Raw genomic sequence first — 214,175 nt, 5'->3', positions numbered from 1 at the left:
ATAGAGCATTGGGATACGCGCGCCCGCCCGATCAGCACACGGCAATCACACTCGCATTTTCTCCGGAAATGCACTCTCTAGTTAGTGTGATTGCAGAATGCAAGCACACTATTGTTATTAGTGTGATTGCAGAATGCAAGCACACTATTGTTATTGGTTTTTTCGTTTTCAATATATTATTATTATTCTGCCCGTTTTTTGTCCGTGCTTCTTCTCCCGCAGTTTTCGAGATATCGACCCCGTTCCAGTGCCAAATCGTCCGGCCCATACAGGAATAGAGCGCTTGTATACAGCTTTTGGATCGAACCAACACTGTGGGCACAGTGCCCGTTTTAAGGTGCCCGTTTTTCCTCATTGACTCCCATTCAGTTTGAATAAAATTTCGAGCTATCAACGCCGTTCCAACCCTTGATCGACCAGGTCATTAATTAGCGCCCAAATCCAAAAAATCATCCGGATACGCCCATCCGTGTGGCATTTATGCCCGTTTTTGCCCGAATTTTTGGACAAAAATCTTGACACCTTTGGCTTTCCATAGAACGTCAACTTGATGACGTAGGCGACATGTTCAGGCCGTTCTGAGAACAGAAAATGGCCGCCGACAAAAAATCGGACTTATTTTGGTCTGTAACTAAAGTATTAGTGATTTTTAAGGTGAAAACGCTGCACAGAATGAAATTATAAGCCAGTAACACTTAGCTTTGAGCGTCAAATCGTTCGCGTTGCAACAGAAAAGAAGATATTTATATCCGTTAGCTTCAAGGCTAACGAATGCATTCAAATCAATGGCAATGGCTACATGCTAAAGGAGGGACCGAAGTGTGAGCACTGTGTAAGTGCACTATGCCTGAAAGCTGTAAATGAGACACAGCCGATCATAGATTGCGCAATACCATTGACTTCCATTCATTTTTTTTAATGGTTATTTCATGGTTATTTCTATAACCTTTATTTAACCTATAAGAGCCCCATTCACTTCCATTCATTTTTTGAAAGTTTGAGATATCGACACCGTTCCAACTCTAAATCGTAAAGCCCACTGATGTAACCCCGACTCAGATACAGCATGGGGACTCGAACCCACGCCCACCTGCCACGCCCGGTTTTCAGCCCCATTCACTTCCATTCATTTTTTGGAAATTTCGAGATATCAACGCCGTTCCAACTGTAAATCATCCGGGCAGTTAATGACACCCCAACCTGGATACAGCATGGTCATACGCAGCCCCGCCCGCCTGCCACGCCCACTTTTTTTTATATTTCTAGATATCAATGCCGTTCAAACTCTAATTTGTTTAGCCCACTGATGACACCCCGACTTGGATACAGCATGGTCATACGCAGCCCCGCCCACCTGCCACGCCCATTTTTTAATATTTCGAGATATCAACACCGTTCCAACTGTAAATCATCTGGCCAGTTAATGACACCCCAACTTGGATACAGCATGGTCATACGCAGCCCCGCCCGCCTGCCACACCCACTTTTTTAATATTTCGAGATATCAACGCCCTTCCAACTCTAATTTGTTTAGCCCACTGATGACACCCCGACTTGGATACAGCATGGTCATACACAGCCCCGCCCGTCTGCCACGCCCGTTTCTGAGACGTCCGGACGTTGACGCTGTTCCGACTCTGAGCCGTCCGGCCCGTCGACGCTGCTCCCAGCTTAGATACGGCGTTCGGATAAGCGCGCATGCACGCCGACCGGCACACAGCAATCACACTCGCATTTTCTCCGGAAATATATATAATAGTGCAATATAGAGATTTCAGATTTTTAGTAGACTTAGGAGCAACCTACTAATGTCTTCATAAAACATAGCATTCCACTCATATATGTTTATAGTAATAGAGAGTTTAAACATCAGTTCCTAATTTCTGCAATCTGTCCTATAAATCTTATGGGGTGCGATCTTATGTGCGCCTTTTGGAATAAGATTGGAAATAATGCCTGGAGGTATCACTATTTCTGTAAGAGACAATGACTGATCCCTCCTAGAGCTGTGTACATTTTGTCAAAATTGTCCACTTTTATTTATGGATACAAGAGAAATACTACGTAAATTTGGAAAAAGGGGCTGCACCGGTGCAAATCAAACCAAAATTTGATTACAGATCATTCTCCATTCTTTAATAAATGCTAGCATTGTTTAAATCTAAAAATAAATAAATAAATATGTTGCCCCAGGGGAACCTGATACTTATCACTGAGTGCAATAAACAACCAGTAAACTCTGTTGTTATCTCTGGGGCATCTGAGATCCCAAATCTGTGAACTATTCTCAGTCAGGTGCCAAAATATAGCAAATGGCTTTTGATCTAGCTAAGGCCTTCTTTAACGTTCATGTGCACAAGGCCATACTCTTATTTCTCTGTTCTTAGGGCTCTGTTATGTGACATTACTCACAGGCAGGACCTAAAGGCCCATAGTTATATTCAAAGGACACCTGAAGCTGAAAAGTCTTTTGTTGAGACTTACAAAATACATCTACCTTGGGTTTGACTGACTCAAACTTTGACTTTATTCAAATGGTTGTTCAAGAAAGGTGGACCATGGTATTTGTCCTTGTACAATCTCATGGTGATAATTTGATAGCTTGATTTTTGAGTAAGCTTGATCCTGTTTCTGCAGGACTTTCTTTTTGTCTTTGGCTGCTACAGAAATGTCTGTGGTTACATCATGTGATCTTGAGGGTTGCGCTTATCTAACCCTGTTAGTGCCAAATTATGTTTTTTGTTTTTTAACTGAAAGGAAAACCTCTTACTTATCTATGGTGGCCGAGAAGTGCAAAACAAATTAACATTTTAGAAAACAAAGTTACAAAAAAACAAAAACAAATTTACAACAAAAACAAAAACAAATTTACAACAAAAACAAAAACAAATTTACAACAAAAACAAAAACAAATTTGCAAGAGCTGAAACACTTTTACCAATGCCAAAACAAATTTACAAGAGCTGAAACACTTTTACCAATGCCGAAACAAATTTACAAACGGCAGATCTGACGGAAAGGGTAGGTACAATGCACAGGAAGTGCTTGTTGCTTACCTGCTGTCAATCAAACTGTTTCTCGGGGGTGAAGTGAACGGAGTTTGTGATGGTAACGCTAAACAATGTTTTGTCTAGTTTGTGGAAATCATTTTATCCAGTTGATCCGCTTTTGTTTTTCTTGTGGGAAGTTCTTAGATTGTTTGTGCAGACGTTTAGACTTCGCCTGTGCATCTCTATCTACCGTCCACTCTTCTAAACATCTAAAGTATTCCCACAAGAAAAACAAAAGCTGCCAACTGGCTGAAATAATTAACACAAAATGGACAAAACATTGTTTATTACGGACGGAACATTTGAAGCCTTTGAAGCCTGTTTCACTTTTGTAACACTCGACTCAGAGTATCGGAGCTTGTATTAAACCAGCAGGAATGTGCGGGACTGATTCTAAGCTTTGGTGCTGTCTTTTATCTCACTTGAACTCAGTTGAACTAGAGTTACCAACCGTCCCATAAAGTACAGAATTATTCTTTATTTGGAGACTAAACGCCGCGCTCTGTATTGAACTGATACAGGACGCGCTTTGTTCCGTATTTTTATCAGTGGGAGACAGGGTGATGTGTATGAAACAGAAGGAAACTGCTGCTACCGTGGGAATTAGAAAGCGTTTGGTTATTATATTAAGTAGTGTTCACTTTTATTCTTAGTAACGCGGTGTGTGTGCAGGTTTATCAGCAATACAACCTGTTTAATACACCGCTGTATGAGTGTGCAGAGTGCGTTGTTCTGCCTAAAATATGGTTCAGAATTATTATTATAAAGAATGAAAATAATAAATGTTAAACACTCTAAATAAAACATTTTGATAATGTTCTCATGACGGTGTAAGACCCGTTATATTTTTTATAGGTGCAATCCTAACCCCCCTTCCCCCGCTCAGGTATTTTCAGCACAATCAGGAAAAAGCTTTAAAAGCTTTAATGAGGCTTCATCTGCACATCACTATTTAGCGTTACCATCACAAACTCCGTTCAATTCACCCTTGCGAAACAGTTTGATTGACAGAAGGTAAGCAACAAGCACTTCCTGTGTATTGTACCTACCCTTTCCGTCTGATCGGCCGTTTGTACATTTGTTTCGGCATTGGTAAAAGTGTTTCATCTCTTGTAAATTTGTTTCGGCATTGGTAAAAGTGTTTCAGCTCTTGTAAATTTATTTTTGTTTTTGTTGTAAATTTGGTTTTTTTTTTTGTAATTTTGTTTTCTAAAATGTTAATTTGTTTTGCACTTCTCGGCCACCGTAGATATGTACTGTAGATTACGTGATAGAGCATAGATGGGTTAGATGTATTTTCAGTCTGCAGTTTTTAAACATGTTTATTTTTTAATGTAAATGCTCAAGTATGCTGCAAAATCTGTAATGTACAACCTTTACTATTTTGTTTACAATGGCTTGCAGTACATGTGGTTCATGATGTTGAGGATTGAAAGAGGATTAAAAGCTAAAACGGCTTGCCATACAGCACACCCTTACTACAACACATTCCACCATATACTGGTGCTGGTCATAAAATTAGAATATCATAAAAAAGTTGATTTATTTCAGTAATTCCATTCAAAAAGTGAAACTTGTATATTATATTCATTCATTACACATAGACTGATATATTTCAAATGTTTATTTCTTTTAATGTTGATGATTATAACTGACAACTAATGAAAACCCCAAATTCAGTATCTCAGAAAATTAGAATATTACTTAAGACCAATACAAAAAAAGGATTTTTAGAACTGTTGGCCAACTGAAAAAAATGTACATGAAAAGTATGAGCACATAGATCACTCAATACTTAGTTGGGGCTCCTTTTGCCTGGATTACTGCAGCAATGCGGCGTGGCATGGAGTCCATCAGTCTGTGGCACTGCTCAGGTGTTATGAGAGCCCAGGTTGCTCTGATATTGGCCTTCATTTCTGAATTGTTGGGTCTGGCGTATCACATCTTCCTCTTCACAATACCCCATAGATTTTCTATGGGGTTAAGGTCAGGCGAGTTTGCTGGCCAATTAAGAACAGGGATACCATGGTCCTTAAACCAGGTACTGGTAGCTTTGGCACTGTGTGCAGGTGCCAAGTCCTGTTGGAAAATGAAATCTGCATCTCCATAAAGTTGGTCAGCAGCAGGAAGCATGAAGTGCTCTAAAACTTCCTGGTAGACGGCTGCGTTTACCTTGGACCTCAGAAAACACAGTGGACCAACACCAGCAGATGACATGGCACTCCAAACCATCACTGACTGTGGAAACTTTACACTGGACCTCAAGCAACGTGGATTCTGTACCTCTCCTCTCTTCCTCCAGACTCTGGGACCTTGATTTCCAAAGGTAATGCAAAATTTACTTTCATCAGAGAACATAACTTTGGACCACTCAGCAGTCCTTTTTGTCTTTAGCCCAGGCGAGATGCTTCTGATGCTGTCTCTTGTTCAAGAGTGGCTTGACACAAGGAATGCGACAGCTGAAACCCATGTCTTGCATACGTCTGTGCGTGGTGGTTCTTGAAGCACTGACTCCAGCTGCAGTCCACTCTTTGTGAATCTCCCCCACATTTTTGAATGGGTTTTGTTTCACAATCCTCTCCAGGGTGCAGTTATCCCTATTGCTTGTACACTTTTTTCTACCACATCTTTTTCTTCCCTTCGCCTCTCTATTAATGTGCTTGGACACAGAGCTCTGTGAACAGCCAGCCTCTTTAGCAATGACCTTTTGTGTCTTGCCCTCCTTGTGCAAGGTGTCAATGGTCGTCTTTTGGACAACTGTCAAGTCAGCAGTCTTCCCCATGATTGTGTAGCCTACAGAACTAGACTGAGAGACCATTTAAAGGCCTTTGCAGGTGTTTTGAGTTAATTAGCTGATTAGAGTGTGGCACCAGGTGTCTTCAATATTGTACCTCGTCACAATATTCAAATTTTCTGAGATACTGAATTTGGGGTTTTCATTAGTTGTCAGTTATAATAATCAACATTAAAAGAAATAAACATTTGAAATATATCAGTCTGTGTGTAATGAATGAATATAATATATGTTTCACTTTTTGAATGGAATTACTGAAATAAATCAACTTTTTCATGATATTCTAATTTTATGACCAGCACCAGTATACGAACGTCATACCAACAGGAAAACGTGGTGGTGGTAGCTGCTTTGCTTCCACAGAACCTGGAACTATAATTAATGAAACCACTAATTCTGCTCTCTATCAGAAAATCCTGAAGGACAATATTCGTCCATCAGTGTGTGACCTATGGCTCAAGCACATATGGGTTATGTAGCAGGCAAATGATCCGCAGTATACAATAAAATCCACCTATGAAAAGCTCAGTAGAAACAGTTAGGGTGTTGGAGTGGTTATGTTCAAGTCCTTACCTGAATTTCATTGAGAGGTTGCGGCAAGACTTATAAAAAGAATTGTGTGACTCGTAGTGTGGGTGCAATTCAGCAATATTGATCTTTTATCTCCCGTGCCAGACGGTGCTGGCTTCTATTTAAATGCCCCTGCTGTGAGCGATTAACTAAATGTGAGTAGTCTATGTGATGTGCTGTAATAGGCGTGCACGCAGTTCAGGATATATTACCACATCGTGTCCATTTTTTTTCTGAATGACATCTGGATGACAGTCACAGGGAATTACACACTGGATCACTAATTTATTATCACACTTATTCACACCCACAAGGCAAAATTATAATTTATATTTTATAAACTTAAAACTTAAAGTTTCTTTTTACCTTAACAATAAAAATAAAATTCAGATGAGTCATTAACTTACCTCTTTAGCGTGTACTAGCACCAGAACCGCGAGGAACGAAATCTTGCACAGTGTAACGCGCTTGTACGCGGAGCCGCTCATTTTCCACAACAGTTCGATTCAGCTCATAGTTGCTGTATAACTAAGCAACGGTGCAATTTGGTTGGACGATACCTGCTTTGACAAGGTGGGGGCTAGTCTAGTTTTGCTGCGACTAGTGATGGGAATTTCGGCTCCTTTTAGAGAGCCGGTTCTTTTGGCTCGGCTCACTAAAAAGAGCCGGCTCTTTCGGCTCCCAAGTGGCTCCTTAGATTTTTTTGTTGCTTAAATTAATTTATTACCAAATTACATGTAAAATGAATTACTAATGTAAAAAAAAATTGTATCAAATGTTTATTATTTAAATTGCTTTATTTATATACTCAACATGGAACAGAGTTCTCCAACAATAAATTATAAAATACAAAAACAAAGACCCATCTCAATTAGACAAAAAGGTCTGATTGTGTATATTATTTGTACATTTGCATCTAGAGTGGGACGGTATGGTGGCTAAGTGGTTGGCACTGTCGCCTCACGGCAAGAAGGTCCTGGGTTCGATCCCCAGGTAAAGAGCCCGGGTCCTTTCTGTGTGGAGTTTCCCTCCTGTTCGTTTGCACGCTGTGTGTGTGTGTGTGTGTGTGTGTGTGTGTGTGTGTGTGTGTGTGTGTGTGTGTGTAACCCCGCCCCTCCTGCTCAGTGTAAACACACAAACGAATCAGGAGCCGGATCCCGACGTTCACTTTGAAGAGCCGGCTCTTAGAGCCGAATCGTTCGCGACCGACCCATCACTAGCTGCGACAGTTTCTGAAGTTTCATCATGTATATATTGTTTTGTAGAAGACATCACTTCTAAATGTGTGTATTCCGTGTTTATGTGAATTCACCGTGATGCTCAGAAACGCACATGGGTAAGGATTTATATTACTTTTTGTTCTAGTTCTGCAAATGTGATATTTTAATGTGTTTAATGACTTCAATACGCAGTTGTGCATCTAGAAACGTGAAGTGGCAGAAAGTTAATATCATTTAAAAGTATGTCTTATTTTTATCTTTCAAGAAAACTCATGGCTCATGGGCTTCAAGCGTATATGAACTTACATAGAGTTAATCTTCTTTTTCCTCTTTTTTTTTTGCCAGTGTCACTGTACACAACGTTTAGATTGTATTGTAAGTAATCCGCAGTCCATTAAGATAAAATGAATGAACGATCATGTAGAACCTGAAAAACCTGAAATCTACACTAAGACACTGCTTTGGACCCTAGATTACTGTAGATTAGTGACACCACTAAATATGTGAAAAGTAACGGGGTATTTATTTACAGTGCACATATGCATAACAGCCAAATATTTTTGTATAAATGTAACTTGCATTAAGCGTTGCTTCTTTTGGTTCTTATGACTGAATACCCAATTCTAATGTATTTAGTAAGGGATATCATTCACTGACATACAAAAATACAGTAAACAACAAATGTAAATTTGTGAAGCTCAAGCAATGCTATGGTATCCAGGCACATGGTATGGTATCCTGAGTGTTTATTACTGGTTGATATGGAATGTAATACAAAATATGGTATATGATTTTAGAGATAGGTGTTTCTGTCTTGAAAACAATGCGGGATTATCCAAAAGTCAATAGTTAAAAGAAGAAAATGGAAGAAAAGTACAAAATAACAATAATAGGCTGAAATAGCACTAGTAAAGGTAGACATAATTTTTACATCTAAGCAAAATAATACAAAAAAATAGAATATGCACTGTTAACTATTTAAAGGGTCTGAACAACAAAGTAAAACAAGTTACAAATACAAGCTTTCAAAGGAAAAAAGCCTATTAAGTACATAATGAGTTACTGCTTGTAATGTAGATGTGATTTAAATCTGTACACTTTAAGTTATTGTGTAGAGAAGAGTTTGTATTAAAGAGGGCTTGCTTTTTTCAGTGTTTATCAGTGCATTGTTTCTGTCAGATTGTTTCTGTCAGATTGCCTGTTACTTAGCAACAAGGGCGTAGATTACCTGCTTGATAATAGTAAATTAAATTATGTGATGTGAGCTAATAATGGATGACCTTAGTCTTTTTATTATAAAAAGAAGCTTTATATAATCAACCATTTGCATTTTAACATTCTGCATTTGCATTTGCATTTGCATTCTGCATCAGACACACTGTAATAGTAGAATAATGCAATACAATGCTTAATAGAGCCCAGTCAATCATTTTACACATCAATGAAAATAGGTGCATACACAATACTCTATACCCCTGAAAGTGGAAACAAACACCTCATCATATCTATTATATTTTTCATTTGTGTTATGCACCAGCAAAATATTTTGATGACTTAGAAAATTTGAATAATTACAACTGTGGTAGGGCTGGGCGATTTTGCCAAAAAAAAAAATCTCGATTATTTTAAAATTATAACTGATTGTCGATTACGATTTCGATTTTTTATTTTTTTTTTGTATAATGCAATTGAAATAAGACTTAAATTTCTTTTTTTGCATTGTAATTTAAAAGACTGCAGAAGTGCAAAAATAGTAACAGCACCACCTATAATTATCCTTGTAAGGGACTCAAACTTTATAACAATAACGATATCACAATAATTAAAACAAAATAGAAATCTAAATTATCTATATGCTTTATAAGAATAGCTCACAAACAACTCACTTTAAATATTGTGCAGCAGAACCACCTTACAAAAAGTTCTTTACAGGTTTCTTAAAAGGAACACAAGCCTGTACTGTGCTGTTTCCACCACTAAGTGAGTCTGTATCAGTATCTACATTGGGGGGCATCAAGTAATCACTCAGCTCAGCTTTTGTCCTCTTGTGATTGGGGGGTGGATGTAGGGGGCCAGTTCTGCTTCTAACAATATGGACTACAAATCCCAAGCTCTCACGGACTGTCACGTGACTGTCACGTGACTGTCACGTGACTGTCACATGTCCCGGTCAGCCAATCCTGATCGGGCTCACTGTCAGCGGTGTTTGATTCAGTGAATCTTAATTAAACTCTTCTGTTTGTGTCTCATTTTGCCGATCATGTTTGCGCTCTTTATTTCTAAATCTAACCGTTACCGTGTATAATCCTTGTTGTCTTCCGTTTACTGTTTTAGTTTATCCACTGGTTTTGGACTTTACCTGATTTTGTACACTGTTTTTGCCCTTTTGATATTAAACTTTCTCTGATTTATATTCCGCGGGCGTCCGGTCAGTTTCTGCCTCGTGACATGTTGGTATTTTAATTAAAATATAAAGTATGTAAACAATCGCGATTGTCACATTCTAACATCGGGTGAAAACGTTCATGCGAATTAACCGAATTAATCGTGAAAATCGCCCAGCCCTAAACTGTGGTAATAGAAGATGAAAAGTAATATTGTCATTTAACCACGGTAACTGTGTTATACTAAGCCTTTTTTATTTAATTAGATCTCTTTCAAAATATTACATTTAGGTGAAATAGTTCACCACAAGTTCACACGGAACTACAAAAGAAAGTTTTGTTTTTTTATCATGACTGTTTCAAACTATTGCATTTATAGTCCTAAAGCAATTTTGGACAGTGAATAAAGCAATTTGTTTAAGTAAAACAGAGGCAAGACTATGCGTTATGGACATTCATGTTAATGAATGCACCATGCGTGCCTTATATGTTTAGCATGTCTAAGTTAAATGAGCTCTGCAATTGCTTATTGAGAATGCACCAGGTCCCAAAAATCTTTTTAATGCAACAGTATTATTTTTTAATTTGGCACATTTTGGCTTTTCGACATGCACTCCATCTTTCTCTTTAAACAGAGGACTATGAGCACTAAAAGTTCCTTCTGAGCTTGTTATTTTAATTAACACTTTGTCTGACGTCTGCATCAGTTTTTGAAGTGTCATCTGGGTTAAGGGAGAGTGGTCAGTTTACTGTGTATGCCATGGAATAACTTAAATTGCTTAACAGCTGTTTGTATACAACCTTACAAAGTATTCTCTGGTATTCAGAATACCAGTACTCTACTAATCCGCTGTTTGCGGTCAGGTAAGACACTGTGGAGCATTGATGCTCAATGTTGCTCTCATTTAAAAAGGTTTAAAATCCATACGAGGAGAACTATGGCCCATGGTCTGCCACTAGGCTAATGGATTGCTATGATGACTGAAAAACTATGTCAGGATTGTTGAGATGGCACCTGTTGTGAGGCAGTGAATGCTTTTTTGGCCACTTACTGTAATCGTGTAACAGGTCCACCTGGTAGTCCATTTTTATTCTTGGTTTAGCTGCCACTGATTTTATGAAGTTTTTTTTTTCTTTGTACTTTCATCTATTTCATCTATTCTTTATACATAAGAATAGATAATCAAAAAAGTACCAGGTACCCCAGATATTCCATGTTTTTTCTGGTCAACTTCATTAAAAATGTTGAGAATGGGGCAATTTAGGGCTAATAATAAGGTAAAAATGTGATTTCAAACAGGTGATGTCAACAGGTGATTGTAATCCTGATTTGGTACAAAAGCAGTATCCACAAAAGGCTGAGTTAGTGAGCAGCAAAGATGGACAGTCTAGTTTGTAAACAGTCGGCGTGAGAAAATTATGTGAAAAATGTATCAATCAATCAATCAACCTTTATTTCAACTTGGAGATACATTGAGGGTGACCCTCATTTTCAATGCAGCCGAGAATTTACAATACACAGAAAATGAGGAACATAAAATAAAAACCAAATCAAAATTTAAAAATCTTAAGTCAAACAACAGAGGAAAAAAAGCAACTAATTAACATATAAAGAAAAATAATTAAAACTAAAAAGTAAAATGATTAAGATTTAGTAAAACAGTTACAGGCTGTCTGAAGGTGGTTAGAAATTAAAAGTTTAAAATGTATATCTGGGATGGACCCTTACACAGAGGAAATGTGTATTGTGGTCAAATGTATCAGTATTTTAGATGGAAGAATTGTTATCAGCAACAAGTCAAGAATCCAGGGTTTGTCATGGTATGAGGTATCAGTGCCCTTGCCAAACGTAATTTTTTACCTTTGCAATGGCAAAATTAATGCAGAAAAGCACATTGCAATTTTAGAGCAGTGCTGCTCTTTAATACAAGATCTTTTCCAGGGATATCCTAGCATTTTTCAACAAGGCAATGTAAAACCACATCCTGCACACATTACAAAGGCATGGCTGCGGAAGAAGAGGGCACCAGCATTGGACTGACCTTGCTGCTGTCTTGACCAGTTCCCAAAAGAGAAATTTAAAACAGAAAATGCCACAGCAACAACCCTGTACTGTTGCACCCATTGAAATGCATTTGCAGGAAGAATGGGCCAAAATAATAACTGAAACATTTCATTGCTTGATATCTTTGGTGCCAAAATGTTTACTGTCCCAACTTTTTTTGGAATGTGTTGCTGGCCTGGAATGCTGGAATGGAGATATATTAACAAATGAAATTATGTCGACCAGACAAAACATAAAACCTCATATATTCATACTGTCTGTAATGAAATAAAAGTCAAAGTATATGTTAGAAACACAGCAGGTTTTATTAGCATTTTTATATGCTGTCTTTTTCGTATTTAGGGTTGTACGTTCTCTTGGTGGTCATGCATTTAGCTGGGGCCTTATCATATATGCCTTTTCTATCTGCCTTTTCTGACTTTGGGGCAGCGTAGGCTTATGAACCTCTGGGGCGAACATCCGTCCTTTCTTTTCTGAGTGCTCTTCAGTGCTTGCCTAACTGTTTTTTTGCCTCTGTGCTTTTTAAAAAAAACAAACACAATGACAGTAAGTGGAGGGCTACAGTGAGCATAGCAACATTTACATTTCATTTACATTTTCAGCATTTAGCAGACGCTTTTATCCAAAGCGACTTACACAATGAGCTGAACACAATGAGCAATTGAGGGTTAAGGGCCTTGCTCAGGGACCCAACAGTGGCAACTTGGTGGTGGCGGGGCTTGAACCGGCAACCTTGTGTTTACTAGTCCAGTACCTTAACCACTGAGCTATCACTGGCTATACTCACCAGGCTCATTGCTAATTAATGGATCTGGAGTGCCAGGAAGAAGCATGAGAGAGACAGCCTGCAGAAGATTTTTTTTAATGTACTGTAAAAAGTGTGAAACAGCAGCCGCACAATTAAGTTTACCATTTTTCGAAAGCCCAAACAAAGACCAATTTTTAACAATTTAATATTGTTTTTCCTTTAGCTGATGTGTTTTTTGCTGTTTAGCTGTGGATTTTACTTTTACAATGCTTAATATCATACATAATGGTTGGCAGGAACATTGAGGACGACAAAACAATGTGAACACATTCAATTAAAAAGTGTAGTAAATTTAATGTATATTGTACATTTGATCACAGTCAGAATCGAGTTAAAAGCTCACATTCACTGAAATTGGAACACAAATGAAGTTTCAGTCTTGGTATGTGTTCTTTGTTTGTGACAAGTAATAAAATGTGAATTATGTTGATTCTCTCCTCAGAAGTGTCATTTAAGAGGTGAAAGGGCCGAACTACAGATTTGTCTCCACCGGTTAATGTCAAAGATCTGCAGATATTGGAGAACATCTATATTTAGAGCACGTGCAGAGTAGCAAGTGAGATGACATTACCGGCCATCCTTTCTCTCTGGTTAGATTTTATTTTCCTCATTTATTTTTAGTTTCCTCTTTTTTCCATCCTAGAGTTATCTGATTTTCTACTGCAATTCATTACTAGACTAGTTCCTATCCCCTCCAGCATGGATACAGTCAGCAGCAAGTTCTCATATACCATCTAACCTTTTCTTACTCAGATATAGCCATCTGAATCTGTTGGACACCCAACGACATCAGTAACACCGCTGAGATTCTAACTTAAAAGCTTCTGATGGTGGTGGGCTAGCCTGTTAGCCTCAGCCCCCACTTTCTTATATATAGGGATGAATATTCTAATTACCTGCAATCATAGTACTTGGTTACAACCAGACATACCATTAATATACAGTGTATCACAAAAGTGAGTACACCCCTCACATTTCTGCAGATATTTAAGTATATCTTTTCATGGGACAACACTGACAAAATGACACTTTGACACAATGAAAAGTAGTCTGTGTGCAGCTTATATAACAGTGTAAATTTATTCTTCCCTCAAAATAACTCAATATACAGCCATTAATGTCTAAACCACCGGCAACAAAAGTGAGTACACCCCTTAGTGAAAGTTCCTGAAGTGTCAATATTTTGTGTGGCCACCATTATTTCCCAGAACTGCCTTAACTCTCCTGGGCATGGAGTTTACCAGAGCTTCACAGGTTGCCACTGGAATGCTTTTCCACTCCTCCATGACGACATCACGGAGCTGGCGGATATTCGAGACTTTGCGCTCCTCCACCTTCCGCTTGAGGATGCCCCAAAGATGTTCTATTGGGTTTAGGTCTGGAGACATGCTTGGCCAGTCCATCACCTTTACCCTCAGCCTCTTCAGTAAAGCAGTGGTCGTCTTAGAGGTGTGTTTGGGGTCATTATCATGCTGGAACACTGCCCTGCGACCCAGTTTCCGGAGGGAGGGGATCATGCTCTGCTTCAGTATTTCACAGTACATATTGGAGTTCATGTGTCCCTCAATGAAATGTAACTCCACAACACCTGCTGCACTCATGCAGCCCCAGACCATGGCATTCCCACCACCATGCTTGACTGTAGGCATGACGCACTTATCTTTGTACTCCTCACCTGATTGCCGCCACACATGCTTGAGACCATCTGAACCAAACAAATTAATCTTGGTCTCATCAGACCATAGGACATGGTTCCAGTAATCCATGTCCTTTGTTGACATGTCTTCAGCAAACTGTTTGCAGGCTTTCTTGTGTAGAGACTTCAGAAGAGGCTTCCTTCTGGGGTGACAGCCATGCAGACCAATTTGATGTAGTGTGCGGCGTATGGTCTGAGCACTGACAGGCTGACCCCCCACCTTTTCAATCTCTGCAGCAATGCTGACAGCACTCCTGCACCTATCTTTCAAAGACAGCAGTTGGATGTGACGCTGAGCACGTGCACTCAGCTTCTTTGGACGACCAACGCGAGGTCTGTTCTGAGTGGACCCTGCTCTTTTAAAACGCTGGATGATCTTGGCCACTGTGCTGCAGCTCAGTTTCAGGGTGTTGGCAATCTTCTTGTAGCCTTGGCCATCTTCATGTAGCGCAACAATTCGTCTTTTAAGATCCTCAGAGAGTTCTTTGCCATGAGGTGCCATGTTGGAACTTTCAGTGACCAGTATGAGAGAGTGTGAGAGCTGTACTACTAAATTGAACACACCTGCTCCCTATGCACACCTGAGACCTAGTAACACTAACAAATCACATGACATTTTGGAGGGAAAATGACAAGCAGTGCTCAATTTGGACATTTAGGGGTGTAGTCTCTTAGGGGTGTACTCACTTTTGTTGCCGGTGGTTTAGACATTAATGGCTGTATATTGAGTTATTTTGAGGGAAGAGTAAATTTACACTGTTATATAAGCTGCACACAGACTACTTTTCATTGTGTCAAAGTGTCATTTTGTCAGTGTTGTCCCATGAAAAGATATACTTAAATATCTGCAGAAATGTGAGGGGTGTACTCACTTTTGTGATACACTGTAGCTTGCAGAATTAAATATAAATTTAAATTCCTTTGGAAAATAACACAAAATCTTGTATAATCCAATATTTAGTGTCATAGGTTTCACTAATGTTCTTTCACTATTAAGTAACAGCATTGTTTAATAGGCTAGTAAGATATTATTAGAAAATATTAAAGAAAGTGTTATTTAATGTTTCCTTTTACAATGTTTTTTGTATATACATTTCAAAATAAATACGTATTTAACATTAGAATTTCATTTAAATTCATAATATATATAAGGAATGAAATATTAGAATACTGTACTGACTGGGCGGCACGGGGGCTCGTGGGTAGCACTGTCGCCTCACAGGAAGAAGGTCCTGGGTTTGATCCCCTTTCTGTGCGGAGTTTGCATGTTCTCCTTGTGTCTGCATGGGTTTCCTCCAGGAGCTCCAGTTTCCTCCCACAGTCCAAAAAACATGCAGCCAGGTTCATTTGAGACACTTAAATTGCCCTATAGATGAATGGGTGTGTGTGTGTGTGTATGTGTGTCTGCCCTGAGATGGACTGGCGCCCCGTCCAGGGTGTTACTTTGTGCCTTGCGCCCATTGAAAAGCTGGGATAGGCTCCAGCACTCCCACCGGCGACCCTAATTGGATAAGCGGTTAAGAAAGTGAGTGAGTGAGTGTACTGACTGGTGTTTGTACATATGGGTCTTCTTTCACTTTCGTCTAAGTTGTAACATATTTTTTGTTGACATAATTTTCACTTATTCTCATGTTCTTTTAGGTGGCTCTTAATAGTGCATCTATCCAAACAGACAGTGCAAGGGGTAAGTGTTTAAAGTAAATACTAGATGATTCTAGAAAAGCTTGACATGCCAGTCATGTTTAGATACAGTAGTGTAAAAAAGTGATTGTCTCTATGAGAGGCCGTGTAGGCCATAATTCTGAGTTGAATTCGCTCACACACACCACCATACTCTCTCACACACACTATCATACTCTCTCTCACACACTATCATACTCTCTCACACACACCATCATACTCTCTCACACACACTATCATACTCTCTCACACACACATCATACTCTCTCACACACACTATCATACTCTCTCACATACACCACCATACTCTCTCACACACACCATCATACTCTCTCACACACACTATCATACTCTCTCACACACACCATCATACTCTCTCACACACACCATCATACTCTCTCACACACACCATCATACTCTCTCACACACACTATCATACTCTCTCACACACACCATCATACTCTCTCACACACACCATCATACTCTCTCACACACACCATCATACTCTCTCACACACACCACCATCATACTCTCTCACACACACTATCATACTCTCTCACACACACCATCATACTCTCAAACTCAAACTCAAAAGAAGCTTTATTGGCATGACAAATAAGGACATTCGTATTGCCAAAGCAAGTTACAGGGAAAAATAAAAATAAGAAAAAATAAAAATATACAGAACAGTTACATGTGCAAAAAATATTATAAAATAGAATAAAATATTAATAAAAACAAAAATAATAACAATAAAACTGTACTGAGAGTGCAGTGCTGGCACAACCTCTCCTCCCGGGGCAGCCAGGACCGGGTGTGTCGCCCCGTCTCCACGGCCAGGTCGTGTGCGCTCAGTCTGTACCTCGTCAGGGTGTTTCTTAATTTAGGGTTGGATACTGCGCTCAGATAATCTGCTGCACTGTAGTGTCTGTTTAGGGCCAAATAACACTGCATTTTACTTTGAGTTTTAGTTTCAGTTTCCCAATAATTCAGATATTTAGTTCGGAGTTTTTGTGTAATTTGGTTTATTCTAATTGGGTTTACAGATTTCTCCTGTTCCTGAGTCTTTATTGTGTTAGTGTGTGTTAGTGGTGTGTCGGCGTGTGTTATTACAGTGTCTGTGTGTGTTAGTGGTGTATCGGTGTGTGTTAGTGGTGTATCTGTGTGTGTTAGTGGTGTATGGGTGTAGTGACTCAGGACCAGTTGGATGAGGGGACTGGTATGTTTGCTCAGCTCTTGGTGTTTCAGGGCTTTATAATGATAAGATTGGGGGTCGCTCTCATTTAGATGGTTCCAGAAGTTGATTGCTCTTCTCTGTATGTTGATAATTAGTGGAAATCGGCCTAATTCTGCCCTGCACGCATTGTTCGTGGTGTGTCTATGCACCTTTAGGATGCTTTTACAGAACTCTGTGTGCAGGGTCTCTAATGGATGTTTGTCCCAATTATGGAATTGATGGTGTGTAAGCGAACCCCAAACTTCACTGCCATATAGAGCAATCGGTTCAATTATTGATTCAAAAATTTTAAGCCAAATTCTAATCGGAATTTCTACGAATGTTTGACGTTTTATGGCGTAGAAGGCCCTGCGAGCTTTTTCTCTCAGTTCATTTACTGCCGGATTAAAGTTTCCTGTGGAACTGATGTTTAGTCCAAGGTAAGTATAATCTTTAGTGTGCTCAATTTCATGGTGTCCTAATTTATATGTGTGTTTGGTTCCCTGAGATCTGGCTCTTTTCTGGAAGGTCATAATTTTGGTCTTTTTGAGGTTGACTGTCAGGGCCCAGGTCTGACAGTATTGCTGCAGCAGGTCCAGTTTGTGCTGGAGACCCTGAGCGCTGGGGGACAGCAGGACCAGATCATCTGCATACAGCAGGAGTTTAATCTCGGAGTCGTGTAGAGTGAGACCGGGCGTGGCTGAGTGCTCTAACATGGAGGCCAATTAATTAATATAGATGTTAAATAGAGTTGGACTTAAACAGCAGCCCTGTCTCACTCCACGCTCCTGAGAGATGCTCCTGAGAGAACATTGGCAGTGTTCTCTTACTGCCAATTCTTATTCCGCACTGGTTTTCTGTGTACATGGATTTAATAAGATCATATGTTTTACCCCCTACACCACTCTCTAACATTTTATAAAACAATCCTTCATGCCAAATGGAATCAAAAGCTTTTTTAAAATCAATAAAACATGCAAATATTTTAGAGTTATTTTGAACTACATATTTTTCGATCAGGGTGTGTAGGGTGTAAATATGATCGGTAGTGCGGTAATTTGGTAGAAAACCAATCTGACTTTTACTCAGGACGTTGTGTTTGGTAAGGAAGTGTAATAATCGTGAGTTAATTATACTACAGAATAACTTCCCCAGGTTACTGTTCACACAGATGCCCCGGTAATTATTAGGGTCGAATTTATCTCCACTTTTGTAGATGGGTGTTATGAGACCTTGATTCCAGATTTCAGGGAAGGAACCGACACTCAGAACCAGGTTAAAGACTTTTAACATTGCCAGGTGAAATTTGGAGCTGCTGTGTTTGATCATTTCATTCAGGATCCCGTCAGGTCCTGATGATTTCTTTGTTTTTAGTTTTTTAATGTTGTCTTTAAGTTCCTGCTCAGTAATGAGAGAGTCTAGAGGATTCTGGTGGTTTTTAACAGCCCGTTCCAGTTCCTCTAACTTACTAATAATTTGATTTTGTTCAGGATTTGAATCTAATTCTAAATTTTTAAAGAGTGATTGGAAATGGGTTGTCCAGATATCCCCATCCTGAATGGCCAATTCTTCCTGTTCTCTATGTTTTAATTTGTTCCAATTGTCCCAGAATGGATGTGTGTTGATTGATTGTTCAATAATTGTTAGTTGTTTTTGGGTGTACTGAGCTTTTTTGGTTCTGAGTGTACGTTTATATTGTTTGAGGGTTTCACAGTAAAGAAGTCGTGTGTTACTGTTGTTTGGGTCTCTGTGTTTTTAGTTTGATATTTTACGGAGTTCTGTTCTTAGGATTTGACAGATTTGACATACTCTCTCACACACACCATCATACTCTCTCACACACACCATCATACTCTCTCGCACACCATCAAGGTGTTCAAAGGAGGACAGGAAGGAGGAGGAAGGAGGACAGGAAGTCAGATTCCCTGATTGGCTTACAGCTGCCTGCACATAAATTGGTCTACAAAAAACATTTAAATCTGGCAGCAGACCTTTTAACAATGACTTTACACTTTTGTTCTGCTTTGTTGAGCTAGCCATGATATTTCTACTTTCTACCTTTTTTTACAAGGTCACTTTGGTTTGTGGAAATAAATGGTAATGAGGAGGACATGTTTTACTATTTTTGAAAGGAACATACTATTTAACATTGAAAGGAAAACTGACAGCATGGGACATACCAGCATGATTCTGGAAATATTATTTTGTGAGCTTAATGGATAAACACTGACAACTTTTTACTTTCTTTTAATTAGCCAGCAGTTAGAAGGAGGTGACAGTCAATGAAGTTTGGGTGCACTGGAGGCACTTTATGCATGTTTTTGTTCCCTAAAAATTCATATGAAAACTCAAGATCAGTAGAAATTAGACATAGGGATATATTTACTCCAAGAGTACGTCCAACAATCAGAACTGGTCATCCTGGTTGCCATCAGTACAATATACTACATAAACAAATTACCTTCGGTTTGTCTCTTGAAATTTGTTGCTAAAGAATAGCTGTATGCTTTGGAATCATCAGGAGGAAATTATACAGGCACAGACAGCAACTTCAAATTGGTTAACTGACGTATACAGCAATGTCTGATGCGGCTTTGGCTGACATTGTTAATAAGATTCTTCAAACCACCCCAAATGCAGATGAAAGGTACATGCTAGGAGGACTACAGTCTTGCAACATCAGAAAACAGCGCTGGCATTCGCTGCAAGTGCTTGACCCAAATGGACATGCCTTCCGTCACGGGTGTGCAACTGGCCAAAGTATACAATGTTCAAATTCCCAATTAGTTATGGTTATTAGAGTTATTTGTGATAGTAATTAAACTTCATGAAGTATTTCTGATAAATGAAACAATGCAGTAATGTAAAAAAAATGAGGACACCCCATATAATATTTAGATATTTATCATCAAGTTATGGACAGGTCAGGAAATCACTATTAGACTGGTTAACAAAGATCTTGTCCCAAGCAAACAAATGTTTCTTATTTATTGTTGCATGCAGAAACCAAATATTTCAGAACAGTCTCAACAGCAAATAATCTGTCACTCAGGTGGATTAAGGTATCCTTAGCCCTTGTAGTCATACAATGACTGGTGTGGTACTTCTGTGGTCACTAGATGCTGTTGTCGTGTCAACCTCCACACCACTGTCCTCTAAATCTGTGGTGACAAACTAAAAACAAACAAAACAAACACACACACAATGCATTTAGAAAATGTTGGGGGTTAGCCTATTGCCAAACCATGAAATCTAAATGCTACAAATTACTTATTATTATTAATATGCAATATAAACATACTACTTACATTATTTTTAAATAACTTACCGTAAATGTGTAATGGTCTACTGTACACTGCCTTTGATGTAAATGTATTGTGAATCATGAAGCCATTTAGTTTCTGGCCCTCGTGCAACTTTGGTGAAACCAGTTTGTTTCCACATGCCATCAAAAGTTCAATACTGAAAACACAAAAATTGAATTTAGTTTCAAAACCAGTCTATAGCAATTCACCCAATACAATCAAATATTTAGAGAACAGTTACTCAAAAAAGCCAGACTATCCTTAATCCGTCCTTGCCCCTGACTCTGAAGCCTCTGCTCTCTGTGGTTGAGGCTGATATGGAGCTCGCATCACCTGGCTGATGATTCGGATATAAAGCTTCACCGCATTTCTTCCTCCGCGGCCGCATTTAGACTCCTGTCGGGCTGTCCACATTAAATCCACATTTCTGACATTGATGTGGCAGCGGTGGAAAAGTAAAAAATGTTGTTAACAGGCCGATGTTCCATTGATCCTCTCTCGGTCCACTATCCTCTCCACTATCCTCTCCATTGATCCTCTCCTATCAGTAATAATGAGGAAGGCGGGACATGTCTGTGAAATCCCGCGTCTTCTACCAATCAGGTACTGAGAATTTAATATTACTTCCGTTTCAATCAAACTCGTTTCCGTTTCAATCAAACTCTCTCACACAACTATTCTTATTCACATGCACCATCATTCTGTTCCATAAACATGATTATTTGCATTCACATACACTATTTATTACGCTTACCAATGCTATTATTCTGTTTTACATATAATAATATTCTCTTACACATATAGTAGATTTTGTTTTACATACAGTGTTAACGTCCCTTACACAGACTACCAAACTTACATACATATACTACTATTCTCTGTTACACAGATTATCATGAAAGCACATAATGCATGTTTAAGTAGCTATAGTTATCTGTGCAAGAGAGAATAGTGCTTTGTGTTTGAGAGTATGATAGTAAATAAAAGAAAGTGTGATTATGGTTGTAAGAGGGTATAGTAGTATATGTGAAAGAGTATAGTAATTCATGTATGAGAGTATGATAGTGTGTAAGAGTGAGTATGACAGTGTGTGTGAGAGACTATGATAGTGTGTGTGAGAGAGTATGATGGTGTGTGTGAGAGAGTATGATAGTGTGTGTGAGAGAATTCATCTCAGAATTATGGCCTACACGGCCTCTCATATGTCTCTGTTATTGCATATTTATCACAAACAATAATTTCGGATCATTCAGTTTTCTTTGTTTACTGTTTCTTGCTTTTTAAATGTCTGTTTATACTGTAGAATCATGACCTAAACTTAGGTTGGAGACATGTCTGTCTATTTAGTTGTTTGTTTGTCTGAGATCTGCTGAGATCTCCTGGATTAGCACATTTCAGTAGTCTGGCCAGTTGTGCCCCAAGTAAAAGCTAAGTATGTGAACAAGATCAGTCCATGGACACCTGACAGCATTGTGGTTGGATGTAACAAACCAGCTAATCAATCCAGCAGGATACCATAACAGCACAAGAATTGTTTGTTTCTCTTTTTTTCTATCAGCTTATCTTTTTTTCTTAATATTCGCATTATTTTGTTTTCACTTTACTTTAATTTTTCTTTCTTTTCTTTTCAACAGAATACATAAGAGAATTCATTAATATTAGTTTTATTGTAAAACATATTGCATATGTTAAAATGTTTATACATTTTGAACCTATAACATTAATTCCTAATTTACCACATTATTTTAATGTATTCTGGTGCTGGTAGTATACTGTCTGTTTATGTTTGGGTTATAATGCTGATTTCATGATTTCTTTTTCAAACATAATTGTGTTTTCCAATTGGCTCTTCTCATAATGTGTACAAACTAATGCCTAGTCCACTCTGCACGATTTTTGCCCTGATTTTTGCTTGCTGACAAGTTGCCGCTAGATGTGTCAGTTCTGAGGCAAATCACCTTTCGCTCAGGGCTTGGAAATCGGCTCTCGATCGCTATGTTTAAGTTTGTATAAGAATACATCAGCACACACAAGCTTTACAGTATTTGTGACTTATTGTCCATGCCAAACCATAATACCAATGTTGCATTGCAAAAAAAATATTTATTTTACTTCCAACTCTCTCTGCAAAACATGGCCGCATAGACAAAATCCACTCCTTCACCCAGATTCATTTATTTTTCTCCCTTGCTTTTACGCTACACATCAGTGCACAAACAACTTTAATCAATAGCTTCTTGCTGATGTGCATTTTTGGACATGGTATCATTAAACCCTTTGTCACTTCTCGGTTGTGTTTTCATGACAAAACGTAGTCTGGGTGATAGATCGTGTAGTGTGTGACCCCCTATCGCCGATCAGTGGTGTAGTGTGAAAACCACGACTTCAAAGACTCCCAATTACAAGAGATCAAGTTGTGTAGTGTGAACTGTACAGCGATCTGAACAACTTGAAAGTTGTGTGTAACTTGAGCTTCAGTTTGGCTATCAGCTCTTTTTTTTTTGTTACTTTTTTTGTTTTTTAAAAACACAAAGAGTTGTGTTAGTATATTAATAACACATATTTGATTGTTCCATGTTTGACGGCCATTCCAGCTAGTAGTCTTATTGTAATATTCTCTCTATTCTTAACTTATGTCCCATTTCCTGTCACTGTTCCTCTTCTGTGAATTGTTCCTTTGTTTATTGACATCACCTGTTCCACATCAGTCATTGATTAGTATGTGTATTTATGTCCTTTGAGTACCTTTATCATGTGCAAAGTAATGCAGCATGACTTGGCGGCATCGGATGCACTGATACATAAAGTCCCAGAAGTTCTCAATTGGATTTAGGTCTTGGGAACGTGTGGGCCTGTCAGTGGCATCACTGCCTTCATTGTCCAGGAACTGCCTACACACTCTGGCCACATGAGGCTGGGCATTGTCCTGCACCAGGAGGAACCCAGGGCCCACTGCACCAGCATAAGGTCTGACAGGTCTGACAATGGCTCTGAGGATTTAATCTTAATACCTAACAGCATTCGGGGTACCGTTGGCTATCACGTGGAGGTTTGTGCGACCCTCCAAGGATATGCCTCCCCAGACTATCACTGACCCACCACCAAACTGGTCATGCTGAATGATGTTGCAGGCAGCATATTATTCACCATGGCGTCTCCAGACTCTTTCACGTCTGTGACATGTTCAGTGTGAACCTGCTCTCAAACGGCACCAATGGTGGACCTGCCAATTCTGGTGTTCTCTGGCAAATGCCAATAGAGCTGCACGGTGCTGGGCTGTGAGTACAGGTTCCACTAGAAGACGCCTGGCTCTCATGGCTCTCTGGCTCTCATGACAGTTTGTTTAGAAACATGCACACCAATAGCCCACTGGAGGTCGCTATGTAGGGCTCTGGCAGTGTAGGGCTCTATCACCACATGGGTTTGGAAATACTTGACAAACCAGTGTCAATAAACAGTGTTTGTTGCTGCATTTAAAAACTACTAAGATTGTACTAACATTTTACTATTCACAGTGAAAGCCAATGTCAGATTTGTCTACACCAGCTTTTCTCAGCCTTTTGAGTCACCCCAGGCTAAAAATGAATTAAAATATATACACTATGCATAACTTTGATGGCCAGCAAACACACTCACATGGCAATTAAAATAAGGGGGTATGTCATGTACCAGACTGGACTGGAGGTAGTGGTTCCATTTGCATTACAAGTCCACGTGACCAAAAACACAATCCAAGCTCATAGGTCTAGATAACAATGCAGAGTGTCATATCACAGAAAGAAAAAGTCCAAAATACATTTCTGAGGAAAGTCGTCAAATTGAAAACAAGGTCATATACGAATAGGCTAAGTCAGAGTAAGGGTAACACCCAGGATTTCTGTGTAAACAGCAAGGCTTCATAACTCAGACCTGCGGCCATAGGCCTTAATTAGAAAAGCTATGGTATAGTTCCAGTGCAAAGTGTCAATAATGCTCAAGTGACTCTGCCCTCTGGTTGGTGGTGTTTGATGTCCTTTCTGATGTTACAGAACCACCTCAGGGTAAACAACACAAAATGTAGATAAAATGTGATATGAAATCATTAAGAGTAAATGTCATTTTTGCAGAAAACAGCACCTGACTCCGACACCCCAAATTATTACAGCATAACTAAAAGGGAGAGCTAGCAGGATTTCACAGGATGTCAACGCCCACCTAACCCACCGTCAACAAACCTGATTGATCCGAAAGGAGAGGCAGAATGACAGCAACACAACATTCCTGATCACCACAAGTTTCTGTGCCCTAGAACCCCCAAGCTCTGCGCTTTGGTCTGTAGTCTGGGTGGGCAGTTTTGGTTTCTACAGGCCAGAAACCGGGCACAGCCAGAAGCCAACATATAGTGGCCAGCAAAACTGACAAACATGAGAGCACCAGACTGCCCAGACCCCCAGGAACAGAGCCACACATCCCTGGTTTGGAAAGACTCATCAAAAACCTGAGTAAATAAATGTTTTCAATATGTGCTTGAAAATTTAGACTGTGTCTGAATCCAGAGGCAGGGAGATTGTTGTGGAGCTATGTAAGAAAATGCTTTTGCACCAGCTGTGATTTTTTTTAATTCTAGGAACTATAAGTAGTGCTCAATAAGTTGACTTAAATACTGTGGAGCCAGACCATGTAGCACTTTATAGGTTAGTAAAAGTATTTTGTAATTAGTGCAGAATTTAATTGGCAGTGTAGAGATGATAGAACAGGACTAATATGATCAAATTTTCTAGTTCTAGTTAGCACTTGAGCTGCTACATTATGAACCAACTGGAGTTTGTTTATGGATCTACCAGTGCATCCAGTTAGATGAGCATTACAATAATCTAACCGAGTAGTTATAAATGGATGGATTTTGCACCATCATTATCAGATAGTATATTTCTTACACCCCTAATCAGAAAGTTGGGACAGCATGGAAAATGCAGAAATAATTTCTTATATTTACTTTGACTTTTATTACATTGCAGACAGTATGAACCTGTGATATTTCATTTTTTTTTTCTGGTCAACTTAATTTCATTTATTAATAAACATTCATTCCTGCATTTCAGGCCTGCAACACATTCCAAAAAGAAGTTTAGACAGTAAAGCATTTACCATGTTGTAATGTTGCCATTTCTTTTCACCACACTTGGGGCACTGAGGATACCAAGCAATTTAGTGTTTTATTTTGTCCCATTCTTCCTGCAAACACGTTGTAAGATGTGCAACTGTTGGGAGTCAGTGGTTCTCTGGGGTGTTTTGGGCGACCTCTGGTGGCTCATGTTGCCATTACACCAGCTTAATTGGCTCTGCAGCCAACCAATAGATCTCCACCCTGGCTAATTAGGCACACCTGCTTCCCATCCACTCCTCATCTAGCAGCAGTTAAATACTCCTCAGTTCCTCTCAGTCTCCACCAGATCGTCTGCCTATGCCAGTAGATTCTGCTCTGCGCTCCTGGTAGTTTTTTGACCTTCTTCGGATTTTTATATTTTTGAGCCCCTTTGGACTTTGTGTTTTCTTTGTTCCCTGGACTCTGTGTACCTGGTGTTTCTGTCCCAAGCCTCGACCCTCCTGGTTCCGGACTTCTTGCCTCCCTCCTTGCGCCAGCATTCCTGCCAGCTTCTCCAGTCTCCACCCCTGCTTTCTGGTTCCGGTGCTGCTTACCCTCCGTTCTCGTTCTCTGCCTGCTGATCCCCGGCTTCCTCCTGCCACGCTCCCTGCCTCCCGCATCCCTTGTTGTTTTCTCCTGTGTTCCTGCCTCCGTGTATTTTTCCTTTGTCCTTACAATAAATTTATCAAACTTACCCCTGTGTCTGTTGAGTGGTGTTCGCCTTGTGGTTCCTCAAAAACCTTTTTATTGGCCTTGCCAATCGTAACAGTACGATCTGGTCATGGAACCTGCGAACCCACCCTCAGAAGACCAGAGGTCCCTGGAGGCCCTTCTCTGCCATCAAGCCACCCAGCTAGACCAACATGATCAACTGCTTAAATCCCTGATCGAAAGCAATCGCCAACTGATCCAACAGCTGGGGAATGTCTCCAGGCAGGTTGCCGCACTCACCTCCTCCCAGTCAATCTCTCCCTCTGATCCAAACGTCACTCCCCAGGTCCCTGATCGTGTTCATCCAGACCCTGGATTCACCCTGCCGGCTTAGGTACCCTCTGCTCCACCTCAGTCCCTGGCTGAAGGACTTACCACCCACCCTGAGCCTTATCATGGTGAGCTGGAGAAATGCCGGGGTTTTTTATACCAGTGTGGACTGGTTTTCGGTCAACGACCCTTCACGTTCGCCTCGGACGCCAGCAAAATTTCATATATTATCGGGCTCCTTAGGGGAAGAGCCCTGACGTGGGCCGAGGCCGCACAGTCCGTGGTCGGCCCACAGGTAGGCTCGTATGAGGACTTCCTCAGCAGGTTCCGGGCAGTCTTTGACGACCCTAACTATTCTGGGGATGCCGCTAGCCGTCTTTTAAGGCTATGCCAGGGCTCCCGGTCAGTAGCTGACTATGCTGTGGAGTTCTGGACCTTGGCTGCGGACTCTGGCTGGAACGATAATGCCCTTCGCGGGGCTTTTCGTCATGGCTTGGAGGACCGCCTCAAAGATGAGCTGGCAGCCCGCGATGAGCCCACCGAACTTAAGGGGCTTATTGACCTGACCATCCGGTTAGACGGACGTCTCCGTGAGCGCCGCCTAGAGAGAACTACACGCTCTGATGCTCAGACCCCGAGGCCCCTTGCTTACAGACCCATTCAAACCCTGGTTTCATCTGGCCTACCTCCAGAGTGCTCCACCACTAATACCCCGGAACCTATGCAGCTTGGTCGCGCCCAGCTCACCCCTGAGGAACGCTCCAAAAGGCTTCTCTCAGGTGAATGCCTTTATTGTGGTCAGGGGGGACACCTCATCGCCTCCTGTCCGGTACGCCCAAAAGACAGTGCTCGTCAGTAGGAGTGGGGACTCTGACGAGCGCCATCACTAATTTTCCCCCATCACGGCCCCGTTTCCTGGTTCCTGCCACCCTTTGCCTTCCCGAAGGTCCTCTACATCTTTCCGCGTTAATTGACTCAGGTTCTGAGGACAACCTCATTGATGCAGACTTGGCCACCCAGGCTGGCTGCACCTTGGAGCCTCTTGACACTCCTATTACGGCCCATGCCCTGGACGGCCGAATCCTTGCCCGCATCACCCACCGTACCTCCCCGCTGACCCTGGTCCTCTCTGGAAACCACCGCGAGACTATGACGTTCTCTGTCATAAAGACTCCCAAGTCCCCTCTGGTTCTGGGTTTTCCTTGGCTTGCCACCCACAACCCTCAGCTTGACTGGCAGCATGGAAGAATTGCTACCTGGAGTGAGTTCTGCCATTCCTTTTGCTTGCAGTCTGCGGTCCATCCCTCTGGCTCTCGACCCAATCCTCCTCCCTCCAAGGACTCCGTAGACCTCTCGAAGGTACCGTCTGAATATCACGACCTCCGGGAGGTCTTTAGCAAGACCCGTGCCCTGACCTTACCTCCCCACCGTCCATATGACTGTGCGATTGTCTTTACCGGTTCGTCTTTGTATATTTGGATGACATTCTCATCTTTTCCCAGACCCCTGAAGAACACATCACCCATGTCCGCCAGGTCCTGACTCGCCTGCTGGAAAATCAGCTGTTTGTCAAGGCAGAGAAATGCGAGTTCCATGTGGACACGGTTACCTTCCTGGGCTTTGTCATCCGGCCAGGGCTAATCGAGGCAGATCCCGAGAAGATCCGTGCAGTGGTGGAATGGCCGGTTCCCTCTTGCCGCAAGGCCTTGCAGCGCTTCCTAGGCTTTGCTAATTTCTACCGGAGGTTCATCCGGGATTACAGTAAGGTAGCCGCTCCTCTCACCCACTTAACCTCTACCAAGGTCCCCTTTTGTTGGACCCCGGAAGCCCAGTCTGCCTTTGACCTTCTAAAAGGCCTGTTTACCTCTGCTCCCATCCTCGTTCAGCCAGATCCTTCCAAACAGTTCATTGTGGAAGTCGATGCCTCAGACTGTGGTGTGGGTGCTGTTTTATCTCAGCGTTCCGGTCCCGACAACAAGCTTCATCCGTGTGCTTTTTTCTCCAGACGACTTTCCCCAGCTGAAATAAATTACGACGTTGGCAACCGTGAGCTCTTGGCCATTAAACTTGCCCTAGAAGAGTGCAGGCACTGGCTGGAAGGTACAGAACAACCCTTTGTTGTCTGGACCGACCACAAAAACCTGTCCTATGTCCAGACGGCTAAGCGGTTAAATTCCCGGCAAGCTAGGTGGGCGCTGTTCTTCAGTCGCTTTAATTTCACCCTGACCTACCGCCCTGGCTCTCGTAACACCAAGCCGGATGCGCTCTCCCGCCAGTTCTCCTCGGATGAATCCTCCTCCTCTGAGACCATATTACCTTCCGACCGTATCATCGCCAGCGTCACCTGGGATATCAAAACAGCCATACAGGAAGCCCAACAACAAGAACCTGACCCCGGCAATGGCCCCCCTAATCGTCTCTTTGTACCTTCCTCAGTGCGGCCCTCGGTCCTCGAGTGGGGCCACAGCTCCAAATTCGCCTGCCACCCTGGAGCAAACCGAACGGAGTCCCTCCTTCGGAGGCACTTCTGGTGGCCCTCCCTGGAGTCCGACACAAGGGAGTTTGTCGCTGCCTGCCCCGCCTGTGCTCGGAACAAGCCCTCACATCAGTCCCCAGCAGGTCTGCTGCAACCCCTTCCTGTCCCTGGGCGTCCCTGGTCCCACATAGCCCTAGATTTTGTAACCGGCCTGCCCGAATCCCATAGTATGACCGTTATATTAACTGTTGTGGATCGCTTCTCCAAAGCAGTGCGTCTATTTGCACTTCCCAAGCTTCCTTCTGCCTTTGAAACTGCTCAGCTTCTGGTGGACCAGGTCTTTAAGATCCACGGCATACCCCTGGACATTGTATCTGACCGTGGCCCCCAGTTCGTGTCCCAGGTCTGGCGTTCCTTTTGTAAGGCCCTGGGAGCGTCGGTTAGCCTTTCTTCAGGGTTTCATCCCCAATCCAACGGGCAAACAGAAAGAGCTAATCAGGAAATAGAGTCCGCCTTGCGCTGCGTCACAGCCAGTAACCCTTCAACCTGGAGCACCCACCTTGCCTGGGTGGAATACGCCCATAATTCCCTTACCTGCTCAGCTACTGGGAAATCTCCGTTTGAGGCCTCCCTGGGTTATCAGCCACCATTATTCCCAGAGCAGGAATTAGACTTGGCAGTTCCGTCGGTTGAGCACCACATCCGCCGCTGCAGGAAGACCTGGAACACTGTTAGGGCAGCACTTATGAAATCCCAAGCATCCACCCAACTATCTGCCAACCGCCACCGGAGACCCAGCCCCCAGTACCTTCCCGGTCAATCAGTATGGTTATCCTCCCGGAACATCCCCCTGCGCACTGACTCCAGGAAACTGGCACCTCGATTCATTGGCCCCTACAAGATTGATAAGATCTTCAGCCCCACTGCTGTCCGCCTCAAGCTCCCGAGGCACATGCGGGTCCACCCCACTTTCCACGTCTCCCAGCTTAAACCTGTCCGCCACTCCATTCTGTGCCCTCCTTCCGAACCCCCTCCACCCACCCTACTCATCGAAGGTCATCCAGCCTACACAGTCCGCCGCCTTCTTGATTCCAGACGCCGGGGCCGAGGCCTACAATATCTTGTGGACTGGGAGGGCTATGGGCCTGAGGAACGCTCCTGGGTTCCCCGCTCAGCCATCTTGGACCCCCAGCTCATCCAGGAATTCCACCGAGCCAACCCTGACGAGCCGGGTAGGTCACCTAGAGGCGCCCGTTAAGAGGGGGGGTACTGTTGGGAGTCAGTGGTTCTCTGGGGTGTTTTGGGCGACCTCTGGTGGCTCATGTTGCCATTACACCAGCTTAATTGGCTCTGCAGCCAACCAATAGATCTCCACCCTGGCTAATTAGGCACACCTGCTTCCCATCCACTCCTCATCTAGCAGCAGTTAAATACTCCTCAGTTCCTCTCAGTCTCCACCAGATCGTCTGCCTATGCCAGTAGATTCTGCTCTGCGCTCCTGGTAGTTTTTTGACCTTCTTCGGATTTTTATATTTTTGAGCCCCTTTGGACTTTGTGTTTTCTTTGTTCCCTGGACTCTGTGTACCTGGTGTTTCTGTCCCAAGCCTCGACCCTCCTGGTTCCGGACTTCTTGCCTCCCTCCTTGCGCCAGCATTCCTGCCAGCTTCTCCAGTCTCCACCCCTGCTTTCTGGTTCCGGTGCTGCTTACCCTCCGTTCTCGTTCTCTGCCTGCTGATCCCCGGCTTCCTCCTGCCACGCTCCCTGCCTCCCGCATCCCTTGTTGTTTTCTCCTGTGTTCCTGCCTCCGTGTATTTTTCCTTTGTCCTTACAATAAATTTATCAAACTTACCCCTGTGTCTGTTGAGTGGTGTTCGCCTAGTGGTTCCTCAAAAACCTTTTTATTATAGGCCTTGCCAATCGTAACAGCAACAGTATGGAGTCATCGTTGTCGCTTTTTTTGTTTCAAAATTCTCCACACATTCTCTATTGGGGACAAAACAGGACTGCAGGCAGGCCAGTCCAGTACCCGTATCCTCTTTTTCTAATGTTTGCAGCATGTGGATTTGCATCGTCTTGTTGAAAAATGCATGGACGTCCCTGGAAAAGATGATGTCTTGAAGGCAGCATATGTTTCTCTAAGATCTCAATGTACAGTACTTTTATGCATTAATGCTGCCATCACATAAGTGTAAATTACCTTTGCCAACGGCACTGACACAATCCCATACCATGACAGACCCTGGCTTTTGGACTTGTTGCTGATAACAGTCTGGATGTTCCTTTTCGCCTTTGGTCTGGAGCACACAGCGTCCATTTTTTTCCAAAAAAGACCTGGAATGTCGATTCATCTGACCACAATACATGCATTACTAGCCCTAAATTGCCCCCGTCCCAACTTTTTTTTGGAATGAGTTGCAGGCCTAAAATGCAGAAATGGAGGTATATTAACAAATGAAATGAAGTTGAGCAGACAAAACAGGAAATATCTTGGGTTCAAACTGTCTGCAATCAAATAAAAGTCAAAGTAAATGTAAGGAACACTGCATTTTTATTTTATTTGCATTTTCCATACTGTCCCAACTTTTTCTGATTTTGGGTTGTACCATGGTGTACATGCGAGGAGAAATATGGTAGAGGTAATTCTGAAGGAATAGTAAGAGTGTAATGTGAATGATAGTCTATATGTTACATAGTTGATTTGTCTGATTACTTTAGGGGGAGTGCAGATCCACATCTCTTGACTAAGCTTTTTGTCATCTGATCACTTGTCTCCTCCCAGACTTTGTAAAATTTTCCTGAACCAGTGGCCCACTGCGGGCACAACTAAAGGCTTACCTGACCAGGGGAGGAGTGGAGGCTGGTACACTGGCACACTGTGAAACAGTGTCAGACCTGTGGAAGATTGGGATAAATAGTCCTGGGCGTACTTGGCCCATGGTAGAAAGTGGCTACAGTTTTGTTGATTGTTCATGCAGTATGTTCAAAGGAAACCTACTATGAGAGCTTACAGATTATAAGAGCTCCTTAAGTCCAGTTTTAAAAAAGACAAAAAACAAATGTGGCACTGCCTCATAGTTTTAGTAGTGAAAGAGGGACCAATGGTAACGAATACTAGCTCTTGATTGTTATGCCACTCAATTCCTAGTAGCCTACATAAGTCCCGATCAGAAAAAAAAGGGATGGAGAAAGTCTATTTTTTTTCTTTAATGGCCTCTGTGTGTAATAACAGATACACTTTGCTAAAAGGTGGGATCAGACCAGGTAATATGTTTATGGCACAGTCCAGAGGTGGTGTGGAAGCAATTTTGCAGCTCTGGTCTTACTAAATAAGATGGAACAGTTAGTGGACACAAAGACGTTTTGCATATGTTACAAAAGCATGGGGAAAGCTTCATGTTTTTATTTGCATTTTACTTACTGTCATTTTTTGGATTGGGTATGATATTTTACAATGTTTACATTGTGCAGTCTAAAACAGTGAAATATAATCATAATTTAAAAACAAATGAACAAGATCTCACATCTAATAGTCAGACAATGGATGCAGGTTGAAGTTAAACCCAAATGTCTTCTGCTGCGTAGTGTTTACAAATTGTATGGACACACTGATTTGTTTCTGATAAAAGAAGCATGCTGAAGTACAAGCCTTTTCAATTTGATTTAGTAGCATGGAACTACAATAGCATATGATTTATATGCTTATAAGGGCTGATATGATCAACTGAACTACATGGCTTAACCCTATCCCTTACCCTAAGTAATTTTAGATACAACCCCAAGTCAGAAAAAGCTGGGACAGTATGAGAAAGCAGTGTTTCTTCCATTTACTTTGACTTTTATTTTGATGTAGACAGTATGAACGCAAGATGTTTCATGTTTTGTCTGGTCAGCTTCATTTCATTAGTCAATATACATTCATTCCTACATTTTAAGGAACACATTCCAAAAAAGTTGAAGGGGTTCAGGGCTAGTAATAACTTAATGATAATGAATTATAAATTAATGAGAAGTTAGAAATTATTGACCTATAATCTCCGATATCTCAAACAGCACTCCATCAAGAATCATCATTCATCATTAGTTGATATATTCACATAGGCAAGGGATTAGTTATGCAAACCTTTGTCAAGGACTACAATATGGAGTTGCAGCATTAATGCACGGTCCGGGTCCTTTCTGTTTGCATGTTCTCCTCGTATCTGCGAGGGTTTCCTCCAGGAGCTCCGGTTTCCTCCCACATTCCAAAAACATGCAGTCAGGTTAATTGGAGACACTGAATTGCCCTATAGGTGAGTGGGTGTGTGTATGTGTGTGTCTGCCCTGTGGTGGACTGGTGCCCCGTCTAGGGTGTTACTGTGTGCCTTACGGCCATTGAAAAGCTGGGATAGGCTCCAGCACGCTCAACCCTAATTGGATAAGCAGTTAAGAAAGTGAGTGAGCATTAATGCAGAACGGTACACTGATATTTTAAAGCAACATATGCTACCTTCAAAACAATGTCTTTTAAAGGTAGATCCATGCATTTTTTCAACAAGACAATGCAAAACCACATGCTGCACACATTACAATTCATGGCTCCAAAAGAAAAGGGTACAGGTACAGGTACAGCCTGCCTGCAGTCTTGACCTGTACTCAATAGAGAATGTGACAATGACAACCCTGTACTGTTGCACACCTTAAGAATAATTTGAAATGTGTTGCAGGCCTGAAATGGAGAAATGGGTGTATTAACAAATGAAATGAAGTTGACCAGACAAAACATAAAATATCTTTATCTAGGTTTTTACTGTTTACAGTGAATCAAAAGTCAAGGTAAATGTAAGAAACACTTTTTGCATTTTCCATACTGACCCAGTTTTATTTTCTCATTTTGCAGTTGTAGTAGAGGTGTTTAATGAAAAGATAATGATGGTTACTTGGTATTAGCAGAATTAGAAATCTGTACTTTTTGGAACATTTTGTATTGAGTGTATGTTTAATATTGTGCATGCAGTAACTTATTTAACCATTTAAAGTTATATCTTTCTGAATCTCAGCACCTGTCTGGTACAGAGCCACACCTGGATACAGAACACTGCTTTTAAGAGGAGATTTAAACAGATAGGTGATGCTTTTTTTGTGTGTGTGTTGATAAATGTGGAATGCAGATATTTCTTTCAGTACAGTTGTACTACCACACCCACACCCACACACACACACACACAGACACACACACAGACACACAGACAGAATCAGAAAAAAAGAACAGAGATAATAAGGGGAGTCACATGGCCTATGTACCGTCTTGGATATGAGAGTCTTTCTCAGGTGTGTGTGTGTGTGTGTGTTGCCAATGTTTATAGACAAACTTTGGCAACAAAACGGCATAGTGACTCTTAATGTGCTTATTAATTTCTAGCTGTCATATGTCACCTTTCTAACAAATCAATTTATAAATTAAATATGAAATGTATGCATAAGTAAAAACAATGTAACTATTGCTAATAAGAATTTAGATGGCTTTAAGTGACAGCCCTAATAATCTCACAAAAGTTTTAGAAGCTTAAATAATTGGGTTTTTATGTCCTTATAGCTATAGAACTAAATATAATTTCACAATGTCAAGTGTTGGCTGAAGTGGCATAATGCACATTAGCATTGGACTATGAAACATTGCGTTCTCTGGAGTGACAAAATTACACATTACTGTGCAGCAGTTTTATACATCAATCTGGGTCTGGCCGTGCATGGGTCGGCTGTGTGGTTTCCACAGGTATAATGCGCAACAGTGAAGTTTTGTGCAAAGTACGTAAAACATTGCAACTTTCATCATCTTAATCATCAGTCACTGCAGTTTGCTGAGTCCGTAAAATATTGCTAAGAGGAACAGACGGGTAAAAACTCTCCCTCCATCTTTTCTTATATTGCACACTGTTTTTGTTATCTGTATTTATGTACAAAAACAACCTTTTATTGAAGTAGAGTCTACAAAATCATTTTATGTTGGAAGCAACTGGGGTGGTGCTTGAAATTATTTTCTACTTCTGTTAATCATGGTTACCTCCAAGGAAACACATGCAGTCATCATTGCTTTGTATCAAAAGGACTTCACAGGCAAGGACATTGCTGCTTGTAAGATTGCACCTAAATCATCAGATCATTAAGAATTTCAAGGAGAGAGGTTCCATTGCTGTGAAGAAGGCTTCAGGGCACCCAAGAAAGTCCTGCAAGTCCAAGGATTGTTTCCTAAAGAGGATTCGGCTACAGGATCAGGTCATCACCAGTGCAGAGCTTGCTCAGGAATGACAGCAGCCAGTGGTGAGTGCATCTGCATGCACAGTGAGGCAAAGACTTTTGGAGGATGGCCTGGTGTCAAGAAGGGCAGCAAAGAAGCCACTTCTTCCCAAGGAAAACATTAAAGACATAGCCTGCAGAAAGTAAAGGAATTTGACTGCAGGGGACTGGGGTGAATTTTTTTTTCTCTGATGAAGTCCCCTTCAGACTGTTAGGGACATCTGAAAAAAATGATTGTCCAGAGAAAAAAAGGTGAGCACTACCATGAGTCCTGTGTCATGCCAACAGTAAACATCCTTTCATGTGTGAGGTTGCTTCTCATCCAGGGAAGTGGGCTCACTCACAATTTTGCCTAAGAGCACTTCCATTAATAAATGATGATATCAAAACATCCTCCAAGAGCAACTTCTCCCAACAATCCAGGCGCAATTTGGTGAGGAACAATGCTTTTTAAAGCACGATGGAGCACTTTGTCACAAGGCAAAAGTGATAACTAAGTGAAGCCATTAACCACCAACAGGTTATTGGGAGACTATGACTCATTGATGCAATAGGGCAGGAAGACAAGCTTGTCTGGTACAGACCAACATGATTTTGTCACAACACACAATGCAGTGAACCCATTTTGTGTATGGGGCTGCATATTATCACTCATGGAATGCAGTAAATTGCACAAGGAAGCCCTGTTGAATGATTCACCTCAAAACATACAGAGGTTAAATTACCTGTTGGTAATGTCTTGGTACCAGATAAAACAGGATCCCTTCAGATGTCTGCTAGAGTCCATGTTGCAGCAAGTCAGAGATGTACTGACAGCAAAAAAGCAATGTTTGTGACATGAGACATTTAAGTTTTTCATTTTAAATTTTTTTTCAAAAACCCTAAAAACATGTTTAAAACATGTCTGAATAATTTTTAAATCCACTATAGATGCGTGCTTAAAATAAGTAATCACCAGCAGTTAAACAATCCTGACAGGAGGAGTACTGTTATTTTTAAATGGATTGTGAGGGTTCTAATAAATCATAAATATTAATTTATTATTATTATTATACAACCCCAAATCAGAAAGAGTTGGGACAGCATGAAAAATGCAAATAATAATAAAAACACAGAGTTTCTTACATTTACTTTGACTTTTATTTCATTGCAGACAGTATGAACCTGAGATATTTCATGTTTTGTCTGCTCATCTTCATTTCATTTATTAATAAACATCCATTCCTGCATTTCAGGCCTGCAACACATTCCAAAAAAAAGTTGGAACAGTAACGCATTTACTACTTTGTAATGTCGCCATTCCATTTCACCACACTTAAAAGACGTTTTGGCACAGAGAATACCAAGCGATTTAGTGTTTCAGATTTATTGATTTTTATTTATCCCATTCTTCCTGCAAACACGTCTTAAGATGTGCAACAGTACAGGGTCATCATTCTCTCATTCTCCACACATTCACTATAGGGGAAAGGTCAGGACTGCAGGCAGGCCAGTCCAGTACCCATACCCTCTTCTTCTGCAGCCATGCCTTTGTAATGTGTGCAGCATGTGGTTTTGCATTGTCTTGTTGAAAAATGCATGGATGTCCCTGGAAAAGATGACATGTTAAAGTCAGCATATGTTGCTCTAAGATCTCTATGTACTTTTATGCATTAATGCTGCCATCACAGAAGTGCAAATGACCTTTGCCAAGGGCACTGACACAGCCCCATACCATGAAAGACCCTGGCTTCTGGACTTGTTGCTGATAACAGTCTGGATAGTCCTTTTTTTGGTCCAGAGGACACGGCGTAAATTTTTTCCAAAAGAGACTTGGAATGCTGATTCATTTGACCACAATACACGTTTTCACTGTGTGAGGGTCCATTCTAGATGCCTCAGAGCCCAGAGAAGTAGATGCCGCTTCTGGACATGGTTAACATAAGGATTCTTTTTTGCACAGTAAAGTTTGTGCATGTGGCATTTGTGCATGTAACTCTGTATTGTAGTACTTAACAAAGGTTTGCCAAAGTAATCCCTTGCCCATGTGGTTATATCAGCTGTTGTTGAGTGCTGGTTCTTGATGCAGTGCCGTCTGAGGGATCGAAGATCACGGGTGTTCAGCTTAAGCTTGCGCCCTTGGCCTTTACGCTCTGAAATCCCTCTTGATTTCTTGAATCATTTCATCTTGAATCATTTCACTGTAGAGCAAGAAATGCAAATCCCTTCTAATACTTCTTTGAGGTACATTGTTTTAAACATTTTAATCATTTTCTCACGCATTTGTTAACAAACTGGAGATCCTCTGGTCATCTTTGCTCATCAAAGACTCTGAGGAAAAGTCTTTCCTGGATGCTGCTTTCATACCAAATCATGATTACAATCAGCTGTTGACATCACCTGTTTGGAATCACATCATTATTAAGTGTTTTCACCTCATTACTAGCCCTAAATTGCCCCCGTCCCATTTTTTTGGAATGTGTTGCAGGCCTGAAATGCAGGAACATCTTTACTTTTTAGTAAACACCAAGTTGTAATTGCTAGAATCACAAATCTCTCTCTCAGTTCAATTCAACTTGTTTTATTGAGATGACAAATTCCATATTTGTATTGTCAAAGCATTCATATAGTATATATAAATAATTAAAAAAGAACAAGTATATACATACAATATATATATATATATATATACATATACATATACAGTATATATATGTATATATACAGTGTATCACAAAAGTGAGTACACCCCTCACATTTCTGCAAATATTTCATTATATCTTTTCATGGGACAACACTATAGAAATAAAACTTGGATATAACTTAGAGTAGTCCGTGTACAACTTGTATAGCAGTGTAGATTTACTGTCTTCTGAAAATAACTCAACACACAGCCATTAATTTCTACATAGCTGGCAACATAAGTGAGTACACCCCACAGTGAACATGTCCAAATTGTTCCCAAATGTGTCGTTGTCCCTCCCTGGTGTCATGTGTCAAGGTCCCAGGTGTAAATGGGGAGCAGGGCTGTTAAATTTGGTGTTTTGGGTACAATTCTCTCATACTGGCCACTGGATATTCAACATGGCACCTCATGGCAAAGAACTCTCTGAGGATGTGAGAAATAGAATTGTTGCTCTCCACAAAGATGGCCTGGGCTATAAGAAGATTGCTAACACCCTGAAACTGAGCTACAGCATGGTGGCCAAGGTCATACAGCAGTTTTCCAGGACAGGTTCCACTCGGAACAGGCTTCGCCAGGGTCGACCAAAGAAGTTGAGTCCACGTGTTCGGCGTCATATCCAGAGGTTGGCTTTAAAAAATAGACACATGAGTGCTGCCAGCATTGCTGCAGAGGTTGAAGACGTGGGAGGTCAGCCTGTCAGTGCTCAGACCATTTGCCGCACACTGCATCAACTCGGTCTGCATGGTCATCCCAGAAGGAAGCTGACGCACAAGAAAGCCCGCAAACAGTTTGCTGAAGACAAGCAGTCCAAGAACATGGATTACTGGAATGCCCTGTGGTCTGACGAGACCAAGATAAACTTGTTTGGCTCAGATGGTGTCCAGCATGTGTGGCGGCGCCCTGGTGAGAAGTACCAAGACAACTGTATCTTGCCTACAGTCAAGCATGGTGGTGGTAGCATCATGGTCTTGGGCTGCATGAGTGTTGCTGGCACTGGGGAGCTGCAGTTTATTGAGGGAAACATGAATTCCAACATGTACTGTGACATTCTGAAACAGAGCATGATCCCCTCCCTTCGAAATCTGGGCCTCATGGCAGTTTTCCAACAGGATAACGACCCCAAACACAACCTCCAAGATGACAACTTCCTTGCTGAGGAAGCTGAAGGTAAAGGTGATGGACTAAACCCAATTGAGCACCTTTGGCGCATCCTCAAGTGGAAGGTGGAGGAGTTCAAGGTGTCTAACATCCACCAGCTCCGTGATGTCATCATGGAGGAGTGGAAGAGGCAACCTGTGCAGCTCTGGTGAATTCCATGCCCAGGAGGGTTAAGGCAGTGCTGGATAATAATGGTGGTCACACAGAATATTGACACTTTGGGCACAATTTGGACATGTTCACTGTGGGGTGTACTCACTTATGTTGCCAGCCATTTAGACATTATTGGCTGTGTGTTGAGTTATTTTCAGAAGACAGTAAATCTACACTGCTATTCAAGTTGTACACGGACTACTCTAAGTTATATCCAAGTTTCATGTCTATAGTGTTGTCCCATGAAAAGATATAATGAAATATTTGCAGAAATGTGAGGGGTGTACTCACTTTTGTGATACACTGTATATATACGTATATACTGTATATATATATATATATATATATATATACTGTATATATATATATATATATATATATATATATATATATATATAATATATATTTATATATATATAATATATATATATATATATATATATATACAGTGTATCACAAAAGTGAGTACACCCCTCACATTTCTGCAGATATTTAAGTATATCTTTTCATGGGACAACACTGACAAAATGACACTTTGACACAATGAAAAGTAGTCTGTGTGCAGCTTATATAACAGTGTAAATTTATTCTTCCCTCAAAATAACTCAATATACAGCCATTAATGTCTAAACCACCGGCAACAAAAGTGAGTACACCCCTTAGTGAAAGTTCCTGAAGTGTCAATATTTTGTGTGGCCACCATTATTTCCCAGAACTGCCTTAACTCTCCTGGGCATGGAGTTTACCAGAGCTTCACAGGTTGCCACTGGAATGCTTTTCCACTCCTCCATGACGACATCACGGAGCTGGCGGATATTCGAGACTTTGCGCTCCTCCACCTTCCGCTTGAGGATGCCCCAAAGATGTTCTATTGGGTTTAGGTCTGGAGACATGCTTGGCCAGTCCATCACCTTTACCCTCAGCCTATTCAATAAAGCAGTGGTCGTCTTAGAGGTGTGTTTGGGGTCATTATCATGCTGGAACACTGCCCTGCGACCCAGTTTCCGGAGGGAGGGGATCATGCTCTGCTTCAGTATTTCACAGTACATATTGGAGTTCATGTGTCCCTCAATGAAATGTAACTCCCCAACACCTGCTGCACTCATGCAGCCCCAGACCATGGCATTCCCACCACCATGCTTGACTGTAGGCATGACACACTTATCTTTGTACTCCTCACCTGATTGCCGCCACACATGCTTGAGACCATCTGAACAAAACAAATTAATCTTGGTCTCATCAGACCATAGGACATGGTTCCAGTAATCCATGTCCTTTGTTGACGTCTTCAGCAAACTCTTTGCGGGCTTTCTTGTGTAGAGACTTCAGAAGAGGCTTCCTTCTGGGGTGACAGCCATGCAGACCAATTTGATGTAGTGTGCGGCGTATGGTCTGAGCACTGACAGGATGACCCCCCACCTTTTCAATCTCTGCAGCAATGCTGACAGCACTCCTGCGCCTATCTTTCAAAGACAGCAGTTGGATGTGACGCTGAGCACGTGCACTCAGCTTCTTTGGACGACCGACGCGAGGTCTGTTCTGAGTGGACCCTGCTCTTTTAAAACGCTGGATGATCTTGGCCACTGTGCTGCAGCTCAGTTTCAGGGTGTTGGCCATCTTCTTGTAGCCTTGGCCATCTTCATGTAGCGCAACAATTCGTCTTTTAAGATCCTCAGAGAGTTCTTTGCCATGAGGTGCCATGTTGGAACTTTCAGTGACCAGTATGAGAGAGTGTGAGAGCTGTACTACTAAATTGAACACACCTGCTCCCTATGCACACCTGAGACCTAGTAACACTAACAAATCACATGACATTTTGGAGGGAAAATGACAAGCAGTGCTCAATTTGGACATTTAGGGGTGTAGTCTCTTAGGGGTGTACTCACTTTTGTTGCCGGTGGTTTAGACATTAATGGCTGTATATTGAGTTATTTTGAGGGAAGAATAAATTTACACTGTTATATAAGCTGCACACAGACTACTTTTCATTGTGTCAAAGTGTCATTTTGTCAGTGTTGTCCAATGAAAAGATATACTTAAATATCTGCAGAAATGTGAGGGGTGTACTCACTTTTGTGATACACTGTACATATATACAAGTATCTCTCTCTCTCTCTCTCCCTCATTGTGTGTCTGTCTGTGTCTGGGTATGTGTATATGTACGTGTGTGCTACCCACTGGTCTCTGGATGGTTATGTCTACTTTGCATCCGGTTGCATTTTCGTTGTTGGGCAAGGCAAGGAACAATAAGGGAAGAGGGAGATTACAAGATGAAAGTGGCAGCAGAACAGCATAAATTCTGATGAAGTTGAAGTTAGGACAAGTAACAGCAATATACTATCTGATAGGGGCTCTTTTTACAAAGTACTTTCCCAAAAATTCAGTTCTAAAGCACAGAGGGGGAGAAATTTTTTGATGATGAGGGTTATAATGTGTGAATGCAGCTGAAAAAAGTTAGTTTTTATTTTCATTTTCATGGTATAATGTGACAAAAGACAAGGATTTGGATAGGGTATGATGATTTTGTATAGACACTGTATAGCATGCTGCTTTTTAAACCTAGGTGCCCCTAGAACTACGTGTTGTTTGGTCTGCATCTGCTTGATTGCTTCAAAGCCATTTGTATGTCTTACATACTATCTTTCTGCTACAGACCTCACATAGATGATAAAGAGATATGTTATCTGCATTCCTAACTCAAATTGACATGTGAGTGAGTTTGGTGAATGCAATTTGTTAAGTAGGTTTGTACCTCCACATAAATTCACTTGAGTTAGCTAGTGCGATTAATATAATGAAATATGAATATGAAGTATGAATGGGGGCTAACAAAGCATGCAGAAAAACAGATGGACTACAGTCAGTAACTGTAGAACTACAAAGTACTTCTATACTGTAAGTGAAACTGATAAAATGGATAATGTGTGTAGAAACAAGGAGCTGGTTTTAATGTTATGGCTGATCAGTTTATATATATACAGTCATGTGAAAAAGTTAGGACACCCCATGAAAACCTTTGTCTTTTTGAACATATTTAAACATATGTTCCACACACCTGGACAGAAAGAACACCTACGTCAGGATGCTGTTCATAGACTTTAGCTCAGCATTCAACACCATCATTCCTCAGCATCTAATTGGAAAGCTGAGCACGCTGGGCCTGAACACCTCTCTCTGCAACTGGATCCTGGATTTCTTGACTGAGAGACCTCAGTCCGTCCGGATCGGTAAGAACACCTCCAGCACCACCACACTGAGCACCGGCGCTCCCCAAGGCTGTGTGCTCAGTCCACTGCTGTTTACTCTGCTTACACATGACTGTACAGCAATGCACAGCTCGAATTCCATCGTTAAGTTTGCAGACGACACAACTGTGGTGGGACTCATCAGCAACAACGATGAGTCAGCGTACAGAGAGGAGATACAACATCTAACGGACTGGTGCCAAGTCAACAACCTGTCTCTGAACGTGGATAAAACAAAAGAGATGGTCATTGACTTTAGAAAGACACTAAGGGACCACTCCCCACTGCACATCGACGGCTCATCTGTTGAGATCGTCAAGAGCACCAAATTTCTCGGTGTTCATCTGGAGGAGAATCTCACCTGGACCCTCAACACCAGTTCTATCACCAAGAAAGCCCAGCAGCATCTCTACTTTTTGAGAAGACTGAGGAAAGCTCATCTGCCACCCCCCATTCTCACCACGTTCTACAGAGGAACAATCGAGAGCATCCTGAGCGGCTGCATCACTGTCTGGTTCGGAAATTGTACTGCGTCGGACCGCAGGACTCTCCAGCGAGTAGTGAGGACAGCTGAAAAGATCATCGGGGTCGCTCTTCCATCTCTCACGGACATTTTTAACACCCGCTGCATCCGCAAAGCTCTCAGCATTGTGGACGATCCAACCCATCCATCACATGGACTTTTTACTCTGCTCCCGTCTGGGAGACGATACCGCAGCATCCGGACTAACACAACCAGACTGTGTAACAGTTTTATCCCTCAGACTCCTCAATTCAGTACTATAACAATTTCCTCCGGAAATTTTCTGCTGCCACACACTAAACTGTATTGACTATGTTACTTGCATTTTTTGCACACCTCCTGGAACTGAACAAGTAATTTCTGCACCTTACTTGTATTTTTGCACCTTATTTACTTTTTAGGCACCTTATCGGCATTGCCAATTTTACGCTGCTAATGTACAACATGTCACTACCTCATGAACCATTGTACCATCTATTCACCATCATGTACTAACACTTGTCTTTAGTCCTGTCTTCTAATTACTTGTTTATATTAGGGATAATTAGGAATATCTTTTGTAGTTATTTATTATAGGATTTTTTGTATTTATTGTTGTATTTACACTGTTTTGTTTTGTCTTGCACTTTTTGTACCGTGTTACACCGTGATCCTAGAGGAACGCTGTTTCGTTTCAATATGTACTTGTATGTAGCTGAAATGACAATAAAACCTCTCTGACTCTGACTCTGATATGGACATTTGAGCTTCATTTGAACAGTACTGAGAGATGGAGCTTATATAACTAAACAAAGAAAGGGTTAAAAATTACTTTTAAACACAAGATTTCCAAAAATGGAAATTTATTGTGAGAAAAAACATTTATTATTACTTAAATGTCTAAAATTAGAATCAGGTGCTCCACATAAGCTGCAATGATTAGACCAACATTAGAGGACACTGGAGTTTTATTTAAACCTCAGACATTAGATTGGTTTGCTCTTGATTGTTGAAGTGAGTGGTATCACCATGGTGAGAACTAAAGAGCTCTCTTAGGCCTTCAGAAATAAGGTTGTAGATGCAAATAAGTCTGGGAAGGGATTTAAAAAAAAGATCTCAAAACAATTAGAAATCAGCCATTCCACTGCCTGGAAAATAATTTACAATAAACCAGGACTTCTGGAATAATGTGCTTTGGACAGATGAATCCAAAGTTGAATTATTTGGGCACAGTAACAGAAGACAGCATTTGAGCACAAGAACCTCATACCAACTGTGAAACATGGAGGTGGAAATGTCATGGTTTGAGGCTGCTTTGCAGAAGCAGGGCCTGGCAAGCTCTCATTATAGAATCCATGACCATCTGTCCAAAACTGAAACTGAAGCAAAAGTGGACCATGCAGCATGACAGCGACCCAAAACATTTTAGTAAATCCACCAAAGAATGGCTCAAAAGAAAGAAATGGAGAGTTCTAGAATAGCCAAGTTAAAGCCCGGATCTTAATCCTATTGAGATGCTGTGGGGTGATTTGAAACGGGCTGTGCATGCAAGAAACCCCTTAAACCTCACACGACTGAAGAAATTCTGCATGGAGGAGTGGGAAAAGGTGTGCTCGATTTCAGAGACTGGTAGATGGTTATAGGAAACGTCTAATTATAGGAAACGTCTAATTGAGGTTATTTTAGCCAAAGGGGGAAATACCAGCTATTAGGGCATAGGGTGTCCTAACTTTTTTTTCACTATAAATTTCTATTTTTGTTCATTACATCTTACAACTTGTGTTTAAAAGTAATTTTTTAGTTTTATTTGTTTAGTTATATAAGCTCCATCTCTCAATACTGTTCAAATGAAGCTTAAATGTTCATATGTTTAAATATGTTCAAAAAGACAAAAGTTCTCATGGGGTGTCCTAACTGTTTCATATTACTGTATATAGTTACTTTGATCGATAACACAGCACAGTTGTAGGGGCTTTAACTATTCCTCTGAATACCATTAAAGGCTTTGTCAAGAAGTAAAATGTGTATGGCACCACCAAATCCTTGCCAAAATCTGGCCTTTTCTTTTAAAGTGGATGACCATGTCAGGAGGACATTAATCATTGAATACATAAAGCCCTTTTCTAGACAGCTGAGAATGGGCATTCACTTTCCACCATTCAATAATCTTCGACATACTTCCAAAAAACAAAGCAGTGGTTTAAGGCAAGGAAGGTAAATGTTCTTCAGTGGCCTTCTAAATCCAATAGAAAATCTGTCAATGGACTTAAAGAGAGGAGTGCATTGCCAGTAACCATGACATTTGAAGAATGGGCAAATATTCCGCAAATACTTCTTAGTCTTGGAACTCTTTGTTAGTTGCATCATTTTACTTCTTCATATTAATATAATTATTATCAGAACCCATGTATATCTTGTATTATTATTATTATTATTATTATTATTCATAATTAGATTAATAACAAGAAAATTAATAATATAATGATAATGATTAATTAACTCATTAATTATTATTATCTATAATAATAATACATAAGAACAAGGTACATACATAAATTAATAGATTAATTAATAGCAAAATATACAATATATATATATATATACAGTGCACATAAAAACATTTTTATAAAACAAATGACCTGCAATAAAGAGACATTTTCTAACCTAAAAGTGAAGGGGACCAAAACACACAATGGGACTGAAAGACAAGTGTTGGTCAGTACATAGTACTGAGAAAATGTCAAACAAGGAAAAAGAATATACAACATATTTTGATATATAAGTAACAGTTTAGGGTTTGTATAACAGCCGTTATATTAAGGAATAATGCTTTAGTGTGCAAAAATGCAGTATTGTGCAAAAATGTAAACGATAATATAGTTAATGAGTACTTTTATGTGTTTTTGTTGCTGTCAGAGTACGGGGAGCAACAGTGTGTCGGTTGTGTGTGTGTATATGTATGTGAGGTGGGTTGTGTAAGTGAGTGTGAGAGAGTGTGTATGCATGATTGTGTGTGTGTGATTGTGTAAGTACATTTGCCACGAATGTTGTCTGGTCCAGAAGCATTTTGCGAGTTTTTTATTTATTTATTTTTTTTGTGGGACTTTGCATAGAGTTGTCCTTACATCAGCTGTAGTGAGACAAGCTACCTGATTGTTGGGGGAGGTAGGATGGTCTCCCTTGCCACCACATTGGTCTGTGCCTCAAACTGCGCACAGACATTGTTCAGTGCATCTGGAAGGGAGGCATCAGTGTCACAGGCAGGTGGTGTAGCCCTGTTATTGGTGATGGGCTGGATGTCCTGCCACATGCACCATGTATCACCACTGTTCTGGAAGTGGTTGTGGAAGCTCTGGCCGTGTGTGTGCTTTGCTTATCTGATTTCTCGGGACAGTTTGGCTCTCACTGTTCTCAGGGACATCTTATCATCTGCTTCGAAGGAGGAGTCTCTGGCAGTGCATGCACCTCTGTATACATCCAGGGCTTCTAGTTGGGTTGTTTAGTGATTGTCTTAGAAACAGTACTGTCATCAACACATCTGACTCCTGATGACCAGGTTTTCACCTGTGTCAGAACTGGTTTGGCGCATCTGACAAGCGGTCTGTATGCTGGAATTAGCATAACAGAAATGTGGTCTAAGTAGCTGAGTTGGGGGTAGGGTTCCGTCCTGTTAGCAATGGGAATGTTTGTATAAACAAGATCCAGCATGTTCACCCCCCTTCATTGCAAAGTCCACATGTTTAAGGAATTTAGGAAGCACAGTTGAGATATGCATGATTAAACTGTTCTGCGATAATAAACAGTGAGTCTAACATTGTTATTAAGTACAACCTCAAATCAGAAAAAGTTGGGACAGCATGGAAAATGCAAAAAATAAAAAACACAGAGTTTCTTACATTTACTTTGACTTTTATTTCATTGCAGTCAGTATGAACCTGAGATATTTCATGTTTTGTCTGGTCAACTTCATTTCATTTATTAATAAACATCCATCAGGTCTGCAACACATTCCAAAAAAAAGTTGGAACAGTAAAGCATTTACCCCTTTGTAATGTCACCATTCCTTTTCACCACACTTAAAAGACGTTTTGGCACCGAGGATACCAATTGATTTAGTGTTTCAGGTTTTATTTTGTCCCATTCTTCCTGCAAACACGTCTTAAGATGTGCAACAGTATGGGGTCGTCATTGTCACATTTTTCAAAATGTTTCAAAATTCTCCACACATTCTCTATAGGGGACAGGTCAGGACTGCAGGCAGGCCAGTCCAGTACCTGTACCCAAAGGCAGTACTCATGCCTTTGTAATGTGTGCAGCATGTGGTTTTGCATTGTCTTGTTAAAAAATGCATGGATGTCCCTTGCAGGCAGCATATGTTGCTGCATTAATGCTGCCATCACAGAAGTGTAAATTACCTTTGCCAAGGGCACTGACACAGTCAAATACAATGACAGACCCTGGCTTTTGGACTTGTTGCTGATAACAGTCAGGATGGTCCTTTTCGTCTTTGGACCGGAGCACACGGTGTTCATTTTTTACAAAAAAGATCTGGAATGCTGATTCATCTGACCACAATACACGTTATCACTGTTACCCCTTTTCCACCGACGCGGCACGGAGCCCGTTCCGGTTCCCGAACTTTGAACCGGTTCCGCGTGTTTCCACCGGAAAAAAGAGGTTCCAGACAGTTTGTATGTACAGTTTGTGTGTGACTGTGTCTGTTTTTCTGTCTGTCTTGTTGTATGTGTAAAAATACACATGAATACAATTAATGTTTTTATCTATACTAAGTATTAGACATAGCATTAAACGCTAGTTACGAATGTAACTGTGGTTATGTGAGTAGTGGATGACCGCCAAGGCGGTACTTACATTGTGGATAATCCCGTGCGTGCGCACTCCAGACTGAGATAATTGTATACCAAATTAGTCACACGTGACCCCTGCAGTGATGTCACTTACAATATATACATCTGTGACTCGCTGCAGACTTCCTCAGGAACCTGGAACGTCTCGCTTACTCCGAGTGACCAGGAACCCTGGCGGTCATCCACTACTCACATAACGACAGTTACATTCGTAACTAGCATTATGTTTTGTATTTCCTGACCGCCAGGGCGGTACTTACGTAGTGGATGATTTATGCCCACGCCGTCACGGGGAGTGCTTCAACTTCCACTCGTGGTAAGGGACAGGACAGCCGGTGCCAAGCTAGATGAGGCTGCCACATTCACATTGTAAAAGCGTGAAAACGTACATGGCGAAGACCAAGTGGCCGCCGCACAGACCGCCGCAATGGGGACCCCTCTTAAAGCGGCCCAAGATGTGGAAACTCTTCTGACAGAGTGACCAGATCACAATGCAGTTAAAGGATGGTAGGATGCCGTGTAGGCCATTCCAATGACTTCCGCCAGCCAGCGAGAGACTCGCTGCTTAGAAAGGCGATGACCACGCTTACAAACTGAGCACTAGAAATATATTCAAGCACCAAAGGAAGGTCCCAAGGTGGTGGGCAAATCACACTGGGGGGTCTAAGCCTCCTCGCACCTTTCAAGAAGGCCACAACAAGCTTGTGTGAGCCTAGAGATGCACCGTTATACAAGGTCAATCGGCTCGACAACACTTGTAAAAAGAAAAGGACTGTTTCCACTTAACAGGAAAGAGGGTCAATCAACTGTTCCGTGCACTAGTTCACAAATGCCAGAGCTGCCTGCATGCACTTGGAAAATGTTCTTGGTGCCAGAGATAACCCGAAGGGTAGAACTTTGAACTGGAACACCTGCCTTGAAATGCAAACCGCAGGAACCGTCTGTGTTCAGGTGCTATAGGAACGTGGAAATACGCATCTCGTAGATCCACTAAGGTGGACCATTCACATTTTGTACACGGCGAAGAACAGTCACCGTGTGGAGCATTCGAAAGGGAAGGACCTTCAGGTAAGAATTCAACCGATGGAGGTCCAGAATTGGCCGGAAACCTCCGTCCTTTTTTGGAACTAAAAAGTATGTTGAATAGAAGCCCTTTGGTTGAACATGAGGGTCCACGACCTCTATGTGTCCATATATCGGCTCTCCTGTTTCTCCCTGTTGACATTGTGGAGTTAACCTAGTTCCATGAGTAAAGAAAGTTCACAGGCTAGTCTGGTCTTCCCGGGTTTAGATCAAACTTGTGCGAGTGTGCTCTTACCGCGGTACAGAGCTATCTCTATCTACGGCTCTGCCGCAGTACCGCAAAAGATTAGTACTGATTGGATGGCTACCCGGCTTGTCCCGCCCCTCCACATACGCTAAAGTAGTTAGGATTGGATCTCTTTCTAACTTGTCCCTACCTTCCACAAAACTAAATCAGTTCTGATTGGATGTCGCCCCTGCCAAACATTTTCGTCTCGTTTTTATTCGTTGACGAAAGTGTCGATTCATTTCGTCATAGTTTTTATCTTTTTTTGTAGTTTTTATTTAGTCATCGTCTCGTTTTCGTCATGAAAAAAAGGTTAGTTGACGAAAACTATGACAAAAATAATTCGTCAACGAAATTAACACTGGACTGACTGCAGGGCTGTGTTTCAGAGCTCATCCACAGGTCCACTATTATCAGTGCCTTGTAGGGAAGACAAAATTTACTATTTTCACCATCGTAGTCGCAGTGTCATGTGCCTTAGATAACAGCCCATCAGTGCGTCTACACTCAGCACTGGGACACCGTGGGTCTGGGCGTAAAGCTTCATCAGCAAACACCACCTTAGATGCCACACAAGCATCTACCGCTGGCATTTGGCTCAGTCCCATGGAAGCAGCATCCACCATGGATGCTAGCGCCAGCTCCGCCGCACTTGCCCGAGAACGCTTGCTACTTGTGTGGAAACCAGATGTGAATTCGGCAGCAAAGTCTTCTCCGGCAGGAGCAGAGAAGTTATCGGGTGAGACTGCCCGCATAAAGAACTTACTAGTTTTTGGGGCTGTAGGAGTTGGGGCATCAAGTCATTGTTTGGCCAAGGCCAACTTTAGTCAAGTCAAGTCAAGTCAACTTTATTTATATAGCGCTTTTTACAATAGACATTGTCTCAAAGCAACTTTACAAAATCCAGGACCAACAGATACAAAAAACCCCTGTTGAGCAAGCCGAGGGCGACTGGCAAGGAAAAACTCCCTGAAAATTACAGGAAGAAACCTTGAGAGGAACCAGACTCAGCAGGGCCCATCCTTCTTGGGTGGCCAGGAGGATACTTTAAATAAATACACGATTTACACAGAGCATACGAACACAGAATTAAATGATCTAAAAGTTATAACTGGTAATAAATAGATAAATTATAATAGAGTTGTTCTTCGCTGTAGTCTTCAATAATGTCTGTAGTGATTTCTTGTCATTCTTGGTGCAATTACTCCAGACCAGTCACATCCGGCAGGAGCAGCATAGTTGTCACGGCAGTCTCGACTTTAATCCTTAACCTTGGCAGGTGAACAGGTTTCCATCAGAACGCCTTTGGAGTAAAACAACAAAGAATGTAGTTAATAATGTACAATGCTAGTTGAGTAAAACAGTTTTACAGAGAATTTTAGACTCCGGCAGCCCTAATTATTACAGCATAACTAAAAGGGAGAGCGAGCAGGTAACAAGGTCATGAAGGCTTTCACAGGACATCAGCGCCCACCTCTCCTACCCAAACCGGAGTGATTGGACAAGAGAGGCAGAACGACAGCAACCCAACATCCCTGATCACCACAAGTTTCTATGACCAAGAACCCCCAAGCTCTGCGCCTTTGTCTATACTAATCAAAAGCCTGAGAAAATAAATATGTTTTCAGTCTAGACTTAAACATTGAGACTGTGTCCGAATCCCGAATAGAGGCAGGAAGATTATTCCAGAGTTGTGGAGCATTGTAAGAAAATGCTCTTCCACCAGCTGTGGTCTTTTTAATTTTAGGAACTATAAGTAATCCTGCATCTTGTGAACGAAGTGGACGCGCTGGGCTGTAGTGATTAATAAGTTCACTCAGATACTGTGGAGCTAGACCATGTAGCGCTTTATAGGTTAGTAAAAGTATTTTGTAATCAATGCGGAATTTAACTGGCAGCCAGTGTAGAGATGATAGAACAGGACTGATATGATCAAATTTTCTAGTTCTAGTTAGCACTCGAGCTGCTGCATTTTGTACTAACTGGAGTTTGTTTATGGATCTACCAGAGCATCCAGTTAGAAGAGCATTACAATAATCTAACCGAGAAGTTATAAACGCATGGATCAGTTTTTCAGCGTCATTAACAGATAGTATATTTCTTATTTTAGAGATATTACGCAAATGATAGAAAGCAACTCTAGTAATATTATTAATGTGTGTATCAAAGGAAAGATCTGAATCTATTGTGACACCCAAGTTTTTTACATCTGGGCTGGGAGTAACAGAGAAAGTGTTTAGCACCAGGTTAGACAACTTGTCTCTTGCAGCTTTAGAGCCAACAAGTAAAACCTCAGTTTTATCTGAATTAAGTAAAAGAAAATTACACGACATCCAGTTTTTTATGTCGTTTACACAATCTTCAATCTTACTGATTGTGTCAGTATCATTTGGTTTGGCTGATATAAACAGCTGTGTGTCATCTGCATAGCAGTGAAATTTTATGCCATGTTTATGAATAATTTCACCTAGTGGAAGCATATAGAGTGTAAATAATAGCGGTCCAAGTACCGACCCCTGTGGAACACCACACTTTACTTTTGTAGTTTCCGAGCATTTATTATTTACATGAACAAATTGCGAGCAGTCAGTCAGATATGATTGAAACCAAGAGAGTGCGAGTCCTTTAACACCTACTGTATTTTCTAGCCTCTCCAGTAAAATGTTATGATCGACCGTATCAAACGCTGCGCTAAGATCTAATAGAACAAGAAAAGAGACACATCCATTATCAGAAGACATTAACAACTCGTTAACTACTCTAATTAATGCGGTTTCGGTACTATGATTGGGTCTAAATCCTGATTGAAATTTTTCATGAATACAATTTTCATTCAAATAAGAGCATAACTGTTTGGAAACGACTTTTTCTAATATTTTAGAGACAAAAGGAAGGTTTGAAATTGGCCTATAATTAGCTAGTACATGTGGATCAAGATTAGGTTTTTTAATCAGGGGTTTAATAACGGCACTTTTAAACAATTTAGGTACGTACCCAAGGCTAAGGGATGCATTGATTAATGTAAGCAGGGGCTCTACAATAGCTGGGAGTAAATCTTTAAGTAAACGAGTTGGAACAGGATCGAGTATACACGATGATGACTTTGATGATTTAATCAACATAGTTAGTTCATTTTGGGAGATTGGATTAAAGGAATTTAGTTGGATTAACTCGTTACTATTATCACCAATGCTGCTCGGAGTGAGTCCATACTTAACATTGGCAAGTGACACACTTTGACTCTGAAGTCGTATTTTTTCTATCTTGTCATTAAAGAATTTTAAAAAATCATCGCTGGTACAGTCAGGCGGTATATTAGATTCAGTTTCATTGACGTTTTTAGTTAATTTGGACACTGTCTCGAAAAGGAATCTGGGATTGTTTTTATTTTTCTCTATTAGGGACGAATAATATAAAGATTTAGCTTTTATAAGCGCATGTTTATACTCAGTTAGAGCATCTTTCCAAGCAATCTTATACACCTCCAGTGTAGTGTGACGTCACTTGCGTTCTAATTTCCGTGCTGCTTGTTTAAGTGCGCATGTGTGGTCATTGTACCAAGGAGCAAGTTTTTTCTCCCTAATCAGTTTAGTTTTGAGTGGGGCTACGTTATCTAAGGTTGTGCGCAGTACGGTTTCTAGGTTTTGAGTTGCCTGATCTAGTTCTTTAGGTTCTGATGCTGGTATATTTGGTAATTCTGGTAGGCAGTTTATGAACGCTGCTGCAGTTGCAGATGTAATAGTGTGCTTACATTTAAAACGATGTGGTTGCTGTATATTATTGGACAGGGACACTTCATATATTAGTAGGGAGTAATCAGAAATTAAGTCATTCTGTGGTACAATTTCCAGGTTGTCTATGTTTATACCATAAGTAAGTATTAAATCTAAGGTATGTTTACAGCGGTGAGTGGGTCCTGTTACATTTTGGGTGATGCCTAAGGACTCTAAAATAGAATCAAACGCAATTTTGAGTGGATTACACTTATCCTCATAATGAATATTAAAGTCACCAACAATTAAAGCTTTCTTAGTTGATAAGACTAGTCTAGAAAGAAAATTGGCAAATTCGTTAAGAAATTCTGAGTAAGGACCAGGAGGTCGATAAACAGTAACCAGTTTAAACATACTAGTTTTATCAGATGAACATTTATTGGTTATGTCAGAGATAAGAACTTCAAACGAGTTTGTTATGGGAGATGATTTTACAGTAAGACCTATGTCTTTATCATAAATTCTGGCTATTCCTCCACCACGACCGCTAAGACGTGGCTTATGTTCATAACTGTAACCCGGAGGAGATGCTTCATTTAAACCTAGATACTCATCAGGTCTAGCCCAGGTCTCGGTTAAACAAAGTGCACTAAGACTATTATCTGTAATTATTTCATTTACAATTACTGTTTTGCATGCAAGTGACCTGATGTTTAGAAGTCCTAACTTTAGTTTAGCCTTACTAGGGTTTTCATGATGCTCATTTAGATTAATTTTAATTAAGTTATTATGACATACTTTTTGATTTTGTTTTGGCTTACACCTGCCACGGTAAACAGACACAGTCTCAATGGTTTGTGACCTAAGGATTCCGGGTGACGTCCGATGGCGACTCGCAGACAGTCGGTTAGGCCTGTTTGTCTGCTGCCTGGTCTTGGCTCTGGATAGTCATTTAACACTATCTGCCGCTACACTAACGCGTGGTGGTAAAGCCTGTCACCTATGCTGCAAGAAATGCGAGCAGCACCCTCCCACATGGGGTGGACACCATCCCGCTTCAAAAGACCAGGCCTTCCCTCAAAGGTGGACCAGTTATCTACAAAATCAATGCAGTTTTCTGAGCACCATTTAGACATCCAGCGGTTCAGCGACAACAACCTGCTGTAGGTTTCGCCACTGGGTCGAATCGGTAAGGGGCCAGAGCACACTACTGCCTCAGACATCGACCTAGCTAACTCACACACCTCTTTAACATTACTCTTAGTAACCTCAGACTGCCGTAAACGAACATCATTAGTGCCGACGTGGATAACAATCTTCGAAAATCTACGATTAGCATTAGCCAGCACTTTCAGATTTGCTCTGATGTCAGGCGCCCTGGCCCCCGGAATACAAGTGACTATGGTTGCTGGTGTCTCTATGGGGGTTGCAATACGCACGTGTCGGAGCTGAGAATCTCCTATAACCAGAGCACTTACATTAACAGGCTTCTCAGCAGGTGGGTCACTGAGTGGGGAAAACCTGTTGGACACGTGCAACTGAGATGGTCGGTGCTTTGCCCTACGACTATGTCGCCGAGATGTCACCCAGTCGCCCCGCTGTGAGGACTCTAATGCCGGAGTCTGGGGTTCTGTACCTGAACTGCTGGCATTCGGGACTGCTACAGCTGAATCTAAGCCCTCACTATTAGTAGTCTGTTCTAAAGCCCGAATGCGCCATTCTAACACTGAGATCTTCTCCGTCAGACTAACAACTAATCTACACTTATCACATATAAAGTTATCACTAAACACGGAGAAGGAATAACTGAACATGTTGCACTCGGAACATGGATATAAAGCTCCTGCTGGGGCCATAATAACAGAGAAATGTACTTAGCTTTAGAAGATGAGTTGAAGTTGATGAGTTGATGTTTATGTTTGTTTCACCGGCGCTTCTGCTGGTAGTCACAGAAAACCGGCTTTAATTCCGGACGAAACAGGCGATGATGAGCTGGAATACAAAAACCAACAACCAAACAACACAAACGCGCTTTGTTTCCGACAAAACCGGCTGTAATTCTAAAGGAAAACTGTGTTTATGTGCTGGTGTACAAAACAAATAAACAGAACGCGCTTCCTACGAACAGAAAACGGCTTTAACTCTCCACAAAGTAAATATGTTTAAGCGCTAAAATACAAAACAAACACAAACGTGCTTCGTGCGGACAGAAAGCGGTTTTAATTCTGGATGAATAATATGTTTATGCGCTGAATTACAAAACAAACTAAAACCGGCTTCGTTCGGATGCCGGTAGCAGAAGTTTTCACAAGCACGGATTTACGTTAGTAAACAAGCGTAAACACAAGCGCTTTTTTACGATAGACAAAATAACACTCTATATCAACTACGCGCGAAAGATTAACGTTTAAAACATACGTATATAAAAAGTTATTTAGCTAATGGCTACAAACAAACAAACAACTAGGCTACAGTCTCAACGTGCGTACCACCTGAAACCGGAAACCGCAAGAAGAGCAGAGAGGAACCGAGAGAGACCTACAGATTCATCTGGTCCAGACAGACTGGGGGACAGACCTTTAGGACTTTAGGGCTCTATGCACTTGAGCGGCGTGCGCAGGGGTGGCCGTCGGAGCACTGGCCTCGGAGTTCCGTGAGTGCGAAACGGAGAGAGACCCCGACCATGCTGAAGCAGCCAGTGGGGAACCACTCAACTGCAGAAAATCCTGAAAGAATTCAGCATTTGATGCTACTGTAGAAAGTGCGTCATCTGCTTTTTCTGAAGCACTATCAGGATCTTTGGGTAACTTTGACTCAGGCTCTGGAATACTATGAGCATCTAGTTTGTCACTAAGCTCCATAAACAACGACTTCAACTGTGACAACTTATCGGAGAATGAGCCCATGCATTCTGACAGCGCTATGGACCGTCTCTTTTTCTTCTGCATGGGCCCCGGTCCCTCCGAGGGTCGCTTTGCAGTGTTGCTTGTGCCTCGCTGAAGCGCTGGTAATGCAGCCTCACACCCAACTTCTAGCTTAATGGAATAATAGCACAATCCATGCACGGGTTCACCAAGGCTTCACAAAGGTGGTCCAACCCATGACACGCAGGGCATAACTCATGTCCGTCGTAAGACTCTAAGGCAGCAAAGCACTGGTTACAACCGTTCGAAAGCATGACGGTTCTGCTTTGTTGCTATTGCTGTTTCACTCCTAGTACCTAGTAGTACTAAAAAGGAGTAAAAAATTGCACAAACTCGAGGTGAAAATGGCGTGCCACCATGGTACAAACGCTGAACAATGCTATTGCTGTAATATCACGAGCCATCGGCTTTACTTGACACTTGTACGCTAAGCGATTCTCTCACTAATCGAGTGAGTAGCAGGTCTCACTTGGCACCGAGTAAACACTCTAGATGACAAGGCTGTGCTGCTAATGCTTCACTTCACACCGAGTACCAAACTCTAGATGAAGGGGTTGTGCTGCTAGAGGTAAGCGATTAAGAGTAATCCTTGTTATAAACAAATGAGTGGTGGCTTCACTTAACACCGAGTATAAACTCTAGGTGAAGAAAGATGCGCTGTTAGCGCTCGGAGTTATTACTTTTTGCGCAGCAAAGAAGAGTCTTAACTTGTTAATAAGGGTTTTCTGAAGTATTCTCAAGCCCACATGGTTAAATTTGTTACAGAAGCATGTTAGAAGCATGTTTTTAATGCAGTGTTATCTAAGGCATGGAAGATCCTGGGCATTTAAGATTGAAAGTCGCCATCTCGGATTCAGCTTTTTGTATTATTATTGATTTTTATGTTAAAACAGAGATATTATGTGTCTTGTGGTCAATATGCTGTCCACCATTATCGACAGTTAAGGCTATCCATTCCCCTATTCCTGATGAATTTTCACCAAAACATCTGGCTGAAAGCAAGCACAAGCATCAACAATTGTTTTTAAGATGAACAACATTTTGTATCTTCACAGAGTAAACAAGTGCCTTGACATGACTCCACAGACAAAAACCCAAAGTTTAACTGGTTAATCACTAACATCACTACCTATGATTGTGTTTCTACTTCACCACAGTCCAGTGTGGCTAGACTTTTGTATTAGTTCAGCCATTGCTTGTAATTGCACATGACAATCTTTCATGATGATTTAAAATGACCTTGACATTGCATTCTTGTGTGGCTGTTTCAGGGAGAGATCCTAGAGTCGTGTGGTGGGCGAGACTGCAGTGCGTGTCAATGTTTGGCAGTCAAAGGTTCCAGGGTAAGACAATTACAAGCATAATTATATTTTATATCACTAACTTCAGGTTTTGAAATGGGAAATTGCGAGACACCCTAAAACTACACCCTAAAGGATATTCACCAGAAAAAAAACCTTGGTGTGCTTCATGTTAACATGGTACAACAGTGGTTTTATGTGTGTGTCATCATAGACGTGATGTCCACCATTTTCAAGTGTTAAGGGTATCCCACTCCCAGGGCCGGAGTGGGCCCCTTTTTCAGCCCGGGAGTTTCATGCCCAAACCCGGCCCACTTTATCCGCGGAGGAAAAATTTGAATAAATGAAACAGCAGCTAGCTCTTACAATGCCTTTTTATTGGGTATAAGTTCAGGTGTATGTTGGTAAGTTAACAGAAAACACTTCACTTAAACATGTTTAATTCAAATTTAAATCAGATAAAGATTTAAAAGGTAAAAAATGTGATAAAGATGAAAAAGTATTTACATTTGTACATGAGCAATAAGTTGAAATAAAAATTAAAATTGCATTTGTCTTTTCAACAGAGAGGTGCTCTATTGTTAGGTTTACACTAAACTCTTAAGTAGCTTCACTATTTAGTAGGCTACCTGCAGCATCAAAAGCCTCCTAAGCAGTGCACTTTATTAATAACGGTGTCATTGTCTATAGACATGAAACATGGCTTATCTGCTGCTCTGAGGTAAAAAAAAAAAACATTTCATTAAGGGTTAGCCTGTTTTGCTGAATAACATAACATGCTTAAAGTTTTTTTTGTTTTTAACAATTTAGCCTATATTATGATGGTGTAAAATTGATAGTGATTTAGGCTATTTGTCTTCATTTGTTAAAATAAATTAGACATTAGACATCTTTATGAATGTCTGAACAATTTAACATATATCATGTACAGTATATTCTCTACGTTATATTTTACATTACAAATAACTATCTTAGTTTAAATAAATCTGTTAGAATATCCTCCACCTGTCCCTTCAGTAGTCATGGATCATCAGTACAGTAGCGTCGGAACAAAAACATTCCATTAATGAGTTAGGCTATTTAATATATCACACTTCAAATTATGTTTATTATTTTCAGCTTGAAACTTGATATTTGTGATTAATGCTGTGTATTGGGTTCTACAAAATAAACTGTGCTAAGCTGACTTGGCTATGTTGCGCAATACCGGCTGCATGGGGTCTGTCCTCTGGAAAACATGTCTGTTAATTTGGCACATTTGGCAGCATCTTCTTCCATTGCCTTTCTTTTTTTTTTTTTTACCTGGTCTTTTCGGCTCAACCTGGCCTCTTCCTGCCCTCCATCACCACCGACTTGTGCTATTCTGTTGCTATATTTACTCCAGAAAAGACGCCTCATGGGCCAAACCAACTTAAACATTTGGGAGGGGGGGATTCCCTCAGATGGTAGAACCCATCTAATCTACTGCGATGTAGGGGCTGCGCTGTCAGATGAATGGAGAATTAATGCAAGAATAAGATTAGATAAGTGACAGATGAGTGTCAAAATTATTTTTCCCAACCGGCCGAAACTCGAGATTGACATGAGCCGGCCCATCGGGAATCCTCCTGAATCTCCCGATTAGCCACTCCGGGCTTGCCCACTCCTGAAACTTTCACCAAAACATATGGCTAAATGCAAGCACAAGCATCAACAATTCTGTTTTTAAATGAACAGCATTTTGTATCTTAAAAGAGTAAACAAGTGCTTTTACATGACCCTACTGATAGAAATCCAAAACTACCAGGAATACGTGGTGGTCACTTGATTAGACCCACAATCCGGTTTTTGGAAACTACACATCAAGTCTCTGACACCACATCTGTAATGAGGTGGGTCACCGCCTTGTTGGAAAAAATTGTTCCATCCTCTGACAATAATAAAGGAAACACATCTTCATCTAACAATCTTGTGTAATGCTCTGCTCTTATGCCAATGTCAATGAAAAAAGGTCTGACAAAAGGTATAAATAATCTAAACGCATTAGATGGAATTCTGGAATGTGTTGCAGGTTTTTTTTTTTTGCATTTTCCAAATTGTCCCAACATTTTGTGATTTGAGGTTTGTTAGAAATTTGGCATACAGGAGTCAGAAGACTTTCATTAACACATGCAGACGTATGGGCCTACAATTTTGAATTGGCATTTTTTTGGGGAGGCTTTATCTACCCTAGAAATGAGGGGAGAAGAGGAAGAAGAGGAGATTAAGGAAGGAGGCAATGGAAATGAAAAGGAGATTACGAAGAATGTCTGGAGAACAAAGAAAAGGAAGACTACCACTGGCTAAAGTTTGGTAGGTGTCAGTTATTGCCCATCCAGATCTATGTTGACCGTCAGTGTGGGTTGAGGAATCATCAGTAAAAAGAATCAAATCAGGGTTATTAAGTGGGGAATCTTTAAAAACAGGATGAAAATTAGATAATTCAGTGCAATCATGCCCATCCCCTTCCTCAGTGACATCCGTCAGTGAAGACATCCATTGTTCATGGGTGCATTCTGAATGACTACATTAGGAATTGTCAAAAAAGACATGACTATTATTGAGCAGTGCTGACACAGAATGAGGACCTTTGACTACTACGTACTATTAGCTCTAGTGTTCGTGACACAAATGCCAATGGTGTAAGATAGGTGTACTGCTCTTAAACATGGACACATGATTTAAGCTAAAGAACAATACAATGTTCAATAAATTTTAGCAATTGTTTAATACAATATTAAATTGTATTTTCTGCTTACTTTTTTGTGACAGGCTTCTCTTGATTTTAAATAAGTAGGAGCCTTGCCTTGTGTGTTCATTAAATAACTGGCATGTGGTGTTGCAAAGAAAGTCTTTATTACTATATTGTTCCAGTTACTGTCTGGAGTTACTTTGTAGATAAGGGTAACTGTTGGTCATTTAAATTAAATCTGAGCATTTACCAGCAATTCCATTACTAAATCTAACATCTTTTATTAACGTTGCTAGCAGAGTGGGTGACGCACAGCAACATGGGCCCTGGCTCAATCCTTGCCTTTTCACTATCACTGCATATTGTTTTGCATGTATTCTCCAGGTCTGTGTGGGTTTCCTTTTGGTACTTCAGTTTCTTCCCACCTGCCAAAACTTACAGTGTAAAAAAGATTGTTTGATAGAGTTTTTGGGCAACACTAAACTCATGTCTGTAATCAGGATTAAATGGTCATTAACACTATCTTGACTGAAAATCTGAGATTCTGAGGACAAACCCCTCCTTCTACTCAACCATTAGAGCGCTGTCAGTCCTCTTTTGTCATGCAAATGATTGCAGATAACACACTATTCAACCCACCCCCAACGTTTATCCCAGCAAACCTGTGAGTTACCTTTTCCTAAGTAATTCCACTACAGGCAGGAAAGTCTCAATATGGCTAGATTACATGTGCCACAAAGGTGGTGGGAAACTAAGCCTTGTTATGGTCTGACCAAACTCTGAACTTTGAATTTGTGAACTTGAACTTGTGATGTACAGGAGAAAAATGTACACAGGACAAAACGTACAAAGTTCTGAACATGTTTATTTAGCACAGGATGCGTTAGAGTTGATTTTTTGAAAACCCTGTTCATTTTTCCCATTGGAAATCGCGCTTAGACCCAGGTCTCCAAATATGGGCATAACGAGGACTACAGAATGATGCACGACTTCATTGATCTAAGAAAGCAATAAACTAAAAAAGCAAATAACTTATGAGTTTAATGCAAATAACTAATAAAGTATAACATTTCCTGTCACACTTGTTAGAGATCTCGGACTAACTACAGAATTTCTTTATTCATTTCTATATGAAATTGAGAAACCGAGGACACTAATTAGTGCATTTTTTCCAAGTAGAATTTTTCTCTGTTCTTGCTTGATACCAAATTTTAGCAGCTTAACAGTCACACACAGCACACACCCTCTATTTCTGCACTTTATTGTAGCATGTATAAAATGAGACCTGGTATTGTCTTGCTGAAATAATCATGGACTTCCCCAGAAAAGGTGTCGCCTTGATGGCAGTATGTGTCTCTAAAGTCCCAATATGCGCCCCTCCATCAATGGTAAACCAGACCAATTGGCATTATCACCTTTTTGTACTCATGCATTTTATTCACAGATTTAAATATTACAAATCTTTAATGAGTTTAGTCCAAAAATTTAATTTTTTTAACAATATTAGGCCTGCTGCATATGTATTACACGGAAGTGCCATACCTGTTTACACATGTTTGTATGCCACCTAATATGAGCTCAAAACAGCTCTGATTTGCGAATACATCAGCATGACAAGACATCTGATATATCAGTCTGTTATCTGTTAGCAGGACATTACCAGCAGGAACTTCTACCTCTGTATGTTGTGAATTCTATTGTACAATGTATTAAACAGAAAAGCAATGCACACATTGTTTGAGCCATAAAGGTGTGCGTATAAATAAATATCTACGCTGCACATGATGTCCCTGGTATCCCCTTGGCCATATACAGTGGGGTCAAAAAGTATTTAGTCAGCCACTGATTGTGCAAGTTCTCCTACTTAGAAAGATGAGAGAGGTCTGTAATTTTCATCATAGGTACACTTCAATTATGAGAGACAAAATGAGAAAAAAAATCCAGGAAATCACATTGTAGGATTTTTTAAGAATTTATTTGTAAATTATGGTGAAAAATAAGTATTTGGTCACCCACAAACAAGCAAGATTTCTGGCTCTCACAGACCTGTAACTCAGGCCTGTCTGTAAAATTAGGGCCGAGGGGGATGAGAGGTGTTTGTGTGTAGCCAGGCTGTGGGTCATTACCATGATAATGGATACTAAGTGGCTCACAACAGGGGAGCGGGGGATCGAGAGGCAAAATTTCCTTGCGCAAAAAAGCGTAACCATAGTCAATCTAGTGTTAAAGATTAATTAATAAATTAATCCAAAATTTATAAATAAATTAACAAGTAAAACCGTAAAGCAGTTTATTGGACAAAATGATTAGGAATGAAAGTCTAATCTGCATACAAATAAATTAATTTTACATTGTACATTGTATAATTAATTCATCATAATTATTTTGTATTAATTTATTAATTTTCAGTCACTATTTATTTTGAATATGATCACAGTTGTTCCAGAGCATACTGAGAGACACTGTTGAAACTTCTCTGAGTCTGTTGTGTGGTGTTTGCTTTTGTGGTTCCAAAAAAAACCTTCACTGATCTTCTGCCACCAGTAAGGTGTACCGGTAATATACTATACTTACCACCACGCACCCACACTGAAACATGTTATTTCTTTTGTAGGGATCACCTGGTGCTACTGGGGAACAGGGTCCTCTAGGGCCTCCAGGTTTTTCAGGAGAACCGGGGCCACCCGGACAAAAAGGATACCGTGGATATGAGGGATTTCCTGGTGTGTCTGGACCAAGAGGAGATGCAGTACGTAATCAATATTCACATTCAGTAATTACTGTGTGTAACTTTACAAGTATATTTGCTCTATACTTATTTTCTATTTTGTATATTTGTTGTATGTATGAGACTACATTTACTGCATATTACAAAATGTAATATACAAGATTATAAGAAAACGAAACACATTTTAAACATCATCGTATCCGCTGGTTGTGCCACCTTTGGCAGAAACAACTGCAAACACTTGATAAATGGAGATTAGTTTTGTGAAGTTTAGTGAGATCATTGTGACGTTATGTTTGGCATACTTTTTTTTTTTTTTTTAGGTACATTGGTAGCAGTGTGGCTTCCGAACAAGCTGGGATTTTGTCTTAGTGTGCTACTTATTAGTAGTTTTTAATCCAATATAACATTGCTGGGCATTGTTTAGATTTGACAGTGCTGAAGTAATCAAGCTTGGGTGTATTGTCCAGTGTAATTAAATCCAGTTTTTAATACAAATTGTTTTTTTTTTTAGGTTTTATTTATTAGCTTTTTTACACAATACAAAAAGAACGATTTAGTTCACGTAGTACAGCAATTTCTAGTGTGTTGTACAATAAGACGAAAACAGTTAATATTGTAAATATAAGTATGTAATGTGACTTTTCCTGACAATTAAACAATCAAATGTGATATAACTAGATACACACAGAACAACATTTAAAAATAACCCTGGCCAATTTCATTTAAGTGCCACACCTGTATATTATCTCAAACAATGAAACTAATAATTAAAAAAGGATAAAGAGCAAATGACTACATCTAGAACCTGTCCGTTGTGGGTAGAGGCTAGCCAAAACCAGAGGATTAGGAAGTCACTCTGGAAAAACTACCAAACTGCAGGTGCTCAACATATTTAAGAAAGGGCTCCTAAATATAGAGAGGGAGCGTCTCACTGTGCTTCAGATTTGTTCCAATTTAACAAAATGATGCACCAAATATTTTTTATAAAAGACAGCAGGTAGGCCAGTCAGGCACACACACTTTGTGTCTTTTCACAATATTATGAACAGTACATGGTAAAAGACCTAAATTATTGGCAAAATCGGTTCCCTTACCTGCACCTAGTGCTGCTTGTTCAGCTCCTCCAAATTTGGCAGGTTCCCCACCGATGGACTGGTTTGCTGCCGCCACACTGCCACCACCACTCTCTGCTGGCTTCCTCATGGGTACCTCACAAATGGTGTAATGCTCCAGGTCAATGGAAGAGTGTACAGCTTTCAGAAAATCGAGGCCCAGTATGCATTTGTCAACAATGGGTGCTAACCAAAACACATCCTCAACTGATTGCCCTCCAACCTTCAATCTGAGCAATTGATTGGACATGATTGGGGGTTGCCAACACCTGCCCATATAACTCCAAGCCATGGTGTCAAGGAATTATCTGCAGACCTCAGAAACAGGATTGTGTCAAGGCACAGATCTGGAGAAGGGTACAGAAAATTGCTGCAGCTTTACAGGTCCCAAAGAGCACAATGACCACCATCATTCGTAAATGAAAGAAGTTTGGAACCACCAAAAATCTTTCTAGACCTGGCCACCTGGCCAAAGACAGGCCTTTGCCAAGCCTTTGCCGAGCAGGAACCCAGGGGTCACTCTGACAGAGCTCCAGCATAGCCATGTGGAGATGGGAGAACCTATCAGAAGATCAACCATCCAGTTAGCACTCCACAAATCACACCTTTATGGTAGAGTGGCCAGACGGAAGCCACTCCTTAGTAAAACTCACGACAGCCCGATTGGAGTTTGCCAAAAGGCACCTAGAGGACTCTCAAACCATGAGAAACAAGATTCTCTGGTCTGATGAAACCAAAATGTAACTTTTTGGCCTGAATAACAAGTGACACATCTGGAGGAAACCAGGCACCGCTCATTGCCTGGCTAATGACATCCCTACAGTGAAGCATGGCGGTGGCAACATCATGATGTGGGGATGTTTTTCAGCAGCAGCACCAGGGCGACTAGTCCTGATAGAAGGAAAGATGAATGCAGCTAATTACACCAAGATCCTTGAAGAAAACCAGCTCCAGAGCACTCTGGACCTCAGACTGGGGCGATGAGGTGTGTAGATGTTTGAGGCAAAAAAGAACTCAATCTATTATAGAATAGCATGAGTAACATAACAAAACGTGGAGAAGATGAAAGGGGTATGCAGACTTTCCGGCTTGACTATATCTGCCAGGTGAGGGAAACGAGGGTGGGTGGGTGATCATTTTCATTTGCTCCACCTTCGGCAGTAGTAGCTCAGCAGTTAAGGTACTGGACTAGCAATCAGAAGGTTGCTGGTTCAAGCCCCACCAAGTTGCCACAGTTGGGCCCCTGAGCAACATAATTGTAGGTCGCTATGGATAAAAGCGTTCGCTAAATGCTGCAAGTGGAATGCAATTTAATGCTAGTGCCCAGGCGAGGTGTCGCAGGAGCGGCAAGCCACACATGACGCTACAGAGTTTTGGGGGTGACTGCTTCCACAAACACTTCAAGCACCAGATCTTGTTGCATGTCACCAGAAAATGGGGATAAGCTTGCTGGATTATTGCAAGGATGCACGTACACCTCTTCCAATCCCAGCCGCTTGTTTTTAGTGCGACCCTGCTTGTGCAGTGCCCACCATTGAACCTCTGCCACTGAGATGCCACCAAACTGCTGCTGCAAAGCCGCTGTAAGGGCGCTAGACTCCCGCGTTCTGTCACTGGCAAATATCTTTCTACTTTTCTTTTTTTTTTTTCAACTTTTGTCCATTAAATAAAAAGTCGAGAGAATGAACAAATCACAGGTAAAGGTATGTTTGGCCTACTTTTCTTTTTTTAGGTACAGTGGTGGTCTTGTGGGTAGAGCTTTGGGCTACCAACCAAAAGGTTGAGAGTTTAAATCTCAGCTCTGCCATTCATTTACTGTTGGGCCCTTGAGCAAGGCCCTTAACCCTCTCTGCTCCAGGGGTGCCATACAATGGCTGACCCTGATGTCTGACTTCAGCTTCCAAATGGGCTGGGATATGCAAAAAAATAATTTTGTTGTGTATATGTACATATGACAAATAAAGGCATTCTATCTATTCTATTTTGCATAATTAAATGTATCCAGATTGGAGGGGCTTTAAGCAATTGTGTTCAAGTTGGGTCTTGACTAGGATTTAACTTTGTTTCTTTTGTGCCATCCTAAGGTGGATTTTTTTCTTAAGCTTTTTTTTTTCAGATTTTTTTATGTAATGTAATGTAATGTGAGTTTTCCCCCTGCATTAATACAACTGTATTTTGCCGTCTTCTGTTTTAGGGCAGTAGAGGACAACCTGGATATCCTGGATTGAACGGAGTCCCTGTAAGTTTATAGTAATCTAAATAAGTACAGAGTATAAACCCGCACCAGCAATATTAAGGAATGAACCCATTTGCAGGAGGCTTAACCAAGGCAGGATAATACTGTGACTGAAAAGCCACACAATCAAAAGAAAGAAAAATAATAATTGAACAAATGAATGATTAATCAAAGTAATAAAAAATGAAGCAAAACCAAACTATAAGCCACAGCCCAATGCAAGAGTTGACAATTGGAAAGAAATACAAATTGTGGGACAAAAGCCAGCTCTCAATTACAGTGATAAGCAACTTGTCCTGGATAAGCTTGGCTAAGTTTATATTATGGCTGAGTCATTCTAGCCTCAGCCCAGAGTCAGAATTGAAAATAGAAAATATTGGCAACCGAATTACTCCAGCAGAAACTCTGCACTCCACCTGATCAAAAGAAAACAGAAAAATACAGGTTCACAATAAAAAAAGCACTTAGGTGCTAATAAACACACAAATAAATAAGTCTAACAAACAGAGGACTCTGCATAGAGAGTGCTTTGAAGTTTACTTTAAATCAACCAGGTAAGGCCTGGCTGGTTAATCTGAGATTAAAACCTGGATCTCAGTGGTGGTGGACTGGAGCAGTAGACCGCTCCAATAAACTATCGTAATACTGCAATAATACTGTGGTGTGTGCTAAGTATAATCCTGCACCTGCAAAAAGTAAACCCAATCATATTAATGCTATTGTACTACAGGGAATGCTTTGAAGTATTTTAAAAAGATCCACACAAACCACTGAGTATAGCAGGCGGGCATCTTACAATAACGGTGATAATAAAAGTACTTATTATTGTAATTATTGTTATTATTAGTAGTAGTAGTATAAGCATCATCAACCTTTTTGTCTGTTAGTGGAAAAATTAACCATTTCAACTTGCTAACAAAATTTTAATTTGTTTTGATATTGACTGAAAAGAGACGGTTTACAAATTAATTTGAGTTATTTTTTTATTTAAATTATCTTTTTGATAGGCTTTTAAAAATCAAACAATCTGTTGTTCTTTACTAGTTCTTTCATCAGCTATATATGCTACATAATATATTTACAAATAATATTAAATTGCATTTGTAATTTTTATGTGTATTTTATATTGCTCACTGCCTGTCTGTCATTATAAAAACACTGTGAATATTACAGATTGACAAAGAGAGGCACTGGACAAGATTTGAATCGTTGCAGCCTTTGCCATATTGTTGCATTTGCTTCAAACTCTCTATATGAGCCCATAGCCAAATTGGTTTTGCTCTCTAGATGGAGAGAATGGCTTTCTTGACGCCACTACCATTTAGGTGATGCCAGCCTGTCCTGTCTAATAAGGCAGTTGATCAATCACGTGTCTATGAGGAAGCATGTGCTTATCTTACCCTCTTGAAGTTGAGGTAGTAATTGTCATGTGTCGTGGATATTTGAGTGGAAAATTAAGAAGAAAAGCCAAGGGCAAGAAGGCTATGAATACAAATGTTTGTCATTCACTGTGTGTTGTACTTGTAATATTAGCTTTGGTTTGTGTTAATGTGACTATAATTTTGTATCCCAGGGTCATCCCGGACTAGATGGCCCTCCTGGTCTTCCAGGATTAGATGGCTGCAATGGAATCATGGGAGACCCAGGATTAAACGGCTGTTATGGAGAAAATGGATTACCTGGACCAATGGTTACATAAACTAAGATTATACTCCTTCATTTCACATTCTGATGGTCATAAACTAAGAGTTTTCTTACACTAATCATATATGATTTTTCTATTAAATCATAAGCTTATTGATTAAAGGTAATTGGCTGACGGTTTCACTTGCGAATTAAATTAAGTCTATTATTAGACTGAGTTATGAATCGTACTGGTCTGTTTGTGTGGGTTTTCAGTAAAACTTAAATGAAAAGGCTATCATTGTTCTCAATGACCACAGCACCAACTCTTTCCCTTGGTGTCCTCCTGGAGAAGCTGATGTTTCTGTCCACTGAATTGATGTGGTTGGTGAAAGCCTCCACTTTTTGGGTTTTGATTTTGACACACGTCATCCACGTACCTAAACCAATAGCTAGGTGTAATTACCTTTTACAAACTCAGGGCTTTCCTTTCCACCTCCACTATGTGACACTGGGAAACCCATGGCACATCCGTGCCTTTGTCTGTAGAAACCAGCATTGTATTTGAAGTGGGTGGTGGTAAAGCAGAAGTCTAGCTGTTGCAGATCTAGTCAGAGGTGAAGTTGGTTCTGATGCGTGAGGAGCAGTTTTGTTTTAGTCATTTTCTGATAGTCTCCACTACCTCGGTTGTGGGTATACAAATGAAGAGTGATGTGACATCAATGGTTTCATCCTTAGCCAGATTAAGTTTCTAGACCTTGTTGGTGAAGTCTGTGGAGTTCTGAATGTGATAAGGAGTGTTTCTTATGTGAACAGCTAAGTTCATGGTTTTGCAATGTTGTAGGTGGCTGAGTTTATACTGCTGATGATAGGTGATGATTTCCTTGTGTATTTTGGGATACACCTCACCTACCACACCTTCATAGTTTTATGCCTTTGAATCATTTGAAAATAATTTAGAAGTGAAAGAGACATTTAAAATCTTTTCATTTTAATCAACGTCTTTATCTTGGTCAGGGTCCCTGCGGATCCAGTTCTATTCGGTCAATGGTTGCCAGGCTCAGCAAAAATATCCAGCCCAAAGTCTGCCTAAAACCCTTCCTTCAAAAAACAAAACTAGCTCAAAATCTAGGGTGTCACAGACAAAAAAGAAGCCACCTAAAAGGGATTGATCCTGATAAGCCTAGTTCCTCACAAGGTTTCTTTCTTATGCTTTTTTTTCTTTAAGTTTTTTCTTGCCACTGTTGCCCTCTGCTGCTTATCAGAGTATTATTGTTCTTGGAGTTATGTAAATTAGGGCAGTTGTAGCCTAGTGGTTAAGGTACTGGACTAGTAATCCAAAGGTTGCTGGTTCAAGCCCCACCACTGCCAGGCTGCTACTGTTGGGCCCTTGAGCAAGGCTCTTAACCCTCAATTTTGGATAAAAGCGTCTGCTAAATGCCAAAAATGTAAATGTAAAGTTGCTTTGAGGCAATGTCAGCTCAGATTTTATCTGACCGGAAGTCGATATATGCAGGCTGTAGCATCCCCAGGGTAAAGGTGGTAGTGTGTTGGGCTGCGATAGTAATTTCCCGCTTTTTTAGTTGTTGTAGCCAGTCTATGACCTTCTTGTAGCTGTTTGTGGGATCTTGTCTATTTTAGCACTGGAAAGGGCCAATGATCCCTTTATCCTAATTTGTTCTGAAACTTCAGGTTCACCAGGGAGGACACCAAGGGAATTCTTGAACTGTGCTGTGCTCACTGACAAAGGTAGCCTTAACACTAAGTTTTCCTGAAACCTACACACACACAGACCAGTAGCTACGCTTTGACTCCCACCACCCACTGAAACACAAACTCAGGGTTAGGAGGACCTTACACTACCGGACAGAAAGTGTTCTCTCCAAGACAGAGGGAAAAGAGAGAAGAGACACTCCTTTGAGGATACAAATGTTCATATTTTGAAAAGAGAACACATTGTTGGAAAGAGGAGTAGAGGCCATGTCCAATTAGAATGAAAAGAGGTGGTGACCTACGACACCAATTGTCAGCCATCTACAAAGCAGTCTTGAGATCACTTCCTAGACGATTTACCCCCATTCACACATCCACCCATGTGATCCTAATGACTCACATGATGGCAGGGTGAGGGAATGCCTCTTAAATGAGTCACATTTTTGCATTTGTGGTCCTAATGATTAACATGTTCCTAATTAACATCGCTTCTCGGCCTTTTGGCTAAGTGTAGTGTCTGTTCTTATCAGTTTAATATCTGATATGTCCTCTACCCGAGGACCATATATTAAATGGATTTTTAGTCAAGTCAAGTCAAATTTATTTATATAGCGCTTTGACAATAGACATTGTCTTAAAGCAACTTTACAAAATCCAGGACCAACAGATACAAAAACCCCTGTTGAGCAAGCCGAGGGCGACAGTGGCAAGGAAAAACTTCACCACCTCAGAGTGACAGCCCACTAGAGGTTAAATACCTGCAACTCCCCATTATCTTTTAGATAAGAGCTGAACCGTCTTCAAACCTAAAAAATGCAACTTCTGCAATCTTTCTTTTTTATTCAGGCTTAGTACTGGCACTAAGTATGTACATGCACAATGTTTAGGTTCCCAATCAAGTGCTTGTGCTTGTTTAAGCACTAAACATTCACTGTAAATTAATGTTGAAGAATCATTAGCAACACCCAGAGCAGGAGTGCTAGAAAAGTTTTACTGACAGTTTTAAGTCAAGTCAACTTTATTTATATAGCGCTTTTTACAATAGACATTGTCTCAAAGCATCTTTATAAAATCCAGGACCAACAGATACAAAAACCAGTGTTGAGCAAGCCGAGGGCGACAGTGGCAAGGAAAAACTCCCTTAAAATTACAGGAAGAAACCTTGAGAGGAACCAAACTCAGCAGGGCCCATCCTTCTTGGGTTTAGGTCTGGGAGTCGGAAGAGGGGCTTGCTCCATCCTCTCCACGCATTGACCAGGTATTGCATTGCCTTCTGGGGGACAGTGGTAGCCTAGTGGGTAGAGCTTTGGGCTGTCAATCAGAAGATTGTCGGTTCAAATCCTGGCTCTGCTGTGCAGCCACTGTTGGGCTCTTGAGCAAGACCCTTAAATCTGTCTGCTCCATGGGTGCCGTACAATGGCTGACCCTGTGCTCTGACCCAAGCTACAACAAGCTGGGATATGCGGAAAAAGAATTACATTTTACTGTACACGTGTATATGTTTATATGACAAATAAAAGCCTTCTTCTTTTAGCATGTTGGCAGGGTGGGTCATTGACACTTAGGACCACCTCAGAGTGACAGCCCACTAGAGGTTAAATACCTGCAACTCCCCATTATCTTTTAGATAAGAGCTGAACTGTCTTCAAACCTAAAAAATGCAACTTCTGCAATCTTTCTTTTTTATTCAGGCTTAGTACTGGCACTAAGTATGTACATACACAATGTTTAGGTTCCCAATCAAGTGCTTGTGCTTGTTTAAGCACTAAACATTCACTGTAAATTAATGTTGAAGAATCATTAGCAACACCCAGAGCAGGAGTGCTAGAAAAGTTTTACTGACACAGTTTTAAGTCAAGTCAACTTTATTTATATAGCGCTTTTTACAATAGACATTGTCTCAAAGCATCTTTACAAAATCCATGACCAACAGATACAAAAACCCCCGTTGAGCATGCTGAGGGCGACTGTGGCAAGGAAAAACTCCCTTAAAATTACAGGAAGAAACCTTGAGAGGAACCAGACTCGGCAGAGCCCATCCTTTTTGGGTGGCCTGGAGGATACTTTAAATAAGTAGGATTTACACATCATACAAACACAGAATTAAATGAACTAAAAGTTACAACTGGCAATAAATAAATAAATAATAATAGAGTTATTATTCGGTCTAGTCTCCAATAAAGTCTGTAGTGAGTTCTTGTCATTCTTGGTGCAATTACACCAGACCAGTCACATCCGGCAGGAGCAGGGGGTCGGGGTTGAGATCCGGGTCCAGGGGTACCTCCCTGAAATGAGTTTTTGCAACTTGCGATGTCTGATATTTGCAAGTTATTTTACATTAGACCAGGTAACAATGGACAGGTATCTAATAATAACCACTTTATTTATAGCCACACTTTGAGCAGAGATAGAGTTGGTCCCTTCTTTGCTGCTATAACATCCAAAATAAGATCTATGGAACAATAGCATTAGCAAGGTCAGTCACAGTTTTTGCCAGTATATGCTACAATTCATCCCAATACGTAGTGCTGGTTAAGGTTGATGCAGACATCCCAAGTCACAGATTTATGTTCCCTACATAGTACACTAGATAGTGTATTAGATAACGCATTCATGTTCACTACATAGTGCACTAGAAAGTATAACTAGATGAGGATTTGTGTTCCTTACATAGTGCACTAGATAGTGTATTACATAATTAATTATTATACATAGTGACTTAGTATACTACATAGTGAACTAAATTTTATATCAGATAACGGATTTATGTTCCCTACATAGTACACTAGATAATATATTAGATAATTGATTTATGTTCCCTACACAGTGTGCTAGATTGTATATTAGATAACGGATTTAATACGCGATCGGGGAAAAAGGTCTGTGTCAGAATTTCCGGGAGACTTGGGACGTCTGAAATATGAGCATTTGTTTGGAATTGGTTTTAATCCATTTGCTTCCTGCTTTATATAATGAAACATATTTTCTGATAGAAATAGTCTCCCCCAGGATTAATTCATACAGCATTTGCAGTACAGTACAGGGTGGGCCATTTATATGGATACACCTAAATAAAATGGGAATGGTTGGTGATATTAACTTCCTGTTTGTGGCACATTAGTATATGGGAGGGGGGAAACTTTTCAAGATGGGTGGTGACCATGGCGGCCATTTTGAAGTCGGCCATTTTGGATCCAACTTTAGTTTTTTCAATGGGAAGAGGGTCATGTGACACATCAAACTTATTGAGAATTTCACAAGAAAAACAATGGTGTGCTTGGTTTTAATGTAACTTTATTCTTTCATGAGTTATTTACAAGTTTCTGACCACTTATAAAATGTGTTCAAAGTGCTGCCCATTGTGTTGGATTGTCAATGCAACCCTCTTCTCCCACTCTTCACACACTGATAGCAACACCTCAGAAGAAATGCTAGCACAGGCTTCCAGTATCCGTAGTTTCAGGTGCTGCACATCTCGTATCTTCACAGCATAGACAATTGCCTTCAGATGACCCCAAAGATAAAAGTCTAAGGGGGTCAGATCGGGAGACCTTGGGGGCCATTCAACTGGCCCACGACGACCAATCCACTTTCCAGGAAACTGTTCATCTAGGAATGCTCGGACCTGACACCCATAATGTGGTGGTGCACCATCTTGCTGGAAAAACTCAGGGAACGTGCCAGCTTGGAACGGTGTCTTGCATTGAAATCTGCTGCAATGACCCGGGTACTGCGTTCACCAGACATCAACACAATTTCTATCCGCTCCTCACGTGTTAACCTCTGCGACATGTCAATGGCTGTAAACAAAGAGAAGCTTGTAAATAACTCATGAAAGAATAAAGTTACGTTAAAACCAAGCACATCATTGTTTTTCTTGTGAAATTCTCAATAAGTTTGATGTGTCACATGACCCTCTTCCCATTGAAAAAACTAAAGTTGGATCCAAAATGGCCGACTTCAAAATGGCCGCCATGGTCACCACCCATCTTGAAAAGTTTCCTTCCTCCCATATACTAATGTGCCACAAACAGGAAGTTAATATCACCAACCATTCCCATTTTATTGAGGTGTATCCATATAAATGGCCCATCCTGTATATTAATGCATGTGTAAGCGTTACATGCACACTTGACCCTATACCATCCACCATCCTCAAAGACCTCTCGCAGGACCTAATCCCCTTCATCACACCCATCATCAACAACTCCCTGACATCAGGTGTTGTCCCTACTGCTTTTAAGAAGGCTCAGGTCATTCCCCTTCTTAAGAAACCTACACTAGACACTATAGACATTAACAACTACAGACCTGTCTCACTCCTCTCTTTTCTATCCAAAATTCTTGAACGTGCTGTCTATAACCAACTATCTGCCTTTCTTACTCAGAATGATCTCCACGATCCGTACCAGTCTGGCTTCAAGGCAGCACATTCTACAGAAACAGCACTTGTAGCTGTTACTGAGAAGCTTCATGCAGCCAAAGCAGCCAAACTGTCATCTGTTCTTATTCTTCTTGACCTTTCTGCAGCCTTCGACACAGTGAATCACGGCATTCTCCTGACCACTCTCTCCAACCTTGGAGTAACAGGTTCAGCATGGCAATGGATGGCCTCCTACCTGGAATGGCGCTCCTACCAAGTGTCATGGAGGGGATCCATGCACTCTCTCAACCGGTGTTCCTCAGGGCTCTGTACTTGGCCCACTTCTCTTCTCTATCTACACCCGCTCTCTGGGTAAGGTCATAGCCTCCCATGGCTTCTCCTACCACTCCTATGCAGATGACACTCAGCTTGTTCTGTCATTTCCTTCTTCAGACACGCAAGTCTCAGCTCGCATCTCAGCATGTCTGCGAGATATCTCACAATGGATGTCAGCTCATCATCTAAAACTTAATCCCAGCAAGTCAGAGATGTTGCTCATTCCTGGAGATCTGTCTCCAACCCAGGACCTAGTCATTTCTCTGGATGACTTCCAGATTAGACCATCTGATAAGGTAAGAAGTCTTGGTGTTGTCCTGGATAACCAGCTGACCTTCTCTCCTTATATAGCCAACATGACGAGATCGTGCCGGTTCCTCCTGTACAACATCAGGAAGATTCGGCCATTTCTCTCCAGAGAAGCTACCCAGATTCTGGTGCAATCACTTGTAATCTCTCGGTTGGACTACTGCAACTCCCTCCTGGCAGGAGCTCCCATGGCCACTATTAAACCCTTACAGCTCATTCAAAATGCAGCTGCCTGTCTGGTCTTTAACCAACCTAAACACTGCCACATCACCCCACTGCTGCGTTCTCTTCACTGGCTTCCTGTAGCTGCACGCATTCAGTTTAAAACACTGACGCTCGCCTACAAAGCCAAAAATGGACCAGCCCCAAGCTACCTTCGGGGTCTAATCAAACCCCGCTCTGTACCACGCAACCTCCGAGCCTCTAGTCTAGCTCGACTTGAGCCTCCATCCAGGACTAAAGGAAGACAAGCATCAAGGCTGTTCTCTGTTCTAGCGCCCAAATGGTGGAACGAACTTCCTCTGTCTGTCCGAACAGCTGAGTCTCTTGCTGTCTTTAAAAAATGATTAAAAACACACCTTTTCACTAAACACTTAGGCTGATTTGTACTTATTTACTAACACTTTATTCCAATCTTTTCCATTTAAAAAAATAAAATAAAAGGCACTTTGGTTCTAACAGGTTTTAGCAAAGTTGTGTTCTTCGACTGTTGTCTATCTAAACTTAAGGAATGAAATGTTCACTATGGAAGCACTTCTGTAAGTCGCTCTGGATAAGAGCGTCTGCTAAATGCTGAAAATGTAAATGTAAATGTAAGGACCCCACTATTGGCTTTTGAAGGTAATGCAGCTTATTTGATAAAAAGGTTAAGAACTGCAAAGAAAAACAGTTCATGATTCCTGTACATTATTTTTATTTGCAGGGAGGTCCAGGACAAAAAGGAGACAAAGGTGATACTGGAATCAGATATATAATGTTTCCTGGTCAACCTGTAAGTAAAATATAATGCAATCAACATATTTGTGAAGAATTCTGGGAGACAACACACTGTAGCAAATATTATAACCTATAATCAGTTACTAATAATATAATGTCCAATCTAAACATTGTTTAACAGGGTGACACTGGACCCCCTGGTGAGCCTGGATTTCCTGTAAGTGTTAAATTATATGAAATTCTAAATATTTTTCATCAAATACAGTGCCACATAGTTTATTTTAATGCTGCTCTGTAATGTACAGTAGGTTTTAACCTCTTTAACCCCCTCACTCCCCCATGCCCATCCGCTGTGCTGTATGCATAATAAGGTCTTTTCTGTATTGTTAACTATTTAAAAGTTATTTAGAAGGTAATTAGAAGGTACATTTTTCAGCTATGCAAATAATGAATCTTATTTTATTAAAACAAACTTTGTAAATTCTAATAAATTACAGTATTTATATTTTGTATTATTATAACTTTGTATCAATATTGAAATTTTTTATGTTAAACAAACCAGCAGAATCACACAATCACATTTGTACTGTCTATTTTACTTTAAATAAATGAGCATTAAATCCGTAAAAGTTCAATATTTGCTCATGTTTGTTGTCAAAGTAGAAGCTTTCAGTAAACAGCAGTACCACCGTACCGCAGTACCGCAATACTGCCGTACAGTAGTACAGTACAGCAGTATCTATTATTCTGTAAATGTTTGTTGGCAGCATTTTGACTATCAGAGCATATCAAACCATCTTTGTCCAGCTATTGTCCAGCCTGTAACTAACAAAAAGCATCTAAAACCGTCTAAACCTTTTCTCGGTTAAAAGCTTAAACGCACTGCCCATAAGGCATCAATAAATATTCATAGTGGCTGGAGGTGGTGCTAAAGGCACCCTCTCATGGAAGGGAAGACTAGATGTATTTGACTTAGTATGTAATATAAAAATATGACATGATAAAGGATTTTTGCTCTATCGATCAACTATAGTCTCAATGCGCATTTATTTACTCATCTATTTGTTGACTGATTAGTTGCTTTGCCAGCTGTGGTGCCATACACATTTTATTTACACTGCTCAAAGAATTAAAGACACTTAATCATCACAGTATAAAACAAAGTCAGTTAAACGTCAGCGATATCAATCTGTCCAGTTAGGAAGCATAAGCAATTGTGAATCAAGTTCGACTGCTGTGGTGCAAATGAAAAGTGACAACAGGTGCACCAGAGAGGCAGCAGCAAGACAACCCTCCAAAAGGAAATGGTTTTGCAGGTGGTGGCCACAGACAAACACTCTCCTTATCCTTCCTGACTGATTCTTCTCTAGTTTTGCGTTTTGCTAGTGTCCTTGTCACTACTGGTAGGGTTGCACAAACCTCCACATGATAGCCAACGGTACCCTGAATGCTGTTAGGTACCGAGATGAAATCCTCAGAGCCAGTCAGACCTTACGCTGGTGCAGTTGGCTCTGGGTTCCTCCTGATGCAGTACAATGCCCGGGATATCTGGCCAGAGTGTGTGTAGGCAGTTCCTTGACAATGAAGGCATTGATGCCATTGACTGGCCCTCACCTTCCCCTAACCTAAATCCAGTTGAGAACCTCTGGGAGTTGATGTATCAGTGCATCCGACGACGCCAAGTTGCGCCACAGACTGTCCAGGAGCTCCCTGATGCTCTGATCCAGGTCTGGGAGGACATCCCCCAGGACACCATCTGCTGTCTCATCAGGAGCATGCCCAGATGTTGCTAGGAGTGCATACAGGCAGGTGGAGACCATACACACTACTGAGTAACATTATGAGTTGCCTATGATTTCAATGTTTTACTTTGATTTTTGGTAGGAATTTGAGTCCAGCCCTCCATGGATTTTAGTTTTCATTGACTGTTGTTATAACATTTTGTTCTTAACTAATTACACAATTTATATCAGTAAAGATTTTTAACTTAAATCTTTCGTTCATCGAGATCCGATGTGTGATTTAAGTGTTCCCTTATTTTTTTGAGCAGTGTATTTAGGAAACATGCATTTGTGAAGAAATATGTAACATGTTTACTTTTAGAGATACCTCATCACTGGTCATATATTCTTTATGTGTATGGGCATGTGATATGTGTGTGTTTGCATCTGTGGAATGATCATTTAAATATATTTTATATGTTTTTTGGGCGGCACTGTGGGTAGCGCTGTCACCTCACAGCAAGAAGGCCTGGGTTCGATTTCCCAGCCAGATAGCCAGTGTCTAAAGACACTGGCAGTCAGGCCAATTGTACCTACTAAATTGCTAAAGTATGACTGTGTGTGTCTGCACTGTTATGGACTGCCGACAGTCTGGGGTGTTTCCTGCCTTTCGCCCAACACATCAGATCCATCGTGGGCCCGACCAGGATTAAAGCAGTAGTAAATCAATTAATTAATAATTTTTTTTTCCTTTTTCAGGGAATGGATGGACCTTTTGGCCCTCAAGGGGTTACTGGATTATCTGGACCACCGGTATGATATTTGCTGTAATTCCCAATTCTGTTTGATTCTAACAACTTGACAGCATTTTTATACATATATTGCTTTTTTGTGTTTTATTTTGTATAACAATGAATCTAAAAAGGAACATGCCTGATTACACAATGCTTTAACATTACACTGCAAGGAACCAGTCAAACTGCAGTGGAATATACCAACACATGAAGCACTTATGAGTGCTAATGCACTGCAACTGAGACCTGTATTAATGAAAATGAGCAAGAATTCTGCTATTTATCACAACTGTTAAACAATTAAAAGTGTATTAACAGGAAAGGTGATGTGAAACAGTGGTAAACATACCTGTTTACCAACTGATTGTCAGGTTTGTTGCAGGCTTTAAATTCGAAATTTGTTTATACTTGCAAAAATACAATGACATTGGTCACTATAAACACTGGGAACACTGACTTTACCTTGTCAGTTTTTTTTTTTTTTTTTTTTTTTTTTTGCTTAAATGAAGTTTTTTAACATACTGACAATAATACATTATATTTTCCATTTTGAAAAAAATAATAATAATGTAAAATTATTCCAATTTTATCTGGCAAAAAAGTGTTTGGTGTTTTTTAGGGTATTTCTAGAGACACTGCGAAGAATAGCATTCTAATGTTTACCTACATACAGTACTAGATTAAATATGTCTGAGGATAAATGGAAAAAAATTCATCTCAATTGATCTTGAATTGAATATTCAGTTACATTTTTAAGAATTATGTAAAAACTAATAACTAACTAACTGTCACGAACGGGCGGCTAAGGCAAGACAATTGGGCGGACACACACGCAGAGATGCAAACACAGAGTTTATTAGTAACAAAAGCTAATCACAAGGGCTAGGAACATAGCTAGTAACACGAGCTAAACACAAGAGCTAGTAACATAGCTGGTAACGCGAGCTAAACACAAGAGCTAGTAACATAGCTAGTAACATAGCTAGTAACATAGCTAGTAACATAGCTAGTAACGAGAGCTAAACACAATAACATAGCTTACAGAGCAAACAGAGCTAACCGAGCTTAACAGAGCTTACAGAGCTTAACCGAGTCCTGTCCAAAAGTCCACACCAGAGCAGTTCAAAGCAAGCCACCAGAGCAGTTCAAAGCAAGCCACCAGAGCAGTTCAAAGCAAGCTACCAGAGCAGTTCAAAGCAAGCCACCAGAGCAGTTCAAAGCAAGCCACCAGAGCAGTTCAAAGCAAGCCACCAGAGCAGTCCAACAAAGCAACATTATAACAAAACAGTTCCCACTGTGTGTGCTCCAGTGCACCTCTTAAATACAAGGCAGCTGGAGCCAATTAGTTCAAATGAACCAATCATGTGCTGGGGTGTGGCAGGAGACCTAGTGTGCTCATGTAGAGAGGGGCGTGGCACATCAAAGCACCAGAGCACACAGAGGCTTGGTGTGACACTAACCAAAATGTAAGTATATTTAAGTATGTACCCTTTAAAACCTTTATGTCTATAATAAAATATTATATAGTGTTTAAGTTTTAATTGTTGAAGTTGTTAAATTTACATGCATACTGTTAATTGAGCTCATCTAAGGAGAATGTAACATAATCCCAGAGCATGGCCACGCAAGATTTCGTTATAATATGGCAACAGTGTAAGAAGAATGTGAGTTTGAAAACTAAAAAAAACATTTAAAAAGTTAAATGTTAAATGAATCAAAACTGTGTTTGTTGCTCATATTTTTAGGGTTTTTTGTGCTTATGTAATAATGCCACACTACATTCTTGTAAATTTTTTCTTTATTTCTTTTTTCTCCTCATAAGGGTGAATTTGGTCCTCCAGGACAGAGAGGACCACCAGTGAGCTTTATACACACATTTACACTTTTAGCTTTGCAAAAACAATACAATATTATTAATATAAAAGAGTATGTTTAAATCATCATTTACTACAATTATTTATTATTTACTATTTTTCCCTTTAGGGAGACCCAGGAAAATCAGTACCTGGTCAAAAAGGGGAAAAGGTGTGTGTGTGTATGGTCCGTGTACCTTTGGTAATTCGTTTTTCATCCCAAAGTTGAAAAACAAGAAAACGGGTAGTTTTTCGTTTCAAAAACCAATATTGAAAAACAGGAAAATGGGGCGTTATTCGTTTTTCGTTTTAAGATCAAAAATCAAATAACAAATAAGCAGAAATTGAAAAACGGGTCGTATTTTAATTTTCCAAAATCAACATTTTTTTTATCAGTTCAACCAGAAATAAAAGAGCGAGCGCGTGCACGTGCTGAGGTGCGTATACACGCTTCATATAAACTGTAAATCAGGTACAAGTGTTGAGAAGACGGAGCAGAAAGTCATAATAACGTTACGCCGTGTCCTCTGTTCTGACTTTTGTGTCTGCCATACTTTTTCCTGCCCTTGTAATTCACACAAGAACTATTTATCCTAAAAAAAAATAGGGAATAGGGAAAAGTAAAAAGAATGCTGCATTATTTTTTACATCATTATTATTATTACCGTATAGGACTCAATTCTGTAATACAGGCATAACTAATCGTACATGTCACATAGTGGTGGTAAATTCGGTTCATTTTATGGACTCGGGTTAGTCTGAGTCACTCAGTGATGTGATTCGGTTCACTTGAGTCACTTGTACTGACATCTTGATTGCGATTGATTTACTGCATGAAAATACATCCAAATATCACTTGTCTTCCATGCACTCAGAGCCAGTGCAAATCAGGTCCGTGTACCTTTGGTAATTCGTTTTCCACTTTAATTCCCAAAGTTGAAAAACAAGAAAACGGAGCGTTATTCGTTTTTCGTTTTAAGATCAAAAATCAAATAACAAATAAGCAGAAATTGAAAAACGGGTCGTATTTTAATTTTCCAAAATCAACATTTTTTATCAGTTCAACCAGAAATAAAAGTGCGAGCGCGTGCACGCGCTGATGTGCGTATACATGCATTTACACATTCATATAAAGTGTAAATCTACGGTGGCCCGCTGAGTCAAAACACGAAAACATTTACAAAACAAACAAAAGCTGACAACACAACAACATTAGGGAAAAACGCGAATACAAAAAGAACAACACAACAACATTAAGGAAAAACACGAATACAAAAAGGACAACACAACGAAATTAAGGAAACACGAATACAAAAGGACAACACAACGAAATTAAGGAAACACGAATACAAAAGGACAACACAACGAAATTAAGGAAACACAAATACAAAATGACAACACAACGAAATTAAGGAAACACGAATACAAAAGGACAACACAACGAAATTAAGGAAACACGAATACAAAAGGACAACGCAACGAAATTAAGGAAACACAAATACAAAAAGGACAACAACGAAATTAAGGAAACACGAATACAAAATGACAACACAACGAAATTAAGGAAACACAAATTCAAATCCTACAACGGAAATGCTCCCGGTCACTAGAGGGCACCTCTATCATTTTTTATCTGTATGAACATTGCAGCAAAGAAAGCAAGAAGCAGAGCAGCGTAGTGCAGAGAACCTGGATTCGGTTTAACTTTAATGTTCAGTGATATAATTCTTAATAAAATTGAGCTTTTTAGTGTCGGTGGTTTGATTGTATAGCACCTTTTTGTTTTTTAAACATCAGGCAGCAATTAGCTTGCCAAATGTTTTAATATAATTGCAAAATCAACTAACTTGAGCTTTAACCAGACTGTGCCACGCTTTTACAGTTTAACATGTTTTAATGTCATAAACCTTTTAACAGTATATTTACAATGTATTAGTTAGTTATCATTAAGCATTTTAAGCGTATGTATTCATGCCCATTAGTTTAATATTCAACATTCTTTTGACATTCGGCATTCTGGTTTAAATAAGTGCTTGAAAAAACACATAAGACTTATTTTATGAATTCTTACACATGAAAATAGGTAACATACTTAAAAAGCTATTTTATTTAAATTTTAAGATTACGTCTATTTACTTAAAAAAAACCTAATGGAAAAACTGAGTCGTGTTCATAACATTTTGTGCATTTTTTTCAGAAAAAGGAATCCATTAAAGTGTCATATAATTTGATGTATTAATGTCAAACAAATTTTTATATACACATCGGTTTCTTTCACCTATTACAAACCTTGTACAAAGCATTACAAAAATTTATTTCTTTTATAAAGAAAATAAATAAATACATCTAAATCTTGTATTATTTAACTAGATTAATGTCAAACCATTTTTAGACACAAATGGACACACCTGTAAAATATAATTATCATACAATTATTGATCTTAACTAGAAATTAAAATAAATGATTTAATAATGTAAAGAAGTTTGTAGGTGAGGGGTATGTACTGTATGTGTATATATAAAATAGTTTACATTAATAAATGTAATCATGTCAAATAATTCTATAATTTACAATTATCCTATATGAAATAAGGTAATATATCCGTTATTTGTCATGTATACATATACAGATGTACAGTACAATGAGCATACATTTTTTCATCTTAACTATAAATTTAAAAGTAAATATAACTAAAAATGTAACTAAAAAAAGTTTGTAGTAAATGGGAAACATTGAGGTTTATACTAATAAATTAAATTACGAGACCTGCATAGATTAATTCATCTCCAAAATAAAATGATCAGATTTATTGATCTTTATTTAAAATTAATATAAAATAGTTTGTAGTAGGTGAGAAACATTAATGTGTTTGTATGAAAATGGTTTAAAATAAATTTATCAAAAGCTCAATTTTATTAAGAATTATATCACTGAACATTAAAGTTAAACCGAATCCAGATTCTCTGCACTACGCTGCTCTGCTTCTTGCTTTCTTTGCTGCAATGTTCATACAGATAAAAAATGATAGAGGTGCCCTCTAGTGACCGGGAGCATTTCCGTTGTAGGATTTGAATTTGTGTTTCCTTAATTTCGTTGCGTTGTCCTTTTGTATTCGTGTTTCCTTAATTTCGTTGCGTTGTCCTTTTGTATTCGTGTTTCCTTAATTTCGTTGTGTTGTCATTTTGTATTTATGTTTCCTTAATTTCGTTGTGTTGTCCTTTTGTATTCGTGTTTCCTTAATTTCGTTGTGTTGTCATTTTGTATTTGTGTTTCCTTAATTTCGTTGTGTTGTCCTTTTGTATTCGTGTTTCCTTAATTTCGTTGTGTTACAGGTATTACGGTGGCCCGCTGAGTCAAAACACGATAACATTTACAAAACAAACAAAAGCTGACAACACAACAACATTAGGGAAAAACGCGAATACAAAAAGAACAACACAACAACATTAAGGAAAAACACGAATACAAAAAGGACAACACAACGAAATTAAGGAAACACGAATACAAAAGGACAACACAACGAAATTAAGGAAACACAAATACTAAATGACAACACAACGAAATTAAGGAAACACAAAAAAAAAAGTCAACACAACGAAATTAAGGAAACACAAATACAAAAGGACAACACAACGAAATTAAGGAAACACGAATACAAAAGGACAACGCAACGAAATTAAGGAAACACGAGTACAAAATGACAACACAACGAAATTAAGGAAACACGAATACAAAATGACAACACAACGAAATTAAGGAAACACGAATACAAAATGACAACACAACGAAATTAAGGAAACACAAATTCAAATCCTACAACGGAAATGCTCCCGGTCACTAGAGGGCACCTCTATCATTTTTTATCTGTATGAACATTGCAGCAAAGAAAGCAAGAAGCAGAGCAGCGTAGTGCAGAGAATCTGGATTCGGTTTAACTTTAATGTTCAGTGATATAATTCTTAATAAAATTGAGCTTTTTAGTGTCGGTGGTTTGATTGTATAGCACCTTTTTGTTTTTTAAACATCAGGCAGCAATTAGCTTGCCAAATGTTTTAATATAATTGCAAAATCAACTAACTTGAGCTTTAACCAGACTGTGCCACGCTTTTACAGTTTAACATGTTTTAATGTCATAAACCTTTTAACAGTATATTTACAATGTATTAGTTAGTTATCATTAAGCATTTTAAGCGTATGTATTCATGCCCATTAGTTTAATATTTAACATTCTTTTGACATTCGGCATTCTGGTTTAAATAAGTGCTTGAAAAAACACTTAAGACTTATTTTATGAATTCTTACACATGAAAATAGGTAACATACTTAAAAAGTTATTTCATTTTAATTTTAAGATTACGTCTATTTACTTAAAAAAAAACTAATGGAAAAACTGAGTCGTGTTCATAACATTTTGTGCATTTTTTTCAGAAAAAGGAATCCATTAAAGTGTCATATAATTTGATGTATTAATGTCAAACAAATTTTTATATACACATCGGTTTCTTTCACCTATTACAAACCTTGTACAAAGCATTACAAAAATTTATTTCTTTTATAAAAAAAATAAAAAAAATACATCTAAATCTTGTGTTATTTAATTAGATTAATGTCAAACCATTTTTAGACACAAATGGACACACCTGTAAAATATAATTATCATACAATTATTGATCTTAACTAGAAATTAAAATAAATGATTTAATAATGTAAAGAAGTTTGTAGGTGAGGGGTATGTACTGTATGTGTATATATAAAATAGTTTACATTAATAAATGTAATCATGTCAAATAATTCTATAATTTACAATTATCCTATATGAAATAAGGTAATATATCCGTTATTTGTCATGTATACATATACAGATGTACAGTACAATGAGCATACATTTTTTTATCTTAACTATAAATTTAAAAGAAAATATAACTAAAAATGTAACTAAAAAAAGTTTGTAGTAAATGGGAAACACTGAGGTTTATACTAATAAATAAAATTACGAGACCTGCATAGATTAATTCATCTCCAAAATAAAATGATCAGATTTATTGATCTTTATTTAAAATTAATATAAAATAGTTTGTAGTAGGTGAGAAACATTAATGTGTTTGTATGAAAATGGTTTGAAATAAATTTATCAAAAGCTCAATTTTATTAAGAATTATATCACTGAACATTAAAGTTAAACCGAATCCAGATTCTCTGCACTACGCTGCTCTGCTTCTTGCTTTCTTTGCTGCAATGTTCATACAGATAAAAAATGATAGAGGTGCCCTCTAGTGACCGGGAGCATTTCCGTTGTAGGATTTGAATTTGTGTTTCCTTAATTTCGTTGTGTTGTCATTTTGTATTCGTGTTTCCTTAATTTCGTTGTGTTGTCATTTTGTACTCGTGTTTCCTTAATTTCGTTGTGTTGTCCTTTTTTATTCGTGTTTCCTTAATTTCGTTGTGTTGTCCTTTTGTATTCGTGTTTCCTTAATTTCGTTGTGTTGTCCTTTTGTATTCGTGTTTCCTTAATTCCGTTGTGTTGTCCTTTTGTATTCGTGTTTCCTTAATTTTGTTGTGTTGTCATTTTGTACTCGTGTTTCCTTAATTTCGTTGTGTTGTCCTTTTGTATTCGTGTTTCCTTAATTCCGTTGTGTTGTCCTTTTGTATTCGTGTTTCCTTAATTTCGTTGTGTTGTCCTTTTGTATTCGTGTTTCCTTAATTTCGTTGTGTTGTCCTTTTTGTATTCGTGTTTCTTTAATTTCGTTGTGTTGTCCTTTTTGTATTCGTGTTTTTCCTTAATGTTGTTGTGTTGTGCTTTTTGTATTTGCGTTTTTCCTTAATTGTGTTGTCAGCTTTTGTTTGTTTTGTAAATGTTATCGTGTTTTGACTCAGCGGGCCACCGTAAAATACATCCAAATATCACTTGTCTTCCATGCACTCAGAGCCAGTGCCAATCAGAGGACTCATAGGATCCGGGTTCATTGAGATCTCGGACTCGTGATTCCTGATTCAGTACGAAGATTCGAATCCTTAACCGAGGCGATTCAATATTTCTTGTTCTCAGCCAGTAAACATCCAAAAATTAATAAAATTGCACGAACTAACTCTGCAGTAAACAAGGAGCAACAACAATCAAATATATTTGTAATAGTTTCACCGTGACATGTACGATTAGTTCTTATTACATAATCGAGTTCTATACGGTAATATAACAGGGGACGCGGCGTAACGTTATTATGACTTTTTGCTCTGTGTTCTCAGCACTTGTACCTGATTTACACTTTATATGAATGTATAAATGCATGTATACGCACATCAGCGCGTGCACGCGCTCGCACTTTTATTTCTGGTTGAACTGATAAAAAATGTTGATTTTGGAAAATTAAAATACGACCCGTTTTTCAATTTCTGCTTATTTGTTATTTGATTTTTGATCTTAAAACGAAAAACGAATAACGCCCCATTTTCCCGTTTTTCAATATTGGTTTTTGAAACGAAAAACGACCCGTTTTCTTGTTTTTCAACTTTGGGATTTAAAGTGAAAAACGAATTACCAAAGGTACACGGACCGTGTATGTATGTACAAATGTACAGGATGTGTGCGTGCAAAATACATTCTCTGCCTGCTTGGTAATGACAGATGTGTTGTGTTTTAAAGGGAATTCAAGGGCCACCGGGACCTGATGGTCCATATGAAGTAGTTGAGCCTCCAGATGACTATTACCCCAAAGGATACAAGGTAAATAATGCATTTTGCGACTTCCTGATAAGTCTTCAATGTGTTTTCTCCAATAAGAAATTTTGATAGGCTTGATTGTTCTTCTAATCATTTCCAAACTAGCACCTGTCCCCTCCAACATATGTACAGTACTGTCACTGGCTGCTTTTTTAAACCAACCAGTATTAAATTCACATTTTGCCCTATGTGTACCTTACTTCACTAGTCATGTAGGAGAGCAAAGATAACTCTATCAGACCTGTCCTTCTCAGACATGGCCACTTGTGTCTGTTAAGCACCCCGTCCAGGTTGGTAGCCCGGTAATATTTAAACTTAGTCTTTGTGGTGATGGGGTAGTGTATTAAACTGCTGCTACATCTAATAACCCCCAAAATTTCTGTTAATTGAGGCACAGTGTCCTGCTTGTAAAGACCTTATGCCCATTTCTGAATTTAACATAAGATGTTTACATTTAATAATGCAGTAATCAAACTTGGGTGTTCCCAGTGTAATTGAAGCAAATTATCAATGTAATACAGCAAACTATGTAAGTCAGTAACTAAGGGGGCAGTTACAATTTTATGCAGGGCCAGTTGATGTGCAATATGTTTTCCTTTAATACATGACATGATCATGTACTTTATTAGTGTTTAGCTATGTTGTCTTTGTCTTACATTAAACTCCAATTAGTGATGAATATGCTAAATTCAGTGTATACATGTCAACATATCTATACTTAAAAAAAAAAGATTGGTTTAAAGCTTGTATCTGGACACTGTACATGAGGAGTTCTGTATATTCTCCCTGTGTCTCTGTAGGTTTTTTTTTTTTGGAAGCCCAGTTTTTTTACCCCCTAACATGCAGAAAAATAAAACACAAAAATATAACATGTACATAAGTACTCACAGCCTTTGCCATGACACTCAAAATTGAACTCAGGTGCATCTTGTTTCCACTGATCATCCTTCAGATGATCGTTCACCTGTGGTAGTTCAGTTGATTGGACATGATCTGGAAAGGCACACACCTGTTTATATGAGGTTCCGCATATAAGACAGTGACGGTGCATGTCAGAGCACAAACCAAGCCATGAAGTCCAAGGAATTGTCTGTACACCTCAGAAACAGGATTTGATTGAGGCACAGATCGGGGGAAGGGAAAATATCTGCAGCATTGAAGGTCCCAATAAGCACAGTGGCCTCCAACATTCGTAAATGGAAGAGGTTTGGAACCACCAGGACTCTTCCTAGATCAACCATCCAGGCAGCACTCCACAAATCACGTCTTTATGGTAAAGTGGCCAGATGGAAGCCACTCCTTAGTAAAACTCACATGACATCCCACTTGGACTTTGCCAAAAGGCACCTAGACATTTACATTTTCGGCATTTAGCAGACGCTTTTATCCAAAGCGACTTACAGTTGTGACAGTATACAGTCTAAGCAATTGAGGGTTAAGGGCCTTGCTCAAGGGCCCAACAGTGGCAACCTGGTAGTGGTGAGGCTTGAACCGGCAACCTTCTGAATACTGGACCAGTACCTTAACCACTAGGCTACACTGCCGACCTAGAGGACTCTCAAACCATGAGAAACAAGATTCTCTGGTCTGATGTAACAAAAATGTAACTTTTTGGCCTGAATACCAAGCGTCACGTCTGAGGAAACCAGGCACCGCTCATCACCTGGCTAATGCCATCCCTACAGTGAAGCATGGCGGTGGCAGCATCATGGTGTGAGGATGTTTTTCAGCAGCAGGACTGGGGTGACTAGTCCTGATAGAGGGAGAAATAAATGCAGCTAAATACACTGAGATCCTTGAAGAAAACCTGCTCCAGAGCGCTCTGGACCTTAGACTGGGGCAAAGGTTCATCTTCCAGCATGACAACGACCCAAAGCACACAGCCAAAAGAACAAAGGAGTGGCTTTCGAGAAAGTCTGTGAATGTCCTTGAGTGGCCCAGCCAGAGTCCAGACTTGAACCTAATTGAAAATGTCTGGAGAGATCTGAAAATGGCTGTGTACTGACGCTCCCCATCCAAGCTGATGGAGCTTAAGAGGTTCTGCAAAGAAGAATAGGAGAAAGTGCCTAAAAATAGGTGTGCCACGCTTGTAGCATCATACTCAAAAAGACTTGAGGCTTGAGTATTGAGTGAAGTATTGAGTAAAGGCTGTAAATACTTGTGTACATGTTATATTTTGTGTTTTATTTTTAATAAATTTGCAAACATTTTAAACAAACTTTTTTCACTTTGTCATCATGGGGTGTTATGTGTAGAATTTTGAGGGAAAAATAAATTTAATCCATTTTGGAATAAGGCTGTAACATAAATTGAAAATTAAAGTGCGGGGAATAGTTTCCGGATGCACTGTTTGTTGTACAAACATTAATTGTAATACGTGTAAATCATCTCTGTCTTGCACTTATGGTTAAATGCTACTGCTTTTTATTGGCAATGTACTTGTACTCTGCACAATGACAATAAAGTTTAATCTAACTTACTACTCAGCCTCAACCAAAATGGGTTCCCAATCTCAGCCTGGTTAATCTAAAGGCTTCTTTCTCATGCAACTAATGGAGTTTTTTCATTGTTCATGGCTTGCTCATTTAAGGTTTAGAAGGGCACCATAAATTTAATCAATTTTGTTCAAAATAAATGTAGGAATCATACAGTCCCAACAAGTCCACCCATCAACAGCTAGTTCTCATCTGGAGCTTAAAGGGGTTTGCCTGCCCAGCAGAAAGAGGAATCCACACTGAACTCCAGGTCCCCTTCACTTCGCTTGCAGTTCCATAATCACTCTTTATTAACTACAGTTGGTGTGGCCTGCACTTGTTTTTGCATACAATAATTTTGTCATCACATTTTATATGCACTTTGTGTTCAACAAATTATTTTTGTGTAGAAAATTTTTAAAGTGAGTATTTTTGCAGCTTATCCAAATTTCAAGAATTTCTGTGTTACACATGTTGTAAAAATGGTCCTTATCAGTGTGTCAATAATAATGCTATTATTTCAGGGCGAAAAGGGACATAAAGGAATTTGTGGACCTGATGGCCCTGATGTAAGTGTCTGTTCTACGTGTGGCATACATACATAAAATGCACAATTATTGTTCCTCTGCATCTTAATTTTTTTTTATCTATCTGTCTGTCTGTCTATCTATCTATCTATATTTGTCTTTGAGAATAAAGTTGAAATACTTTATGAAATGAGGTCATAATTTTTTACATTTTAAATACCATGTCCACTCACTGTCCACTTTATTAGACATTCCTACCTAGTTGGTCCACTTTGTAGATGTAAAGTCAGAGACGATCGCTCATCCATTGCTGCTGTTTGAGTTGGACTATTCTCAGTCCAGCAGTGAGAGTAAGGTGTTTAAAAACTCCAGCAGTGCTGCTGTTTCTTATCCGCTCATACCAGCACAACACACACTAACACACCACCACCATGTCATTGTCACTACAGTTCTGAAAATGATCCACCACCCAAATAATACCTGCTCTGAGGTGGTCCTGTGGGGGTCCTGACCATTAAAGAACAGGGTGAAAGCATGTTAAAAAAAGCATGCAGAGAAACAGATGGACTACAGTCAGTAATTGTAGAACTACAAAGTGCTCCTATAGGGTAAGTGGAGCTGATAAAATGGACAGTGATTGTAGAAACAAGGAGGTGGTTTTAATGTTATGGTTGATCAGTGTAAGTGTATAGCTTGGAAAGATGCCCTAAATAAATCAAAGTCATTCTAATGTATACATGACCCTGTTCTAACTCGTTTACTTAAAGATTTGCTTCCTACCATTGTTGAGCCCCTGCTTGTTGCCTATTTGACTGACCGTTCTCAATGTATCTAGTAAATAATAAATGCTTGGAAAATACAAAAGTAAAGTATGGTGTTTAATGATTGATTCTAAATTACAGTGTTGTGTTAAAACTGTATTGCTTTATTTAACCTTACAGTCAACCATTAACGAGTAAAAGTAAAGTTGTTAACTGTACTACAGTGGTACAATGCTTCCATTTCCACACTACATTTCATAAGCCAATGCAAATAGTTTTTTTCTTTTTCTTTTTTTGTGATCATCAAAATTTTGGAACAGTCATGACTTAAAACATAAGATAGAATATTTAAAAAGATGAGCTATATAGAGTATATTTAGTGAAACCTGATCATTTAAATCTTTTGATTTCTTTTCTGGTTTTCTGCCAGGGACATAAAGGACCTCCTGGAGAAAAAGGAGAAAAAGGGATCATAGGATTTTCTGGACCCAGAGTAAGTGTAAATCTTTTATTTAGTTTTATTAACTCTTTTTAATGTTTAACATCAGAACATCAGTTTTTACAATAAAACATATATAGAACATTTTGTTATAGCGATATACAGTATCATTGTCAAATAAATAAAAACACTCTTAATATTACACTTAAAATATAAAATTGCAAGAAAATATGCATAAGAATATTTGTGATTTTAAATGCCTTAACCACTACTTTACATACGAACATATAAAGTTTTGACTTTAGTATTACATTTATTCATTTAAAGATTGACTGTGTAAAACTATAAAGTTAATTAAAAATTATTTATTTTATATAGAATTTTCAACTTCGACTCTTGTGTCTCTCTGTTTGTTTGTTGTAAGGAAGTTGTCTCCTGAGGCCACTGAATCACTTAACTAAATGTTGGGAGTGCATTCACTACTAAATAAACTTTTGATGTTCCCTTGTTATTCAGTTAGATAACTGCTTAGAAATAAGGCACCTTATTATGCAGCATTTTAAGCCATCTAGGAATTTAGACAGGCTTCTTCTTGGGAGCGCGCACAGGATGATGTAAAATGCTGTCTATGTAAAAAGCTCTCTAGGTTTTTAGACAGACCCACAATCAACATCCTGAGCAAAAGTATTCACATCCCGACAAACTGCATACTTGCATAAACACACAGTCAACTGCATGACCAAAAGTATTTGGACCCCCACTTACTGCATGCTTGCACATACAAACAGTCACCTGCTTGATCAAAAGTATTCACACTCCCACACTCACCTGCCTGCACCCCCACAAACTGTATGCTTACACATACACACATCACCTGTCCGTGCCTGCACCCAACTGCATGCCTGCACACAATCACATATCTGAGCAAAAGTATTCACACTACTTTCCCCACCTACATACTTGCATCCACCCTAGCAACAAATACATCATAGCAACCATTCCACAGCACCCTAGCAACCACCTGAAACACTGTGTACCTGTCGGCTGATTAAGGAAGACTTTGCAGGTGAGACCCGTAGTTGAATCACCTCGGGTCTGTTAGTTCTTTGCTCTGTTCAGCAGAGAAGTGGACTTTCCTTGCCTACAGCACTCTGATCGGGTGCCTTTACCCAATGACTGCTGTCGATTCTGAAGGGTTTAATTCGGACTACAGCACTCTCCTTTTTTCTTTTTCCAAGATGTACAGATGCATAACTCAAAGGTCAGCATGCACTTTGCAATTCGTGAATAGGGACCTTGACCATTGGTAAAGTTCTGAAGAGAACAAATTCAAGTCAAATCAAGATTGCAAAAACACGAACGGTGAGCTGAACAACTGAGTCGACTCGAAAATGAACTCTAACATAATAAAATAACAAAATCTAAAAGCAATATATAAATGATACAGGTCTAATACACAAAAAATGTTACAACAATGATTTAAGCATGCAGTACAAATATTGTTTAGCCTTGTATACAGGATCAATATCACTACAAGAATATAGTGTTAAGAATTATGTAATATCAATATATTACATAATTCTTAACACTATATTTTGAGCCAAAAAGAGTAACCAAAATAGAAAGGATACATAAAAGGTATAATTATGGGGACAGTATGTATGAGGATACTATTTATAGACATTAAACCAAATGTTGGATTGTCTTTGGTAGAATTAATTTGGCTTAGTTTTTTCTGGTAGGTCATGGCTCAGATCCTGATGTTTTCAGATGTGGGATTACAGTGTGAAGGATGCTTGATTTGCATGCGTAAGGGAGGAAGTAGATTGTGGGTCTGTTTCGCTTGTACCGGTCTCTGGTGTCTCTGTCCCCCAGAACGATTGTAAAAGAAGTGGAGATATCACTTAAGATTAAAGAACAGAGTTGTTCTGAGCTGTGACACTTTTAGCAACTCTAAAACAACCTGGTACCTTAGCAACAACTTAGGAAAACCTTAACAACCACCAAGCACACCGTGGCAAACACCTAGAATCACATTAGAATTTGTAAAACTTGCTTCTGTGCTTGCACACACACACAATTACCTGTCTGAGCAAAAGTATTTGCATCCCCACCAAATACACACACAATCACCGAAAGTATTTAATCCCCACATACTCAACCGACTGCTGAGCTGCAATCACACTCTTCAGGAAATGCACCTCTCTAGTTATCATTCCACCTTTGTTTGTCTCCTTGAAGACACTATGGCTCGTTTGCAGCTTTTGGATTAGTGTACTTGTTCACCCACCACACCCATTTTTATTTTTAAGCAACACCTTAGCAACCATGATACACCCTGGCAAATGCCTAGCATCATCTTAACAGCCACCCAAAAACAACTTAGCAACCTCTATACATCTTTCCAACTGCATAGCAAAACTTTAGGAATTACCCAGCAACACCAATTGCAATAACCCGCTACCAAAGCATCATATTAGCAACTGCCTAGCAACAACTTGTTACCATAGCAACTATCTAGCTATCTTCTTTTTTTTATTTTAATTTAAATATTAATGCCGTTGTAACTCTAAAATTTCCATCCCGTTAGTGAAACTATGGTTTGTTTTCAAGTTTTGGATACACACACCCGTTTATACGCCACGTCCATTTTATACCCTTTTTTTGTCTCTTTTTCCTACCATTTGTTTTTAAAAGACATATCAAGCTACTGTACTTCTGCTCAATTGATAGCTTGCACACACAAAGCTATCTGTTTAAGCAAAAGCCTCCCCTCACCAACTACATGCTTACATACAGTGTATCACAAAAGTGAGTACACCCCTCACATTTCTGCAGATATTTAAGTATATCTTTTCATGGGACAGCACTGACAAAATGACACTTTGACACAATGAAAAGTAGTCTGTGTGCAGCTTCTATAACAGTGTAAATTTATTCTTCCCTCAAAATAACTCAATATACAGCCATTAATGTCTAAACCACCGGCAACAAAAGTGAGTACACCCCTTAGTGAAAGTTCCTGAAGTGTCAATATTTTGTGTGGCCACCATTATTTCCCAGAACTGCCTTAACTCTCCTGGGCATGGAGTTTACCAGAGCTTCACAGATTGCCACTGGAATGCTTTTCCACTCCTCCATGACGACATCACGGAGCTGGTGGATATTCGAGACTTTGCGCTCCTCCACCTTCCGCTTGAGGATGCCCCAAAGATGTTCTATTGGGTTTAGGTATGGAGACATGCTTGGCCAGTCCATCACCTTTACCCTCAGCCTCTTCAATAAAGCAGTGGTCGTCTTAGAGGTGTGTTTGGGGTCATTATCATGCTGGAACACTGCCCTGCGACCCAGTTTCCGGAGGGAGGGGATCATGCTCTTCTTCAGTATTTCACAGTACATATTGGAGTTCATGTGTCCCTCAATGAAATGTAACTCCCCAACACCTGCTGCACTCATGCAGCCCCAGGCCATGGCATTCCCACCACCAGGCTTGACTGTAGGCATGACACACTTATCTTTGTACTCCTCACCTGATTGCCGCCACACATGCTTGAGACCATCTGAACCAAACAAATTAATCTTGGTCTCATCAGACCATAGGACATGGTTCCAGTAATCCATGTCCTTTGTTGACATGTCTTCAGCAAACTGTTTGCGGGCTTTCTTGTGTAGAGACTTCAGAAGAGGCTTCCTTCTGGGGTGACAGCCATGCAGACCAATTTGATGTAGTGTGCGGCGTATGGTCTGAGCACTGACAGGCTGACCCCCAACCTTTTCAATCTCTGCAGCAATGCTGACAGCACTCCTGCGCCTATCTTTCAAAGACAGCAGTTGGATGTGACGCTGAGCACGTGCACTCAGCTTCTTTGGACGACCAACGCGAGGTCTGTTCTGAGTGGACCCTGCTCTTTTAAAACGCTGGATGATCTTGGCCACTGTGCTGCAGCTCAGTTTCAGGGTGTTGGCAATCTTCTTGTAGCCTTGGCCATCTTCATGTAGCGAAACAATTCGTCTTTTAAGATCCTCAGAGAGTTCTTTGCCATGAGGTGCCATGTTGAAACTTTCAGTGACCAGTATGAGAGAGTGTGAGAGATGTACTACTAAATTGAACATACCTGCTCCCTATGCACACCTGAGACCTAGTAACACTAACAAATCACATGACATTTTGGAGGGAAAATGACAAGCAGTGCTCAATTTGGACATTTAGGGGTGTAGTCTCTTAGGGGTGTACTCACTTTTGTTGCCGGTGGTTTAGACATTAATGGCTGTATATTGAGTTATTTTGAGGGAAGAATAAATTTACACTGTTATAGAAGCTGCACACAGACTACTTTTCATTGTGTCAAAGTGTCATTTTGTCAGTGTTGTCCCATGAAAAGATATACTTAAATATCTGCAGAAATGTGAGGGGTGTACTCACTTTTGTGATACACTGTACATGCCTGAGCAAAAGTATTTACACTCCTACCAACTGCATGCTTGGATGCACACACACACAAGCACAGTCACCTGTCTGAGCAAAAGTATTCGCATCCCTACCACTCTGTTTGTAGTCTGTATTCTGTTTGGGATAATGACCTGCCAATCTAATCTGTTTGTTGCAAGATTAAGCGGACATGGGTAGTCAACTCATTACAAAAACACATTATTTTACATTAAAATATTAAATGATTAAAAACTATAAGGTTTGAGCTATGGATTTAAATAATAAATACAGTAATAAATACATTAATTAATAAATACATAATTGTGATTGGCAAGTTGGATAATTTAGAGTAGCACATATTTAAACATATTTAAAGTGTAATAATGATGGAGCTCTAAGTGTAAGCATTAAACTATTCAGTTCTGTAGTTAAACTCTTCTTCGTCTAGCAGACCAAAAATTCTGACTGTGCATACTGGGCTTATTTACATCGGTCTTAAATGCTTCATAGTAGTCTTTGAATTTTTAAGCTGTTCCAGAGCTCCACAGCTATACATAGTTTTAATGTGTCCTTGATATAATTGATAACACTCTGGGGAGTGATGTTTTTGACAAATTATTAACTTCTCTTTCATATGCATTAGACCACTAAATAATTTTCCACACAGCCTTATTATCTGTATCAATAATGTGACCGTTTCTTTTCAATTCATGTTCAAAGTTTATTTGTATTTTGCCCTGACACAATATAACTTGTTTAAAGGGAGAGTTTGGGTACCCTGGGCATAACGGGATACAAGGACAAAAGGTAAATACAGTGTGCTTGTGTGCTTGTGTGTGTGTGTGTGTGTGTGTGTGTGTGTGTGCGTGTGTGTGTGTGATGGCTTTTTTCTGTGTGTGCTTGTTAATGTGTCTGTGTGTATTTGTCTGAGAGAGAGAGAGAGAGAGAGAGAGAAAGAGAGAGAAAGCAAGAAAAAATCATAATAAGCTGATCCTGTGTTTTTTGGCTTTTTCACAGGGGGAACAAGGTAGGCCTGGCTTCCCTGGTCTCATCGGCAACCCAGGACCAAAGGTATTCTGCCTCTAAACTTCTATGCATTGCCCTGGGCTTGATTTTATTGTTGTAACTTGACACACACACACACACACACACAAACTTGAGTTTCATGCTGCAACTGCTTTCTTAAAATCCCACCAAAGATTTTATATGGCATTTTAATCTTGACCTGAGAAGACCACTTTAGGATATTCCAGGACTGATGTCTCAGCTTCACAACACAAGACATGACATTCCTTCACAAAATGTCTTGGTATTTCTGTGAATTCAGAATGCCAGTCACATGATTGCAAAACATCTCTGACCCACATCTGTGAAAGATCTAAATGGCCATACAGTTTCAGTGTTTCACAGCAGGCCTATTCAAACTTGTGCTTTTTGGTCACGAATGCCATGCAGTACAGCCATGAAGTCTTGATTTTATGAATGAATTTTTGGTTGACACTGACACATTTGTGGCTAACAAATGTTATAACTAATAATAATAATAATATAGAACTAAATTTACTAATTTTACAAAAAACCACCATATATTTTGGTAAATGTGTTACAGGGATTTACTGGTGACAGTGGTCCCAAGGGCGAACCAAGTTATTTCTGTTATAGTGAAGGTAGGAATATTTACATATGCTTAACCAAAAGTGCTAATACAAGTTGCTGTTAATTTTGTTTATATATTTGTATATATTTGTGTATATTGTGGTAACAGCAGTAAGGAAAAAAAATTCTAAGGTTGATAAGAATTTATGAAAAACAAAAGCAGTTAGAACTAATGATAGCAAAGTTAAAAGTTTAAGCCCCACCACCACTAAGTTGCCACTGTCAGGCCCCCAATCAAGACCCATATCACTCATTGTCGCTTTCACAAAAGTATTCCACCTCAAAACGTTATGACCATGAGCCCCAACCTTTGTCTAAGGTTGGGTTGCACAACCCCATCCCTAAAGGGGTCTGACAATTAACAAATCCCTTGATTAACAGGCCAGTAGCTCTGTCAGAGCAGAAGAGCTACACAAAGCATACTCCTGTAAGCACCCAGTGTTTTTAGGATAGGCCATGGACCTGCTAGTACTCCAGTCAGGAAAATATTTACTTGGTATTCATTAAAAAAAAAAAAATACGTTAATAGATTGATGCCATTTCTATCTGTCTTAGTGACATCCATACATTAGAATTTTAGGACTACTACAATTTGGCTAAAATACTACAAATGTCATTTCTGTAGAAGTTGGTACATTTGGTTCAATATTGCTCTAGAAATTGAACAGTTCTCACAGCAGCTTAAATGTATTTTATGGGTAAAACAAATTTAGAATGCCAGCGACACTCAAAAAAGCTGGAGCAGAGGCAAGTTTACAGCTGTGTTGCATAACCTTTCTTAATAATTACCCTTCATTTTGCAAGTGGATTTTTGCCCATTCTTGGTTAATACAAGACTTTTGCTGTTCAACTGTCCCTGGTCAGCAGGAAAGCCTGTCAAGCACACACAATATTTGTCTACAAAGTCATACTGTTGTAGCATGTGCATAATAAGGCCTAGTATTTTCCTGCTGAAATAACCATTTCACTTTCTGAAAAAGACACAGCCTTGTTGATAGCAGTGCCTTCTGAGGGCCTAAAGGTCATACCCATTCAACAGTGGTTTCTGGCCTTGCCTTACTTAGACTAAGGTTACTCTGAATTCGGTAAATATTTACAATAATTCATACAGAAGATGAAAAAAGGCCAACATTATTTGCAATCTTAGCATTGAGAAATGTTCTTTTTAAACTGACTCATAATACTCTCATTAAGTTTGGCACAAAAGTGGTGAGCCTTGACCTATTTTACTTGCAAAAATTTGGCATTGGTGAATTATTTGTTTATACTTAATTATGATACCCTCACTGATACTAATTTAATTGCTTATGGTGTTTTTTTTTTTTAATGGTGTATTTAATGACCCTACTCTTCTTTTGGCTGTTCACAACTTTTTGTGTTGCAGGCATCAAATTTAAAATTTTGTTATATTTACAGAATACAATTAGGTTGGTCAGCCATACAATAAAAGTTAAATAAAGGTCATGAGAATTAACAAATCACAGGAAAAAAAATGCATTTACAAACTGTTCCAACATTCCTGGGAAACTGGGTTTGTACATCATAGTAATGTTGTTAAAAATGTTAATTGCTTTCTATTATTATCTGTTAAACCCTTATTTAAAATTGTTAATGTTTGTCATGTATTATTATTTTTATATTTTGGTGCCGGTTAAATCTAGGCATTGTTGGCAATAAAGGACTATCTGGGTACCCTGGTGAAAAAGGAAGTATGGGAGCGTTGGGTTTGCCTGGTATGCCTGGTCCCCCTGGAATACCTGTACCAGGTGTGTGCATGTGTGTGTTTGTTTGGTGACCATCCATTTTTCTTTTGATCACATTCCAGAGAAAAAAACAAGCCTAGAAGTTTGAAAACATTGAGCAGATGAGAACAAGTTTTCTTTTCTAAAAACTTAGTGCAAGGCTTGATTCATTTGTCCTTCACAAAGACAAATCTGGCACCCTTAATCATCAATCTGCCACTAAATTTCACAGAGAGACTGTGGCAAGTGGCTTCTTGACGATTAGATGTTGGGCCAAGCCAAAAGTTGGACTCAACAAAGAAGATGACTTTACTCTAGTCTTCTACAATGCAATCCTTATGGTCTTCTGCAAACCTTAGCTTAGACTTTTCACTTAAACTGCTGCTGGTATGTGGTATGTTGATTTCATGATTTGAATGATTTTTATTAGTATATAATATATACATATTTTTTTCCACATTTTTGTCAGGTCCCATTGGTGAGCCAGGAATTATGGGTTTTCCAGGATCCAAAGGACAAAAAGGAGAGCCTGGGAATTGTGTGACCTCCTTACTTCATGGGCAACCTGGACAACAAGGGCTTCCGGGTTTAAAAGGAGTTCAAGGGGCTCCTGGCTCTCCTGGTAGGTGAATTTAAAATTTAGATTTGATTCATTTTCATTCATTTCCAGTTTTTTTTTTTTTTTTTTAGGTGAAATGTCAAAGACAAATTACTTCTGTGGTATTTAATTTGGTTTTGCATATTACTTTTGTTTTATGCAAAGATCCATCAGGCAACTTTTTAAAGTAAAACCTCCAGCCTAAAACTCCATATTTGTCCATATCCATCGCTAGCCACAGTGGTCCAGTTGGTGGCCGAGCCCATCATAGCTCAGCTGCCACAGAAAGTAAACATCCAGCTTTGTTAATTGCGCTATATTTTTTTAATACATGTTAAATACTTCAAATTAATTGCAATAATTAACACATTCATTTGGACAACACTAACATTAACAAATAAACTGACCAGCCCATGAAGTTGACCAGACAAAATATATTGGGTTCATACTGTCTGAAATTAAATAAAAGTGAAAGTAAATGTAAGAAACACTATACATATTACGATAAGTAAAAAAAGACAAATGTTAGATAATAAACTAACATAAAAAAAAAAAAACAATACACAAGCTTGTGTTTACATTAAACAGCAATCACAAACAATACTACAAACTAAGCTAAAGTTAATAATACAAATTGAACTGGCAATCTAAACTAAATTAACTCCAAGCTAACGATGATATTAATTGCTTTGATAATTTGATAATATGATAAAAGAACTCAGAAATGGCAAGCGAGACCACATGGAAAAGGCACAATGTTGTGTTATAATTCCTGAAAACATAAGTTTATTAATAGTTCAGGATATCAGCAAAGAGATGAAGCACAAGAGTTCCTAATTCAGTGATGTGGAGTGCTGTGATCATGTAGCACAGTAGAAACAGTAAAAGTGAGATTTTGTTACAGTGTGTGGGTAGGGGAATAATAGATGGAAGGGATTGGAACTGTTTCAGTGATACTGCTAATTGGAGAAAACATTAACCATTTGTGTGTGTGTGTGTGTGTGTGTGTGTGTGTTGGATGGTAAAAAGGATACTACTGCATTCCTGGGCAGACTGGAGATAATGGAAGCTGTGGAGATAGAGGTCCATCTGGTCCAAAAGGCACCATTGGAAGAAAAGGTGATGACAAAATAACATTTTTAAAAACACATTTAATTTTAATTAATTAATTAATTTTCAACTGGCCCAAAGGAGTGGATTTCAAACAAAAAACAGTATGGTCATCATGGCAAATAATAAGTGAATTATTTTAGTTTTTTTTTTATATAATTATTTAGTTTTATTTATTAGTTCAATTTTAATAAAACATAAGAGTAAACAGAGAGCCCTCTGACAGGACTGGTGACCTGTCCAGGGTGTTTTCTACCTTTTGCACCGTGAGCTAGACCCACTGCAACGCTGAGTTAGATGAAGTGGTGGTAAAACAGACAATAAATGATTGAATGAATGGAAATTAGACAAACGTGTTATAAAAATATGTAAATTGATTCCATCTTTCATCTTTGGTTTTCAGGGACTTACCCAGGATTCAATTAGTTACCACTATTTCTTTTATGTGTTTCCTGTGATTGCCGGTGGATTAAAAAGCTACATTCCACCAAAGCATTCTTTTGTTTCTTAGTCTTTTTTTCTCTGTTGAAAATCCTCTCTCTCCCACACGTTTTTTGCACTTGAGTTCTAAGTATACCCATCACACACACATTACTACAGGATATTTAACTGTATAGGTTATATTACTATTCACAATTCCAGTTCCTAAAAACTTTTGGCACAGCAGAAAAAATTTATATAAAACAAAAACACTATAAATTTAAACCATATTTACTGTCTATCGTTTTAATGTAAATGCTCATCCCAATGTAGCTGCAGCATGGTTCAGAAAAGTTTTATTTGATTTGTTACTACCATCCCTACATTTTAGAGGTCCAGGAGCTTAAGCGCGGCCCAATTGGCGTTATAGTATAGTGGAAAACTCTGAGTTCCATATCTTCTACCCTGTGACATAAATACAACATTATTTTTCCTTTAATTACTTTTCTCATGCCCACAAAAAAAAGCCTTAAAACCATATAGGTCCACCCACTTACAGTGTCATTGATAGATACCAATCAAAGACATTGGTGGAGCAAGCCAACCATAGTTACACATACCGCTCTAACCAAAAGTATTATACCAATTTTTACCGAACTTTAAAGGCACATAGCATAGGGGGTTTGTAAGATATGGCAACAATATGATGTAACTACAGTTTGATTGACATGAAATTTGACAAAGTGCTTCTGTGTCCTATGGGCCTTTAAGAATGGTCCATTACTCACGTATTGGGCGAAACTGGGATAGTTGTGCTTGGAACCCGAAAATTGCTGCTTGTGGCTATATTTATTACAGTGGTACCTTGAAACTCGATGTTAATTGGTTCTGGGACTGGCATTGGGTTTTTAAAGACGTTGAGCTTCAGGAGTTTGAGGAAACCTGTTAATGCGTTCCATGGTCTTGTTGAAATGCATATATTTTAGGCTAATGTAAAATAATGGGGTTGTTTTTGACACTTATACACTAAAAATAACACAAGTATAATATAAAAAAACACTGAAATACAACTGAGAAATAGTTAAAATCAGTATAAAAATAACCTGCACTTTACCTTCACTTCTTTATTGTTTTCTTACGCTTCCTAATCTAAAAAGCGCATTCACATGAGAAGTGGCAAAATAACTTTTGTGCTTTTCTGCTTTTTTCCATGTTAAGTTTTGTGCAGGTTTTATTGTATTTTTATATAGATTTTTAACTTTTTCAATTTTATTTCAGTGTAGACTAAAACAACGAGCGAGGAATTTTATTAGTGGAGAGAACTTATGAGCAGTAATAATTAAAGAGGTTTAGTGTTTCTGTGTTGTTCTTTTAGTACATTAATCTACGCTAAGCGTTATTTTTTTTACGATGAGCGTTTTAGACCCGGAAAAGCTGATTCCACAATTTCTTAAAACCCCCCACTATAACACAAGTTTATAAGAGATACAGTAAGGAAAGTACTGTACAGTTAAACACAGAGTGGATTTGATTGTCATTTGTTACATATTCACACTTTGATGACGTTTTACCGCACCGCTCAAGCCGAGCACTGAACAAAGCAGCTGTTTATTTTTTATTTGAAATTAAATAACAAAAAGTTTTTAAAAGGCTGAACATGTCGAATTTAAGGGAGTTTAGGGGTACAAATTGTTCCCCGAAGAGCGTCGAGTTTTACATTTTTCGAGTTTAGGGGACGTCGAGTTACAAGGTACCACTGTATTTATATTTATTTGTCCTTATTATGGGTTCAAACACCAGTATGCTGAAACACCAATATAACTTGTTTTGAATTTTTCTTTTTCTTCTAACTCTTTTTTTTCTCCAATAAAACAGACCAACCCATAGGTCATACAGACAACAGACTTGATCAACAGGTGGTAGTTCTGTTCACTTTTCAGAAGCTCGAGTTCAGCCTGATTAGCCTGATAGTGGCATTATAGATTAGTGTCAAACTTTAAGGTCCATATCTCCTACCCTGTATGACGTAAAGCCAATTTTTCCCAATTACTTGTCCTATGCCAAGCACGTGAAAACGCAGACTAGTCTCTGGATTTTCACCCCACGTACACATATCTGGTATCAAGGAAACCCTAAGGAACTTAAACTGTAAAAAAAAAACATGGGGGTAGTATCCCTCTTTCAGGAATGGTCCCATGAATTGTGCCACATTGGTCTAATTTTTTCTTGGACCCCTGAAATCGCAGTGTGAAAGCGTAGTGTGTGTGTGTGCTTGCTTGTTTGTTAGTGAATGTGTGTGCATGTGTGTGGAATGCATTGATGACAACGGCAAATTAATTTTACAACATTTCAACCATTTATATGTCCTTTCAGAGGTATTTATCTTTTATTGGATATCCATATGAGAAAATAAATGTTTTTGCATATGTTGTTTTTAGGGCAAAATGGTGAATGTGCTTGTGAGCTACCACCAGATGTTATTGGCCCAAAGGGTCAGCCAGGTGATCCCGGGTATGCTGGTGAACCAGGGCGTCAAGGGTTTCCTGGTCCACAGGGTGAAAATGGTTTATTTGGAAATCCTGGCCTGGGAGGAAAATGTGTAAGTTAACTGAGGTGAAAATATAGTTACTGTGAATTCAGAAAGTATTCAGTTTTTGCACACTTCATTCTTTTTATTTATTTATTTTTATTTATTTTTTCTACTTGGCAAAATTGTTTAATCAAATATGCTATTCCTTTGTTACATACTTGATCCTCACATTTTTGACAGTGTTAATATCAACACTTTAAACAAGCCATTCTTAACGTTTAAATTTACAAACTTTAACATTTGTCAATCTAATTAACATTAGAAAAGCCTATATAATGTCATTTATATGCATTTATTATTTTTAAGTGCACGATTAATTAGAAAAAAGCAAGAAAAAGGTGGATCTGTGCCAATACATTGTTTTTGGAATGAAGTCATTACTGAATTGCTGTTCTGTACTATACTTTCTTACATATAAGTATATTTGTGTTATGTCTGTGTAAGCTGCTTGAACACTAATTCCCTATCTGGATTAAAAATGTGTTATTTTTATTATCTAGCTTTATTATAGTCTATCCTTCTAACCCTCTGTTAGTTGGCTAATGTTGCTTTAAGATCTCACGCTTTTGTCAGCACTTTACTTATTCTACACTTAATATACTACTTACTGTTTGATTAGCTGCATCTGTTATTCTATCCACCACCTGTATATCACAAGACTGACATGCACAACATAGCATATGGTTTAAGTGTGTTGTCTGTTTCATAGGGTATTCAAGGGGCTTCAGGATTCAGAGGGAGGAAAGGAGAAAAAGGAGACACGTATTCTGTCAAGGGTAAGACATTCTTAATAACTAAACATATCTAAAAAAAAAACTAAACATATATTCATAAGTATATATACATATTCGAAATCCGATTTGAGTATAGTTTTCTTTTAAAACATCTACACGAAATAGCCCATAATGACAAAGTGAAAACTTGTTTTCAGACATTTTTGTAAATCTTTTAAAAATTTAAAAATTTAAACATAATAGGTACATAAGTATTCACACCCTTTGCTATGACACTCAGAATTGAGCTTAGGTGCATCCAGTTTACACTGATCATCCTTGAGATGCTTCTACAACTTGATTGGAGACCACCTGTGGTAAATTCAGTTGATTGAACATAATTTGGAATGGCACACACTTGTCTATACAAGGTCTCACAGTTGACAGTGCATATCAGAGCAGAAACCAAGCAATGAAGTCAAAGGAATTGTCTTTAGACCTGATTGTGTCAAGGCACAAATCTGGGGAAGGATACTAAAAAATTTCGGCAGCATTAAAGGTCCCGAAAAGCACTGTGGTCTCCATTATTTGGAAATGGAAGAAGTTTGGAACCACCAGAACCCTCCCTAGATCTGGCCGCCCGACCAAACTGAGTAATCGTGGAAGAAGGGCCTTGGTCAGAGAGGTGTCCAAGAATCCAATGGTCACTAAGGCAGAGCTCCAGTGTTCCCTTGTGGAGATAGGACAACCATCCAGTAGGTCAACCATTGCTAACACACTCCACCAATCAGGCCTTTATGGTAGAGTGGCCAGATGGAAGCCACTCCTCACTAAAAGGCACATGGCAGCCCGCTTAAGGATTCTCAGACCAGAGGAATCAAAATTCTCTGGTCTGATGAAACCAAAATAGAACTTTTTGGCCTGAACTACAAGCGTCATGTCTGGAGAAAAACAGGCACTGCTCATCGCCTGGCTAACACCATCCCTACTGTCAAGCATGGTGGTGGCAGCTTCATGCTGTGGGGATGTTTTTCTGCGGCAGGAACTGGGCGACTAGTCCGCATAGAGGGTAAGATGACAGCAGCCAAATATAGAGAGATTCTTCAAGAAAACCTGCTCCAGAGTGCTCTGGAACTCAGACTAGGGCGATGATTCATCTTCCAACACGACAATGACCAAGGAGTGGCCTTAGGAGCAGTCTGTGAATGTCCTTGAGTGGCCCAGCCAGAGCCCAGACTTGAATCCAATTGAACATCTCTGGAAAGACCTAAAAATGGCTGTCTACAGACGCTGCCCATCCAACCTGAATGAGCTTGAGAGGATCTGCAGAGAAGAATGGGAGAAAATGCCCAAAAACAGGTGTGCCAAGCTTGTACAGACATACCCAAGAAGACTTGAGGCTGTGATTGCTGCCAAAGGTGCTTCAACAAAATATTAAGCCATGGGTGTGAATACTTATGTACCTATTATGTTTAAATGTTTACATTTGTAATAAATTTACAAAAATGTCTGAAAACATGTTTTCACTTTGTCATTATGGGCTATTTCGTGTAGATAATTATTTTTTTTTAACTCAAATTTTTATTGTAATTTTTTCAAGGTTTTCACTGTTTGTATTTCCTTTATAAAGTAATCCCTTAACTGTAGGTATCTAAAATGGTCTCCATTTTCTAATCCATAACGTGTTTTTAACTTCTGAAAGTTCATTACATTCCCATTCTCTATCAAAGTGCACATAGCTGTAAGCCCTTTTCTACCCCAGTTTCTGAAGTTGTGGTCATTTAAGCCTGGCTTAAATCTGTCATTATATGCAAACCAACTCAACAATTTTAAATCTTTTTTGTAATTTGTGGTGTTTAACAAGATCAAACCAGATATTCAATGTGTGCAAAGTTATTGGATCAATCGAGTCTTGTAGTGACATCATTAGTTTAGCACTGCCAATCAATACCTGGGTTGGATTGTCTGTCACTACTCTCTCAATATCTTTCCACTTTGCACTATAGTCTTCATCTCACCACTTGACTATTGGTCTGAGCTGTGCTGCATGGTAATAGTCTTTCAAATTCGGGAGTTCCATACCTCCTTTATGTTTTTCTAATTGTAGTGTACATATGTTATCCGTGTTTTTTTTTTTTACCATCCCATTAGGGTTGGGCGGTATTGCCGATTTTCATACCGTCATACCGTCTTCAGAAAATACCGCGGTATGCGGTATTACCAGTGGGGGGGTTGGGTGGTTGTTGGACAAACTTTACAGTGTACAAACTTTACAGTGTAATCACAGTATTCAAATGTTTTATTTTAAAAAATTAAACAATTAGAACATCAAACATTGCTTATCCTATCTGATCTATAATAAATATTTCACGCATAAGTGTAAATGCGTCTCTTTATATATATTTTTTTATTTCTGCGCAGTTCTTATCGGCTGTAATCCACCCATTCAGCTTGGCATCAGTAGAAGTAATCAGTCAGTCATAATAAGAGCTGTTTATTGTCGAAATTTAAATCCGAAAACACTTTTAATATCGCGGAGAGCGAGCAAGACGTGCACACACACACAGAGAGAGAGAGAGAGAGAGACGTAACCGAGCTACAGAGAGAACATACAGAAAACGAGCACAAATAACTAAGAAATAAACTTGTTTAATTATGTTAAATCTGATTATTTCATGGTGCGTATGTTTTAAAGCAGAAATAAACACAGGCACAAAAGAGGATTGTTCTGAAACTTAATGCGATGCAACCACAGTATGTCTCTTCTCTCTAGATTTTTCTCTTCTTTTAAAATAAATCAAGTCAAGTCAAGTCAACTTTATTTATATAGCGCTTTTTACAATAGACATTGTCTCAAAGCAACTTTACAAAATCCAGGACCAACAGATACAAAAAACCCCTGTTGAGCAAGCCGAGGGCGACTGTGGCAAGGAAAAACTCCCTGAAAATTACAGGAAGAAACCTTGAGAGGAACCAGACTCAGCAGGGCCCATCCTTCTTGGGTGGCCAGGAGGATATTTTAAATAAATACACGATTTACACAAAGCATACGAACACAGAATTAAATGATCTAAAAGTTATAACTGGTAATAAATAGATAAATTATAATAGAGTTGTTCTTCGCTGTAATAATGTCTGTAGTGATTTCTTGTCATTCTTGGTGCAATTACTCCAGACCAGTCACATCCGGCAGGAGCAGCATAGTTGTCACGGCAGTCTCGACTTTAATCCTTAACCTCGGCGGGTAAACAGGTTTCCATCAGAACGCCTTTGGAGTAAAACAACAAAGAATGTAGTTAATAATGTACAATGCGAGTTGAGTAAAACAGTTTTACAGAGAGTTTTAGACTCCGGCAGCCCTAATTATTACAGCATAACTAAAAGGGAGAGCGAGCAGGTAACAAGGTCATGAAGGCTTTCACAGTACATCAGCGCCCACCTCTCCTACCCAAACCGGAGTGATCGGACGACAGCAACCCAACATCCCTGATGAAACCACAAGTTTCTATGACCAAGAACCCCCAAGCTCTGCGCCTTTGTCTATACTAATCAAAAGCCTGAGAAAATAAATATGTTTTCAGTCTAGACTTAAACATAGACTGTGTCCGAATCCCGAATAGAGGCAGGAAGATTATTCCAGAGTTGTGGAGCTTTGTAAGAAAATGCTCTTCCACCAGCTGTGGTCTTTTTAATTTTAGGAACTATAAGTAACCCCGCGCTGGGTTGTAGTGATTAATAAGTTCACTCAGATACTGTGGAGCCAGACCATGTAGCGCTTTATAGGTTAGTAAAAGTATTTTGTAATCAATGCGGAATTTAACTGGCAGCCAGTGTAGAGATGATAGAACAGGACTGATATGATCAAATTTCTTAGTTCTAGTTAGCACTCGAGCTGCTGCATTTTGAACTAACTGGAGTTTGTTTATGGATCTACCAGAGCATCCAGTTAGAAGAGCATTACAATAATCTAACCGAGAAGTTATAAACGCATGGATCAGTTTTTCAGCGTCATTAACAGATAGTATATTTCTTATTTTACAGATATTACGCAAATGATAGAAAGCAACTCTAGTAATATTATTAATGTGTGTATCAAAGGAAAGATCTGAATCTATTGTGACACCCAAGTTTTTTACATCTGGGCTGGGAGTAACAGAGAAAGTGTTTAGGTTTAGCACCAGGTTAGACAACTTGTCTCTTGCAGCTTGAGAGCCAACAAGTAAAACCTCAGTTTTATCTGAATTAAGTAAAAGAAAATTACACGACATCCAGTTTTTTATGTCGTTTACGCAATCTTCTATCTTACTGATTGTGTCAGTATCATTTGGTTTGGCTGATATATACAGCTGTGTGTCATCTGCATAGCAGTGCAATTTTATGCCATGTTTATGAATAATTTCACCTAGTGGAAGCATATAGAGTGTAAATAATAGCGGTCCAAGTACCGACCCCTGTGGAACACCACACTTTACTTTTGTAGTTTCCGAGCATTTATTATTTACATAAACAAATTGCGAGCGGTCAGTCAGATATGATTGAAACCAAGAGAGTGCGAGTCCTTTAACACCTACTGTATTTTCTAGCCTCTCCAGTAAAATGTTATGATCGACCGTATCAAACGCTGCGCTAAGATCTAATAGAACAAGAAAAGAGACACATCCATTATCAGAAGACATTAACAACTCGTTAACTACTCTAATTAATGCGGTTTCGGTACTATGATTGGGTCTAAATCCTGATTGAAATTTTTCATGAATACAATTTTCATTCAAATAAGAGCATAACTGTTTGGAAACGACTTTTTCTAATATTTTAGAGACAAAAGGAAGGTTTGAAATTGGCCTATAATTAGCTAGTACATGTGGATCAAGATTAGGTTTTTTAATCAGGGGTTTAATAACGGCACTTTTAAACAATTTAGGTACGTACCCAAGGCTAAAGGATGCATTGATTAATGTAAGCAGGGGCTCTACAATAGCTGGGAGTAAATCTTTAAGTAAACGAGTTGGAACAGGATCGAGTATACACGATGATGACTTCGATGATTTAATCAACATAGTTAGTTCATTTTGGGAGATTGGATTAAAGGAATTTAGTTGGATTAACTCGTTACTATTATCACCAATGCTGCTCGGAGTGAGTCCATACTTAACATTGGCAAGTGACACACTTTGACTCTGAAGTCGTATTTTTTCTATCTTGTCATTAAAGAATTTTAAAAAATCATCGCTGGTACAGTCAGGCGGTATATTAGATTCAGTTTCATTGACGTTTTTAGTTAATTTGGACACTGTCTCGAAAAGGAATCTGGGATTGTTTTTATTTTTCTCTATTAGGGACGAATAATATAAAGATTTAGCTTTTATAAGTGCATTTTTATACTCAGTTAGAGCATCTTTCCAAGCAATCTTATACACCTCCAGTGTAGTGTGACGCCACTTGCGTTCTAATTTTCGTGCTGCTTGTTTAAGTGCGCATGTGTGGTCATTGTACCAAGGAGCAAGTTTTTTCTCCCTAATCAGTTTAGTTTTGAGTGGGGCTACGTTATCTAAGGTTGTGCGCAGTACGGTCTCTAGGTTTTGAGTTGCCTGATCTAGTTCTTTAGGTTCTGATGCTGGTATATTTGGTAATTCTGGTAGGCAGTTTATGAACGCTGCTGCAGTTGCAGATGTAATAGTGCGCTTACATTTAAAACGATGTGGTTGCTGTATATTATTGGACAGGGACACTTCATATATTAGTAGGGAGTGATCAGAAATTAAGTCATTCTGTGGTACAATTTCCAGGTTGTCTATGTTTATACCATAAGTAAGTATTAAATCTAAGGTATGTTTACAGCGGTGAGTGGGTCCTGTTACATTTTGGGTGATGCCTAAGGACTCTAAAATAGAATCAAACGCAATTTTGAGTGGATTACACTTATCCTCATAAATATTAAAGTCACCAACAATTAAAGCTTTCTTAGTTGATAAGACTAGTCTAGAAAGAAAATTGGCAAATTCGTTAAGAAATTCTGAGTAAGGACCAGGAGGTCGATAAACAGTAACCAGTTTAAACATACTAGTTTTATCAGATGAACATTTATTGGTTATGTCAGAGATAAGAACTTCAAACGAGTTTGTTATGGGAGATGATTTTACAGTAAGACCTATGTCTTTATCATAAATTGTGGCTATTCCTCCACCACGACCGCTAAGACGTGGCTTATGTTCATAACTGTAACCCGGAGGAGATGCTTCATTTAAACTTAGATACTCATCAGGTCTAGCCCAGGTCTCGGTTAAACAAAGTGCACTAAGACTATTATCTGTAATTATTTCATTTACAATTACTGTTTTGCATGCAAGTGACCTGATGTTTAGAAGTCCTAACTTTAGTTTAGCCTTACTAGGGTTTTCATGATGCTCATTTAGATTAATTTTAATTAAGTTATTATGACATACTTTTTGATTTAGTTTTGGCTTACACCTGCCACGGTAAACAGACACAGTCTCAATGGTTTGTGACCTAAGGATTCCGGGTGACGTCCGATGGCGACTCGCAGACAGTCGGTTAGGCCTGTTTGTCTGCTGCCTGGTCTTGGCTCTGGATAGTCATTTAACACTATCTGCCGCTACACTAACGCGGTAATAAAGCCTGTCACCTATGCTGCAAGAAATGCGAGCAGCACCCTCCCACGTAGGGTGGACACCATCCCGCTTCAAAAGACCAGGCCTTCCCTCAAAAGTGGACCAGTTATCTACAAAATCAATGCAGTTTTCTGAGCACCATTTAGACATCCAGCGGTTCAGCGACAACAACCTGCTGTAGGTTTCGCCACTGGGTCGAATCGGTAAGGGGCCAGAGCACACTACTGCCTCAGACATCGACCTAGCTAACTCACACACCTCTTTAACATTACTCTTAGTAACCTCAGACTGCCGTAAACGAACATCATTAGTGCCAACGTGGATAACAATCTTCGAAAATCTACGATTAGCATTAGCCAGCACTTTCAGATTTGCTCTGATGTCAGGCGCCCTGGCCCCCGGAATACAAGTGACTATGGTTGCTGGTGTCTCTATGGGGGTTGCAATACTCACCTGTCGGAGCTGAGAATCTCCTATAACCAGAGCACTTACATTAACAGGCTTCTCAGCGGGTGGGTCACTGAGTGGGGAAAACCTGTTGGACACGTGCAACTGAGATGGTCGGTGCTTTGCCCTACGACTATGTCGCCGAGATGTCACCCAGTCGCCCCGCTGTGAGGACTCTAATGCCGGAGTCTGGGGTTCTGTACCTGAACTGCTGGCATTCGGGACTGCTACAGCTGAATCTAAACCCTCACTATTAGTAGTCTGTTCTAAAGCCCGAATGCGCCCTTCTAACACTGATATCTTCTCCGTCAGACTAACAACTAATCTACACTTATCACATATAAAGTTATCACTAAACACGGAGAAGGAATAACTGAACATGTTGCACTCGGAACATGGATATAAAGCTCCTGCTGGGGCCATAATAACAGTACTTAGCTTTAGAAGATGAGTTGAAGTTGATGTTTATGTTGGTTTCACCGGCGCTTCTGCTGGTAGTCACAGAAAACCGGCTTTAATTCCGGACGAAACAGGCGATGATGAGCTGGAATATAAAAACCAACAACCAAACAACACAAACGCTCTTCGTTCGGATAAAACGGCTGTAATTCTAAAGGAAAACGGTGTTTATGCGCTCATGTACAAAACAAATAAACAAAACGCGGTTCCTACAGACAGAAAACGGTTTTAACTCCCCACAAAACAAAGATGTTTAAGCGCTGAACTACAAAAACAAACAAACACAAACGCACTTTGTTTCCGACAAAACCGGCTGTAATTCTAAAGGAAAACGGTGTTTATGTGCTGGTGTACAAAACAAATAAACAGAACGCGGTTCCTACGAACAGAAAACGGCTTTAACTCTCCACAAAGTAAATATGTTTAAGCGCTAAAATACAAAAACAAACAAACACAAACGTGCTTCGTGCGGACAGAAAGCGGTTTTAATTCTGGATGAATAATATGTTTATGCGCTGGATTACAAAACAAACTAAAACCGGCTTCGTTCGGATGCCGGTAGCAGAAGTTTTCACAAGCACGAATTTACGTTAGTAAACAAGCGTAAACACAAGCGCTTTTTTACGATAGACAAAATAACACTCTATATCAACTACGCGCGAAAGATTAACGTTTAAAACATACGTATATAAAAAGTTATTTAGCTAATGGCTACAAACAAACAAACAACTAGGCTACAGTCTCAACGTGCGTACCACCGGAAACGGAAGCCCACCGGAAGGGGGAGGGGAAAATAAATCTTTTTTTCTCATTTAAGTGTTGTTTGAATTAGGCCTACATTTAGGGCAAGGTAGCAAAATGTTTATGATTGTTCATCATTGATATTAATATCGGGGCTGTCTTATAGTTTACCCAATAGCTCTTCCCGAGGAACGAAGAGTCATTTTTTTGAACGGCTCTTTAAAAGGAACCGAGCCAAAAGATCCGGCTCCCTTCAAGGAGCCATAATCCCATCACTACAACCAATCAGTGAGCTCCAACCGCCTACCCCTCCCACCCCTCCCTTACTGTGGATGCGCGAATGTCTTAAAGTCTCAGTTTTCAAGGTAAACCTGAAGCAGAAATTTGGCACTTCACATTTTTAAAAATACCATCACCATTTTAAAATACCGTCACCATTTTAAAATACCGCAGTATACCGTAATACCGTCACCACCCAACCCTACATCCCATATGAATCTAGAAATCATTTTATCTCAGGTTTTGAACTTTTCTTGTGGAATCCTAATAGGTAGGGATTGAAAAAAATATGGTAGTCTAGGGAAGATGTTCATTTTAATTACTTCAATTCTTGAGTTAAAATCTAATTGTAGGGTCGACCATCTCTCTAAATCTTTACTAATCTGGAGATGGATTTGATCATAATTTACTTTATAGAGATGAGCTAGTTGTTTTGTTAGAGTTACACCAAGATATTTAATAGTTTTTGATTGCCATTTTAATTTATAAGTTTTCTTGATTTGTGTGGATGGAGTATAATAAAAGGTCAAAATCTGTGTCTTATTCACATTTATTTTGTATTCTGAGTGTTTGCTGAATTGATTTATAAGATGCATCAGCTCAGTAAAAGTTGTATTGGGGCTGTTCAGGTATATCATGATATCATCCGCAAATAGGCTTATTATATGTTCTTGTCCATTAATATTAATTCCTTTTATTTCCTCACTTTGTCCGATCGCCTGCGCCAATGGCTCAATATACGTATATAGCAAAGAGGAGCGGGGACAAGCAGCATCCCTGTCGCATCCCTCTTCCCAACGTTATTCTCTCCGTTAGGCTCCCATTAACTTTTATTCTGGCCGTGGGATTTTGATAGATAGTTGTAATACAATTAATTGAGTCTTTATCGAATCCGAATCGTTCTAGTACTAAATACAGGAAGGTCCAATTTACGCTGTCGAAGGCTTTTTCAGCATCAAGACTTAGCAATGCAGCACTTTTCTAATTAGTCTGTATTGTGTTAATTATCTGGATGGTCCTCCTAATGCTGTCTTGTGTCTGGCGTCCTGTAATAAAACCGGTTTGATCCTCGTCAATTAGGTCGTTTATAAATTTCTCATATCTTTGTGCTATAATAGATGTACAGTATATAACTTGTAATCCACATTTAGGACTGATATGGGTCTAAAATTGTTACAGTAATCAGTGTCTTTACCTTCTTTGGGAATTATTGAGATTATTGCCTCTTTCCAGGACGGTGGTAAGTGGCCTTCTTTGAGAGTCCAATTAAAGGAGGCCACAAGGAGAGGTATCAGTTCCTCTTTAAAAGTTTTGTACCACTCCGATGGGAAACCATCATCTTCAGGGGTTTTTATTGGCTTTAAGCTTGGATATAGCCTTGGATATTTCCTCTGGTGTTATAGGGGCTGTAAGATCGTTGTTTTGTAGTTCCCCAATGGCTGGCAAATCGAGTGAATTAAGGAACTGTCTTTTTGCCTCCTCACTGGATGAGGGTGGTTGTGTATATAGATTTTTGTAGTAGTCTTTGAATATATTTTCTATTTCTGTAACACTATATTTTAATTGGCCTGATTGAGGATCTCTGATTTTGGATATTGTATTTAGTGCCTGTTGTTTTCTAATTTGCCTTGCCAGTAGTCTAGTAGCTTTAGGGAAAGTTTCTTCTCTATCTCTCCTCCTAGAATTTTGTCTATTTCCCCTTTTGTGGTCTTCATTTCCTGTAGGAGTTGAGTATTTTGGGTGTTTTGATATTTTATTTCTAGGTTTTTTAATTTTCCAGTCAGGTTGAGATAAGCCGCTTGTTTTAGTTTCTTTTGATTTGATGTTATAGCTATAAATATTCCTCTAATTACAGCCTTTAAAGAGTCCCATAGGATAGTTGGGCTAGTTTCATCTGTATCATTTTCTTCGATACATCTTTCTATTTCTTTTCTAATTTGCTCAATTATTACTTTATTGTTCATGATGCCACTGTTCAGTCTCCAAATCGTGTTTCTATGTCTGCTATTAATGTGCACAGTTAAATGGACTGTTATGATCAGAAATATCAGCCACTCCTATTTTGCATTCTCTCACCCTGTGCATGTCCCAGCTATTCATAAATACATAGTCTATTCTAGAATGAGTGTTGTGTGTGTTGGAGTAGTGTGTATAGTCCTTCACTGTTGGGTTGAGTTCTCTCCACACATCCGTCATGCCCTGTTTCTTCAATGACATATTCATGAATTTAGTTAAGTGAGCCTTACTTCTTTTTGTGCTTATCTTATGATCTAGAAGTACATTAAAATCCCCAGCGCACATCATAATGCCTTCTTATTCTGATGCTATGGTTGTATATATAAGGCTTTAAAAAAAGGTTTATTACTTTCTGGTGGAGCGTATACTGTACATTAATTAATGTGACTTAATGTGAATGTGAATCTCATCTCATGATCTGTGCTTTAAGTTTACTCATTTTGAGAATTACCTTGCTTCTCTTAACTGGGTTGTTCAGCCCATTCATGTTTAATGACACTAGCGAGATGTTACTGATATTGTTTTTGTAGGGTCTTGTACTGTTCCTGAAACCATATCGTAACCATGGTAACCAACAACAACTTTGTAAGAACATAGAACAGTTTGATATAAAACAGGGAATAATCTAAGTTCCAAAAGTAGGCATGTGTCCATGTGTATGCCTCCCACGTTACTTTCGTGGGGTAAGGGGAGTGTCCCGCAACGTGTGGGGGCCCCTCGCTAGGTAGGTCTGGTCTTATTGTCCAATAATGTCTCTGCATCAACCTCCTAGCGTAGAGTATGTTCTTAGTTACCGATCAGATGTAACAAGTGAAGACAGTCAATCAATATTATGACCAGTTCAAGGGGTGCAAACAGTATTAATCTATTCGTCCATAACCATTATTTAGTCTTTTGAGTGCACTCGCTTTCCTCTTTGTCCATTCCACAAAGTTTGAATCAGTTCATCTGGACACAAGTTTGCTGTAGAGATACCTGTACGTTTCGTCACTCAATCCGAATGACTTCTTCAGTCTGAGCTGGTGTTGAATACCCCAACCTTACAGTATATGCAGTTGATTAGCATAACGACCGATCACTGCCCATTGCATAACAATGGAACTGGTGATCAGGTCTATATGAAATTCACAATGACCATTAATTACAATGGACATGTGTGTCTTTCACACATGATTGGGGTAAAGCTCTAATTACGGCGTTGTAAGATGGTGAGAGATGTACTCTCGGGCCCCCTCCCCGGTTCAGGGATGGTCGTTCCCTCTTCACGTAAATGGCCTCTTTGACTCCACGTTCAAACCAGCGTTCCTCCTTGTCAAGGATCTGCACATCTTCATCATTAAATGAGTGGCCGCTGGCTTGCAGGTGGGTGTAAACCGAAGAGTCCTGGCCAGAAGAGGTTGATCTTCTATGTTGGGCCATCCGTTTCGCCAGTGGCTGTTTAGTTTCCCCGATGTACAGTTCCCGGCAATCCTCCCGGCACCTAACAGCATACACTACGTCCTTAGGGTGAACTAATTTCTGGCGTAGCGTGTTCTGGGGTTTGAAAGCAACTGAAACACGGTGTTTGGAGAATATCCGTCTTAATTGTTCCGATACTCCCGCCACATACGGAATCCCCACTGGTTTGCGCTTAGACCGCGGTTGTTCTTCTCCTCCCTTCGATCCACTGGAGCCGTGTTTGGGCATTTTTCCTGCTTTTAGAGCTTTACCCCAATTAATTAGAGCTTTACCCCAATCATGTGTAAAAGACACACATGACTGTTGTAATTAATTGTCATTGTGAATTTCATATAGACCTGATCACCAGTTCCATTGTTATGCAATGGGGGGTGATTGGTCGTTATGGTAATCAACTGCATATAAGGTTGGGGTATTCAACACCAGCTCAGACTGAAGAAGTCATTCGGATTGAGTGACGAAACGTATCTCTACAACAAACTTGTGTCCAGATGAACTGATTCAAACTTTGTGGATTTGTGTACCTGGATTATTGAGCATGCATCAACAGACTCTTTGTCCATTATTCCCTTTGAAATTCCTGGAGTCTCTGTTTGGCTCGCTGAGCAGTAGCTTCTGAGCTACCGACTCGTTTCCACGATAGTGCCCGCTGGAGTTGCTCCTCCATCCCGGTTCTGACTGCACCTCTCCCACCATCTCTGCCGTGATTCCCCTCCGGTTCAGTTCTTTCGCCGCCTCCTGTGCACTCTCATATGTCCGCGGACCGGCTTCCCAGTGGATCCTGATTTTCATCAGGTGCGTCTGGAAGCATATTCCTTTCTCCTTCAGGGCTTTTTTAATAACGTTATATTCCTTTCTTTTCCGGACTACCTTGGTGGCGTAGTCATGGTCAAAAAAGAGTGCTCGGTTTTGGTAGTGAATTTCTTTCTCTTTCACCGTGTATTGAAGAAAATTCACCACAATATATCTCGGGGGTTTATCAGCATCTGGTTTTGGCAGCAAGGCTCGGTGTGCCCGCTGTATTTGTAGATCCATGTTTGTCGGCAGAGGCAATTTGTTTTTCAGAAGTTGTTCAGTGAATTGTGTTACCGAGCTGCCCTCTGCTCCTTCTTTCATGCCAAAGATGTAGATATTATTCCGCCGATTTCTTCCCTCTTGGTCTGTCAGCATATCCTGTAGTGTTCTCTGTTGTTTTATAAATTGAATCAGAGCCTCTTTTGCCTCCATGTTCCAGTTTTCTAGCTCTTCGATTCTCTGTTCAGTCTCCGTGATTCTTGAAGCTTGTAGTTCTGTCGTTGTTTCCGTGAGCCGCTGGTTAATGTCCTTCTTAAAATCCTCGAGTTCTTTTTTCATTTCCTTTTTGATTTCTTCTTTGAATGTGGTGAACTCTATTTTCAGTTTGGTTTTAAAGTCCTGGATTTCCTTAACAATGTCTTTCATTCCTGTTTGAATCACCGCAGCCACCTCGGACTCCATGCACTCTTCCTCTCCCTCCATGTCATCTGCTGTATCGTCTCTGTTGGTCAATTCGGGTTGTTTTTCGGGTTCTTTTGGTTTGTTTGTCTTCTTGGTCTTCCTCCCCTTTCCATTTCTGCTTCAGATGTATTAATTTTTATTGAAATAATCAAATTCAGGGTTTTTTGTCGAGTACCGATCGGGAGCGAATTATCTATGCTGCCATCTTGGGTTGCCAAATCCTCGTGTAGATTTTTTGAAAGAGAACTATACTCAAATCAGATTTCAAATATGTCTGTAATGTAACAAAATGTGGAAAAAGTAAAGGGGTGTGAATACTTTGTGATGGCACTGTATATGTATGTATGTTTTTTTTGTTGAAGGTAACAAGGGAGACATTGGCCCAAAAGGATTGGCTGGTCAGTCAGGATGCTTTGGAAGAAAAGGGGATACAGGGGAGCCAGGACCTGCAGGAGATTGTGGTCCAGTGGTTAGTCATCAGAGTTTACAATTAGAGTTATTCTACTGAATGCTTTTTTGTCTCTACATTGACATATGAACAAATTTGTATGTAGGCTCAGTATTTTTGTCCATTACTGAATAAGTTTATATATTTGTAAAGCAATTTAACAATGTCTATGTTAAATAATATATAGTTCAATTGATAGCCTTTAACTCGTTGTAATTATATTCTTATATCAAAGTGTATTATATAAATGTTTCTCTATGTGAGCAAGATAAAAAGATGAAAAAGTGAACTTTTATATGATGCCCTAAATACTGTCTATATTTTTTGTGTAATAATTTCTGGCGGATGCCAACACAGTTACTATCATTTAGACATTCTTTAAGTGTAAGTTGGGAACAGTTGTTTTTTTACTTTTTACCATTGACAAATGGTTATTCTTTTTTAAGGGTATTAGGGTGCCTGCAGTAGCTGGTGAATGTATCCCGGGTTCCTGGCGAAGCAGGCGTTACAGAGCTCAGCAAACTAAGGCCTTAAGTACTAGGTCTTCTAATTAGGGCTGATCGCCTGCAGCTGTGGGCTGGCTTATCCACAGGTCTTTGAGTGGGCTCATTCTTCCCCTTTTGAAGATTTTGGTGGCCGGGGATGGAGAACCAGGTACGTGACTTTGTCCGTGCCTGCACTGTGTGCGCTCTGAACAAGAGCACCCGGGAGCGTCCGCGGGGACTTCTCCATCCGTTGCCGATACCTTCAAGACCGTGGTCCCATATTGCCCTGGATTTTGTGACAGGCTTGCCAAAGTCCAGGGGGTTCACGGCGGTGTTGGTAATTGTCGACCGGTTCACCAAGTCTTGCCTGTTTGTCCCGCTGCCCAAGCTACCATCCGCCATGGGCACTGCGCAGATCATCCTGCAACATGTGGTGAGAGCGCATGGGGTCCCATCAGACATTGTGTCTGACCGGGGCCCGCAGTTTGTAAGCCAGTGCTGGCGGGCCTTTTGTCAACTCATTGGCGCTAAGGCCAGCTTATCCTCAGGGTATCACCCTGAGTCGAACGGGCAGTCGGAAAGGCTGATCCAGGATCTGAGCAAGATGCTCAGGTGCCTTACGGCAGGGAATCCGGCCACGTGGTCCGATAAATTATTGTGGGCTGAATTCGCTCACAATACCCTGCATCACTCGGCGATAGGAATGTCACAGTTTGAAGCTCAGTTCGGGTACCCTCCTCCGCTCTTTCCTGAGCAGGAGCAGCAGGTAGCGGTCCCGTCTGTACAGCTTCATGTCCGCCGCTGCCACGCTGCCTGGCGTAAAGCAAGGCAGGCACTTGTGGCCACCCAGCGCTCCATGAAGCGCAATGCTGATTGCAGGCGGCAGCCGGCTCTCACCTTCCGGCCGGGCCAACTTGCCCTTGTGTCGACGAGGGATCTCCCCGTCAGAGGTGCCCCTCACAAGTTGGCACCCAAGTACATTGGTCCATTTAAGGTGGTAAAGCGGATTAACCCGGTGACCTACAGGTTGGAGCTTCCTCCCCGGATGAAAGTGCATCCAACCTTTCACGTCTCCCAACTCCGACCATTTATGTGCGGGGGAGTTACACCCCCTCCCAAACCTCCCGCCCCTCGTATCATCCAGGGTGCCCCTGCCTTCACTGTCCGCCGGCTGCTGGATAGCAGGAAGGTTCACGGTAGCACCCAATACCTGGTGGATTGGGAAGGTTATGGCCCTGAGGAACGTTCATGGGTACCGGCTCGTCAGATCCTGGACCCTGAACTGATCCGCGACTTCCGACAGAACCAAGCTGCGGGTCCTGGGACCTCAGGAGCTGTCCCTAGAGGAGGGCGTTCTATTAGGGTGCCTGCGATAGCTGGTGAACGTATCCCGGGTTCCCGGCAAAGCAGGCGTTACAGAGCTCAGCAAACTAAGGCCTTAAGTACTAGGTCTTCTAATTAGGGCTGATCGCCCGCAGCTGTGGGCCGGCTTATTTTAGCCAGCTCTGCGCAGCAGCGGACGTCGCACCTTTTGTTCTTTTCCTCTAAGTGGCAGCTCGTCCACACCTTTTTCAGGGCCAGAAGGTACCCCGGGTGGCGTTAGGCCAGTCGGGTGTGTAGGCTGAAAGACTGAGGTAAATAGCTTTTGCTTTATCTCCGTTAGGGTTAGTGTGGTGCGACGCCATGCAGTCCTCGAGCTGCTTTTGTTTTGACCGTGTTAGCTTCAGCGCTAGCGGCTCCGTTAGCGACAAGCTAATCGTGCTTGTGGCGAGCCCCTTCTCAGTGCTTTAGCTCTCATTGTTATTGGATTTCGCAACTGCTGGGTGGCGACGCCGTAAAGCGTTCGGCTGGCACGCCAACTTCCCCGGTTCGAATCCACCTCCTTGCCTTGTCTATTGTCTTTAATATATTTTGTCTTTTTCAGCAAAGTGGCTGCCGATCGCGCTCCGTCCTGACTAACCGAATTAGCGGGGCTGGCTCCTTCTCTTGCAGCGGTTCGCCGCAGCGCTTAATAGCGCTTCCCCCCTCTCTCTCACCTGCACTCAGATAGCGCGGTGGTAACGCAACCGGCTCGCACCTCCGCGACCCGGGTTCGCGTCCCAGTTTATTGTGTGTTTTTCATTTTCAGTTTTCGTTGCCTGCAGCGCCAGCGGCTCCCATCGGAGTTTCCGATTGGTTTTTGTTTCTAGTTTTTCCATTTTTGTTCTTTTATTTGCTTTAAAAAATAAAATTATTCTCTTGTTTAAATCTGCATTTGAGTCCTCCTTCTTCCACGTGACAAAGGGTGAGAGTTCTCCAGGATGTTCTGGTGAGATAGGATACCCAGGAGAAACAGGTGCTAAAGGACAAAGAGGTCTTCCAGGACCACAAGGCCCTGGATTTTCTGGGTCAGTTGGCCAACGAGGACAAGCAGGAGATCCAGGACCTGAAGGACTTCAAGGAATTCCTGGGCCTAAAGGGGTTAGATGTAAGGCTTTTTTTGCAACCAAAATTGCATTTTGGGATCTTATACAGTATTTATACTGCATAAAAATCCATTTAATTCTTTGTGTAATTGATTTAATATGATTTTGGTCTTTGTTGACACTATCTAATCATGTAATTTCTGCAGCTGCACATTTATGCTGCCAATCTTTTATTCTACCACATTACCAAGGTGCTCTGTTGGATTCAGGTCTGGTGTCTGTGGAACTTGATTTTTTGTTATTGGAACTAGTTCAGACTGACTTTTGACTATGGCTTTGGGACATGACACATTTTTATGGAGAAAGTAATCATTATAAAATAGATACATTGTGAATGTAAAGGTTTGCACATTGTACGTTTTGACTCAAGGCAGATTAGTTTTGAGAACTATTCTGTGTAAACCCTAAAACTACTGGAAGTGAAAAGAGGATCAGTTGTTTTTATCTTGATCTTGATTTGCGTCTTTATAATTTTAAGCACTGCACTGCTTAATCCATGTTATTTACATTGTGATATTCACTTTTTTCTTTCTATAGGTGATATTTTGCCCTGCAGTTCTGTCAATAAAGGAGCTCCAGGACCTAAGGGAGAGATTGGGGATAAAGGTAAATATGGGACTGATTTATTAGTTAAACTGATTAGTTAATTATTGTTAAAAGCATAAATAAAGGAAAGTCAGTCATTAAAAACTATGCTCCCATAAATATTCATTGAAAAGGCATTACTACTAGTAAAAGACCTAATAAAAAGAAGTGGTTCTACAGTCATTTCTTATGTTTTTCTCAATTGTCCCTAAATGCTTATGATGCAGCTAAGTGACAGTAGTATAAGTATGACCAGGTTATAAAATAAACTGTATAATAACATACAAACCACATTTTCAAAAAAGTTGTATGTCTGGCAGATTTGCCCATTTGTGCACTGTTTATACAGTATTTGTGCATTAATGTCACTGTAGATGCCTCTGTTAATTTGGCATAAAGTTTCCTCCCATCAGTTATTTTCAGTAGAGTTTTTGGAAATAACATACAAACCACATTTCCCCCAAAAAAATTTAAAATGCAATAAAACATTGTTTGTTCATTTAAACCTTTAACTGCTAGAGGTACAAAGTTCTCAATATTTTCTCTGATAAACTGAAATTCAATTTGTTATTCAAATATAGAATGAGCAAACCAGTCCAGCACAAATGCTCTGTGTCTTTGATGCCAAGCTGTTATACTGCATGACATTGTTCTAAAATAACTATGGACTTCCAGGGGAAAGACCTAGACATAATAGCACCTAGAAGGCAGCATATGTTTCCATAAAATCCAAATATACATCTCTGCTCAAATGGTACCTTTACATACACTCCAGTCACCCATTCTGATGCACCCCTATTCCATGAAAGATGTTGGCTTTTTCACTTTTTACTACTAACAGTCTTAGATGGTTCTCTTTGTTTTCGTCAAGGAGATTTTTGTTTGTTTTACTCCAAAACCGGCTGAAATTGTAACAAGCACACATGTCGTGGAGATTATTATGCCCTTCTGCATTTTCAAATTTGGGAGATGTGGCATGGAGCCACAAATGATTTTTTCTCCACTTCTATGTAATTTTACTAGGGTAAAAAAAACTTCTTACATATTGATAACTATGAGTAAAAACAAAGAATACAGCAATTTATATATGAATAGTTAAAAAGCAATAGTACAACTTTTGTTTTAGACAAAAAGAAACAGACAAAGTATAAAAAGAAGCAATATAATCTCTATGATGATGTGTATAAATGCATGAGGGTCAAAGAATTTGGTTTGCAGTGTCTACATTAATTAAAACTCCCAGTTGAACCAGCCAAGGTTAACAGCGGCAAGAAAAAAACCCCATCAAAATTACAAAAAAGAAATCTTAGGAGAAACCAGACTTAATAGGGACCCATCCTCATTGGGAGGTCTAAAGAATAATTTAAATAAAATAGATTTAAACAAGTCATAAATACACAAAAATGATAGTGAGATCTGAACATTTTGAGTGCAGACTCTGGCACCCATTACAGCATAAAAAAGAAAGAACAAATAGGTAACGTAGCCATGGTTCTATGCATTTCACAGGACATCAGCGCCAACCTGCCCCACAGTCAACAGACCTTAGTGATCTCATGAAAAAAGCAGAATGACAGCTACCCAACATCTCTGTGACTTTGAACCCCCAAACTCTCTGGTGGCCAGTTCCGGGCCTAGGGGTTGAAACCAGGCACAGCCAGATAAGCCAACATATTGTAACCAGGCCACCAATAGCAACAGAGGATGAGAAATTTGATAATAATACTTTTATGATCTTTTTAGGTTTTCTAGGGGAAGATGGCAAGCCAGGACCCACTGGGTTTAATGGACCCATTGGACACAAGGGAGAGAAGGGCATCCTGGGCAATCCAGGCACTGATGGCCCTACAGGTAAAAATAAAATGAATACTAGGTTATGCAAACTACAGTATGGATAACCAACTTGTTTTTAATTATTTTGTTTTCTCTTTGTCAGGGTTACCTGGTTTTTGTGGAGACCCAGGAGACAATGGGCCTGATGGAGAGACTTATGAAGGAGTGCCTGGGATATGTGGCAATACCGGACCTGGTGGGTTAAAGGGGCTTACTGGTGACTCAGTAGTAGGAGCTCCAGGGCCGATGGGCCCTAATGGCCTCATCGGACAACCAGGAGCTAAAGGAGTCCCTGGACCCCCGGGACCACCTGGTATTAAAGGTGTGACTGAATGACAGTTGTTAAAGTTGATCTCTAGATTTATAAACCATAGTGTGAGAATCACTGTTCTAGACTATATTTTTAGATCTAGTGAATAGAAAAATACCTGGGTATATGGGTGATGCAACAGTCTAATGCTCTAGCTTAATACTGCTGGGATCTCGGGGTTGGGGGAGAGCTCAGATTAATGCAGTTTTATCTGTTAGTTTATGTTAGTTCTATCTAATTTTAAATAATTATAAGTAAGTTGTGCGATTTATTTTATTGTTTACATGAATGAATTGTAATGATCAGTCAGATAGGATTAAAACTTAGAGAACAAGGAGAGACGCCACAATTATAAGAAGACAATAAGAGATCATTAACTACTCTAATTAATGCAGTTTAAGTGCTGTGGTCAAGTCTAAATTCTGATGGATATGTTTTACAGATGATTGATTTGTCAGCAAACCTATCCAGCCAAAATGGCAATACACTTTTGAGTTAGTTTACATTTGATTCCTACAGACTTACTGTTATCTTCAAAACCTATTATCACAGAGTCATCATAGTATTTTTGGAGGTGTTCTGCAGTTGTTTTCTAAAGTCTATATAATCTATGTAATGAATGAATATAAGGTGACAGGACAGTTCCCTGGGGCAGTCCTGTGCTGCACATTAATGTGTCACAAGTCCATTAAATCTGCATGATTTCTGAGCCCTCCCCCAAAAGACAGGGCTGGGTGGTATTACAAAGACTGGAATGACTGGAAAGTCATCATCATGATGTTTTATTTGTCCATATAAGAATATGCTCAGGATGACATTGTCCACACCACTGATAAGCCAAACATACCCTGCTCATTCAAAGATTGGGTGATACGGTGCTGTATTACTAACCCTTCATAGCTTTTAAACCCTATAAAGTCAGTGTCACATTTGTAAAGTAATTGATTTTTGGCAGTAGACAATAAAAATATGCTTGCCCATTGGAAAACAATTTAAGTTCAGAATGTGCCACCCTGAGCACTGCACCAATCCCTTTAGACAGCAGTACACTTTTGAAGAGTGGCAACCATAACAATCACCCCCACTGCCCAAAATTTTGCCATCTGAGATACTTTGTGACACAGAAGTGAACAATGGCAACATGAGAACTGTCGGCAACTCCAAATCCTGTAGTGTGAATTGTGTTGTGACTAGGTTATGACTAACAGTGAGAGCAGTGCTACAGCCAAATAGAATGCAAGACACGAAGTGAGGGGAAACATGGGGGAGGATAAATCATGGATCATGTCATGTGAAAACCACAATTACTTTAAAAACTCCCGATTACAAGAGATCAAGTTGTGTAGTGTAAACTATACAGCAAACTGACCACATAGAAAGTCGTTAAAAACAATACAACGCTATTGGAACTACACAACAAAAACATTTTAAAGATCATTTTACTTACATTTACCCCATACATACAGAGAAGAGAAACATGGAAATTAATAGCACTGCCTTATGGAGATCTCAAGCATTAGTTTGTGCCTGCACAGGTATTACTGGTGCACCTGGTTCTAAAGGTAGGAAAGGAGATCCAGGAGACTGTGGCCTGCCTGGTAAGGAGGGGTTTGCTGGACCACCTCAGACACAGTGTGATGCTGGATCAGTAGGCCCAATTGGTAAACCAGGACCCCCAGGCAACATAGGAAATCCAGGTAAGGAGTTTTGTTTCAGTCATCAGCCACAATATATTATGCACATGCAGTGCACATGTTTCATGTTCTTGTTACAGTGGTACCTTGAAACTCAATGTCAGTTGGTTCTGGGAGTGCCACTGATGTTGAGTTGAGTGTTAAAAGATGTTGAGTTTTAAGGTATTTTTTCCATAAGGATGTATGGAAAACCTGTTAATGCGTTTCATGGTCCTGTGGAACTTCATATATTTTAGTCTAATGTAAAATAATGGGATTTTTTTACACTTATTAAACCTGCACTTTACCTTTACTTCTTTATTATTTCCTTACACCTCTCGATCGTGGAGATGCTTGATCTTGGAATACCGTATTTCGTTCAGTAAAGGTGCATTTACATGAGAAGTGAAAAAATAGTTTTTGTGCCTTTCTGCTTTTTTCACCGCGAGCAAGGAATTTCATTAGTGGGAGAACTTATGAGCAGTAACAATTAAGGGACGTTAAGTGTTCCAGTGTCATTCTTTAAATATATTAATCCACATTAAGCATTTTTTAGCTAGAGGAAAATTAGAAGTTATATTAAATAAACTAAACGTGAAGAAAATGTATAACAAGTTTAAATTAAAAATAATTTGAGGCAGCTCAGGTGGCGCAGTGGTAAAGTACGCTAGCACACCAGTTGGGGTTTTGAATACATCGTATCGAATCTCATCTCTGCCTTCCGACTGGGCTGGGCGGCTGCATGAACAACAATTGGCTGTTGTTTATAGGGTTAGAGGGTAAAAAGTGCCCATCGGTGTATAAACTCTATTCGTGCAGGTGAAAAATGCAGTCGGCGTATGTCAGTTGAGAGGGGTCCTCAGTCAGCAGTGAGGGGTCGAATCAGTATAGAGGACGCAATCAGGGTAATTGGACATAACTAGATTAGGGGAGAAAATTGGGGGGGGAAGTGGGGAAAAATAGAAAATTAAAAAAATAATAATGATTTAAATAGAGTTCATCATCTGTCGGAGCACTTGGCTTTTGGAGGGGGCATGTGGTGATATGGCTCTCCTCTTAATTTAGGGGTTGAGCAAGTGGCAGCAGATTTACAATTGGGAATTGAAAATGACTAAATTCAGATATAAAGGGGAAAATCTAGGAAAAAGTGATATGAATAAAAGTACAGCATAATTAAAAGACATAACTTGTTTGTAAAGACTAATCAAAAGCTTAAGTGAATGCTTGACTTAGTAATGTAAAAATAATTACAAAGACATGGCAACAGAAGAAGAGGGTTTGGGTACTGGACTGGTCTGCCTGCAGTCATCAATAGAGAATGTGTGGAGAATTTTGAAGCAATAAATGTGACAATGACAACCCCGTACTGTTACACACCTTAAGACAGGTTGACACTTGGTATCCTTGGTGCCAAAACGTTTTTAAAATGTTGTGAGAAGAAATGGCAAATGGCAGTGTTCAATTTTTTACCGTCCCAACTTTTTTGGAGTATGCCTGAAATGCAAGAAAGGATGCATGGATGCATAATAACAATGAAGTAAAGTTGTGTCAGCATATCATACATCTTGGGTTCATACTGTATGAAATTAAATAAACGTAAAAAAAAAAAAAAAAAAAAACCTTTTTAATGACCCCACCATGGACTTATTGGACATTCCAGTTTAAAGCCTTAGACAATAATATAAATGTTTCCCCTTTTATTTCTTTTATTTTGGAAAATAGTTAATTTTTCATGCAAACAAAACATTATTGTCAATGTCTTTTCTTTAGGTTACTTTGGAGAGAAAGGTTTAGCTGGGTGGCCTGGGCCTCCAGGTAGGGGACCCAAAGGTCTTACTGGAAAATCTGGCATACCTGGTGTTCAGGGATACCCTGGTCAAAAAGGAGTGACTGGACCAAGAGGTGATAGTGGATCATCTGCTTGTAATGGAGTGAGGGGTAAATATGTCCTTAATATATCTATCTGTCCGTGTATGTATGTATATATTCACTGTCACATTATTATGACCACTAGCTAATATCCAGAGTAACCAACGTGTGCAGCACGGACAGCAGCTAGACAGGCTGGGAGTGACTTAATAAGGTCCTGGTAGGTTGTCACAGGTACCTGTAGCCATTCTGACTGCAGTGCATCCCACTTCTGCTGAAGGGTGTGTGGGGGAGGATTCATAGAGTGAACCAGAGAATCAAGGTGGTCCCACAGATGCTCACTTGGGTTCAAGGCTGGTAAATTAGGGGGCCAGGGTAGTACTTGGAGGTTTTGGTCATGCTTTTCAACCAAAGTCGGACATTTCTAGCCATGTGACAAGTTGCTAGAGGATCCCATCGGCCCAGGGAAGAAAATCAGCATGGATGGGGGTATGTAATCTGCAAGGTTAAATTCTTACCCAAATCATTTGAGAGTGCCCTCCACATGGATGCATGGACCCAGAAAATGCCACAAAAATATTCCCCAGACCATAACGCTGCCACCACCAGTTTGTGTTGTTCCAGCAATGTTTGCAGGATGTTTGTTCCCTAATGTTTCTTGCCCAACACGCCAACGTCTATCCATTTGATGAAGCAGAAAACGTTACTCATCAGAGAAGGCAACGCTTTGCAAATCATAGGTAATTCAATTCCGATACTGCCTTGAAAATTAAAGTAGATGCAACTTCGTTAGCAGAGGTGTAGCTATATGTCTGCTTCGGAGCTTTATACACAGTATGGTTCTCTGATCTGTTGTTTTAGACACTTGTCTGGTAGCCCCCTGGTTTATTTTGGCCGTGAGCTGCTCCACTGTAGTGTCGGTCCGCCCTCGCTCACCTTCGTAGCCGACGATCACCTTTCACATCGATGGCACGTGGTGCTTCTTAGTTTCCACGTCACTTATTCGCAATGGTGCCATTTGCCACTCACAATACACTTTCACCACAGTGAACAGTTCACAAACTGCAAAGTTTCAGAAATACTGTCACTCAGGTTTGTCGTTTTAAAGGTGTAGAAGCCAAGAAACAAGTTTTACAAAAGGATAAAGATGAGACAGTATACAAACTGCAATACAAATTATAGCAGCCATTACAGAACTGTAAATTACTTTTGTCAAGACCACTGGCAAAATCCTATACCATGACAGACCCTGGCTTTTGGACTTGTTGCTGATAACTGGATGGTCCTTTTCATTTTTAGCCCAGAACACATGGTATTCAGTTCTTTCAAAAATATCTGAAATGATGTTTCGTTTGACCACAATAGACGTTCTCACTGAGTGATGGTCCATTCGATATGCAACAGAGCCCAGAGAACTCGAAGCTGCTTCTGGACATGGTTAAAATAATACTTTTTTGCACAGTAAAGTTTTAAGTGGCATTTTTGAATGTAACTCAGTATTGCAGTGTTTGACAAAAGTCCCTTGTCCATGTGGTTATATCTATTGATGGATTATGGTTCTTGATGCAGTGTCGTCTAAGGTATTGGAGATCACAGGTTTTAAGCTTAGGCTTGTGCTCTATATATATATATATACAGGTCCTTCTCAAAAAATTAGCATATTGTGATAAAGTTCATTATTTTCCATAATGTAATGATAAAAATTAAACTTTCATATATTTTAGATTCATTGCACACCAACTGAAATATTTCAGGTCTTTTATTGTTTTAATACTGATGATTTTGGCATACAGCTCATGAAAACCCAAAATTCCTATCTCAAAAAATTAGCATATCATGAAAAGGTTCTCTAAACGAGCTATTAACCTAATCATCTGAATCAACGAATTAACTCTAAACACCTGCAAAAGATTCCTGAGGCTTTTAAAAACTCCCAGCCTGGTTCATTACTCAAAACTGCAATCATGGGTAAGACTGCCGACCTGACTGCTGTCCAGAAGGCCATCATTGACACCCTCAAGCAAAATTTCTGAACGAATAGGCTGTTCCCAGAGTGCTGTATCAAGGCACCTCAGTGGGAAGTCTGTGGGAAGGAAAAAGTGTGACAGAAAACGCTGCACAACGAGAAGAGGTGACCGGACCCTGAGGAAGATTGTGGAGAAGGGGGATTCCAGACCTTGGGGGACCTGCGGAAGCAGTGGACTGAGTCTGGAGTAGAAACATCCAGAGCCACCGTGCACAGGCGTGTGCAGGAAATGGGCTACAGGTGCCGCATTCCCCAGGTCAAGCCACTTTTGAACCAGAAACAGCGGCAGAAGCGCCTGACCTGGGCTACAGAGAAGCAGCACTGGACTGTTGCTCAGTGGTCCAAAGTACTGTTTTCGGAAATCAAGGTGCCAGAGTCTGGAGGAAGACTGGGGAGAAGGAAATGCCAAAATGCCTGAAGTCCAGTGTCAAGTACCCACAGTCAGTGATGGTCTGGGGTGCCATGTCAGCTGCTGGTGTTGGTCCACTGTGTTTTATCAAGGGCAGGGTCAATGCAGCTAGCTATCAGGAGATTTTGGAGCACTTCATGCTTCCATCTGCTGAAAAGCTTTATGGAGATGAAGATTTCATTTTTCAGCACGACCTGGCACCTGCTTACAGTGCCAAAACCACTGGTGAATGGTTTACTGACCATGGTATTACTGTGCTCAATTGGCCTGCCAACTCTCCTGACCTGAACCCCATAGAGAATCTGTGGGATATTGTGAAGAGAAAGTTGAGAGACACAAGACCCAACACTCTGGATGAGCTTAAGGCCGCTATCGAAGCATCCTGGGCCTCCATAACACCTCAGCAGTGCCACAGGCTGATTGCCTCCATGCCACGCCGCATTGAAGCAGTCATTTCTGCAAAAGGATTCCCGACCAAGTATTGAGTGCATAACTGAACATAATTATTTGAAGGTTGACTTTTTTTGTATTAAAAACACTTTTCTTTTATTGGTCGGATGAAATATGCTAATTTTTTGAGATAGGAATTTTGGGTTTTCATGAGCTGTATGCCAAAATCATCAGTATTAAAACAATAAAAGACCTGAAATATTTCAGTTGGTGTGCAATGAATCTAAAATATATGAAAGTTTAATTTTTATCATTACATTATGGAAAATAATGAACTTTATCACAATATGCTAATTTTTTGAGAAGGACCTGTATATACAGTGTATCACAAAAGTGAGTACACCCCTCACATTTCTGCAAATATTTCATTATATCTTTTCATGGGACAACACTATAGACATGAAACTTAGATATAACTTAGAGTAGTCAGTGTACAGCTTGTATAGCAGTGTAGATTTACTGTCTTCTGAAAATAACTCAACACACAGCCATTAATGTCTAAATAGCTGGCAACATAAGTGAGTACACCCCACAGTGAACATGTCCAAATTGTGCCCAAATGTGTCGTTGTCCCTCCCTGGTGTCATGTGTCAAGGTCCCAGGTGTAAATGGGGAGCAGGGCTGTTAAATTTGGTGTTTTGGGTACAATTCTCTCATACTGGCCACTGGATATTCAACATGGCACCTCATGGCAAAGAACTCTCTGAGGATGTGAGAAATAGAATTGTTGCTCTCCACAAAGATGGCCTGGGCTATAAGAAGATTGCTAACACCCTGAAACTGAGCTACAGCATGGTGGCCAAGGTCATACAGCGGTTTTCCAGGACAGGTTCCACTCGGAACAGGCCTCGCCAGGGTCGACCAAAGAAGTTGAGTCCACGTGTTCGGCGTCATATCCAGAGGTTGGCTTTAAAAAATAGACACATGAGTGCTGCCAGCATTGCTGCAGAGGTTGAAGACGTGGGAGGTCAGCCTGTCAGTGCTCAGACCATACGCCGCACACTGCATCAACTCGGTCTGCATGGTCGTCATCCCAGAAGGAAGCTGACGCACAAGAAAGCCTGCAAACAGTTTGCTGAAGACAAGCAGTCCAAGAACATGGATTACTGGAATGCCCTGTGGTCTGACGAGACCAAGATAAACTTGTTTGGCTCAGATGGTGTCCAGCATGTGTGGCGGCGCCCTGGTGAGAAGTACCAAGAAAACTGTATCTTGCCTACAGTCAAGCATGGTGGTGGTAGCATCATGGTCTTGGGCTGCATGAGTGTTGCTGGCACTGGGGAGCTGCAGTTCATTGAGGGAAACATGAATTCCAACATGTACTGTGACATTCTGAAACAGAGCATGATCCCCTCCCTTCGAAAACTGGGCCTCATGGCAGTTTTCCAACAGGATAACGATCCCAAACACAACCTCCAAGATGACAACTGCCTTGCTGAGGAAGCTGAAGGTAAAGGTGATGGACTAAACCCAATTGAGCACCTGTGGCGCATCCTCAAGTGGAAGGTGGAGGAGTTCAAGGTGTCTAACATCCACCAGCTCCGTGATGTCATCATGGAGGCGTGGAAGAGGATTCCAGTAGCAACCTGTGCAGCTCTGGTGAATTCCATGCCCAGGAGGGTTAAGGCAGTGCTGGATAATAATGGTGGTCACACAAAATATTGACACTTTGGGCACAATTTGGACATGTTCACTGTGGGGTGTACTCACTTATGTTGCCAGCCATTTAGACATTAATGGCTGTGTGTTGAGTTATTTTCAGAAGACAGTAAATCTACACTGCTATACAAGTTGTACACTGACTACTCTAAGTTATATCCAAGTTTTTTTTCTATAGTGTTGTCCCATGAAAAGATATAATAAAATATTTGCAGAAATGTGAGGGGTGTACTCACTTTTGTGATACACTGTATATATACCCCACAACATTTACATTTACATTTACACACAACCTTTTGAATGATAGCCCACAGCCCAACAGTACTATTTACAATCAAGGATCAGTTTTGCATTAAAGAGTTTTTCATGATCTACAGATTATGTAATCTGACTTAGGTATGCCTGGACCACCTGGTAGGGATGGTTCACCTGGTGGCACTGGTGAGAAAGGATATCAGGGTCCTCCTGGCTTAAAAGGAGAGAGGGGATTTGATGGCATGCCAGGCTTTCCAGGGGAATGTGGCCTGCCAGGAGCAAAAGGTATTTAAAACCCTCTCACTTCTCTATATTTTCTGCCTTAAATTGCATAATGTTATGATATTTGTTATGTGACTTGTTTTAAACTGAATGTGGGCAAGCTACAGGAAGCCAGTGAAGAGAACACAGCAGTGGGGTGATAGTGGACATGGGATCCACCTGCAAGAAGTGAGTTGCAGGACATGAGCAAAAAAGGATAGCTGGTTATCCAGGACAACGCCATTCCAGTAGAAGTTGGTGATAATTGGTGTGATTAAGGGTATAAGATCTCGTGAGATTTCTTGAAGGATAGTAGATGGGATAGGATGCAGTGGGCAGGTAGTTGGATTGTTTAATGAGAGATGCTGTGCAACTTCTTTTGTAGTAAGTGGAGAGAAGATGGAGAGTAAGTTAGGGGGTTGAGGGTCAGTTAAAATAATTGCAGTCGAAGAAAAGGATTGGTTGATTTTGTTAATGTTTTCCTGAAGGAATGTTGCAAAATCAATAGCAGTAAGACAGCTGAAAGGGGGAGGATGAGGATTCAGAAGTGAAAAAAAGATTGCATGAAGTTTGCGTGGCTCTGTAGCAGACTGTTTAGGCTTTGCTTTGTAAAATGGTGTTTTTGGTGTTATGTCAGATGAGAACTTGGACCGGAAAAAGTGGTAGCTGCCCTTAATTCTTCTCTGTTGCTGTGAAATGCATCCAAAAGCCAATGAGCAATATGGGAAAGCTTTCCTCATTTGAGGGAGCTAAGACAAAGCTTGTCAAGTGATGATGAAAGAGATGAAAGAGAGTAGGGTATTAGTAGCAGAGTTGAGTGGAAGGGTAGTGAGCACATCAGGGTTTGGCAAGGAAGTTAAGATGTTAGAGATCAGAAAAGAGGGAGTGAAGATTTGGACGAGTAGGAAGAGTGTATTTGAAGTTGGAAACAGGAAGAGTTGTAAGATAAAGGGAGAGGGACACAAAGTGAGGTGAAGTGGTTTGCCAGTGAGCTTAAAGGCTGAGGATGGTCAGCTGAAGACCAGGTCCAGAGAATTGCCTGCTTTGTGTGCCAGAGGGCTGTTGTTAAAGAAGTGGTCAAAGGATGAAAGTAGATTGGAGCTTGTCAACAGGAAGTCTAGAGACCATGTCCAGAGGATTGCCACCTTTGTGTGTTGTAAGACAGATCTCATGGTGTATGAGAAAAGGTGTAAGCAGATGATAAGGCTGCTGGTGTAGCTGAGTTTTCCTTAGTGTTTCATGTCTCAGTCAGTGCCAAAAATCAAGGGAGTAAGGTGATGCAAGGCTGAGATGAAGTCAGCTTTTTGGACAGCTGATTGACAATTACAAAGCCCACCTACCACCACTGTTTGACACTTAGGTAACAGTTGGGTATAGATAAGGTTACTAGCATTACTGTCTCTAAGGTTTGGTTGATTGTTGGTTTTATTATTAGGAAATAATAGATTACACAGAAGACAGTGACATTGAAGAACACTTTATTGATTAAAGTCAGTCAATTTAGCCCTAAGCCCTGCCCCCAATTGACACCTTGGGATCAGAAACTAGTACTGCTCTAATCAGCAGAGCACTGCCACAGATTGACCACACAAATTACTACTGCCTAATTTAAGAGTAACTTTAGTTATCTACACAGAAGGTGTACTTCTGTACACAGAAGGCATGTTAAATGTGTACATTATATGTATAGTCTTGTCTGTATATTGTACTGTTTGTATATTGTAGAGAGATAACAACAGCCGAAAACAAATTCCTTGAGTGGCGAAAAAAGCTGATTCTAATTCTGATTAAACAAAAGGCCAAAGTGTAAACAAATGGAAGACACCAGCACTTTTTTATTGTCCTCACCAGTCTTAATTACTGGTTAGTTTATATATAAACAACACTTGTGTTTGTTACCCATTTGCTTGGTATTACAATCTTTACACAGGTATAAAAAAAAAATTACCAGTGTTTGTAATTATTTGTTTCTGTACCCTGTTCCTTGGTTTCACTGTCTATGGTTCTCCCAGTTTTTACCTTTGCCTGGTGTTTAGATTTTGAATGTTCTTGTAATAACTCTGTCTGTGTGCTTCTCAACATATGCAGTGAACTCTGATTATGATCTTTAAGTTTTCCTCAGCTCTCTGTTGGTGCAGTAGTAAATTACGCTAGCCCACTAGTGCTATCATCCAAGGTTTGAATCCCCTGCAGTGCAATTGACCAGTTGGGCATCTACATACAGACATGATATACTACATACAGACAATACTTTACCGGATGTTGACCAGATAAAACATGAATATCTTGGACTTTATATTGTATGCAATGAAATTAATAAAAGTCAATGCAAGAAACATTTTTTGTAAAATGTAAAAATATTTAGTTTTTTCCATGACATCCCAGCTTTTTTCTGATTTAGGGCTGTAGTTCTGATGTACACAGAATTTTCACATGTACACTGAGGGTGAGTGAGAGAATGTTTCAATCAGGGTTTTTATTCTGTACATACTATAGCTTCACTTTTAATTGGAATCAGTTGTCAGCTGTTGGTAATGAATTGAAATGACATTTCTAACAGACAGTATTAATCAAATCAGTTGGCCTGTTAACCACTGACATTCCTAGTTCAGTGTACTATATAATTCTTGTTTTTGTTAAGTAAGTTTAAGTTTGAAATGCCATATTATTTTAGTCCATGTGAACTGTAGGAATTTCACTGTTTGCAATGTGAAACTGATTTTGGTGGTAAGTGCTAATGTTCAACTGTAAATGTTTTCAGGGAGACCTACAAAAAACAGTTCCAATAAACACACCTCATGTGTACATAAATTATATAAATGTATACAATTAACATATGACAGACTTGAAAACTATATCCTTTTCTTCAGGCAGAATTGGAGATGATGGACTCCCAGGAGAAATGTATGTGATACCCACTAAAGGACATAGAGGGCTTCTGGGAAGGCCTGGAAACAGTGGGTTTCCTGGACAGAGAGGTAAAAAAAATCGGAGAACTGCATTGATTTACCAAAGTGTATCATATGAAAGAATAATTGTTGGTGTAGACAACAAAAATTAGTTTTTACTCTCAATAATACTGTTTTGTATATAAGCTATCAGTGAATTTTAGAAATGTCACTATCATTATGCTATGTTCAGATAGTAAAGTTTAGTACATTGACCAAACAGTTCATTAGTTTTTGTTCCTACTTTAATTATATTAATTGGTTGATTTAAAAATGAGAATATGACAAATCAAAATCAAGTGGCATAAACAGGGCAGGCGAACAAATTGGAATTGGAATCAAAACAAGACACACATAGAGCATTGCCATCCTAGAGGGGAGATCGGTAAGGCATTGACGGTACCAAAGCACTTGCAGACATTAACACCTTAATAATTGTGTTGTGGCTCTACATTATGGGTGTACATGTATCACTGGACAACACTCACTGTATCACTGGACAACCCCATGCAGTTTGCTCATTGCCCCAAACATTCCACACAGATTTCTTGGTGTGTACATAATGGAGAACCTCGACTGGATGGTCAATACCACCCATAAAGAAGGCCCAGCAGCATATCCACTTTCTGAGGAGAAGAAAAGCACATCTACCCCACCCATCTTTACCATGTTCTACAGAGGGGCCACAGAGTCAGTCCTGACTACCTAAATCACTATCTGTTTTGGAAACTGCAAAGTTTCTGCCCATAAAGCACAACAACTTATAGTGAAGAGGACCTCAGAAGAGGCATGGAGGACATAAGAAACTTCATAAGAAAGAATGCATCTGCAGAGCCACCAGCATTGCGGATGACTCCACTCATTTCGCTCAAAGGCTCTTTAAACTGCTGCCATCTGGCCATAGATACTGAAGCATTGGGGTCTGCACTTCCAGACTAACCAAAAGCTTTTTCCCCAGGTTGTTAGACTTTTTAACACCCATCTGAACTTAAATTGAACTGAAACATCCCCTAGAAGCTGCATCTGAATTTTATGTATTGAAACATTTGCTGCTAATTTCAGCACTACTGCTGTACTGTTTACTCTTGCTGCTATAATCCAGTTTGCACATTCCTGCAACTCATTTATTGCAGCATTTATTGTATCTGTTTTCTATGCACTTCATGTTGTTCTTTGTAGTCTACATGTATATATTGCACCATATATTGTCCTGGAGGAACAACATGTGATGACAGTAAACCTTCTTGTCTTGTCTTAAAGGTAAAAAATTGCATTCAAAGGATTAATACAATCACATTTTCTGAACTCTGATTTAGGTGATAAAGGTATAAAAGGTCACCAAGGGTTGGATGGCTATTCAGGCACTTGTGGACCTCCAGGGTATGAGATCGGCCCTCAGGGACCACCAGGTACCTATGGAAAGCCTGGTAAACCTGGAATCCCTGGTTTACCAGGGCCAACAGGCTTTACTGGATTTATTGGACCAACTGGAGATCCAGTAAGTAACAAAAACATGTTTATAATAGGGATTTTCCTCTGTTCTTGTTATAACTGTTATAACTGTATATATAAATTTTTCTAAAGAATTATTCATGCTGAAACAGCACTACAATATTGTAGTGAGTAAATAACCAAGAACTGTCCACTGGCAAACTGTTTAACAGAATTTCAATTTATTGATTTTAAGTAGGACATTTGCTAAGCCTGCTATGCTACACCAATTCAGACAATTAGTGATTAGACAGTTAATACAGTTGGTATTTAGTCCCTGATATACTGTATATTAATATATTAATTTATTAATTATTTAATTCATTTGTTCATTCATTGTCTGTTACCACCACTTTATCCTTTTCATGGTCGCAGTGGGTTCGATTCATTGAGCAGGAAACACCACAGACAGGTCGCCAGTCCATTACAGGGCAGAAAAAAACAAACACACATGCAAACATGCCAAGTTGCATTTCCTCAAGAAAATGCTTATATGATTGCAGCTTAGCAGACACTTGGCAGATGACTTGGCAGAGACCCACTAAAGCTTGTGTAAATGCTCATATGCTTTTTGTCTTAGTACAAGGGTTGTAAAATTTAAGATACAAGAGGGCTTTGGGTTGTGAAGATGGGTCTGAGATGTTGAGTCGTCATAAAATTTGGATGCTAAACAAACACTAGGATGCCCCTTGAATGTAAAGATGTGAAGGTTGTGTACAGATGAAAAGACAGTGAGGAATTATTCCAGGCCAATAGAATCTTTCTTAGCAGTATTCCACTACACAAGCCATGATGTCACCAACAGGTTGAATGTTTTAAAGTTGGAACATTGTCGATATCTCGAAATTTTTGGAAGAAGAAAGCTTGGCAAAAACAGGTGGAATAATATCTAGAGATGACTGTGTGTGTGCAAACTGTTGGTTGAGCAGAAGTAGAGTAGATTTACATGCCTTTAAAAAATGAATGAGAGTAAATGGAACAAAAAAGAGAGTAAAACAGGCGTAGTGGGTGAACAAATGCACGTATCCAAAAGTTGTAGAGTTGGGATGATATCTCAAAAATTGCAGAAGAAGACAGCTGGATAAAAATGAGATTAATGATACTAATATTAACTAGAGAGGTGCCTTTGATCAGAAAAACAAGGGTGTTTGTGCAGAACATCATGTTCAGCTCCTAAGCATTTTACATTTTCGGCATTTAGCAGATGCTTTTATCCAAAGCGACTTACAGTACTGTGACAGTATACAGTCTAAGCAATTGAGGGTTAAGGACCTTGCTCAAGGGCCCAACAGTGGCAACCTGGCAGTGGTGGGGCTTGAACCGGCGACCTTTGGATTACTAGTCCAGAACCTTAACCACTAGGCTACAACTGCCCTGCAAGCTGTGCAAGTGGGAAAATACAAGAGCAGAAGCAAAGCCTAATACCATAAGTATATAGACGTAAGTATAACTATCATTAGGGACGTCCCGATCACGTTTTTTTGTTCCCGATACCGATCCCGATTATTAATTTTGATCCTGATCCGATACTGAGTCTCAAACCGATACTTGTATTGTCTAGATAAGAACTGGATAATACTGTTCACACAGTGCACACTTCAAGTACATTACAGTTATTCAAATTAATCCAGTGTACATGTTTAACAACTAAAAAGCTCTGCAGTGCTGAAGGGAAAAATGCTGCATTCAAGCTATTGGCCTAATGTTTTGTATTTTTACAAAATCAATGAAAATGAGTGAGATAATTACAGTTTTACTTTAAACTTTACATTCGAAGAAAAAAAATCTGTTTAATGCAGTGATGCACTAAAAATGAACAGAAATCTGTGTAGCAGCTTAACTTGAATATAAGAAAATAAGTTACTTGAAAGCATTACAGTAAAACCTGAAATGGAAAGGCTCTTTTGTTATGAAGGAAAGCCAGTTCTTAAAGTGCTTGTATTGTGACAATGGTTTGATGGACGTTTGTACACGAAGTGAGTGTGTTTTGACCCTTTAGACCTTCCATAGAACATGAAACAGCGTGCTTGACTCAGCTGTCCGGTATTCGGTACTGTAACAGAAGTTAATAAAGTGTTCTGCTCCCGACAATATGTGAATATACCGTGTATTTATTTCTTTATTAAACGAGTGCATCACTACGTTGTTTCGTAAACCGGTGTGATCCTTGACTCACACACCATATAAACAGTAAAATTCTACAGTAATGAACGCAGCTCTGCTACTACCGGCTCGTGAAGCGCTTGCATTACAGACGTTACACTTCGCTGTTGGACTTGTTTTACCTTCCAGTTTAAACTATTTCCACACAGCGGACATGCTGACGTAAAACAAAAGATCGGGATTAAGATCGGGTTTAATAAAGCCGATTCCGATCAATTAAAAAATGCCTTGATCGGCCCCGATCCCGATCTTTGAGATCGGATCGGGACATCCCTAACTATCATCTAACACATAGTCACCTATTTGAGCTGATGTATTTGCATGCACACAATCACATATATGAGCAAGAGTATTAACTCTCCTCCCCCACATACAAACTAGCATATACTCTAGTAACCACCTAGAACACTTAAGCAACCCCCTAGCAACAGCTTAGTACCCAGTACACCTTGTGTACACAAACTGTTTTACTACACCTTAGCAATTAACGCATTACCTTAGCAACCACCGCCTTTATTCTACTACCCACCTAGGAACACATTAGGAACCACCTTACACCACTTTGGCAGACACTTGGTATACCTTGGCTATTGCCTTACAGCAACTTAGCGGCCACATAGCAAGAGCTTAGCAACCTTCTGATTTGCCTTGGCTGCCTAGCAACATTTTAAGATCCACCTAGCAACTAACCAGCTAGCATATGAACTGACTTGTAATAACTAATCACTTAACACGTTAGCAATTAAACCACTACCATAGCAACCACAGCAACCATCTAGCTATACCTTAGCAAACATCAAAGAAAATCTTAACAACCAACAAGTACATTTTGACAAATACCTAGCAGCACATCTGCTGAGCAAAACCTTAGCAACAATCGTGCACACACATAATCACTTATCTCAGCAGAAGTATTTACCCTCCCACCCCTTGCATATTTGCATGCACACATGCATACATACATTCACATACTTACATTTGTGTTGCATTCAGATACTCTACAACTGCTGTGCTGCAATCATTTACATTTACATTTTCAGCATTTAGCAGACGCTCTTATCCAGAGCGACTTACAGAAGTGCTTCTATAGTGAACATTTCATTTCTCAAGTTTAGGAAAACAACAGTCAAAGAACACAAATCTGCTAAGTGCCTTTTTTTTTTTTTTTTTTTTTTTTTTTTAATGGAAAAGAATGGAACAAAATGTTAGTAAATAAGTACAAGTCAGCCTAAGTGTTTAGTAAAAAGGTGGGTTTTTACAATCACAAATTTTCTTCAGGAAATGTACCATTCTAGTTATTATTATTCAGCCTGTTTTTGTCTGCCTTTCTTCATCCACGATATCTGTGATATCGACACTGTTCCAACTCTAAAACGCCCAACCCAACGGCAGAGAATGCTGATTGCCCCCATCCACACTTTTTAACACTAAAAACACTGCACTCCAGGCATGTAACTACTCTCACATCTTTCTAAAAGCAAAACACCTTTTTGACCCCAGAAATGCAAAGCACCAGTCATCTGACTGCAGTGACCAAAAATAAATAAAACAATAATTCTTTGCACTCAAATTATGACCCTCCTTTCAGTACTTTTTTTTAATGTCTGTTTAATCACCTAGCATGGTTAATTTTTTAAAAACACACAGTATAGTCTTATTTGTATAATATTGCCTCTAGCCTCACATTCAGCCATAGTATTATTCAGTGTTTTAGGTCTGTGATTCTCTTTTCTTTCAGCAGATGAATGAAGTAGTTAAGTAAATGGTAAATAATTGAGATTATCAGTTGAATTAAAGTGTACAACATCATACAGATGAATAACAACAAAAAGACACGGCCCGCAGGCCAGACTTTGGACATGCCTGATGTATAGGTTAATAAATGAATGATATTAAAAAGTTGGCTAAACTTTTTCCAAAGACTCTGTGGTCTTTTGACTGCGAAGGCGCACTATAAGTAAGCACTAAGCAAAACCAACACAGCATTTGTAGTAGGTAGTCACAGCGGTCAAATGACCAGCATTTGGAGTTTTTAGGTATAAGCGGGTCAACCTGCCACAATATTTAGAAAAGCATCCATACATTCATGCAAATGGTACATCATATAGCATAGGGTCCTGTATAGTTCTTAGATTAAGATGTACAAAGAAATCTTTTAGATGTTATTTCATTAACACACACTTTTCCATAAAGATTCAGATGCTTAGCTGGAATGCTAAGTTTCTTATCTTTATGGCAGAGCATACTCAAGATAAAACTTGCAGCATCTGACTAGGTAAATCAAGTTGGGTAGATTTTTATTAATACTACAGTGATTTTGGACCCGGGCCACTCCACCTGGGAATCAAACCCAAAAGCTTTGAGGCGACCCACCGAGTCACCGTGCAGCTCCTTTCCAACCACATTTTTTTTTCCAAGTTAATAGTTCACTGCTATTCTTCAGTGTTATAACAATGTAATGGACAGTTCCTGTAGTCAGTCCACTTATTTTAGCAAGCTTTTTAGTTGTTTTCTTTGTTTGGTTCAGGCCAATAATTTTACCCTTTTTAAACACAGTAACATCTACAGCGCTGCCACAGGATACATTCTCCGGTTGTTAAGAAATGGGAACTACTCGCTGCATCAGTTAGAATTGTTCCCGCTGAAACATAATAATCACTGCAGTAATTATTCAATAAAAGGCTCTTAAATGTTTGATGTTGCCTATTTTGTTCCAAACTGTACTTTTTTGGCCACTGACATTGGTGTGAAAAATTTAAGTTAAGAATTGCTAAACATGCAAGTCACAGTTGGGAAAAAGCTATTTCCTTTTAAATACCTAATCAACTAGTTTAATCTATTTAATTGCTTAACCAGTTTTTACTATTACACATTTTTTTAAATGTAGTCTACCACATTTAACAAGATTCCAGAGAGCTAAGAAAATAACCATTTCTAAGCATCAATATTTGTCTTACATTTGCAAACAAGAATTTCCAAACCTTTTAGAATAGTGCTTTATAAACAAACTAATACTTGAGACTCTTATTATTACTATTTATCTTTCCTTTGTGTGTAATTATCTAAAATAAATTAACTGTGATCATTATACAAGAAGAAGACAAATGACAGAAGAAACCAGTAATTATTATTTTAAATTTTTACTGTACAGTATACTTTGGTTGTAATGTTATGTACCTGTGTCTAACTAAAATGGGATTTAATCTTTATTCTCTGTTAACAGGGTGAAACAGGGTTGACTGGACCACCAGGATGTCCTGGTCCCATTGGATTGACTGGTCTAAAAGGTAAAGTAAAACTTGACCCAAATTATTTAGACATATATACCATAACATCAGTCAAATATGGTAAAATTTCTATAAGTCAATCTGCAATACAAGTAATGCTTCCATAGTATTTTATCCAGCCCTGTCAACTCTAATAGCCCTGTTAAATGTTAATATCACCTAATTAGTGCCTTCCCAGCAATGTGGAGTAGGCTAACAAGACTCAGAAAAAAAGTACAAAGCAAAAAAAAAAAGTTGTGGTACTACATCACCAGGCCGGTTACTAAACAAATTGAATATTCCTTTTCAGCTATTTTTATTGAAAAAAATGCTTTGTATAAAATTGCTCACACTATACTAAATAATATGTATTAAATTAAATATTCAATATTAAATTAAATATTCATTTTTTTATTTTTAAGTTGGGCTTATTTTCTGTTATGTTTTGCTTAATGATTTAAAAGAATTAAATTGTAATAAATATGCAATAACAAATACGATTTGTAAATTACAAACACTATTCAAACACAATTAGACTCAAAGCTATTAAATCTATATTAAAACAGTTTCCATTATTGACATGTCTGTTTTTTCCACTACAAAGGCGATAAAGGAGATTCTTTAGGTGAACCAGGACTCCCTGGGCAGAAAGGATTTCATGGCGATTTTGGCAGTTGTGGTAAGTAAGAAAGCTTAAAGTTTTCACTTTATCCTGAAAGATGCTAAGATAACCCAGAAATTAAGAGAAAACAGGACTGCCATTATTTAGGGGCTGCTTCAACAAGAGCGGCACTGTCCTTAGGAACTTAATATTTCACCTGCTCCAATATCTGAACTTCATAAAATACATTTGTTTCTGATCATATAAATGCAAAACAAAATGAGAAAAAAAAAAAACAAAAAAAAATTTCCACAACCAATGGTAATGTGAAGTTCTCAACAGAACAGAAGGTGAAAGTTTGGGTTTTCTGCCCAACATTGGTAAAGAGACCACTGTTCCACATGCTTTCAATGGGTGCCATCAAACTAGCCTTATTCATAAAAGTCACAGAAAAGTCACTATCTATAATCAATCATAATATCTACAATCTACTAAATTAATGATCTGAGTGGTAAGTCTGTGTGTGTTTTTCCCCAGTTTTTTGAAAGCTCATAAAGAACTTTAATAAGGGTGAATTACAAAGTCACAGGAAAATCTGCATCATACAGATTACAGATAAACATTTCTTCTCAGTTAGATTATTGTAACTCTTTGTATGTGAGTGTACCAGGGACCAACTGTCCCTTCATCGGTTGCAACATGTGCAAAATGCAGCAATGGAATTTTTTTTTTTTTTTTTTTTTTTTTGGAAGAAATGAACAATGTGTGCTCTGGACCAAAGACAAAAAAGGATTACTAAGATTACTGTTGTCATCAACAAGTTCAAAACCAAGGTCTGTCATGGGATGGAACTTTTCGCAGAGCAAGGCCACAAAAAGCTCAATGCTGTACAGTGCGTCCATGGAGGGGGATGCTATAAAAATCGAAATGAGATGGACTTCAGGTGTTTAGGCAATAATAATGCCAATAGGTTATTTATGTATTCATTTAGTAGGATTGTAACGTCATATTTTAAACATTTTGGTTACATTTGTGACAGGACAGGTAATTACTGGTTACACAAGTCATGAACAATTTTGTCTCTTTAATTCACCTTACTTGCATGTCTTTGGACTGTGGGAGGAAACCGAAGCAAGCCCACAATGACACGGGAAGAACATGCACACAGAAAGGACCCGGACCGCTACTTCTGGGAATCAGACATAGGACCTTCTTGCTGCGAGCCAACATGCCGCCCCTAATGCCAGTGGGTTTGATGTAGAATGTTGTATGAGGGTTGAGTTTTGGTGTTGCAAAAAAAAGGATAAAAAAGAGGAAGAGGTGGATGGTTGACAAGCATGTACGTATGTGGGATTGGTCATGGTTGTATGGTAATGCAAAATGTCTGGCATAATTAAAGTTGTTGCATATCTTATGGTTACCTGTATAGAGTATGCATTGGTTGTAGGTTGCAATGTTTGAGGCATGCAGCTTCGTGGGCTGAGGAGAATCTGTTATTTTTAAAAACTGGGCCATCGGCCGCTCAGGTGGCGCAGTGGTGAAGTACGCTAGCTCACCAGAGTTGGGTTTCTAGTAGGGCTGGGTATCGCCACTAATTTCCTGGATCGATTCGATTCCGATTCACAAGGTCCCGATTCGATTCGATCTTCGATCTTCGATTTTTGATTCAATTTCGATTCAACACATTTAGGCATATTTGAGTTACATTAACAGGTTTTGTTTAAATATGTAAAGATGTTCAGAGAACGAATGTGATAATTGTACAAAGAACATTTATTATTAAAAATATTTGTGTATTTTGCTTACATAAATAATTAATCCAAAACAGAAAACAGTAACATTCAACAGCCAGGTGTATGTTTACATTACATTTACAATGTTGTAGCATGTCAGACAAATGAAATAATAATAAAAAATGAATGTTACTGTTTTCTTTCATTTGTCTGACATGCTACAACATTGTAAATGTAATGTAAACATACACCTGGCTGTTGTACAGCTTATGCCAAGTTTACACTACACGACACTCTGATTAACACGTGGTCACTGTAATGTTCACACTACACGACTGATCGGCGATGGGGAGTTTTACACTACACCATCCATCACCAGGGGGAATTACAGGCGAGCTTCTCTGGTCTCCAAAACTACGTTTTGTCACGATAACACACGTGAGAAGTGATGAAAGGTTTAATGATACCACGTCCAAACATGCACATCAACAAGTAGCGAGCAATCAAAGTTTGTGCGCTGATGAAATAAATGAATCTGAGTGGATTTGGCAACACGAGCAGCATGGATCGTTCTGTAGTGAGTTGGAGGTTAATAAATATTTTGTTTTGTAGAGAACGATCTCGCGTGTGCTGATGTATTCTGATAGAAACTATATTGCGCTCCACCACCTGTTTCCAACCTCTCCCCTGTGTTTCCCCTCGCTGTTTCTCACATTGATTGAGAGCCGAGTTTTGATCGCAGAGCGAACACCGAGTTCCTCCCGAATCCAGAGCCGAGCGAAAATCAGTGCAAAAAGTTGTGTAGTGGTCATAACTTGAGCTTCTGCCATGCTAAACTGATGTGCAGGTCAGATCTCGTTGCATGAAAAAACAGTGGCTGGTCACGCGAAATTAAAGGGGGTAACAATAGTAATAGATTTCCGTGTGCACCGTAAAAAGGGGCGTATTTAAAAAATCGATCTCGCATTTATATGAATCGATATCGGATCGTTCAAATAAAGATCGATTAAAATCGAAAAATAGATTTTATAAACCCACCCCTAGTTTCTAGATACATTGTATCGAAACTCAGCTCTGCCTTTCCGACTGGGTTGGGCGGCAGTATGAACAACGTTTGGCTGTTGTTCAGGGGCTTAGGGGTAGAGTCGGAGCATAGGTCCTCATGACTGGTACAACTGCGACCCCTGCTGGTTGACTGATGGCGCCTGCACAGGGCTGAGGAATAACATTGAGGGGGGTGTGACCCTCCGTGCGCAGTGTCTCTCGGTGTATGAACTCGGCTCGTGCAGGTGAAAAATGCAGGCTGTACTGATTGCGTGCCGAAGGGGGCGCAAGTCAGTTGAGTGGCGTCCTCAGTCAGTGAAGGGTCAAACCAGTATAGAGGACGCATTCAGGGTAATTGGACATGACTAGAATAGGGATAAAAATTGGGGGAAAAAAGTGGGAAAAAGTAGATAATAAAAAAAAAAAAAAAAAAAACTGGACCATCGGTTGATTGTGAATAAGTAGGTATTGAAGTGGTTTAAATATTTGACTGAACTGGTCAGCCTGAGGAGAAAGGAATGTATATAGGTAGGACAGGTTGAATGCATGTGGGTGGACCCTGTGGTGAAAAAAACCTTAATGAAATACCTCAGAGACTGGATTATAAGTAGAAGTTTTTCTAACATTGTTTGCAGAGAGGGCAGCATGGTGGCTAAGTGGGTAGCACTGTCGCCTCACAGTAAGAAGGTCCTGGGTTAAATCCCCAGGTGGGGCGGTCTGGGTCCCTTCTGTGCAGAGTTCGCATGTTTTCCCCATGTCCGCGTTAGTTTCTCTATTGGTGAATGGGTGTGTGTGTGGGTGTTACTGTGCGCCTTGTGCCCAATGAAAAGCTGGGATAGGCTCCCCACCCCGGGACCCGGATTGGATAAACGCTAAAAAAAAATGAGTGTCGGCAGAGAAGGATCACAGCAACAGAGTCTTACACGAAGACTCTGTGAATGCTATAACACAGAAAAAATAAACGCACTTATAAACTCCTGTCTGTGTCTTTGTAGGACAGTGGACGATTCCACAGTTAACAGAGATTTCTTAGCTAGGACTTAAGAACTGGTCTAAACCAGCTAGAACTGGGTTTTGAAGGTCATACAATGCAATTGACACACTACTTGTCCCGTACACCATGTACACATCCAGTAACATTTTATTGTATCAGTATTCTTGGAATATTGGAATATGACTACTGGTAATTGTCTAGTGTGAATTAACATTTTTCTCTCACAATCCATGTGACAGGAAGACTGGATGTATAAGTTTTGATGTGTGAGGTAAGATGTGTGAAGGCATGAAGGTAAAAGGAAGGGTGCATGGGTTTGAGTGTATGAGGATGGATGCATGATAGTAGAACATTGGAGGGTTGGACGCTTAAGGTTTAACGAATTAGGTTAGATGCATAACAATAGAAGTTTGAATGCATGAAGTTTAATGCATGAGTGGAGACAGCAGGTACACAGAGGTAGAGAGTTGCATGCATGAGGTTTTGTGCCTAAGGATGGATGTATGAGGTTGGAATCCCAGGGGGTAGAAGGTAGGATGCGTTATGTTTGATAAGGTGGATTGGATGCATTAGAATAAAAGGTTGAATAAAAGTTTGGATGCATGAAGTTTGATGTATGAGGAAGGATGTAGGATTCATGAGATTGAGTTTATGTGGGTAGCACTTTAGGTGCATGAGGTTTGGTGCACAAGATTAGATGCACAAGTGTAAAAGATGTATGTAGTGGGGTGATGTTACTGTGATAAGATTTCTCATTCTTATGGGACAAATAATCTGATCACATTAACAAAATAGGGCAACACAAGTGTTTTTAATCATTTGAAAAAGAAGAAAAAACTAATTGATTTTACCTCAGTCTCAATCTCAATTGTCCTGCAATGTCTTGCAACCATTTAGAGATCTCTGCTCAGCATGGAAATACCACACAAACAGTGGCAAATTTGCAATTAATGAGATGTTTTTTTACTTTGAAATCAGAACTTAATACAGCAGTAATCACTGGACCAAATGATAAAACTGCACCAGTAACTACAGTGGGGTCAAAAAGTATTTAGTCAGCCACTGATTGTGCAGGTTCTCCTACTTAGAAAGATGAGAGAGGTCTGTAATTTTCATCATAGGTACACTTCAACTATGAGAGACAAAATGAGAAAAAAAAATCCAGGACATCACATTGTAGGATTTTTAAAGAATTTATTTGTAAATTATGGTGGAAAATAAGTATTTGGTCACCCACAAACAAGCAAGATTTCTGGCTCTCACAGACCTGTAACTTCTTCTTTAAGAAGCTCTTCTGTCCTCCACTCGTTACCTGTATTAATGGCACCTGTTTGACCTCGTTATCTGTATAAAAGACACCTGTCCACAGCCTCAAACAGTCAGACTCCAAACTCAACCATGGCCAAGACCAAAGAGCTGTTGAAGGACACCAGGAAGAAAATTGTAGACCTGCACCAGGCTGGGAAGAGTGAATCTACAATAGGCAAGCAGGTTGGTGTGAATAAATCAACTGTGGGAGCAATTGTAAGAAAATGGAAGACATACAAGACCATTGATAATCTCCCTTGGGTTCAAGATCTCATCCCGTGGGGTCAAATTGATCATGAGAACGGTGAGCAAAAATCCCAGAACTACACGGAGGGACCTGATGAATGACCTGCAGAGAGCTGGGACCATAGTAACAAAGGCTACCATCAGTAACACACTACGCAGAGAGGGACTCAAATCCTGCAGTGCCAGGCGTGTCCCCCTGCTTAAGTTAGTACATGTCCAGGCCCGTCTGAAGTTTGCCAGAGAGCATATGGATGATCCAGAAGAGGATTGGGAGAATATCATGTGGTCAGATGAAACCAAAATGGAACTTTTTGGTAAAAACTCAACTCGTCATGTTTGGAGGAAGAAAAAGAACCCAAGAACACCATACCTACTGTGAAGCATGAGGGTGGAAACGAAGGAGTGGCTCCGTAAAAAGCATTTCAAGGTCCTGGAGTGGCCTAGCCAGTCTCCAGACCTCAACCCCATAGAAAATTTGTGGAGTCCGTGTTGCCCAGCGACAGCCCCAAAACATCACTGCTCTAGAGGAGATCTGCATGGAGGAATGGGCCAAAATACCAGCTACAGTGTGTGCAAACCTGGTGAAGACTGACAGGAAACGTTTGACCTCTGTCATTGCCAACAAAGGTTATGTTACAAAGTATTGAGTTGAACTTTTGTTATTGACCAAATACTTATTTTCCACCATAATTTACAAATAAATTCTTAAAAAATCCTACAATGTGATTTCCTGCATTTTTTTCTTCTCATTTTGTCTCTCATAGTTGAAGTATACCTATGATGAAAATTACAGACCTCTCTCAGCTTTCTAAGTAGGAGAACCTGCACAAAAGGAGAACCTGCACAATCAGTGGCTGACTAAATACTTTTGACTAATACTTTTAGCCCCACTGAATCTGAACTATGTGGTACTTATGTGATTATAGGCATATAAACTACCAAGGTCTAGTACTATCAGGTTAAATGGAATTAAAAAAAGAAATATACTGATCAATGTAGACAATGAATCCAATGCCATGGGTTTATGGTGAAGGATAAAATAGCCAGTGTGACCTAGCTGTGAAGATTAGTATTAGTACTATAATTTTTAAAATATTTAACTAGTTTTCTTTTACAATTATACCCACAGCTTTTTCAGGAGAAACAGGAGATCCAGGTGATCAGGGTCAGCCAGGTATATTTGGACTACCGGGCAAACCTGGTCTTGTTGGTGACAGAGGTTTCCCTGGACCTCCAGGTAAGTTCTTTTTATATTGCACAAGAGACAGTTAGTCTTTTTGCATTATTAGTTTTTAAGTAATGATACGCCTTGGTGAACAGAATTGAGAATTAAACGCAAGAAAAATTTAACATTTAAATAAAATGTATGTATACAAATAATCATCTTAAGACGTCACCACTGACTTTTTGTTTTTAGAGGTATAAGTATGAGAAACAATAATATATAAACAATATTTCTGAGCTTTTTAAAGAATGCAAATTATATAAAATAGCTTCACAAATAAATCTTTGCATAAATACTTTTAGGGTAATTAAGTTATTATTATCATTTTCCAGGAGTAATTGGGCCCCCAGGTGTCAGTGGAAGCTGTGGTATTGAGGGCCCTCAGGGCCATCCTGGACCTCCTGGACCTAATGGGAAGCCAGGTTGCTCTGGACTACAAGGTACTATCTAGCAGGCAAACATTTTGTACACTATGCATGTGCAGTAGTCATCCATACCATCCATTTGTTAAACACCATGTTAATTGGTGGCCCACAAAAGATTCACCACTGTGTTTTTTTAGTTGGTGGATAATTTCAATACAGCACTGACACTAAAACTGTGTTATGATTAGACACACCTACAGTCATGTGAAAAAGTTAGGACACCCCATGAGAACTTTTGTCATTTTGAACATATTTACACATTTGGACATTTGAGCTTCATTTGAACAGTATTGAGAAATGGAGCTTATTTAGCTAAACAGATAAAACCGAAAGTTGTAAAATGCAATGAACAAAAATGGAAAAAGTTAGGATCCCCTATGCCTTAATAGCAGGTATTTCCCCCTTTGGCTGAAATAACCTCAATTAGATGTTTCCTATAACCATCTACCAGTCTCTGACATCGAGTGGGGGAAAGTTTTTCCCACACCTCCATGCAGAATTTCTTCAGCCCATTTCAAATCACCCCACAGCATCTTAATAGGATTAAGATCCAGGCTTTGACTTGGCCATTCCAGAACTCTCAATTTCTTTCTTTTGAGCCATTCTTTGGTGGATTTACTAGAATGTTTTGGGTCGTTGTCATGCTGCATGGTCCACTTCCGCTTCAGTTTTTGGACAGATGGTCTTACATTTTCATCAAGCACCCTCTGATGCAGTGAAGAATTCATCATGGATTCTACGTATAATGGAGAGCTTGCCAGGCCCTGCTGCTACAAAGCAGCCCCAAACCATGACATTTCCACCTCCATGCTTCACAGCTGGTATGAGGTTCTTGTGCTCAAATGCTGTGTTTGGTTTGCGCCAAACATGTCATCTGTTACTGGGTCCAAATATCTTTGGATTCATCTGTCCAAAGCACATGGTTCCAGAAGTCTTGGTCTTTGTCTAGGTGTTCTCTGGCAAACTTTAGTCTTGCCCTGATGTTTTTTTTTGACAGTAAGGCTTTCTGCCTTGCACACCTTGCACACAAGCCGTGGTGTCATCAACAGAATAGATGTTTTAAGGTTGAACCTCTGTTGATATCTCGAAAATTGCAGAAAAATAGAGTCGAACAAAAAACAAGTGGAATAATAATATTACTATCAGATAACAATAGTGTGATTACCTACAGCAAAAGAACAAGAACTAAAGAGAGGAACTAAAGAAAATGCCAGTGTAATTGCAACTTATCAGTGGTATGTGGGTGGTTAAATACTTTTACTGATTGTGTGTGTGCAAGCATGCATTTGGTGGGGGTGTGAATACTTTTTCTTATGCAGACATTTGTATGAGTGCAAGCACACACGCATACTCGGCAAATGTGTTGCTAGCTGGTTACCAAGGTGTACTTGGTGGTTGCTAAGTTATAGCTAGAAAGAATTGTTTTGGTAGCAGACTGTTGTTAAAGAAGTGCTAGGCAGTTAATAAGATGATGCCAAGCGATAGCTAAGGTATTGCTAGCCAACTGCTAAAAGTGTTGCTCTGTGATTGCTAAGGTTTTGCTACTCAGTTGCCCAGGTGTGCAGAGGTTGCTTAGGCTGTTGCTATGTGGTTGTTAAGGTGTTGTCAGACAGTTGCCAAGGTATGTCAGTTGGTTCTTAAAGTGTTGCTAGCTGGGCAGTGGGATAAAGGGGATGGTTGCTAAGTTGTTCCTAGGTGGTTGCTTGGGTGTGTGCAAGTATGTATTTTGAAGGAAGGCATGTAAATACTTTTGCTTAAATATGTGATGGTGTGTATGCAAACCCGTAATTGGCAGGGGTGTGAGGGGCCTGAGTTAGCTAGTCTTTGGATTAAAGCTTTTTAACCTGCTTTAAGGGACTACATGTAGTCCGTTGTCTGTCAGCTCAGTGAAATTCATGGATGAAAATGAATGGGAGTGAATGGGATAATGGGGGATGAAAAAACCGTTTGTCTTTGGATCAGAACTTGATGACCTGCACTAAAGGTCATGTACACCTTTTTTGGTTGCAGTCTGGTAGAGGAAATCAAGGTTTTTGCAAGGGACAAAAACAGATAGGAATGACTAGGAAATATAAGGTATAAGGAAAAAAGGAGCAATAAATGAGTGTGGGTCAATACAACTTTGAATTCATGCTGGTGGGCCTGCCCTGAGTATTTCTGAAATGGTGTCTATTGTGAGTGGGAGTGAATGGGACAAAAAGAGAGATAAATGCTTTATTGTCGATTTTTGAGAATTGGGGTAAATACCAGAGAAAAATCTGCTTAAATACAGGTGGGATAAAAAGTGAATTTACCAGTAATTATATGTGGTAACTTCCTAACCAAACACAGTCTGGATGCTCAAGATACACAGTCAGTTTTGAACTCTGCTTACCTGGTCAATGTATGTTTTTGTATTTAGTTTTTTTTTAGGCATTTCACAGTTTATCAAAGTGTATTTTTTCTTATTCTTGTGTTTTAACCCAAGATAGTGTTGTAAACACTGCTATGCTACACCTGTTTCTAACTGTACATACAAATTTTATGCTTTAATTCTAATAAAATTTAATCTTATATCTTGGTTTTTTAAAATGCAGATGTTTGTATAATTATATTTTAGGTCCTCCTGGACCACCTGGACTTAATGGATTGGATGGTTTAAATGGTGAGAAGGGTGAAAAGGGGGCACAAGGTAAATCTTTTTCATTTTTATGCTGTAGACTCTGTTATGCATAGTTCACACTACACGATTTTTGCTAGATTTGCCGGCTCTGGAGCAACTCGGCGTTTGTTCAGCGATCGAAACTCGGCTCTTAATCGCTATGTGTGAACTACTCAACAACTCAATTCGAGTGGCTCGCTGAGCACTCGCCGACTGAATCAAGATTTCTAGCATGTCAGATATCTCAATTTGAGCTGCACAACTGGCAATGAGTGCTATGTTGAACAGCCAATGAGAACGCAAGATATGGGTTGAGGGGAAACACAGGGGAGGAGTGTAAAAAGGTGGGACAGGGGCTTAATATAGTTTACATCAGAATACACCGGCACACACACAAGTTTTATACAGTATTTCTGACCTAATCGTTCTCTACAAAACATAACACCAACGTTACATTGCAAAAAATACTTATTAACCTCCAACTCACTATAGAACAAACCATGCTGGTCGCGTAGCCAATTCCACTCAGATTCATTTATTTTTCTCTTTGATTTTACGCTGCACATCAGTGCACAAACTTTGATTGCTCGCTACTTGTTGACATGCATTTTTGGATGTGGTATCATTAAACCCCTCATCACTTCTTGCATTTGTATTTGTGACAAAACGTAGTTTGGGAGACCAGAGAAGCTCGCCTGCGATTCCAGTTGGTGATAGATCATGTACTGTGAAACCCCCTATCGCCGATCAGTCGTGTAGTGTGAAATACACACCGACTTGAAATACTCCAGATTACAAGAGACCCAATCGTGTAGTGTGAACTGTACAGCGACCTGACGACTTGGAAAGTTGTGTAGTGTGAACTTGGCATTAGGCGTGTGTATATCTGTGTTTTCTTGCCTTTACATGTACTTGAGGTTCACAAAATGAAAAACACTGCCATTGAGACACCGGCACCAGACAAAACTGGTAATTTGATATAAGAAGCAAAAAACCAAGACCATTAGGCAAAAGAAAAAGTGTTCTGATATGATGAGTTTACCAAAGCTCATACTGCAATGCATTGTTGTAGGTAAATGAATATAAGACAAAGATGGAACAAATACTTTGCCAGTAATATTGTATATTTCAGGATGATAATTTTCCTTCCATACAATAATGCATAAATGGGAAGTTTTGTTACAATGTCTAATGTAAATGCTAAAAATATAAGAGAAATCTACTTCTAATGTAAAGTCTATTGGAGCAACAAACTGTTGTAAATGCTATGTACCTACCCCCATCCTCTTTCTCACTCTCTCTTAGGAATCAGTTCACGAGGGGACACAGGGCCAGTGGGTCTAACAGGTGATAGGGGTTTAATAGGAGATCCTGGGCCTCCAGGTCCTACCCAGAGAGGGATTCAGGGCCCCAGAGGCCCACCTGGATGTGCAGGTAAGCACTCACTTCAGACATCATCTATTTTATAATTTTAATTAGTCTCCTTTATGTGGTGGAGCCGCTGCAGGGGAGACTGGTTTGAAAAAGGGTAAAAAATATTACAAGCAGGTCATATTGAGGAGTGATGAATGCCTGTTTGATAGCCACACACCTTAAATAGTGCTGTATTTACACTCCTTTCCTGCAAACTTTCAGCTAATGTACAGCATCAGATGGTCCTCTTCCTCCACATCCTGGGACAATATGGCCCCAGCCCCCAGCCTGACATGTCCATCTGACACAGTGGCGGGAGAAAATTGGGAGAGTGAAACAATGTGCCCCCACAAACAGCTGTCTTTACTTTTGCAAAGGCTCATTGGTACTTCGCTGTCCACTGGACTGGATTTAGTGCTGCCTTTTTCTGAGATAATTAGTGAGCTGACAAATAGTTCATTTTGAAACAGTTGGTAGTACCCTGCCAGACCTAAGAACTTTTTGGTCTTGGATATTGACAGACTGATATGGCAGCTGGTTTGTAAATTTTTAAAAACCTATCTGTCCATACCCCAAATAAAAGACCAGCACACTTTGCTGGGGTCACTGTAAGGCCGTGGTTATTCTTCAAGGTCAATTTTCCCTAGAAGAGGGGAAAACAGGTCAGAAAACTCCACTTGCAACTTAGCAACTTTAACCCCAACGTATTTCTTTCTGCCAAATTTATTGCAAGAGCCACAGGGACCACTTCAGTCCATTTTTTTTTACTAGGTTGAGGTGATAAATTTTCCCAGTCTGAACACACCACCACATGATCTATGTCTTCGAAGATGTGACCTTAAAAGAGTCTGTGTCACTTTTTGAGGTGGATGAATTTTTGAGGTAGGGAGTAATAGATGAATTTGGTCTCACATTTGCAGTTGTATGAATTTGAAGTTCCTTTTGTAATGCCCGGACAAAGTTTTTGATTAATAAGTGCATGTTATTTTGCTTTTAGGTCCAGGATATTTTGCACCTCTTTTTTATTCTGCATAGTACTTTCCGTTCAGTGTTCTTTTACAAGGTCCAACCATCCTGAGGCCTTTGGCCAAACAAAAGTTAAAATGGGACAAACCCAGTGGAGGCCCCCACTAGTACTTCCCAAACTGCAAACAATAAGGGCTCCTACCATCATGTTTTTCAAGGTCTTATCAATGTTTAATTAGGCCTTCCTTTTGAGGATGGCACACGCTGGTAAGAATCACCTTTGTTTTTTACAGTTTGTGTATTGTCTCTAACAAAGTCATGCACACTGTGTCATGAGCCTTTGCAATACAAACATCTGCTCTCTCATATACAGTTGTCTTATTTCTGTTCAGGAAAATCGGTAAGGGTTGGGATTCTAAAATTAGAAAACATTGCTCAAGAGAATCATAAAGAGTGGGAGGTCCCTTGCAAGGAGGAACTACCATTGACTAGGCAGGTTCAGAACTGGATTCACAGTAGAAACGTCTTATGTTGCCCTGCCACTGCACTGGAATTTTCGTTGAGTTACTAAAATGGCCTTTAAACATTCATTAATTCATTGTCTGTTTTATCACTGTTTTTTTTCTAAAAAGGACATAAGCGGTAATAAACCATGAAAATAAAATGAAAAAATTACACTAACAAAGTAAATAATACATTTGCAACTTTTGTTTTTTCGTACCATTGTATTTTGTACCATAATAATAAATTTCTCTTTTACTAGGGGGACCTGGTGATGCTGGACCTTCTGGTTTTAGTGGTGAAGACTGTAGGAATCCTAAAACAGGGCAGTGTGGAGAACCAGGGATTATGGGTCCTGATGGCCCACCAGGTGGGTGGATTCTGCTAAAATTATGGTATCTTGGTAGAGTGGATTTAAAGTATTGACATTTTGCATTGTGCGGTTGATTTTGAATGAGCATAATTGTAATTTTTACCTGTCAGTCTACACTTAATCACTCAGAATCACAGCAAAACATTTTTTAAGTTCCAAAATAAATTTAAAAAAATAATAAAATAAAATATACTCTATACTGAAATATGAATATGTTGTAAAAGTATTTAGACCTATTGATGTGTCCCTTCAAATTGGGATTAGGTGCATCCTTGCTTTAACTTTCTTTAAGATGTGACTGAAACAAATGAAATCCACTTGTTGCAAGTACAATTAATTGAATATAGTTTGGAAGGCGTGCACTTGGCTCTATATGGGCCCAATAATTTACACTACATTGTCAGAACATCAGGCAAGCTGAATTTGCTATTAAATTGTGGCAAGGCATAGATCAGGGATGAATGTTAAACAATATCCAAGGCTTGGAGTGCCCCTACGACCACAGTGGCTTTAATAAGTTTGTAATGGAAAAAGCTTGGCACAACCTTGAACCTTTCTAAAGTTGGCAATCAGACATCCAGGCAAGAAAAGTCTTGGTCAGAGGGGTAAGGAAGAATTAAACAGTCACTCAAAAAAAACTCCAGAATTTATATGTGAAGATGAGAGAACCTATTGGACAGACAACCTTCTCTGCAGCACTCCATAGTCAAAGTCAAATTAAAGTCAAGTCCAAATTTATTTGTATAGCGCTTTTTACAATTGATGTTGTCTCAAAGCAACTTTACAATATCCAGGACCAACTTGAGCAAGCCAAGAACAACAAGGAAAAACACCCTTAAAATTACAGGAGGAAACCTTGAGAGGAACCAGACTCATCAGGGACCCCAACACCCCTAATTATGACAGCATAACTAAAAGGGAGAACTAGGAGGTAGCACAGCCATGAGGGCTTTTACAGGATATCAGCACCCACCTCCCCCACTGTCAGCAAACCTGAGTGATTGAGCAAGGCAGAATGACAGCAACCCAACATCCTTGATCGAGTGGTAAGATGTAAGGCAATAATGTAAGACCTAAATTATTTCTAGTCTTATGTTGAGAAATGTTCTTTTTTGAACTGATTGACAATTCTCTCATTATTTTGGCACAAAGTGATTATCTGAAACTGGAATAGGCTACACAGTGAAACACTTGTGTCAAGTGCAGCATCAAGTGCTTCTACTTTCACTCTGAATGGATGGTGTTCCAGAATGGTGTTCCAGAATATGGTAAAAGACGTGTCTTCTACATGGCCAAGGATAGGTTGGTCATGTTTTGAACCAAGGCTTGAATGTGGTGTATTCAAGTTTTGGAGGAAGGATTGCCTCAGTGAAATGTCTCCCCTCCTCTGAAGATTTCCAACTGTTCACCAGCCCATGTGTTTTCTTTCTTGTCAGCACCTCACATAGCTATGTACTCCATAATCAAGGTAGTAACCAAAGAATACAGGTGGTTTCAGTTTTTTTGATGAACAGTTTTGTTTGATGAAGGTCTGTTGTAAGCAGTGTGGCTTAATTCCAACTAATATTTCAGAAGACTGGAGGCTGAGCTTTGATGCCAATTATTCTTAGCTACCGTAGACTGCTTTGAGGTGGGCTCTGATAAGTTTGAGTAGCGTGGGGTGGAGCCTTGGTGCAAGAGAAGTAGCACTAGGAGTGTTTGCTAAGCTGACAGCCTGTTCCAAATGACTAAGAGTCCTTTGTAAGACAAGATATTTGTGTCTTGTAACTCAGCTATTATACTTTGAACTGTTTTACTTGTGTCTTAAGTTCTGCTTTTGATATTTTTTTCCTATGTTTGGACCAGCTGGAACTATAGTTGTCATTTTGCATGTAAAAATCAACTAATAGCCCTCAGAACTCGCACTTGCTTCAGTAAGGGAAATTAGCGACTTGCATAAACACACAGTGAGCTTACAAATGTCAAATTTTAGAATAGAATATACAGCATAGTATCAGAAACTGCAATGATATCAAATACTTGCAACAGAGTGAACACTTTAATGTGTCAAAAGCTGTTATGTATAATTGCAGTTCATTTTACCCCCAAATCCTCCCCAAAATCCTCCCAGAAAGAAGACGAATGTCAAACTTACTCAGCCAAATGAAAGAAAAAAAATCGTTCAGAATTTGCATGATAAACTTAACCAGTTGTCCAGTAGTTTCAAAATCTGGCAAATTTCAGGTGAAAGAGTTAAAATCCTCAGCACATAAAAAGTTCTAAGCTGAAGAAGAGAAAAATAAAATGGGTCCGTCGGTTATTTCGTGCTGCAGAACATACATTTTAAAATTAATTTTAGGCTAAGCAAGGCATATATGCTTAACGATAGCTCCAATAAGTAATTTGAGCATTTTGTACTAATCAATGAGACCAGGTTTGGGCACCAGTTGTAATGCTTGGAGGTAGTCTAGCTTTGAACATCCTCTCCAATCCAGCAAGTAGAGAGCTTGGGGACAAGAAAAAAGCAGATGAGACGCGAGGCACATAGAGAGGATCAAAATTAATAACTCATACTCACACTATTCTACTAATTAGTTTATTCACTACTTGACCGTAATAAGCAGAGTCTCACAGCTTTACTTGTTTATTCATACAACTCTTTCAATGTTCTTTAGTGGTGTTACAAAAAAGTTGGGACACTGGTCTTTAGCTAGGTCCTGTGATACAGTACAAGAACTCTTGTTCTTCTGCAAAACAGAGCTACAAGTCTGCACATCTTACTTGGGCATGTCTTAAAGAGACTGTACACATTTTACTGGCCATTGCATATTAAACAATTTTTCTCCTACAGAGCATTCATTTAAACTAATTTATTATTATTGTCTTTTTAACCTTTCTATGTCAAGCACCAGCACATTCTCAAATTCTTTGTATGAGAAACCTTATTTGGCTTAGCTCATGTATTATGTTACTGTGACTTGTGAAAATTAGCATCCTAATAGTAGTTTGCAATTGTGCATCTTTGTTACAATTGTAGGACCAAGGGGGCTAGTTGGAGATCCAGGCCTGACAATTCCTGTGCATGGGGATATGGGTGTCCCTGGAATACCAGGCTACCCTGGAAATAAAGGAAACAGAGGACATACTGGTTCCCAGGGACCTCCAGGAAGTCCAGGCTGCCCAGGGCCGAAAGGTGAAACACAAATACTTGCATGTATAGTGGACAGCATTAAGTCCAAACTCATGGCATTTTAACGTCTATTTTTGTCATTAAAAAAAAAAATTGGGACAGTATGTTTTCTACATTTACTTTGACTTTTATTTCATTACATTTCATGTCTTGTCTGGTCAACTTTATTTCATTTGTCAATATACATCCATGTTTGCATTTCAGGCCTGCAACACATTTCAAAAGTTTGGGATGGGGGCAATTTAGGGCTAGTAATGAGGTGAAAATAAATAAATAATGATGTGATTTCAAACCGGTGATGTCCACAGGTGATTGTAATCATGATTTGGTACAAAAGCAGCAGCCACAAAAAGCGGAGTCTTTAAGGAGCATAGAGGATCTCCAGTTTGTCATCAAATGCATGAGATTATTGAAATGTAAAAAAATATATTCCTCAAAAAAAGATTGAAAGGGATTTGCAAATGTCTCTCTCTACATTATATCATTAAACAGGTTAAGGAATTTGAAGGAATTTTAGCGCGTAAAGGGCAAGAGTGCAAGCCTAATCTAAACATCTAAACATCAAGAACCATCATTCATCAACATAACCACATGGGATTTCTATGGCAAATCGTTGTCAAGCAGTCCAATACAGAGTTACATTTACAAATGCCTCTTAAGACTTTACTGTGCAAAAAAGAGGCCTTATGTTAACCATGTCCAGAAGCAGTGTCAAGTTCTCTCAGCACAGAGGTATCTGGAATGGACCATCACACAGTGGAAATGTTTATTGTGGTCAGAATCAGTATTTAAGATCTTTATTTGGAAAAAATGGACACCGTGTGCTCCAGACCAAAAACAAAAAGGAGCCAGGGTCTGTCATGGTATGTGGTTCTGTCAGGGCCTTTGCAAAAGATAACAAAATAATATCTTAAAGACTTCATCACTTGGTATCCTCAGTGCCAAAAAATATTTTATGTGAGAAGGAATGGCAACATTACACAGTGCTAAATGCTTTTGCTTGCTTTTTTATTATTATGGGTAAGTATTCTGTAAATATATTGTAACATGGCATGCTCTGTCACAATCCTATATATCAGTTTGAAAAGTTTTACAAAATGTCTAGCACAGCACTCTAGTTGAGACCCTTTTTTGTTTTTCTTTTTTAAAAAGACAAGACTTGAAACACTGTTCTACAGGGTGAGTCAAAAGTCTCAGGACACTCTTTTATTTCAGAAACGAAAGGGAAAATGACATATCTGAATACCCCAGCAAGCAATGGGTGAGGGGGCCTATCTTTTAGGCTATGTCCGGAACATGGCCGCCATCTTGAAAGCCGCCATGTTGGATAGCCGTCATGTAGCATATCAAAAAAGACCAAAATTTTCTTAGAAATCAATTGCCACAATCAGATTTGCAATATCTCTTGTGGTTCAAAAATGGTCAACACAGAAAGTTGCAACAACAACCGGGAACATTCCCTGTGATGCACAGCTATTTGATGTGTTCAATGTGTTCCCCCTGGTGCTGAACACAGAGCTGAAGGTGCTGGATCCAACTGTTATGAACCCATATGAGAATCTCTTGAGAAATGCTGTCACAAGCCTCCACGATGCAGTGCTGAAGATGGTGTTTGTTGCGGATTTTCTCAGCATACACAATTTGTCGGGTAATCTGGGTGGCCATGCCACAGGACCACGGCGGCCAATCCAATGACCAGGGAATTGGGATCCCATTGATGTTGGTCTAATGCCCAGGTGCAGAATTCGACACGTCTATCAGGGTCATCCTCTGATAGTTTCTGCTGCAGCTGGATCTTAAAGGGGTGCCAATTATTGGTATGAAGAATCCGTACAAGGGATGACTGGCTGACACCACATTCTGCTGCTAAAACCATTGTTGAGGTTTCTTTGTCGGTAGCGGTCTTCGGACGACCACTACTTGGCTTGTTGTCCACAGTCCCGGTTTCTCGGAATTTGGCTATGACGGATGCAACAGTGCTGTGTGAAATTAGTGGTCTTTCTGGGTGTCGGTTGTTGAAGTCTGCGGCTATGATACGGCAGCTGCGTTCCCCGGACATCAGAATCACCTCAATCCTCTCTTTTGTCAATTCCATCTTCAGTTACCTGTAACGAACAACAAAAGTTTTTGAAATTTCTGTGCTGATAACTTTTGAACCACAAGAGATATTGCAAATCTGCTGCAATCGATTTCTGAGAAAATTCTGGTCTTCTTTGATATGCTACATGACCACCTTCCTATTGGAAAAACTTGCCCTCGATCCAATATGGCAGCTTTCAAGATGGCAGCCATGTTCCAGACATAGCCTAAAAGATAGGCCCCCTCACCCATTACTTGCTGGGGTATTCAGATATGTCATTTTCCCTTTCGTTTCTGAAATAAAAGAGTGTCCTGAGACTTTTGACTCACCCTGTACTATAAAAGTGTTTTACAGGCTGACATTTTCAAAAATGACTTGATTTATGCCAAATCTTTTAGAATAGTGTTCCATCAACATACTGTACTTCAAAATTGGATCAAGATCACATAAAAAGAAAGTACATAATTTTATAGTACAAACTCAAAGGTCCTTCAAATTCTGCTCAACAATTTGCTGGTTGTTTTGCATTGTTCCACTAGTTATGCTTGTGCTTTCATGTTTGTTTATGCAACTTTGGGGCAAAGCATTATTACTGAATGGGCAAACTGCTTTTGGCTTCTTAAAGACTATGTTAACTAATAATATTAGTTTACAATTAAAGTAACAAAGGTTGAAAAGGGATCCTTAAAATAAAATATAAACTTTTTATATTTCAGATGGTTTACACATAATACATGTGCAGTGTAAACAATCTGGATTTGCAGCTTTGCCTGTTTTGTAGGATTTTTTTTTTAATATAGAAGATACTTTGCTTAGTGTTTGCTTGGTGTGCTTCTACGTAAAAATGTAGACCTATATCACATGTTTCTTTACATGACATATGTATGTTCCTATCCTCAGGTGAGAGGGGTGAGCCAGGCTTCCTTGGCGATTCTGGACCAAGGGGACCACCAGGAACACCTGGCAAACCAGGACCCAGTGGTCTTAAGGGACCATCAGGAGACCAAGGTCAGAGCTCTCCCAAAAAATATAATTAGGAAAAAATAGTACTTCCTAATTTATGCACAAATGCTGCTGACAAAATAAGTGTAACAAAGCATCCATCATGTGAGATTCATCAGCACTGCACAATTATCAGCTTTGTTGCTGACAACAAACACAAGGTCCTTTGATACAATGTTCATTAAGGTGATTGGACAGCTGTAATTAAACAGTTTATGAAACTGAGATGAAACTGTGAGACACGTCATATCTGTGTTTATTTTGTTTGTTTATTTTGGTGAAAGTTGTGGATAATGCTATGAATTTGAACCCTTTGAGTCTTTGGTTGTATCAGAAATGTCACTTTACTACACATGAAGTAAACTAGACAGCCAGTGTCTGTGCAGTGCTCAGTAAAAGTGAACACAGTTTAGAACGTTTTGTTTTAAGCAGGTATCCATCAACATCTACATTTATATCTACAATGTGAACAACAAAAACTTTACTGTCAGTAATTATTAAGAAATTCACTAAAAACATTAATTCCAAGAATATTGAACAAGAATATTGAACTCTTGGAGGAGTCATTTACAAGTAAACATATACACAACATTCCTCTTTTCCAAGCAGCTCTGGGAACATACATGCTTGAAAATGGTTACATCATACATTATATAAACACAGTGATCCAGAAATAACAGATTTTACACATTATCACTCAATGTCTCCTATCATCACAATAATTCTACAACCTAAATATACATCATCTTACAAAGCCCTTTTACGAATTAAGTCAAGTCAACTTTACTTATATAGCGCTTTTTACAATAGACATTGTCTCAAAGCAACTTTACAAAATCCAGGACCAACAGATACAAAAACCCCTGTTGAGCAAGCCGAGGGCGACTCTGGCAAGGAAAAACTCCCTGAAAATTACAGGAAGAAACCTTGAGAGGAACCAGACTCAGCAGTGCCCATCCTTCTTGGGTGGTCTGGAGGAAACTTTAAATAAGTAGGATTTACACAAATCATACAAACACAGAATTAAATGAACTAAAAGTTATAACTGGCAATAAATAAAAAAAAGAAATAATAATAGAGTTATTATTTGGTCTAGTCTTTAATAAAGTCTGTAGTTAGTTCTTGTCATTCTTGGTGCAATTACTCCAGACCCATCACATCTGGCAGGAGCAGCAATATTGGCACTGCAGTCTCGACTTTAATCCTTAACCTTGGCGGGTAAACAGGTTTCCATCAGAAGCTCTTGGGGTAAAACAATAGAGAATGTAGTTAATAATGTACAATGCTAGTTAAGTAAAACAGTTTTACAGAGAGTTTTAGACTCCGGCAGCCCTAATTATTACAGCATAACTAAAAGGGAGAGCGAGCAGGTAACAAGGTCATGAAGGCTTTCACAGGACATCAGTGCCCACCTCCCCTACCCAAACCAGAGTGATCAGACAGGAGAGGCAGAACGACAGCAACCCAACATCCCTGATCACCACAAGTTTCTATGACCAAGAACCCCCAAGCTCTGCGCCTTTGTCTATACTAATCAAAAGCCTGAGAAAATAAATATGTTTTCAGTCTAGACTTAAACATTGAGACTGTGTCCGAATCCCGAACAGAGGCAGGAAGATTATTCCAGAGTTGTGGACCTTGTAAGAAAATGCTCTTCCACCAGCCGTGATCTTTTTAATTCTAGGAACTATAAGTAACCCTGCATCTTGTGAGCAAAGTGGATGCGCTGGGTTGTAGTGATTAATAAGCTCGCTCAGATACTGTGGAGCCAGACCATGTAGCGTTTTATAGGTTAGTAAAAGTATTTTATAATCAATGCGGAATTTAACTGGCAGCCAGTGAAGAGATGATAGAACAGGACTAATATGATCAAATTTTTTAGTTCTAGTTAGCACTCGAGCTGCTGCATTTTGAACTAACTGGAGTTTGTTTATGGATCTACCAGAGCATCCAGTTAGAAGAGCATTACAATAATCTAACCGAGAAGTTATAAACGCATGGATCAGTTTTTCGGCATCATTAACAGATGGTATATTTCTTATTTTAGAAATATTACGCAAATGATAGAAAGCAACTCTAGTAATATTATTAACGTGTGTATCAAAGGAGAGATCTGAATCTATTGTGACACCTAAGTTTTTTACATCTGGGCTGGGAGTAACAGAGAAAGTGTTTTGGTTTAGCACCAGGTTAGACAACTTGTCTCTTGCAGCTTTAGAGCCAACAAGTAAAACCTCTGTTTTATCTGAATTAAGTAAAAGAAAATTACACGACATCCAGTTTTTTGTCATTTACACAATCTTCTATCTTACTGATTGTGTCAGTATCATTTGGTTTGGCTGATATATACAACTGTGTGTCATCTGCATAGCAATGAAAATTTATGCCATGTTTATGAATAATTTCACCTAGTGGAAGCATATAGAGTGTAAATAATAGCGGTCCCAGTACCGACCCCTGTGGAACACCACACTTTACTTTTGTTGTTTCCGAGCATTTATTGTTTACATAAACAAATTGAGAGCAGTCAGTCAAATATGATTTGAACCAAGAGAGTGCGAGTCCTTTAACACCTACTGTATTTTCTAGCCTATCCAGTAAAATGTTATGATCGACCGTATCAAACACTGCACTAAGATCCAATAGAACAAGAAAAGAGACACATCCATTATCAGAAGACATTAACAACTCGTTAACTACTCTAATTAATGCGGTTTCGGTACTATGGTTGGGTCTAAATCCAGATTGAAATTTTTCGTGAATAAAATTTTCATTCAAATAAGAGCATAACTGTTTGGAAACTACTTTTTCTAATATCTTAGAGACAAAAGGAAGATTTGAAATTGGCCTATAATTAGCTAGAACATGTGGATCAAGATTAGGTTTTTTAATCAGGGGTTTTATAACAGCGCTTTTAAACAATTTAGGTACATACCCAAGGCTAAGGGATGCATTGATTAATGTAAGCAGGGGCTCTACAATAGCTGGGAGTAAATCTTTAAGTAAACGAGTTGGAACAGGATCGAGTATACACGACGATGACTTCGATGATTTAATCAACACAGTTCATTTTGGGAGATTGGATTAAAGGAATTTAGTTGGATTAACTCGTTACTATTATCATTACTTTTCTCACCAATGCTGCTCAGAGTGAGTCCATACTTACCATTGGGAAGTGACACACTCTGACTCTGAAGTTGTATTATTTCTTATCATTAAAGAATTTTAAAAAATCATCGCTGGTTCAGTCGGGTGGTATATTAGATTCAGTTTCATTGACGTTTTTAGTTAATTTGGACACTGTCTCGAAAAGGAATCTAGGATTGTTTTTATTTTTCTCTATTAGGGACGAATAATATGAAGATTTAGCTTTTATAAGGGCATGTTTATACTCAGTTAGAGCATCTTTCTAAGCAATCTTATACACTTCCAGTGTAGTGTGACGCCACTTGCGTTCTAATTTCCATGCTGCTTGTTTAAGTGCGCATGTGTGGTCATTTTACCATGGAGCAAGTTTTTTCTCCCTAATCAGCTTAGTTTTGAGTGGGGCTATGTTATCTAAGGTTGTGCGCAGTACGGTCTCTAGGTGTTGAGTTGCCTGATCTAGTTCTTTAGGTTCTGATGTTACATTGTTTAAATGTATTATTATAGTGTATTATCATTTCCTGGTGAGCAATTTTTATTTTGTGTACTGTTTATAATGTAAAATTCTGTCTTGCCACAAGTTTGTGCTACTTTACAACTTACCTTGCAGGAAGCATGACCTACTCAATAGCCAAATATTAGCGTACCAAATTTGGAGGTGGGTGCAAGAAGTATGAAAAGCTTTCTAAACATGGGGACCAAATGTCCATCCATTGAACTGTCTGTGGATTTTTTCAGTCAAATTGTGGCAAAGCATAGATATAAAACAACTACCACTACCCACTACAACTAACTGCTGCAAATGGATAAAACTTGACAAAGTTATGAACCTTTCTTAAATTATCCATCTGGTTATATTTGTCATCTACTAAAGATGGGCCTTTGTCAGAAGGGTATTAAAAATTGCCACTATTAAAGAGCTCCTGTGCAGAAATGGAAGATCATACTGGATGAAAACCCTTAATAAGGCAAACGTTTAATTCTTTGGGCTTAACAAAAAGCATCTCTGATTAAAAACTGTGTACCATCTGGAAAATATCATCCCTACAGTGAAAAATAGTGGTGGCAATATCATGCTATGGTGGTGCTACTCAGCAGAAATGAACAGAGATAAATTAATGCAGCCAAGCACATAAACATCCTTGACAACAGTTTACTTTCATCATCCAAAACAATTTTGGAATGGCTTTGGGGAAAGTCTCTGGATGTTGGGCAGCCAAAGCAAAGACTTTAGTTTCAATGGCAATTACTGTATATCCATTGAGAATCAAACTCACAACACAATAATATTTTGTATATTTCCATTGTATATTTGTTACCGTGATATTAGAAATGTGTACTATCATACTGTCTTTCTCTAGGCCCCTGTGGAGAACCAGGAAATGTTTTTTCTACTGGTCTTCAAAAAGCACCCCAGGGTCCACCTGGACCTCCTGGTGATTATGGGTCACTTGGCCACCAAGGACCTCCAGGAGTTAATGGCAGAGAGGGTCCTAAGGGTAAAACAAATGCACACACACAGTGCTTTTACATATATTTGCCACATTAAATAGAAAGATTGATGTTGTCGTGTGTTAAATTTAATGATCTGATCATTATGTACGTATGTGTCTGTGTGTGTGTGTGTGTGTGTGTGTGTGTTTATCAGGTTTTTTAGTTAATCCCAAGAGTCTTGTTTTTTATCTTAGGAATGAAAGGCCAAGTGGGGGATCCAGGATTACATGGCCCACCAGGAGCACCTGGAATTGATGGACCTCCTGGAAACCCAGGACTAAAGGGTGCCATAGGACCATGTGGCATGCAGGGTGTGTTTTTGAGTGTGCATTAGTATGGCCAGCATGAGACTTTTTTTAAACATTGTTTTGTACCTGCACCATCTGTGTTAGCATTTATAGTACTATGGTTATCCTTTGGTAGGCTTATGTGCCTATATTTAAGGCTTTGTGAGCCAAATACTTAAAGTTTGGCAACATATGAGAAGCCTATACTAGCTGTAGTTTCTTACGGTTTTCTTTAGAGTTAGAAATTTCTAATTTATTTTAATTTTCATTTTATTTCCTGCCTGTCATTCTTCCTAGGTCCCCCAGGGTGTCCAGGTGATCCAGGTCCACATGGCCCAATCATCAAGTATAGTTTTGGTTTCCTTTTGGTTCTCCATAGCCAGTCAACAGATGTACCTTTGTGCCCTGCAGATATGCCCAAGCTATGGGAAGGATACAGCTTACTGTACCTGGAGGGACAAGAGAAAGCATACAATCAAGATCTAGGTATCTGTCTGTCACACTAGAGTACAGCATATAGTAACACATCAAACCTAACTGGTTACCAAGTATTTAACTTTTTACAGGCAGTTTGCATTTTAATAAACAGTTAATTCAGTTGTGACAATGTTTTGTCCAGGACATGGAATTCTAAAACTAAAAGGTATAAAATGTTTAAAAAGTTTATAATGACATAGCAAAAATGATCACACAGAGGTCACTGTTTTGGAAATGAGATGTAATTTCAGATTTATTACCACCTTTATTTGGACCTATGATATGTGCAATTTAATTAAAAGGAACGTAAAATTATTTTGAGGGGAAAAAAAACTAAAATTAATTTGGAAGTGTGCACACTTATAATTCTTGTAATTGGGGATGTGGCTGTGTTTAAAATAAACCAATTACTTTCACACTCGTGTTAAATAGTAGTCAGTAACAGTGTTAATTTCATTGACGAATGATTTTCGTCATAGTTTTCGTCAACTAACCTTTTTTTCATGACAAAAACGAGACGATGACTAAATAAAAACTACAAAAAAAGATAAAAACTACGACGAAATGAATCGACACTTTCGTCAACGAATAAAAACGAGACGAAAATGTTTGGCAGGGACGACATCCAATCAGAACTGATTTAGTTTTGTGGAAGGTAGGGACAAGTTAGAAAGAGATCCAATCAGAACTACTTTAGCGTATGTGGAGGGTATGCGTATGCGTATGCTAGCGTATGCAAGCCGATTAGCCATCCAATCAGTATTAATCTTTTGCAGTACCTCGTTAAGTGCCCACTCGCACAAGTTTGATCTAAACCCGGGAAGACCAGACTAGCCTGTGAACTTTCTTTACTCATGGAACTAGGTTAACTCCACAATGTCAACAGGGAGAAACAGGAGAGCCGATATATGGACACATTTCTCATTTGACATCGTGAAAAACAAGACGATGTGTAAACCATGTGGGGCGATCTAGGGTAAAAACACAACACATCTGAAACATCTGGCACTGCTGGCAGTATAATGGCAACATAATGTCACAGCTGCTTTTATGGTACCCAGTTTTATAAAGAATGTAATATGCAATTTGTTATGAACAATGCATATAGTTTTCAGGCAGAGCAAGCTTACTGGTCATTAATATTTTGTTATTGTTATGCTCAATAAGCAAGGTCAGTTTAAATAAAGATGTTTGAAATAAGTTAAATCTGGTTTTGTGTGTATTGCACATTCAAACATTAATAATATTCCATAACTGGTTAAAAATGTTTCATTTTGTGTAAGTGTATATAATGACTTAAATAATTTAAGGGAAGTGATAAAAAAGCATTTACATTTTACACCCTTTATATTTATTTTAGGGCGGCACGGTGGCTAAGTGGGTAGCACTGTCGCCTCACAGCAAGAAGGTCCTGGGTTCGAACCCCAGGTGGGGCGGTCCGGGTCCTTTCTGTGTGGAGTTCTCCCCGTGTCTGCGTTTCCTCCGGGTGCTCCGGTTTCCTCCCACAGTCCAAAGACGTGCAAGTGAGGTGAATTGAAGATACTAAATTTGTCCATGACTGTGTTCGATATAAACTTGTGTAATGAATACCGTTCCTGTCATGAATGTAACCAATGTGTAAAAACATGACGTTAAAATCCTAATAAACAAACAAATATGTATTTTAGTCGACTGAATCGACTGTAGATTTAGTCGACTATATTCTTATGATAATTAGTCGACTAAAACTAGACTAAAACTAAAACAATTCAGATGACTAAATTATGACTAAAACTAAATTACATTTTAGTCAAAAGACTATGACTAAAACTAAATCAAAATTTGCTGTCAAAATTAACACTGGTCAGTAAACACCTGCCATAAATTAAAGTGACTCTAATTAACCCCTTATAAAGATCAGCTCTTCTAATAGAGCTAACAAAGTATCAAAGGAATCTCACTGTTTAAAGTAATCGGTAAAGAAACAGACAAAAATTCTAAAACATTACACATACTATGGAACACAGTAAAAATGAATAAAACAAGTCACAAAACTGACATTACCACACTGGATTTTCTTCGGAACAAGAAAAAAAAAACAGAGGAAAACCGTTCCAGGGTTTTGCCAAGAGACCTACATCAACATTAAAGGAGCTGCAGTAATTTCTAGCAAGTATTGGTTGCGTACTAGATGTGACAACAACCCCCTCTAGTCTTTATATGTCTGGGCTGTGTGGTAGGGTGGCAAGATGGACACATGTTCTTATGAAGGAAAACATCCAAGCCTGGCTACATTTTGCAAAAACCTTCATCTAATCTGTTAAAAACATGTGAGAAGATGTGTTATTGTCAGATGAGACCAAGGTTAAACTTTTTGGCCATAATTCCAAAAGGTATGTTTGGTGCAAAAACATCACTGCACATAATGAAAAGAACACCATCCACTGTGTGTGTGCATGTGTGTGTGGGCGTGTGTATACATGTATGTTATTTTCTTGAATCTTTAGTAGAAAGATCAACGTCATTGCATTATTAAATAGAAACACACTAAGAATGTCTGTAACACTCAAAGAAGTTGTGAATGAGGCAGAATAAGAGTGAAAAATTTATAAAATATTCAACCTACACTGTATTTTCCTGATTATTTCAGCAATATGATGGCAGGCCTCATTCTGTACGCGTGTTTGACTGTTCTGCCTGCAGTCCAGCTCTGTCTCCTATTGAAAATTTTTGGTGCATAATGATGAGTAGAATCAGATGACAATGACTATGGACTGTTGAGTAGCTGAAGCATATTTTAATTAGTAACCCTCATTATTTAACCACCATAAAATGTATGTATATAAATATCTGCCTGTGTGTGTGTTTGTGTGTATACACATACACAGTTTTGTTGTTTGTTGTGGTTATTTTTTATTTATATATATTTAATTAGTAACCCTCATTATTTAACTACCATTACATTTTTCTCTGTTTGTGTGTCAGGTCAGGCAGGTTCATGTGTGCGTGTCTTTAGCACTATGCCTTTCTTTCACTGCAACTTGGGTTCCTGCAACTATGCAAACCGTATCGACAAATCCTACTGGCTCTCCACCACTACAGCATTACCCATGATCCCTTTGTCAGGGTTGGAGATCCAGCCGCATATTAGCAGGTGTGTGGTGTGTGAGGCTCCATCACCAGCCATTGCCGTTCACAGCCAGGATACGTTTACACCTTCTTGCCCACAGAACTGGAGGAGCCTCTGGACTGGATATTCATTTCTAATGGTAAGTCAAAATGAACATGCAATAAGTATGTGTGTGTGGATGTAACTATGTGTTTGAGGACACCTCTCCTAATGATTAAATTCGGGTATTTCAGCAAAACTGTTGTTAATGGTATAAAATACTTATATAACATGAATTATACATATTATGTATTATATATATTATTTATATATTTATTTTACCTGGCCAGAATCTGTTTATTTACACTAAATCAACCCTTTTGCTTTCTGTTCTGAGGAACATGTTCTGTTTGTCACAAGGCACAATGATACATTGCAGCAATAAGGTCTTATAATGGCAGTTCACACATTTTCTTCTTTCCTGAGAGGCATCATCTGCAGTGAAGTGAGCTGATCCACACGATCTGGAAGATCCGGAGAATGTGGGGACAGTGGTAGCTCAGTGGTCAGTAGCTCAGTACTGAACTAATACTCAGAGGATCAGAGGAACTCTGGTTCAAGCCCCACCCCTGTCATGTTGGCACTATTAGGCCCCTGAGCAAGGCCTTTACTCTCAGTTGCTTTAATTGTATTCAGCCATAATTGAAAGTTTTGTATAAAAAATGTCTAAATTCAGCACATGTAAAAAATATTTTATTGGTGGACAGTGGTAGATCAGCTGTTAGGGTTCTGGACCAGTAATAGAAAGGTCTCAGGTTCAAGCCCCACCACTGTCAGACCGCCACTGTTGGGCCCTTGAGCAAGGCCTTAACCCTCAGTTGCTTGGATTGTATATGATGACAATTGTAAGTCGCCTTGGATAAGAGTCTTTGCTAAATGCTATAAATGTAAATGGAGAGATTCTGTATTGAGAAATGCTAACAGATTAGTTTATTGTTTTTGCAATCTTAAGGAAACACCATGTGATGTATGTTGTAATATTTAAGCAGCGTTATAAAATGCTAAATACAAAAGCGCTAGTAGCCAATATAAAGACTGAGCTAATAATTCACAAAAAAACATTTATCATAACATTGGCAAGGCTTTTCACTTGCATTTAAAATAAGTCCACAAACAGTTACTGTGACTGATTCCCTTCAAGCTGCTTTATTACTTTGAAATTTACAATAGATTAAATAATTAAAACTTGTCACACTTAATGCTACATGACTTAATGATGAAATCTTTCTACTTAGCACACCGGGTCAGGAGATGAAGGTGGTGGCCAGTCTTTGACCTCGTCAGGAAGCTGCCTGCAAGATTTTATTAGACATCCATTTGTGGAGTGCCAGGGCCCACAAGGCACATGCCATTACTTTGCCAACATGTTCAGCTTTTGGCTTACACGTGTGGACGAACAGGAAGGTGTCTCAGATTTTATGACTCTTACAGCAAAGTCCATGCAGCTAACCAAAGTTAGCCAATGTAATGTCTGCATGAGGGAACTTTTCAGTTCTTAACAATTTATTTTACCTGGTGTCCTTCTCTGATAATGTGGAGAAAATGGCAGCATTTTAACTGACACAAACCTTAAGTGTTCTTTAAACTAAAAATGTTTGATGTTAGCTAACCAAATTGGTTGTATTTTGTAAATATAAACAAATTAATTGAATTAAATGCCTTTAACATACTTAAATAAGCAACAATATAAAATAACAGTTACACAGTAAGTAGGTAAATTAAGGTATCACAACATACAGTAGTGTTCAAAAAAATAGCAGTGACTTTAAAAAAGTGAATAAAGCAAAAAATCATTATAATAACTTTAATTTCCATAAATGCAAACGCACTGAAAATACTACACTTTCAATTCTAAATCAAAACATTAACTAAATGTAGCCAGTTTGTGTTAATCCTTTACAGAAAGTTAAGAAAAATGAATATTAGGCTGTTCAAAAAAATAGCAGTGCCAGCATTTTTCTTTAAAAACTAAAAAAATTTATCTATAACATGTAAAAATGTTTGAGGTTTCACTTTACTTTAAACTACTGAACTAATATTCAGTGGCATAACAATTGTTTCCGAGATCTGTGTTGCATGGAGTCGACCAACTTCTGGCACCTCTGAACAGGTATTCCAGTCCAGGATGATTAGACTACATTCCACAGTTCTTCTGCAATTTTGGGTTTTGCCTCAAAAAAACACGTTTCAGATGTCAGAACACAAGTTCTCTATGAGATTGAAGTCAGGGGATTGGGCTGGTCACTCTATTACCTCAATCTTGTTTGTCTGTAACCAAGATGTTTTGGGTCATTGTCATGTTGAAACACCCATTTTAAGGACATTTCTTCTTCGACATAGGGCAACATGATCTCCTCAAGTATTCTGATATATTTAAATTGATCCATGATCCCTTGTATGTGATAAATAGGCGTAACACCATGGTATGAAAAACATCCCCATATCGAGGGTCGAGGGTCGTCTGACATACTGTCTACGGCCACTAGACCCAAAAAGAACAATTTTGCTTTCATCAGTCCACAAATGTTGAGCCATTTCTCTTTGGACCAGTCAATGTGTTCCTTGGCAAATTTGAACCCATTCAGGACACGTCTTTATCTTAACAACGGGACTTTGCAGGAGTTCTTGCTGGTAAATTGGCTTCACTTAATCATCTTCTGGTATTTACTGGTAACTTCAGATGTTCCTTGATCTTTCTGGAGGTGATCATTGGTTGAGCCTTTGCCATTCTGGCTATTCTCTGATCCATTCGAACAGTAGTTCCACGCTTCCTTCTGTGTCTTTCAGGTTTTGGTTGTCACTTTAAGGCATTTTAGCTGAGCAGCCAATAATTTGCTGCACTTCTCTGTATGTTTTTTCCCTCTACAATCAACTTTTTAATCAAAGTACGCCGTTCATCAGAACAATGTCTGGAACAACCCATTTTACCCAATATTTCAAAAGGAAATGAGCTATGACCAACCTGTGCAACATTTGCCACCCTCCTACATTAAATAAGGGCCAAAATTGACACCCGTTCTTCTGCAGAATGAATGACTTCACCAATTGAACTCCTTACTGCTATTATTTTGAACAACCCCCTTTCAATCAATGCTTCAATTACTCAGAATGAGTGGGCTGCATGTCCTAATTGTTGGGTTTGTTTTGTTTTCATTACTCTACTACACTTTTAAGTTTTATTTTTTGCTATGTAGAAATATCACTTCTACTAAAAACTTGATTTATCAAGTTAATGGTGTTGGACTGCTATTTTTTTGAACACTACTGTAGTTTAAAAGGAAGATTCACCAAAGGAACTCGCAGCTTTGTGCTAAAATTCAAACAGAATTGTCACGTAAAAAAGGACATTGCTTAACGCAGTATTGAAAATTATTCATCTATTATAATAATTCGTTTCTTTAGGCAGTGGGCTCGTTCTTTTGTTGAAATTAACCTCTAGATGTTTCCAGCCCAGCCTGATGTTTTTTGGATGTTGTATGTAGTTTCTTTGATGAGAGAACCCTACAAAAGGTGGTTTAAATGTGGGAATTTTCCTATTTCCACCATGTCCTGGAAGCTTCTTGACTGTTGCAACAGTAGCAAACTTCTTGGTAACTGTTGAAGCCAGGATACCAAGGTCCTTAAAGATAGTGTAGTATCCTTTAGACTGTGTGCTTGGTGACAATAGTATTTCTGATCTACTTAAGACAGATCTTTTCTGTGTCTATTGTGAACAGGGAACAAAAATAGCCTTTTAAAGCTTCAAAGCCACTATTTATAGGTTAAATAAACACACGAGTGCTGACGAGGTAGAAACAGATGAGTCTAATTTATAAGTAATCACAGATTACTTAGATTTTGCCAGGAATCATGTCCTGGCATTCTTTTTAATGTTGTATCCTTTTTCTTGCCAACGGATTCAATCAGCTTCACTGCTGTATTACTTTTGTTGTAATGTATTATATTGGTTGTATTACTTTTGCATAGTGGAGTTTTAACTTGCATTGTTCAATGTAATGGACTGTATGAGATTAAATACCAAACTTTTGTGACATTATAAAAAATATACAGTGTTTTTGCATTTTTTGACGAACTTTGATCCGCCCTTGACTTTGAGCGACTGGGTTTTTATGCTTTTAAGAATTAGGGATTAATTCATGTTTTTAAAATCTATGAACTTGATATGGTAAAATATTTCCTCCCCAAGTTCACAATTCATTTTTTTCTGTTTTCACTTTTTTCAATATTTTTTTCATTATTGGTGTTGTATTATTAATAATCACTAACCATCAGAATCACTAAACCCAATTAAATGTAGTTTTACTTTCTCATATTTCTGTTATTTTGTATATAGAAAAAAAAATCCCCCATTGTAGCATTATATGAAGTGAATTAAAAAAAAATTATTGAGACCACTTGGCTTTATGCACACTTTTTATGTACTGTGGATTTAATTTTGATTGGCCAGATTGCCATTTTACCCATTAATGTACACTCAACTAACAATAAAATCATGTTTTTAGAGTTTTTCGACAACTGGTTAAAAATAAACAATGAAATCTCTAATTCACAAGTTTTCTGTCTCATTTTTCAATAATTTGTAGAAGCCCTTTTGGAAGTAGTTACAGCTGCAAGCATGTGTGTACATGTCTTTACAATCTTTGTTCACCTGGATTTGGGCAACTGTCATTTTTTAGGTCTACAAATGTTTGTTGTGGTTTAAGTATCGGCATTAACTGACAACTCAAGGACCTAAACATACTTGCCACAAAGCCACTTCTTCAGGTCACAACCTTGCTTCAGGTCATTGTTGTGTTGAAAGGTAAACTGTTGCCCCATTTAACCCGTTTCTCTCTAGAGAAAAACACCCAATCTTAATATGTGATTCATGTTTGTAATGCTATAATCAAATGCATGTCAGCATCATTACAACAAACTTTATATATGTGTACATTTTTACTCTTTCAAAGCTCTCTGAGGGAGGTTTTCTTTAAGTTTCTCCATGCATTTATATTTAGGTAAATATAGTTTTCAGAATTTCATTTCATGTGACCCTAATTTAAATGCGTGTTTAGTGTCCCGAGAGCTGGATTTTCTCTCTCTCTCTCTCTCTCTCTGGTTAATTTGGTTTATTAATTTGGTTAATTATTTAATGAATGTAGAACAAAAAATGAGAAAGCTTTAAAATAGCAGTGAATTAACTAAGAGAAAAAGCTTGCAGGGCCTTCTATGCCATAAAACATTTATGGAAATTCCTGTTCGAAATTCCTGTTCAAATCCTTGAATCAATACTTGAACCAATTGCTCTGTATGGCATTAATTGTGGGATTCACTAACACATCGCCAATTCCAAAATTGGGACAAACTTCTGTTAGAGACCCTGCATTCAGAGGCAAAATCATCTTTAGTCCTCAAAAATACCATGAACAATGCATGCAGGGCAGAATTAGGCTGATTCCATTCATTATAAAATTCAGAAAAGAGCAATAAAATTTTTTACCAGAAAAATAAAGGTGTACTTTATGTAACTTTATTCATTTTAAAATTGATTGTTGTTCTGTACACATTACCGATCAGACACAAACTCTTACTGGACTTTTTCATCTAACATGGTTGTCTCAACTAAAGTCATGGTATGATGTGGTCAGTGGCGATTTCTCTAAGACTGCAAGGGAAGCTCAGCTTCCCCTAAAATGTCCAAAATTAAATGGTCAAATATGTACAGTTGTGTTAACATTTCATTGACTACTGGACGCTGAGCTTCTGCAAGATGATTGGAGGATCAGTGGAAAGGCTGAATCTCGTTTTGATTGACAGCTAGTTTGAGCGCTACACCGTCACTTCTCAAACTCAAAAGAAGCTTTATTGGCATGACAAATAGGGACATTCGTATTGCCAAAGCAATACACTTCATTAGTCACTTAATCACTGGGAGCTTCAGTCCCATCGCGGATTTTGCGAGTGAAGTCAAAAGACAAACTGCAACCCATTTCAGGCCATTGTCTTAAAAAGGAACGGAGGGCAGAATTTATGTATAAATAAATTGACAAATTTTATGATGTAAGCCGACAATGAGCTTCCCCTCTTTGAAAGACCAGCAGCCACCACTGGATGTGGTGTATGGAGAACTTGAATTGTGGGACCATTGACGGAACATTAAGAGCAGACAGTTAAAAGGTTATTTAGATGAAAAACATGTCTTATTCATTGCTGTCAGAGAATGAAACATTTTCTGCTTTTTTCAAACAGATAGTGCCCAAAAATTACCCCAAAAATAAATTGGTTATAAGGTTCCAATTGAGTGGCCACCACACTCTCCTGATTTACTTGGATTTCTATCTGTGGGGTCTTGTCAAAGCATTTGTTTGCACTGTGAAAATACAGAATATTTTTCATAATAAAGACAACATTTTTGATGCTTGTGCTAGCATTCAGTTAGATGTTTTGGTCCATCCAAAGTTCATCAGGAATAGAAGAAAAGGATAATTTCAACACTTAAAAATGGTAGACAGCATAACAAATCAACAAGGCAGTGGTAGTTCAGCAGTTAAGGTACTGAACGCTAGTTACGAATGTAACTGTGGTTATGTGAGTAGTGGATGACCGCCAGGGCGGTGCCTAGTAGTGGATAATCCCGTGCGTGCGCGCTTCAGACCGAGATATTTTATACCAAATTAGTCACACGTGACCCCTGCAGTGATGTCACTTACTGTATAATACACCTGTGACTCACGCAGTCTTCCTCAGGAACCTGGAACATCTCGCACACTCCGAGTGACCAGGAACCCTGGCGGTCATCCACTACTCACATAACCACAGTTACATTCGTAACTAGCGTTATGTTTCGTATCTCCTGACCGCCAGGGCGGTGCATAGTAGTGGATGATTTATGCCCACGCCGTCACGAGGAGTGCTTCAACTTCCACTCGTGGTAAGGGACAGGACAGCCGGCGCCAAGCTAGACCAGGCTGCAACGTTCACGTTGTAAAAGCGTGAAAAACGTACATGGCAAAGATAACTGTTATTCAAGGTCAATTGGCTCGATAGAGCGGCCACGTAGAACCTCAGAGTGGGTGAAAACCTCCTAGAGTCCAGCAACACTTGTAAGAAGGAAAGTATTGTTTCCACAGAACAGGAAGGAAGATCAACCAACTGTTGCATGCACCAGTTCACAATGACTGCCATCTACCACCATACAAAGCTCGAGTAGATGTTGCTCTGGCATTTAGGATAGTGTTTCGCCCTCCTGGAAGACATGAGGAGAGTTCATTGTCAGCCCTAATGGCAACAGCCAAAGCTGGAAAAATTCTGGTTGTGGATGCCACACTTGACCCTTCAGTTGTGAGAGGAGGTCTTTTCTTAGGGGGAGCTTCCACGGAGTACCCGAAGTAAGACAGTAACCAGGGAAAACCATGGTTGTCTTGGCCATCAAGGGGCTACCAGAAAAACCTTGTGGCCCTCCTCCTGAACCCTGCCCAGCAGTGCTGGCAGGAAAGGGAGCAGAGGGAATGTAAACAGCAAATCTCTCGGCCAGTTGTGGGGTAATGCATCCTGACCGAGTGGGCTGTCCCGCTGGTGTTCTGAGAACCATAGCGGACAATGAGTTGTGTCCGGTGAAGCGAGCAGATCCATCCGTGACTGGCCAAGCTTCTCCCATATTGGGTGAACCACATCTGGGTGAAGTCTCCAATGACTGGGTCTCAGAGACTGCCTCGAGAGAGCGTCCGCTGTCCCATTGGTCGTCCCTGCCAGGTGAACAGCCTGCAGAGAGAGGAACTCCGGATGTACTCGTTTCCACAGCTCCTTGCCAGATACAAGAGCGCTCAGGACCTGGTGCCACCACAATGGTTTATATGATAAACCACGCTCAGGTTGTCTGTGTGTACCAACACATGCCTGCCCTGCAAACTTTGGGAAAAAGAATTCCAAGGCAAGTTTTACGGCACATAGTTCTTGATATTGATGTGTTCTCGAGCTTGGCTCATAGACCAAGTGCCCTGAACCACCTGTTCCGGAAGCTGCCAGAAGCTGTCGTCACCACTTCCCTGTGTGTGGGTATTTGCCCCATGTTCACCCCTGACAAGATGAACTTTTGGAGAGCGCCATGGTTTGAGACCTGGCAGACACTCTTCGCGGACCTACATATGCCTGTGGCATACAGGATCCAGATTGAGAGAAGTGAACCATATCTGAAAAGGTTTCGTGGAGTTTCCCAACGTAACAACCTGTGCAGCCGCCGTAAGGAGGCCCTGGAAATGCAGTAGCCTTAAGAACAGAACTCCCATGCTGAGTTTCAGGCAGCACACACGAGACAGGATTGTTCGTGTGCGGGTCCCGGGAAGCGAGGCTGGCATAGACAAGTCTAGCAGCCTGCAAATAAACTGGATCTTCTGGACAGGGAGGAGGATGCTCTACTCCCAGTTTATTGCTAAGCCAAGCGATTGGATGCAAATCAGCGGCCACTGTGTGTCCACAAGTGCCCGTGCTCTTGAGGGGGGCACACACAAGCCAGTCGTCTAGATAAGGAAGGATTTTTAATCCATGAGGGGTGCCAGAGCTGCCTGCTGGAGCATTCGAAAGTTGAAGAGCCTTCAGGTAAGAATTCAACCGACGGAGGTCCAGAATTGGCCGGAAGCCTCCGTCCTTTCTGGAACAACAAAATGATAAATAGAAGCCCTCTGGTTGAACATGAGGATCCGCCACCTCTATTGCTCCTCTCCTCAGGAGGGAACAAACTTCCTGAGAGAGAGTGGAAGCATGAACTTGTTTGTTATTGAAGTTACCCTTGGCAAGGAACTGAGGGGGTGGCCGATGGCGGACTACAGTTTGTGACCTGATGACATGGCTTTGAGAACCCACTGATCTGTAGCCATACTTTCCCAACATGTCATGCACTGGGTCTTCAGCGGTTCCTCCACCGGCTGAAGCTCATCAGCGACGGTTATGGGCGGCACTCCCCTTAGGGTAGGGGTGGCGCGGCATTGACCTAGTCCCACAAACAGATGATATTGTCTGTTATGGCACATTCTATGCCATAGGTCTTGACTGTGGCTCTGAGCCCCGCAAGTACATGCGTGGTGAAGGGCAGTATGATACTTCTGAGCGACAAAAGCGGTGACAACCTCGAGAAGCTTCAGTTCTGGAGGCCTCCAAAAAAGCTGAGCAGCGTTCAAGGGCTTCTTTGATTAGAAGGCCAAAAAACACCCTGGCAGCAGGGGCAGTGACCTGAGTGATGCTCTTCAGGCCTCAGAAAGCGATGATTGGGCCAACCACACTTGACGGTGCCCAAGAATCGTGTCCCTATCAGCTTCCCATGGCTCTGGGCCAAGTAGCCAACTGACTGTAGGGCTGTATTTAAGGACTCACCCACAGGTCCACTACTATCAGTACCTTGTAGAGAAGACTGCAAGGCCAGAGTAGAAGAGAGAGAGAGTCGACTACTTTCGCCATCCTAGTGGCGGAGTCATGTGCCTTATATAATAACCCATCAGTGCGTCTACACTCAGCACTGGGACAACGTGGGTCTGGGTGTAAAGCTTTATCAGCAGACACCACTTTAGACACCACACAAGCATCCACTGTTGGCATCTGGCTCAGTCCCATGGAAGCAGCATCCACCATGGATGCTAGTGCCAGCTCTGCTGCACTTGCCCACGAATGCTGGTTACACGTGTGGAACCCAGCTGTGAATTCGGCAGTAAGGTCTTCTCCGGCAGGAATAGAGAAGTTATCGGGTGGGACAGCCCGCATAAAGAACTTACTAGTTTTTGGGGCTGTCGGAGTTGGGGCATCAAGTCCTAGTTTGGCCAAGGCCAACTTTAAGGCGCTCTGCACTTGAGCAGAGTGTGCAGGGGTGGCTGTCGGAGCACTGGCTTCGGAGTTCCGCGAGTGCGAAGCAGAGAGAGACCCAGACCGTGCTGAAACAGCCGGCGGGGAACCACCCGGCTGTAGAAAAAGACCTGAAGAATCCGGCATTTGATGCTGCTATAGAAAGTGCATCATCTGCTTTGGTTGGTATGCTTGGGATACTATAAGCATCTAGTTTGTCACTCAACATAAATAACGACTTCAACTGTGACAACTCATCGGAGAACGAGCCCATGCGTTCCAACAGCGCCATGGACCGTCTCTTTTTCCTCTGCATAGGCCCTGGTCCCTCCGAGGGCCGCTTTGCAGTGTTGCTCGTGCCGCGCTGAGGCTCAGCCTCACACCCAATCTCTAGCCCCGCTAGCCTTTCTCGGCGGCGGTCTAATGCAATAATCGCACAATCAGTACACGGGTTCACCAAGGCTTCTCGAAGGTGATCCAACCAAAGACATGAAGGGCATAACTCATGCCCGTCGTAAGTCTCCAAGGCAGCATTGCACTGGTTACAACCGTTCAACACACGACGGTTCTGCGTTGTTGATATCGCTGTTTCACTCCTAGTACTGAGTAGTACTAAAAAGGAGTAAAAAACTGCACAGAGTACAAACTCGAGGTGAAAACGGCGTGACCACGGTACACACGCTGAGCAATGCTATTGTTATAATATCACGAGCTGTCAGCTCACAAAACACCGAGTATGAAACTCTAGGTGAAACACTGAACGCCAGGTAATCCTTCCAGTTATCACCGAGTATGAAACTCTAGATGACAAGGCTGTGTTGCTAATGTAAAAGCAATCTTTTTGATAACTCGAACGCAGAAGCAATGTCACTTAACACCGAGTACAGAACTCTAGATGAAAGCGCCAAGTTATTACGAGTAATCTACTCGATACAGCGAATGAGTGTTGGCTTCACTTAACACCGAGTATAAACTTTAGGTGAAGAGAAATGAGCTACTAGTGCTCGGAGTTGTAACTTTTCGAGCAGTGCGTTCCACACAAAAACGAATGTTACTCTAGGTTTGCGCGAACTAACTCCTGTAGTACATAAGTGTTACTTACCTGAGTTCCACGTACAGTATCAGTTCAGCTTACTCCACACCGAGTAATCTCCGGGTGGGAAATGAAGAAAATCCAGTAACAAACACAGCTTCTCTGGCTCATTCTCACACCGAGCGCACTGTAGGTGGATTTGGTTGCCAGATCCCGCTGGATTACTCACAGCCCGTAGAGGACGAATAAAATTCGTAGCTCCGACACTAAGTGTCACCGGGCTGAGCTACGGTCTTGAAGGCGAGATGAGAAAAGAGGAAGACTGCGTGAGTCACAGGTGTATTATACAGTAAGTGACATCACTGCAGGGGTCACGTGTGACTAATTTGGTATAAAATATCTCGGTCTGAAGCGCGCACGCGCGGGATTATCCACTACTAGGCACCGCCCTGGCGGTCAGGAGATACGAAACATAACTAGTATTTAAAGAGTTGCCACTGTTGAGCCCCTGAGCAAGTCCCCTAACCCTCATGACTAAGTTGCTTTGGATAAAAGTGTCTGCTAAATGCTGCAAATGTAAATAATCACATTCTGTAAACCTTATTGTCAAATTCCTCTTTTCACAAAAAAAAATCACATTTTAACATGAGGAATAAAGTTATGTTAACATGAAGAACAACAATGGTTTTTTTTTACTAGTTCGATGTGTCACACATCTACCTTCCCATTTGAAAAACTTAAGTTTGCCAAACCATTTTCATTTGATATGGGTGTTTCCTTACTTTTAAGACACCAAGTACAGAAATCTTATAGTTGAAGTAACTGAAGCCATTCTAAAGATAATTTTATGCCATTGTTACATAAGACAGTGGTTAATCTGGTTTAATCAGGGGTAAGCATATGAATAGAGATGTGCATGCATGTAAATAAACCAATAATTTTAGTACTGTAATTAAAGTTACATTTACCCAAAATGAATCTTGATTCTACTTTTAGTGCTTTAATTCATTAAAACTTATTTGTTACAAAAGCTTAATGAACCAGCTTAATGGTACAATCATGCTGAGTTTATAATTCAAACACAAAACAAACATGCAGGAAAAGCAGAGAAGAAAACAAAAGATGTCTGTGACAAGCAAAAGCCAAAACTGTCCCGTTTACTCTGTACCATAAACAGAAACACACAATACAAAACACACAATAAAAAAATAATAAATGTCACTTTATGTATACAAACAATCATATACAAATACAGTTGATTCAGAAAGTACTCAGAGTCTTTTCCACAATGTGAATGTATATAATTGGCATTTTAACCAATAATCTACACTTAATCACCAACAGTGAGTTTTTCAAAAAGAACATAAAATTAAAACCTGAAACTTTTTTTTTTTACAAAGGTCTTCGGACCATTTGCTGTGGCACTCCAAATCGTGGTCAGTAGTATCCTGTTTGCTTTAATTATTTTAAGATCTGTCTGGATCTGTTTAATTAATTTGACATAATTTGGAAAAGAAAAACCTGGATCTGTCACACATCTACCACAGAGCACACATTACATTGCATTAACTGGACCAAGGGAACTGGTTGTGGATCTCCACAATCAAATTGGACAAATCATATCTGGACAAAATTATAGAACAATATCTAAGGTTTTAATTGTTTCCAACAGTGGCCTCATTCATTTTAAAACTGGAAAAGCTTGACAAGTTTGAACCTTCTAGAATTTGCCATCCAGCCAAATTGGGCATCCTGGCAAATAGGGCCTTGGTCACAAAGGTAAGAAAGAAGTTACCAGTCACTGTGCGAGAGCCTGTTGGACAAACAACTTGATAAGCACTACTCAATAAATCAGGCCCTTATGGCAGAGTGGCCAAAAAGGAACTGTTGAGTAAAAGCCATTAAGACGTAAATGATTCATGATTAAATAAAAGGGTGACATGACAAAAGATTTTATGTCTTCAATAAAAAAGCACTATGTCTGGCACTACACATCACCTTGCTAATACCGTTAGTACAGTGAAACATGGTGGTGGTTGCATAATGCTGTATGGGTGCTTATCAGCAGCAGGATCAAAGAGACTGGTGAGAATTGGGAGATAAATTAAGAAAAACATCCACCAAAGCACACACAAACTAGGTTTAACATAATAATGACCCAAATCAATTAGTTAAAATAAGACATGTATTATTTCAAGGTTTTGAATGTCTCCGAGTGGCCCAGTTAAAGCCCAGACATAACACCAAAAGAAATCAGTGTAGAGACCAAAACATGGCAGTTCACAGATGCCATCCAAGCTGATGGATCTCTGCAATGGTGGGCTAGCGTAATTGACTGAGTCATCACCCGCACACCTTCTCATCTGAACTTTTGTAAATATGAGATGTAATGCACATAATGATGTTTCCTGTGTTTCGGTAGATATCCAAACCATATTCTGGGTCTAAGATATATATTTTATATAGGTTGATATAGGACACCTACATGATCTGTGGCTTGGTGGAATGTACAATTTGTGTTACGTGAAGAAGTAAAACTAATAATAACTGACTTATTTTATTGGTTTAAAAACTAACAAAAGAAAAAATCCATTTTATTATTTGTATTTTTTTAAACCTTACAATATCAAAAACAAACCTAGAATATAAAGTTATTAATAAAAATCCAAATTATACATTCTAGATAAAAGTGCAAAATATTAAGGCTGTTTAATACCTCAGATTAGTATGAATAGTGTACAATTGCATTCAACAAAACATGTAGAAAATACCTGCTATCAGAGCAATGTAAAAAAATGCTTTGGCTGACACAGAAACAAACACCAAAAGTGTTGAGTGTCATCATACTTTGAAGGTACAGTGACACAAAGAATTATCTTTATTTTGACTAAATATTTAAAGTTAAGGTGTTATTTGTTTATTTCAACTCTCAAACCTCTGAAGTCGACGTTTACGCAATTCTTCCACAGAGGGATTAGATGTTACACCGGGTCTGTAAGATAGCCTGGTGTGATTAGAGCGCCCTGTAACACATTTAAACATGTGGTAGGTTATTTTTCTTTGTATTGGTGGCAGCTACAACAAACTTAGAAGTATATGTAGCATTTAAAGAAATCAATAAATAAATGAAATTTTTATTTTATATTTTAGGGCAAAGCAGTTAAGGTAAAGCAGTAAATAAATTAATAAACTTAATTTTTAATAATTCAACAGTTTTATTGCAACAAATGTACAAACAAATCAGATACCAGTACAGTACCTATTATAAGAACCAGCAAGAATTAAACAAATTTATGTTTTTGTGGACTGTAACAGCTGTTGACAATTTTTCCTAGTAAATAAAGTGTTCATTTTCTTCTCTTCTTTTGCAGGTCCGGTAATAATTACTGACATTTACTGAAAGTGTAATTCTTACAATTAAACATTAATAAACACAAATGCTTATAAGAAAGCCTGATGAAATGTTTTATTTCTTTGATTCAATGTAACACATTTATCTATTAACACCACAGTTCAATACAATCACTTAATGCTTAACAGGACACAGTTCTTCCAATATGTGGTGAAAGATGCCAGCATTCCACCTTTCCTTGAGTAAACATGTTTTTTGCAGCCCTCTTGTTAAGGTAATAGACTGATAATAACACTTCAAAAGTACAACACTGACTGAGCTACTGGAGAGGTTGCTGCTCACGACAGCACCTAAAGTGTGCAGCGAGTGTATACAGTGTATCACAAAAGTGAGTACACCCCTCACATTTCTGCAGATATTTAAGTATATCTTTTCATGGGACAACACTGACAAAATGACACTTTGACACAATGAAAAGTAGTCTGTGTGCAGCTTATATAACAGTGTAAATTTATTCTTCCCTCAAAATAACTCAATATACAGCCATTAATGTCTAAACCACCGGCAACAAAAGTGAGTACACCCCTTAGTGAAAGTTCCTGAAGTGTCAATATTTTGTGTGGCCACCATTATTTCCCAGAACTGCCTTAACTCTCCTGGGCATGGAGTTTACCAGAGCTTCACAGGTTGCCACTGGAATGCTTTTCCACTCCTCCATGACGACATCACGGAGCTGGCGGATATTCGAGACTTTGCGCTCCTCCACCTTCCGCTTGAGGATGCCCCAAAGATGTTCTATTGGGTTTAGGTCTGGAGACATGCTTGGCCAGTCCATCACCTTTACCCTCAGCCTCTTCAATAAAGCAGTGGTCGTGTTAGAGGTGTGTTTGGGGTCATTATCATGCTGGAACACTGCCCTGCGACCCAGTTTCCAGAGGGAGGGGATCATGCTCTGCTTCAGTATTTCACAGTGCATATTGGAGTTCATGTGTCCCTCAATGAAATGTAACTCCCCAACACCTGCTGCACTCATGCCATGGCATTCCCACCACCATGCTTGACTGTAGGCATGACACACTTATCTTTGTACTCCTCACCTGATTGCCGCCACACATGCTTGAGACCATCTGAACCAAACAAATTAATCTTGGTCTCATCAGACCATAGGACATGGTTCCAGTAATCCATGTCCTTTGTTGACATGTCTTCAGCAAACTGTTTGCGGGCTTTCTTGTGTAGAGACTTCAGAAGAGGCTTCCTTCTGGGGTGACAGCCATGCAGACCAATTTGATGTAGTGTGCGGCGTATGGTCTGAGCACTGACAGGCTGACCCCGGACCTTTTCAATCTCTGCAGCAATGCTGACAGCACTCCTGCGCCTATCTTTCAAAGACAGCAGTTGGATGTGACGCTGAGCACGTGCACTCAGCTTCTTTGGACGACCAATGCGAGGTCTGTTCTGAGTGGACCCTGCTCTTTTAAAATGCTGGATGATCTTGGCCACTGTGCTGCAGCTCAGTTTCAGGGTGTTGGCAATCTTCTTGTAGCCTTGGCCATCTTCATGTAGCGCAACAATTCGTCTTTTAAGATTCTCAGAGAGTTCTTTGCCATGAGGTGCCATGTTGGAACTTTCAGTGACCAGTATGAGAGAGTGTGAGAGCTGTACTACTAAATTGAACACACCTGCTCCCTATGCACACCTGAGACCTAGTAACACTAACAAATCACATGACATTTTGGAGGGAAAATGACAAGCAGTGCTCAATTTGGACATTTAGGGGTGTAGTCTCTTAGGGGTGTACTCACTTTTGTTGCCGGTGGTTTAGACATTAATGGCTGTATATTGAGTTATTTTGAGGGAAGAATAAATTTACACTGTTATATAAGCTGCACACAGAGTACTTTTCATTGTGTCAAAGTGTCATTTTGTCAGTGTTGTCCCATGAAAAGATATACTTAAATATCTGCAGAAATGTGAGGGGTGTACTCACTTTTGTGATACACTGTAGCTAACATTAGGAAAGGTGGATTAGTGGGTTGTTAAGTAAAAAAATCTATGTGTCTTCAGTCGTGTAAGCTGGTCAAAGGCTTTGCATTGGCATTTAAATTACATCATACATGGAACATGGTCGGGTTTGTGGTGGTACTCTTGGCATAACACATTATATATAAAAGAGGATGTTTGAACTTACTCATATTATTCATATAACATTGTAAAATACTGAATATTTACAGTAACAAAATACCTTGATGGGTAGCACAAATTATGATGTCTTGTTAAAGTGTTAAAACGGTTTAGATATTAGATATATTGCCAAAAGTAGTCACTCGCCCATCTAAATCACTGAATTCAGGTGTTCCAATCACTTCCATGGCCACAGGTGTATAAAACCAAGCACCTAAGGCATGCAGACTGCTTCTACAAACATTTGTGAAAGAATGGGTCGCTCTCAGGAGCTCAGTGAATTCCAGCGTGGTAGCGTGATAGGATGCCACCTGTGCAACAAGTCCAGTCATGAAATTTTCTTGCTACTAAATATTCCACAGTTTTATTATAACAAAGTGGAAGCGATTGGGAACGACAGCAACTCAGCCACAAAGTGGTAGGCCACGTAAAATGACAGAGGTTGGCAACTTTCTGCAGAGTCAATCGCTACAGACATATAGCTGAAGAACAGAGTGTAGAGAGCTTCTTGGAATGGGTTTCCATGGCCGAGCAGCTGCATCCAAGCCTTACATCACCAAGCGCAATGTAAAGCGTCGGATGCAGTGGTGTAGAGCCGCCGGACTCTAGAGCAGTGGAGGCGTGTTCTCTGGAGTGACGAATCACGCTTCTCCGTCTGCCAATCCGATGGACGAGTCTGGGTTTGCCGGTTGCCAGGAGAACGGTACTTGTCTGACTGCATTGTGCCAAGTGTAAAGTTTGGTGGAGGGGGGATTATGGTGTGGGGTTGTATTTCAGGAGGCTCAACCCCTTAGTTCCAGTGAAAGGAACTCTTAATGCTTCAGCATGCCAAGAGATTTTGGACAATTTCATGCTACCAACTTTGTGGGAACAGTTTGGGGATGGCCCTGTTCCAACATGACTGCACACCAGTGCACAAAGCAAGGTCCATAAAGACATGGATAAACTTCACTGGCCTGCACAAAGTCCTGACCTCAACCCGATAGAACACCTTTGGGATGAATTAGAGCAGAGACTGTGAGCCAGGCCTTCTCTTCCAACATCAGTGTCTGACCTCACAAATGCGCTTCTGGAAGAATGGTCAAAAATTCCCATATACACACCCCTAACCCTTGCGGAAAGCCTTCCCAGAAGAGTTGAAGCTGTTATAGCTGCAAAGGGTGGGCCAACATCATATTAAACCCTATGGATTAAGAATGGGACGTCACTCAAGTTCATATGCGTGTGAAGGCAGACGAGCGAATACTTTTGGCAATATAGTGTATATAACTATTTAAACCACAATTCTTATATTTACTGATTATTTCATCTGTAGCTTTTAACCGTTACACTCACCTTGGTCTTGCAGACTGGCATGAATAGCTGCCTCATACTGCTCCTCCTCCAATAAACCAGATGTGTAAGGGTGTGAAGAAAGCCCGCTTGTCCCATAGGAACTCTGTCTGTAGGTTGAATTATTTAGTGTGAATGGCATTCTGTATTCACTGTAACCTGCAGAAAATAAATTCAAGAGTAAATTATATGTCTTAGATTGTACAAATACTGTCATGGCACAAACAAATAGAGAAGTCATACTATATTTTATTGCTCTTTTACACAACACTATAAATATCTCACTATACTGCTATAAAATATACACCGACCAGGCAAAACATTATGACCACTGCCAGGTGAAGTGAATAACACTGATTATCTCTTCATCACGGCCTGTTAGTGGGTGGGATATATTAAGCAGCAAGTTAACATTTTATCCTTAAAGTTGATGTGTTAGAAGCAGGACAAATTGACAAGCGTAAGGATTTGAGCGAGTTTGACCAAATTGTGATGGCTAGACGACAGAGCAGAGCATCTCCAAAACTGCAGCTCTTGTAGGGTGTTCCCAGTCTGCAGTGGCCAGTACCTGTAAAGTGGTCCAAGGAAGGAACAGTGGTAAACCGGCGACAGGGTCATGGGCAGCCAAGGCTCATTAATGCACGTGGGGAGCGAAGGCTGGCCCGTGTGTTCTGATTAAAGAGACGAGCTATAGCTCAAATTGCTGAAGAACTTAATGCTGGTTCTGATAGAAGGTGTCAGAATACACAGTGCATCACATTTTGTTCCGTATGGGGCTGCAAATCCGCAGACCAGTGAGGGTGCCCATGCTGACCCCTGTCCACCGCCGAAAGCGCCAACAATGAGCATCGGAACTGGACTACGGAGCAATGGAAGAAGGTAGCCTGGTCTGATAAATCATGTTTTCTTTTACATCACGTGAATGTCCACATGGCACCAGGATGTACTATGGGATGAAGGCAAGCCGGCAGAAGCAGTGTGATGCTTTGGGCAATGTGTTCTGCTGGGAAACCTTGGGTCCTACCATCCATGTAGATGTTACTTTGACAAGTACCACCTACCTAAGCATTTTTGCAGACCATGTACACCCTTTCATGGAAGCTGTATTCCCTGATGGCTGTGGCAGGATAATGCTCCCTGCCATAATGCAAAAATGGTTCAGAAAATGTTTGAAGAGCACAACAACAAGTTTGAGGCATTGGCTTGGCATCTAAACTACACAGCTCTCATTCCAATTAAACATCTGTGGGATGTGCTGGACAAACCATGGAGTCCAATCCAAGTCCAATCCATGGAGGCCCCACCTCGCAACTTACAGGAGTTAAAGGATCTGCTGCTAACCTGCTGCCAGATACCACAGCACACCTTCAGGGGTCTAGAGTCCATGCCTCGATGGGTCAGGGCTGTTTTGGCAGCAAAAGGGAGACCAATACAATATTAGAAAGGTGGTCATAATAGATAGATAGATAGATAGATTCAACTTTATTGTCATTGCTTAGTACAGGTACAAGGCAACGAAATGTAGTTAGCATCTACCAGAAGTGCAAATAGTAGCATTGTGCAAAAAGACAGAGAATATTAGTAACATATACCTATGATTAATATGAATATAGAGTTATAACTATAGCTAGTTACATATATGAAATTATATCTATGTACATATTACTATATACATAATAGCAATAATAACAATAAGCATATTAGTAAAAAATGAATATGTATAATAATAATAATAATAATAATAACAGTAATAATAAGATTAGTTAGGTATATATTAGTAATAACAGTACTGGGATAAAGGATGTGTAAATAATAACTATACAGCTGTAACTATAACTATATAAGGATGGTGAAAAAAATAACTATAACTATACATATATATGTATAACAGTTGTGTAAAGTGCAGGTGCAATGATAAATAATTACGACAGTCCAGCGTGCAGTCCGGGGTGATGTTAAAGTGCAGGTGCAACTTGTGCAATGAGAAATGTGCAATGATAAATAACAACACAACAGTCCAGTGTGTAATCCAAACAGTGCAATGATAAATAATAAATAATAGGTCCAGTGTTCAGTTCAGAATGTCCAGAATGTGTGTTAACGGCGAATAGTGGTGTTCAATAAAGTTATTGAGGTGGGAAAAAAACTGTTTTTTAACCGACTGGTCCTAATGTTATGCCTAATCTGTGTACAATACATTAAACACATCAAGTTTATCAGTTTAAAAATGTAAATGCTTATGTAGTAATTTTGTAGTTTAATAATACACAGTGTAAAGTTAGTAAAAATAATAGATGGGTTTTCCAGGTTTTTTCCCCCCATTTTTTATACGTGAACACCCAAACCTGAACTTGCTGGACACCCTATTTCAAAACCATGGGCATTGCAAGTAAAACAAACCTCCAATTTGTCTGTGAAGTCTTTCCAGAAGATTTTAAAATGTCTTAAAAGGTCTTGTACTGATATTGGACAAAGTAGTGTGGATTGCAATTAACTTTTCAAATTATCCCATCCCATCCCATCCAAGACGTTTAATGGGCTTACGGTCAAGGCTCACTGGAGGTCCTCCATACCACACTCAAACTAAGTCTGTACGGCCATTTTATTTGTTCCTAATTTATTAATAATCTACTGTTTAATAAAACCAATTATAAAAATACATATCAGTATCAGTTTTATAGTAGCACGTTTAATATCTACTTATTTAGGGACAAAATATATTTATTGGGATTATGATTTGATGAACACCACTTAATAAATAAACCTGAGATAATTAATAATAAATTTTACGTAAAGTGCTCAAATTATTTGCTACATGGGGATAATAGCTTTTTGATAATTAAAAACATCATCTTTTGCTCGGTTTAGGTAAAAGTATTATTGTGAATATGATTGAGAATATGCAAGTTAATATGATTGACACAGTATTATAAACCCTAAAAAAATACATGCACGCACCTGAACATGTCTTCATGAGTGTTTTGAGGGGACCCTTGGTGTACAACAGCCCAACTAAAATACCAGCTAGATGGCCAAGGAACGAGGTCCTGCATAAAACAACAAATACTATTAACAAGCTTCTAGTCTCCACCTGCATTTGTACTGGGGCATAACAAGAGTGAAATATTTACAGAATATTTCATTTTATAACGGTTCCGCCAGTACAGTCAGCCGCCAGCAGGGGGCCTGGGCGGCGCAGGGGAAGAACTGGTGGAGTGGAGCTTCAGAACTCCAACCCCCAGAATCCCCAACGACAATCAGTGCCAACCAGGCTCAGCTGTGCGGCACTGCATTTAAACCCGGCGTCAAACAGCAGCCGGCGTCGCACCGTTAAATCAGTGCTACCGGTAAAAAGGGTATTTGTAAGACAGAGAAGAATAGAAGAGAGAAAAGTAGAAAAGAAAGAAAACAAAAACAAAGAAAAGAAAGGAAAGGGAAAGAAAAGCACAGAAATTAATAGAAAATTAATAGAAAATTAATAGAAAAGTAAAGGGAGGTTATTGAGCTGCACAAGAGTGAAGTTCAGTCCTCCACTTTCGTTACGTTTGTTTCATGTTTCACAAGCACAATATATTTTTCGAAAGAGAAAAAAGACGTTTCTTCACGGGAGCGTGGGGAAGAGTTTGAGTACTTTTGTTTAAGTTTTGAAAAAACTTTCCTTTGTTTGAGTACGCGATACCGGCGTCTCCTTTGTTTGTCTCTCCTTTGTTTTATAGCGGTTTATCCCTCTCCTCCGTGTCCCACTCAGTGGCGCGTTAAGAAAGCACAGCGCTATAGCGCTAGAAGTCGGAGGTTCGAATCCGACAAAAGCCAAAACACACAACGAGTTCTAAAATCAAATTATTTATTTATTGTACTTTTTAACACGTATCCAACCATAAACTTATATTGATTACTCTGTATTTTGTTGAAATAACCACACACATTAAAAGACATTCTGCGCTTGGGTCCACCACCTCACCCACTCCCCGTAACACATTTACAATATTTTGCCATTTTTCACAATAAGTAGGTAAGTTGCTAACACATGATGGTATACATGATTGACTTTATTCATTGCTAATGAAACTGAGTTTTTTTTTAATGCTCAATCATATATGTTTTTATGCTCAGTTTGTTTGATCCCACAGAGCACAAATGAGTAGTCTAAGAAACAATGCCATACTGACTTGGACATCACCCAGCATAATAAATTTTTGCTGTACCCACTGTTAAAGATAGGGTGGTCATTGAGAAGTGACCACCCTTTTTGCGCATCAAAACACTTAGTATGGAGAGTAGACACAATAAAGCACAAGAAAGAGAAAATGCAGCAACCAGAGAAAGAAGATGCAGGGAAGCATAAAAGCTAAACATTAAACCTTATGCCAAGATGAGACATAGGAATGGCAAGTTATCAGTACCAGATACTGAACTGGAGAGACTGAACATCAGCATTTACAGGTTGTCTGAGGCTAAGTGGTCAGGCACTGGACGTTGAATAAAAACACACAGTGCTGTTCTAAAGCAAAGAGGGTCAAAACCATAATGTAGTTGCTGTCTGGGCTCAAGTAAATGTTGCTACAATGCCTAACATCAGATCAGCCACAAAGCCAAGAGATATGAGTACTATCCTGTGTTGTGCACCAACGTCTGATAACAACATGAAGAGATTAACCAATTCTACAAGAAGATTGAACGTGTTCTTGCAGTGACTTCAAAGCAGAACCTATTTGTGATCACTGATGATTTCAGTGCAGGAATAAGAGAAAATGCAAAAAAAGTCAATAAAGTCCTTGGCAAATATGGTCATGGTAAGAGAAACAATAGGTGTCAGACACTGGATTTCAGTATTGAACACAAGTTGGGTATCACCAACACCAACACAACAAGCACATAAAAAAGTCCAAATCAAGAGAGCCAGTAATCAGTCAAGTGTTCAATAATCCATGCACATGGCTCTGATCACAATCTTGTGATGTTGACAAAGTAGCACAGTTTTAAAAGTAAGTAAAATTAGGAAGAAATTACCAGTTCAAGCACCAATACCAATTGAAGGTTGGCAACAGATTTAAAGGGCTAGAGAGACTTTAGAAACTACACACACCAGATGGACTATGGCAGCAGGTAGAGGATACCATGCTAAAAAGCTGCTAAGAAAATAATACAGAAAAACTGCCACAAATGCAGAAGTGGATTTCCAGAGACGTTTTGAGTGGTTAAGAAAGAAGCCTAATGCAAAAGTCCCCCAGTAAATACAGAAAACTTTAATGTGAAGTGGAGATGCTCAGAAAAGATAAACCAGTTGGATACCTTATGCAGTGAGCTGGAAGATAATGCAAAGAAATTCAGCATCAGACCTAGTATCTCAACAAATCATTCCAGCCTCAAACTACATCCATCAAGGATAAAAAACATGTTAAACCAGAGAAAAAACTACTCTGAAAAACTGTATAGTGGTAAAAAGAAAAACATACCAATTCAAGAAAAGGATCCGACACTAGGATGTAGGAAAATATCAGAAACTGGCTAAGTGAAATGCACCTGGTCAAGATGACTTAGCAGTCGAACTGCTCAGATTATTCTTATTAACAAGCTGCATAAGGTCTACAGGAATGTCGGGTGACTGAGATCTGGACAGAAGAATGGACACAGTCAGCCATCATTCCTCTGCCCAAAAAAGGTGATTTGCTCCAACGTATAAACTACAGGACCATCGCATTGGTCTCAGATCCTAGCAAGATAATGATCTTGAAAAGAATGCAAACCAAGTTCAAATAAGAGATTACCCAAGAACAAACTGGATTGAGGCCAACAACACACATGATCAGATCACAAACCTCCAGATCATTGAGAAAGCAAGATATTGTAACCAGGCACTTTGTGTTTTATTGATTTTACATTCAACACAGTACAGCATTACCAATTATGAATAATCATGCACCTGGTCAAAAGACTAACAAATGTGTTGTCCAGACAGCTTTTTTTTTAACATCCTTGTGATGAGGAAGGTGTTACAAGGATATGCCAGAGGATTCGGAATTGGTGGAAAAACCATTAGCAATACCAGGTATGATGACCTTGTATTACTGATCACATCACCAGAAGAACTACAAAAGCTGGTGTATCAGGCTGCATCAAATAATAACTTGAACCTCTATTACAAAAAGAGAAAGTTTTATATCAATTCACATACAGCACATACTGTAATGGCCCATACTTGGATACGTGGATATCCACATTCAAATTTTGACAAGGCATACATGGCCAACATTTTACCAACTACTTCACCACGATGGCACCAAGTATGGCTGCTGTGTAGCTCTCTCACTCAAATTTTTGTAAATTGTATGCATGTTACTTTTTGAACTGAATGTTACTTAAACCTTTATCTATGTAAGACAAACACTTCTAGACATTAGATTGTTCAGTAGGGATGTAAAGATACACTCTACCCATGATGCAATGCTGGGTTCACTGTATTTGTGCTTATCTAAATAATGAATGCTCTTTTACTTCTGAGGTATGCAAAACTTTTGAAATTTTAAAACAAATCCCACATTATATAAATAAATGAATAATACAAATAAAGAAAAGATCTTCACATAAATAAACTATGGCTTTGCCTAATATTTGCACACTGTTTTTGTTTTGTCCATTATCTTTCTTGAGAAAGCCAAAATGCTGCCACACTTCTGATTTGAAAGAGGAGGGGGCATCCTCAAGTTCCACATCTTTACCTGCCAGTCACTGTACTAAAACAGTGTAGTGGCAGGGTTGCCAGGTCCACAACCTTTAAATTTTCACCCATTTTAAATTAAGCCCAATTAGGCTGGAAAACCCAGAACCTGGCAACTCTGTGTAGTAAAGTCAACCAGGCGAGGTGGACAGCACCAGTGCACTCTGCTGTTAAAATAAATATCGATTTATTTTACATCTAAATCGATCTGAGTGGTGGCTCCCTATTGTTTAGCACTCACCACATTCTGGACTTTGAGTTTCTTAACACTGACCTACTGATTGCAAACACCAAAGGCCTCCACACATCTGGGCCGCCCAGCCAAGAAAGTAGCAAAGGCGCTGTAGAAGGGGATGCAGAGCAGTCATCTTGATGAGGCTGAGACGTCATGCTAACCACCCTCCACTTCCCAACATACTACTGTTAAAATGTACAATCCTTAGAAAACATGCTCAACAAACTCAGGGCACAGATCTATTTCCAGCAAGAGACAAGGAATTGTTGTATAATCTGCCTTACAGAAATGTGGATGTCTGCAGAGTTTAAGCTTAAGAAATTAAGCCATTAAGCCTGTGAAGTTCTCTCCTCTACCCTCTTTACAAGAATTATTAATCATGCGACGTCTGATTTTAATTTCACCACAGACAGCACTTTCAGGATTAGCAGACAGGAAACGGCTAGTTTATCCATGGTTGGGATTCATGGATCTCAGGATGAAGGAAAAATCAAAAGCAGGATCTTAAGCAGGCTCAATCCACATTCTGAGAGGGTCAGCTGCATTAAGTTCTCCTGTGTTTATATCACAGAGGATCTTTCATGGACAGAACACACCACATGGGGGGTAAAGAGGGCACAACAGCACCTTTTCCACCTTAGAACCCTGGTATTGGATACTGCACCACTCCCGAGAGTAAAGCTCTGCAGAAAGTGGTACCACTGCCTGAGGAAGATTGCAAAGGAATTTACCCACCCAAGTTACTGCCTGGTCTCACAGATGCCGAGTGGCAGGAGGTACAGAAGCACCAAGTCAGGAACCAGCTGTTTTTTTTTATACAGGCCATCAGACTATTGAACAGTAAGGACCATCATTTCAATAAACCACAAACATGATAATCCCCATAATCAATCCATGCACATGTATAATAATGTCTTGCACAGCTTCTATCCATATCTGCACATTTTTACTTACTTTTTACTCTTACTTTTTAGTTTGTTGTGGATTTATCCATGTTTATAGGTGTTTTTTGCCCTAAACCCCATAAAAGCGCTGTAGGATGTAAGTACGCTAGCCCACTACTGCTGAGATCTGGGGATCCAGGGCTCAATTCTCAGCTGCTCTGGCAACTAAAAGGGCACGATTGGTTAATGTTCGGAAAAGGGGGGTGGAGGTGTTGGGAGGTGGTTTAAACAGCCTAGCTATTGCTGTCATATTCAGTAATGGTTTCAAACCCGGATACAAATAGGAGGGTTTTGTCTGGAAGGGCATCTGGCGTACAAGCTGTGCCGGATAGTCTGGTATGCAGACCAGATCCACTGTGGTGACCCCTAAATACTGGATGTTTCCTTTTAATAAATGTATTTAATGAATATACTGTATCTCAAATATTTAAAACATCTCCCCAGGCCTAGTGTATCAGACTTACCCGGGGTTCATGAGGTGAATAAGGACTAGCTCCACCCAGCAGGCATAGCAATTTGCTACACGCAGGCCCATGATGTATTTGACTCCACTTGGATTATAATAATTGTTTACAACTTTGAGCCCAAACAGGACACCTGCAACAGATGGTAATAAAAACATGTTTTAAGACTCTTTGTTAGACATTAAGCTTAATTAAGAATTGACAACTTAGAAGTGTATTTGTTAACAGTGAATACGTGTCCAGTTTAAAGTTTTCAACTGTAAAATCGCACACAGCATCAGATTTACTAGAATCCTTGGTTAAAAAAAAATTCACTAGATTACACAAATTCTTGACAAAGATATTTTAATAACTTTTTACCAAAAGGTATCAATAATTCTGGTGCTAACAGTATTTAATGAATAAATATTAGCTTACAGCAAATATAGCAAACATGCACTTACTGACCCGAGAACCCGACAGCACAGGGAATGTTATAAGATTGATCATCCATAAGCCATGACAGCCCCGCTTCTAGGAGCAAGTAGACCAATCCAGTGAGCAGAGAGAAAACAGCCAAGAGGAAGGCAAACCAGGAGCTGCTAAGTCTGTGTTCTAGCTTGACACCCTTCCAGAGAAAGGAGACCATGTTGAAGTAGAGATGCCAGTCATCAACATGGTGGAATGGGGAGAACAAAAGACGACGCCAGTCTCCATACGTATATGCCTGCTGCACACTTATACATGCCTGAAGACATGCACATGTCAAATCAGTAGAAGTTTATAAAAAAAGTGTTTCCATCTTCAGCTCCATTCCAACTATTTAAACTTTCTATTGTAGGATTTGTTTTATAAAACACATTTACATTATTGGCATTTAATAGACACTTTTATCCAAAGCGACTTAAAGTATACAATCTAAGCAACTGAGGGTTAAGGGCCTTGTTTAAGGTGACAACAGTGGCTACATGGCAGTGGTGGGGTTTGAACCAGCAATCTGATGCTTACTAGTCCAGTACTTTAACCGCTAGGCAACAACACAAACAAACCAGCTGACTTTTCCATCAAAACAAAATATGAGATCCACAGTAATTCATATGCTTAAACAAAATCTTTACACTGGAGCTATAATGTTTACATAAAATTAAAACAACATTTAACTTCTGATAAAATAGTAAGATCTTTATTTACTTGCAGGCAGTGTTAAATACAAGTGATAAATTTGGTGTTTTAATTACTGTAATGCTCTTTAATGTTCTATTTACATTCAAGCTTCCAACATTAGCTTAATCAATATACTGGCTGGTAATGTAGCCCTACCTGTAAAAGTGGCTTTGCAGGAAACAAGAAGAGGTACACATTGAAGCCTAAAGTTACTAATGTTATAGGTGGAATGTTGTCTAGGCCAAGTTGTAACACCTGCGAGGCCAGCAAGAACAGGCCAATATTAAAGCCTCGCTGTCTGTTATGCATCTGAAAAACACAAGAATTAAGATTACAAATGTTGACCAATAAAACACAATAATACAGAACTGATGTGTTAGTTCTGGATTCCAATGCAAATCCACTGTATTATTGTGTATAGTGCATTTGCTGAGTATCTTCCCTAACCCTTACACAGGGCACACCTCCGGATGCATGCATATACAAACACTAAAAAGACAATGCTCACACCCATAAAAAACAACGGAAACTATGCTTACCAGAGATAAGTAATAAAGGAAGGTAACATTTTACAATGAAAATTTGAATGTAGAAATGTACAGTGTTTTAGGATAGCAAGTACCTAAACAGTTTCAATTAGGAACAAAAGTTTTACGTTAAATAACTACTTCTTTTAGTACTTTAGTACTTCTCACCTTCACAGACACAACCAGAAAATTATACATGTAAAATGTAATGGTGAGTGCTCTCAATTTCTTTAATTTTGCTTAGTTACATGGGATTGTGTTACTAAATTATCTTGGTACTACCAATATAACCAAATAGTCAATACTATTGACATCCCTATTAAATATCACCAGATTAATATCACTTACCCTTATTTCTTGACACTTTATTTAATGGATGATCTTTTTCTCTAAAATAATTTCCTACTAGGGACCTCTGGTTAAGCAAAAGGATGGAGTAGGCATGTTTATAAAAAAAAAGATTTCAAAGGCTGACGCAACCAGTGGGCCAAGCGATGAGCTTAATATGGCGACACTTGCCACTCTGCTTGACAAACATCACATTTCCAACATAAGGACAAAATTATGTGTAAAGCCCGGAGTAAACAGGTCACCATAATATAAAGGTAACCTGATTGCTATTTATGAACATTATATTCCCAAAGTAGTCGAACAGAGGGTTTAGTATCAAGATGTGCTTGCGGCCTTCTACAACTTAGGCCTCAAACCAGTGCTTCTGTTCCTTGTGAAGCTCTCTGTGACTAATAGGGTCGGTGCTAGAAAGAGATTTTCTTCATTGGAGAAAAAGTAAGTTTGCAAATTTGCCAAATCTCTGGAGTACCCCTGAGTAAAGGAATAATGATGGACACTGTTTTATGTGATAGAAATAGCAAAACTGCTTTTAAGGCCCACACATTTTTTAAATCAGCAGCGACTATAGGGCCTGGGAGATCGGCATGCTATCTGCGTCTTAAAGGACGATTCGTCTATTTTTAATGTTTGGGAGTTTGTACACAAAAAGAACATATTTCTTTGCCTGTTTTCTGTCTTATTTGTACCTGCAACAAATGTATTTTAGTTTATTTTATGATGTTGGCCAAGCTTGCATATTTTACCAACAAACAAGTTCTCTAAATATTTTTTGAATGTTTTTCATACTCTTTTTGGGACACTATTTGTTTGTCAACTGAACATTTTTTCATGCTTATTGTTTTAAAGGGGGCTGAATATTGTGATGTATAAGGCAGACAGGGTCCTAAAGGTAATGCAGATGGCCGAGAGCTCCTTGCAACAAGCTAGGTAAGCTCATAAAATACTTCTACACCCAGAATAGGGTGTAGAAGCCCCCCCAGTAGATGTTAACTTTATCCCCAGCAAGCTTAGGACTTTGGAGATTTAACCCCCAATTCTTTTCTGACAACCAGGCTAAAGATTTTCTTGGAACACATATCACTTTATTCATCGATCTTAATGTTAATTCGTAAATAAGCAGCGACATCCGGTGGGAAGCATTAAAAGTTTTTATTTGAGGACAGATTTTATCACATTAAAAAACCGAGACATTCTGAATAAATGCAATTTTAAAAGAGCTATATCAGCTTGATACTAAATATGCTTCAGACCAATCCCCTACACTATATAAAAAGTGCACTTCAGCTACATTCATGACCTGTTGACTACTCTTTTGACTGAGACTACTAAAGAGAACTAATCAGCTATACTTTGAGCAGGGTGATAAAGCTGGGAAGCTGTTGGCAACTCGAGCACTCAGTGTTTTCAAGTCGAGCCAATAACTCAACAGCTTATATTCTTGTTAAGTGCATCAGACCAAGTTAGCAGATACACCGTTTACGAACGATGTTTTGTTAAACTGCAAAAAAGTCACATAGAATTTGAAGTAAGTCATAACCTATAAAATATAGAGTCAACTGTATTACATGCTAAGGCGCTCGGAACAGTGTATGAAGTACCGTAACCCAATGCCAGTATTACACGACGGTCACACCATCTGCACTTTAAAAAAGCTCGGCCACGCTACCAACACTGCATCTAAACCCTGTTTTGCGGTATCAAGGTTGCAGAGCGGTTGGGGGAAAAGCTGCTTGCGCTTTTAGTACTGAAATTGAAAATGGAAAGGAAATTAGTTTTACAGCTTAAAAAACATAACTTACTGAGTTCTGATGCACAAAAACAAAGTGTTTTACAAACTATATGTAGAACAATCTAAAATGGAGTGATTATTAAAAATATTTTAAAAATTACTTTTCTACCTACCATAATACATAATTCTGTTTTTACTTTGACAATATGACATGAAAAAGCAAATTTATGCAAATGGCTAGTTTTAAAATTTCATAAAATCAGTCAAAGCAAATGGTTATCAAATGACACCAATATATTCATGAAAAACAGCCAGAGACCCAAAGGTGATGTCCACCAGGGTGCGAACATCATCATCGTCGGAGTGAGTGCTGTTAAACTGTTTAACCAGACCGTCGCTTTGCAGATGTGGTGCGTGTCCTGACCACGCCATCCTCCTGAGCAACTGCGACTTGAAATTCTGCCACTGGTCGGTGTGCAACTCTTCCGGCAGTCTGAACCTGCGGGAAAAAGTTCCGCAACAGACAGTCAATGGTGGTCTGGGCTTTCTGGTCCAGAACAACGTACCCTCCTGGCCACTTGGAAAAATAATTAATACCAAGCAGAACATACGTTCCACCACAGCTCCGAACTGAAACGACTTCCGAGGTGTGGAGCAGCTGCCACACCTTGACATCCTGGACCGGCTAGCCCAGTGGCGGTAAATCTTACCACCTTGCTCCACTAAGCAATTATGCTGGGACCAGTATGCCTTTACCGTCAGTCAGTGAGAAATCACAGCCGACCATTCTGCCACTGGTTAGGCCCGTAACAGATCCTGTAGCACCAACAACTAAAAGTCAGGCAACTGAACCTCTTTCAACTAGTCCGAGTTGACATTCACCATTTCAGCCACAACATCTACCACAGCACACCTCTCAGCACAGCTCTGAGCATTGGCACACTCCTTTCTGGCATGGTCGTCGAGTAAGCGTGTCAGCATTGCTGTGCAACCGGCCATGTTGGATGTCAACAAATGGTGCTCTCACCTGCCTGCCTCTTCTGTGCACACCAGCCGAAGACCCTTCTGCCGCCCTAAGCATTTATGGCGCTGTTGTTTCCTCTCGGCTGGGAGGTACAACAATCTCGCTGATATATGGCCAAGTTTCCTACATCGCTAACAGACGAGCTTGTTTTATATATAAGATGGCAAACTTATGTAAAATAACTTTCAGGTTCTATATAGACAACTCTTTGATGACAAATTAAATAAGCAAATCAAATTTTTATCAAGTCACCACAGACTTAATCTTGTAGTGTATATATACGTATATATACAGTGTATCACAAAAGTGAGTACACCCCTCACATTTCTGCAGATATTTAAGTATATCTTTTCATGGGACAACACTGACAAAATGACACTTTGACACAATGAAAAGTAGTCTGTGTCCAGCTTATATAACAATGTAAATTTATTCTTCCCTCAAAATAACTCAATATACAGCCATTAATGTCTAAACCACCGGCAACAAAAGTGAGTACACCCCTAAGAGACTACACCCCTAAATGTCCAAATTGAGCACTGCTTGTCATTTTCCCTCCAAAATGTCATGTGACTCGCTAGTGTTACTAGGTCTCGGGTGTGCATAGGGAGCAGGTGTGTTCAATTTAGTAGTACAGCTCTCACACTCTCTCATACTGGTCACTGAAAGTTCCAACATGGCACCTCATGGCAAAGAACTCTCTGAGGATCTTAAAAGACGAATTGTTGCGCTACATGAAGATGGCCAAGGCTAAAAGAAGATTGCCAACACCCTGAAACTGAGCTGCAGCACAGTGGCCAAGATCATCTAGCGTTTTAAAAGAGCAGGGTCCACTCAGAACAGACCTCGCGTTGGTCGTCCAAAGAAGCTGAGTGCACGTGCTCAGCGTCACATCCAACTGCTGTCTTTGAAAGATAGGCGCAGGAGTGCTGTCAGCATTGCTGCAGAGATTGAAAAGGTGGGGGGTCAGCATGTCAGTGCTCAGACCATACGCCGCACACTACATCAAATTGGTCTGCATGGCTGTCACCCCAGAAGGAAGCTTCTTCTGAAGTCTCTACACAAGAAAGCCCGCAAACAGTTTGCTGAAGACATGTCAACAAAGGACATGGATAACTGGAACCATGTCCTATGGTCTGATGAGACCAAGATTAATTTGTTTGGTTCAGATGGTCTCAAGCATGTGTGGCGGCAATCAGGTGAGGAGTACAAAGATAAGTGTGTCATGCCTACAGTCAAGCATGGTGGTGGGAATGCCATGGTCTGGGGCTGCATGAGTGCAGCAGGTGTTGGGGAGTTACATTTCATTGAGGGACACATGAACTCCAATATGTACTGTGAAATACTGAAGCAAAGCATGATCCCCTCCCTCCGGAAACTGGGTCGCAGGGCAGTGTTCCAGCATGATAATGACCCCAAACACACCTCTAAGACGACCACTGCTTTATTGAAGAGGCTGAGGGTAAAGGTGATGGACTGGCCAAGCATGTCTCCAGACCTAAACCCAATAGAACATCTTTGGGGCATCCTCAAGCGGAAGGTGGAGGAGCGCAAAGTCTCGAATATCCGCCAGCTCCGTGATGTCGTCATGGAGGAGTGGAAAAGCATTCCAGTGGCAACCTGTGAAGCTCTGGTAAACTCCATGCCCAGGAGAGTTAATGCAGTTCTGGGAAATAATGGTGGCCACACAAAATATTGACACTTCAGGAACTTTCACTAAGGGGTGTACTCACTTTTGTTGCCGGTGGTTTAGACATTAATGGCTGTATATTGAGTTATTTTGAGGGAAGAATAAATTTACACTGTTATATAAGCTGCACACAGACTACTTTTCATTGTGTCAAAGTGTCATTTTGTCAGTGTTGTCCCATGAAAAGATATACTTAAATATCTGCAGAAATGTGAGGGGTGTACTCACTTTTGTGATACACTGTATATATATATATATATATATATATATATATATATATATATATATATATATATATATATATATATATATATATATATATATATATATATATATATTTGTGATACACTGTATATATATATATATATATATATATATATATATATATATATATATATATATATATATATATATATATATATATATACAGTGTATCACAAAAGTGAGTACACCCCTCACATTTCTGCAAATATTTTATTATATCTTTTCATGGGACAACACTATAGAAATAAAACTTGGATATAACTTAGAGTAGTCAGTGTGCAACTTGTATAGCAGTGTAGATTTACTGTCTTCTGAAAATAACTCAACACACAGCCATTAATGTCTAAATGGCTGGCAACATAAGTGAGTACACCCCACAGTGAATATGTCCAAATTGTGCCCAAAGTGTCAATATTTTGTGTGACCACCATTATTATCCAGCACTGCCTTAACCCTCCTGGGCATGGAATTCACCAGAGCTGCACAGGTTGCTACTGGAATCCTCTTCCACTCCTCCATGATGACATCACGGAGCTGGTGGATGTTAGACACCTTGAACTCCTCCACCTTCCACTTGAGGATGCGCCACAGGTGCTCAATTGGGTTTAATCCATCACCTTTACCTTCAGCTTCCTCAGCAAGGCAGTTGTCATCTTGGAGGTTGTGTTTGGGGTCGTTATCCTGTTGGAAAACTGCCATGAGGCCCAGTTTTCGAAGGGAGGGGATCATGCTCTGTTTCAGAATGTCACAGTACATGTTGGAATTCATGTTTCCCTCAATGAACTGCAGCTCCCCAGTGCCGGCAACACTCATGCAGCCCAAGACCATGATGCTACCACCTCCATGCTTGACTGTAGGCAAGATACAGTTGTCTTGGTACTTCTCACCAGGGCGCCGCCACACATGCTGGACACCATATGAGCCAAACAAGTTTATCTTGGTCTCGTCACACCACAGGGCATTCCAGTAATCCATGTTCTTGGACTGCTTGTCTTCAGCAAACTGTTTGCGGGCTTTCTTGTGCGTCAGCTTCCTTCTGGGATGACGACCATGCAGACCGAGTTGATGCAGTGTGCGGCGTATGGTCTGAGCACTGACAGGCTGACCTCCCACGTCTTCAACCTCTGCAGCAATGCTAACAGCACTCATGTGTCTATTTTTTAAAGCCAACCTCTGGATATGACGCCGAACACGTGGACTCAACTTCTTTGGTCGACCCTGGTGAAGCCTGTTCCGAGTGGAACCTGTCCTGGAAAACCACTGTATGACCTTGGCCACCATGCTGTAGCTCAGTTTCAGGATGTTAGCAATCTTCTTATAGCCCAGGCCATCTTTGTGGAGAGCAACAATTCTATTTCTCACATCCTCAGAGAGTTCTTTGCCATGAGGTGCCATGTTGAATATCCAGTGGCCAGTATGACAGAATTGTACCCAAAACACCAAATTTAACAGCCCTGCTCCCCATTTACACCTGGGACCTTGACACATGACACCAGGGAGGGACAACGACACATTTGGGCACAATTTGGACATGTTCACTGTGGGGTGTACTCACTTGTGTTGCCAGCTATTTAGACATTAATGGCTGTGTGTTGAGTTATTTTCAGAAGACAGTAAATCTACACTGCTATACAAGCTGTACACGGACTACTCTAAGTTATATCCAAGTTTCATGTCTATAGTGTTGTCCCATGAAAAGATATAATGAAATATTTGCAGAAATGTGAGGGGTGTACTCACTTTTGTGATACACTTATCACAAAAGTGAGTACACCCCTCACATTTCTGCAAATATTGGATATAACTTAGAGTAGTCAGTGTACAGCTTGTATAGCAGTGTAGATTTACTGTCTTCTGAAAATAACTCAACACACAGCCATTAATGTCTAAATAGCTGGCAACATAAGTGAGTACACCCCACAGTGAACATGTCCAAATTGTGCCCAAATGTGTTGTTGTCCCTCTCTGGTGTCATGTGTCAAGGTCCCAGGTGTAAATGGGCAGCAGGGCTGTTAAACTTCGGAAACTCAGAACAGGCTTCGCCAGGGTCGACCAAAGAAGTTGAGTCCACGTGTTCGGCGTCATATCCAGAGGTTGGCTTTAAAAAATAGACACATGAGTGCTGCCAGCATTGCTGCAGAGGTTGAAGACGTGGGAGGTCAGCCTGTCAGTGCTCAGACCATACGCCGCACACTGCATCAACTCGGTCTGCATGGTCGTCATCCCAGAAGGAAGCTGACGCACAAGAAAGCCCGCAAACAGTTTGCTGAAGACAAGTACAAGACAAGAACATGGATTACTGGAATGCCCTGTGGTCTGACGAGACCAAGATAAACTTGTTTGGCTCAGATGGTGTCCAGCATGTGTGGCGGCGCCCTGGTGAGAAGTACCAAGACAACTGTATCTTGCCTACAGTCAAGCATGGTGGTGGTAGCATCATGGTCTTGGGCTGCATGAGTGTTGCTGGCACTGGGGAGCTGCAGTTCATTGAGGGAAACATGAATTCCAACATGGACTGTGACATTCTGAAACAGAGCATGATCCCCTCCCTTCGAAAACTGGGCCTCATGGCAGTTTTCCAACAGGATAACGACCTCAAACACAACCTCCAAGATGACAACTGCCTTGCTGAGGAAGCTGAAGGTAAAGGTGATGGACTAAACCCAATTGAGCACCTGTGGCGCATCCTCAAGTGGAAGGTGGAGGAGTTCAAGGTGTCTAACATCCACCAGCTCTGTGATGTCATCATGGAGGAGTGGAAGAGGATTCCAGTAGCAACCTGTGCAGCTCTGGTGAATTCCATGCCCAGGAGGGTTAAGGCAGTGCTGGATAATAATGGTGGTCACACAAAATATTGACACTTTGGGCACAATTTGGACATGTTCACTGTGGGGTGTACTCACTTATGTTGCCAGCCATTTAGACATTAATGGCTGTGTGTTGAGTTATTTTCAGAAGACAGTAAATCTACACTGCTATACAAGTTGTACACTGACTACTCTAAGTTATATCCAAGTTTTATTTCTATAGTGTTGTCCCATGAAAAGATATAATGAAATATTTGCAGAAATGTGAGGGGTGTACTCACTTTTGTGATACACTGTATATTCAAGACTCTAATGTGGTGACTTGATAACAATTTGATTTGCTTATTTTATTTGTCATCAAAGAACTGGGCATACACTTTACATAAGTCTTCTTTTCTTTACTCCAAATTCCTAAAGTAAAAATGTCTAAAACTCACACAGTCAATTTTGAGTCAGTGAGTACAGTCAGTGTTCCTATTGTTAAGACCTTAGAGGTCATTGGTTTGGGTTTAGTTTTTTGTGTTTTTGTTCCCGTTTCTTCCGTTTCTCCCTGTCCATAATCTATAGGTTTTCATAGCACTTTCTGATTGCCTATGAGAGGGGAAGCTCCCGAGATAAAAGAGCTACCATGAGGACATGAAGAGGAGGCAGAATTGAAAGACTGTGGGCTGTTCAAGGGTTGTCTCACCTGGCTTTTCAGCCAGACCAATTATTGTTTGATTGTTTTGTTGTTCATTCGTTTGTTAACTATTTAGTTTGGACCTTATTCCGTAGAGGGTGAGTGCCATTTTGTTTAATTATTATGATCTCTGTTTATTCATTTAGGGAGTTAGGTTTATTATTGTTTTTTTTTTTTCCAGAGTTAGTTAGAGGGTTTCTAATTTTGCTGTTTTGTTTGTTGTGTTAGCCTTTGCTCACCCCTAACATTATTTTTGGGCCTAATTCATAGTTTATTCTCTATTGTGTTTGTAATTACTTTACTTCATAGTATGGATTATGATGCTGTAAATGCAGCTGTGTTGCGTGCATATGAGTTGGTTCCCAAAGGCTACAGACAGAAATTCCGAGCCCAAGTTAGGTCTTGTGCTCAAACATATGTAGAATTTGCTTGTGAGAAAGGTTACCCACTTGTAAAGTCACTACTTTTGATCAGTTCAAGGAACTGTTGCTAAAGGAACAGTTATGTTATTGGTTGATGCTGCTGTTTTAGATGACGAATTTGGTTGGCCTTTGCCCACCCCTGAAATAATTTTTTTAGATTTGCCATCTTATATTGAGTTTGGTCTGGTTGTTGGTATAGGCAATTTTATGTATGACTTTATTTATCATACCCCTTCATTTATCATATTCCTTCATTTATCATACCCCTTTATGTAATATTGTGAGTAACTCATTAAGTGAGTGATGCTAATTTTGTTTTGTTTTTTTACTTCAAAAACTATACAGATACAGAAAAACTATACAGAACTGAACACACACTTTACAAGTTTGTCATCCCATTAATCCAAATTCAACAGTAAAAAGGTCTGAAATGCATATCATCAATGTCAAAGTTACAAGAGAAGGTCTTCTTCAAGACTCTAGTGGGGTGACTTGATAACAATTTGATTTGCTTATTTTACTGGACTTAAAAAGTGGTCCAAACACAAATAGACAAAGTGCATTAGTCCACCATCCCATTCATCCAAATTCTTACAGTAAAAACATCTATAAAGCATATAATTAGTACACGAGTAAGTGTTCTTCAAAAACAGTCATTTGATAATTTAATAGGCTTATTTTATTTAAAAAAATTTGAATGAGCCATTTGCATAATTTTGCCATTTCATGGCATAAAAACATGGATTTAAGTAAAAATGTTAGAAATGTTAGAATTTTTAATTGTTAGAAATACATATAGGCTGTAACACTCCTTCTTTCTGGTACATTAGTGTACATCAAAATTCGGTAAGCTATGTTTATTAAGCTGTTAAACTAAATTATTTTCTATTTTTAAGCTCTTCTAAAAATAACACGCAGCCCCATTTAACGCTACGCACAGGGGTACCGTAAAACATGGTTTGGATGCGCACTAAAACTTTAAGTGCAGACGACGTGAACGCGGTAGTATTACGAGTACAGTATTTTTTTACTCGTAACTACATATATATAGTCAAATAATCATATATAGAATATAAAACCCATTTAGTCTTGTAATATCAAACATTTCTATATTCTGTTTTTACTCGAAAGATTTCCTCGACGTCCTATGTGCGTTCTTTAATGGGACTGACTAAACGCCGTCATATTAGACCGTTCAGAACAGAAGTTACATGCATTGCGAGGAACCTACCTTATTTCTGCACTGCTTTACCAGCCACTTGCATGCAGAGTAACTTGTATTTTAAGGGATAAAGAGGAATTAACGCTACGATGTGATCACTTTCACTTAATTCCATCTCCTAACTCTCACGCGGAAGTAACCGATCCAAAGCGTAGATCACGTGATTTAAAAAACCACGACGTTCTTTGCTTATGATCAGTCTTTTCGCGTGTAAATAGCGCGCGCAGCGTCACAACTATATGCATCATAAACATCCTTCTACTGTTAAACCAACTGGAAAGTAGTTAATATGGGTTATTATTCATTTTAGTTGGGGTTACTCCATACGGGCATTACAAGAGCTCAAATGTTTAGCGTTAGGCACTTTATTGATTAGATTTAAATGTAGTGATGTTTGCTCTATGAAGGCATAACATAACTGGGTTTACTGCATTAAGGTATTATAAAACTTTAAGTTGTTAGCATAGTAATTTTTATGTAATTGGTGGCACCACAGCAATAAATGTGTACACCATGGTGTATAAAGTAGTGTTTCAATCAATAACCATGTAACTATGTTATTAAACTATAATAAATAAACAGCTGTTTTTTAACAAGACAGCTAACAAATGCATTCATGGATGGGCGATTCTTTTACATCCCCGGGTTATAAATTAATGTTAGAAATACTCTGTTACAAAATAAATAGTGTATAAAAATCAGCATTTATTGTATCACCAAAAAAAAACCTGTGCACAAAAATCATTGTAATTGCCATTTTTTAAATGTGTTAAACATCAATATTTTGGCATTGTCCCCAACCCAGACTTTAAAACTTCTCTGCTCCTATAAAATGATTTAAAAAAGTGAATAATTCATTTAAAAATCACAATGTGTTTTTTATGGTAACTTGAAAAGACACAGAATGTATCATTTTTGTTCATATCTATCAGGGGCTCGTTCCTTAGGGCGATCGGGCAACGCACCACCAAGCGCGAAAGGGAAGAAATTTTTCTATCACATTCAACCAGTGTTAAACTAGGTGTGACGGTCTGTCTTGCCTCGGAATATTGTAGTCCAATCAGCGTCGAGTTGTGTTCCGTACAGTACCGCCCCTTTTGGGGTGACTGCAGTCTAACTGAAAATCGCCCCAGATTGCTCTCATAGACTGTCATGTTAAAGCTCTTTTTTTCGAACTGCAGGCACTGCAATGCATTTTGAATGACTTCCGGGAGGGCACGCACTTACGTGCTTGCGTCACACGTAATCGTTCCTTATTTGGAAACTAAACGTGGTGTTCCGTATTTTTATCAATGGGAGAGAAATGCTGCAGAGTAGACTGAGACAGGGCGATATGTATGAAACAGAAGGAAACTGCTGCTACCGTGGGAATTAGAAAGCGTTTGGTTATTATTTTAAGTAGTGTTCACTTTTAGTCTTAGTAACGCTGTGTGTAGGGCGAAAGTAAAGTAACACAAGCAGGGCCGGCACTTTTCTCACTGCCCCCTAAGCAACGCAGTCCAGAACCAGGGGTGCATGTCAGTGTGAAGATGGATTATGTAGAAATGTTGTTTGCACTATTGAGAAAAAATTTTACATGATGTTCTTTATGTTGTTTTGCCTAAAATATGGTTCTGATTTATTATTATAAAGAATGAAAATAATAAATGTTAAACAGCCTAAATAAAACATTTTGATAATGTTCCTATGACTGTGTAAGACCCGTTATATTTCTTATAGGTGCAACCCTAACCACCTACCCCCGCTCCCGCTCAGGTAAACACCCAGCATCCCACCCCCCACCCTATACCTTCCGCCAACCCGTCAGCCCAGGGTGTTCCTTATTTCCAGTTCTGAAAGTTGGCAACCCTAATTGGATCTGCTGCACCTAAAATAAAATGCTGATGACTGAATTAAATTGTTAGTGTGAAGGCTTTACTTAATTTTATGATTAATGGTAAAGCTGGTCTCTCTCCATGTTCAAAGTTATTTGTGAGGGCAAACTGACAAATGACTTAAGATGTTAATTATTTAACACTAGCTTGACTGAAAATCTGAGATCCTGAGGACAAACCCCTCCTTCTACATAACCATTAGAGCACTATCAGTCCTCTTTTGTCATGCATATGCTTGCAGATAACACACTATTCAACCCACCCCCAACTAATCTATGATCCTGCCTCTTGCTAGCCAGCATGGTCAAACAGAGGTTTGTACGACCATTTTCAAATAGTTTCATATATAGTAGTTTTCAAATAGTATTCATATATACATACATATATGTGTTAGAATTTGCGCTTCACTCGCTCCGCTCTTACCTGTTTACTTTCGTTTCCCCCGGCTGTTTATTTTCATCTGTCCTCCCCACCTGTTTTTGCTGTTAGTTCCTTTTTTTTCCTCCGCGTTTATTTTATCTATTTCTTTCACGTTTAGGTCCGACTGTCGGTTTTGTTCTAGTTAGTTTTCGTTTGTTTTTGCCTGTCTGGCTCCCTTCTCCCCCCAGCGGCTTGGAGCGGTACTGTTCCCGGAGAATGCTGTGGAAGCCAACCAATGGATCGCTGGAGGGCGGATCTTACTCACTTTCCACCTCATCAACCACTGCATTTAAACGCCGGCTTTTCCACCGTTCATCGCCAGATTGTCTGCTTGCCACCGCGGTACCGTGACGTCTGACTCCTGAACTACACATTACTTTGTGAGTTTAGTACCTTGTTATTCAAGCCCTTAAACTTTGTTGTTTTTTTTCCCCCTGCTGTCTGCAGCCCAGCGATCCCCACACCACCTGGCTTCCCGGCTTACCTGTCGTCTCCTGGATTTTGGCTCCTTCGCTCCTTGTGCCCTGGTTCCTCTCCTACCTGCCTCTTCGTGTTCTTCCAGACCCTGGACACCTTCCCGCACACCTGGATGAACACCTGTCCACCTCTCAGACCCCCTGCGCCTTCTACCATCAGTACCGCCCCAGCCACTTCCCCAGTGTTCCCCTTTGTTTGGTTCATTAATTATTATCTTTTGTTTTGTTAATTCCATTAAAAGACCCATTACCTACTTGTGGTTCTGACCTTTTGTGCATCTATTGTTTGGGTTCCCCTCTGCTACGGGTTCACTTGAAACCCTCCTTAACAATATGTATGTATGTACACACACACACACACACACACACATACAGTGTATCACAAAAGTGAGTACACCCCTCACATTTCTGCAGATATTTAAGTATATCTTTTCATGGGACAACACTGACAAAATGACACTTTGACACAATGAAAAGTAGTCTGTGTGCAGCTTATATAACAGTGTAAATTTATTCTTCCCTCAAAATAACTCAATATACAGCCATTAATGTCAAAACCACCGGCAACAAAAGTGAGTACACCCCTTAGTGAAAGTTCCTGAAGTGTCAATATTTTGTGTAGCCACCATTATTTCCCAGAACTGCCTTAACTCTCCTGGACATGGAGTTTACCAGAGCTTCACAGGTTGCCACTGCAATGCTTTTCCACTCCTCCATGACGACATCACGGAGCTGGCGGATATTCGAGACTTTGCGCTCCTCCACCTTCCGCTTGAGGATGCCCCAAAGATGTTCTATTGGGTTTAGGTCTGGAGACATGCTTGGCCAGTCCATCACCTTTACCCTCAGCCTCTTCAATAAAGCAGTGGTCGTCTTAGAGGCGTGTTTGGGGTCATTATCATGCTGGAACACTGCCCTGCGACCCAGTTTCCGGAGGGAGGGGATCATGCTCTGCTTCAGTATTTCACAGTACATATTGGAGTTCATGTGTCCCTCAATGAAATGTAACTCCCCAACACCTGCTGCACTCATGCAGCCCCAGACCATGGCATTCCCACCACCATGCTTGACTGTAGGCATGACACTTATCTTTGTACACCTCACCTGATTGCCGCCACACATGCTTGAGACCGTCTGAACCAAACAAATTGATCTTGGTCTCATCAGACCATAGGACATGGTTCCAGTAATCCATGTCCTTTGTTGACATGTCTTCAGCAAACTGTTTGCGGGCTTTCTTGTGTAGAGACTTCAGAAGAGGCTTCCTTCTGGGGTGACAGCCATGCAGACCAATTTGATGTAGTGTGCGGCGTATGGTCTGAGCACTGACAGGCTGACCCCCCACCTTTTCAATCTCTGTAGCAATGCTGACAGCACTCCTGCGCCTATCTTTCAAAGACAGCAGTTGGATGTGACGCTGAGCACGTGCACTCAGCTTCTTTGGACGACCAACGCGAGGTCTGTTCTGAGTGGACCCTGCTCTTTTAAAACGCTGGATGATCTTGGCCACTGTGCTGCAGCTCAGTTTCAGGGTGTTGGCAATCTTCTTGTAGCCTTGGCCATCTTCATGTAGCGCAACAATTCGTCTTTTAAGATCCTCAGAGAGTTCTTTGCCATGAGGTGCCATGTTGGAACTTTTAGTGACCAGTATGAGAGAGTGTGAGAGCTGTACTACTAAATTGAACACACCTGCTCCCTATGCACACCTGAGACCTAGTAACACTAACAAATCACATGACATTTTGGAGGGAAAATGACAAGCAGTGCTCAATTTGGACATTTAGGGGTGTAGTCTCTTAGGGGTGTACTCACTTTTGTTGCCGGTGGTTTAGACATTAATGGCTGTATATTGAGTTATTTTGAGGGAAGAATAAATGTACACTGTTATATAAGCTGCACACAGACTACTTTTCATTGTGTCAAAGTGTCATTTTGTCAGTGTTGTCCCATGAAAAGATATACTTAAATATCTGCAGAAATGTGAGGGGTGTACTCACTTTTGTGATACACTGTATATATATATATATATATATACATACATACACACACATATATATGAATATACATATATGAATTATATATATGTATATATTTGATGTAGTGTGCGGCGTATGGTCTGAGCACTGACAGGCTGACCCCACCTTTTCACTGTGTATATATATATATATATAATTCATATATGTATTCATATGTGTGTGTGTGTGTGTATATATAGCTATAGTTTTAGAAGTCACTGCGCTTTGTATTTCTATAATATATATATATTATAGAAATACAAAGCGCAGTGACTTCTAAAACTATAGCTATATATACACACACACACACACACACACATATGAATACATATATGAATTATATATACAGTGTATCACAAAAGTGAGTATACCCCTCACATTTCTGCAGATATTTAAGTATATCTTTTCATGGGACAACACTGACAAAATGACACTTTGACACAATGAAAAGTAGTCTGTGTGCAGCTTATATAACAGTGTAAATTTATTCTTCCCTCAAAATAACTCAATATACAGCCATTAATGTCTAAACCACCAGCAACAAAAGTGAGTACACCCCTAAGAGACTACACCCCTAAATGTCCAAATTGAGCACTGCTTGTCATTTTCCCTCCAAAATGTCATGTGACTCGTTAGTGTTACTAGGTCTCAGGTGTGCATAGGGAGCAGGTGTGTTCAATTTAGTAGTACAGCTCTCACACTCTCTCATACTGGTCACTGAAAGTTCCAACATGGCACCTCATGGCAAAGAACTCTCTGAGAATCTTAAAAGACGAATTGTTGCGCTACATGAAGATGGCCAAGGCTACAAGAAGATTGCCAACACCCTGAAACTGAGCTGCAGCACAGTGGCCAAGATCATCCAGCGTTTTAAAAGAGCAGGGTCCACTCAGAACAGACCTCACGTTGGTCGTCCAAAGAAGCTGAGTGCACGTGCTCAGCGTCACATTCAACTGCTGTCTTTGAAAGATAGGCGCAGGAGTGCTGTCAGCATT

At 39.7% G+C, this 214,175-nt stretch overlaps 3 protein-coding genes, 1 long non-coding RNA gene and 1 pseudogene across 5 annotated transcripts; 3 read left to right on the top strand and 2 right to left on the bottom strand.

The window, feature by feature from the left end:
• Nucleotides 1-7,647: 7,647 nt before the first annotated feature.
• On the top strand, nt 7,648-68,070 carry LOC134334104 (collagen alpha-2(IV) chain-like). 2 transcript variants are annotated; one of them, XM_063016281.1, is made up of 7 exons: nt 7,648-7,750; nt 13,334-13,481; nt 16,229-16,271; nt 57,452-57,523; nt 62,806-62,940; nt 66,229-66,273; nt 67,844-68,070. In XM_063016281.1, exons 2-7 carry the CDS (start codon nt 13,453-13,455, stop codon nt 67,967-67,969), a joined length of 450 nt encoding a protein of 149 aa, XP_062872351.1. In that variant the 5' UTR covers nt 7,648-7,750; nt 13,334-13,452; the 3' UTR covers nt 67,970-68,070. The 2 variants fall into 2 exon arrangements, with proteins under 2 accessions (XP_062872351.1, XP_062872352.1); XM_063016282.1 differs by lacking the exons at nt 7,648-7,750; nt 13,334-13,481; nt 16,229-16,271 and adding an exon at nt 8,349-8,362.
• On the bottom strand, nt 20,458-20,943 carry LOC134334765 (uncharacterized). Its single transcript, XR_010015524.1, has 2 exons — nt 20,812-20,943; nt 20,458-20,657 (listed from the first exon to the last, which is right to left on the bottom strand). It is a non-coding gene; the product is annotated as an uncharacterized LOC134334765 (long non-coding RNA).
• Nucleotides 68,071-70,090: 2,020 nt separating the features above from the next.
• Nucleotides 70,091-70,254, top strand: LOC134334933 (U2 spliceosomal RNA; annotated as a pseudogene).
• A 9,600-nt stretch (nt 70,255-79,854) lies between these two features.
• Nucleotides 79,855-172,004, top strand: col4a4 (collagen, type IV, alpha 4). Its single transcript, XM_063016283.1, has 37 exons — nt 79,855-79,923; nt 80,049-80,090; nt 86,560-86,640; nt 89,636-89,680; nt 90,830-90,892; nt 96,030-96,074; nt 96,285-96,338; nt 96,877-96,934; nt 98,585-98,689; nt 99,135-99,287; nt 100,293-100,382; nt 103,232-103,392; nt 104,093-104,159; nt 117,964-118,070; nt 120,818-121,001; nt 121,537-121,605; nt 123,328-123,435; nt 123,521-123,739; nt 125,263-125,424; nt 127,171-127,338; nt 132,210-132,353; nt 135,200-135,307; nt 136,594-136,775; nt 142,155-142,218; nt 142,802-142,876; nt 149,253-149,360; nt 149,681-149,788; nt 152,373-152,444; nt 153,720-153,848; nt 155,557-155,664; nt 158,684-158,839; nt 161,817-161,924; nt 166,424-166,561; nt 166,751-166,867; nt 167,141-167,329; nt 170,285-170,568; nt 171,704-172,004. Exons 9-37 carry the CDS (start codon nt 98,635-98,637, stop codon nt 171,965-171,967), a joined length of 3,897 nt encoding a protein of 1,298 aa, XP_062872353.1. The 5' UTR covers nt 79,855-79,923; nt 80,049-80,090; nt 86,560-86,640; nt 89,636-89,680; nt 90,830-90,892; nt 96,030-96,074; nt 96,285-96,338; nt 96,877-96,934; nt 98,585-98,634; the 3' UTR covers nt 171,968-172,004.
• A 12,132-nt stretch (nt 172,005-184,136) lies between these two features.
• On the bottom strand, nt 184,137-208,531 carry rhbdd1 (rhomboid domain containing 1). Its single transcript, XM_063016280.1, has 7 exons — nt 208,405-208,531; nt 197,837-197,989; nt 196,985-197,264; nt 196,538-196,670; nt 191,135-191,223; nt 188,180-188,335; nt 184,137-184,331 (listed from the first exon to the last, which is right to left on the bottom strand). Exons 2-7 carry the CDS (start codon nt 197,987-197,989, stop codon nt 184,231-184,233), a joined length of 912 nt encoding a protein of 303 aa, XP_062872350.1. The 5' UTR covers nt 208,405-208,531; the 3' UTR covers nt 184,137-184,230.
• Between the last annotated feature and the right edge of the window lie 5,644 nt (nt 208,532-214,175).

Source organism: Trichomycterus rosablanca, chromosome 20, assembly GCF_030014385.1.
Source record: "Trichomycterus rosablanca isolate fTriRos1 chromosome 20, fTriRos1.hap1, whole genome shotgun sequence".
Classification (NCBI taxonomy): Eukaryota; Metazoa; Chordata; class Actinopteri; order Siluriformes; family Trichomycteridae; genus Trichomycterus; species Trichomycterus rosablanca.
Note: the sequence above shows the minus strand (reverse complement) of the source record. Positions and strands in the feature narration are given on the sequence as shown.

Bases quoted from the DNA above. Each gene is read 5' to 3' on its own strand.
- LOC134334104 (XM_063016281.1), top strand. From the start codon at position 13,453: ATGACATTACCGGCCATCCTTTCTCTCTG. The intron at 16,272-57,451 runs GTAAGTGTTTAA...TGGCTGTTTCAG, and splicing joins CCAAACAGACAGTGCAAGGG to GGAGAGATCCTAGAGTCGTG. The intron at 62,941-66,228 runs GTACGTAATCAA...CTTCTGTTTTAG, and splicing joins CTGGACCAAGAGGAGATGCA to GGCAGTAGAGGACAACCTGG.
- col4a4 (XM_063016283.1), top strand. From the start codon at position 98,635: ATGGGAGCGTTGGGTTTGCCTGGTATGCCTGGTCCCCCTGGAATACCT. The intron at 118,071-120,817 runs GTTAGTCATCAG...CACGTGACAAAG, and splicing joins CAGGAGATTGTGGTCCAGTG to GGTGAGAGTTCTCCAGGATG. The intron at 170,569-171,703 runs GTAAGTCAAAAT...CTTTCTACTTAG, and splicing joins CTGGATATTCATTTCTAATG to CACACCGGGTCAGGAGATGA.
- rhbdd1 (XM_063016280.1), bottom strand. From the start codon at position 197,989: ATGCATAACAGACAGCGAGGCTTTAATATTGGCCTGTTCTTGCTGGCC. The intron at 191,224-196,537 runs GTAAGTCTGATA...TGTTTTATGCAG, and splicing joins ATTCACCTCATGAACCCCGG to GACCTCGTTCCTTGGCCATC. The intron at 188,336-191,134 runs GTGCGTGCATGT...TATTTTCTGCAG, and splicing joins ACTCATGAAGACATGTTCAG to GTTACAGTGAATACAGAATG.